General features: G+C 40.3%; 8 protein-coding genes, 4 long non-coding RNA genes and 2 other non-coding genes across 23 annotated transcripts; 7 read left to right on the top strand and 7 right to left on the bottom strand.

Annotated features, from left to right (window-relative positions):
- Positions 1-72,358: 72,358 nt before the first annotated feature.
- LOC131328464 (uncharacterized) lies at positions 72,359-74,765 on the bottom strand. The gene is made up of 3 exons (XM_058361406.1): positions 74,573-74,765; positions 74,409-74,482; positions 72,359-72,962 (listed from the first exon to the last, which is right to left on the bottom strand). Exons 1-3 carry the CDS (start codon positions 74,763-74,765, stop codon positions 72,888-72,890), a joined length of 342 nt encoding a protein of 113 aa, XP_058217389.1. The 3' UTR covers positions 72,359-72,887.
- Positions 73,195-74,303, bottom strand: LOC131330174 (uncharacterized). Its single transcript, XR_009200992.1, has 2 exons — positions 74,023-74,303; positions 73,195-73,932 (listed from the first exon to the last, which is right to left on the bottom strand). It is a non-coding gene; the product is annotated as an uncharacterized LOC131330174 (long non-coding RNA).
- Positions 74,766-75,896: 1,131 nt separating the features above from the next.
- LOC131330173 (uncharacterized) lies at positions 75,897-94,954 on the top strand. Of its 3 annotated transcripts, none has more exons than XM_058363668.1 (5): positions 75,897-76,180; positions 83,963-84,051; positions 85,612-85,789; positions 94,468-94,521; positions 94,629-94,954. In XM_058363668.1, the coding sequence occupies exons 1-5, from the start codon at positions 75,998-76,000 to the stop codon at positions 94,650-94,652; spliced, it is 528 nt and encodes a 175-aa protein (XP_058219651.1). In that variant the 5' UTR covers positions 75,897-75,997; the 3' UTR covers positions 94,653-94,954. The 3 variants fall into 3 exon arrangements, with proteins under 3 accessions (XP_058219651.1, XP_058219652.1, XP_058219653.1); XM_058363670.1 differs by having other exon boundaries at positions 75,919-76,180; positions 94,468-94,541; positions 94,629-94,763; XM_058363669.1 differs by having other exon boundaries at positions 94,468-94,954.
- LOC131331600 (small nucleolar RNA snoR100) lies at positions 85,387-85,494 on the bottom strand. The gene has a single exon (XR_009201414.1). It is a non-coding gene; the product is annotated as a small nucleolar RNA snoR100 (small nucleolar RNA).
- LOC131331646 (small nucleolar RNA snoR100) lies at positions 94,244-94,351 on the bottom strand. Its single transcript, XR_009201453.1, has one exon. It is a non-coding gene; the product is annotated as a small nucleolar RNA snoR100 (small nucleolar RNA).
- Positions 94,955-95,859: 905 nt separating the features above from the next.
- Positions 95,860-97,776, bottom strand: LOC131330172 (uncharacterized). The gene is made up of 2 exons (XR_009200991.1): positions 96,589-97,776; positions 95,860-96,172 (listed from the first exon to the last, which is right to left on the bottom strand). It is a non-coding gene; the product is annotated as an uncharacterized LOC131330172 (long non-coding RNA).
- Positions 97,777-125,382: 27,606 nt separating this feature from the next.
- Positions 125,383-143,715, bottom strand: LOC131330169 (PLASTID TRANSCRIPTIONALLY ACTIVE protein 6, chloroplastic). Its single transcript, XM_058363666.1, has 5 exons — positions 143,046-143,715; positions 142,448-142,552; positions 140,725-140,844; positions 125,909-125,998; positions 125,383-125,819 (listed from the first exon to the last, which is right to left on the bottom strand). Exons 1-5 carry the CDS (start codon positions 143,589-143,591, stop codon positions 125,703-125,705), a joined length of 978 nt encoding a protein of 325 aa, XP_058219649.1. The 5' UTR covers positions 143,592-143,715; the 3' UTR covers positions 125,383-125,702.
- On the top strand, positions 126,011-129,730 carry LOC131330170 (uncharacterized). The gene is made up of 2 exons (XM_058363667.1): positions 126,011-129,046; positions 129,164-129,730. The coding sequence occupies exon 1, from the start codon at positions 128,107-128,109 to the stop codon at positions 128,698-128,700; it is 594 nt and encodes a 197-aa protein (XP_058219650.1). The 5' UTR covers positions 126,011-128,106; the 3' UTR covers positions 128,701-129,046; positions 129,164-129,730.
- Positions 135,399-140,716, bottom strand: LOC131330171 (uncharacterized). Its single transcript, XR_009200990.1, has 2 exons — positions 138,070-140,716; positions 135,399-136,415 (listed from the first exon to the last, which is right to left on the bottom strand). It is a non-coding gene; the product is annotated as an uncharacterized LOC131330171 (long non-coding RNA).
- Positions 143,716-155,254: 11,539 nt separating the features above from the next.
- LOC131330167 (protein translocase subunit SECA2, chloroplastic) lies at positions 155,255-202,400 on the top strand. Of its 7 annotated transcripts, XM_058363661.1 has the most exons (30): positions 155,255-155,695; positions 155,792-155,861; positions 156,080-156,144; positions 156,221-156,341; positions 163,766-163,857; positions 164,466-164,531; positions 164,687-164,751; positions 164,863-164,950; positions 165,070-165,135; positions 166,960-167,075; positions 167,596-167,686; positions 175,337-175,420; positions 175,521-175,613; positions 175,706-175,801; positions 175,902-175,987; positions 176,911-176,989; positions 177,117-177,230; positions 178,353-178,448; positions 178,517-178,580; positions 178,767-179,056; positions 180,705-180,760; positions 182,991-183,108; positions 183,204-183,284; positions 195,923-196,002; positions 199,465-199,519; positions 199,604-199,673; positions 199,784-199,973; positions 201,459-201,582; positions 201,873-201,947; positions 202,026-202,400. In XM_058363661.1, the coding sequence occupies exons 1-30, from the start codon at positions 155,354-155,356 to the stop codon at positions 202,188-202,190; spliced, it is 3,198 nt and encodes a 1,065-aa protein (XP_058219644.1). In that variant the 5' UTR covers positions 155,255-155,353; the 3' UTR covers positions 202,191-202,400. The 7 variants fall into 7 exon arrangements, 5 of the variants coding, with proteins under 5 accessions (XP_058219644.1, XP_058219645.1, XP_058219646.1 ...); XM_058363662.1 differs by lacking the exon at positions 201,873-201,947; XM_058363664.1 differs by lacking the exon at positions 155,792-155,861 and having other exon boundaries at positions 155,585-155,695.
- A 34,171-nt stretch (positions 202,401-236,571) lies between these two features.
- On the top strand, positions 236,572-237,249 carry LOC131328463 (uncharacterized). The gene has a single exon (XM_058361405.1). The coding sequence runs from the start codon at positions 236,572-236,574 to the stop codon at positions 237,247-237,249; it is 678 nt and encodes a 225-aa protein (XP_058217388.1).
- Positions 237,250-239,201: 1,952 nt separating this feature from the next.
- LOC131328462 (uncharacterized) lies at positions 239,202-242,909 on the top strand. Its single transcript, XM_058361404.1, has 6 exons — positions 239,202-240,300; positions 240,401-240,411; positions 240,495-241,130; positions 241,222-241,428; positions 241,614-241,656; positions 241,762-242,909. The coding sequence occupies exons 1-6, from the start codon at positions 239,202-239,204 to the stop codon at positions 242,907-242,909; spliced, it is 3,144 nt and encodes a 1,047-aa protein (XP_058217387.1).
- A 28,296-nt stretch (positions 242,910-271,205) lies between these two features.
- On the top strand, positions 271,206-284,214 carry LOC131330897 (uncharacterized protein At1g21580). Of its 2 annotated transcripts, none has more exons than XM_058364648.1 (10): positions 271,206-275,860; positions 276,722-276,914; positions 277,030-277,180; positions 277,306-277,405; positions 277,796-277,870; positions 281,388-281,472; positions 281,665-281,935; positions 282,030-282,072; positions 282,149-282,252; positions 283,522-284,214. In XM_058364648.1, the coding sequence occupies exons 1-10, from the start codon at positions 271,321-271,323 to the stop codon at positions 284,014-284,016; spliced, it is 6,057 nt and encodes a 2,018-aa protein (XP_058220631.1). In that variant the 5' UTR covers positions 271,206-271,320; the 3' UTR covers positions 284,017-284,214. The 2 variants fall into 2 exon arrangements, with proteins under 2 accessions (XP_058220631.1, XP_058220630.1); XM_058364647.1 differs by having other exon boundaries at positions 277,306-277,438.
- Positions 277,953-281,053, top strand: LOC131330898 (uncharacterized). Its single transcript, XR_009201282.1, has 2 exons — positions 277,953-278,049; positions 278,115-281,053. It is a non-coding gene; the product is annotated as an uncharacterized LOC131330898 (long non-coding RNA).
- Positions 284,215-288,358: the final 4,144 nt, after the last annotated feature.

Here is a 288,358-nt window from a genome sequence, read left to right as displayed (position 1 = left end):
CTGGAATTCGTGCCCCACTCTTGGAAATTCAGCATGGTGAGGAAGACATTGCTCTGGGAGGCTTCTCGCTGGATACTTCCAATTCTGTCTTATCGGTCAGGATCGATAATGACTTTGTCAGTAGTAATGTCGCCATAAAGATAATGAAGAAGATGTCCTACATGCCTGGTCTAGGACTAGGAAAGAACTTACAAGGACCTGCAAAGTTTGAAGGCAGAGGAACTCTGATACGCACAACCGGTCTTGGCTACCTACCTTCAGGCGACGTTAAGGTGAAAAAGGGAGACAAATTAGAAGATTATTTTGTTAAAGAGAAAACAAAGCAAGTCTACCAAGGGCAGCTAGAATCATTTTGGAATAAGGAAACCAATACTTTGAGATATTTGCCAATGATGTCTGGCCAGAGAGTGAGGAAGAATTTGAGGCTGCAAAAGAATCGGGGAAGCCAACCAATTGGGTTGAGGTCTTTAACATGGGGAGTCTAGCGATCCTGTTCAAAGAGGACGAACCAATGGATACAGTTATGGAAGCTGAAGTGCTGGTACTGGGACATGAGGTCCTCGAAGACCCAACTTCGCTCATCATGGACACCGCTGGAGATTACAAGAATTGGACTTTCTTACCGAGTGCAACATGTCATGGGTCTGATTCTGAGTTCGAGTCCAAGTCATCCGAGTCCTCTAAGTCTTTTGAGTCTGTTGAGTTCGAGTTGGTGCCTGCTGGCCCAATTCCTCATAATTTGTACTTTGAATTTGAGTCTACCCGCATGTATGGTGCCCCCGAGGCCTTTACTGATGATGAAATAAATGAACCTGATTTCGCTTACTTCCTTGATTTTGAAATAAATTGTGTCGACCCTGATGATGAAGAAATCGATTTCGATGGGGACATCCCTAAAGAAATCCGATCCCTAGTCGAAAGGGAAGATGAGAGACATGTTCAGCCTGTAAAGGAAGAAGTTATTTTAATAAAATTGAGAGATGAAGGGAATCCCCGGATGATTCAGATCGGTTTCTCGTTGTCTGCAGAAGAGCGTCAAGCTCTCATAAGTTTGCTAAAAGAATTCAAGGATGTTTTCGCGTGGTCGCATGCTAATATGCCCGGAATCGATCCCGAAATCGTGGAACACCGAATCCCCCTTCACCTCGATGCAAAACCTATAAAGCAAAAATTGAGGCGTATGAGACCTGATTGAGTGCTTAAGATAAAAGAAGAAGTCACTAAACAGATCAATGCAGGATTTCTAATAGTAACTGAATACCCTCAATGGGTCGCAAACATCGTTCCCGGCCCTAAAAAGGATGGTAGAATTAGGGTCTACATTGATTTCAGGGACCTAAACAAAGCGAGTCCAAAAGATGACTTCCCGCTACCGCACATTGATGTATTGGTTGACAACACTGCTGGGCATGCTTTGCTTTCTTTCATGGATGGTTTTTCGGGATACAACCAAATCTTCATGGCCCCAGAGGATCAGTAAAAAACCACATCTATCACTGAATGGGGAACTTATTACTACCGGGTGATGCCTTTCGGGCTAAAGAATTCAGGATCTACTTATTAGCTAGCCGCTACGACCTTGTTGCACGATATGATCCACAAGAAAGTAGAGGTTTACGTTGATGACATGATTGTCAAGGCGAAGGAGCGAGAAGGACACGTACCTGCACTCAGGAATTTCTTTGAGAGAATCAGAAAGTACAGGATGCGCCTTAACCAAGCCAAATGCACATTTGGGATTACAGCTAGAAAAATGCTCGGATTCATGATTACCGCTCGAGGAATTAAGGTCAAACCATCAAAAATCAAGGCTATTCTAGAAAAGGACGTAAGAAGTTTCCTCGGCAAGGTGCAGTTTATCAGTCGGTTCATTGCCAAATTAACTTCAATCTGCGAACCAATCTTCCGCCTGCTTAAGAAAGGTGTGTCATTCAAATGGGATGACAAGTGCCAGATAGCTTTTGAGGCAATTCGAACTTATCTGCAAAATCCACTGGTATTAAAGCCCCCCGTACCGGGAAAACCTTTGATCCTATACCTGTCAGTCACTCCGTCTTCTATGGGGTGTATGTTGGCACATGAAGGAGACGATGGGGTTGAAAGGGCTGTCTACTATCTGAGCAAAAAGATGGTCAGATGTGAGGAGCGTTATACTCCGTTGGAGAAAACATGATGGGCATTTGTCTGGGCTTCCAAGAAATTGAGACATTATATGCTAGCCTATCCAGTAAGGCTAATTTCTCGAATGGATCCCCTCAAGTACCTATTTGAGAAACCGGTTCTTACGGGGAGGATGGCTACTAATGTTATCAGAATTTGAATTAAAATATGTCACCAGGAAGTCCGTAAAAGGAAGAGCTGTCGCTGAATTCTTAGCTGAATGCCCAGTTGAAGGAGGTGAAGATGCCGAGTTTAAGTTTCTCGACGAAGACATAATGACTCTAGCTGAAGATGTTTGGAAGTTGTACTTTGACATGGCTGCTAATCAGAAAGGGTTTGGAATTGGCTCGCATTCAAGTTAAATTTTGAGGTCACCAACAATCAAGCAGAGTACGAGGCTTGCATTGTAGGTATGGAAGCAACAATCGAAATTGGTATAGAGAAATTGGAAGTGGTAGGAGATTCCAATTAGGAAGTGTCGCAGGCCAATGGTGATTAGAAAGTCAAAGCAGAGAAGCTAAAGCCGTACCATCAAGATCTTGAGGATCTCATTCCTCATTTCAATAAGGTAACTTTTACTCATGTACCGAGGCTCCAGAATCAATTTGCGAATGCCTTGGCAATGCTGGCATCCATGGTTGAGATTCTTATCAGTGTGAAGCTAAGGCCAATTGTGATCGAAGAAAGGGATGCACCGGTATACCAGCATGTCATGGTCATTGATGAGCCTGATGATGGTCACCCTTGGTATTATGACATTTGGAGATTCATGGAAAGAGGATAATACCCCATTGAAGCAAACAAGAAAGACAAAATCGCTCTCCAGAGGATGGCAGCTCAGTACATCATTTCTGGAGGAAATCTATATCGAAGGTTGCATTGCAGCATGCACAAGTTATGCATCCATGCAGAGATAAGAAGGGTAATGGAAGAAATTCACGAAGGTGTGTATGGCCCTCACATGAACGGCATGATGCTTAGGCAGGGATATTTCTGGTCCACCATGGAGACAGAATGTGTGAAATACGTACGGCGATGCCACAGATGCCAGATCCATGTCAACCTCACACATGTCCCACCTTCTGAACTGCTTCAAATGACCTCACCATGGCCTTTCTCAGAATGAGGAATCGACGTCATCGGAAGGATCGTGCTAGCGGCATCTAACGGTCATAAATTCGTTTTGGTGGCCATTGATTAATTCATGAAATGGGTAAAAGCTGCTTCTTATGCCACTCTAACCATAGTTCAGGTTGCACACTTTATCAAGCAAAATGTCATCTACCGATATGGAGTCCCTCAGGCGTTCGTGTTTGACAATGGGGTTCATTTCAAGGGACGAGCCAAGGAAGTTTTGGATGAGTTCCGGATCCAAGTGCATAAGTCAACAACCTACCGGCCACAAACCAATGGAGTCGTGGAAATAGCTAACAAAACAATCAAAGCCATTCTGGAAAAGACCATTCAATCTGCAAGAGATTGGTATGAGCAGTTGTCGTTAGCTTTATGGGTATCACACGTCCATACGCACACCAACAGGGGCAACCCCTTACTCCTTAGTCAACGGTATGGAAGCTGTACTTCCCATTGAGTTAGAAGTTCCATCTCTTCGAACTATGATCGAGTGTGAGGTCCAGGAGGCAGAATGGTTAAGTAATCGATTTGAAGAGCTCATGTTGTTCGATGAACTTCGGTTGAGGGCCCTCTATCATATTCAAGGATATCAGAGAAGGATCGTGAGCGCATTCAATAAGAAAGTAAAGCCTAGGGACTTGACAGAAGATGATATGGTTTTAAAGGAAATCCGGGCACCAGTTTACGATCCACGCGAAAAGTTTCGACCAAAGTGGTCCGGGCCGTACATCATTAAGACCATCCTGTCTGGAGGGGCTACGCTGCTTATTGACTTGGATGGAAACGAGTTTTCAACTTTGGTCAACCTGGATCAACTCAAGCGCTACTATCCCTGAGAGAAGCTCGCTGGGCTGAAAACCGCAAGGGCGGACAGTCCTAGGGAAAAAATTAGAGCAAAAGCCTGCTATGTTGAAAACCCGCAAGGGCATCCTAGGCAAAAAATTAAGACATACAACAAATGAACTCCCTAGGCCGAAAACCCGAAAGGCGGTACTAGGAAAAATTTAGAGCACAAAAGGAGAGTATCAAAACCAGAGTGAACCCTACCCTGAACTACATTATGACCTGATTCCTTTGCAACAAGGATATGTAGGCAGCCTCACTCTGAGGCCCGTTCACAATCAATCAAAATAAAAATTCAGGTTGAATTCGAAGAGCCGAATCAAAGAGGGAGAAACCCTCCACGACTCATTTTATTATAATAATTGCTTCTAACACATAGGGTTGAGCATGACTTTCAAAAACAAAAAGTGCAATATGATGAAAGCGGGTCCACAATTTATTATATGGTTAGGGTAGTAGGATCGAGTCAGTTTCCTTGAGCTCCAACCCTCGCAGTGATATCCCTTATGAGCCATTTCCGGTAGCTCCCGCGTGCCACCACAGACGGGTAAGGATGCACATCAGTCACCTCGTGAGTCCTCCAAAATCGCTAATAGTTGCAGAGAACGGGGTGGCGAAAGAGAGGCAGAATACATCTACCACAACCTCTACAGGGGCCTCCTGTCTAAGGCCAAGCTGACGCTGAATCCGGTAGAGAATATAAAAGGTGAAAGCCTCTAAACCAGCAAGAACGACCCACTGGGGGCCCATGAAGTGCACTGTCATAGGCGGAAGGTCTAGCCACGGATACCTCCAAGAAATAGTCTCAGCCCGCAAACGCTTAAAGAAGTTGACCCACTCAGAAATTCGTCTGTCCGCGAACTCAAAGTATCGTAGAGACAACAACCTAGCCTCATACGCCCAGTTGCCAGGAGGGATGGTTAACACGTTCACTTTGTCACAAAGCCAAATCTGCAAAAGAGAGAAAAACAAGTAAGAAATTGTAGAAAGCCAAACCGAGCACTGAGGTAAAATGGGAACGTGAGAAAAACCCGAAAAAGGAGAGCTGAGTGAGAAGCCAACCTATAGGAGGAGAGGACTACCCCTGAAAGTCTCAGTTTCTCCAAAGCAAACCTTGTCCAAACCCATCAATGTCTCAGCCAAGACCATCGGGATCACATCCTTCTGAGCCTCGATTTGAACGGCAATGCTGACTAGTGCCGAGCTAGCATGGCCGACGGAAGGCACCAAGGGGTAAGCTACAAGCAGGCACCAAGAGGTAAGCTGCAAGCAGGCACATCCAAAGAGCAGTCATGCGCCGAGTTTGATAGGTCATGTTTGCAAGATCACCAGGAGGAGAGAACATCTCAATAAGTCGCATTGTGTTAAGATGACCATCGCTAACTAAGTAACGGGCAGCACCACCACTCAATCCAAGGACCGAGGCCAAAACCTTGTAGATGATCTCACGTACAGGAGGGATGATAACTTCCCCCAAGCCGAAGCCACCAAGGTATGCACGGATCTCCTCGACGATGGGACAAAGCTCTTGCTTGCCAAAACAGAACATGTGGACCTCCGGATCCCAGAAACTCGTGGCTGCCCTCAAAAGCTTGAGGCGGAGACGGATGTTGTGAAGGTATCTCATGGCGTAGAGGCCATGGGCCCGGAAGTTGAGCCAATCGACGCCCTCCATTAAAGCCAACCATGGGTGAAGTGAACCAGTGAGAGAAAGAGCCATTTGGAAGAAGATAGAGCTTTAGAAGGAGGAGAGTTGAGTGGGATGGGAAGAATTTGAAGTTGAAGACCTGAATTTATAGGAAGAATAGAGGGGACAACTTCAACTTTCAAAAAGTCTCGGGCTTCGAAAAGTACAAATTTTCCATGAGTCTTGCATAGGAAAAGGTTTGGTCATAGCATGGAAGCACAATGCAGACATGCATTGGCACAAAAATGCAATTGCACAGGTCAAATTTCAACCATCGGGCAATTTGTATTGGGAAACAGCAAAACGCAGACTGTCAGGAAAACAACCAAGTGCGGCATAATGCAAAAGCGTGCGATATATCGAATCCGGGAAAAAGGCACGGTGTAGCATTGATACCCCCCGCAAGACCTTACTAAATAACATACGGCGTTTTGAAGAAACGCACGGCATATTATGTCTGCATTTCTGCAGTTTTTGACAGCAAGGGTATGGAATGAATTTGAGGCATTTTGGGGCATCACCAACCACCAGAACACACTCCAATAAGTATTTGGGACTTCAGGGATGTTTTGCTTTGGGTCAACTCTCGAAATTCAAGTCAATCCCATTCTCAAGCCGCATTAAGACATCAAATCGCGTTTTGGGTCGTTCCAAGTCATTTCTTTGAGTCGCACAGGTCCCAATGGCCTAAACGCGACTTAGTCCAAGTTCCGGTTCGAGTCCCAAGTCAAAAAATAAAGTTGTTACCTTTCAAAGTCAACATCTTCCTAGTTTTCAAGAGTGTTCCAAGCATAAGGTCAAACTTTTGAGTCGCAAATCAAGTTTTAAAGGTCGTCATTGAGTTCGTAGCATGGGCGTTTATGTAAATTCTCGGATATGATGTCAATTCTTCAAAGTATATTCGATTACATCTTTGATTTCTACTCCTTTGTCAATATATTCCCCATTGTAGGCCCTATATCGGGCTCGGTTTCGTGATCAATGACTAGTTGTACATTCCGGTAAGTATCTTAGTTGCTCAACTTTCTCTGTATAGTTGCAATTAAAGAAATTGAATGACAAAGACATTGAAAGAACAATTTTTGTGCATAGATATATAAACCCAGGGGCATCCATGGGTCAAAGTACATGGCAAAATGAGGCTCTCAAGCTCGATGCTCAAAACCCTATCTACCAAGGGTAAATAGGCACCCAACAAAAGGAAGTACACATGCTCCACCAAAAAGGCAAAAGCAAGAGAGGAAACTCAATCCTCGTCCTCATCACCATCCTCGTCCTCTTCAGAGACCTCCTCTTCTGCCTCGAAACTAGCAACCTCCTGACTGTGAGTAGCCCTAGGCATAGTACTCCCAGAAGAATCCTCCAGGTCAATGTCTTTAAGCTCGTCGGTCTCGTCCAAAATGGCAATGGGCTCCCCCTCGGTCCCACCAGAGTGCCGCTGTCTCTTCGATGGCCTTTCCTCCTGAGAGCCGGCAGAAGAGGCCTGTTGCACTGGCATGCGAATAGACTTCCGGCGTAATCCCCGTAAAGCCCTTCCTCTAGCCTGCAATAGAGTAACATTCGCGCCATAATCTTCAATAAAGGTGATAATAGTAAAAGTAAGCAGCTAAGATTCAAGGGTTTACCATCGTCCCTCCGATGCGAGTCAGTACCGGTGGAGAATGGCCCATGGCATATTGTCGCACGAGCTGCTCCAGGCCCATCATGGGTGCCGCCATCTCCCTAGCATACTAAGGAGTCACCTATGCAATGAAAATGTTAATAAGGATGTGTAGTGACAATAGCAAACATACGAAGGGAATAAAAGCATATCATACCTGAGCAAGGAACTCTGGAGGCTCGACTGTAGGACGTGGAATCTCCACTAGGCTGGGGACTCCCTGAGCAGTCACCACGTCCACTGTCCAGGAAAGCGTAGGCAACCTGGCTCCGCTCTGGCTTGCACCATCACCGCGGCCTCCACCTCCTCTTCCCCTATCTCCTCTTCCTCCTCTACCACCCCCCTGCCTACTGCGTCGTCTCCCAAGCAGCGCGTATCCCAAAGCTCTGCATCAAGTACCGAGCCTGGTACTCTACGTAGTCGCACTTGCCTGGAAGAGTGGCTCCAACTCGGGATCAAGCCACGTGAACTACTCGATCTCCCTCAGAGTGTACTAGACCGTTCTCTGCACAAGAGGAGGGAGTGGCCCAGGGACTCGGAAGGTGTCCAACCTCAACGACTGACGTGATACCCGATCACCCAGGTACCACTACCAGCCGTAAGGGGACTTTAGCAGCACTCTCCCCTTCGTCACTTCCCTGCTCCGAGCTATGTACGGAGTCTCAACACGATCCCAGATGCGCCAGTAGACCTGTAATCAAAAGTAAGCAATATCAGGATATTATTCAAGTTGAAACGGGCATGAAGATCGAGAATCCAACATAACAAAAAAAAAAGGGGAAGAAAGAGCATTGGTACCCGATCGGGACGCAGCTCGTCCAAGTAGAGGAAGTAGGTGTTCAAATTGCCCTGTCCTTTCTTCACTCCTTGATGCTCCTTTGACCATCGCAGAGCTCAAAGGAGTATCACGTCGTCAAGGCACGAAGTATCGAGAGGGTACATGTCAAGGACCTCGTACGTCCAAAGCTGTAAATCAAAGCATCAAGAGTTAGCACAAGATATGCAACAAATGAATGGAAAGCTAACTGGACACAATAGAAGTTTTGAGATATACCTCCCAGACCCTCCAGTAGCTGCCAAGGGTCTTCCCCACTCCTCGGGAAAGAGACCCCATGAAGGCATAGCACGCCCCTAGTGTTGCGCCGCCCCAATCAAGGTGAGCGATCTCCCCAACATTCCTCAGTGCCGACAAGAAGGAAGGGTGTGCTCGGTTGCGCCTGTTAGGAAACAGGGACACACCGAGAATGTACATTAGGAAGCACCTCGCCATCTGCTCCTCCTGGACCCTGCCCACCGGAGGCTCCGTCTAAAAGTCCAAAAGCTGAGCGTACTGGGCATCCTCCGTCTCCGCCCTCAATACGTACCCCAGCATCAACCTCTGAAACTCGGGACTCCTCCCCGTCGCAGAATCATAAGGGATGGGGTCACCTCTGACCCTCAGACCAGTGATCGCTGAGAAGTCCAAAGGTGTCACCGTCATCTTTCCAAAAGAGAAGTGGAATGAGTTTGTCGTGTCCCACCACCTCTCGACAAGTGCCCTCACAACCTAGCGATCATTGCTCGCCCTCGTAAGTACCCTGACCAACTCTTCAAACCCTACCTCCCTCACCATCTCCCTCACTGCCTCAGGGCGTCTCTCCCAGAATTTTGGCACATCAACCGCCCCACAGTAGCACGAGATCGTAATCGCTTGTTGCAATAAATTGACAGTATTCAGAAAATATGCATAATACTTGAAGCAGGCATGATATTCAAAGCAAAGAAATGAAAGCATGGTGCATTGGAATTTGAAATGCGAGCATTTAAAATGTACCTTTTCTCGTCGTAAGGAAAGGTGCTGCTGTGGGTCCCTCAAGACCAAGGACTCATCGTACGTGGGCCTCTCTACTTGTAAGCGTCCAAAAGACAGGGCACCACTACCTGCTGGAAGGGCACGTAGGTCAGCTCGCTATAAACCCCTCGACCCGCTAAGGTTGCTGTCGCCTCATCCATAACTTTCCACCGAGGGGCTACCTCACCCTCAACTTCCTCCTCACCCTGTGGCTTTCTAGTAGCCCCAGCCTGGAGCTCTCTTTCTCGATCCTTAAGTAAGGCCGTTGCCAGTCTGGGCACCCCTCGTAGTGTCTCTACCAAGTCCTCAAGGGACGCTGCCTCTAAGTAGTCGCCCATTCCAATAGGTTGCGATGACCCTGCACCCTCACCACTGCCTATAAACATGGCTGGAGTCTCCTGCTCATGTGCTGACTCCTTTGCGACAACGGGGCCCTTCCCCAATTCAGTTCTAGGTGGCCTCATGGGAGAAGCCTCCATCTCCTCCGCTGCCCTCTCCGAGCCACCACCACTCTGGGTCTCCATGGCCCTCTCCTCTAAACCTACTGCAACTTTCGATCGGCCCGCAGCCTCGTTCTCACCCCTCGGTGCCATTGCACCCGAACCTTCCGTACTTTGGCCGTTGCCGGCCACCCCTCTGCTGCTGTCACCGCCGCCACTCACCACGGTAGCCGAGGCCATGGCCTCCTCGGCCATGGTGGTCAAGAACAAGGCCTTGGGAGTCTCCAAAACCTCCCCGATCACCGTGTCGCCCTCCGAAAGGACCGGGGGTGGTATAACCTCAACCCTTGGTGGTTAATCACCACCGGGTATCTCGCTACCATCCATGATCAATGAAAAAGAGGGAATGGCCGAGAGAGAAAGAGAGCACCGAGAAAGAGAGAGAGATGATCGAGAGAGAAAGAGAGCATCGAGAGAATGAGAGACGATCGAGAGAGGAAGAGATGTTGTGAGAGAGAGAAAGAATAGAGAGGGTCGAGAGAAGAGCGCGAGAATTCGAACAGTGGGGCATACTGTGTACGCCTCACCCGTTTATACCTTCCCCTCGAACCGGTTCGCCTGGAACGGAACTTGGACCGGGTTCAAAACCCATAGCACTGTACGACATTCCACCTAGGACGCACGCCATAGAAATCTGACATGCATAATTCTTCGGTCCTGAGCCCTGTTCAAAGATTATTTGGATTCCTAAAATTCAATTTTGGGCCCCGTGCCTAGTTAATAGTGCATTTTTCAAGAATCAAACTAGATTTGGTACGCCGTGCGCCGTTCGGCAGTCCCACGCGACATTGTTTCTATTTCGACAGTTCAAATTCTGAGATCAGTATCGTAGCATTTGAGGCCGTGATGTTTGGATTCGTTTTAATTTTGTTCAGAAATGATGAAAGCAGGTAAATATGGAGGAAAAGGGGCTTTCATTTCATTAACCCGAGATAACCCCAAGAATTTTCATTACACAAAAAAAAAAAGAAAAAAAAGAAATCCTACTACCCCTGTCATTTCTTCTTTTTCATCCTCTTTCTTAGTCACTCCCTTCGTCGGAAGCATCGTTCACACCATCTGAATGGTCGTCGAAACCGTTCGGATTCCCCTTGGAGTCCTCTGCGGTATCGTTGGACTCGCGTTCCGGTGTGAAGTCGGGGTCATGCTTGTAATCCTGTGCATCGAAGGCGAGGTCTTGAAGGTTGGAGACCGCACGACGGAGGGTGGGTTAGTGGAGATGAGCCTCGCGATTTGAGCGTTAAGTTGTTCGATATCCTCCCGGTAAAAGGCCATTTCGGCCTCAAGGGAGATCACATGCGCGATGAGGCTATTGTCTGCCATTCCTGTGCTCATAAATCTTGTGTATAAGCTATTCTTGAAAGTGTGGAAGAGATGTGAAGAGTTTTAAAGAGATTTTGTTGGTGATGCATGGAATGAGGCACCGCCCTCCTTTTAAAGGGGCATTTGTCGTCGAAAGGGCACGCCTGTATTAATGGGCACCCTTAAACCAGCCGACTGTTCTTGGAAATCGAAGAGTTGTATGGAAAGTTTAAACACCGCGCGGTATCATGCTCAACCGCACGGCATTATGGTTCCACATGATTAAATCATTTTTTTCCCTTGGGATTTGTTCGAGCCAACCACCAAAATCGTTCTCGGGAATGAAATATCCTGGCCGTCTTGTATTAAGAATCTATTAGAATGTTGTGCCTTGGTCAAAAGGATAATCTCGTCCCCGGAGACTCACCATATTCGTATTTTTCGCCATATTTGCGTCCCTGGGACTCGTAGTATTTTCGTTCATTGGGACTTGTCGTTTTCTCGTCCCTGGGACATGTATTATTTTCATCTTTTAGAATTCACTATGAATTTTTGCCTCGCCTCAAATTTTGCCCCCTGAGGGCTCGTCTCGAATTTTCGCCCTTCGAGGGCTTGTCTAGCCTCAAATTTCGCCCCTTGAAAGCTCGTCTCGAATCTTCGCCCTTCGAGGGCTTGTCTCGTCTCGAATTTTGCCCCCTGAGGGCTCATCTCGAATTTTTTCCCTTCGAGGGCTTGTCTGGCTTTGAATTTCGCCCCCTGAGGGCTCGTATCAAATTTTCACCTTTCTAGGGCTTGTTTTGTCTCAAATTTTGCCCCCTGAGGGCTCGTCTCGAATGTTCGCCTTTCGAGGGCTCATCTCGAATTGTCGCCCTTCAAGGGTTCGTCTTGCCTCAAATTTTGCCCCCTGAGGGCTCGTCTCGAATCTTCGCCCTTCAAGGGCCTGTCTCGTCTAGAATTTTGCCTCCTGGGGGGTCATCTCGAATTTTTGCCCTTCGAGGGCTTGTCTCGCCTCGAATTTTGCCCCCTAAGGGCTTGTCTCGAAATTTCGCCCTTCTAGGGCTTGTCTCGTCTCGAATTTTGCCCCCTGAGGACTCGTCTCAAATTTTTGCCCTTCGAGGGTTCATCTCGAATTTTCGCCCTTTGAGGGCTCGTCTCAAATTTTTGCCCCCTGAGGGCTCATCTCGAATTTTGCCCCCACAGGGCTTGTCTCGAATTTTTGCCCTTTGAGGGCTCATCTCGCACTAATCGTACTATTTACATTTGCTTCCAGTCACCTGAAGACTTGTTTTGAAAGATTTCACGATACTCGACACTACAGGCACTCAATTTTCTAAAGATTGTTGCATGATGTTGTTAGTTGTCTTCCGAGACTCGTTTTTACTTGCATTGTTGCAATTGAACTACGTTGGTCTGATCCCTGCAAACAGGGTACGTAGGCAGCTCCACGAGTGCGACCACCATCGTCATTTGCCTGCATTTCGATTTTCATGCATTTTTTTTTCTCTGTTCAAAAACTTTAGAGCAACGGATTGGGATGCCTATTCTTTAAGCGTCACTCGCACCAACCAATGGTTTTCGAGTTTTGTTAAAGAGGGACTATTGTAGACACACCAATCAGGACCTTGGAGGTTCTTTGAACACCCCGATGATGAAATAAAGGAAACAATACCTTTGAGAGCTTGAATAAAGGACTTCCTTAGCCCAAAAACTCAGATAAGCCCAAAAGCCCTGGACTGGACCTAGAATACCGCACGGAACACTTCTACACCGCGCGGCGCAATAAAACTTATTACGCCGCACGAGGTCATGAGGTTAACCGCACGGCATTTTAGGAAAAAGTTCTGACTGGCTCAGTAAGTTGTCGGCCATGCCCGTTTGAGCCATAGCTACAAAATGACTTAGTTGAAAAAGCACTTCTAGCCCGCCTAGAAAGCACCTCCCTCATTTGAATTCAAAATCCTTGGTTTTTGCCTATAAATACACCCCTCCACTCAGGAGAAAAGGTCCCTTGGCTCCCTAGTCTTTCTCTCTCCTATTGCTTTTACATCCCCTTTCCATTTTCAAGCCTGGAGAAGGGTTGTCCTAAAAGGGCATTCTCTAGGCATTTTCTTTATCAAAATGCTTCATTTTTCTCCTCACCATCAAAGTTAGTCTTTTACTCACTTTGAGACCTTACCTACCAAAAACACCCAATAACCACTCACACCCATAGTCATATCCTTTCTCACCCGATCTTGTCCACACTCATTCATTATCATCCATCCTCATTCAAGCTCAAGATCAAAGGTAAAAACCAAGTCTCCTTGGGCTAGGCCCTATCCTACCCCTGAGGGGACTTTTTCTATAGTTAGGCTTAACCCCTTTGGGTTAAAAACTGACTTAAAAACTATTTTCAAAAACTAAAGCAGCCATTGTATTGGGCATACCTTGCCAAACAACGTTCTGATGCGTCGCGCGGCATAGTATACTAAGATGCGCGGTCTTTTATTAGTTATTGTTTATTTGTTTAAGCTGTCTGGATCATGGCTATTCTTCATCTGGTTTGCTTGTGTTGCTGAGATACTGTCACCAGTACTTTCAGAACAAGACTATATCTATAAGTCATGTTTCATTTCTGAAATAGGGTTTTCTTGATCACCTCGAGTGATCGAATGCATCGAAAGTTGTTTTATCTCCATGGCTTGAAGAAATGGTGTTGTTCCCAAGATGGGTTAGTAGTTGTGAATGTTGTGATATTTTTAAGGAACGTCGCACGGGATGTACAATACACCGGACGTTGTTCTGGGTACTGATGATAGTCTGATGGCAGAGTAAGTAAACCACATGGTATATCATAAGGCCGTGCGTGGCATTATGATAAGTTGTGCAGTAATGGTTTTCATCTTGACAGTTTGTTGATTAGTTATTTTTATTTCACAACATCATACTCTTATCATTTCTGCACAGACAACACCACGTGCATGTTAATGTGATATATCTTCCCATGTCCCTTCCCCTCTTACTTGTTTATTAAAGAGTTCCATTTTTCAAAAGATGTACGAAATTTCCCCCCTTTTTAAAAAAAATGTTTAGTAAAGACCGATTTTGCCGGGCGAGCGGGGTGCTCTTTCAACAAAACTTTCCCCATTAGTAACGTGGCTCCCGAACCCAAAATCTCAACGTTTTTGCTAGACCAAAAGCCTTTCTTTTCAAAACAAACTCTCGGTATCTTGGATCATCCATCTCAAAAATCCAGGTGGCGACTCTTCGAGCGCGCCGGGCTGGGGACCCCACACCGTCCAATCGACCCACGACTAATGGCCTAGATGTATCGTGGCTCTTCGCTCTTCACGCCTGCCAAGGTATAAAAAGGGGGATACCGTCTATCGTCGTTATCACTTCCAAATTAATTCCCTTGTTCCTTCTCCCTCTTTGCTTCGGCTTCGCTCACACTGGATTCACCAGGGGCCTCCGCACCAGGCATCGACACCCTGTTGGAGTCCGTTCCCCCCTTCTCGCCAGAAACTACCCTTCCTCTGGCTGCCTTTCCATCAATTTCTCAAGACCTCTCATTCAAAGAGATATTTTGCGGGTATAAGCTGTGGTTTGGTTTGAGCAGTTTCGCCAAATGCAAGGAACCTTTCCCACCATTGCACGAATACACGGGCGAAAAGCATTTTTTGGAGGGCACCTTCAACTTCTACAACCCTTTCCGGTACATAGTTCTGACACCCCTCTGGAAAAGTCCATCCGAAACCCACTCTACACCAATCGACTTGGAAACTACTTCCTCAGACAAAGAAATGGCCGATCCTGATACTGCTGACCATCCAACTGTAGACACCTCCCAAATGGGGCATCGACATACAGATTGATCAAGTTTGTTTGGTTTCACTTCATAAACCAAGATCGTGGATATTCCCATGGCTAGGAACATCACCACACGATAACGGTTATCATCAAAATAGAGTCCCCACCTAGTTTATAAAAACTAGGAAAAAGATAAAGATTCCGGGTATGGGAGCCAAGAGTACAATAAGGGAAAGGTGTTAGGCACCCCTCTTTGCCTAGTCATAAGACTAGCCCATAATCATTCAACATATGATTAGTACTTACTTTATTTAATTCTAAACACATAAATTGATTTTAGCCTTTAACAGTTGATAAGGTGAGCCAGAATGATAATTGAAGAATGCATTAAAATAAGTAGAAAACAAACAGGCTGTCCCAGAGAAATGGATTCCACGGCCGGTGAATGGATGTCACGGCCGAGGGATCCTCTTGGATCAATATACCGGCCGAAAGATCAAAGACCCAACCGATGTTCTTCCTCACACAGACTAAATGATTAACAGAGAATAAGAATGCTACGATTAATGTACAAAATCATAAAAGAACCAAACCATAGGCCCCTGGGCCTCACCACCTTGATCCTTCAGTTGCTTGATTGCTTCGGATTGAGGATGATTGACTGATTTGCTTCTTGAAAACCCTAGGGTTAGGGTTTATACTTAGGGGGTTTGATCGTTGGATTGCGACTGCCTTCGGGGGGTTAGGGCTTTTGTAGGGGAAATATGAGAGAATGTTTTTGCAGAATTTCGTGGCTAAAGAGGGTTGATTGTGATGATTTTTCGGAACCCTAAGTGCCTCTTTATATAGGCAATTGGTGACTCACTCTGGCCAATCAAATGGCATGAATCAATAAAGTAGTATAGGGTAATAGGATCTCTAGACGAAATCTGCTTCATAGCCCGAATGCATCGGAAAAAGGCTGCTAGAGTTTTGAGAACGGATCAAACGTTTGACAGAACATTCTAGAATATGGAAAATAGACGATCTGGCAGTCGACCAATCGATCTGGCGCGCAAGGAATAGATATGGCGGCCGATGAATTGATCTAGCTACCAAGGAATCAATCTCTCAGGGAGATTTTCAAGCAACATGTTTCACAGGTGAAAGAATGAAGTTGAGGCCGTGAGATAGATCTTACGACTAACAGATGGATTCTCCTAGGATTTTGAATTTATGTTCGAAAGGCTATATGGCTCTGAATTGGGTCCTGTAAGTGGCTAAAAGTACTCACCAAAAGTCCCAGGGTTTACGAGAAGTCAATCAGCAATCACTGTATCCATTCATCATCGGGATGGTCCCCAAGGTGGGACTTGAAATAATCATTAGGCCAAATTGGGGTGTCTACAAATGTCCCTCTTTGACTGAACTTAGACGGATTGCGAGACATGTTTAAGTAAGAGTCAAAGCTGTAAAACAACTTCAATTTGGTCGAACCACTATTCCAAGGGTTTTTGAAAAAAGGTTTTAGTTATGGTCGGGCCGGGAGGCTGCCTATGTATTCCATAAGGGAAATTCAGACCAATCGTAGTTCGGGGGAAAATAAAGAAAAATAAAAAGTTTAGAGGGTTAGAGACAGAAGACGAACCTTCGGGCTTTAAAAGCCGTAGTGCAACGTACCTAGGCTGTGCCAGGATTTTGGTGGAAAGTAGTTAAAGGAGCACTGGGCTGCCAGGGAAGTTTTTGCGGAGATCAACTTCAGAATTTTAGGATAGATCAGTACACAGAGGGTGAGTCATTTACTTTCTTGATCATCCTTACTTTGACTGAGGGGAGCTCGGTAGGGTAACCTATCCTTGTGAATGAGCTTGATGGAATTGATATAATTGGGGTGGAATCCATACCATCTTCTGGAGACAATCGGATGCCGATTTTGAGATATGGGGGCATTAGGCCAATAACTAAAATACGGAGCTTGAGATGAGAGAGCCGAGACACGGAGCCAGTTGCAGTCATGAGGCAAGAGCTCGAGGGTCAGACCTTGGAGCTTTGAAGTGATGGAACTGAGGCATAGAGCCAATATCGATCATAAGCTTGTTGGTCAGAGCTTGGAGCTTAAAGTGATGGAATCGAGGCATAGAGCCGGTATCAATCGTAAGAGGGTCAAAGCATAGAGCTTTTCCATCTTCCACAAATTTTGGCATAGAGCCAGAGGATCGTGGCATGGAACCGATCAATAAATCGAGGCGCGGAGCCGGTTGGGTACAAGGTTGACCTGTTTCATGAGAGAGATAGATGTGAAATATAGTATGTATATGATGGTGGTTAGATAAGATAATGGATATGGTGATGTAATTGATGCAAACTCGATGTGATAATAGTGATGCAATTGATGCTTATGTGCACGGGCCCGTGTGTGTGTGTTTGCTTTAAGCGTAGAGTTTCTTTCAAGTTTTGGAATTGAGCATTCAGAGCGTAGAGCTCGAGCATTCAGAGGGTAGAATTCGAGTATTCAAAGTATAGGCTTTGAGCACCCAGTTCGCAGTGGTTGGGCATTCAAGCGTAGAGCTTGAGCATTCAAGTGTAGAACTTGAGCATCTAGTACACAGTGGTTGTGTAGAGACCCGAAAATTTCGTTAATTATTGAAATATTTATTAAAGGGCAAATTTGGAAAGTATGGTTTAATTGGTGATTATTTGATTTGAGGATTTAAGTGAAAGAATAGAAGATTGAGGGAGTGGATGTGTAGTTTAAAGATATGGGAGTATATAAGGGGTGGGTGTGTGTGTGTAGGAGATACAATTTCTCCCTTGTATCTCTCTCTCCCTCACCTTTTCTCTCTCTCTCTACCGATCTCTCTCTCTCTCTCTTGCTATCTCACAAAACTCCACTCAATCACTTTAGAACTCCAAGAATCAACCTCCCTCCGGCCTTGCAATTTCGTTCCTAAGCTAGAAAATCCTTGGGTTTCACCGAGTAAGGCTAGAATCAAAGTTTTGAGGTTCGAATAAGCTAGGGCTTGCTCAAATCTTGTAGATCTTGGTTATCATCACGAGGTAGGAATTTCTTTACCTCTTTTATGTGTTTATATGCTGATTTGATGCAAGAATCGATCATTGATTGTCTCCCTTGGTTCAATCGAAAGCTGTCAGAAATCTGCAGAAAATCGCCCAAATTGCGTAGGGATCGATCCCTAAACTTGGGGGATCGATCCCCCCTTTCATTTCTGGTCCAGCAAGCCCAAGGATCGATCCCTGGTGATGGGGGGGATCGATCCCACCCCTCTCTGGAGTTTCTGCTCGTCTTTCGGATTTCAGCCCAACTTCAAACGGCCATAACTTTCTTGTCCGATGTTGGATTCATGCAAATTTTATATTGATTCGAAGGTCTTGAAGTTAGCTTTTCATTGCCACCAAAATCACTTAAAGACTTTAAGTAAAAATAAAGTTATGACTGTTAGAGTGGGGGTGTGTCAGTCTCCCAACATCCATTGGCTACTCATATGATCCTTGTTTTGTCGTTATGACTTCCTATGACTAGTGGATGTTATTTTTGACCCATTGGCCTTCCATTATTAAGGAATGAATAATAGTTTACTTGGTAAAAATGTCAATAAGATGCACTTGTGAATGAATGATTACTTTTGAACGTTGTGGCATATTTGTGATATTGTTAGCATGTCGTGACATGTTTCATGAATGAGTGAGGTTCTGAGAAAGTATTAACTTGTATGTTGAGTGAAGAAATAGTTGTTTGGGTCGGTGGTCGATTTAGGAAGTCTTGTAACGCAAGGGGTAGAAATACGAAGACTTAGATGGTCTCGTAGCGCAAGGGGTGGTAATACGGTGACCTTAGATGTTGGTGTTCACTGTAACGCTAGGGGTGGTAATACGGTGACTCTCGTGGTGTTGTACGGCAATGCAAGGGGTGGAAATGTCGATGGTGGAGATATGGGATAGTGAGTCGTGTCAAAGTTGTTACGTACTTGAGTATTGTGAACCTTATCGTATAATGTGATTATAACATATCTTAGAATGGTTGTCTTGAATGTTTGGAACTTCCTTGAGTCGATTGTACTTCGTTGTTGAGCTATATCTTCTTTTTTTCCCTCTCTTGCCCTTATCACATTTGCACATAAGATTGGTAAAGATTTTTCTACTGGGCTTGTACCTCAACCTAATCTTTCTTTTTAGGTTTGAACGCCAGGCAATAGGTTGCATGCATCGTGTGCTTGACAGTGAAAGACTTTTGGAAGCTAACTTTGTTTTAGTTACTTAATCATCTTCTATAATTGACTTTCTTTTGGTAAAGATGAGTTTGTAACTATTCATTTTAGAAATTCCTTTTGACTGAACAGTTTGTAACTTAACAGTTTGATCGTACAAGTACTTAAGATCTATTTAGGGCCAGAGTGCCTAGATTGTAAAATCTCTAACCTAGGGGACTTGTTTGTAAATTAAACATGCGGGGCAAACTCTGTTGGTTAACATATATGATATGCGAATCTCTTTTATTGAAATGTATTATTTAATTAAGTTAAAAATCAAGGGCGTGACAGGTTGGGCATTTGAAGAGCTTTGAGCATTCAAAGTGTTGGATTTTGAGCATTCAAGCATAGAGCTTAAGGACAGATGATATCTTGGTGGTTGTTACGACATGGAGCTAGTTTGAAATAGTGCGTGTGGAGCCGCTGAACTTGTGGGCATAGAGCCGCTGAGCTTGTGGGTGTAGAGTCGCTGAGTACTGGGCGTAGAGCCGCTGAGCTTGTGGGCGTAGAGCCGCTAAGTTTGTGGGCGTAAAGGCGCTGAGTAGCTTGGATAATGAGCACGGAGCCGTTGAGTAGAGTTGTGGGCATAAAGCCGCTGAGTGAGCATAGTGCTGCTAAGATCATGAGCATAGAGTTGCTGAGATAATGAGCTTAGGGCTCGGTTGGTGAACGAGTGCAGAATTGTTGAATAGTCGAAATAATAAGCATGGAGCTGCTAAGTCGATGACCTTAGAGCTGCTAAGGTAATGGTGAGTATAGAGATACTAAATAGTTAGTGAGTGATGGTGAGCATGGAGCTACTGAGAAGGTGGAATCGTAGGTTTGCTGAGCTTGAGCACAGGGCTGCTGAGATAATGGACACGGAGTTGCTTAATGGTCAAGAGTTGTGGAGCCGTTGAACGATTATCGACGTAGAGCCATTGCTGAGTGATCATGAAATTGCGGAGTGGTTTGAGCGCAGGGCTGCTGAGATAGAGTTGCTAGGATGGATAGTGAGTTTACGGGCACAGGGCCGTCGAGTGACTTGGATATAGAGCTGATTACAGGCATAGAGCCGCTGAATAGCTTGATGGTAGTGAGCATAGGACATGACAGCTATAGTACTTCTAGAGCACAGCGATTTGGGGCATGGAACCTGAGTTTGAGGTAACGAGGATCCTTGGGATTTGTGAGCAAGAACTCAGAGTTTGACAATCTTCAATGGTCAATCGACCAGTAATCATGAGCCTGCTGCTATGGAGAGGATTCCAATGTGGGTTCAATGCCGGTGCTTGAGATTTCTTATACTCGGGGATGCCCCCAAGGCTAGTTCTAATCATATTGCGTTTGCTCGGGAATGCCCCAAAGGCTATTTCTAATCATCCTCCACGATTGCTTCTATTGGTCATGGACCCAGAACTTCATTGGTGCTTCGAGAAAGATCTATCAGTACTATGGAAATAGATCTGCAGGCCATGGAATCAATTTTGCGGCCGAAGAATTGATGTATCGGCCAAATGATTGATGTAGCAGCCGTGTAATCCCTTTATTCTAGAGCCCTATTTAAAGGTCCAGATTCGGCGTTTCATTTTGTAGCTTTTTTCTTTTCCGTTCTCCTTTGTTCAGTACCAAACGCCACCGCATCCGTTCTTTTCTGTCTTTTATCTCCGTTGGTTCAAGGCATGGCCTTTGCTAGGGTGCCGGTGTGGCCGATGTGCGCGGAGGGAAGCCGCGCTGATATTGGTCTTGTCTTGAAGTTTGATTGGGGACCATCGCATGGAGGGCTTGCTTCTGTGATTCAGAACTCCTGGGGTGACGCTTGTACACGGTGTGATGATTTTTCTGGGCCATGTGGTGATCCTTTTGAGCCACGTGATGACAATTCTGCGCCGTAGTACTTTTCTGGTATACGTCACCCTAGGGGTGTCTTCTTTTTTTTTTTTTTGCAGCTAGTCTCTAGTGTTCGGACCACCAGAGGATTCGGCATCCTCTTCTCCTCTTCTCCTGTTTTTCTGTTTTTCTTCCTGCACGGGTTAGTTCGGCAGAAAACCTATGTATAGTTTGTTTAGGAAATGTGAGATGATTCACCTTGTAATGTAAAAAGCTTTTGATTATATGAAACAAAATCTTTCGCGCTGATATCTGATTGTTCATGCTGCATATGGATTTAGCACGAAATTCGCAATTCGGCGAACTGGACAGAATCGTGAAACTTCTCTGTAAATAGGCCGTTCTGGCGGCCGAGTAATCGATTAGGCGGCCGGGGAATTGATTCCCCTTTGTGAAGGCTAAATTGAATTGGTTCTAATTTTTATGGGCTAGGGAATTGATCCCACGGCCGCCATATCGAAGTGCCGGTCGAGAGATCGACTTGATTAATGCGGATTTAGAATCCGATTCCGATTTAAACTAGGACTCAACCTAGCCTATAAGTACGCGTTCTACAAACTCGATTGTTTGTCAGCAGCAGTTCCTAACACATGGCACAACCGGTTCTTGATCAATGGATGAATTCCTTCAATGGCCTAGACCATTTACACTTTAAGTCCTTCGGTATGGACTTCCTCTTCTCCCTTTGCCAAATTCCTATGAATTTTGCTTTTCTCCGTGTAGCCACCAGCTTGCAGGACCCTTTTCTTAAGGTTTTTCGATTCAGAAGGGAAGAGTTGTGTTCCACCCTTGAAGAATTTGCAGCTATTACGGGTCATTCGGATAGAGAAGATTTCATTGTCCCTAACCCTTTGTTTAGCTGCGGTGACCTTTTGAAGATCTTGCTCCAAATTCAAAAACAAGAAACCAAGTTCTTTATGGTGAATAGAAGGTTGGAAACCCTACAGCTTATTCAGCGCTTTGGTACAGCCGAAGCTCATCGCCAAATTCCTCAATAGAAATCGTGCTTCCATGCTTTATGTATCTGCCTTCTTCATTATTATATGTTCGGTCCTTTCCTCTGTCCATGCTGATTCTATGTTGCTTGATTTTGCCCAACAGATTGGTAAACGTGTAGGTTTTGCTGGCTTGGTGTTAGCAGAGACCTTGATTGGTCTCGATGCAGTGAAGGTTAATCCAACAGCCCAATTTTCAGGCAGTCCTTTGTTGCTACAGATTCACTCTTTATTTGTCTATTTGCTTGTCAAATTATCTTTCCACTCATCACTCTTTTGTTTTGACTCACATGTTCTCACAACTTACAATTTTTCCTTGTTTTCTACAGGTGTGGCTTTTTAAGAAATTAAGGGTATGGGATGCGCCAGAGCGGCTTCCCTAGCCCATACCACTACATGGAGCGCTGTGTGATTAGGCAATTTCCAACTAAGGCTGCTTGTAAGGCATGTATGGAGACTCACAAAGGCGATCGGATTCAATGGATTTGTCCTTGGCATGGCATTGAAAGGATGACTTTATGCCCATTGAGCCATTTTGGTGTTGTGGTGATTAATATTACCCAAGTTACCTTCTATTTTCTTGTTCGTTTTCAAATACTGTTTGGCGCTGAAGAAGCCAAAGTCTTGGGTGACCCTGAGTATGCTACTTCCAAGGTCCATGATGCCACTTCTGTCGCAATGTGTTTCGTCTATGGCAGAATCGGGTGATGCAAGATGTTGTTGAGAACTTTGCTGATAAGCTATTTGGTTCGTACAAGCGTTGGTTGGAGAAAAACCTTTTGGAAGACAAAAGTGCAAAGAGAAGGAAGACCGAGAGATTGACATATTGCTTATGCTTTAAAAGATGTTCCTTTCCATTCTAGCTTTCATAAATCAAGAATTGTTTAAGCTTGCTTTTCCTCTTTCCTTAGAAATAATAAAACACTGGTTGCTTTATTAAAAATGTCTTTGTCATGGTTTGTTATTGAGTATGCTTAGGGTAGACCAGAAATTCGGAAGTAATAGTGATAGCAATGGCCGAATCTCAATCTAGAGATTGCCTACGTATCCCATGGAGGTAATCAGGCCATAAATGTAGTTCCAAAAAGAGATTTGTTTTTTTTTTTTTTTTTTAGTTAGGGTTCACTTAAGTATTTTCCTCTCCTTTTATGCTCTTGATTTTGCCTAAAACTGCCCTTGCGTGTTTTCAGTCTAGCGAGCTCTTTATTTATGCCTTAGTTTTTGCCTCAGCCGTCCTTGCGAGTTTTCGACCTAGCAGGCTGCTCTAATTTTTGCTTGGGTTCGCCCACCCTTGTGGTTTTCGGCCCAACGAGCGTCTATCAGGGATAGTACTTCCTCAGCTTGTCGATATTGACTAGTGTTGCAAATTCCATCCCATCCAAATCTCTAATGTATGCTGCTCCTCCAGACAATATGTGTTTAACAAAGTAGGGTCCTCCCCAGTTTGGATTAAACTTGCCTCTCGGGTCTGAAATGTGGCGACGGATTGCTTTGAGTACCATATCTTCCACCTTGATGTCCCTCGGCTTTACCTTTTTGTTGAATGCCCGTGCAATGAGGCATTGATACCCTTGTACATGTTATAAGGCTCTCAGCCTTCTTTGATCTAGTAATGCCAATTCATCGTAGCGGTTTTGAACCCAGTCCTCTTCAATCATTTTGGTTTCAGCCAAAACCCTAAGTGATGGTAACTCCAGTTCGACGGGCAAAACAACTTCCATCCCATAAACCTGGGAGCAAGGAGTGGCCCCAGTTGAAGTCCTTTCAGTTGTTCGATAACCTTATAGTGCTAGCAATAGCATTTCTGGCCACTCCATATAAACGTCGGTAGTCTTCCGCAGAATCTTCTTGATATTTTTGTTTGCAGCCTGTAAACATCTCAATTTGGAAATCCCGGATAACTTTTAAGTCCCCAATGATGATAAACAAAGCATGATTTAAACCTTTGGATTGATCTAAACCTTTTGGAGCACTACCTTTCGAAAACCGTACATAAGTGGCCGATAAGCTTTCCAATAATAAAAACGTGTCTTGAAAGCTTCAAACAATGCTCTTTTTACTCAAAAGGGTGAGAAAACACCTTAGAACTAGGTTTGAGAGTACCAAAGTGACACTTAGAGTGAGTGAGTACATGTTTTGGCCATCGTGGCACCATTGGTCTTCGGTTTAGTCTGCTTTCAGCCCATTTTTCATAAATCAAACTTCCTTATTTTTATGTTTGGAGTCCACCATCTTTTAGTACATTCAAAACTCTCTTTATCGATATATAATAAGCCTTAATCCGATTTGAAATGAGGGAGATAAAAGGATTTGCCTAAATGACTTGTAACAACCCTGATTTTTGGTAAATAAAAATTTCGTTAAATATTTAAATTATATTTTTAATTACTTGAATTTCCTTTAAAATTCCTTTTTAACTTTAATAATCCGTCATAACTAGATTTGAGACTTATAAAATTATTTTTCTTTGCATCGGACAATCTAGTCATTTTCAAAAAACAAGTATACTTGTAGAAACACTTGTATATTTTCCTAGTGTATAAAATAAAATCTTAAATTATATTTCTTGACTAGAAATCCTACGTGGCAAGTAGAATTAGTTTTCAACCGATTAGTTGGAAGAACCGAACTACCAATTCATCTAGTTACAATCTCCTAATCATAGATGAACCTTTACCCATTGGACAATAAAAGTTAGGAAAACTTTTATCCATTGGACAATAGAAAACCTAGTTTTTCTATCAAAGATATTTTGTGCTAGATTTGATAAAGTACTCATATATAATTGTATATAGACTTATATACACATGCCTAAAGGACACATGGTTATTTCAAATATTATTCAAGTATATATTACCTTATTTCTTTTATCCATTGGTCAAAAAATGCAAGGAAAAATATTATCCATTGGATAATAAGTTAGTCTTACTAACTAGTACTAAGGTTTATTAAATAAATCACTTCCTAAATTTTCCCATGTGTTTATATGCATTAAAGATATGTGAATATCTAATTTCCTAGATTTTTAAGTACACTAATAAATATATAAGTACTAGTATTTCTTGAATTATTCTAATTAGAAAATCTTGGCCATATATTTTATTTGATACTTGAAAATCTTGATGGATTATATGGTACCTAATAGTACCTACATTTATATTTGAAAACTTGGACATGTGTGTATATATATAATAATAATATAATATGAACATGTGCTTATTAGATTAGTTTATTAGGAAATTTTGATCTTATATATTTTTTTTGGATACTTGAAAATCTTAAAATATTATATAGTAACTTGTAAAGTATTTTACTAGATTTTCTAAGTACACAAATATATTTATATATGGGTACATGCACCTTTTGGCCTATTATTTTTCTAGGAAAATCTTAACTATTGGACAATAATTGCTAGGAAAATTTTTATTCCTTGAGTAATAGCCAAAACTTTTGCTATAAATAGCACCACGTCCTTACCATTTAACTCACACCTTCCAACCTTTCAACTTCTCTTTCTAGAAATTCTTGAGTTCTTACTTTGTTCTTTCTTGTTCTTGGTGTTCTTGAGTTTTTTCTTGAAGTTCTTCTTGAAACTCATCCTAAGCCACCACTAAACTGCCACCCAACCACCCTCTCGATCCAAAAGTTAGTAGTTTTTAGTCAAGATCTAGTTTCGAGAGAAACCTTTCTCTTTCGAAGCTATCGAAAGCTTACTGTAGGAAGTCACTCCGTCCGAAGCTGACTTACTTTTCTGTAGCCGCCCTACCGCCAAGAAGAACGATAGATTATTCTTATCCCCTATCTCTAAGTATATGTAGAGTCCTTTGTCCACTAACTTTATGTATAACATAGAACCGTATGTTGGAAAGTATAATGTAGAATCTTCTTATACCATAACTTTAAATATATAAGGTTATCTATCGCCTATAAGGTTTGAAATGCATGATAGTTAGTAAACCTATTCTTGCTAATAGAAGTATGAGCATGTTGGAATAATTGACTTCTACTCTAATAAACATGTGTTGTTTTAAATTTTCCACAAAGGAAGAAAGAACGGTTTTTCAAAAGACAAGATTTTATCATTAATAGAAGTATTCATATTTTGATCTTTAGATGGTTATGTGCATGTGTTATGAATTGTTTGTATTACTTGTCTTATTGTAAAGTATAAGTGATTTTTCCTCCATCTCAAATCCCTAGCCCTTTGCGCAATGGGGGCTTGACATCGTGGGCAAACTCCCAACAGCTCCAGGAGGCTTCAAGTTCCTGATTACGGCAACAGACTACTTCTCAAAATGGGTAGAGGCCGAGCCTCTTGTGACAATCATAGAGGCCGACATTCGGAGATTTGTTTGGCGAAACATTGTTACAAGGCGTCCCTTACGCCATCGTATCAGACAACGGAAGCCAATTTGTAAGCAAAGACCTCACCAGCCTCTGCACTGAATTTGGGATACGCTTCTTCAACTCTACTCTAGCATACCCCCAAGGGAATGGCCAAGCTGAGGCCACAAATAAGACCGTCTGCGCCGGGATCAAGCGTCGGCTAAACTCCAAAAGAGGAAAATGGGCTGAAGAACTGCCACGTGTTCTTTGGGCTTACCGTTCTACCCCGAGGCGCTCAACAGGCCAAACGCCCTTCTCAATGGTGTTCGGCATGGAGGCCGTAATCCCACTAGAATCCAGGTTCCCCACTCTAAGAACAGAGAACTTCGATCCAAAAACTAATGACAAAGCCATGGAACAGGAACTGATCTTGGTAGAAGAAAAGTGCGACGACGCTCAGCTAAAGCTTGCCGAGTACCAACAGCAAGTAGCAAGAGGCTACAACCGAAGTGTTCGAACCAAGACCTTCAAACTAGACGACTTGGTTTGGCAAAAGGTGGTGCAAGCCAGCAAGAAGCAGAAATTCAAACCCAACTGGGAGGGTCCCTTTCATGTTGTCAAAATTGTTGGTGAAGGTGCTTACGTACTAGAAGACATGAATGGAAAAACCCTCACAAACCCATAGAATGCACAGAACTTGAAGAAGGCATACATGTGACAAACATTTTCCAAGAATGGCTTCGGCCTCATTCTCTACTTTATTTTAATTCTACCTTATTTTAATTTCCGTATGGCTTCGGCCCTTAAGTTTTCATTTCCCTCATGTACTCCCCACATTTATCAATACAAAAGAAACATTGTTTGGCAATTGATGTCTTTTGCATTTTTAGCTTGATTTCACGAACATTCACTCTCGGCAAACTCTGCCACAAACAAGCGTTGACTTCGATCATACCCACAAACGGCTTTTACGCTCCCGCTTCGGGCACCAATGCTGCCCAAAAGAAGCAAAATCAGGACATATGGTCCACCGAGCCTAAAGACACACATTACGACTGGAATTTAGGCTTCGGTTCGGCTTGGCAAGACGGTAAGGTCGGCCAACACCGGTTATACTCACGCTTTGGTGAGCAAACCACCCATAAACGTTCAAAATTTCAAACCAGGGGTGGGAAAATTGGCCGAGCCCCAACCATATATAAGGGCATCAAACAACTTTTGGTTGCTAATCTAAGTATAGTCCACTACACTTGAACTATGGCCGCGGACAACGCCAAGCACGGCAAACTATCAACTCTATTTGTCCACTCTACTTTGGTCAAGGCTCGGCAGCATCCAAAACAGTTAAGCAATTTCCACCTTGATCCATACCCAACTACTTAGCCGAACCCAGACCAAAGTGGGGGCTATGGTTAACCACCAAAAATAAGCAAGCATGTCAAAATAAAACCAAGGCATGGAGACGGAATGTTAAAAAAGCAAGAACTTGATGAAATTGCCAACAGGGTGTCAAATCATCCATTCAAAAGGAACAAGTATTGCAAAAACCCCTAAGCTAGGATGTACGGCATAGTAAATTGTTCGGTGCCGATCCCTCACAAACTATTACACCTGGCACTGTAAAATCCAAGCTCGGATCCGTCCAGTCCAAAAAGTTCCAAATTTAAACTACAAATCAAGAAAGATAGCAGACTAAACTTGAGTAGTGTCCTCAGCAACTACATCAACTTCGCCCTCGGCATTTTTTTCAACAATAATTGGCTCACGCCTTGCATCCTCGGCCGCCTTCCCACCTTCAACCTCGCCAGTCTTTTGCCCTACAACCTCATCCCCACCCTCGGCATCATCACCAGAGACGTCTTCAATCTCTTCTTCACTTTCAGGGAATTCCTCGGGGAGGAAGCAGCACACACTTCTCTTCCATATAAGGCAAGACGAGCTCGGGAACGACAGGTGCAGGAATGGACTTGTATAAGTTGGAGTCAGATTCCAGCTGAAGTGCATTGGCAACAGCAGCCACGCCATCCTTGTAACCCTTCCTATATGAAATAGGAACCCTCTTCTCCACCTCGTCATTTACCATCTTCCGAGCATCTCTGATATACTCAACACCGGCTCGGTCGAAACCGGCCTGATAAGCCTTCTCGACAACTTCCTTCATTTTTCTCTTCTCTCTTCTCAAAACCCTCCCAAGCTCACGCTCGACCTTCTTCATTTTCTCCTCGGCCTCTGCCTTCTCCTTTTCGAGCTCGACCACATGGGCTTTCGCCACCTTCAGGCTTGACTTCAGAGACTTTGCTTTCTCACGCTCGATCTTCAAATCATCGCGATAACGGGACCTCTCGGCAGTAACCAGCTCGGCCTTGCTCGAAGCCCGGAGTAAAGCCTGCCCAGCCTGAGAATCAAAACAGGCTATGCATAAGAAGACTAAACAAACAAAAACGGATTCCGAAACGAACACAAAGAAGAATGGTAAAGAAGAGCCATGCTCAGACAAACCTGAACGAGGTAAGCGCTTGCATGTGCGAAGCTCGGCTGAAGATCCTCCGGAACCTTCTGCATATCACACGGAAGAGTCAAACCTTAGAGCATTGCAACAGCTAGCCCCGGCTCAATCTTCACAGAATCCTCTACAGTAACAACCCTACCTTCGGCCATAGCATAAGATAGGGCAAACTCCGAAACAGCAACTGGCCCAGCCAAACCCACTGACTTTTCAACCGCCTTTGAACGACCTGTAGCCGAAGACTCGGTCTTGTCCTTATCACTTGGATGCGGAGTCGATGGCTTAGTTGGAAAAAAATCATGAGTGATTTTTTGCCTTTTCTCAGCGAGCTCGGCCACATCTGACTCTTTCTGTTGAACGGCAGCGCCGTCTCTGATGTTGACACGAACAACGTTCCTTCTTCCCATTTGGCCAGCAAACTCAGGTATGAGTGTCTGAAGAGGGATGTTAATACCTGAATACTCAGACTGTTGACTTTCCTGGAACCAGAATTCTGCTGGCTTCCTGAACGTAGGAAATTTCACTCTCGGCTCCTTATGCTTCTTGTCCGCTCCCTTCTGCTGATGTTCCTCCGCCGCTGGAAGCCCACCTTTCTTAGAGAGTCCTCCCTTTTTGCTCGGCCTACCAACCTCCTTCTCTCTCCTCTTGAGTTTACCTTTGTAAGATGGGATGTAACCGAGCAGCGCCGGCGCGTCTCTGACAGCTTGAGAAAGCAAGACTTCTATGTGCTTCTCAACGGCCAACGACTGCTAAGTTTTTGTTATGGACCGGTGACCTACAATAAACCAAAGGTAATAACCGTCATTTAAAAAGCGGGAGGATACAAGAGCAAAAAGGCTCGGCAGAAAACCGAATAGAAGGAAATCTACCTCAAAAATCTTTTATCTTCGGCACAGCGTGTCGACGGTTAGACTGGTCGCCGAACTCATAATTGCCATTTACTTCAACATAAAAATTTGCCCACTTATCAGTATCAGGCAAACCATCCACTAGGGGCATCTTGTCCCGACGAGTAGACAAGTATCGACGCTCGGTCTAGCCATGCCGAGACATTATGTAAGTATGGAAAAGGTCGGTGATGGTGAAATCCAGATTGTAGAGCTCCTTCAGTGCAATCACTGACATCACAATCCTATAGCTATTAATTGCAAAGTAATGGGGAACTAGGCTGAATCGAGCCAAAAGTTCCCTCATAAATGGATGAAATGGGAAACGTAACCCAAACTCATAAATGGCCATAAGGGGGACCGTGATGAGTTCGGGGTGATGCTCCCTCTTGTATCTAATGCGATTGCTAGCCACCTGGCTAACAACAACGTCGTCAGGAATATCGTAGTCTCGACAGGATTCCCACTGAAGAAATGAGCGTGAGGACATACCTTACCCTTCTCATAAAGGTCGGCGACTTCTCTACCCTCGGAGGGGATCCCCCCTAATCCCGACCGTGAAGTAGTGACTTCTGCCAGGGGGTTGAACCTAGATTCGGCCTCAGCCCCTAAATGGGGCTCGGACTCTGAATGTGTCAATGGAGTAAAAGAAATCTCGGGCTCGGTATTGAACCTGTCTCCGGTGTACTCATAATCGCACTTGGCGTTAGAGTCGCTTGTGTCGGCTAACATATTCGAAGAAATGGAAGAATTCTGGCGTTGGCTCCGGCGTTGGCTCCTATGCCTTTCCAAATATTCTCGGATTATCAAGTCTCCAGAATCCCTTGAGCTCTCAGAGTCGGAAGAAATGACTATGACCGGGTGAGCCAGACCTATCAACATAAAGAGAAAAAGTGAGAAACCTTATCATCCGCAAAGGACGAGGATCCTCCTACGTTCGGCTACCCTACTGGCCCACCCTATTTTGTACCCTACAGACTCAAGCTTGGGAAAAACTAATGTCTTGGTTTTGAGGCTCGGAAGAACAGGTTGAAGATGAAGATGAACGACTGTTCATCCCCAGCAAAGCACTGTTCACACGGAGCAAAAACCCCCAAAAGAAAACCTAGAAGAACGATGAAAAAAAGGACAAGAACTATAGAAATAAAGAGAGAAGTTGATATCAAATGCATACGAGGAGATTTTGGCAAGATCTAACGTTGGATCCTCTGGAAATTGAAACTAGAAGATGAACAGGCGAAGGGAGCAGCTCTGGCAATGGAGGTCTAGAGAGAGAAGGAGATTGTAACCTCCCTCTCTCCTCACGTCCCCCTTTATATAAGGCAAAGTCTAGGGTTTTGAAATTCCCGCCCAGACGATGTACCGCCAAAACCACGTCAAATCAGCATATGACACATGGCACCGAAGAACAACCCTTCAGAGTTTCACGTATAACCAGCCGTCCTTATGTAAGCCATACCCAACCATAGGATGACACCGGGCGATTCTCTATTGAGGTTTGCCTATGGCGGCTGCAGGGAATACGATTCGGGCTCAGCCAAATTTCCACTCATCCATCAAAGATTCATGTTCGGCCACATTAGGATCCGGTCGGGCTTATCTTCAATCTCCACCATGCGCTCGGTGTCGGTAAAGATTGAGGGGCTATTGTAGCAGACGGAACCCAACGGTCCGAGATTGTTGATAAAGGAGATTGAAACTTGGGACAAGGTCGGGACTCTTTTGCCGTACGAGACATCGGGCTCGGCTTCGGCTGAAGGAGAGGTGGCTAAGTGGTGCCGACCCCGCTCATCGGCCAATTACGAGGGGACAACTTTACAGGCTCGGCCACTTCCAGAGAAGCTGCTCCGATGGCGGGTTCCCCAAATACATCGCCAAGACAGGCTTGACCGCGAGCCTGTCTTGGGGCTCGGTTGACTGAAGCAGCACGTGACTTCCCACGTGCTAAAGCGGTTACATAAGAAGGATAATGATAAGCGCACATGGGAGTGCCAGCTCATATCAAAACGGTTATCAAATCTGCTCAGTGACGTCACGGTAGCGTCATTTAGCTCGTGCGGGGCACATGCCTGTACTTGGGGAGCAAGCTAAAGAGACCCTATAAATAACAAAGGATGGTCACTCTAAGGAGGTACATACACTCTACCCCATAAGAAACCCTAGTCTCTTTCCTCTCTCAAAACACATACTTATCCTCGCGCCGGAGGCCCTTGCCGGGCAACCTCGGCCAGGTCTTAGTCGTGCATTCACTGTGCAGGTGAGGAATAGAAGGCTAGATAGCCCCCCAGCAAGTGAAGGGGGAACTCGAATCGAGGATCGCGGGCCACACAATTTTCACTCCAAAGGCGTCCGTACATGTGGCGTTATGCTTCAAGTAGTGGTTTAAGCATGATTAGTAATATAGAGTTGGATGATCTTACTAGTTTAGTTTCAAGATTACAATGAATGATTTATGATTATGTATGTGAAAAGTCCTACCGCGGAGTCATTGCATGAAAATGAGACACGAAAATCGAGAAAGTAGAAACATGACACCTAGGTTGTGGTTAATGAAAAGGCGTGTTTTGAAAAGGTGAAATATTTTGGAAACCACAATGTGGCCAGACGTGGTAGCCCATTGTGTAGTGTGTGTTTTATGTGCCAATGGGAACCCGGAGCAGCGGAACCGAGGTAGGGTGTGTGGCTTGGTTACTGCGGAGAGGTGCCAATGCCAATGGGAACCCGGAGCGGCGGAACCATTGTGCGGATACCTGGGAACCCGGAGCGGCAGATTAGAGGTAGGGTGTGTGGCTTGGTTACTGCGGAGAGGTGCCAATGCCAATTGTGTGCCAATGGGAACCCGGAGCGGCGGAACCATTGTGCGGATACTCGGGAACCCAGAGCGGCAGAACCGAGGTTGGGTGTGTAAAAAAACGATTTTGGAAATGTCGATTTGGAAAATGAAAAGTGGAAAATGGAGACACAGTTTACGAGATATTGCGTAGGAGAAACTCAGAAATCACGGACACCAACGTTAGTAGAATAGTGAATGTGGATGTGTCATTGTTAATTATTTTGTTAAATACGCATGTACTATGTGGATCTCACTGATTCTATGCCCTAGTATGTGTAAGTTATGGGTTAGCGGGTATGAGATTGTTCTGCTGAGCTTTCGTAGCTCATGGTGTTACCTTTGGTGACCCTGACATATTATACTGGTGGCGACACTGGTATAATGTGTCAGACTTTATAGATGAACAGGGAGAACTCTACACCTTGGAGACTTTTAGAGCCGAGGAGTTGGCTAGGATGGAGGAGGAGCAGAGCAGTAGATAGGAACCCTAGTTTCCCCTCCTTTTGTTGAATAAAAGTACTCTTGTGAGAATTATGATGTAATATTGAGCCAGACTCTATTTAGATTTTCAATGAAAATGTCTATTTAACGTTCCCAAAATTCGGGGCGTTACATGACTTCTTTTTTGACCGCCTAAGGGTAAAATCATCATATCTTTTAATGTACAAAATTATTTTTATCCAAACCACTTGAGTTAGAAAGTAGACTTGACGAGCTTTCCAACGGTCCAAAGAACACCCAAAACCGAGTTCGAGAGTGTCCGGGGCGGCCTTTCGAAGTTCGGCCTGCTGAGCAGTCAAACTCTACCGCGCGGTAGACATATTTTTACCGTACGGTACATGTTCCACAATACGTTACATATTACCGCCTTTATTTTACCTTGACAGCCAAGTTTCCACAGCTTTAGCCCTCCATAGCCGCCACAGCTCTGCAGAATGTCAAATTATGACTTGAAGACCACTCAAAGCCTTTGAATTCTTGCTCTATAAATACCTAAGGGTATTCTTTTGGAGATACAGCCGCCACAGCACTGCAGAATGTCAGATTATGACTTGAAGACCACTCAAAGCCTTTGAATTCTTGCTCTATAAATACCTAAGGGTATTCTTATCAGAGAGAAAACAGTGAGCTATGTTTCAAGCAAGCTGAAAAACCACCACCAACCTTCATATTCCATTTCAAAACACAAATACTTCAAAAATCAAGTCCAAACCCTTCCAAAAATATCCAAACCACAACCAAGCTCTGTCCTTCTCTTCTCCAATATACCAAAAGGCCATTCACACACCCAAACTCATTCCAAAAAGCCTTCATACAAGCCACAACCTCCCAAAGAAGGGTTTTTGCTCAAGGAAGATTTACATTCTAAAAAGGTATGGAGTTTTCTGTCTCTGTAATCTAAGGGGAAACCGCTAGGTACAGACTGGTTCCTTATACCAATTCTGGGCCTAAATGGTTTAAACATTGTAAAAAAAAAAAAGTGGGAACCCCTCATATGTCCACCGTACGGCACCTACATCTGCCATGCGGTAGAGAGTTTCCAGGGGATAATTTTTGTTTAGGCCTCATTTGCTATTCTTTTCATGTCAAACAATCTGTAGTAAAGTACTACCATTTTTTGTTTTGTAGTAATCGATGCCATGATAAACTGTTTTTGGGTTAACATGTTTAGTTTTATATTCCCTTTTGAAATAAACATTAGTTGATTCATGTATAAACATGCATGCATGCTTTAAATGATCACATGTTAGATAATCTTGTTTAACCTTATTTTTAAACTGTGGACCACGAGAACCAATGCCATGTAGTGCATCTATCTGTCGTACGGTGGTGTTAGTTGTGGGATAAAGTCCTCGTTTGCTTCCTGTAATTAGATGTTTATGTTTAAGCATGTTATCAATTAATACATGTTTATGTCTGCATGCTGTAATTGTTTATGAGCAAATGACTTATGCCGTACGGCACTCCCTTCTACCGTACGGTAGTATTCTTGTGGAACAAAATGCCAATTTAGTTAATTTCTGCAAATTAAGTGGTTATATACAAGCATGTCTTTTAATTCCAGTGATTAGCTTGAACTGTTTTGACTATGTTATGATTCAAAGCATGCCTATTATCTGCTTACGTGCTATATCTGTTTGTGTGGCCTAAAAAGTTAAGTAATAAAATGATTTTAAATTTCACAAATATTAGTAAAGACCGATTTTATCGGGTGATGGGGGTGCTTTTCCAAACAAAACCTTCCCCTCTCGTAACTTGGTTCCCGAACCCAAAACTCTCTTTTTTCAATAGACCAAAACCTTTTTAAAAGGGCAAAAGAGTCACATTTTTCAAATGAACGGTTTCTCGGGGTTAATCCCTTTCAAAACCCGGGTGGCAACTCTCAAACGAACCAACATTTTCCCTTTTTGTAAACACTAAAATACAAAAAGGAGCCATAAAAGGAAAAATAACCATTTTTCCAGGCATATAGCCCACACAGCCTCAACTGCCCATTGGTTTGAGGCTGATAAGTAGATGATCGATGATTTTGTATCCTAAATTCAGTGAAAAGCTTCTTTGTTGCCCCTTTGAAGTCCGATCCATTGTCACAGATGAACTCGTGAGGTACCCCATATCGATAGATGATATTGGTGCAGATAAACTTGGCCACATGAGTGACTTTGAGGGTTATGCTACCTCTACCCACTTGGTGAAGTAGTCAATAGCTAAGAGGATAAATTGAGGCTTGTATTTCCCTTCTGAATTTATACTCTCAATAACATCTATTCCCCAGGTGGAGAATGGCCAATGGGGCATGCTATATAATTCTGTAGGGGAAATGCTAAAGCGATCAGCGTGAGTTTGGCATTTGTAGCATCGACGAACATAGTCAGCATAGTCGGCCTCCATTGTAGTCTAGTAGTATCCTTGACGTAGGATTTTCTTTGCCATTGTTGCCCCACTCATGTGTGGCCCACAAATTCCTTTGTGTATTTCCTCCATTACCTTCTGGCTTTCTTCTGTTGTGACACAAAGTTGATTGGGGCCCAGGTGCGCCTTTCGATACAGTGCTCCACCACAAACTTCAAATTGGGCGGCGAACTTTCGCAGAGCCATCTTATCCTTTTGAGGTGGCTTCAAAGGGATACTCCCCCTCTTCCAGGAACTTCTTCACATCCTCGTACCATGGTTTTCTATTGTCCTCGCCTTCCTTAGTGAAAGTGCACTCACATGCTCACTTGACCTTTTGCTCGATCATTAGCAGCTGCATTGTGAACCCCAAGGGTATTTTGACCATAGAGGCCAATGTTGCCAATGCATCTGCAAACCTATTACTCACCTGTGGAGTGTGTGTGAAGATAACAGAGTCGAATTGTGGAATTAGAGCTTTCAGCACAGAGTGGTACAGTTTCAGCGTGTCTTCTTTAACCTTCCAGTCTCCTCTTGCTTGGGACACCACTAGGTTTGAATCTCCAATGACTTCTACCCATTTTGCCCCTAGTTCCAGGGCTACCTCCATTCCAGCAATGCAGGCTTCGTACTCAGCTTGGTTGTTGGTGACTTCAAACCTCAGTTTATATGACAGAGGGATATGAGAGTTGTTGGGGGAAACTAGCAATACCCCTATGCCATACCCACATTGGTTTGATGCTCCATCGAAGTAAAGCTGCCAGGTGTCGTCTAGGAAGACATTAGATGTCCTCGTCTGGGAACATGAAGTCTTCTACTTCAGCCTCTGTTACAGGATGATCTGCCACAACCCTTCCTTTTACTGATTTCCTTGCCATGTATTTGAGGTCGAACTCTGCTAGCAGCAATAACTACCTAGCCATCGTTCCAATAAGTGCTAGTTTCTTGAAAAGATATTTAATTGGGTTTAAACAAGAAACCAATTCTACCGGATGTGCTAGTAGGTAGTGCCTTAGTTTCTTTGTGGCCCATACTAGCCCCCAGCATGTTTTCTCCAAAGGAGTGTATCTTGTTTCATAGTCCATCATCTTTTTTGCTGAGGTAGTATATGGCACATTCTACTTTAACATTGTTTTCTTATGCTAGCATGCATCCCATGGATGTGTTTGTTACTGAGAGGTACAGAATCAATGGCTTTCTAGGGAAGGGTGGTGATAACACAGACGGCTTCTGAAGGTACTCCTTAACTACCTCAAATGCTCGTTGACAGTCTTGACTCCACTCAAAATCTGTATCCTTCTTCAAAAGCTTGAAGAGAGGTTCGCAAATGGCTATGAGTTTGGAAATGAACCTGCTAATGAACTGTACCTTTCCTAGAAAGCTCCTTACTTCATTCTTTGTTTTTGGCAGTGGTATCTCCATGATAGCCTGTATCTTGGAAGGGTCCACTTCGATTCCTCTCTGAGTGATAAGGAATCCTAGCATTTTTCCAGCGGTTACCCCTAAAGTGCATTTTTGAGGATTAAGCCGTAACTTGTATTGCCTAATCCTCTCAAAGAACTTTTGGAGTGCTTCATAGTGTCCTTCCCTTTCCTTTTATTTAACTATCATATCATCGATGTATACCTCTACTTCTTTGTGCATCATGTTATGTAGCAGTGTTGTCAACATCCTCTGTTAAGTGGCTCCAGCGTTCTTCAACCCGAATGGCATCACTTGGTAGCAGTAAGTTCCCCATGTTGTGGTGAAGGTGGTTTTCTCTCTATCCTCAGGAGATATCAGAATCTGATTATACCCAGAAAACCCATCCATGAAAGATAGCAATGCATGCCCGGCGGTGTTGTCCACTAGTTCATATATATGAGGTAACAGAAAGTCATCCTTTGTACTGGTCTTGTTGAGATTTCGAAAATCTACACAGATCCTGATTCCCCCAATCTTCTTTGGCACTGGAACAATGTTGGCTACCCACTGAGGATATTCGGCGACTATAAGAAAACCGGCGTTGATTTGCTTAGTGACCTCTTCTTTTATCTTTAAGACCCAATCAGGGCGCATACGTCTTAGCTTTTGTTTAACAGGTTTTGCATCAAGATAGAGAGGAATTTTGTGCTGAACAATTTCGGGGTCTATACCAGGCATGTCCTCGTAAGACCAGGCAAAAACATCTTTGTATTCCTTTAGCAAAAGCATTAGTTTTTCACTTTCCTGAGAAGATAGTGTCGCACCAATTTGGGCTCGTTTTCAGAGCCTATGTTTGCTGTAATTATTTCTTCAGAAAAAGGTTTGGCGTGACTCTCTTCTTCCCTCTCGATGAATTCTAGAATTTCTTCCTCAAAAATTTGATTATCAGAATCCACACAGTTAATCATAGGCAAAGTGAAATACTCTAAATCTTCCTTTTCATTACTAAAATTGTCAAAAGACATTTCAGAGTCAAATTCAAAATAAATATCATGCCTTGGTGCTTTGACCGGATTTTTCTCACTAGACTCAGTCATTTGAAAAGATCAAACATTAGACTCAGACTGGGTTGACTCAGAGTCAGAATCAGAATCGAAACTAAGATTGGAGTCAGCATTTTTATTTTGTATTTTAGAGTGTGTTTCACGGTCCAGTTTGGATAAGCCCCTTTTGCAGCATCCATAATCAGCTCAAATCAATCTTTTTCTTCACCAAGGTTGATCATCAGTACTTCATTGTCATCTTGATTCACACTTTCATCATTGTCACCATGCAAGTCTTGGAGGGCCATTTGGTTTGCCACTGCCGTTGCTTCTTCGAGTTAAGCTTCAACTTCTGCTTCATCGCTGTTGTCGGCTTTCCCTGTGCCAACAAATCCCCACCAATTGCCAAATCTATCCGTGATGGGGTGGATCACCCTTATTTCATCATTGGTAACCCCCTCATCAAAGAGTAGGTTTAGCGACTCTTCATCTAGTGGATCATTGTCAACAGACTCTTCTTCCATTGTTCCTTCAACTTCGAGGTTGTCCACCTCGTCTATTGGCCAATAGTCATCGATAGGTGTATAAGGGTCATAGAAATAGATTGGGACCTATAAGGGTTCGATTTGACGGGATCTTGACTGTGGTTCAGATTAGGATCCTTCCTCTGCTCATCCGTGCTCCTTCCGCCGGACTTACAACAAGTCATTAGGGCAATGGTTACCCAGTGACCCTCTAACGATCAAGTTAGATCTAGGGAGAGGTGTTTTAGGTCTAGGATTAGGGTTGAATGGCATACCTCTCTAGGCGAGTATCCCTATATATTTATAGACCTAGGTTTGCTTGGCCTCCAAGCTAGCGCGTGGAGGATACGCTCGGGTAACCTTCTCGGGTGACGTCATATATGATGAAAAGGATAAAGCGGTTACAGACCACATGGCTAGGTCAGATCCCAATGATTACGCTTGTTGCATAATCCTCACGGGACCCATCTGGCTGGCCACGGGAGCTTATGACCGGATACGCTCCGAGCTGTTGGATACCAACGGAGCCGCCATCAAGGACCTCTTCCGACTATTCAACTGAACGGCACACCAGAACCCTCCTCAGCTTGTATCAAGTTTCAGACCGACTCCCCACGAGACCTCAGTTCATAATATCTCGGCTAGGTTACTGAGCCCATTAACCGAAGCCACCACAATAGCCCCTCAACTTGCTGGAGCGCTACCTCTTGGCTCTGGGGAGTTGATCCGACTCGTGAATTGCCATGCTTGAGTCATCATTCCCCAGGTAACTGAGGTGACAAACGACTTTGATAATTGCCAGGTTGCTAGCCCCAGCCCTAGGAGCCACATGTCGATCATCGTCGAACTGTCTGGTGTTGTGAGCTGTCTCGGCATATGTCGTGTCAGATGATTGGTACAAAGCATCCTTTCTGGGACACGTGTCATCTCTCTAATGGCTCGGTGATTCGGCGCTCTGACTTGGTGCAGAACCCTTGCTATTCACTGTCTGATGGGGACACGTGTCAAAGATCCAAGGCTCGGCATATGACGCTTCGTTTCCCGCGTAGCTTTTCGAACATTCCAGTATAAATAGAGGGGATGGAGATAGGATGTCCAACCCTTCTCTATCTGAAAGACAAAATGTTGCCGCCACCGTTCCCCACTTTCGATTGAGATTTCAAGTGTTTTGGCAGCGAATCTCTCAAACGAAACTCAGGTATGTTGATCTCCTCGCGTTAATCTTCACCCCTTGATCATTTTTTCAAGTTTTTCGACATTTTTTGTACGCATTGGGGTGGAGATGCTGCTCGCTGGTGTCTGGTACATGGCAGTGCTAGTGTTTTCTGGCACTGTTCATGTTCTTCCCGACGCCCATCTCCTTCCCGAGGTGTATCTTTGTAGACACCCTATTTTGGACTTTTCAAATTAGTTTACTTACGGTATTTGATTCCCCGATGATGAAATGGATCAAGAACACCTCGGAAATGTTAGTATGTTTGAGCTTTGAACATTCCAAAAACCTTTTTAGATCCCTTTCAAACTCTCTAAACCAGAACCAAAAGGCCTCAGCAAAACCCAACTTGCATACGTTTGTACACAACTGGCGTGCGTTGGTCTTCTGCCACATGTCAGTCATCGGTCAACTATGATCGTTGCCAGGCTTGGACTGGCGTACGCCAGTTACCTACTGGCGTACGCCAGTCAAACCTCTGGTCAAACTTGTGTTTTTCAGCATGCAGAAGCCAGGGGTAGGGGTCTACAACACATGAGAACCTTCTAATCCATCGAAAAAGCAGTCTCCGCCGGGGGACATCTCGTACACCCATCCCATCACCTTTTCCCTCTCATCCAATGGGAATAAAGGCTTAAGGGCTAAGGCACCAGTCATTTTGACTGGCCTTCTCCCTCTTTCACTCCCTCTCCCCCTATATATACCCCCCTCCAATAGTCTTTCAAGGGGTTACAAGTTTGGTTGCTACGTTCCAAGTTTCAAAGGGTTATAAGAATAGCCCTTTTATCACACTCCCTCTCAAGCCATTGCTAGTCTTTCTCTTGAAAGTAAGCAATACACCACCTATTCTCATCCATCTATACAACCATCCTCCAAGCATCATCCAATCAATCCATCCATTCAAAGCTCAAGCACTCTTTCAAACCTAAAAACCAAAGGTATACATCTTTGTACTGCTTTCTGTTCTGATCCCTGAGGGGGCAGGGCCAAGGCTGGTAATCAATACCAGTCCTGGCCCTAAAGCTGGCAAGGTTTCAAAAACCGTTTCTGACTAGAATCGGTGTGCGCCGGTCATAAGCACGTGCGCCGATCCGTGGCAGTACATATAGTTTTTAACTTGATCTATCTGGGATCTGTCTCGAACTGGCGTACTCCAGTTCAGAGCCCTTCGGAACTGGCATACTCCAGTTGTGAACTGTGGTCTGGATCTTTGTTTTATGCTTTATTTCTTGTCTATTCATCACTATGAGCATGCCGAATAACCAGTTTACTACTTTCCATAGTTAAAGTTGCTAGTTTTACTTTCTTAATATTCATTTCTGCTGCTATGGAATGCCTCTGGGAGCCTTCTGGTCATGTTCCAGAGCCCAGAAGTTGCAAAGCCAAGCATTGGACAAAAGGTGTCACCAGCGTACGACCTTCTTTGACTGGCGTACAATAGTGAGATCAAGCCCAATGGCTGGCCTTGCATGGTAACTAAGCCTTGGCCTCTGCTTTTGTCCCCTCACTATTTCAGGGGTGTTTTTGTTTATTTTTTAGGCCTTATGGCCCATTTACCTACTTATAACTGTGTATTACTTGCTATATAAACTGCTCGGTTTGTCCTGGGTGTGGATTGGTCCTTTTCAGAGCCCAGAGGGTTGAGAATAAGAGCTGTGGGCTTAAGCTTACTAGCGCACGCTAGGGACTAGGGGCGTACGCAGGTGTAGTCAGCATGCAGTGAATTGGCCAGTGCATGCTGGTTGTTTCCTGCTCATGTCACTCCAAACCAGTGTTCTCCAGTCTATTTAAAACGCTCACAGAATTCTGTTTTCAATCTATACTAGTTGTTTCAATATCATACATGCCATTTTATCACATATTGCAAATTTGTTACAGTTTTAACCCCCTTTGACTGTTCCCCAACCCTAATCGGCTAAAAAATGATTAATGAGAGAAAAATGCAAACGTTTTACAAAATGCCCGAGTAGAGACCAATCTCTGGATTGGGCTAGAGGGGTGCCACAAAACCTTTCCCCTCTCGTAACCTGGCTCCCGAACCTCAGTTATCGAAGGTGACGACGGTCCAGTCTACAAGCCTTTTCAAATCGAACACGTAGGAAACGTTTCAAGTTCGGTTCCTTGAGTGTTTCACCGCTAAAACCCGAGTGGCGACTCTGAATCGAAGCGTTTCGCCGCGCTTTCCAAAAGGGCACACCCAATTTTATACGTGAAATAAAATTTTCGGGGCATGTGCCCATAGTGGCGACTCCGCTGGGGACTCATTGCATTGATCAATATTTGGCAATTAATACATAAATGAACAATTTTTCAAAAGTCGGTCAAAACAGTACGCTCCGTGCTGCTGAAGAACGGAATGGTAACGTAACTAGATCTCATATCCGACCAATCCGAACTGGGGCTTTTATTATTGTTCACATTGTGTAGTTTTCTCCAAATGTTGATTAATAAAAGTGAGCCAAGCTTTAAAAGGCATTTTCAAAACATTGCGTTTCTCTCTCCTTCAATCATTCTTAAGCATTCTTTCATGTGCATCAATGTTGGTCAGCCCTGTTGAGGTGTTTTGGGTAACCGGCACAATTTATTGAAGCTCGGGTCCTCGAACGCCCAACAACCTTGGACGATGATGAATCGTGCTACCGTTCGATCGTTGCTTTGCTACATGCGTTGCAATGGGAGGTATACCACGACTCTAGTTAGAGGAACCCCCTTAAACCAAAACCGGCCTCTACATGTGTACAAAGCACTAGAACCTTTCAACCTAGGACAAGAACTTGCAGGGTAGGATTATTTGCATCTAACCCCCATATACTGTCTATGTGTTACTGCTTTCCCTATCACATGTCTGTACATACATACATACTATTTTGCGTAGAAGCATGCTAGGGTGGCTTTTAGGTTGTCTCTCTTTCGAGTCTATCTTTTGATTAGTAGGACGTTGCTAAGAACCGATGAAGAGCCGTGCATCTTGATGGTGCACGTTATTGAATTTCAAAGTCCTTAGAACCACGAGACTTTGAGAAATCAAGAATTTCTAAGTCCTTGTCTAAACCCGACCGAGGTTTCAAACAGAAAACTAGGAGCAACAGAGAGAATGCCGTGATACTTGCACCACCCAGGTTAAACACTTACACCATTTTTGGCTAAGTGGAGTGTTGCCACCTACGCCACCCTAGTTCCGGTATCACGTCATCTATACTGAGTTATTCCGACCTCCAAAATATGAAACTTCAAGGACGGAATAGTCAAAGGCATAGACTATTTTGACATCTCTTAGTGTTAGTCGATTCAAACAAAGGATACACTATCAAAAAAAAATTTCGAGGATTCTGGCAGCATTCGAGCATCTCGGGACAGACTCGTCTTTTAGTTGTAGAGTCTAGGAGGACACCAACGACGTCTACATGTGCATTGCATTTTAACTACTGCAGGAACCTCACTGAGTTCTCATTTACTTTGCTGTCCAAAGCTCAAGGACATTTCGCTGAAGGGAAGGACCAAACCTACTTGGGAGCGTCCACCGGGGCTTTGGCAAAGGATTGCCACTCAAACAAATACAGCAGCATCACCAGCAAGTTCACTGTTACTTCCAAAGCCATATTACTTTCCTTGATCATCAATCTAGAATGGCAGCACAAATGGAGCTGGCTGAGTTAAAGAAAGCCGTAGAGGAACTAGGTCACAAAATGGACAAGCAAATGATTATGGTCCAGGGGCTGATTGGCCTTTTACCTCTGCCATGTCAAAGCCGGGTCTAGGGTTAAATGCTAATCAAGCCTGCCACACTCCTGCGATTGGAACCAAGCTGTGCTCAAAAGACATGTTCAAAGACTTGGCTGAATTCCATGCGGCCAGAACTCACCTAAAATAGGATGCCAGTTCCCTATCCGAAACCGGTATTGAAAGGAAAGGCGTGCACATTGACGAGGTCTAGCCCAATCCCGAAAGAGTGTGTTCCATTGATAGCTCAATGCTATATGGCGGCGGAGTGAGTAAAAGTTTCGCCAATCCTCGTCCCAATTGCAGAACCCGACCAAGGATCTTCTCCCACTTCCCTGCACCTTTGTCCTTAGTTTATGAGAAGCTTCTCGAAGCTGGCTTCATCAAGCCGCTCCTACCAACACCTTCATCTCAAACATTCCCGGCATCCCACAATCCTAACCTTTTCTGTACCTACCACAAATGCCTGGCCATCTCACCGATGCTTGCTACCGCCTTCGACATGCCATTCAAGATCTCTTCGACAATGGCACTGTTGAAGCTCCCCCTCCATCAAAGCCTTATGTCATTTCCAATTTCATGCCTCAACACAACTCCGGCTCGCAAATTGGTCAAATATCCATAAGCTCCACTCAAGTCAACCCAAACACCACTCAAACAACCCTAACTCCACCATATTCAACCCAACTCTCTATATTATCCCAGCAAATCAACCCAAACCAATCCTATCCATCCCACCCGAACCTGAGGTTAACTTGGCAGCCATAGGTGGTGCAATTGAGGCCTTCTCTGCCGACACCTGGACTAACAGTGATGAAGAGAACTCAAAGGAGAAATTCAAGAGGAAGCTTATTCAATCATGGGAGAAAATTGACTAGCAGAGGCCCTTCACTCAACGGAGTTTGGAGTTACTGTTCTCCCAAGTGGGTTTGGTCGAAGATGCTGAAGGGGCTGAAGTGCTGATGCTTGGGCAAAACACTTTCGAGGGCTTTACCCCTCTCATCGCAGAAGCTGAAAGTAGTTTTTTAAATATTGCATTTTCAAATTGCGTCTAACTTGCATTTACGACACGTTTGAGTGTGGCACAGAATTGGTCGAGTCTAAGTCTAGCTCTGAGTCGGAGTTTGTGTCTCTTGGCCCTCCTCGTCCTAGCTTCTATTTTAGTTTGTGTCTTCTTTTGAACTTGGCGAACCCTGGGGTTTTTATGATATGCATCATCCTACTTTTAAGTACTCCACTGACTTTTGGATAAACTGTGTCGACCCTGACGGCGAAAGGATAGATTTCGATGGGAACATTCCCAAGGAAATGTGTTCCATCGCCAAAAGGGAAGATGAAAGGCATGCTTAACCTACTAAAAAAAGAAGTAATTTTAATAAACTTGAAAGATGAGGTAGACCCCCGAATGGTTCAAATTGGCTCAACGTAGTCCCTAGAGGAGCATGGCGCTCGATCAGACATGCTCGAAGAATTCATCAACGTCTTGGCATGGTTTCACAAAGGCGCACTTGGCATTGATATGCTCGGAAAATTCATCAACGTTTTGGCATGGATTTACAAAGACATGCTCAACGTTGATCCTAAGACAAAGAGGCATCAAATTCTCTTGCTTCGGGCTTTATACCGTGTTCAAAGCAGCAGTAGCGGCATTCCGCCAAGTAGGAAGAATGGAAATGTACAAAAATGACCCAGAGCGAGGCATGTAAGCCAAAGCATTATTGACCCTACATTATCAAAACCACTCTATCTAGGGCTGCGATCAAAGATCATCGACCTCAACGGCAACAAAATCCAATACCTTGGTCAACCTGGATCAATTCAAAAGCTACTTTTCCTTGTGAGAAGCTTGTTAGGCTGAAAACCCCAAGGGTGGGTAGTTCTAAGCAAAAGTTAGAGCAGCCTGCTAGACCAGAAACCTATGAAGGTTGTCTAGGAAAAAATGAATAGGCATTATTCAAAGCTCTCGCTAGACCGAAAACCCGAAAAAGCGGTACTAGGCAAAAGTTAGAGCGTAAAAGGAAAGGTAAAACACTCGAGTGAACCTTAACCTAAACTACGTTCTGACCTGATTCCTTCAAAAAGGATACGTAGGCAATCCCTCCTTAGGATTCGGTCATATTCTATCAACTTGATCCATGGTTGGCGTTTTGGTCCACATCAAAGGTCGAGAACAAGTCAAGCTTCATTGGAGGAATCAGAAGGTGGAAACCTTTCATCTTTCAAATTTAATGTAAACTGCTACTTCTATTACACAAGCTGAGCATAAAAGCCTAAAAACATTGGAGGCATGAAAAACATAACAAAATGCTTGTGAGGTCTAACGACTCACGGTTTATTCTAAGTTCAGCGAAGTCCAGTATGAGCAGTTGTAGTAGACTTGTAGTCACGCGCGCTAGTTTGAGGTTCATGCGTGCTAGTTCAAAGTGATGGACGTTGGTCTCAATCCTGCATGCGCTACTGCTTCCAATAGCAGACAGTAACAGTCAGCTACTGCCTCCAGCTTATCATTTTCCATTTCAAATCCAAAGCACCTCGAATATCATTCAATGGGTTTTTGCCAAGTTTTGTCATACCATATATGTCATATGGTTCTAACATGACTGTGCGGGGGTGTTGGTTTCAGTCCAGGACTTATTTGAGTCATCTTTGGCGTCTTTTGTCCGTTTTTGTGACACTTTTCCAGTTTTTCAATCCATTGTCATTGCGGGATACTTTTCTTGGTTTTATCAATTCGTATAGGTCATTGTATATCTATTTGTCCTTACGCAAGTGTCAGTTTCACTTGTATAGGGGATATTTGAGTTTTGGCTCATTAATGCCCAAAATTTCATTTTCATGTGTCAAAGAGCTTACGCATTATTCTGGGGCTCTTCGTTCCTTTTCATTTGAGCTAGGCAAGTTTGCACATATATGCGCATCTATTTGTAAACTCAGATCATTCGTCAATGCAAGTTGGATGTTAGCGGTTAGTTTTAGGCTTTCTGTTATCAGTTTTCCCCAGGAGAACCAATAAAACCAGAAAATGCAACTTTTATTTGCTACTAACAATATCCATGAAAGTGGAATATCATGCCTGTCAAGGCTCAACGGCCCAAGCAAAAGCATATCTACGAGGCATATCCGCCCAGAAATCAAGGGGGCACGCAGTCCCAATGCTATTCCTACTTAAGGTCTAATATCAACAAAGGACACACCGGCCCACTCAGCATCTATCTATTTGGGCATGCAGGCCCGAATCTCAAAAGCAAAGGATGGTAAAGTAAAGAGACTCAGTGGTAGTCCTCAGTGGTAGAGCTCGTCCTCGTTCTTGTTGTCATCGTCACTCTTGGTCTCCTTAAATACCTGGGGCTCCGCTCCCATCCTTCTTTTTTGAGGAGGCTTTCACCGACAAGGTCTCTCTCTCTCTCTCTCTCAGACTTTTCCTCTGAGTCTTTGAAGACTCTTTGGCACGAGACACCCTTTCTATGGGCCTCTTTTTCAACTACACACCTCCAGTCGATGGTTATCTAGTGCTTTCATATCAGAGCTAGGGCTAAGGTGGCAGTATTGCTTTGTGTAACTCTTGTTGCTGTGGTCATTCTAAGTCATCATCCTCTAGAAGCCGCCCTAATTTGCCCTTGCATTTTCAATTTGTGCATTCAAATTAGTATGCGTATCATTGCATATTATATATCAAATGTTGAAAGCAGGAGAGGTCTATCAAGTTGCAAAGCACGCCTATCCAATATTGGAAGCAACAAGTAAACAGGATTTTGGGGTCCATACCTGGGGTCTATTGGAACTGGAGCCGGAACCGCTTCTTTGGGATAGTGCAAATGTGGGGGAATGCCACACACCGCTTCCCTTATCTCGTTCTCCATGGCAACAATGTCAAGCATACCACCTCTCTGTCCTACTCTGCTAGCACTTGGAATACACCTTGGGGGATCAGAGTACAATCAAAGTTCACTGATGGCCGATCCCCGGAAGTTCAACGACATCCGGTCCTATCCAGTCCATGATGGCACGTTAATCCTTCAACGACGATCAGCCAGGTCATCCTTTTCAAATCCTCCAAAAATGGTACGAGTCATCCTCAATGATGACCACGGTCCAACTCAACGATGGTCCTTGTCATCCTCAATGATGACCCACCGACCAAATAAACAACGGTTAGCCCGTCCATTTTCAAATCAACGACAGTTCGCCCGTCCACTTTCAAATCAACTACGGCTCGCTCATCCACTATCAAATCAACGATGGTTCGACCGTCCACTGTCAAATCAAAGACGGTTCGCCCGTCCACTTTCAAATCAACGACGGTTTACCCGTCCACTTTCAAATCAAATGAAGGTTCGCCCGTCCACATTCAAATCAACGACGGTTCGCCTGTCCGCTTCCAAATAAACGACGGTTTGCCCGTCCACTTCCAAATCAACAACGGTTCACCCGTCCACTTCCAAATCAACGACGGTTTGCCCGTCCACTTTCAAATCAACGACGATTTGCCCGTCCATCTTCCAAATCAACGATGGTTCGCCCGTCAACTTTCAATTCAACGACAGTTCACCCGTCCAATTTCAAATCAACGACGATTCGCCATTTCAAATCAACGACGGTTCGCCCATCCACTTCCACTGCCAAATCAATGACGGTTCGCCCGTCCACTTCCAAATCAACGACGGTTTGCCTGTCCACTTTCAAATCAACGACGGTCCGCCCATCCACTTTCAAATCAACGACGGTTCACCCGTCCACTTTCAAATCAACGATGGTTCGCCTGTCCACTTTCAAATCAACCACGGTTCGCACGTCCAACTTCCAAATCAACAACTGTTCGCGTGTCAACTTTCAAATCAACGACAATTCGCCCGTCCACTTCCAAATCAACGACGGTTCGCCCGTCAACTTTCAAATCAACGACGGTTCGCCCATCCACTTCCACTTCCAAATCAACGACGGTTTGCCCATCGGTTTGCCCATCCACTTCCAAATCAAACGACGGTTCGCCCGTCCACTTTTAAATCAACGACGGTTCGCCCGTCCACTTTCAAATCAACGATGGTTCGCCCATCCACCTTCAAATCAACGACGGTCTACCCGTCGTTCAAATCAATTCAACAACTATCAGCCATGTCGTCCATTTCAAATCAAACCAACGACGATCAGCCATATCGTCCCTTTCAAATCAATCAACGACGATCAGCCATGTTGCCCATTTCAAATCAATCAACGACGATCAGCCATGTCGTCCATTCCAACCATTCAACGACGATCAGAATATCGTCTAATGGCTTGTCCGTCCGCAACTAACTGTTACCCAGGAGAGTCCGCCTCGGCCTGCCTTGAACAAATACCTCCACTTCAGTCTAGCTTCAAGCGCATCTTCTAGCAACCTTATTTCTCTGTCTCAGATTGTCTTTGATAAGGAGATTGGCTCTGATTCCGAACGAATGGAATTTAACCTACTTGACACGACTTACCCGTGTTTGTTGGAAATTGTGTGTGCCAAGGATAGTTCGATCCCCAGCAACGACAGTCCACCCGTCCATCCAAATTCAATGACAGCCTGTCCGTCTAACTCTGCAGCGACAACCTGTTCTGTCCAATTCGACCAACAAGCGGCGATTTGCTCGTCCAATTCCACTTCCATCTCCAGCAACTGTCCACCCACCCACCTCAAATCAATGAAAACCAGTCTTGTCCAGCTCAATGATGGTCCGTCCATTCAAATCAACAACAGCCAATTTCAAATCAACGACAGTTCGCCTGTCCACTTCTAAATAAACGATGGTTTGCCCGTCCACTTCCAAATCAACGACGGTTCGCCCGTTCACTTCCAAATCAACGACGGTTCGCCCGTCTACTTTCAAATCAACGACGGTTTGCCCGTCCAACTTCCAAATCAACGACGGTTTGCCCGTCCAACTTCCAAATCAACGACGGTTCGCCCGCCCACTTTCAAATTAACTAAGGTTCGTCTTTTCAAATCAACGATAGTTCACCCGTCCACTTCCAAATCAATGACAGTTTGCCCGTCCACTTCCACTTCCAAATCAATGACAGTTCGTCCATCCATCCACTTCCAAATCAACGACGGTTTGCCAATCCACTTTCAAATCAACGACCGTTCGCCCGTCCACTTCCAAATCAACGACGGTTCACCCGTCCAACTTCCAAATCAACGACTATTTGCGCGTCAACTTTCAAATCAACGACGGTTCGCCCGTCCACTTCCAAATCAACGACAGTTCGCCCGTCCACTTTCAAATCAACGACGGTTCGCCCATCCACTTCCACTTCCAAATCAACGACAGTTCGCCCGTCAGTTCGCCAGTCCACTTCCAAATCAAATGACGGTTCACTCGTCGGTTCACCTGTCCACTTCCAAATCAAACGACGGTTTACCCGTCCACTTTCAAATCATTAACGGTTCGCCCGTTCACTTTCAAATCAATGATGGTTTGCCCGTCCACCTTCAAATCAATGACGGTCTACCCATCCTTCAAATCAATTCAATGACTATTAGCCATGTCATTCATTTCAAATCAAACCAACGGCGATATGCCTTATCGTCCCTTTCAAATAAATCAACGACGATCAGCCATGTCTCCCATTTCAAATCAATGACTGACGATCAGCCATGTCGTCTGTTCCGACCATTCAACGACGATCAGCCATGTCGTTCGTTTCTATCAATCAACGATGATCAGCCATGTCATCACCGACAATCAGCAATATCGTCCTTTCGATTCCTCAACGGCGATCGAAATATCGTCCGATCGATTCCATCCAACGACGATCAGAATACGTCTAACGGCTTGTCCGTCCGCAACTAATTGTTACCCAGGAGAGTCCGTCTCGGCCTACCCCGAATAGATACCTTCACGTCAGTCTAGCTTCAAGCGCATCTTCGAGCAACCTTATTTCTCTATCTCGGATTGTCATTGATAAGGAGATTGGCTCTGATTCCGAACGGATGAAATTTAACCTACCTGACACGACTTACCCGTGTTTGTTGGAAATTGTGTGGGGCAAGGATAGTTTGATCTCCAACAACGACGGTCCGCCCGTCCATCCAAATTCAACGACAGCCTACCGTCCAACTCTGCAGCGACAACCTGTTTTGTCCAATTCGACCAACAAGCGGCGATTTTCTCATCCAATACCACATCCATCTCCAGCAACTGTCCACCCATCCACCTCAAATCAACGACAGCCAATCCTATCTAGCTCAATGATGGTCCGCCCATTCAAATCAACAATAGCCAATTTCAAATCAACGACGGTCCGCCCCATCCAACTTCAAATCAACGATCCACCCAGTTTCAAATCAAGCAAGTGATAGTGATTCGCTTTCAATGGATTATTCCCCAGGAGAGTTGGCTTTTCATAAAGGCCTACTATGTTCACTAACTCAATCAATGGAAGTCATTATCCCCAGCAGCGACAGCCGCTCATCCAAATTCAACCAACCACGTTCTTTAAGTTTCATGTCTACTTTGACTCGTATGTTCTGTTCTGGATAGCCTGGAAGGGTGTCTAGAAAACCTTTGACGTTACTTGTACCAAGTCAATGGTGCTCCCAGTGCCGTCAAAGGGGGGCTACTGTAGACACCTTATTTTGGACTTTCCAAATTAGTTTACTTACAGTATTTGATTCCTCGATGATGAAATGGATCAAGAACACCTCAGAAATGTTAGTATGTTTGAGCTTTGAGCATTCCTAAAACCTTTTTAGATCCCTTTCAAACTCTCTAAACCATAACCAAAAGGCCTCAGCAAAACCCAACTTGCATACGCTGGTACTCAACTGGCGTGCGCTAGTATTCTGCCACGTGTCAGTTATCGGTCAACTTTGACCGTTGACCAGGCTTGAATTGGCATACGCCAGTTACCTACTGGTGCACGCCAGTTAAACCTCTTGTCAAACTTGTGTTTTTCAGCATGCAGAAGCCATGGGTAGAGGTCTACAACACATGAGAACCTTCTAATCCATTGAAAAAGTAGTCTCCGCCGGGAGACATCTCGTACACCCATCCCATCACCTTTTCCCTCTCATCCAATGGGAGTAAAGGCTTAAGCGCTAAGGCACCAGTCACTTTGACTGGCCTTTTCCTCTTTCACTCCCTCTCCCCCTATATATACCCCCCTCCATTAGTCTTTCAAGGGGTTAAATGTTTGGTTGCTAGGTTCCAAGTTTCAAAGGGTTATAAGGATAACCCTTTTATCACACTCCCTCTCAAGCCATTGCCAGTCTTTCTCTTGAAAGTAAGCAATACACCACCCATTCTCATCCATCTATACAACCATCCTCCAAGCATCATCCAATCAATCCATCCATTCAAAGCTCAAGCACTCTTTCAAACCTAAAAGCCAAAGGTATACATCTTTGTACTGCTTTTTGTTCTGATCCCCGAGGGGGGGCTGGCTGGGCCAAGGCTGGTAATCAATACCAGTCCTGGCCCTAAAGCTGGCAAGGTTTCAAAAACCGTTTCTGACTAGAATCAGCGTGCGCCGGACATAAGCACGCGTACGCCAGTCCGTGGCAATACATACAATTTTTAACTTGATCTGTCAGGGATCTGTCTGGAACTGGTGTACTCCAGTTCGGAGCCCTTCGGAACTGGCGTACTCCAGTTGTGAACTGGGGTCTGGATCTTTGTTTTATGCTTTATTTCTTGTCTATTCATCACTATGAGCATGCCTAATTACTAGTTTACTGCTTTCCATAGTTAAAGTTGCTAGTTTTACTTTCTTAATATTCGTTTCTGTTGGTATGGAATGCCTCTGGGAGCCTTCTCGTCAAGTTCCAGAGCCCAGAAGATGCAAAGCCAACCATTGGACAAAAGGTGTCACCGACGTACGACCTTCTTTGACTGGCGTACAATAGTGAGATCAAGCCCAGTGGCTGGCCCTTACATGGTAACTAGGCCATGGCCTTTGCTTTTGTCCCCTCACTGTTTAAGGGGTGTTTTTGTTCATTTTTTCGGCCTTATGGCCCTTTTAACTGCTTATACCGATATATTACTTGCTATATAAACTACTTGGTTTGTCCTAGGTGTTCACTGGTCCTTTCCAGAGCCCAAAGGGTTGAGAATAAGAGCTATGGGCTTAAGCTTACTGGTGCACGCTAGGGACTAGGGGCGTACGCAGGTGTAGTCAGCATGCAGTGAATTGGCCAGTGCATGCTGGTTGTTTCCTGCTCGTGTCACTCCAGACCAGTGTTCTCTAGTCTGTTTAAAACGCTCACAAAATTCTATTTTCAATCTATACTAGTTGTTTCAATATCATACATGCCATTTTATCACATATTGCAAATTTGTTACAGTTTTAACCCCCTTTGACTGTTCTCCCGCCCTAATTGGCTAAAAAAAGATTAATGAGAGAAAAAAATGCAAACGTTTTACAAAATACCTGAGTAGAGACCGATCTCCGAATTGGGCGAGAGGGGTGCCATAAAACCTTCCCCTCTCGTAACCTGGCTCTTGAACCTCAGATATCGAAGGTGACGACGGTCCAGTCTACAAGCCTTTTCAAATCAAACACGTAGCAAACTTTTCAAGTTCGGTTCCTTGGGTGTTTCACCACTAAAACCCGAGTGGCGACTCTGAATCGAAGCGTTTCGCCGCGCTTTCCAAAAGGGCTTACCCAATTTTATACGCGAAATAAAATTTTCGGGGCGTGTGCCCACAGTGGCGACTCCACTGGGGACTCATCGCATTGATCAATATTTGGCAATTAATACATAAATGAACAATTTTTCAAAAGTTTGTCAAAACAGTACTCTCCGCGCTGCTGAAGAATGGAATGGTAACGTAACTGGATCTCATATCCGACCAATCCGAACTAGGGCTTTTATTATTGTTCACATTGTGTAGTTTTCTCCAAATGTTGATTAATAAAAGTGAGCCAAGCTTTAAAAGGCATTTTCAAAACATTGCGTTTCTCTCTCCTTCAATCATTCTTCAGCATTCTTTCATGTGCATCGATGTTGGTCAGCCCTGTTAAGGTGTTTTGGGTAACCGACATAATTTATTGGAGCCCGGGGTCCTCGAACGCTCAATAACCTTGGACGAAGATGAGTCGTGCTACCGTTCGATCGTTGCTTTGCTACACTCGTTGCAACGAGAGGTATATCGCGACTCTAGTCAGAGGAACCCCCTTAAACCAAAACTGGCCTCTACATGTGTACAAAGCACTAAAACCTTTCAACCTAGGACAGGAAGTTGTAGGGTAGGATTATTTGCATCTAACCCCCATATACTGTCTGTGTTACTGCTTTCCCTATCACATGTCTGTACATACATACATACTATTTTGCGTAGCAGCATGCTAGGGCGGCTTTTAGGTTGTCTCTCTTTCGAGTCTATCTTATGATTAGTAGGACGTTGCTAAGAACCGATGAAGAGCCGTGCATCTTGATGGTGCGCGTTATCGAATTTCAAAGTCCTTGGAACCACGAGACTTTGAGAAATCAAGAATTTCTAAGTCATTGTCTAAACCCGACCGAGGTTTCAAACAGAAAACTAGGAGCAACAGAGAGAATGCCGTGATACTTGCACCACCCAGGTTAAGTGCTAAACACTTACACCATTTTTGGCTAAGTGGAGTGTTGCCACCTACGCCACCCTGGTTCCGGTATCATGTCATCTACACCGAGTTGTTCCGACCTCTAAAATTTGAAACTTCGAGGAAGGAATAGTCAAAGGCATAGACTATTTTGACATCTCTTAGTGTTAGTCGATTCAAACAAAGGATACAATATCAAAAAAAAATTTCTGAGGATTCTTGCAGCATTCAAGCATCTCGGGACAGACTCATCTTTTAGTTGTAGAGCCTAAGAGGACACCGACGACGTCTACGTGTGCATTGCATTTTAACTACTGCAGGAACCTCACTGAGTTCTCATTTACTTTGCTGTCCAAAGCTCAAGGACATTTCGCTGAAGGGAAAGACCAAACCTACTTGGGAGCGTCCACCGGGGCTTTGGCAAAGGATTGCCACCCAATCAAATACAGCGGCATCACCAGCAAGTTCACTGTTACTTCCAAAGCCATATTACCTTCCTTGATCTTCAATCCTGAATGGCAGCACAAATGGAGCTGGCTGAGTTGAAGAAAGCCGTAGAGGAACTAGGTCATAAAATGGACAAGCAAATGATTATGGTCCATGGGCTGATTGACCTTTTACCTCTGCCATGTCAAAGCCGAGTCAGCTCATCTTTGTTGTGCTAGTTCAGTTTTCATCCTTTACATTGGTGCATAATCTTTTCATGTCTTGATAGGGTACATTGTTGCATAGTCAAGTAAGTTTTGAAATACAAGTATGTTAACAAAACAACACCAACACTATAAACTCCCTTTTCAATCATGGATCAAAACAATCTTTTATTTCTTTATTGCTCCAAAATAAAGTTCTCCAACCAATAAACAACTTGAACATTGAAGGAAAGAAAATCATCATAGAGTAGAAATTGCTACAATACTTTGTTCTGTTTCATTACCACTGTGACACCAGTAACAGTGAATTATACAGTCGTCGTAGAAAAAAAAAGAAATTACTCTTACAAATACACAATCCTACAGTCACAGTATGCATTGATCATGAATACCTGTTCAACACAATCCTACAGTCGCAATATACATTGATCATTAATACATGTTCAATGCAAATTGAAAGCACAAATTCCTCAAAATGAGATATATCTGCATTTTAGGATGAGATTGATAGATACGCATTACAGACGATGGACCCATACCTGAACATGGCTTTGATGGGCCTTTCGGCCATTCGCTTGATTTCGATTTGGTCTTTCGCTAGTGAAGGTTTGCCAATAAACATTTGCTTGTTAAACTTTTCACTTTTTACTTTTACTGCTTTCTTTGTCGATCAGTTAGCATAAGGGCATTTAGATCCCTCAATTTTTCCATGCATTCTTTGCTTTCCCAAATGCATGTAAAACTAGAAACTAAATAGCTTGGATGCAAAATAAGATTTAGTATTTAAGCTAAATCCAAACAAAGATTTAGCCTTATATGGGGTTTGTACCCATTGAAGACTTACTTTCTACGGACATTTGACAACTCATAATCTATGTAATCTTTTTCAACTTAAAGAAAGTTTGATGCATTACAATGGTGAACACATACCTGAAGAAAGTTTGATGCATTACAATGGTGAACACATACCTGAAGAAAGTTTGTTGCATTACAATGGTGAACACATACCTCAACATGGCTTTTTGTTTAGCCTTTTGGCCATGAGTTTGATTTTGGTTTTTCTCTTTTTACTTTTTCTGCTTTCTTTGTTGATCTGTACGCAGAAGGCCATTTAGGTCCTTAAATTTTTCCATGCATTCTTTGCTATCCCAAGTGCATGTAACACTAGGAACTAAACCGCTTGGATGCACAATACCATTTCGCATTTAAGCTGAGTACCAATGAAGATATTAAGCGTTCATGGGGTTTATACCAATTAAAGACTTACTTTCTTTGGACAATTTGACATTTCGTAATCTGCCAAAATCTTTTTCAACTTTAGGGGGGGCCTTACACAACTAAAGAGGGTTATTGTTTCTTTGAATTCCTAAAGAATCCACAAATCACAAGCAGTCAAATCATCGAAAGAAAGTAATTTCTTGATATTCACAAGGCTTCTTGTTTTTACACAAAATAGACGTGTCAACTGGATTGGGCCAGACTAGGCTGGCACACTTATGTCACAGGCATGGCATGTTTAGAAGTAGGCGCGGAGTAACATCTGCCAATACAGTGCGACACTGTCGCCATAGGTGGTCGTCTAAGCTGCCCTTTTTGGGCCGACGGCATGGGCATGGCATGCACAACACAGATGGATGTAAAAGATCAAATCAATCCTTTTTTCCTCTATTACTCTTCCAATAGATAATCAAAAGGGCATTATGAATAGGGGGATACATACCTAAACATGGCATTATTACATGGGAGGACACCTATCTGAACATGGCTTCGAGGAGCCTCAAGCCAAAGGACTGATTTAAATTTGGTCTTTCGTTACAACATTTCCTTGGTAAGTAGTTTGCTTTTGATTTTCTTCTTCTATCTTTGTTGCTAGAGGAAAAGGTCTTTTCGATCCTTCCATTTTGCAATGTTCTCTTTGTTTTTCCTAATGCAAGTAAACCTATGAGCGGAACTCACTTGGATGCATCATAAGATCTAACTTTTAAGTTGAATACCAATGCAGAGTTTGTGCCTTAGGGTTATTGTTTCTTTGAATATAAAGATTCCGCAGATCATGAGCAGTTAAATTGTCCAAAGAAAGTAATGTCTATTTTTTCACAAGGCTTCTTTTTCTACACAAAATAGACATGTCAACTGGATTGAGCCAGGCCGGCACGCTGACCACACAATCATGGCATGTTCAGAAGTCGGCGCGGAATATCATGGCGTGACATTGTCACTATAGGTGGGTTATCTAACCAACCCTTTTTGGGCTGACTGCTCAAGCATGACACTGTCAACACAGATATTTACAAACTATCAAATCAATCAATTTTTTCCTCTATTATTCCTCCAATAAATAAACAAATTGAACATTGAGGGAAAGAAAATCATGAGACAATTACGAATTCCTAAATTCCATTTCATTACAACTGGGAGTACACAGTACTCAAGGAAAAAAGAAAATAATCATTGTCATAAATGGGATCACATAATCCTACTATGGCAAAGGCAAAATGCAAATTGAAACAAGATAATTATCAAACCAACTAATTAACCAAGATATAACTACATGTAGGGATTATTGCTTCGTAGGCATTACAAATTGGTGCACATACATGAACACGACTTTGATGAGCTTTCGGCCACGGGACTATTTTGATTTGGTTTTCTACTGGATGAAGATTTTTTAATAAACATTTCACTGTTAACTATTTGCTTTTGACTTTCTTCTACTTTCTCTGTGGATAGGTAAACAGAAGGTCTTTTAGATCCTTCCACTTTTCATATATTCTTTGTTTTCCTGAATGCAAGTAACCCTAGGAGCGAACTCACTAGGATGCACAATAAGCTAATTTTCAAGTTGAATACCAACAAGATTTTGTGCCCTAGGGGGGGAGCCATACATACTAAAGAGGGTTTTACATCTTTGAACTCACAAAGATCCGCAAATCATGAGTAGTCAAATTGACCGGAGAAAGTAATGTCTAGATATTCACAAGCTTCTTTTTTTACACAAAAATAGACGTGTCAACTGGACCTCTACACAAAATGAGTCATAAAGAATTGTTGTGTGTTCACAAGGAGCGAACTCACTTGGATGCCAGTTGCGACTTCACCTCTTTTCATTTTGCATGCACAATCGGAAAGATCAGCGGCACTACTGAACCTAAAGGTGAAAGATCTAGCTCTCTGTCCAGAGCTTTGTTGTGAACACACAACAATTGTTAATGACTCATTTTGCCAGAGTACCTTACGAGACTTATCTACGCTCTCACGCTAAACGTTGCTTCTGCGTACTCCAGCGCATATTCTGTGAGCATTGTAGCAACTGTTGCTCTCCTAGTTCACCCATATGCTTCGCCTGTGGATGTGGTCCACCCATACTACTTGTCTGATAGTTGGTAGTAGCTCCACCTATCACATCATTCTTCAAAAAACCAATATTGATTACCAATCACCTGTCAAATCAGGAAATCACTGTGCGATGTGATTAGAAAATGGTTGTCTGATTGGGACTCTGCCAGCAACTGATCTACAAATTGCATATGTTGATGTTTGGTCTTTTCCGTTAATTGAACCAGATGCTCCAGACCACCATTGAATTTGATCACCCAACAATCTAACCTGATCACTTTTGATCAATCACGATCAACGGTGAATCTATTTAGTTCTGCTAATCCATTCAACCATCCGATAAATGTTGACCGCACTGATGAATCCACAGGACGTAACCTTTGTCTTGAAATTAAATGTGATATAATTAGGCTGCTTTAAAAAGAAAATTTCTATATCAACAACTTTCTTTCCATGATTCAAGTGCCAGTGACATTGGAATCCTCTTTGACCAAGTCAAAGTCCAAATGAACAGCCAAACAATTATGATGTCCCTGATATGTTTTCAATGGAAAAAAAGAAAATGCCTTCATCGAACGCCATTGTTGCAACAAATAATAGCAAAAAATACTTTTCTCCTTCTTCTCTTCCACTGCAATCAACCATCGTAACCTCTCATCTCTTTCCTTATGCAAGTAGATTTGTGATTGGCAGGGAGAGAAAATATCCTATAGTTCTGCAATGTCCCACCATGAGTTCAGACAGCCAACGGTAAGATCTGATAGCAAGTTTTCGATATCTCACGAAAGTGAACAGAAACACATGCATGTCCACGCACACCAAAGGAAAAACTTATGCAAGAGATTTTATGTAGTTCACCTAATAACAAGGGCTACATCCACGAGCGAGAGGAAATCTAATATAGTAATATACACCACTAAAATAGAATTTCAAATTTCAAAAGAAAAGCCCAAACTCTAAGACCTTAGTGTCGAGAAATCAACTTGTCATCTTCTTCTTCTTCTTCTTCTTCTTCTTCTCCTCAAGCGCTTATCCACTTCTCCAAGTGAAGGATTGAGAACCGCAAAAGAAAGAGAGGGAGAGTCCTTGGGTTTATAGCGGAGCGATTGGCTTCAGTGCTTGTAGTTGTAGAGTTGTAGTTTGTACAGTGTAGAGACAAGCCAAACGAAAAGGGCAATAAAATGATAATATGGCGACTTCACAATTTATTTATTTTTTGTATTTTTCGTTGTCTTTTCGGAATTTCTGTTTAGGCATGAAACAACGCACTTTATAACTAACTCAAAATGAAGGACTACTATTTTCTCTATTAGAAACTGGGCACACGCAAGTTGGATTTTGTCATAATTTGTAAAAATTTGATCAAACAATATGTGGGAAGTATTTGTGCAAAATTTGAACTTACACACGCATCGCGAGTGTCCCGACCTTTATTATTAACCTATCATAATAGATAAACAATAATTAAATAAGTATCATATCTATACGTTACCATGCTAACGCCGTCATTGCCTACATTTTTTCCACGATCTTAATAACTAAGTACTCTTCTATTTAGATTTCGTAAATCAATCGAATTTGCTATCACAGAGAATATGCATTTTGCACAGTAAATGTCTATCTTTTATTAAATGTGTGAAAAACTACCGTAATTTAAAACTACTATAGTTAAAATTATAGAAACTACTGTAAGTGAAAATTTGTAACTAACATTAAAAGTACTGTAATTAAAGTTGGCGCATTTTTTTTCCAAGCTAGTACAAAATTTACAAAGACATTGCTACAGGGCCTCACAGAAATGTGTGCATGAAGAGAGGCTTGCGGTAGTGTCCTTGGGCAAGGAGATTTTTGCGGTGGTATCCGAGGGTGAGGAGATTTTTCAAATACTAATTTAAATGTACTCTAATCTATTGCTGGGAAAAAAGATTGACATGTGTGGGTATAGAAACTAAAACCTCAAAGTGTAGTACTACGCAACATTCTCCTTTTTTTTCCACAGACGGAAAAAACAATCAGACAAATTAATGAAAGCAATTGACCCACGCCTAAATGGAGAGAGAGAGAGAGAGAGAGAGAGAGAGAGAGAGAGAGAAAAAAAAGTTGCTTTGAAAGTCGGCGGGTAAAACTTAAAAGTGAGGGTCTGTACTCTGTAGAAACACAGAAAATAAAAAGGAATGATAATGGTATTATGAGACAACATGAATAAAATTTGTTTGTAGAGAACATGAAAATAAAAAACGTTGGCAGAGGACATAAATTACCTTATCAGAAACTGTGATTTCTTGGCTTTGTAGAGTGCAGCCATAGGGTTTTGGAATTCACTTTACAGAGTTGAGAGAGGTAACTTTTGTGAGTAGCAAGTAACTGCAACATCTCTATACGTGGGGGAATTTGATGCAAACCCAAATACCCATAGATTAACTTAGAGAGAGAAACTCCCAAATGGGATACAAAAGAGACTAGCTCTTGATAATATTTGTTCAAAATGATAAAAGTTGCCAAAAGAAAGGATTCCAACACCTATATATAGACTCAATACAAAAAGACATAAATACCCTTACTACATACTACATCATACTCCCATACTAAAAGGAAACTAGTCCTCAAGCTACGGTGGTGTCCTCCGGCAAATAGGGCACTAAGTGTTGCACACTGAATGTGTTGGAGATGCTCAAGTGAGAGGGTAAGCGGACTTGATAAGCATTGTCATTGATCTTCTGCAAGACTTCACAAGGACCCACTTTCCGATCGTTCAACTTCATGTAAACACCGTGAGGATATCTATCCTTGCTGAAGATAACCCAAACAAGATCCCCTTCTTTGAACAAAACCTCCCTTTTGTGTGCATCAACGGCCGCCTTATACTTCGCATTAGACTTCTCAATGTTGAGCTTAACTTGAGAGTGGATATTCTTTACAACCATAGCCATATCGTCCGCCTTGGAGTGTCCCTTCTTTGGGGTTGGCAAAAGAACGAGGTCAACCACACTAGAAGGTTTCAACCCGTAAACCGCTTCAAATGGGGAAGTGTGGATGGTGCGGTTTTAGAGAAGAATTGTAAGCAAACTCCACCAAGGGAAGAATTCCATCCCAACTCTTTGGATGTTCACCAACTAAGCATCACAACAAATTCCCAAGACTTCGGTTTACCACTTCCGTTTGACCATCGGTTTGAGGGTGAAAAGAAGTACTAAAGCATAAGTTGGTACCAATCTTCCTCCACAAAGTCCTCCAAAAGTGGGCAAGAAACTTAGCATCTCTATCGGAGACAATAGAAATAGGGACGCCATGCAACTTTGTAGACCTCCTTGAAATAGATTGGCAATGTTAGTCGCATCATAGTCTTCTTACAAGATATGAAATGAGCCATTTTTAAAAATCGATCCACTACCACCATGATATAATCACTCTACCTTTGCGTAGGAGGAAGCCCCAAGACAAAAGCCATACTCACGCATTTCCAAAGACTTTCCGACACCGGTAAAGGCAAATACAACCCCGCATTAGTGGCTATCCCCTTACTCCGTTGGCAAGTTTGGCACCTTTGCACATAGCCCCCACCTTTACTCATTCCCGGCCAATAGTATGCATCTTGAAGCAACGCTAGAGTCTTATCCTTGCCAAAATGACTCAACTTATGACTTTCGGCCAACAATTGCTCCCTTAAAGAGCATGTAGGGACACACAATTTGAGTTCTTTGAAGAGAAATCCATCCTTCAACATGAACAAGGATCGATAACCTTACCACCCCTTTGCAAAGCATCGATTATGTTACTAAAGTAAGGATCTTCGGCATAGAAAGTGCGAAATTCGTCAAACCCAATAACCTTGTTCTTCATTTCCACCAAGAGAGCCACTCTTCTACTCAAACCATCGGCCATTTTGTTGAGAATCCCCGATTTGTGCCTCAAAGAGAACATGAATTGTTGTAGATAAGCCACCCACTTGGCATGCCGTTTATTGAGGTATTGTTGGCTATTGATGTATTTAAGAGCTTCATGATCGGTGTTGAGGACAAATTCCTTGTAGGCAAGGTAGTAACTCAAATGCTTGATGGCTTGGACAATGGCATAGAATTCCAAGTCATAAGTAGAGTACTTGAGTTTAGCACAGTTCAACTTCTCGCTAAAGAAGACAATAGGTTGACCACCTTGGCTTAAGACTCCACCAATTCCCACTTCCGAAGCATCACAATCAAGTTCAAAAGTTTTATTAAAGTCGGGTAAGGCCAAGATAGGAGCTTCCGTAAGCTTGGACTTCAACAATTTGATCTCGGCGCTTCTTGGGACCATATGAACACCCTTTGCTTAAGGCAATCGGTAAGAGGAGCCGCGATACTACTAAAGTTGTCAATGAACCTCCGGTAGAAGGTAGTTAACTCATGAAAACTCCTCACTTCATGAACACTTGTAGGCATTGGCCATTCCACAATGGCCTTAATCTTGTCTTCATCCATGTGAACCCCCTTTGAAGACACAACATACCACAAAAATACCACCTTATCAACGGCAAAACTACACTTCTTCAAGTTCCCATAAAATTTCTCTCTTCTCAAGATTTCAAAGACTTGTTGGAGGTGGGATGAGTGATCTTCAAAACATCAACTATACACCAAGATATCATTAAAGTACACAACTACACATATACCTAAGAGCGGTTGAAGCATTTGAGTCATTACCCGCATAAAAGTGCTTAGAGCATTGGTAAGACCAAAAGGCATCACAAGCCATTCAAAGAGGCCATGAAGGGTTTTGAAAGCCGTTTTCCATTCATCTCCCAGGCGAACTCGAATTTGATGATAACCACTTCTTAGATCAATCTTTGAGAAGACCTTTGAACCGGCAAGGCAATCCAACATATCATCTAGCCTTGGACTGGGAAAGCGGTACTTGATAGTGATCTTGTTGATAGCTCTACTATCCACACACATCCTCCACGAACCATCCTTCTTCGGAGTCAAAAGAGCCGGCATCGCACAAGGGCTAAGGCTTGCCCTTATGCAGTCTTTCTCTAGAAGATCCTTAACTTGCCTTTGAATCTCTTCCCTCTCCCTTGGAGACATTCTATATGCAGGCTTGTTCGGAAGGGTTGCCCTAGGTACCAAGTCGATACAATGTTGAATATCTCATAAAGGAGGCAATTCGGGAGGCAACTTCTGAGGAAACACATCAACATACTCCTTCAAAAGTTTAGAAATTGGGTCGGGAACATCCGACACACCCATATCCGCCATAAGAACCAGCACTAGAACATACCCAGTTTCATGACTTTCCTTGAGAAATCTTTTAGAAGCAAGCAACGTAGTGGGAGGAGGCGTTGTAGTCACATTCTCCTTCATAGGTAACAAAGTGAATTGTCCCTTCTCCTAAAGGACGGTGTAGGTATTCTTCCTTCCATCATGGATGGAATGCCTATCATATTGCCACGGGCGACCAAGTAGTATATGACAAGCATCCATAGGAACCACATCGCACCAAACTTCATCAAAGTACTTTTGCCAAATGGAGAAAGATACTAAGCACCTTTTAGTCACCTTGATTTCATTACCCTTCTTGAACCAAGAAAGGGTATAAGGATCGGGATGCTCCTCCACTTTGAGTTGTAACTTGTCCACCACCTCTTGAGAGACTACATTCTCACAACTTTCACTATCAATAATCATGTTGCAAACTCTACCACCAACATTGCAAGTGGTGTAAAAGGTATTGGTACGCAACCAATCTTCATTACTAGCATCCTTAGGAGTAAAGAGAGTCTTTTTTATCATCAATGCATAGCCTTCTTCTTCCTCATTATCACCTCCAATTTCTTCACATATTTCTTCGTCATAAACGGGAATATCATCCTCACAACCTTGTTCCGTAACCTCCTCAATGAAAAGTGCTTTGTTACGACCTCCGGAAGTCTTACGACAATCCGAAGACTTGTGACCCAGTTCCCCACACTTGAAGCACTTAAAACCCCAACTTTGGAATTGATTTCGAGCCCCCGAAGAACCGGATTGAGACTAATTTTGAGCGGGTGTTAAAGCTTTATCCGCTCGATTTTGAGTACCAACTCTGGAAGAAGCACCCTAGCCACCACTAGAGGAAGAACCACCTCTAGTATAAGAGTAAAAGGACTGCCCGGGCTTGGAACTGCCTTGATATTGTTGCCCGGATCTCAAAAACTTCCTCTTTTCTTGCTTTTCGGCCACCAAGGCCCGATTGTAAGCTTCCGAAACCGTCCACAAAGTTTGTATAGCGAGGGCATCTTGGATTGTGATTGTCAACCCACTTATGTACCTTGCAACCATTTGATCTTCACTTTCATTCTAATCAACTCTAGTAACAAGTTGATGGAAAGCCTCCATGTACTCATCAACACTTACAACTTGTTTGAGATTATGCAAATTCTTGTAGAGATTTTGCATATAGTTGAAAGACAAGAATTGTTCATTGAGTTTCTTCTTCATTTTCTCTCATTCTCTAATCTTTCCCTTTCCTCTTCGTAGCCTAGTTCCTTGCAATTGCTCCCACCAAGCGGAAGCTCTTCCTTCGAGACGGATAGCCACTAACTTCATCTTCTTCTCCTCGGAGACGTCTCCATAATCAAACATTCTTTCAACCGTATTAATCCAATCAACAAATTCATCCGGGTTAAGACTTCCATTGAATTCGGAAAGTTCAATCTTGATGTTCTTCTCCCACCTATAAGGAGAGTGAGTGAAAGGTGGCCTACGCCAATTTGAATCACCAAAAAGATTGTCAAAGTGACTTTGAGAGTCCTCGGACCCTCCACTACCCGCACGCGACACTTGCAAGCCTTGCATCATCGCCGTTAGGGTAGCAACTTGTTGTCTCAACTCTTGAATCTCATGGTTTTGGTTGCCAAACTCATTCTCTTCACCATTGTTCACCACAAAGCCTCTACCTCTACCTCCTCTTCTACCTCTAGCCCAATATGCCATTACAATATCCAAATTCAACTTCAAACAAGTAAATCCACCCCAAATAATGAAAACCTAGCCAAATCAGTACACGAACAACCTCAAATCACAATCAATCGACACAAATAATGACAGCCCGACAACAAACCGCAAGAAATTGAAGCAAATAGCAACAAACAAGACAAACCCAGCTGAAATTGAGTGCGAATCACTTGTTTGAGGTCCCTTAATAGGTAGATCTGGCTCCAAATCACTATTTTCGAGCTCGAAATCACTATAGCAAGCTTGATTGAGTGCAAAAATGCTCAAAAATCCAAAAACGAGTGCAGATCTGATCAAAAATAGAGATTCGAATGCGTGAACAGTGCCGAAATGAAGATTCGAACATTGGGTCATGCATGAACAATGCTGAAAATGGTTGTACAGTGCTCGAAATCACTGTAGCAAGCTCGATGTCTGAAAAACAGCAAGTATCAGCTCCAAAATGGTGGATTAGAGAGTTTTGAGAGTCAAAATCGAAGTTTAAAGGGTTGGGTTGAGCAGATCTGGAGATTTGGAATGAAATGGTGTCTCTGGCGAGGTTTTTTGGCGCCGTTTTAGGGTTCCAGTGAGGTTCAGGTTTCCGGCAAGTATTCCGGCGAGATGAACGGTGGGGATCGAGCCTAGAAGCTCTGATACCAAATGATGCAAACACAAATACCCGTAGATTTACTTAGAGAGAGAAACTCCCAAATGGGATACAAAAGAGACTAGCTCTTGATAATATTTGTTCAAAATGATAAAAGTTGCCAAAAGAAATGACTCCAACACCTATATATAAACTCAATACAAAAAGACATAAATACTCTTACTACATACTACATCAGAATTGTATCCCTGTTGTTTTACTTTTTGGTCCAATCAGTTATTGTCGTCAATGTAGAGTCAGTGTTTTGGAAGACCAAAATATGAGCCAGCTTCAAAAGTAGTCCACACCAAAAGGTGTTCCCCTCTATATATTAGAATAGATTGTGTTGCACCCATCCAACCAAACAAACTTGTCCCACAGGTAATGTTTTCAAATAATATTTAAACAAAGTCCATCTAATCAACTACTTACATTAAATAATTAGGGCACACATCAATTCAAAGCACCTGCAAAAGAAATGAATAAAAATTGGACATTTGTTGTAATAAAAATCCCTCAAACATAAGCAAATCTCTCATAGAAATACAAATATATAAAATGAATACTGGAAGAGGAGTGTGTGTGTTCCGAAACTCCTCCTTAAAAAATAAGTACTTATTTCACATTTTCAAACTAAAAAATAATGTAAATAAAAAATAATTTTCAATTTTTTTTTGCGCCGATAAAAAGATTTCAATGAAATCTATCAAACAAGATCCATATTATTAGAAAAATTATTTGCATAAACATATTATTTTTGAGCTTGAAATTATTTTCTTAAAAATAAGTACTTATTTTCGTTTATTGAACGGATAAGAAAATTAGTTTCACATTGAAGGCTAAACATCAAGTACACGAGAGACTATCTTCTTCACAAACAACACGCGCATCGACTTCAAACACGTTCTTCCCATTATTTTTATCTGTCACTTTTGATGATGAATATCTTTGAACTTGCAAAACTTCTACAATGCTCGCTAATGGTATGGGAGCATTATGCTCCCATTAAATATGGACCCTTAGATTAAAAAGTAGGAAAATTACAACCCTTAGATCAAAGTCACTCACAAAAAGTAAAGTGAATTTGCCAAAAACGAGATGGTTTTAAGAATTTTTGAAAAAAAAAATAGTATTACTTACCACATAAACATGTTTTATATATCATTTCTTAAGGCAACACTTACTATATTACATGACTACACTTCCTTAAGAAACACTTACTATATTTGGTGACAACACTTACCACATTGCTGGCAACACTTACCATAGAATAAGAAAAAAATGACTTGGGAGTATGATGCTCCCAAACCACTCAGGAACATCATAGCCGTAGCCTTGAACTTGGGGCAATAAAATGAATTGCACAAAAACAACTAATTGGGGTAATTGCTTACCCAAGAAACAAAAATTAATTGGGGTAATTGCTTACCCAAGAAACAAAAACTAATTGGTGTAATAGCTGATCTAACAAAAATTAATTAGTGTAATTGCACTCTCATTTTACTTTTTCCTCTTGTTTACCAAGATACGTGAAAAAAAAGAGTGAGTGAGTGAGTGAGAGAATTTAGACGCAAACCTCACCTACAATTTAGACGGAGAAGAAAGTCGCCGCTAAAGCCCTGCGTCCACTTCAATGAAAGTAAATAATGGGAAATCAATTTGCCGCCAAAGCCGTGCACTCTTGCCGGAGGTAAATCAATTTGCATGTTTTTAATGTAGATAGAGGTGTCCTTTTTATAGGGTTGTCAACTCTCTTTGAATGCAATGAATGTAAAAGGGAACACAATTAAATTGAAATCAACTTCAAAAGGAAGGGATATATTTTTCCATGTAAGGTAAACATGTAAATTTCTCTTTTCTTTTTCTTTTTTTTTTGAAAAGGGTAAATGAAGAATACGTGGTGTAACTTCCTCTTTAATGTTAACAATTTAAAAGAATTTAAAAGGGTGGAAAGTTAAAAGGTAAACAAACTGCAGAGGAAAGTTTATTTAATTTGAAACAAGTCAACATATAACTTGAAAGATTTTGAAAACGTTTACATTACTGTAAGTTTGTATTTTATGAAGTATTTTATTGATCAGACTGTTATATTCTTATCAGAAAGTACAATTGAATGACTGTAAATGCTACTTTGTTTATATGCCTAGACATTTTAATAGAAACCACTCTGTTTTATAATATAGAATTTCAGGAACTTGAATATTGCCAAACCCACCCACCCACCCCCCCCCCCCATACAAGAGTAAGTTTTCATTCTAGTCATTTTGAACAGTTATATTTCTATGATTTTTTCACTTGTGAAATACTTTGTGTATCTTTTTTTATCGGTACGTATGTAAATATAATTTCTTAATTAAGGAAGATTTGATTAGGATTGATGTGAATGTAGTTTCCTAATTAAGGATAATTTGATTGATTATTTCAAATGGAAATTCAGGAAAAATTCAAAATTGTGGACATAGAAAAAATTTGTTAGTGAACAATTTTATTTCACTTGTGCAACAAATCGAAACTTATATAAGATTCAATTATTTTGTATTTACTTTTAAACATGATTCCTTGGTGATGGATCATATCTAGCACATTGACAAGGTTCTTATTAGATTTACCATGTTTATTGTAGTGTAATTATTTTAACCATAATCATTGTGATGGATCGCATTCATCATCCTTAACATGTTTAATAGGAAAGATCTATCATCTAAGATCCAACTTTTCTATGCATGTTTGCTATTTCATATTTATTTTTACCATGTAATATCCAATTTTGACAAAAATTGTGAATTTATTACATTAATATAAAAATATGATAAATTAGTTCCATTGCATCTGGAATATGATGACAAATATGATAAATTTATTACCTCAATAAAGGCATATGATAATTTGGTTAAATAAAAATATGGTGAATTTCTAACATTTCACGTAAAATAAAATGTGGTGTTCACAAAAATTGTGATAAAGTCATATTAAGATATGACATGATAAATTTTTATCATTTAAATGACAAATTTACTATAAACTCCAATAAAACCTCTCAAATTAATTTATCATAATAAAATTTCTCAAATACTACATTTACAATGTGTTGCATCCCCGTCCTATGTTCCCGAAAATCTTGAACTAAGCAATTGCATAATTTGCTCAGCTTATTGGGACAAGAGATTACACAAATGCTAAGATTCTCTGTCAGATTCTTAAGTAACATATCCATGAAATACATATCATAAATGGCTAAATAGATTCAAAGGCATTGTTCTTTGTATCACTTGAAGAGAATAATCATGGTGCTAATGACATCCTTGGTTTGCTTTCACGATTCATAGATTGGGTTGTCACATTCGCCTCTAAATGGTTCAAAATGACCCATTTGAGGGGCAAATGAATGTGCTAAACTATAATTGATTGATGGTAAAATAGAGGAAAAATAAATTTAAGGAAGAATGAAAAGGAAAAAAAAACACAAGCAAGACACTAACAAGAAGGGAGAGTCAGGCAAAACCCTCTGACCAGATTTTTAGAAAAACCTTCACCAATTTATAGGCAATAAAAAATTAAAGAATGGTATCCTTATTCCTATAATCACGCTTTGGACCTCTAATTTTATGTTTTAATCTCAAAATTCTTCGCTATATATATAACAACCATATTAGTATATATAGGGGTAATATTGGGTTTGTACAAATTGCAGGATAAAAAAATAACCGTTCAAATTGACGGGATGAAAACATTGTTGGAAAATAATACAGGATATAATATATTATTTAAGTGTCAATGAAAATTGATTTGTTTTGGAGTTGTATCTTTTCATTGGCACTTGTTCGCCGTGGACGGATGCGTCTTTTACGAATAGTTGCACCGGCAAAGATGTGACTTTTGGGGTTAAACCAAAATGTGTGACCATTGAGTTTACATCAAGAGATGTGACTATGAGGCTCAAACTAAGTGTTGTGACCATTGTATTTATACCAAGAAACGTGACCTTTGGTGAATAAGTTACAAGTCCTATGACTTTTCAAAAAAGTCACTCGGGACAAGTCGGTCAAAAATATAAACATGTAATGTTTATGATTATTTGAAATTTAGTTTACCTAACAAATTGGGTTGCTATGTTTGATTTGGCATGGAAAGATTTGGAATAGTAAAGTTTCCACAATCTTGAGTGTTTGATAGTTATCAAACAACTAAGCCCACAAGACACCTTTCAAATAAAGTGAAATTCCCTCTCTAGACTGCTCTACAGCTAGGGTTTTTTTTTCCCTGAGCCTTTTTTCTTTCTGCCCAACATCGATTTTTTATTCCTATAAAGACAAAAAAAATATAAGTAACAACCCATATAAAAGGCACATTATGCTAAGGGTACTGATGACCACAGAAATAATTCGCTAGGTTGATAAATTTTAAAATACTTTTCAAGTGATTCCGTAAAAAATTAGCTCAATTGAAAATATATAAATATTTGATCCAAATTTTTTATTTTCCATTCAAAAGTTAACCCACAGTGAGCCCCACATGACAATGTATGCCACCTCATCGATACAACAACACACAAACACTTACACACACTCACAATAAAAGTACGCCCACCTCTATTGTGGACCCACATCCATTGTGAATGTATGTAAAGGTTTGTGGGCCACCTCCATTGTGAATATGTGTGTAAGTGTTTATGCGTTTGTGTGTGATGCAATATTTAATGAAAATTATTTGCGTAAAGGAAATGACATTATTACAACTTTTGACCAATCTGCTCACGTGGCATCCCCCTATTGCATATTCGTACAGTATTGGGGTTCCCGGCTGATCTGGAGAGAAACACAATTTAGTAGGAGTAATAAATCTATCTATCATCAATTCAATATATTCACTTTAAAGTTACAGCAAAACAAAGGAATTTCTGTATTGAAAAACCACTTCTGAGTTTTTACTAGTTTTTTATGTTATCGATCAGTCTCACCATAGCAAATATGATATGTTCAGCTTTGACCGATTTTGTCATTTTTATTGTCTATCAAATCATGCTTCTTATGTTGCTCCGTTGAGTTTCAATCACGCTCTAAGGATTTTAGGTTTAGTCAAGTCAGTTTTGTAAATTGTGCAGAGATTTGCTTGATATCATTTCCTGCACTTGCTTTTTTCCTCGTGTATTAGGTCTTTCTCTGCACTTGAAGTGATTGCATACTTGAATGGCCTCTCTCTCTCTCTCTCTCTCTCACACACACACACACACACACTCACACACTCACAATAAATATATATTTATGTATTCATAATTTTGTCTATTGTGTCTCTAAATTTAAACATGTGGATTCTCAGAAATGCTTACAACATGGTGTTGCACAAGTTTGGTGAGAAGCTGTATTCGGGACTTGTGTCAACAATGACTTTCCACCTAAAAGAGATATCAAAATCTATAGAAGCTTCCCAGGGCAGTTTGTTTCTGGAGGAGCTGAACAAGAGATGGACAGATCACAACAAGGCACTACAGATGATCCGTGACATTCTAATGTACATGGACAGGACTTTTATTCCCAGTACCCATAAAACTCCTGTTCATAAACTTGGGCCGAACCTTTGAAGGGACAATATTATACACTACAGCAAAATTCAGACAAGGCTTCTGAACACCCTTCTTGAACTTGTACTGTGGGAACGGACAGGTGAAGTTATCGACCGGGGTCTAATGAGGAGTGCTATTAAAATGCTTATGGATTTAGGACCCTTAGTTTACCAAGAAGATTTTGAGAAGCCTTTTCTTGGAAGTTTCAGCTGATTTCTACAGGGTTGAGTCTCAGAAGTTCATTGAGTGCTGTGACTGTGGTGATTATCTAAAGAATGCTGAGAGGCGACTGAATGAATAAATAGACAGAGTCTCACACTACTTGGATGCTAAGAGTGAAGCCAAGATTACTAATGTTGTGGAGCAAGAGATGATTGTTAAACCTGTAAATTGTAATTAGGGATATTCTAGATTTGGTGCTGGAATTTGATTGTGGCAATCACTAACGTTCCTAGGAATGTTCAATGTTGTAAGAATTGCCCATAATCTTGCTAAGTCTGTAATGCGTTAGTGGTTCTTATATATATAGTCATGTTTCCAAAAAAAAAAAAAACAGAAGCTACAGAGCTGATTCTAGCTTTTTGGGTTCGCAAAATTTGTTTTGTATTTCCGCTTGTTGTTATAAGGTGATCAAACTTGCTTCTGTTATGTTGGCCATGGTTTTGGCAAAAAAATACGCCATTAGAAAGTTTCAAAGTGCAGATTCAGAGTGCTAAAAACCAGAGTACAAGCACAATACATCAATCCATGTGGAAGCACCAATACATCCTACATAAGGGACTCAGATCCTCTCCAAACATACTTTCTCCAAAGATCTTCCGCAGCTTTTCACCAGATAACGACAGCACATAAACGAACCCATCCAAGGGCAGAGACAGCGCCAGCAATGCTGTTGCCAATCCTTTAATTATCACAGACGTCGTTTCCTCACCCACACCTAAACGACAGCTTAACGTCCATCCTCTCTGTCTTCTTCTATTCAATTTGGGAACTACAAACCAGTTACAAAAATTCCCTAATCGTCAAATCCTCTCTCTCTAGCCAAGATAGAAATGATACTATTTCCAGAAAAATGGGTTCATCTTTCTCTCTTTGAGTGAGATTTATAAGAAAATGGCTTCATCTCTCTTTCCCTCTCCCCAGCCAAGATAGGAGTGGGATTTGCAGGAAAATGGGTCTCTCTCTCTCCTAGCCAAGATAAGAGTGAATTTTGCAGGAAATTGGAATCATCTTCTTATCCATCCATTTTCTTGCATCAAAAAAATAAAAAATAAATCGAGTGTGGAATTAATAAAGTTGGTGAAAGTGACAAATGAATCTATATTGGAAGAAAGTTCTATATCCATGCAAGATTTCAGAGAAAAATTAGACTTGTGTTGTCAAACAAAGAATGCTAATGAAATACAGTTATGCATCCGAGAACAATATAGTGACAGCAATATTCAATTTTCTGTGAGATTTCCGTCGATGTAGAAAGAAGAATTTGAAGGTAAGCGTAATAAGCAAGCACAATGTCGAAGATGAGAAAATGGTGATGTTCGGTGAGATCAGAGGGCTTGTCGCCGATGCCAAGTTCGATATTGGCTTGATTGATGGTCGACCCATTCTCACACAATGACGCGTCGAATGGAGATGGAGAGAGCCATTTTGTCTGTTCGATGAACTTAGGGCTTTTCTGGAGATCGAAATTGAATAGAGAAGGAGAGAGAAGATGCATAACAGGAAGACGTTAAGCTTCTGTTTAGGTGCGGGTGAGGAAACGACGTCGTGGTAATTAAAAGACTGGCAACAGCATTGCTGGTGCTGTCTCTGCCCTTGGATGGGTTCATTTATGTGCTGTCGTCCTCTGATAAAAAGCTGCGGAAGATCTTTGGAGAGAGTATGTTTGGAGAGGATCTGAGTCCCTACATAAGAACCCAAAACAGTCAATCGACAAGCCTAATGCATAACATGACAAATCAATTTGTTTGGAAGAGGAGAGTTGGAGAGCTATATGTCTGCCAGCCAAATGCATAACTTGCTTGGGATATGAAAAATAAATAGCTATTTCTTGCCAAAAATTCATTAGGACACAACATAACACCGATACGGATTACTTGCCAAAAAATCCCTAGCTTTTCTTACTTGCCAAGAATCTCAGTCCAAAACACAACCGCAAAACACAAGGCCATTAAACAAGGTCATGGTCCAACAAAATTTCAATACAAATTAGCCATACATCCCATTCTTTTAACCACATCAAAAAAATGGCCAAGGGTATAACCTTGAGAGCCCGCCAAAGGAAACACCGGGAAGAAAAAAAAACCCGAAATTGGCCAACCGATACTATGTTCACAACCTTACAACAAAGCAAAAAAAAAGACATTCCTGACTTCAATTGGTAACAAAATCAGAGCAACGCAATTGGGCCGGAAAAGTTGCGGAAATCAATCTTGGGAAGCTGCTGCAATTGCCCGATTTGAGGTGAAAATGGACCCGGGATTTGTGACTGGTTTTGTGATTGTTTTTTCAGCATTTTGACTGTACTTTTTCATCCACATTCTTCTTCATGATGTCCACAACTGTAGGAATCCTTTCAACAGCCCCATTAGTAACTGCTAAAACAGAAACAGGAGAGCCCCAAGGCAGCAACACCAACCCCCTCATCCCACACAAATGGAGCTAGAACTTCACCAGCAATAGGAGCAACATGTGGTTTTACAACCCACACCTGTGATTTAGAGCTTATAGGAACATTCTTAGACTGACAAGTCTTATGCCCAAACACCTTACAGGACTCGTATCTTAACCAGGATCATTTGGGGTTGCCATTGTTTCAACACCATAAGTTTTCCCCCAAAGTGACAAGGCCCAGCTTCAACCACCTGCCTATACCTACCAGCCTTGTCAAATTGGAAGAAGAAAAAACCATCTTCATTTGGAAGCACTTTCAAAAGCCCCAATTTACCACAAAATCTGACCAACGGAACTAACAGCTGTGAAAGGGAGCTTCTTATCAACAAAATATCCAACAATCTCTGCCTTAGGACAACAGCAACCGGAAATGCAAAAATACGTGGTTAATGCTCTCCTCACCACTTCTACAGAAACAACCACCATTGACCAAGCAAAACCTTTAAACTCACGAGACACATTTGCATTCCAGATCCCCTGGAAAATTATCAAAATGTGGTCCCACGGTTACGCAGAAAACAGATCGTTCCGGTATGAAGAACAAAGAATGTGAGTCACTCTCGAAATTTAAAACAAAAAAGCTAAAGAATGAAATCAACCCTAACTCGAAATAAAAAAATACAGACATCGAGAGAGAGAGAGAGAGAGAGAGAGAGAGAGAAGAGAAGAGAAGTTACCATGCTCTCAGTCGATCGTCTTCGTGCAGTACCCTCCAGACGTTCCTCTTCTTCGATCGATCTGTTCGTGTTAACTGAAAAAACCCAAATCGGACAAAACCCTAATCAGATTTCGAACGAACCAGAGAGAGAGAGAGAGGAGGAGGAGGAGGAGGAGGAGATACCTTGTTCTTCCTCTTCTTCGATCGTTCGATCTCCAGTCGGGGTTGTTTCGAATCGATTCGTCTTCTTCGTTTCTCTCTCTCTCTCTCTATCTCTTCGCGCGTCTGTGGACGCGTCTGAATGAGGGGAGGGGGGGTTTTGTTTGGCCCGTATTGGATGACCCGAGAACACCTTCACTCGATTCACTCGATCCATGGCTGTTTAAACCCGCGAATTACTCCGCTTTTATCACAGCCGTTGGATGAGATCCAATGGCTCACGGGCGAAGTCCGCATTTTTTGGCTCTGCGAGCGTCCGCAGATGAAGAGCCCTGTATGTGTGTGTACACACACTAGAAATGTAGTTGAACCAAAAGCCCCTTAGCTCTCGATTATAAATTCTTAGAATTTTGAGTTTTAAAAAAAAAATGAAAAGAGAGAGAAACGTAGGAGTGTGAGTGTGAGAGGGAGAGGGAGACTTAGGAAAAAATATTCTACGCCTGGTCTCGTCACGTGGTACTTCAAATTCATTAAATATAGAATCGAAAAAATATAACTCTAAATTCATTAAATACAGAACCGAAAAAATATTAAACTATACACGGGGTCGAAAAAAAAAAAACCAATGTTATTTTTTTTATTCAATGCATTGAACGGGTACAGTGTTTGTTTTCTTACAAATTAATTTGATTTAATTTTTTTTGAAATAATTTAATTTAATTTAATATTTGTTCAATGCACGAGACCAAATAAATCATATCAAATTCAGGTTCCTAACGTTTGGCTACGAATCTGATCTTCTTGGTTTCACAAACTGAAACTTGCAGATTCTGCAAACAATTCAACTGCATTGTTAGTTGTTACCGCTTCGGTTTGCTTAGGAGCACGGGCAGGCGATGGAGACAAAGCACCTAACACATATTTCTATAGTGAATTGCGTCCTTGGATGCATGCGACAAATAACAATTTTTGTATGAGTTCGATATCTATCAATTAATATCCTCCTGTAGAAATTGTGTTTAGGCAGTGGAGAGGGGGAAAGATTTAAGAAAAATTGAGGAAAAATAATTCAATGCTCTATTGACATTTTTATGTGGTGACTCAACTTATCTTTCCACTGCACGTTTGTGTGGTTCTTACTATAAAATATTGAGTCTATATAAATTGTTTTTTTTTCCGTGCATCGAACGATTACAACGATAGATAATAAAAAAGATAAATTAATGTTTTTTTGGTCCTGTATTTAATACAAGCTTGCATTGGTTTAACTCTATGCACCGAAAGACACGTGCGGTGAAAAATAAATTTACGGTACCATATAATAGCGTCCAGTGCATCCGACGTGCACACAAGCTTTTGAAGTAAAGTAGCGGAGAGGATTTTTTTAGTGATTTTACGCAAGGGAAGTAGACTCTTATCTCTCTCCCTCTCCCTCTCCCTCTCCTATCTATGGCGATTACTATCGCGGCGGCAGCAATTCGGCCACTGAACTCGGACCATTTCTCCTGTTTATCTCCATCTTCTTCAAAGCTTTCTCAGTTGTCTTCTCGACAATTCACTCAGCATCTTGGGCTCATTCAAATCGGAAACAAAGGGCTATCGTCACGTTCCCGGCGTCGAATCCTTCCTCTGGTAATAAGCGCCAATTGTACACCACGTGTTTTCGTTAAATATTTGTTCTTCAATCTTATCTGACTTGGAGTTTAGTATGGTTATTGTATTTTTCGTTCTTGGAGGAGTTTTTTTTTTTTTTTTTCTTAAAGAACAATAAAACAAGAAGAGGGCAGCGAAGTTGTAACCAACCAACCAAACCGAATCAATATCAAAAAAAGAGAATCAAGACGAGGAAGCTCTGTTCTTCTGGAGTACAGCTCTCAATCGAGCAGGGATAGTGAAACACCACCGAATAGAGGTGGCTTTGCTGGACTGACTTTGGCACAAGAGTCCAAGACTTGGTAGAAGACCCAAGTAGAACCATGGGCTTTGGAGGAGCTAAGGAGGTGGAATTTAGCTGAAGCTAAGCTCTAAGCTAAGTGGCAGTTGGCGTGGCCAATCAAGCAGCCAAGCAGTAGTTAACTAAGTTGACTAATTAAGGATTAGTTAGAGAAATTAGTTGAGTTTGTTTGCAGTTGGTTGTAGCCTGGCTTATAAAGATAGAGACAGGTGAGGGAGAAGAGCAATCAATGTGTAACCAGTCCATCAGTAAAATCTATCCCCATTTCATCTTCTTCCCCAATTTCCTTCCATTTCTATCACCAATTGTATCAGATAGACCCAGAATAAGGAGGTAGAAGGAGACCCACCACCCAAGCATCTTGAAGTTAAACGACGTGCTCCTTGCTTGGCTTAAGATTCTTGGATTCGAGTTGTGGGTAAACTTGATGATTGAAGAATTGATGCACAATTAGTGGGTTTAGTATTCGTAGGATTAACGATAGTTTTTAGTTTGTCTGAAATTCAGATGAGTTTCTTAACGGCAGCCCTTTTTCCTGTGAAAAGAAGATTTTACCATGACAAAGTAGAAGTGTTTGAGGCAGCAAGTGATTGTACTGTTACTGTGACCTGGAAGAGGCCTCTATAGGTTAGGTGATAGGGCTTTCCTCATGTGATTGTTAGGTTTTTAGGGTTTAAGAAGTTATTGGTAGGCCAAACTTTGGACGCCTGAGTTTCAGATGTTGAATTAGGTGAGGAGAGGAAAGTTAGGTCAGGAGACGTTAAAGAATTGTGACCTTGGCATCTAGAGAAACATTGTTTTGCTATGTGATAAGCTATATGCTGATGTACACCGTTAAAGAATTGCGACCTTGGCATCTAGAGAAACATTGTTTTGCTATGTGATAAGCTATATGCTGATGTACACCATTGCAGCATATGAATCCTATAGGTAGTTCAGAGTACATCTTGCTGTTAGCAAATATGTATTCCATAATTTTTTATGTTAAATACATGGGGAAAAAATGATTCAGGTGTTCAAATGGTAGCACGATAACCTGTGCAATGAATGATCGTTCAAATCTGCAAATGTAGAGATGTTTCTTAGTAAACCAATTAAGAATGCACTGCTGGATGGGTTTGGTTTTCTTTATGACAAGCCATAGTGCACTTTTGCAACTCTCAGTTATGGTGCAACTGTTGTCACCAGACCGCCATGGAACTCAGGAAGCCTTTGGTTTGGGGCTCGACTCCCACGCACGTGTTATTAATTAATGTGTTCGGCCATCTATATGGGGCAGCTTTAATTGGAACTGCTGCTAGTGGATTGTGGATTAGTGCCCAGAAGAGTTAGTCCATTAAGCCAGATACTGAGTTATTAAACAAACAAAAAAAAAAAAATGAAAACAAGTTGTGCACTATGGCATTTGCAAGATCTTTACTTGTTGTGTGTTGAAAATGGCAGTCGCTTACTTTGAGCAGGTTTTCTTGCCATTATGTCCATGGTTTGGGATTGCATTTTATCTTGCAGCTCAAAGAGGAGATTGGAGCTTGAATGGCTCCATAGGGTTGTACTTGTGCTATGAAGCTAGTGTCCATTGTGGTGGGGTTTTTTGATTAATTACCGTTGGGGTGGTAAGATCGGTTGATCCAAGGAAAATTGCCAATAAATGGCAGTCAGTCCAAATATTCACCAATACATAGTGTGAAGTTTAAAAGTCCCAATACAAGGCATCTACAATAATATTGACCAAGACATGGTAACCACAACTTTGGCATTTGCAAGATCTTTACTTGTTGTGTGTTGAAAATGACAGTCGCTTACTTTGAGCAGGTTTTCTTGCCACTATGTCCATGGTTTGGGATTGCATTTTATCTTGCAGCTCAAAGAGGAGATTGGAGGCTTGAATGGCTCCATAGTGTTGTACTTGGCTATGAAGCTAGTGTCCATTGTGGTGGGGTTTTTTGATTAATTACCATTGGGGTGGTAAAATTGGTTGATCCGAGTAAAATTGCCAATAAATGGCTATCAGTCCAAATATTCACCAATACATGGTGTGAAGCCCGCTCTCCCTCTCACTGTAATGACCACCTCTTCTTCCAATCTCACCGTTGGCAAACTCCCCCCTCTACCGCCCAGGTCACCATTACCGTTCCCGGTGTCTGAAAACTCTCTCCTTAAACTCCCAGCCAACGATTCACCAGATCTGTCCCCGATCCCACGCGCCAACACATCGAGGATGCGACCCTTAGTTGCAGGAACCTTCAACTATGCCCACGTTTCTTTGACGGAAACGCGTTTCCGCGTTCCCGTCGAAGGAAACTCCAAGAAACCCATCCCAATGACGACGGGAACTCGTTCCTTACCTATACGGGAACTTACACCCAAAAAACGGTTAAGAGACTTACTATTCAAGTTGCAATTGGTACCTTTAAAGTTGTTTTGATCGTGTTAGTGAGCACATCTGATATTAACCTTCTAGAGTCATATTAATGCCCTTAACTTTTACGCCTACTTAATATGCACAAGAGCTCTATTGTGTAATCATGTGCTACAATAAAAATGTTGAAATATAACTAGAAACTTATAATTTTAATAGTAATATTTTATGTGGTAGAATAATATTTTTATATTGACATTTAACAATATAAAATTCCAAAATATATTTTTAATAATTTTTCCTAACCGCTCCCAATGGCGCTCCCACACTTCTGTGATCATCCGCTCCCCCGTCCCCGCCCCCGCTCCCGTCCCCGCTTCGTGTAACTAAGATGCGACCATCGCTGCTAACATTGTGGTGGAGAAGAAGCCACTAGCGTTGCTGGACAATATCGAGTTGTTGAAGTCACACACTCTCTCTCTCCTCCTCCTCTTCTATTAGATTCACTTCATCACCTCTCAATTGCAATCCTGAAGAACTGAATTTCTGATCTCATACCTGGTATTTTGCTGGCTTAAAGATTATGATCTGTGAGTTCTTCATTTTTATCGGTTGAAATATGTGTATTGTCGTTGATTAACGAACCCTTTTTCTGGGTTCTGTGAATTTTGTGATTTGTGATTTGGGGGTTATGTTGTGATCTTTATTCTGAAATGACTTCGTCCTGATCCATGTTGTAGTTGCTCTATACTCAAAGTTGACTTTGTCCCGACTCATGTTGAGTCTTTTGTGTTCTGATCTATATTCTGGAATGACTTCGTCCCTACACATGTACTTGCTTTATACCCGCCAAAATCAAGTATCATCTTTGTGTTCAGATCTTTCTTGTTGTGATCTTTCATTCTGGAATTACTAGGTCCCGACACATATTGTAGTTGCTCTATACTTAGAGTTTACTCGGTCCCGAGCCATGTCGGGCCTTTTGTGTTTCGCTCTATATTCTACAAAGACTTGGTCCGTACGCATGTTGTAATTTCTCTGTACTCAAGAGTCGTTTGCACCTTTTTTTAGTGGCTAGAACTCAAATTGGGGGATTTAAAATTTAGAACTCATTTTACGGTTTTTAACGGTGAAAATGTTGGTAGAGGTTGAATTTGTCTTTTTTGACTCACTATATGGGTTGGGTTTGTGTAATTTATGTATATGGGACAAGGGCTCAATTTTTTGGAATTATGAATTCATTTGGTTGATTTTGTTCTTGTAAGCCTAGAGAGAGACGTGCTATGGGGAAGAAGGATGAAATCATAAAACCAAGTCAATTTTTGGTCATTAATGCATTGTTTGGATGAGTTTTTGAAAATTTTTGGGTTTGGTTTTTGGGGTAATGAGTGGAGAGAGAAATTAGGGTAATAATTGGAGATAAGGGTGATGAGTGGAGAGAGAGATAGAGAGAATAATGATTGGAGATAGGGGTAATGAGTGCAAAGAGAAATGAGAATAATGATTGGAGGTAGGGGTTATGAGTGTTTTTGGAGTTAGAAAAAAAAATTCCAAGTTATAATAAACCAAACAAGGCATAATTTTTGGGGGAGCCATGTTTTTGGTAATTTCAATAATGGAGACCATCAAAGTGGTAAATTGACTTGGTCAATGCCATGTTTTGGTAAAATTTTCCCATCCATAATTAGAAAGAGTGCAAGCATCATAGATATATTGAGATCTCATGGTGCTTCTTTACTTTGGTGCTGCATTTATGTTTGTCAAGGATGTGCACACAAATGGCATGACACAGACATCGACGAGGTACTTTTAAGAAATGTGAGGCACGTCGTGCATAGGACATGTTGAACATGTATAATGGTTAGGTTTTTTTGTAGTCCTTTATGTTATATCAAATTTGTTCGGAAAATGCAACATAATACTAGTTACATTATAATCCAAATAGAAATTGCGTTCAATTGAGAAGCATGGATACTAGCACGCGGACATGCCAATTTTTTGCAAAACAAGGACACAGACATGTTGCTACGTTGGGAACATGTTGATATGAAAATTATTAGTACAGATCTTATGAGTTCAGATGAAAATATAAAGTATTACTTCTACTGAGGCTGATAAAAATGTTCATACTTCTTCTAAGACCAATCAAAACTGATATATTAAATCATACATCACTTGGGTAAACTTGCTCCATCTATTGGTTCACAGATGGCAGGCATCGTCTAAACAGTAGGTCTAGGGCAAGGGCATAAGTGCAGATTTTCATGGTTCTTTTTTGGTCCTAGTATCACAAGTTATGTTTTGCAAACTAGTTGTTTGACCGTTCAAAGAGTTGCGGTGGTGAAAAAAAGAAGAAGGATGAATGGGACATGATTTAAGGAATCTCGTCGGGTGTCCAGTGCCGACGAGCGTCAATATCTGACACGAACGCCACTTTCTTGGAAGTGTCATTGCTTCTTGGTAGTAACCTAACCAGCAACTTCGTACATGGTTTAAAATCAGTTGGCATGATAGTTGAGAGTCTCGACTCTAAACACAAAAGCCACGTTCTTAGAAGTGTCCCTGCTTCTTGGTAGTAACTACAATAACCAGCAACTTCATTCAGGGGTTTAGATCAGTTGGCATGGAATTTGAGAGTCCTGACCATCTTATTGAAATTCATTGATGAGCTTCTGTTGCTTTATGTCTAGGTCGATCCAATGAAGGCAGCATTGAATAGGTCGGTTGAGATGGAATTTGTCTGATTGTTTTCCTTTTTATAAGTTAATGTTGGACAATTATGTTGAACTGTTGATCATAGATTACTGATGTTAGTTCTCCCATAGTTGTCGAGAGAAACAGAAGCAGGAAAGGAAATGGAAAATGGAAAGTGAAACATGATTTCCGAAATATTTTGGGAAATGGGAATGCTAGGTGATATAAGATTGCATAGAGGGTTCAAGGAAAATTTATAAGAACCTTAGAGCAATACAAAGTGTTGGAATATTTGCAGAATCCACTAAAAATAGCTGTAGACTGTTGTCAACAAATGTATTAGAACTCTTATATTAAAGTTTTTTTCTTGGAAAGTCAATGTGTTAACTTCACCACATTTAAGCTTTTTGAGATCCCATTCCCACCTTTATATGTGAGGACTATGTGTCACAGTTGGGTTTAGGCAAGTCTATAGGAGGACTGGCTCCTGCTTCATGTCATGCATTTCTTGAAAATAAGATTTGAAACATGAATTGATAGTACTCAGTAGCAACTCTGAAATATTGAAGAGACTCTCCTCGTAACTATAGGTCTTGTTTCAAAGAGAAAATAGAAATTAAGAGGAAGGGCAGGTAAGAAAGCCAGGATACTGAGAGGTAGGGTGGAGGATTTGAAAACTTACTTAGAGAAAATGATACTCCCTCCGTTAGTTGTTGGTCGACTATTCTATTTTGGGATGTTCGAAAATGTTGGTCCCTGTTGAAAAGTCAAAAACCCAAAATTGGCAAGTTTCTAGTAATGCAAATGAGTTGAAACAAGGGGTAATTTTGGAAAATGACACCTTAAGATTTGATGTTTTAGAAATCATTACATGTACTTTTTAAAAGCTGGAATCCCCTAGAGGGACCAACAATTACGAACGGAGGGAGTATTGTTTTTTTCTCTATGGGCAATTGGTTGAGTAGGAAGGAAAAATGTATGTTCTTGGTTTTACTAAGGTAACATTATCAAAGGACGCAACCTTTGTTTGAGGGGAAAAAGGAAGAGAAAGAGACTAAGAAAATGGTGAGTAGGATGGAAACTCTCCTTCTAATTTCTTTTCTCATTCTCTTTGGCTGCATATAGCTGGACCTGCTGAAATTGGTTTTTGTTCTAACTGGACATGTTTTCGGTTGATACAGATTATTTGGTTTGGTTACCATTCACTACTTTTCAAATAAACATGTTTTATGAAGAATAGAAAGCTGAACAAAACAAAAATTTATTGCTCTTTTGTATCTATTGGGGTATCCACTTTTAAAAGGCAACAAAACCGAAAGCCTCCCGAAGAAAATAAGAGATTTAACAGGAGACAGGAACACTACCTTTCTGATAAAAAATTGACTTGCCAATATATTTCGAAAGGCTTCAACTCCTCTCAACTATATGTTTGATGAGTTGAGTATCGAAAAGTACGCTACTAGTCCACATTACAAAGACTAAGCTACAAGTGTCTGGTGTGGGAGTAGTGGAGTACATACCAAAGGGTCTATTTGGATAGGTGTGGATTTCAAATAAAGGACCTTTTCTTTATCCACAATCTGAATAGCTCAAATCGGTATTTGATAGTTTAGATGGATTTTGATATTGTGCTTGAGAGCTCTGTTTTGGTGGACTTGAAAGAAATACGTCATCGGAGTGATTTGAAATGTTTCATGTTAAGGACTGGAGGGACACAATAATAGCCCTAAATGACGTCTCTTCTACTTTCAATCCTATGATTAACCTCTTAGATTTTTGTTCACGTTGAACATCAGATCATTTTATTTTATATCCACAACTAGTCAAATATACACAAAGTGTCGTGTTCATCTGATTTTCAGTTCAAGGATTTGGAGACGGGGACACATCCATAACTAGTCATATTCTTTTGTTTTGGGAAATCTCCTTTAATTTCTAAGATAAATTGGTCTTTGAAGGTTCTTGGGGGCATTTTTTTGCGTATTGTAGGAGCTATATGAGTAGTTCATGGTAAATGTGACTTCCAAAATTAGCTTCTTAGGCGAATGTCCAACTCAACATGGCTCTATGGCACATGGAGAGCCTTTACTGTTATAGGAGCGTTGAGTGCCCAACATGGTTTATTTACACATTTTGAGGTTCATGTAACATGGTTAGTAATTAGTATTGCTAGTTTTATGGCAGTTCATGAACTTGAAGGCATTACTTGCTTCTATATGAACATTATGAATTCCTATGGGCATTTCTCCTATTTGCCCTTGGAACCATTGTAAATACAGTCAGTGCTTGATAAGTTCACCTATGGTAGGACAGTTGACTTCATATTTTTGTTTTCTTAGGTTTGCCTGATTACCAGTTCCAAATTTGTCCTAAATTAACAGCCAAATTTGTATTCTTTACTAATTAGGTCAAAGCCAAGAAGCAGACATTTTCTTCCTTTGATGAGTTGCTGGCAAATTCCGACAAACCTGTATTGGTTGATTTTTATGCTACTTGGTAAGTTCTTTTTTGGCTTGTACAACAGTCTTTACCATGATCCCACTGTCTTTGAAACGATGAATCATGAACAAGATGGTATCTGAATACAGGGCAGCCTATATGATTGTCCTAGTTGAGGAACTTTGACATCCCCCTTCGTATTCGAGTTGTACTTCAGGAGAAAGATTGTAGGTACATGGTACCAAATACTAAGGCCTGAAGGAGGCTTGATACCTTCAGGAGCAAAGGCGACCTTCATCCTTGGGCTAAAGGCAGGGCTCGAGGTACTTGGGAGTTGGGACCGAAGGAGGATCATGGAATGGAGGCTAGAGCTTAAGGGGTTGTCTGAAGTATCAAACTCCCTTCAGAAGTTCGGACTTTAGACCTATCTTAGAGAGAGAGGAAGATTTGTTGGCCGAACGACAAGCTCCCTTGAGATTCGTACCTACCTACCCACTGAAACCTCAGACCGAATGTGTCCGCCTCCACCTACCACCTGACGTTTATGCGACCCTCGAGAGGTCGCATGATGCATAAGTCCACCTATCACCAACTTCTGAACCCTGAGACCTCTGAATCTAGATCCTAGACGTCACATGGCCATACCATCCCCTTTTGAGCGGCCAACCACAAGCCTCTGAGCCAGCCAATTCCACCTCAGACAAATTTTGACCTATGACACTTTCTGTCATAGGATTGAAACCTTAGGAGGTAAAGGTGAACCTCCCATTGGATGGCCATTGGGAAGCCGCCATGTGTCCTTCAGAAGGACCCTCCTTCAAGAACACTTCTCCACCTATATAAGCAAACACTTGTACCACCATAAGACATACCATATACCACACCCACTCTCCTAATCTCTTGGTCTGTCACTGCCTCTCTCTCTCTCTCTAGGATTGCCTTGGGCTCTCTCCTCCTCCACCTTCGGGATCTCAAGTCTTTGATCTATTAGTGGTTTCCCCGAATCTCCATTGGAGGTTTGACCGGCTCTCATCCATACTCACAAAGATGTTATCTGTTTGAATGCAGCCTATATAATTAATCGCAGTTCCCCTTCGTTTTGTCCTGGGTCATAATTGGTGTATGTAAAATGTGATCATTGAGGCTATTAAATTTATCAGTTATGTTCCTTAAGAGTAGGTGGAGGTCTTGGTTCAGGAATCTTTGGAGCGTTATACAACATAACATAACAACATAACATAACCCATCTAGTCCCCAATCATTGGGGGTATGGGCGGGGGATGATTGGAGACAGGCCTAACCTTTGGCAATATATGCACAAAGTGGCTGCTCTCAGAATACCACTGAAACAGTGGCCCCCCTAAACCTCCAAGAACCGAGGAGCTACAGGGACGTTTTGTTGTAGAACCATGCCTCCAAATCAAAGCCAAATGGCATCAGAGAGGGCAGGCCTAGAGACCCAAATCAATTTATGTGCACATTACCATGCTTCCTTCATTGATAATCCAGAGCATCGGTATGTGCACATTATCTTTGGAGCGTTATATTCCAAACAAAAAAAACTTCACTGCCAGCAAAGTGCAATTCTGAAAATTTTAACTTGAGATCTTGTTGCAGGTGTGGTCCTTGTCAATTCATGGCTCCTGTTCTGAACGAAGTAAGTGCTGCAATGATTGATAAGATCCAGGTGGTGAAAATTGATACTGAGAAATACCCAAGTATTGCTGATAAGTACAGAATAGAGGCATTGCCTACTTTCATCATATTCAAGGATGGCGAACCCTATGATCGTTTTGTAAGTGGAAATCTCGACTCTTTTTTTTTTCCAATGCTAGTCTCACAGTTGTTACGATTCATTGATTGGTTGTTTGTACTGTATCATTTGACTTGCAGCTTTTTTTTGGGGGGGGGGGCGGGGATTTCAAAGTGACCCCCAAACTTTTGCCCAAATGTCTCGTAAACACCTATACTTCACTTTAATTCAATTAAACACATGTAGTTTACAACTCCCCTTAATTTAGGACCCGCCGTTAGATTCCATCCAATTTCTCATGAAAATGGCTGAGGTGGCACCATTCTCACATGTAGTGGCATTCTTTGACTTTGACTTAGACAATTTTCACATGACATGGCCTGTTTTGACCAAAAAACATGGCACCCTCTTCTTCAAAAAGGTATTTACATTTCCGGAATTCAAAAAGAAAATAAATTAGAAGGAAAAAGGATTTGGAATTTTTTCCCCTACCCCAAAGCCCACATGAATCTAACATTAAAACACAAATTCAAAATCCCTGTAATACAAACTATCATTATCATCATAAAAAATCAAAGGCAAAAGAAAGAACAGAAGAAGAATCAAATCAAATCATGGGATCTGTCACGATGTCTCATGGTTCTCCAAAGTTCCCTTTTTGTGCTTGATCCAAGCCACTCCCCTCTTTCAACGTCGGCAAAGTTCCCCCATTTTATGGTCCCATCTTCTCCCTCCAGTGTTTTTGCACACATCTAGAGGTGTCGAATGGGCCGGGCCGGCACGAGCACGGCATAGGCACGATACATTTAGTGTTGGCACGGCATGGCACAAACACTAAGGTGGGCCAGGCTGGGCCATCTGTTTGGCGCCCACGTCACAGGCATGGTACGTCACGGGGCACGACACAACACTGTACTGACACGTATAAGGGCACAACACAAAAGTGATTTTTTTTAATTTAAAAAAATACTAGTAAGAAACATCCAACAAAAAAAATTATGCCAATTGTGAATTGTATACCATGTAAATATTAGTATATTAGTGGAAAAGTAGTGTATTCATTTTGTATTTTTTCTTTATTTCAAGAAATGCAAATGATTGATAGTTTAGTATGTGCCAACCTAGTTGGGATGTATCAATGATTGAAAAAGCTAGTTGCGGCGAGGCGTTAGGCAACCCTGTCTCGCCTTAGAGGTTCCAGACGAGGCAAGGTTGCATGAGGCGACTGACTAGGCGAGGCGTGAGGCGACCCTGTCTCGCATGAGGTGAGACGTGAGGCGACCTTTTCTTCTCTTCTTTCCTCGCCTCAGAGGTTCGTCTTCTCCTCTTCTTTTTCTTCTCTTCTTTCCCTCTGATTATCTTTAATTATAGGTTCTTGTCAGGAAGAGAGGGACGTGGAATGGGAACCCAAAGTTTAGGGTTATTTTCTCATAGAAGAAAATGATTACAACGTGAGATAGTTATACAACACTCTAGACTAATTACACTATGGTCCTAGAGAATGAACTAGTTACACAATAGAACAACTAATAAATTAATTACAATAGAACAACTAATAAATTAATTACAATAGAACAACTAATAAATTAATTACAAATAAACCCATAATAATTTAACACTCCCCCCTCAAGTTTGTCCGAATATATCAATCAAGCTCAACTTGAATACAATGTGGTGGAAACTCTTGCGACCAAGTCCTTTTGTGAATATGTCAGCTAATTGATCTTCGGATCTCACAAAAGACATACATATCAAACCCTCGCTCAGCTTCTTCTTGATGAAGTGCCTGTCAATCTTTATATGCTTTGTTCTGTCATGTTGAACATGATTATGAGCAATGTTTATGGCAGCTTTGTTGTCACAGTAGAGTTTCATAGGACCACTATCAGAAATTCCCAAATCACGTAGCACTGTTTTGAGCCATAAGAGCTCACAAACTCGATGTACCATAGCTCTATATTCAGCTTTTGCACTAGACCTGGCAACCACTGATTGCTTCTTACTTCGTCAAGTAATCAAATTCCCCCCAAGTACAGTAGCCAGAAGTAGATCATCCACAGAACCAGCCAAGTCAGCATCAGTAAATGCCTCCAACCGCAGGTGACTATGATTAGAAAACAGAATTCCTCTCCCTAGACCAGACTTGAGATACCTCAAGATATGGTAAACTGCATCCAGATGTGAAGTACGAGAATCATGCATAAATTGACTAACAACACCTACTGCATAAGTAACATCCGGTCGGGTGTGCGCTAAGTATATCAGTCGACTCACAAGTCATTCCTCTCATTGTCAGTGCGCTCCCCCACATCTTTGCTAAGATGATGATTCGCCCCAATAGGAGAATCTGCAGGTCTATAGCCCAACATACATGTTTCTTCCAAAAGATCAAGTATATACTTCCGTTGGGGGATAAAAATACCTCTATCAGACCTTGCCACTTCCATTCCAAGAAAATATCTTAGTGGTCCCAAATTCTTAATCTCAAATTTTTGAGCCAGACTGGACTTAAGATTGAGAATCTCATCCACATCATTGCCTGTCATTATCATATCAACATAAACAATAAGGACAACAATCTTACCAACACCTCCTTTGATGAACATAGTATGATCTGATTGGCTCTGTTTGTGACCAAACCACAACATAGCCTTTGAAAATCTACCAAACCATGCTTGAGGTGATTGCTTCAACCCATAAAGAGCTTTCTTCAATCTACACACCTTTCCCTCAGTCTCTGAAGAAGAAAAAGAAAAACCTGGTGGTATGTCCATATACACCTCCTCTAACTCACCATGAAGGAATGCATTTTTCACATCAAACTGGTGAAGAGGCCAATGCTGCACACAAAATCAGAGCCCGCACAGTATTCATCTTCGCTACTGGAGCAAATGTCTCCTCGTAGTCAATGCCATAGGTTTGAGTAAAACCCTTGGCTACAAGTCTCGCCTCGTATCTCTCAAATGTACCATCAGCATCAGCATTCTGCTTAACAATCAAAACCCACTTGCATCCCACTGATCTTTTTCCTCCTGGAAGTTATACCAACTTTCAAGTGCCATTCTTTTTCCAAACTGTCGTCTCCTCTATCATAGCTCCAACACCTGCACTTTAATCGGATCATATTCCACATCAAGACCAGCAAGAAAGTCATAAACACGCTCTTTTTGTATCCTCTTCAGCCAATTAGCAGCATCGACAGCACAAACAGCCTGAAACCCTGATAATAATCAAATTTCTGCCATGCTCCGCTCAAGTCAACAAAGTACACATCAACAGATCGATGATTTTGTTCCAATGTACGAAGTCTCTTCCTCAACTCAAAACGTTGTGCATCATTACCTTGATGCGAATAGGTTTAGGTTATAGTAGTCCAAATCTGATGTGGAGTATCAAGAAGTAGGAAAGTATGGCGAATATCAGCTTTATAGAGTTAAACAACCAGGTCATGACCAACGACTTCTGAGATTTAAACTTCTTGAGTTCAACCGCCTCAACAGGTGGAGTAACAGGACCTTCAATGAACTCTGACATCCATTTGGCCTCAATGGCCAAAGTAAAAGTACGAGACCAAATCAAATAGTTGGTACCATCCAACTTAATGGGGTAAATATCCAGAGAATGGTTATCCATAGTCCCTACATGACTCAACTCATCCTTTGTACTAGTGGAAGCCTTTTGTTTATCCTCTGACATTTCAACGGACCAATAACAACCCCAAGTAAGTGATACCCAATCAACTCCGTCAAACTAGAGATTTTAAACCCAAAAAATAAGAACTCTTTACGCAACAGATGTAGAAAAAATTACCCAGACCCAAAAAAAGGAATCTGACCCAGTCAACTCGGTGGTAGCCGCGTCAAAAATAAACCTGACCCAGTTGATCGACAAGGCTGGTGAGGCTGGGCGAGGTTTGGCGAAAGTTCGGTGAGGTTTGACGAGGCTGGGCCAGGCTGTCTAAGGTTCGGCGATGGTCGACGTTGATCGTCGGTGGCCAGAAACAGCAAGAACAGTGGTGCCGATGTGTTGCAGCGGTGCTACTACAATAGAAACAAGATCTGGTCGAATAGGTGCGGATAAGGACAGGTCCTGTCGTATGACCTTCCAATCAACACAAGAAGGTTCGTTGGATCTTTAACAGTCCTTGAATCAGCAAGCTAGGGTTCGAATCAGGAGCTTGATTGCCCTAGGTAACATACCGCTCTGTACCATGTAAGATTGTAAGGAAGAGAGAGACGTGGAATGGGAACCCAAAGTTTAGGGTTATTTTCTCATAGAAGAAAATGATTACAACGTGAGATGGTTATACAACACTCTAGACTAATTACACTATGGTTCTAAAGAATGAATTAGTTACACAATAGAACAATTAATAAACTAATTACAAATAAACCCATACTAATCTTTCATATATACATATATATAGGGGCTTGCTGAAAGTTTTATCTCCTTTATTTTTGTATATATTGTAGATGTCGAAAAGAAGCGATCTGGCTTGGAAGTTATGAGTTTGTTATTATGCAATATGGTTATTATCCAATATGGTAATGTTAATTCTAGTTTTGATGTTATGAGTGAATATTGCTCATCTATGTAGTTTATCTTTCTTATTTTTACCTCGCCTCGCGCCTCGTCACCTAGGCTTTACTGGCTTTGTCGTTTCACCTTGGCCTCACGCTTTTCTATCACTGGGATTGTATTCAAATGATAATGATGCATTTCTTATTTATAATTTTAGTCATTTTATTCAAATAATAATGATGTGACCCATAGGATCCAAGTAAGGTGGTTCAAGTGGAGGAGCGTTACTGGTGTACTTTGGAGGAGGGCAAGAGTAATTCCACATATCAACTCACCTAGGCAATTGCTGACTAGGGAGAGGCATAATGGATCCTTTAAACACACACACACAATACCCAAACTCCCGATGTGGGAGCTAGCCCAGCTGATGTAGGCCCAAGAGTCTCGCCACTAAAGAGTGGCACCACGACAGAGGGCCCAAGGGGCTTGCACCAGAGGTCAAGCACCCAAACCACAATGGGTGGGCGAGACTTGGTTGCTTTGGAGGATGGCAAGAGAGTAATTCCACATACCAACTCACCTAGGCAATTGTTGACTAGGGAGAGGCATAATAGACCCTTTAAACACATACACACAATACCCAAACTCTCAATGTGGGAGCCAGATGTACTATATGACAAGAGGGTACCCACAAAATTGAAGGAAAAATTCTATGGAACTGCCATCAGACCAGCGATTCTTTATGGGACAAAATGTTGGCCTATTTAGAAACAACAGGTGAGCAAGATGAGTGTAGCGGAAATGAGAATGTTGAGGTGCATGTGTGGTAAGACTAGATGAGACTGGATTAGAAATGAGATGGTAGGAGTAGCACCTATAGAAGAGAAGTTGAGGGAAAATAAGCTAAGGTGGTTTGGGCATGTCTACCATAGACCAGGAGATGCAGTAATTACGAGAGCGGATAGGATAGTTTTGGGTAGCAATGCTACGGAGAGGGGTAGACCTAAATTGATATTAGATGCTGTGGTGCGCAAAAATATGAGTATAATGAGTTTGTTTGAACAAGTGGCCCTTGACAGAGTTCAATGGAAGAGAAAGATTCATGTAGCCGACCCCAAGTGATTGGGACATAAGGCTCTATTTGAGTCATTGTATTACAAAATTTAATTAGCAATAAAATATTTTGTATTTTTTGAATTACATGAGTTAATATAATTGTAATTATTTTGGCATTTCTTTTTTTTCTTTTCAATTTAAAAAAGTGATGGTACTTTTTGTAGAAGTATTTTTTAGCTTCACAAGGTACAAATGTGCATGGACATGGGAATTGGCAAGGCACGACATGACACAGCATAGCATATGCACGACACGGGTTGTGGTGCCGTGGGCCAGGCTGGGCCGAGGATATTCTAAAATATCACGAAACGACATGATTATTAAATTGGCTGGCATGGGATGGCACGAAGCAAGCTAGGCCCAGGCCGGCATAGCCCATTCGACACCTCTACACACATCTCACAACTACTACTACCGCCACCACAACTCGAACAATTACTTTTGAAAGATGAAGCTCGGGATGGCACGAAGCAAGCTAGGCCCAGGCTGGCATAGCCCATTCGACACCTCTACACACATCTCACAACTACTACTACCGCCACCACAACTCGAACAATTACTTTTGAAAGATGAAGCTCTACTTGAAATCGGAGTCGCCAAAAATGTGGGTTTCTCTTGCTCGACCATTATCACTAGGATTTTCTTCTCCATTACCGGGGTAATTTGGGATGTTCATCGAAATTTGTATCTCCGAGCTCCAAGTCTCTATAGCCGGAGTTGCTATTGCCGCCATTGATTTCAAGGTAGCAGGAGAGCTTCATGTAGGTACAAGAGAGGATTAGGAGGGTGAACAAGATGAGACCCAGCATTGCCGCTAAGCCGTCGAATAGGTAGAGAAGCAACTAGTGTCACGATGACATCTGTACGGGCAACACTGTCGAAACGTTTCAAACCTTCTTGCATGCTCATCATTTTTATCCGTGAAGCTACGGATCTGAGCCATGGTTTTTTTGAAGTGATTGCTAAGAGAAGGAGAATTGAGATTTTCAAGGTTTGTGTCGTGGAGAGAGAGAGAGAATACTCCTCATGGTGGAGTATTCACCACCCACATGCACCCATCAACTGGGCACTCATTACAGCCTTGATAGGTGGCAGTTAACGGAAGAGAGTTCAAATGTTCAAATTCAAATAACAATATCAAAAGTGCTACACACAACGGTTGTGTAAAACACAACACACAACCAATCTCTAGCCATCCATTGTTGTAACAAAATGGCCAGGATTTGCTCAAACTCTTTCCCGGATTAGTTAAACTTTTCCCTGGAAGAGTTTTTTTAAAATCTAGATCGTCCAAATACATCTGAACGGTTAGAATTACGCGCACAACCAACACAACGATTGTGCGCGTAGAATTTTTGTAACAGTATACAATGAATCTATTTTATATATTTATATATTTATACATATTATATGTGTGTGTGTGTCATATATATATATATATATATATACTGGGCTTGCGAGCCAACTTGAGCCGAGCTTTCGATAACTTGAGCTCGGCTCATTTACGAAATGAGCCAAAAGCCTTAGCTCGAGCTCGTTCGTTTACATCACGAACCGAGCCTATCCCAGCTATTATTGAGCTGAGCCTCGAGCCGCTCACGAACGGTTTAGTTCGTTTTCAGCCCTATTTGTGTGTGCTACAAAAGATGATGCCAAGGACGTTCCCTTTGTTTCTCCCAAAAAATGCCATCTCAGTGTATCTTTTGCCATCTCAGCGTCTACACTGCCATCGCAATGTCTTAGGAGGCTAGGTGTGCCTTTCCCGTTAAAAAATGGATGGAATCTAACGGCGGGTGCCAAAATTAAGGGGAGTTGTAAACTATAGGTGCTTAACTGAAATAAAGTGAAGTATTGATATACGAGATATTTGAGTGAAAGTTCAGGGGGCATTTTGACATTTTTCCTTCTTTTTTTTTTCCCTCACATGCCTGGGGAAGGGAGAAGTGCTGTGTAACATGAGTGCACGCTTTGTAAGCCCGCTTGGTTGAATAGCTTATTTCTTAACCGTATGTTGGTTCATTTTTTTGTTTAATAAGCACTCAGCAAACAAGCTTATTGACTTTTAATAACCAATAAGCTGGTGAACAAATAGGCTCCTGAATGTTTCACCTTTGCTGTCTGCTGAGATGACAAAATTGGCATGATCCACCTTTTGGGCCACTCTACGTGCAATATTAATTTTATTGTAATTTCATCTAATTGAAAATGACTCAGTAGTCGGTCCCGTATATATCTAGGAAGGTTACTCCCCAAAAAAGTAGCATATAGGTTTGCAATGTGTATTAAACGCGATAGTAAACAGTATCAGCAATTGACCTCATCCTCTGATGAGGAACCACTATCTTCTACAACAACAATAATAACAATAATATAACTCATCTAGTCTCCAATCATTTGGGGTATGATTGGAGACGGACCTAACTTTTGGTAATATTTGCACCAAGTGGCTGCTCTTTGGATACCACTAAAACTGTCCCCCTCTACCATCAAGAACCGAGGAGCTAAGGGTCCGTTTGATTAGCGAGAAAAATATAATGGAAAGTGAAAGTGAAGTAAAAGAAAAGAAAAAGAAAATATATTTTTCTTTCTTGCATCCTTTTGATTAAGATGAAAGTTTTGCAAGAAAATACGAAAGTTAGAGTAATAAATGTTCAATTCTTCCAAGAAAATAAAATTTTCCTGCACTTTTTATGAGAAAAAGTAAATCACGCTTCCTAACTTTAGAGGGTTGTACGGAAAAGTTTATTTTCTATCATTTTTTAGGATATTCTTGCTAAGTGAACACCAAAAAAGTATATTTTTTTTCTGTTTCTTGCACTTTCTACCATTATCTCACTAACCAAACGGACCCTAAAGAAATGTTTTGCTGTGGAACCATGCCCTCAAATCATAGCCGAAAGGCATCAGAGAGAGCAGGTTTAGAGATCCAAATCAATATATGTACACATTACCATGCTTTCTTCATTCATAATCCAGAGCATCGGAAAGCACAAAGGAGCCTCTATTTTCTAGCCCTTGATATTTTTCTTTATTTTTGGATGGGAGATTCTAAGTCACACTTATGTGTAATCCTGTATTTTCAGGAAGGGGCTCTGACAGTTAACCAGCTCATGGAACGCATCGAGTCTGCTTTAAAGGTTAAGCAGTAGTTTTTACAGTAAGGATTTCTCTGGCATTCGTGTTGCTGATACTTGAAGGCATTGTACCCCTTGAGCAGCTCTGTTTTACATCTTCCTCTACTCAGGTTCGTCAAGTTGGGAAACAATAGTGTGATAAAGCAGGTTCAATGGGAATGCTAGCTGCTAAAAGTAGAACAAATCCGTCCTCTCTCTTCCCTCCTCATGGAAACAGCAGGCTTTGTGCCGTTTAGATGCGATAGTACTGGTTCATGATCTGATGCATTAAGCTGAACGGCATAAAAAACAGATTGTTTTCAGAGGGTTTTATTTGCATGTCCATTTAATGTGTCGAAACAAGAAGTTACAAGGACGGCCTTATTTTACATGTAATTGGGATCAGCGGGTTTTATCCTAGCTGTAATTTTTGTTTCAAAGATGTGTGTTTGTGGCACTTGCGGATTGTAATTACTTGTTCACTTCTGTTTTAAAAAAAGGACGAAGCGATAGTTAGAGAGAGAAAGTAATTAGGGTTTCCAAACCCACTGCCCCCCTCCTCTCCTCTATCACTAGTTCTTGTTGATATGGATAGAAACTCTCTCCTTGTGAGATGAGATCTCTCCAATTCGTTGCATTTTTAGATTGACCACTACCAACGTGGTGGATCGATCGATTGAGAGAGAGAGAGAGGATTCTCCGATCCAAGAAGAAGAAGAAACGGCGTGGTGGTCTCAGGTTTGTGAAATTCGCGGAGAGAGAGATGGGAAAGTCTGTGAGTACAAAACCCCTCGCATCCCCTTCAGCCCATTACGCCACTAACCCAAAAGCACAAAATCCCGCAATTTTGCCCATCGGCCAAGAACAACAGACCAACAATTGAGGGGCACAATTGTCCAAATTAGCCTAAAATTGGCAAGCGAAAATCTGCCCCAACTGGTTCTTATTATAGAGGGGAAGGAAAATGGTTGTATGAGTTCATATGACCTTATTTATGAGTTTTTGCGGCTTTGTATACAAAACATTTCACATCATATTGGCACTCAATTTTGCTTCTTCAATCAAACAGACTTGTTCCTTTTATTACATTTTATTGCACTTTTTATAAAACGGATTGCTCCTTGGTTATTTAACATTTTTTATAGCTTATTTTTTGTTGGGACCTAATTATATTCAAGTATTATTATTATTGTGTTTTAATTAATTATCATATTCTAAATATTGTGTGGCATGCCAAGTAAGTATTAATTATTGTGTTCTAATGTCACGCCCCACCCCAGAACGACACCCGAAGTGGGCCCGAACCGACACGACCACGTGGCATTCCACACAAAATAACAACTAAACGACAAACCATACACGAAACAGAGTAAAATCCCAGCGGAAGACTTAACATTAATATAAACAAGGTGTCAACAACTTTACGAACTTACATAGTACATAAGTTGCTGCCTCTTATTCCAACACAAGTAATTAAACATTAACAGAGTTCCCCACATAATTATAAATTTGAAGTCATAAAGTACTTGATAACATTAGTCACAAAATGAGTTTAACAAAAATCAGAGTTTGACCCATTACAACCAACTCGACCACAAACACCAACACACGATACTAATCCAAGTGTCCCCAAAACGTTGACCTGTAGTGGACCAACTCTACGACCACCTATGACCTGACAATCCAAAAAGGAAAACCAGAGTGTATGAGATGTAGAATAAATTCAATAAAATAATGTAGAATAAATTCAATAAAATACCACAGAACCCCAAGGAATACCTTACTTGAATGTAAACCACACAAAACTCAACTTAAGTACTCAATTGTATAACCACATGTATAAACACCAACATACATTGGCACATCTGCCACATCCCATGTACCCAAGGTATTGTGTCCCGCACACCACATTCTCATTCACCGTTAATTAGACGGCATGGCCCATGATATGGTGTGACTCACTCCACAATCTTTTAGCGGGTACAATCAACACCCAACAAACACATATCATTAACTAAATCCCAAATAGCATGATATACAATCACCACCATGTAATACCTTATTGAACACAACCATATCAAACATACTCACCTTTGTGTCGACCGAAATATGCCAAATTAAGGTTTCGGCACCTCCCGAATGACCGGCTCTTTACCTAGCCACAAGTTAACTCATATTAGTTACGAATTCAACGAATACTTGGCACAAGGTTATAAAGCTAACAAGAAACTAAAAAATGTCTAACGGATACAAATATGTCCAAGTCAATACCTAGAAGTGTCCCACAATAAGTGTGAAACTCAAACACCACCCAATTCTCCAAAAAGATAACATATTCCACAACCAATCTGTCTTAGAATGATCATAACATTTAATAGGTTTAGAACTAATTCATGAGACCACCACCGTTAGAAAGTACACTTCCGGTACATAAATTTTGATATAAAGTTTGCCATAAACGGAGTCCGGATGACAAAGATATACTAGTTCAATGTTACACAACTAGCTGTACCCAAAATCACAGATTCTGCAGATCAGTCGACTTTGCACACAAAACTGATTTTGCCTATGAAAAATTAGGGTACAAACCTACATATTTAGAAAGATATATGAGTCTAGTTTCCAAATCAAAAACCGGTGCGCAAATCCAATACCCGAGCTAAAAGATATGACTGTTTTTCCCAAGGCGTGTCGGTGCCGCAAATACAAAATCCAGCAGAACAGTCAGTGATCGAACATTCATTAAAAATTAAATACTTAATACTTTTTAGTAATTCCAACGCCAAGACATCACCAACTTATCAATCTTTCAGACTCATAAGGACCCATAATCAGGAGGATCGCTTAACTATAAAAAAATTGATGAAAGACTCAGTTCTGTATGCTGCCCAGATTTCCAGATTACAGAGCAGTTTTCTAAAAGTCACTATAAATTAAATTCTTATCGGTTTCAAATGATTCTAGCGGCAAACAAACAAGCCTCTAGTCTACTTTATTTCATAAGAAGGAACCAAGATTTAATTCTGAGTTTAAGAAGGCGAAAACCCCCAAAAACTGAGACCCTGTTCTGCAGATTTTCTGGGTTTGAACAGCAGCCACAAGACCCACGAAAATCATCCAAAACGCATCTCCAACAACTCAAATCACACCCAAATTAGCCCCAAACTAGTAAAGATTAAAAGCTATCTAAAACATGGAATTCAAGAGAAAATCAAGAACAAATTAGTTACCTCCTTGAACTATGGACCAATCCAAGAGAATTCACCTCTAGCCTTTCCTCCCTCTCTCTCTCTCTCTCTCTACGTAGGATAAGAACGGGGAGAAATATCTCCCCAGGATATTTGTAAACTTATAAAAAGATTATCGTATGCAAGCAAGATCTATTGTTAACTTATGTTCCAATCACAAATCACCCACAAGACTTGTTCCAATCACAAATCACTCACAAGACCCTCGCAAGTTTTATTGTTTACGGTTTTTAACCCCCAAAACATATAGTTCAATTAAAAGTAATTGAAATACCGAATATCCGAGGCAGGTATTACATCTAATGTCTTAAATTCTTTTATTTTTCAAATTTGTAATTTTTTTATTGTGTGGCATGCAATATCCAAATAATTTTTTTAGACTGTTTATATATTAAAAAATATGGTTAAAAATATACTTATTTTCAATTTTCAATCCTTTTGAACCGGTGCGAAGATCATATTTTTATGATCATTTTATCCTGAAAAGTCGTAGTTAAATTTTGTCTCTAGAGCTCTCGTAATTAAGTATCTACTCTTTATTAGGGACCCAATAAAAACAAAAACTTGATTATAAGAGCCCTACAGACAAAATTTAATTATGACTCTTTAGGATAAAATTGTCATAAAAATAAGATCTTTGCACCGATTTAAACAAATTGAAAATTGAAACACTATTTCTTAACTATTTTTTTAATATATAAAACTCTAAAAAAATAGAGTTGCGACTTCAATAAAACATAGTTGCTCCTTACATTACACCATATTGCACTCTCTATGAAACAAATTGCTTCATGGAGGAGGAATGGAGGACGACTGAGAAGTGACGACTCGTCGACTCGGAGTGGGAGGGAAGTAGGTGTGCCCTGTGGGATTGGGATTTTAGGGTTCCTTTTTTTTTTTAATCGTTACTATAGTCTGGTTTTAATGTTTTTTACACTTGTTATTATAGTATGTGTGCCCACATGTCTTAATGTCTCTTTAGAATAAGGGTTGTTCGGCTAATTAAGTCAAATAATTTTTTTTTTGTCTTTATTCAATATTTTTTCGCATTTGTTAGTTTTTTGTCAACTTTTTATGAATTATTGCTTCGTCATCACAGAAGAAATCTAAAAAGTATAAAATTATGATCGAAACCCAAATTATTTTGAATAAACACGAAGAAATTGGCTTATTGGCTTATATTTGTCTTTATTCAAAAAATTTAGGTTTCGATTGTTATTTTTCACTTTTTAGATTCCTCTCGTCAAGAAGAATAATCCACAAAAAGTTGTCGGAAAACTAACAAATATGAAAAAATATTGAATAAGGGTAAAAAATAAACCATTTGGTTTATTTAGACAAGAAACCCTTAATATGATGAGAATAATAATATCTTCGCACTTATTTAAACGGATTAAAAATTAAAGTACTTAGTTTTTAAAGATTTTTTATATGTTAAAAATATGGTTAACAAATTAAGTACTTCAATTTTAATTCCATTTCAATCAGTGCGAAGATCTTATTATTCTGATCCTATAGTTCTAAAGGTACATAATTAAATTTTGACTCTAGGCTGAACGCTCATAATCACGTTTCTGCTCCATAGGATCGCAAATAAAATGGGTAAGGTTTTTTTTTTTTTTTTTCCGGGGCAGCAAAGTCACGCCCCATTGAGCCAAAACTACTTTTTTTACAATTGTGGCCTTATTTATGAGTTATTGTGGGTTTGTATACCACCATCTTATGGTTCACTACGAGCCAAAACCACCAAAAAGCCTACTAAAGGCTATGCGAAAAACGCCAACCAAGTAAAAAACCCTGTGGGAGTAGGCTTTATAGGTTTTTCTTCCTCTCTTTATGAGTTTTTTGGTTCAATTTATGGGTTCTAATGGTCTCAAAATTCATATTAGTATATATGGACCTGATTATGAGATTTTGTGGTTACGGATACGCAAAGACCTCATATGAGAATTTTTTTATGAGATCTACTGGTCTACTTCACTTGTATTGGCTCTAAATATGATATTTTGTGGTGTCAAATTACTGATTTGTTAACTACTACTTTTAAGTTTACGACTTGTGACTAATTTTTGTGGCTTATTTTATGAGATTTTGTTGCTATATATTATTTTATTAGGGTGACTTGTTAAGTGACCGGTTCAACCGGTCACTTTTTGACTAGGTAGTAGAGGTGTGCACGGGTCGGACGGGTCGGGTTCAGCCCCGAACCCGAACCGGACGAGTAGGAATAAACGTCCGCGTGCCCTCTTTTTTTTTTTGGTCGGGTCGGGTCGGACCAAAACCGAAGTAATCTATATGGATTGGTCATCTTTTGGTCGGGTCGGGTAAGAAAATCAGTGCCCCGAACCAAAAACTGATTTTTTTCAAAAAATGGACCCGTACCCAACCGAACCACATGTTCGTCTCCGCCGGAAACCCTTCGGGTCGGGTCGGGTCGGGTCGGCCCACGGGTTTTTGCATGCCCCTACTAGGTAGCGCGATCTAGACCATTGATTTGGTCAACCGAGCATACCATGCCCACATTCATAGGAGCAGCCAAGTAACCTAATAAAAAGAGCCACAAAATCTCATATAAAGGGCCACAAGATCTGTAGAGACCCGTAAATTTTCTTTATATAATTTTAATGTTTTATAAATGGATAAATGATGGATTAATAAAAAATTATAGTTGTGGGTTAAATGTGTAATGGTTTGGAAATTATTGGTTGTTGGTGTGATTAGTGCATGTGTGTATATGTGTGTGTATCAGGGAAAATTATTTCCCATTTACTCATCTCATTCTCTCTCCCGTTCTTCTCCCTCTCTCTCCTTCTTGCTCTCAAATTACACCTCCAAACTCAAAACCCAAAAGATTGACCTTCATTCCACCCTTCGTACGTGATTTTGAGCTTGTATCTAGTTGGATTTAGCTCGGGGAGGAGTATTCAGTTGATTTTGAGGTTCCGAAAGCTAGGGCTCGTTCAAAACGCTTGGGTTTCGCCTTTCGACTCAAGGTAGGGAATTCTACCTCTTTATATGTTATTTGAGTGTTCTTGTGTCATTTTTGAGCTTGTATTGGTTGTTATTGAGATTGGATTGAAATCTAAAAATTCTGTCAAAAATCGCCTGAAAAACACTCTTCCTACCGGTAGGAACTTTTCACCTACCGGTAAGACAGGTATGCAATTTTTCCTCAACCAGCTCAAACGTACTACAATAGCTCAAAAGCAGCTCAACGTATTCATCCACCTACCCGAAGGAACTTCCCACCTACCGGTAGGTCAGGTACAAAGTTGTTTCATGAAAATCATTGGCCTCTCTGTTTTCAATTTCTAATCATTGGCCTCTCTGTTTACAATTTCTACCAGTAGGACAAGTGCGGAAATTAGCCTACCGGTAGGACAAGTGTAGAATTTCCCTCTTCTACCGGTAGAACTCGTTCACCTACCGGTAGGTAATTGAGCTGCTACAATGTCTTTCAGCTACCAGTAGGTACAAAGTTGTTTCATGAAAATCATTGTTTCCAATTTCTAATCATTGGCCTGTCTGTTTCCAATTTCTATCGGTAGGAACTTTCACCTACCGGTAGGACAAGTGCAGAATTTCCCTCTTCTACCGGTAGAACTCGTTCACCTACCGATAGGTAATTGAGCTGCTACAGTGTCTTTCAGCAGCTTTTCCTACATTTTTCCAAATCACTTGTTGAAGCTTCTCGTCGACTCCAATGGGTTTGTTCATGCATTCTTTCAAGTGTTTTGGAGAGTGTTACTTGTTTCACACTAGAGTGGCATCCGATGGACTTAAATGAACTTGTTGAGTTAAGAAATGTGAAATGTAAGTTGTTGCACGTTAAAATACAAACAATACATTTGAGTAGGTGAACGACGTGCGAACACTCGGGGCCCATCGTGGGTGGGTGCCTGGCAGGGGATATCGGGGTCCCATAATCAGCCTAGCAGGAGCTAATGCTTATATTGAACACTCAAGGCCTAACCTACAAGGTGGGCGCTTGGCAGGGGATATCGGGGTCCCATAATCAGCCTGGCAGGAGCTTCGGCTCAGACACACTGATGATACGAGTTTTTGAGACACGAATGGAATGAATCGGATATAAGAGTATGTCGAGATGAAGGATTGGTGACAGTTGGACACTTCGTCCATGATAGGTTGTGCTTACATTCGTTGTCGTTTGATTTCCTTCATTTGTTCATCCGTGTTGCTCATTTGCATATAGAGTTTGCGTAGACTTTTCTACTGGGTTAGTGTAGCTCAAGCCTTGTATTATTTTCAGGTGCTAACCCGGATCACTAGCTTGCATGACTAGAGTGCTTGAAGTGTGGACATACTTATTTTGAAAGCTAACCAAAAGAGTTACCAATTCATCTTTGTAAACCTCTTTTGAAAGATGCATTTGTAACTAAAATTGTAATTCTTTTGATTTGGAATATTGTTACCCTTAATCCTCTTTTGAAATGATACTTATGATAATTTGGGGCCGTCGAGCCTGTGTTGTAATATTTTGGAAACCTTGTGAGCTTGAAAGGATTGTTATGGGAATGAGAATACAGCAATCTTTTGGGTAACGTACGGATATTTGTGAGGATTTTTATTATTAAAATATTTTATAATTACGCTGAAAATTGAGGACGTGACAATATCTCATATACAAGGTTGTGTACAGTAGATTTTTCCTTTTTTGTATCCATTGTGGACCATTTGTTAGTTTCAGCCTCTTCTTCTATTTGTTTTTTGACTGCAGGTAAAGAGGTGCAGAGAAGTACATGAGAAAAGAGAAGTGTTTCAGCATCGTCTTTCCCTTCTTCTTCAAGTACTCTCGAGATACAGTCATCTAAACGCACCTATAGGAAAAAAACAAAAAGACATCTCAGTTCATCATAGATGTGAAAAAAACTAAGATGCACATAATTTTTTCAACTATTCTCGTAGCAAAATTAACAAACCACAACACATGACCAAAACACTAAAAATTTAACTTGTCATGGTGCTTCTCAAGAGCTATATATTTTCAAAAACCACTACATACTTTCCAGTAAAGATGTTATTAAAGCATTAATTGGGCCTTACAAAAAGTTGTGAAAAAGCACACCATATTCGAACTAAAACCAAAGCCATTTTCGGCCTCCATATTCGAACTTGTTGTAAGTGAAACACGTCGTAATTAAACATCCAAGTAGAAGCCATCTACCGGCCACCGACGATACCTATCTGCGAAGATCGGCATAAAGCGACAAAAACAAACCCGTAGATCAGAGCATAACCGAAACAAATCGAACAAAATCAAAGGAGACAGAACATAAATATAAATCAAACGTAATCAATACATACTACTATTGTATATTGATAAACACTACTGCATTCCACTACGCTCCTCCCTAAAATTCTGCTTGCAAATTTTCCGGAGTAGTTCAAAATTCAAATACAAGAATAAAAATGGAAATATGGTGCCTAATTTTTTTTTATCTGTACAAACTACGTTAATTGATAGGAGATTACTTTGCGTACTAAAATAAAAAATTTCAAGAAGTGAGTAATTAAAATGTATTTTTCTCTAGTGCATCAAAACGTGATTTCTTGTTGAAAACTTCCAAAATGAGCACCATATTTCCATTTCTCAAATATACTTTCTGCTCTCGTTAATAATTTCTCAAAAGAAATATTTATCTGTTAAAGAATTTCTTACTTTCTCATATACTTTATTGTTCTATCATACGTGAACTGTTCTTAATTAAAATTCTTGATGCATTTGTCTAATTCAAAAAAAAAAAAATCTATTTGAGAATTACTCGTATTCTCATTCTCCAAGTTTCCATTTCACAAATTCCTATGAAGAGAGACCTTATCTGCACACACACACTACTGAATAGGAAATCAAATCTTTTGAAAACACATAAACGGAAAGTTTCCTTATCTTTCTGTTGCCGTTTGGAACCTAAACAATTGGATATATATGGTAACCACATATATAACAAGTATATATGATATTGGAGAATGAAAGGTGGAGATTTATGAGGGGATAAATCTAGACCGTTGGTTATCTAAGGGATTCAAAAATTGTCCTCCCTTATTATATTACTAGAAATTGCCCGTGCCTGAAGGCACGGCTCGAAATCGGTATTCAACTCATAATCAATTTTGAAGGCCAAGGCCCCATTTGCAAAATTCTAACTATGCAAAAAACTAAAAACAATAGCTCAAGTATATCCACTAGTTAAGTTGAATCAACATATAAACAAACTAATAGTTGTAGTGCCCATACCTGAAGGCACTTATCGCCAGCCATTTAAATTCACAGCCAGTTTGACCACACTACAAACTGCGGATCACAACTGGAAAAATCCAATTGTAATCACAAAATCCACTTTATGCGCTTAAAAAAATCAAGGCTTCAGATAAGAATACAAAACCAGTAATTAAACTTAATGATAATATAGCAACATCTAGCTTTTATTCATCAAGTTCTCTAAAATTAAGAAGAAAATACACAACATAATCAGCCCTTCAATTGAATATGAAACTGTAATTCCACTTCTACTGAATCACTGATAACGAAGTTGTAGACTTTCTAAGCTTCAAGCTCCTACTCGATATATGTCACTGGTTAGCCAATGTTACTGGTTAGCCAGCGAATACCCTCTTGTAAAAGTTAAATAGTAACTCAAATAAGTTACCTTAGTCATTGATCTTGTCTATTAGTCCGAACACTATTGTGGTACGATCATTTCTTTTGTAGATGTACTTGTAAATATATTTAACACATCTCATTCCAACAAAAACTTCCACTTTGATTTGGAGATTGAATAGTCTAGCAAGATATGCATTGTAAGGCACCACATCCTTGTTATCAGCTGATTGACCCCTCACAAAGTACACCTAAAGAGTATATCACTATTTAACCTTTATACCAAAAAATAACAATGAAAAAATGCAAATAAAAATGTATACATAATTACGGATTAAGCATGGAATTGAGTAAGTTGTTCTTACAGTTTTCTCGAAGGCCTCGTTGAGCTGCATAAGAAAATAAAGAATTCAATGAAAGACATATGAAACAAATACTAATTTGATAACCTGCGACCAAGGAATAAAAGGAAATGGATCAACTCTCATGGAGATATCTGAAATCTAAAACGGATCAAAATTTAATTGAGCCTTTCAATGACTTTGTTGCATTGTTTACAAAGAATTAAGTACGAATAAAAATAATGAGAGAAGAACAAAAGCAACCTATAAATAATGTTGAGAATATTATCCCACTTGGAGTGCAACTGTTTCTTCTTCAGCATTTTCTTTTCTTTTACTTGTGAAGAATGTAGTTTCCTTTCCTTTCACATTTGCCTTAGCACAAATTATGAGATTAAGTAAATAACAATATTTGGAATAGAATTGAAAAATAAAAGAAATTTTCCTCGAAAATTCTTATCACAAAAATCTTAACCTTCGTACAAAAAATTGAAAAATGAAAGAATTTTTCCTCAAAAAAACTTAACCTTTGTACAAAAAACTGAAAAATTAAAGAATTCAAAGAAGAATCGATATAGTTGATCTTACAGTTTTCTTCAAGTCAGGATCGAGCTGCATAAGAAAATGAAGAATTAAAAAAATTACATTTGAAACAAATACTTCGATAACCTATGACCATGGTATAAAATGAAACGGATTGACTCACATGCCCATAGATGATCAATTTTTCCATGTCTAAAAGTCTTAAGAAGTTATCTGAAACGGAACAACATCAAAATATATTACATCCATCAAGATTCAAATGAAATCCAACATCATCTCAATTCCGATTTATTTAACCACTAATCAACCATTTAAAAGCCTAATAACATGAATTTTTTTTAAAAAAACATGCTTTGAAAGTGCAATACACAAATCTTTTTCAAAATTGACTAAGAACATAGTCACGAAATAAGTGACTAAGAAAAGACGGAATTTTCTTTTTTGGAAGAGAGAAAAGATGAAATGAGTCTAAGAAGGCCCGAGCCCAAAATTAGGTGATGACTTTTCAAATTATTTATGTTGTAAATCCTTTTTATTATTGCAGAACGTTTCCTCGATATTGAAATTGTTTATTCTGAGTATGTTACTGCCACTCTCTAAGGCACATGACATGCAAATGACTCCTCAAGTATTACACTCGGAAACTATTATTGTTTGCCACACTTAGGATTGAATCCAAATTAGCCATACTCCAAATTTTTTTAGATTGAATATTGGTTGCACATGACAGTCGTCACTCCAATTTGAACCAAGCGTAATCCACGAATTTTGGAGTTAGACTGAACAATGAGAACTATACAAAAAAAAACGTGAAGAACTGAGAAAAAAAAAAAGAAGAAGAGAATTTACCGTGGATGGAGAACGAGGAACTAAAGTGCCATACGTGTGGAGAGAGAACCGGAGAGAGGGCGAGAGTCAGGGAGACAAGAAAGATAACTGGAAAGAAAAAGTTTAGGGAGAGAGAGAGAGAGAGAGAGAATAAATCATTTAGCATTCATTACCGAAAATAAATTTTGATGTAACCAAAAATCCCTCCCACATTTACTTGTTCAAACTTACCAAAAATGCATTTAGCAAATGTGGCAATCATTCATTACAAAAAATCTGTCATTTAAAAAAATCAAGCTTCCTGTAAATTAAGACTTTGCCAATCAAGTCTTTGTATATGCATTTGCCGTGAATGCTTTTCAATTGGGTATCACTTTTTACCTTTCCTTTGCCTTCTAAAATTTGAATTCAAAGAATCAATTAAAAGCATAAGTTTTCTTATCTTTCCTTTGCCGTTTAGAAGCTAAACATGCAATTGAATATATATGGTAACAATATTGAATATATAACATGTATAGATGATATTGAAGAATGAAGAGTGGAGATTTATGCAGAAGGTGGGGATAAATTTGGAGCGTTGGTTATGTTAGGAATTCAAAAGCAGCTCTGTTTTATTATATAGATTATATAGATAGGAAACATTTTGTATCTCATCTAGTTGCATGTAGCCATGTTAATTTTGTTGGATCGAAAACTCGTAAATCACATAAGACTTACACGTACTATTGAAGTGCAGCGGAATTGAATTGCTTCAACCTTTTCACAATCTGAGGCCCGCTCTACAAGCACCGATTACGTTCACGAACACCGTCTTCTTTTCACGTCGGGTAGAAGAGACTACTAGAGTCTGCTCTTAATATCCACACCGCAAATCCTAGGGTTCTTAGATGGAAACCCTAGAAAGAGAAGATATTCCGCAGGAGAGTATTTTCTGGAGGAGGAGAGATAGAACTCTAACTCTGTGTATTGTATATCTCTCCAAATATCTGCAGGACTATATTTATAGATAAAAGTCCTAGAGTTCAAAGTCTCTTAATAGATGTAGGTGATCTATCTTTGAACTCTCCTAACAGATAGAGATTAGGAGTCTGTCTCATCCTTCTAACCAACTCAATCACATAACCCATGTGGACGACCCATGTGGGTTGGGTCTGGTCTGAACCGACCCATTTTTCTAACATCTCCCACTCATACACATTGGGCTTTAAGGAAAACATCTCATCCATGTCAATCTTATCAATTCTCTCTTCATACAAGAAATGAGGTGTGCAACCGACGAGAAAGAAACAAGCAAAATAGGAGTACCATATTAAGCTTCCATCAAACTAACATGGCACATCACTCCACAATGTCACGCCCTCGATTTTTAACATAAGTTAACAATACCATTTGAAATACAAAGTCCTCACAATCGTACGTACATAACCCCAAAATACAATACAGTTTCCAAATATCCACAAACTGGCCTACAATTACAACTTTTCGAAATAGGAGTTTCATAACAAGCGGTTTGTTTTACAAGGAATATAAAGTACTCTCCAAAAAATAGCTTTACTTGATAACGCCAACATGCACTTCAAGCATTCCATTACCTCCTGCAATGAACCTGAAATGGTAGTTTGAGCAAACACGTGCTCAGTAGAGAATTCTATGCTCAAATTATATGGAAATTTGATGAATCATGCACCATGAATGAGTGAATAATGACAGATATGCCCATAGTACTAGTGACTACCAACAAGCTACAAGCTATAGTCTAAGGGTCCTAAACTCCACATAAATGTCACTAACCGTTTACTCATCGGACTAGATACATTAGTGAACCCACGTCCATCCACCTTAGTCTACAACCCATTTAAATCATTTTATTATTCTTCATACGATATTACAATCTTTCTCGTGTCTACAGCCATCATCAAATCCCTTCATTACATAATCTTCCTTTCAATCAGATATTTCCATCAAGAGTCACTAGGGTCACCTCGGGTCTAGTTCCCTTGAGCGCAGGGTCACCCCGAGTCTATTCCCTCAATAGCAATAATCAGTTGGGTCATCTCGGGTCTAGTTCCCTCGAGCGCAGGGTCACCCCGAGTCTTTTCCCTCAATAACGACCACTTGGGTCACTGTTCACATTTTTCATAATCGTCATCGTTTCATAATCAATTTCATCATCACTCTGCCAAGTGTACCACAAAACTTTAATCAACCCTTGCATAGCTCCACAAATGTGCAGGTTCATACATTTTCATTAGTTTACCCATTCAGACATAGCGTATTAAGCCTATATATATATAATCCTACAATACTCTATCCATTAGTTTCTACACTTGAACCTCAGAGGACGGGTGCCAAAAGAATTGAAAGACTTGACGAGTCGTGAGGACACCAGTTATTATATCATCTCAACAGTTGTTTCACAATGTCGATTTTCACTTCAAGCATTCTAAACAATCTACCAATCCACCACACTTCCTCACCGTACGTCTAAGTACACCCCCCATACTTTCACATACCACATATCAGCCCACGTCTAGACTCTGCGATGCCCGGTCTTCTAGTTTCTATACTTGTAGTCCGTAAAGCATATACTAAAGGAATCTAAAGAATACTAAGAGTCGAGAGAAAACGGATTGCAAGACTACTCATCGGGGCCCTAGACATGTTCAAGTGTATCGTTCGGGTATTTCAATGTGTAATAACGTCCATTTCTTATTTCTTAACACAACGAGTTCATTTATGACCATCGGACACCGCTCTAGTGTGAAACAAGTAACACGCTTCAAAACACTAGAAAGAATGCATAACCAAACCCATTGGAGTCGACGAGAAGTTTCAAAATATGATTTGGAAGAAATAGGAAAGCAGCTGAAAAATACTGCAGCAGCTCAATCTCCTACCGGTAGGTGAACGAGTCCTACCGGTAGAACTTGACCTACCGGTAGGTTAAAGCTCCTACCGGTAGAAACTGGAAACTGGAAACTAGAAACTGGAAGGCCAACATTTGAACAAAAACTTGACCTACCGGTAGAAACTGGAAACTAGAAACAGGAAGGCCAACATTTGAACAAAAACTTGACCTACCGGTAGGTTAAGAGCGGCTTGACCTACCGGTAGGTCAAGAATTCCTACCGATAGTAGGTGAATGAGTCCTACCGGTAGAATTGAATACGTTGAGTAAGAGCAGCTTGACCTACCAGTAGTAGGTGAACTAGTCCTACCGGTAGAACTGAATACTTTGAGCAGCTTTTGAGCTGCTGCTGTACGTTTGATCTAGTTGAGGAAAAATTTCATACTTGTCCTATCGGTAGGTAAGAAGCTCCTACCGGTAGGGAGAGAGTTTTTCTAATGATTTTGACAGGATATTCAAATTCCGATCCAATCTAAATAATAACCAATACAAGCTCGAGAAATGCATAGAAACACTCAAATAACATATAAAGAGAGGTAGAATTCCCTACCTCAAGGGTTTGAGCAAAACCCGACCCTTTGGCCAAGTCAACCATAGCTCCACGAGGTCCGATCACGAATTTTCTTGGATATTCAGAAAGCCCGTGCTCCGCATAGCAACTTTAATTCTCGGACCTTGTCCGGAATCTCACCCTAGGTAGATGAAATCGAAGAGAGAAGAGAGGAAGGAGTTTTTGGACCGAGAAGAGAAGAGAGAGAGTGAGGGAGAGAAAAATGGGAGTATTATTCTCTCCCTGGGAAATAAAAGAGGTGGGGGACGAATCCCCTGCTTCTCGCACCATCCCCTCACACGTGCACCTTTCGCACAATCACCCTTATATCCTTCCACGAATACGTCACACTGAATATCTGTACCATCTATCTCAATGGGCCGTACGATATTAACAAAAGAAAAATAAATAAATAAATAAAATACGGCCTAAAAATACGGGTCTCTACACACAAGATCTCGTCATTTCCCTAGACAAAACTAGCCACATTGGATCGAGCATCTCCAATCCCTCTTGAGTCTCAGCTTAGAGCTATGCTCAACCCCCTTGCGTTGGTGTGCTTCCAATTTCAAATTTATTTTTCATTTTGATCTACTATATATAAAAGGATAATAACTTGTGCCGGCACAAAGCACAACCAACCGCATAAACGAATGTGATACCAGAAAGTCTTCCTTGAGTCCTCATGTCATTCCATGTTAACCTTGCTGCTTTCCCAGTCATGCTCCATGGGACCCTGACATTTCGTGGCCTTAGGTAGTCAAGCTAGAGTGGCAACACAACGTCTCTACTTCATGACATAGTCTCAAGTCAAGTAAGGGCAATGTGTGGTCATATAAATGACTCTTACAGCTCACATAGTGATAGGAAAGGGATCCACGCTATCACTCCTCTAAATATGGTCGACAACTGCACATGTGGCATGATTCACATGCTACGGTGGAGTAATCCATAAAGATTGTGTCACTCTCAAAAAACACCATACAGACATAAGTACAGTCGCTACTAAAAGCGCCTTACTCGAGACTCTCAAATTTGTCGCATGCACTACGCCCTATCTAGGTCTCTACCTGGCTCAACCAAAGGCTACACAGACTCTGTGTTTGGTCAAGAGTGACCTCATCTTGGTCCAACCAAGGCGACAATACTCTAAATTCAGCATCATATAAAGAGTATAATTATGTCTCATCTCGCTCGCCCATCAGCGCCAAGGTAGGTTACCGTGTGAGATGGTCAACCCTTTGCCTTTTGACACACAATTGTAAGTGCATAACAATTTAAATGCAACATGATTTTTATTATCACAATCAACTCGAATATAAAAATCAATGCATAAAGAATAAATATCCGAAGGTGTCTCAATAAAGCATAAACAACTCAAATCCTACGAAGACCCAGACTACTAACATGGCTCTGAAAGACATCCCTCGCTATAGGCTTAGTCAAGAGATCAGCAACCATACTGGTCATAGATATATGCTTTAGGACCACCTCTTCTTGCGCAACCATGTCTCGAATGTAGTGAAACCGGATATCAATGTGTTTGGATTTTCCATGATATTTGGGATCCTTAGTATAAGCAAGGGTCGCCGTACTATCACAATATAGAGTCACAGGCCCACTAGACTTAGGCCTTGTGTCAAGGCGCTATAAGAATCTCCGCAACCAAACAGCCTCTTGGACCGCTGAAGAACAGGCTATGTACTCAGATTCCATTGTGGACAATGCGATACAAGTCTGTTTCTTACTGCACCAGGAAATTGCTCCACCAGCAAGCAAGAATGCATATCCTGAGGTAGATTTGCGCTCATCAATGTCACTACCCCAGTCTGCATCACTGTATCCTCGTAAGCATCCGTCTCCACCTTGATAGCATAGCATGTAATCTGCAGTGCCTCACAAGTATCTAAGTATTCTTTTCACAGCCTTCCAGTGAGCAAGTCCAGGGTTACTCTGAAACCGACTGACCAACCCTACTGCAAAAGAGATATTTGGTCGAGTACACAACATAGCGTACATCAGACTCCCAACCGCCCTTGCATAGGGGACTTGAGCCATTGCCTTCTTTTCTTGATTAGATTGAGGGCATAAAGCAAGACTCAAGGTGTGTCCCTTCTCGATTGGAGTGTCAATGGGTTTGGAATTTTGCATTCAGAAACGCTCAAGAACTTTTTTGATATAGGTTTCTTGACTCAAACCAAGAACCCTTTTTGAGCGATCTCTAGTGATCTTAATTCCAAGTACAAAATCAGCCTCACCCATGTCCTTCATCTCAAAGTTTGAAGACAGTCACTCTTTAGTGGCAGCAATCATCTCCATATCATTCCCAGCTAAAAGAATGTCGTCAACATACAAAGAGAGGATAAGAAAAGTTTTCTTGGACTCTTTAACATAAACACAATGGTCTTCTTCAATCATCGTAAACCCATTAGAAATAATGGGTCGATGGAATCTCAAATACCATTGTCTAGATGACTGCTTCAGGCCATAAATGGAACGTTTCAGCTTGTAAACTTTGCGCTCACGTCCCTCAACTTTAAAGCCAACCGGTTGATCCATATAGATCTCCTCATCTAGTTCTCCATTGAGAAATGCAGTTTTAACATCCATTTGAAAAAGTTCCAAATCCAAGAATGCGACAATAGCTAGAATGAGGCGAACAGAGACTATTCTCACCACCGGGGAGAAAGTCTCATCATAGTCTATACCCGCTTTTTGGGTAAAACCCTTCGCCACAAGACGAGCTTTATACTTGTCGATTGATCCATCTGCCTTGCGCTTAATCTTTAAGACCCATTTATTACCAATGGTCTTGCGCCCAAGCGGAAGATCTACCAACTCCCACACTTGATTTTTGCCCATAGAACTAATCTCATCCTTCATAGCAGCTAGCCATTCCTTACATGCAGGTGAAGACAAAGCCTCATTGTACGAACTAGGCTCATCTTCCTCTTCAGGAGCACACATGAAAGATTCCCCTTCAACCTCAAAACGACGATGAGGAATACTTTCACGATGACTCCTACGTAGCGGAGGATCTTAAGAATCAATGGTCTTGTAACGCCCCGAATTTTGGGTACGTTAAGAAGACAATTTTATTGATAAAATCTATAACGCCCTGAATTTTGGGTACGTTAAAAGGACATTTTATTCATAAAATCAAATGGAGTCTGGCTTTTATTACAACAAAACTCCTACAAGAGTTCAATATTTACATAAACGGAGGGGGATTCTAGGGTTCCTAACTACAGCTCCTCAGCTCCTCCATTCTTGCCAGCTCCTCAGCTCCAAAGCCTCCACGGTGATCTGCTTACCTTGATCATCTACAAAGTCTGACACATTATACCAGCGTCGCCACCGATATAATATGTCAGGGTCACCAAAAGGCAACACCGTGAGCTACAAAGCTCAGCAGAGTAATCCCATACCCGCTAACCCATAACTTAAAACAACTGGAAATAATAACACATCGATTTCCACATGATACATATATACGCAGCTTAACAATGACACATCCACATTCGTTAATCAACTATCGTTGGTGTCCAAGATTTCAGAGTTTCTCCTACGCGACTCATCGTAGACCGTGTCAACATTTTCATTTACAAAACAACCTTTCAAAAACCATTTGTTTAACACAAAAACATTTGCATTGGCTCCGTACCGCGGATAACCAAGCTACACACCCAACCTTTTAAAATCATTTGCATTGGCTCCGTACCGCGGATAACCAAGCTACACACCCAACCTTGGTTCCGCCGCGCCGGGTTCCCAAGTATCCTCACAATGGTTCCGCCGCGCCGGGTTCCCATTGGCACACAAAAATATTTGCATTGGCTCCGTACCGCGGATAACCAAGCTACACACCCAACCTTGGTTCCGCCGCGCCGGGTTCCCAAGTATCCTCACAATGGTTCCGCCGCGCCGGGTTCCCATTGGCACACAAAAATATTTGCATTGGCTCCGTACCGCGGATAACCAAGCTACACACCCAACCTTGGTTCCGCCGCGCCGGGTTCCCAAGTATCCTCACAATGGTTCCGCCGCGCCGGGTTCCCATTGGCACACAACCTCACAATGGTTCCGTTTTTCCCGGATCCCATTGGAACACACACAAAAACACCCATCACACAATGGGCTACCACGTCCGGCCACATTGTGGTTTTCACAATCCACGCAATGGGCTACCAAGTCCGGCCACGTTGCGGTTTTCAAAACAGTTCAACCTTTTCAAACGTTTCTTTTACACACGCACACGACTCACATAATGTCTCCCAAAATCGGTCATTATGTAGTTTCAAAATATTTCCTTCCTCGGAAAACATTTCTTTTAATTAACCACACCCTAGGTGTCATGTTTTACTTTCTCGGTTCTCGTGTCTCGTTTGCATACAAAGACTCCGCGGTAGGACAAACGTAAGCAAGAATCATCTTAATAAGATCATCCAATTCTATATTACTTATCACGCTCAATTACTACTCATAGCATAACGCCACATGTACGGACGCCTTTGGAGTGTATCACTTATGCTTTATTCAAAGCACAACGCCACATGTACGGACGTCTTTGGAGTGAAATCACTTATGCTTTATCACATACCACAAGTAATACAAGCAACTCATATACGCATATTCATAACTATCTTAAAGATCAAAATACGAATACTTCTAATCAAACGATAAGTACGTAAATAAAGATAACCTACTTTGTATTTGAGTAAGTAAATACATAGGGAGTAAGTAAGGATTTCCATACCGTTCTAACATACGGTTCTATACGTAGAGTTAGGGTCAAGGGGTTCTACCTTACTTCTTGGCGGTAGTCGGCTACGGAAGGTTAGTCGGCTACGGAAAGTACGTCGGTGGTCGGACAGAGTAACTTCCTACGGTAGTCTCCGGTAGCTTCGAAAGAGAAAGGTTTCTCTCGAAACTTCAACTTGACTAACACTACTCTACTTTATGGATCGAGGGGTGGTCGAGTGGCGGTCTAGTGGCGGCTTTAGGATGAGTTTCTTGAAGAACTCAAGAACTACTCAAGAACATGAAGAACAAAAAGAAAGAACAAAGAAAGAACACAATTTTTCTAGAGAGAGAAGTTGCTAGGTGAAGGTGTGAGTTCAATGCTTGGAATGGGGTCCTATTTATAGGAAAAATCTTGGCTCCTTCTCCCTCTCTAATGGCCAGCCCTCTCTCTCTCTAAATCCTCCATGGATTTGCTCCATCAACTCACATCAAAGCATGTCAAGTTTGATTGAAAGCTTGATGGGTTAGGGTATTAGGCTTGCATGGCTAAGAATTGTACCAAAGATTGGATTTTGGGAGATTTGTTGGTAACAAGGAGACAAGGGTACAAGATTTGGTCATAAAACAAATATGGGAGTACAAATGGGGAGTTAAGTTTGGTTAGGGGAAAGATTCTCCCATGGACTTGAAAGATGTAGGAAGATATGAAAGATCAAGAAAGTACAATCCCATCTTCTTCTCTCTCTCTCTCTCTCTCTCTCTCTCTCTCTCTCTCTCCCTAGTACACACACACACACACACACACACACACACACACACACACACACATATATATATATATATATACATAAACAAGAAAGAATAAATAAAAAGTACCAAGTACAAGATTTTCCAAATCAAAATCCTATTAAAGAAATCTAATAAGGCACATGTCACTTTAAATAAATAAACTAGGGTACTTTGTAATCTAGGTAGATCACACCTCCCATTAAACAAATCCAATTGGGTACAAAACCCCAATACAAAATAATAAAAAGGTACTTAAGAAAATCTTTAGGCTTTAAAGGCTACATAATAAAATATGGGTACTTTCAAATTAAAATATTGGTACATCATCACATGGGGTTTAAGAAAATATTAGTTTAATGAACCCATGTACTAGGTGAAAGAATAACTCTATTACCCAATGGATAATAAACCCCCTAACATTTATTGTCCAATGGTTAATAGCTACAAGGAAACTTTTTATAGTAAAATAATCAAAAAGGTACCTTAAAGTAATTTTATAAAAGTCTATAATAGTACTTTGTCCAAATCTTTCTTTAAACCCATTTAATATAAAGAATTGGGTTTCTATTATCCAATGGATAATAGTTCCCTTAACTTTTATTGTCCAAAGGACAAAGAATAAAACCAAATTAATAAAAAGAAATAAATAAGTAATTTCTAGGGTTTGAAAAGGTTGACTAGTCACATCAACTTTATTGAAAGGTTCCCTAGTCACATCGGTACTTTATTTGGTCAAAAGACTCTATTATCCAAGGGTCACTAACTTCCCTAACGGTTTTTACCCAATGGATAATAATTCTCCTTGCGGTTAATAACCTTTGGACAAAAGAGTACAAGTACCATTTATTTTAAAATAAGATTTTGAAAGACTACATGTACTTTTCAAATAAAAAGTTTATTATCCAATAGACAAAAATTACCCTAACCATTATGGACCAATGGGTAAAGACAAAGGTTCAAGAGTTTCAAAAGGTCCAAAAGGTTCATCTAGCAACTAGGTGAGTTGGTTGCTCGGTTCCTCCAAGTAGTCGGTTAGAATTTAATTCGATTGGCCAAGTAAGGTTTCTAGTTGAGAGTTTAACCAATGACCAAAAAATCTAACTACGACGGAAATTAATAAGCAATCATATAGTCACACAAGAGAAAAATAAGTAATTCAAATAAAATTCAAATATTTAACAAAATTTTTATTGACCAAAATTCAGGGTCGTTACAGGTCTCTAGTGGAGTACTCCCACTAGGAGGCAAGCTACTCCCACTGTTCTCGACGACCATAGGATAAGGATTTAAACTCCCACCCTCGCTAAGAACAGGTGTAACTTCCTCTGATTCACACAACTCATAAAGATTAAGATCTCCCCTCACATCACCTCTGCTTGGAAACTCATGTTCAATGAAATTCACATCTCTGGACTCAATTTCAGTCAATCCACCATCAGGTTGTTGGCATATCATAACATACCCTTTAGAGTGTTCAGGATACCTTACAAAGATACCCTTTTTGCCTCTCGGATCTAATTTTCCAAGCTGCTGTGAAGGAATGCGCACATAACCTGCTAACCCCCAGGGTCTCAAATGATCAAGAACTGGCTTCCTGCCTGTCCACAACTCATATGGTGTAGAAGAGATTGATTTACTTGGCACACGGTTAAGGATGTACGCCGCACTCAATAGAGCATCTCCCCAAAAACTAATTGGAAGATTAACATGTGCCATCATCGACCTAACCATATCTAACAGTGTACAATTTCGTCTCTCTGCAACACCATTTTGTTGCGGAGTACCTGAAATTGTTAACTGTCGTTGGATACCTTTATCTTCACAGAGCCCTTTAAATTGCTCAGATAAGTATTCGCGTCCGCGATCTGTCCTTAGAACTTTTAGGGTTCTTTCTTTTTTATTCTCAACTTCGTTAACAAATCGAATGAAGTAGTCCAATGCTTCCGATTTATGAGAGATCAAATAGACATATCCATATCGTGAATAATCATCTATAAATGTGATGAAGTAGGTACCACCATGTCATGCCCTAACATTCATGGGTCCACAAATGTCTGAATGAACTAGCTCTAGTGGACTTGTAGCTCGCACTGCTTTACCCAATGGTTTTCTTATCGCTTTTCCTGCCATGCAAGGCTCACACATTGGTAGGTTGACTTTAGCGAGTGGACCTAAAAAGCTCTCTCTAGCTAACCTAGTCATCCTATCTTGGCCAATATGACCTAACCTGGCATGCCATTTCACAGAACTAGAAACAACGTTATCATTGTGAAAAGCCATAAATGCATTATTATTCAAACCATCCAAATCCAAAACATAGAAACCACCAGAAATAGATCCATGCCCAAACGGCTTATTACCTAAGTAGATGGAAAAACCATCTTTGCTGAAATTAAAGGAAAATCCTAACGCAACTAAAGCTATAACTGTTATCAAGTTATGTCGAACTCCAAGGCATAAAGTACATCATAGAGAATAAGTGTGCGACCACTTTGCAACTTCAGCTGATAAGTGCCAACTCCTAGCACATCTTCGGCTGAACTATTCCCCATAAAGACACTCTGGCTGCCAATAGGAATCCGGCGATACTCGATAAATCCTCCTTGATCTCGTGCTACATGTTTTGTCGCTCCTGTGTCAACAATCCAATTAGGATCAGTATGAGCAACCAATACATGAGAGCAAACTAAGCAATCTATGCGAGAAATACGATAAGATGGTACCTTCTTCGGCTCAGTGCAATCACAAGCGAAGTGTCCAATCTTCTGACAGTTGTAGCAAGTCACTTTAGATTTATCCTTCTTGCCTCCTCTCTTGCCTCTGCGGCACTTAACATGTTCTTTTGGCGCATTATCTCTAGCTGGTCCTTGCTTAGCCTTGCCATCTTGCCTTTTGCGCTTAGACCCAATTGCATGTCTTGCACTGGCTAGGTTCAACCACAAGAACCTCATTGCCTCGCTTAGCATCTTGACGCTTGGCTTCAAGCTCAAGATGTCACTTCAAATCATTAAAGGTTTTAACCATTTCATTGTGTCATTGTGAGCTTGAAATGGTCCCATGTCTTATCAGGCAAAGATCTACGCATAGTGAGAATCTGCTGCTCATCAGTCAGAACGTTACCGGCAGTCCTAAGGTTGCGTATCATAGTCGACATAACCCTCAAATGTTCAGGCATGGAATGTTGGGGGTTCATTTTATAACTGTCGAACTTCAATGTTAATGTGCGCAACCTAGTTGCCGTTGTGCCACCAAAAACAATTTTCTGCTGGTTCCACATTTCTTGGGCCGTAGCACAGTTTTCAAACTCGCCAATGAGATCATTGTGCATGCTAGCTAACATAGTAAAGCGCGCACAGCGATCTTTCTTGACCCAATTTTGATAAGTTTCCATGTTTCAGCGGTCTTGGGCAGTGGTCCCCTCTTCGAGGACAGTCATCGTATTGGTCAAGGTTTCAAGTACTTCTTGCTCATTCAGGAGATACTGGATTTTCTTGTGCCACATGTCATAGTTTTTCCCATCCAGTTTCTCTCCCTTAACAAGATCAGCAACAATAGTCTTCGAGGCCATTTCACTACATTTATTTGCGCATTGGAAATATTTAGTACATTACAATAAGTTTATCATAAAACCCTATTAAGCAAATAATGATTATAACCATGGATAGAGATCGAAAATCTGCAATGCTCGTAGTCATCACTCCAATACATGGTGTAAATCATTATTTCTTAATCGATTTTTAGACAAAATTTCCAATGAATCAATATAACAGTAAGAGGATGGGACTAGTTATTTTAAGTCCCTAATTAATATTTTATGCAAGAATGGGAGCAAAAATATTATACAAACATAAGTGCAAAAATTCACCCCCTTACAAATAAAAACAAATGAGGGTGTTGCACTTATTCCATATAATAAGTTTGTCTCCGGTCCATATCATCAATGAGAGCCCATCTCCAAACGCATACAAATATTAATTCCTTCAATTAACCATCCATGTCAACATGCAACAACACATAATAGGTATAGGCATGGATGGTTCCACCACACTCTCCCTCTAAGAAGATGGGTAAAGTCCAACAACTTAGGGTACAATAACTTGCGCCGTAAGGTAGCAAAAACAATCCATACATGATAAACTGAATTCATCGAATTATTTACTATCATGAGAAAAACCAGATGCAATAGGATATAGATTCGAACCTATATCAATCCAAAAAGACGAGAACATAAATTTAATTTGTGCAGTCTACCATCTAGATTGGCTTCTTCAAATCACATTGATTTGGGGTGTCACGGTCCAGAAATTAGTCGCAAACGCCAAGTTTTTTATTTATTTATATATACTATAAAAACTGACCAATAGTTGTTTAGTTTTTAATCCATCTTCTATCCAGAAAACTTGTCAAAAAATAACTCACGACAATGCTCCTTATTAGTTTACTACTAGAAAACAGAACATTAATCCATCTGTTTGAAAAGAAACAGAGCCCAATCTCTATTGTTCAAAAAAAAAATATTTGTTCTACTGGGCTCTCAAGTCACATGAAAAAACAAATATTGGTCAAACCCTCACTTGGCACTAGACTTGTCAACACAAAAACGTGAGATTTATTATGAGCACCCAGTGCTCCAGCCTCATGCGTGCCCATACCGCCCCAAATCCAGTGCACCCGCAACCGATTAATCTAACTATTCACTGGACCCACTCAATAATCATCACAGAAGCCAAGACCAATTAGATGTTCTCACTACTGCATGATCTGCATCTGTCATTCTTTTCTTTTGAATGAAACAGAACATCACGTATTTGTATCCGAAATTTAAAAACGGAAACAAGCCTAAGTGTTTCATGCGAGAGCGAGCCCTAATGAGCTCTGATACCAATGTTAATTTTGTTGTATCGAAAACTCGTAAATCACATAAGACTTATACGTACGATTGAAGCGCAGTAGAATTGAATTGCTTCAAGCTTTTCACGATCTGAGGCCCGCTCTATAAGCACTGATTACGTTCACGAACACCGCCTTCTTTTCACGTCGGGTAGAGGAGACTACTAGAGTCTGCTCTTAATATCCACACCCCAAATCCTAGGGTTCTTAGATGGAAACCCTAGAGAGAGAAGATATTTCGCAGGAGAGTATTTTCTGGGGAGAAGGAGAGATAGAACTCTAACTCTGTGTATTGTATATCTCTCCAAATATCTGCAGGACTATATTTATAGATAAAAGTCCTAGAGTTCAAAGTCTCCTAATAGATGTAGGTGATCTATTATCTTTGAACTCTCCTAACAGATAGAGATTAGGAGTCTGTCTCATCCTTCTAACCAACTCAATCACATAACTCATGTGGACGACCCATGTGGGTTGGGTCCGGTCTGAACCGACCCATTTTTCTAACAAGCCATTTAGCATAGGCAATCCTAATTTTCTTTTCTTTTCCTCCTCAAGTATGCCTCTTATAAGTTGTATATTCTGTGAGCCTCTTCTTCTTTTTTTCTATTTCAAGTTGATTTACCCAGAGAGAGAGAGAGAGAGAGAGAGAGAGAGGTGGAGAGGGAGATGTGAATACTTTGTGATTATTTTATAACTTTTTTAAAAAAAATGGAGTAGTGCCAAGTTGACTACAAACATAGCTCAAAATATTCACATCTCCCTTGGGTATGTAAGCTGTGTATTAGGTTAGCCTTTTTTCTATGGAGGCTGTTAATACCACAAGAACATTAGTTCCTGCCACGGTCATTGATTACCAAATGTGCTAGAATGACCCAATTGCCCTCCCATGCAATCAAAATTCTTTTGACTTCCTTATCATTTACTCCATAGCTTTTCCTATACCCCTCACCGGGGAAAAAAATTCAGTGCCGAGCGGGTACCACGTGGTGCTCGCTGGGTGCATCCGAGCCATCCATTGCATTTTTGGACGGCTCGAATTTGGAGAGAGAAAGTGTTGGGGTGAGAGGAGAGAGAGGGTTTCAATCCGAGCCGTCCAAAAGTGTATTGGACAGTTCAAATGTACCGAGCAGGTACCACGTAGGATATACCCACTCGGCACCGAAAAAATTTCTCACTAACCAGACTTTTTGTGCACTGATCGAATACCTATTTTATTTTGTCCATTCCAAATGCAATTTGATGCTCCTAGCAGCCAACAAAGAATAGCTACTCTGCCTTCCAACTTGAGAAAAAAACTTTCACAATCCACTTTTTTAGGGCAGGTACATCTTGTGGTCATCTTACATACCTAGAGTCTGCAAAGCCAAGATTTGAATCAACATGTAGCGCTCTTCGATACTAAGACAGAATGAAAAGTCATATAATTGGCCTTTGTCCTGATCTTTGTTTTTTGATAGAGAAGAATAAAGGTCTCGTCCAACTCTCTTGCGTTCTTTAAATAAAAGCCATCGAGTTAATATTTTCCTGATCCGAACCATATAATTTACAAATTGCAACTTCTACATCAATTGTGTAAAAAATGAAGTTATTTGGATACCCGTAAATGCCTAATCAACTTACATGCATGCACTAAAACAAGGGTTTGAAATTAGGAGTGTGGGTAGTGTCACACCCTCGATTTTCAACATAAATAAAGATAACTTTTCATAAATAAAACTCCTCACATTATCTTACATAATACCCCCAAAAAAGTTATTAAATTACAGATCCATCTCCAAGAGTTTGAACATATTACATCATTAAAAGAAATAGAGTTAAGGTTCTATTACATTCCCAAAACATGTTTCACCAAAATGTCCATGAGTCTCCTTTACCACATCTTCCAAAAATTTGCACTAGAATGCATGCACTTCATTCCACGGTACTGCTCCGAAATCACACCTGAAAGATGATAGGTTGAGCTACACTAGCCCAATAGAGAAATCTACACAACCATTATATGAAAATGAGATGACAGGTAGAATGAATAACTGAAACAGGGTACGGTATTTCAAAGGAGAAACAAAACACTACAAGTAATTGTCCCAAAGTCGATGACATAAATGAAATACCATGACTACACAACAAGACTCTAGTTTGACCACGAGAACTTACTATCTATATGATTTTCTCATGGCTGCCACTGCCCCTCATCTTATTTCAAATCACCAATCCGATATCTTGACTTATGAAATTATCATAATCAAAGAATCGCAACACCAATGTCTTTCATATCACTCACACTTTCACAATGATAGCCCCTTTTCATTCACATTGTGTCACAATTTCCTTATCGTTCTGTGTCATGAGCAAAAGCTCCTGCCAGGCCATGTAAGGGATCCCGATACCCTCCACCAGACATCTTACCCATTGGTTGGTCCTAAATATATTATGCATTTGCTCCTGTCGGGCCATTTACGAAGTCCCGTTACTCCCCACTAGTACCTCTATCACTGATGGAGCTAATTCAACTCAAACATCATAGGTCACCATACCACAATTCCTCCGATACACTTTACAAGTCAGTCATTCATCTCAATCACATATAGTAAACTCACAACGAATACTTATTCACATAGAAGTAGTACGGATAAATTCCACTTCAGTCAACTCACTATCATTACACCATTAATTTCTCATATCACCATTTAAGCTTGTACATATTATACATCAAAGGGCACTTACTCACAACGATTTATAGATTTCATCCTAGCAACTCTTTAAACCGTATAAGCTACGCAAGAGATGTACCACAAATCAATCATGAGGGAAATGTCTCTCGTATTTACACCTAGCGTTGTTTAACTTAGCGGAGTGTTCTACATGTTCGTCTTTCACATTGCATGTCAGCACACACAATCTTCGCCCACCTATATTCATTATGTTCTCTAAACTCACGTTTCGGTATCAATAGGCTCCTACAGAACCCAACAACCACTATAAAACCTTAAGTATACCACTAGCCTCATCTAATCATTCAATTATGTACTCAGACGAACCTAAGAATATCCGTGTTTCACTCAACAATTCTAAGGAAAAGGGAATGCCCAACGTATACAAACATGTCTATCTTATTTTGGCTACCAAACCTTATCAGTTAAGAATTAGGAGATAAGACCACCACCATTGGAAAGAATATTTCTGGTACATGAATTTTGATATAAAATTTGTTCAAAACGGAGTTCGAATGAAAAAGTTATGCCCCTTCGAAGTTTTGCCAAAAATGCAGATTTTTCATTTCCTACTGGTAGGACACAACCTCGTACCGGTAGGAGACCAGAATTTCATCAAAAGACACTACTGGACAGCCTTTCTACCGATAGGGCAAAAAATCCTACCAGTAGGACCTGGATTTTCAGTGCACGATTTTCAGATTTCACAAGAATAATTTCAACAACGAAACCAACGATCTAGGGCACGATTCAAACACCAAATCAACACATAAACACATAGTAGATGTGAGAAATCCCTACCTCAAAATCAAAGAACGGAACCCAAGCTCAATCAAGCAAGTCCTAGCTCCGAAAATCTTGAATCAACCGAATACTCTTCTCCGAGCTCTAGAACACTTGAATGCAAAAATCTTGCTGCAGATCGTAGTGGGTTTGAAGTATTTTGGGGTGTTGGAGTGTGAGAGTTTGAGAGAGAGAGAGAGAGAGAGAGAGAGAGAGAGAGAGATAGCCGAGAGAGTAGAGAGAGTTCGGATAGAGAGAGAGGGAGGGGTGGATTGTGTGGTTCTTACACCCACACCTATATATACTCCATGATCTTTGCTTTACACTAACGACCCTCAACTCCAAGTTCTCGCACATTCGCTCCAAATCTCATATTCACACAACCTTTCACATTATCCCGATTTTCTAATTTTCATTTAAGCACCTAAATTATCGAATTTAAAACACAGGTCTTTACATTCTACCCTCCTGAAAGAAATTTCGTCCCGGAATTTAAGCAAGACAACGAAGACACATCATCAAAGAATTCTAGTCCAAAAACCTTGTCCACTACACGACGCTCCGTATCCACCAACTTCCGTGTTCAAAACGCAAGAAGACTCTATAATATAACGACTAGCCAGTATAGTTTCCTATCGAGATACTCGCCAAGTTCCAATGTTAGCACACATCAAATCACAACATCATTGTATCCGCATGAACCGTAATCATGATTTCAACCAATTCCGGTCCCATAAACCGTATCCATTCACATTACTTCCTACTAAATGAAATGTCGGGATGATCATAAGGTAGAAACAAGAACAAGACCACAAGATAAGCAACAACCGTGGTTCAATGATCCAATGTTCATAATTCAAAGTTTACCGTACATCTCGATAGATAACCATTTTCATTCCTCCATGTGTTCGACATCTTTTCATTTTTTTTTTTGTCATGAGCCAAAGCTCCTGCTAGGCCAATTTGGGATATCCCGATATCCCCTGCTAGGCATCATACCCATCAGTAGGTCCTGAAGTCCAAACACATAGGGGGGGATTGTGTGGTTCTCACACCCACACCCGCTCCTATATATACTCCATCTTTGCGTTACACTAACTCCCCTCACCTCCAAGTTCTCGCACATTCGCCCCAAATCTCATATTCACACGACTTTTCACATTATCCCAATTTTCTAATTTTCATTTAAGCACCTAAATTATCGAATTTAAAACACGGGTCTCTACAGGTGGCACCTACCCGACCCCCACCACACGGCTCTGCCACTGCCTAGGGTACATTTTATTGTTTTACTTATTGTGTTAGGATTTATTTTTTTCACCGCTACGTAGTTTTAGAGATCTATTTTAGTTTTCGCGACTTCATTATCAAGTTAAACTTTTTCTCATGTTGATTTGATAGTTTACAGAACTTATGGATATTGAACAATAAATTCAAAAGTATCAATGGAATTTCAAGTAATCAAATTGAACAAGAATGGATCACTGTAGAAGGTCAATAAAATGAAGAAAATGGCAGTATCAAATTAGATTATCATTGTGTTGTTCATAAAAAATAAGATTATCAATGACAAAGATGCGAAGAGATGTTTCTGTCCTAGAAGGGGTAGTTTAGAAAAGTTAATTAATGAAGGAAAAGTAAAAAAAGCTTGGATTGCTTGGAGGGCAATTGGGTCATTCTAGCACCCTGGGTAATCAATGGACATGGCAGGACAAATCGTTCTCGTGGTAACAGCCTCCTTTTTCTATCTCAAGCTGATTTACCCAAGTAGAGAGAGAGAGAGAGAGAGAGAGAGAGAGAGAAGAGAGAAGAGAGAAGAGAGAAGTGGAGTGGGAGATGTGAATATTTTGTGATTGTTTTCCAACTTTTTTTAAAAATGGAGTGGTGCCAAGTCGACTACAAACATAGCTCAGTAGTGCCATGATAAAATTCGTGAAACACCAGACAAATCCTGTCATTGATGACATATGGTCAAGAATTAAACAGAGGATTCCGAAAGGGTTCTCATTCATTTCACTAGCTATACACCTCACGTACAACAGGAAAGCAAGCCTTCTTTCTAATAGAAGGAACTTGCACAAAAAACACTCATAAGAAACAAAGGTAGAATTTCCTACAAGATAAGACACTGAATCAAAGAAAAGGCGAACCCTCGTGGTTAGACAAGATTCCAAAAGTCTCCATTTTGTTGCAATCTCGTCCTCAAACAATCTCTCAACTCAAAATCCAAGTAGTAGAAGATTAGAAATTTAGAACCAATTTGAAACATTGAAGTCCCTAAGCTTGCTCAGATGCCTCTCCAGATCTTGTCTACTTTTCTCCCAATCTTCCCTCGCTATCACGGTGGTGGCATCTACTCTTTCACTCTGTTAAACCATACATTATGGAATTGTATTATCCCATTAAATAAAGCGGAAAAAAATAAAGTAAAAAATTTTGGATTAGAAATAATCACCGCAGGAATAATTTTGAAGGAGGTTCCATTTTCACGTACAACAAGCAAGTCTGATTTTCTATTCCTATTCCGTCCACCTGGAACTGTCACCTGTTTCCAGATTGTATAACAAAGAGTGAAACAGAAAATACTCAGAAACTGACAATACGGCACATGAAAATTAAGATAATAACAAGCAAACAATTTAGAGAGACATAAGAAGAGAACTGAACAAGATGCACCAACCATATCATGGAGCAAGCGACTCAATTTCTCAACCTATTAAAAGTGAATACAATTTTCATCACGGAATTACAAAAACCTCCACAAATCCTGTCTGGGTTTAAGTATTTATCTCAGTCTCTGTAACATCTGCTGCCAAGTTCTAATCGAAGCATTAGAACGTAGGCTTCACTGCCAGCCCCATCTGATTTTTAAGTCAAAGGACTCCAAAAGTCTGTCCGTCTCCTTTTTCTTCTCATTCTCTCTAGTTGTCTCCTAAGAAGCACGGACACGTTACCGGCCTCACGTATCCGTGTCCGACACATGTTGAACACGGACATGACAAGTTTCTCCCGGACAATTGTTGGACACGCCTAAATACATGTCTAATTTTTTACTACATTTTTTGCCCGTACACGTTTGTGCACTTTAGGGACACTCTTGGAACGCGTTAAGGATAGTAGGGATACACCTTTAAAACTTGTCCCAGAGTCAAAATTCTATGGATATTTAGTTCGTGAACACTTAAGTCATAGTTGATATGTATGTTAATAACAATAATACTATTAGAGGTACTATTAGGGTAGTGATAATACCAAAACTGTTTTTGTTAGTGCCAAAATTCTAGTGCATTAAAGCCTTGTACCATGTGCATGGTACAATACTTTTGTGCACTAAATTTTGGCACCAACAAAAATAGTTTTGGCATTATCGTTTCCCTTTGAAAGAACTAATATTTTTCATCTTCAATAGGAATTCGTAGGGTAAATATATAATTCATAGACATACACCCTTTGTTCCATACTGCTTGTCCTGTACGAAAAACTCAACCTTTTAAGGGGACAAGGGGACCATGCAATTCATGCATGTCTCCTTAGAAATTCGTAATTCCCATCATTAACCCTTGTTCAATTCATTAAAACGACTTATAATCATTTCTGAGGGTTAGTTTGTAGAAATTTACAAACTTTCTCCTTAGATTTTTCAAAGTGGACAAGCGTTTTGGGACATCTCAAAATAGAATACTTGACAAGCAATAGGGGACGGATCGAGTATATTTTACTCAACATGTCCAAAATGTCTAGTGTCCTAAATTTTGAAGGAATGACATGACTACATATATGTCTCGTGCCCGTGACCCCATGTCCCAGTGATTAAAAAATCGCGCCTAGGCGAGGCGAGCGACGAGGCGAGGCTGGGTTGCCTCGCGGTTGTGAGGCAAGGTGAGAATGGCTGAGGTGACCGCCTAGTCAGTAAAGTGGCGCCTAGGCGCGAGGCGTGAGGCGAAGGAGAAAGGGGGCCTAGGCGTCGTCCAGGTCACAAAGGAAATATAAGGGCAAAATAAGACTTAACACACAAACACACCTGATCGATCGAAGCTGCCTCACTCCTGGGTGATCCGAAGCCCTCTCTCGGTCTCTCCTCTGTGATCGACCTCAACATCGAAGACCTCTCTCTCAACTCTCCTCTCGATCGTCGACGACTCCGGTAAGTTCTCTACTCTCGATCTCTCTATTCTCTGCTCTCTGTCTCTCTCGACTGATGCTCTGCTTTCTCTCTCTTTCTCTCTTCTGATCTCTCTCTCTCGTCTCTGCTGATCTCTCTCTCTCTCTCTTCTGATGATCTCTCTCTCTCTTTCTCTCTTCTGATCTCTCTCTCTCTCTCGTCTCTGCTTTCTCTCTGTCTTGAACTGCATGTGCAGCTCTTTCTCTCTTCTGATCTCTCTCTCTCGTCTCTGCTGTCTCTCTCTCTTGAACTGCATGTGCAGCTGTCTACTTGTCAATCTGCAGGGAGTGCACTGGGAAGTTTTTTAGGAGTATTTGTGTTGTATATGTTTACTTTACTGGACTTTATAGTCAGTTAGTGGGTGTATTATATTCTCTCAATTAGTGGGTGTATATATATTATATATAGAATCATAGATATTGTTTACTGGACTGCATTTTGTAAATTTTGTGAATTATGTTTTATGTCCTTTGTTTGTATAGATATTGTAGATGTCGAATAGAACGGATCCTGCTTGGAAGTATTCAAAGAGACATGAAGATAATAAGTTCAAATTCACATGTAATTTTTGTAACAAAGTGGTTACTAGGAGTGTTTACCGAGTGAAGCAACATCTTGCTGGAGGATACCCTGATGTGAATTCATGTCCTAATTTCCCAGAACCAGTTAAAGAGGAGATTAGGGCATTTATCTATAAGAAAAAGGAGACGGCATCTATCATAACTCCACATCCAGATTTTGATGAAATGGGCAATGAGGAGGACATTGATGAGGATGAGTTTTATGTACAATCAAAGCCCCCTCCTAAGAGGCCTGCTGCCACTGCTACCTCTGGCTCCAAGTTCCAACTTAAGAAGCCCAAGACCAAATGGCCTATGGATACTTACTTCACCCCTGACCCAGAGATCGAGGTAGAGAATAGGAGAAGTGGTAAACAACCTAAAGTTGACGATAATACGCCGCAAAAGAAGTTATTGAAAGAGCGGGCTCATCAAGCTATTGCGAGATGGATTTACGATGCTGGAATACCCCTCAATGTTGTCAATGCGGAGTCCTTTGAACTGATGATTGAGGCTATTGGGTAATATGGCCCTAGTTTAACACCGCCGACTTATTATCAAGTGCGTGTCCCTCTTCTTAAAAAAGAGGTGGAAAATGTGAACAAACAAATGGAGGACCACAAGAAGGAGAGAGAGGAAAATGGATGCAATCTTATGTGTGATGGATGGACGGATCGAAAGAATAGGTCATTGATAAATTTTTTGGTTAATTGTCCTAAAGGTAGCATGTTTATTGAATCGGTTGATGCATCGAGTCGTGCCACAACCGGGGACAGCATGTATAGGTTGCTTGATGAGTATGTGGAGCGAATCGGAGAAGCTCAAGTGGTCCAAGTTGTCACGGATGGTGCCGCATACAATAAGATGGTAGGTAACAATGAATTGACATATGTTAGTTACTAGTTACTGCTCAAAGTCTCAAATGTATCATTTCTTACTTTATTACTTACTCTTAGAATCTTATTGTACTTGTTCTAACTTATGATAGGGAAGTTGTTAATGGCAAAAAGACCACATTTGTATTGGACTCCATGTGCTGCCCATTGTTTGGATTTAATGTTAGAAGACATTTTCAAGCTGCCATATTTGAAGAGGACATGGGAAAGGGCGATCAAGGTACATGGTTATATCTATAACCGTCCGACATTGTTGAACATGATGAGACACTTTACCCAAAGAAAAGAATTGATTAAGCCAGCAAAGACTCGTTTTGCAACAGCTTGTTTGACTTTACAAAGGGTTCATCAACAAAAGAATAACCTAAGAAAGATGTTCACATCAGAGGCTTGGAGTAAGAGCAAGTGGGCAAAGGAGGCGGATGGTAAAAAGGTAGCAGAAATAATGTTGTCGCCGTCATTTTGGAACAATGTCTCGTTGGCCCTAAGATTTGCATGTCCTCTTGTTAAAGTACTTCATTTGGTAGATGGTGAAGAAAAACCCGCAATGGGATACATCTATGAGGCCATGGATAGGGCCAAAGAAACTATTATAAACACGTTTGGCGGAGATGAAGACAAGTATAAAACTGTGTTTGAAATCATTGATACGAGGTGGGAAGTGCAGGATACATTGCATCTTGCTGGAAGCGGTGATACGTCCAATATTTCTGTGCAAGCTCCAGTCATCATCGGGTCTGCTTGATTCATGCATTTGTCCCTGCGTTTTTTTACAAGGATGGTGCAAGGATGAAAGCTGATAAAGAGGTATGGAAGGGTTTGGTGGATTGTATTGAAAGGCTGGTACCAACTGAGAGGATGCAAGATGAAATTCTTCATCAGATAGCATTATATGAGGAGGAGGGAATCTTCAAAAAGGACATGGCAATTAGGGAAAGAATTACAATGTCACCAAGTGATCACAATTTTTACTCTTTGTGCTTAAAAGCCTTAAATACTACCACTTTATTCTTTATCCTTTGCGACAATATAACTAATTGGCAATGTGCAGTTGAGTGGTGGAAGTTATTTGGTCTTGAAACTCCTGAATTGCAAAAATTTGCCGTCAAGATCCTTAGCCTTACTTGCAGTTCATCCAGATGCGAGAGAAATTGGAGTGTGTTCGAACATGTGAGTATTACATTAAGGGATTTCTAATCGTTTTGAAGGTGTGAATCGTGTGATATGAACTTAAATCCCTTTTAACTTTATTTTGCAGCTTCACACCAAAAAAGAAATAAGCTAGATCAAAAGAGCCTCAACGACTTGGTGTTTGCTAAGTACAATAGAGCATTGAGGTGTCGATATATGAACCGCGGCAAATTTGACCCGATTTCCTTGAAGAACATTGATGAGAGCAATGAATGGTTGATTGGGAAATTGGAGGATGAGATTGTATTTGACGGTGAAGATTTGGATTGGAATGTTGTTGCGGAGGCTAGGGGGGTTGAACAACCTAGCAAAGTAACTAGGTCTACTCATAAACCAACAAGTTCAAAGAAGCATTCAAAAGCATCAAGTTTTTGTGCAGATGATTGGGAAGAAGAAGAATTTGATGACACTGTTTCAGATGTGGATGGATATCAGTCAAATGATGATGAAGAAGATGAAGATATTGGTGATGAGTGATGAAAGGATGACTGATGATGTCTTGTTTGGAATATCTGGATTGTTAGTTTGTTACATTTTATGAGCGTATTTTACTAGTAATTTGTATGTTGGATTGTTGGTTATTATGCAATACGGTGATGTTTGTTCTTGTTTTGATGGTAGGAGTGAATATTGGTCGTTTATATAGTTTATATTACTTTTTTTTTTAAAACGCTCGCCTCGCTTCAATGAGGCGCTCGCCTCGCCTCGCCTCGCCTCGCTCCGATGAGGGCTTTGTCACCTCGCGTACGCCTCGCGTATTTAAATCACTGCCGCATGTCCATATATGTGCTTCTAGCTTGCCTCTACCACTCTACAAAACCACCACACAGTATACATGACCAAACAAGCCTATCTTTCTCGTCTCTCTTTCTCCCTGCCTTGAATCCCTCCCCCACTTCTCCTTTTTCGGTGAGAAAGTTGCACAATGAATACACAAACGCAATATTCCTGCCCAAAATCAATTACAAGGAGTAGGGATGTTTTTAAAAGCTGGAAAACCAGCCCAATTTTTTGGTAGAACCGGTCCGGTTTGAAATAATTCAAAATTTTTATTTCGGTTAGATTCCCAATTTTGGGGAGTTATAGACCGGACCGGTTCTATACTTTCATATAAAAATTGTAAGGAGTGGGGCTTAGACTCGAGACCTCACGTTTAACACAACCTCACCTTACCGCGGAACTACCCAACCTATTGTGCTTTTTAGATTGGATTTTTATATTAATTACATATATAAGTGAGATTTACAACTACGAACCCTAAAATCTAAATCATATTGGATCCCTCATTTTTCACATCCACCGACTTCAGTCTCTCTCTCCTCACAGCGATGGCGACTGTGAGTGACTCTCTCTCTACAACAGCCACAGGTGAGATTGTGACTGTGAACAACCACCAGTCACCATCGTGAACCACTCACCACTATGAGTGACTCTCTCTGCGACAATGAAGTAGTTCACACCAGAAGGTGCAAAACCACCGCGAACTCACCGACAGTGAATTAGTGCTTGACTGCTTGTTTCTTGTGAGGCTCAAACCGTTGTGAGTCTTCTCTCTCAAATTAGGACTTATAGTTGGTGTCTCAAATTAAAACTTATTGTTTGACTGCTAAATTTGTTGTTGTTGAATCTATTGTTGTTGGGACTGCCTTTTTGTTTTTTTGTAGATGGATGATTTGGGTTAATTGTTATTGGGTCTAACAACGTTGATTATGCGTCTGAACCCATCATAGTGGATGATAATGAATCCAATGAGAAAAAGAAACGGAGTCCAAAACGTAATACGAGGTCTAATCAATCTATAGTGTGGGATCATTTTGAAAAATTGGAGAGGAAAGCGGGTGAAAAGCAAAAGACTGCTTGTATGTCTCGTGCCATTCAAGAGAGCATGGGATACTTGGGAGAACTAACTTACCACCAAGCCAACACATCAAACTTATCACCAACAATTTTAGCATCTTCACATGCCTCCAACAAATACCTCTCTAACTCTGATTTGCTCACCAAATTATTTTCGTCTTGCATGTGTTGCTCAAATTCCGAATCCATTACCTCACAAAATCCATAGACCCATTTGCATTCTTCTCCTTGTTTCTAAAGGACTCAATAACATTTTGTGCTTCCCCAAGGTCAATACTCCTCTTCCCATACCAATTAAAAAGACTTGTCATCCCATCCTTCAACTTAAGAACCTTGGTTTCAACTTTTGGTTTATTATAGTGTTTGTTCAAGCTCCATCTTATATATTCAAATTTGTAACGGGGATCAAGAACATTAGCATGGATAAAAAATTTGTTTATGCGATCAAAGTTACCCCAATATTTGTCATACTTCTTGCTTATGTTCTCAGCCAACTTCACCAACTTAAAATCTTCACTATTTTCCAATGTGGCAATTGCATTTTTTATGGTCATGACCTCTTTGAAAAATGTATTGCATCTCACATACAAAGAACCCGAAAATCTCTCGGTTACGGTGAAGAACACTTTAAGAACTTTACAATACATTTCCACAACATCCCAATTATCACTAGTAGGAGTACCAACACATTTCCCTCTCTTTTTCCCTTGCCCACCATCTACTTCCGTTTCCAAAAAAAATTTGAGAGTCATTCTCATGGTCTACAAACTCTACACCAACCTCATCCTCTCTAACCCCAATTTGAAGTGTGAGATTATCTTCCTCTTCCAATCTCTCAAAAGGTTTTTGATACGAGAAAGCTCGTTCCAACATAAAGTATGTTGAGTTCCAACGAGTAGCTACATCTAAACATAGCACAAGTTTAGAAGTAACTTGATCTCTATCGCAACATGATCTAAACTTGGCATACCTCTGCGGTGAGGATCTCACATACTTCACAATATTGCGCACCCTTGCAATTGACACATCTACATCCTTCAACCCATCATCGACAATCAAATTCAATACATGAGCACAACACCTAACATGTAAAAACTTGTGGTCTAGAATAGTGGAGTCCCTTTTTGAGGTCTTCTTCAAGAACTCGATTATCCAATTATTGGAGTTTGCATTATCAATTGTGATTGCCATGATTTTGCCAATCCCCCATTCCACCAAACATTGTTCTACCACCTTACCAAGTGTCTCGCCCTTGTGATTTGGAACTAAACAAAAGTTAAGAATTTTTTTGTGAAGCTTCCAATCACAATCAATGAAATGGGCCGTAAGACATTTATAGTTCAGATTTTGAAGAGAAATCCAAGTGTCCGTGGTAAGGCAAACTCATTGGTCCTTAAGTGCTTTCTTCAAAGATTTCTTCCTATCTTGGTAGATAATCATACAATCTTTTGCACCCAATAATCTACCTTGGGAATTGCCCCACTTTGGTTGCCCCACTTTTATGAATTGTTTAAAACCTTGACCCTCAACAAAACGAAAGGGTAATTCATCAAGGATAATCATTTCTGCCAAGGCCTTTCTATATGCCTCCAAACTAAAGCTAACAGCGGTAAGCTTTGGAACTGTGCCTCATACACTCACGGTATCAAACACTAGGGTTTTTTGCTTCTTATCTGGGTTCTTCTTCAAATTGTACTAGATGAACTCATAAACTCTACATTAGAAGTTAATATGGGGTTTCATTGTAGATGTCCCATTAGAATTGGTATCACAACAATAAAACTTAGTCACAATGTTTACAAGCAGCCTTTTACTTTTCACCCGCGTTCTTCTCAAATTTTTCAAAATGATCCCACACTTTAGATCGATTAGACCTCGTATTACGTTTTGGACTCCATTTCCTTTTCTCATTGGGTTCATTATCGTCCACTATGATGGGTTCAAATACATCATCAACCTTGTTAGACCCAATAACAGTTAACCCAGAATCATCCATCTACAAACAAACAAAAAAGCAGCTCCAACAACAACAGATTCAGCAGTCAAACAATAAGCCCTAATTTGAGACACCAACTAATAGTCGACACCAACAATAAGTCAGTCTTAATTTGAGAGAGAGAGAGAGAGAGAAGACTCACAACGATTTGAGCCGCACAAGACACAAGCAGTCAAGCACTAATTCAATGTGTGAGTTCGCGGTGGTTCTGGACCTTCTGGTGTGAACTACTTCACTGTCGCAGAGAGAGAGTGTCACTCACAGTGGTGACCGTTTCACGGTGGTGACTGGTGGCTGTTCACAGTCACGATCTCACCTGTGGCTGTTGTAGAGAGAGAGAGTCACTCACAGTCGTCATCGCTGTGAGGAGAGAGATTGAAGTTAGTGGATGTGAAAAATGAGGGATCCAATCTGATTTAGATTTTTGGGTTTGTAGTTATAAATCTCACTTATATATGTAATAAATATAAAAATCCAATGTAAAAAGCACAACAGGTTGGGTGGTTCAGCAGTAAGGTGAGGTTGTGTTAGATGCGAAGTCTTGAGTTAGGGTCCCACTCCTTACAATTTTTATATAGAAGTATAGAACCAGTCCGATCCGGTCTATAACTCCCCAAAACCAGGAACCAAACCGAAATAAAAAATTTGAATTATTTCAAACCGGACCGGAGCCAAAAAATCGAAAAATTGGGCTAGTTTGGTCCGGTTTTTAAAAACACCCTTGGGTAAATAACTCAACTACTACATTTAAATGCCTTATTCCTTTTAAAGTTTTTAGCATTTTATTATCTCTAATTTCTTCCTTTTGTAACCTAATTTAGGGGCTTGCTTGAAATGAAATGGGGTTGAACTTTGAAGGAGGATGAAATGGCTTGCTGGAAATCTGTAAATGAAGCTTGCTGCAAATGGCAATGGCAGAAAATCTGGACATGTTTCGAACTTGTTAGTTCTTAGTTTTTGGCTGTAATAGTTAGTTAATAGGCTTTAGACATGTAATGGGCTAAATTGTAGTTTTATAGGTTGGTTTGATGTAATCGGCCTGAAGGAATTTTTTTTACTGGGCTTGGCCCAATATGTAGCCCACAATGGCTAACCGATCAAACTGGACCGACACCGGCTAAACCGATTGAAACCAGACCACATTATTTAGACCGGTTCCAGTTTCTATTAAATCCAAACCGAACTACCGGCTCAGTCCCAAAAATTGGTGAAAATCAGATCAAACCGTCCGAATCACCCCAAACAAAGAGAGAAGCTCTCTCTCTCTCTCTCTCTCTCGATCGACAATTACCTCAAAGCGGTTCTGTTCAATACACACAAAGTGTTCTAGCACAATGAGTTGAAACATGTATCGTTCCCCATAGTCAAGACAAACCTACTAAAACATTGTACTACAGTCCTAACAATGGTGTGTCTAGTTCCACCTAAGACCGTGAACCATATCCTATACTCCACAAGAACCAATGATCCGATCTTCCGTGTGTAAGCCAAACTTTATACACAGGATCATCTACTACGTAAAATAAGACACACATGCTCAACATATAATAATATTATGCAAACATTGCCCATAAAGATTCTCATAAAAAAGGGATAAACTAATTTATAAATAACAAGTTAAATAACAAATCAATTACTTAAAAGCATTGCTTTTAGTATAAACTCCTAACAATAACATCCCTACTAAAGAAGGGTACCCTTTTTTTGTTGGAATATAAATGTCATTTGCGATCACAAAGGGAGGGTCGTGTGAGGATAAGGGGTAATGAAAAGGTCTGGAAACCTACCTTCTGTGGTAAACTAGAAATAAAACTAGAGTGGAACAATATTACGGTAACTATATAAATAATACTCCCTCCGTCCAACTTATTAGGGAGACATCATCATTACATCTTCCACATCAACTTTTACCTCCACTTTCCCTACTTACCCTCTATGGAAACATCATCATTACACTTTTGCTTACTAACTTTTCAAAATGGAATCTACTTTTAGGGGCAAAATGGAAAATGCACCAACTTTCACCCATCACCCACTAACTTTACAAAATTGACACTTATTAAGGAACAACCCGGAATGGAATACTGGACTTAAAAAAAGGGATAAGAGGAAGTACAAAAACTGGAAATAGAACTACAAGTGTGATTCTGACATGATATGTGCCCCTGGTACAACATAAAAGCATACATTCATACCTCTACTGCTAAGATTAAGTTCCAAGGGTTAGAGGTCCTAAGTCAACTTCAATATTTGAAGAGGTCAAAGAACAGAAATGGTTTGCGAACAGTTCATCTAGCTTCCTTTGAATGGTCTCTTTCCTCTTTGGCAGTTCTTCTTCGCGAGGTCCTAAGAATAGATTCCTGTAAGCAGAGCCCTTCCAATTTACTGTAGACTAGTGTCACATTTCATGCTCCGCACTATTATTGTTTCCATTTGAGTTTCAATAAGTTGTCTGAAATGGTATAGATGTTACATATGTAGATAGTGTAAAGGAAATGAAGCAAGCTACAGTGAAGAGAGAGGATAAGTTATACTGGCAAATACAAAAAAGATAAAGTTATATCGCCAATTCTACACATGAACAAGGATTTCCATATCCATCTGCCACCACTTACAACCAGGTACTATAGGACCCATGAGAACATTAAGATAGGGAAGCCACCATGATTGTAAGAAGTCAAAACAATCACATATTCAAAACCTATACAATGAGAAGAGTTTTTCCTCAAGTAAAACATGGATAGCTTCAATATAAACATTTTCTCATCGACAAATCCTTTTAGGTCAATGTAAATTTATCAAATCACATACTTTTTTACTTCCACAAAATACGTTTAACGTACTTCCAATAATTATGTTTAACTCTTTCTTTTTTGTAGTAGTAAATATAAATATGCAATAAAACTCTCTTTTTTTACTATTTATCAAAAATTACTTTAACCCCATTTTTTACTATTTACTCTCTCTCTCTCTCTCTCTCTCTCTCTCTCTCTCCACGTGATTTAGTGTTTGAATGTCAGGGAAATCCAAAATTCCTTTATCAATTGGTTGTGGGTTTGAATTTCTAATAAAAAAAAAGAGGAAATGAGGGAGGGAAAGGTAAAATTTGAAAGTAAAAAAAGAGGAAGGGGTGGAAAGAGGTGAAAGTAATTTTTGAAAAATAGTAAGAAAAAAAAGAACTTTATTGCATATTTATTGATCACTAAAAAAAAAAAAGACTTAAAAGTAATTTTTGAAAGTGAAAAGTAAAAAATAAAACGAAGGTTAAAAAAAGGAAGTAATTTCGAAATTCTAAAATTAGGGCTAGGGCTTCGGCGGTTGGTTGTGGGCTTGATTTGTGGTGTAGGGTCGAATTTCTAAAAAAACAAAAGAGGGAGAGGGTGGGAAAGGTAAAATTTGAAAGTAAAAAAAAGGGGGAGTTAAAGTTACTTTTGTAAATAGTAAAAAAATGGGGTTAAAGTAATTTTTGATAAATAGCAAGAAAAAAAAAAGAACTTTACTGCACATTTATTTACTACTAAAAAAAGAAAGTTAAAAGTAATTTTTGAAAGTAAAAGTGAAAAGAAAAAAAGGGGAAGGTTAACGCCTTCTGTTAGCTCCATTCGTTGCACATTGATGGAATGGGATGGCAGGGGCCTAATTGTTAACGGAATGGTAAGTTCAAGTGTCTTTTCCTTATTAGTTAAAGTCCATGTGTTTTTTGGTAAAGTTCCTGAAAGTTCGGAGGCATTTTGAAATTTTCCCCAACAAAGAGTAAAAAGGAATCTCACCACCACACGATTTAACCGAAAGCCCTCTAACCCAGCAGAATTAAAGAACAAAATAGTGTGTAAAAAAGAGGATACGGAGGGAAAACATCAAAGTCTGAAAACCCGTTAAAGTAATCTGCAAATAGCCCAAATAGTGGCTATGGCCCACCACCTAAGAGCGTGAAATTACTGGAATGCCTAGAACCAAGAAGAGTTGGATTGAGCCCCCTAGTTTCCAAACTAAGGGGCATTTTCGTCTAGCCATGCCATAGTGTAAGCCACAATTTGGAAAGGTATTCCTTTATAGGCGTTTGTGGATTAACTAATTAAACCACACTTTTAAAACTTTATTGCATATTTATTTATTACAAAGAAAAGAAAGAGATAAAAGTAATATTTGAAAGTAAAAAGTAAACAATAAAATGAAGGTTAAAAAAAGAAGTTAGAAGAAATTTTGAGATTCTAAAATTAGGGCTAGGGCTTCAGCGGTTGGTTATAGGGTTGATTGGTGGTGTGAGGTCGAATTTCTAAAAAATAAAAAAAAAGGGAGAGAGTGTGGGAAAGATAAAATTTGAAAGTAAAAAAAGGGAGGGGGGTTAAAGTTATTTTTGGTAAATTGTAAAAATGCGGTTAAAGTAATTTTAATAAATAGTAAGAGGGAAAAAAAAAAAAGAGAACCAAATTGCACATTTATTTACTACTAAAAAAAAGATTTAAAAGTATTTTTTGAAAGTAAAAGTAAAAAAAAGGAAGGTTAACGCCTTCCGTTAGCTCCATTCATTACACATTAACGGAATGGAACGGCGGGGGCCTAATTGTTAACCAGATGGTAAGTTCATGTGTCTTTTCGTTATTAGTTAAAGTCCATGGGTTTTTTATGTGTTTTTTTTTTTGTAAAGTTCCTGAAAGTTCAGTGGCTTTTTTGAAATTTTCCCCAACCAAAAGTCAAAAGGAATCTCATCACCACACAATTTTACCGAAAAGCCCTCTCCACGAGCGAGAAGCTGTAGAGGCATGGCCATTGGTAGTGTGTGGCATCAGTTGGTGTCAGGTGGGGAGGCGGCAGTGGCGGAGGGAGGTGTTGGAGGCGGTGAGAGTGGTCCTATAGGGGTAGGGTTTCTTTGGGATATCTGGCTGGTGTGGGCCGGCATTGGGGTTTGTTTCTTGGCTCAATGGGTGTTTGATAAGGCTGTTTGAGCTTTGAGATGAGGTGCTTTGGATGGGTCAAGCATTTATCTTAGGGGTTTGTAGTTGCCTTCTTGTCAACTTTTGTGTATTTTCTGTTTTGTCGTTCTTTTAAAAAAAATGTGGGGTGAGATGTAGTGATAGGTTGAGCTTGACTTTCATAGTATGACGCTCCCATTTGGTTGAGCTTGTCCTCTTTGTTTGACGCTCCCTAGTGTGTTACTACAGGGTTGCTTTTGGTATCATTAGTATTTATTAATGATAGGGTAACCTTTTTTTGCCGACCAAAAAAAAAAACCAGTAGCACTAACAGCTCGTTTGGAACGGGGGATTTCGAGAGAAAAGAAAGGGGACGGAGGGAGAAGTGATTCTCTCCCTCGTTTGGAAGGCCCAGAAGGCGAGAGAGGGTGAGAGAAGGAGGGAGACGGGAACCCCCTCACACCCCAGTTCCGTTTTGCACCAAAAGTGGCGAGATTCCATGAGAAAGGGAGAGAGTGAGGCGAGTGAGGCGTGTGGGTGAGAGTAGATCTCACTCGTGCAACTTCCGGTAGCCCGTGTGGTCCACCCTCTCGTCGGATCATCGTCGTGCTTGCACCGTTGTCTTCGTCTCGTCAAGAAGAAGCTACTTCTGTGATCAAAACTGAGTTTTGAAAGCTTTGATTTCAGACTAGTCGCCGAAGATGATGTTTGGTCGCCGGAGAAGAGAGAAACAGAGATGATGCTTGGTCGCTAGAGCAAAGAGAAACAGAGAGTTTCAGGTTACCGGAGATGGAGATGAGGTCGCCGAAGATGGAGTTGAAGTCGCCGGAGATGTGGAGAGAGTTTGATTTCTCACGATTGTTTGGATGGGTGGGTGAGAAACCACAACCCTTTCTTCTCTTCTCTTTTCTCACCTCCATTGCCAAGGGGGCTATAAAGGACAAATTAGTGTGTAAAAAAGAGGACATAGAGAGAAAACATCAAAAGTCCAAAAACCCGTTAAAGTAATCTGTAAATAGCCTAAATAGTGGCTATGGCCCACCACCTAAGAGCGTGAAATTACTGGAACGCCCAGAACCAAGAAGAGTTGGATTGAGCCCCCTAATTTCCAAACTAAGGGGCATTTTCGTCCGCCCATGCCAAAGTGTAAGCCACAACTTGGAAAGGTATTCCTTTAGGCGTTTGTGGAATACATATAGCAAGGACCTGGTGGATCACCTATTGTCGACTACATACTGGGCTATCACTTTTGTTGTACTTGAAACAGACTATTAGAGTTGTGCAAAAGATGCAAGGGGGCTTCATTAAAGATGGGCAGCACACCCAAATCTCTCTCTTGTTGTGGTGCTCCACTCCCAGAATTTAAGCTATTTTTTTATGTTTACTTTTTCACAAGCTTAACGACAGGGCAGCCTAACTGCCAGGGACATTCTTGCTTCCTCTAGAGTATCAGAATCATTTCTTGCTTCAATGGTTCATACAATGCATTTAACAAAATCCAGAAGCGTCCTAGCAATACCAACCCCAGGGTTGGACTTCTTTATTCCCCTTTAAGCACTTGCGATTTCTACTTAGTAGAGAGACTAGAAAAGATTAATTCGGATGCATAGAGTATAAGTGCCATTCGAGAGCAGAAATCAACTCAGTATTTGAAACAGAATTATAAGTATTTGATTCAATTACCACAATTCCTTACCAAAACTCTTGCTCTGGTAATCGACTTTGTTTTTGAATCGATAACATAAATCTCCTCAAAATCTAGCACAAATTCAGGGTCACCCAGTCTCCGGTTCTTGTAGTGCTTTGTTAAGAAAACCTGCAACAACAGACAATTAGCTTAGTTTTTTCCCAAAAGGTGATCCTGATACATATTTCCATATCAAATATTTTTTAGCTCATTAATTCCGCCAAAGAATGAACCCTTTGAAATCTCTACACGAGAGACGAGGATGATCAAATATCAATAGGTCGCAACTGAAATACCACCAAAAAAATTCTTATGAGCCCAGGCCCCAGCCCCTAAACCAGTTATTTGTATGGAATGCCACAAAAATATGACCTAAGCACAACTATGAACCATGTTCTCTCTACTTGCATCCATAAGACCACTTGGGACCACTCGGGATTCCCTAAGGATCAAAAGCCATGCCAAAGAGTGCAATTGTGGAAGGGATTCCCAATACCCACACAGGTGCATGGGCCCCTTCTCTCTCCCTCTTACGTGCAGATAGTTCAGTATCTTCAAAATCCTCACCAATTGCTGCTAAAGAATGGGCGATGTGGATAAGTATATAACAAGATAGACTTCAGGCATAAAATGGTGAATACCCTTGACTTACCTAATAAAATTCCAGGATGTTAGTTCCATATAGCACCAACACCATATCATATCAACAAAATGTCTGCACTACATTATAATTATAGACACAATAGGCTCAAGGAATCTATTTTCTGTATTTTGATACATAAAACCCTGGGCGTAAGTAATAACTGTCTTCATAACAGTGGTTAACTCATAACATGCCAGAACAGTGGTGACTGATACGCAGAAAAATTCCAAAAAACGTGTCACATGATTCATTTTTGATGGGGGACGACACCTTGACCTCTAGCAATGGCCAGATGACAACGGTCCAAGAATTCTTGTAGGTTTTTAACCTGCAGTTATAGATCATGGTCTCATGACTTCCATATTATTTTCTTTCACTGATGAAGTAGAAACATTTGTTCTTACTTGTTTCATGAATGAACTTATATGATGGAAAAGTTGGATTAAAAGCAAATCAAACTAGTCAAAATAAGCTGCTTCGTCAATGATGGAATATTGATGTATTATTCAACATATTGCAGAGTGAAAGTTTTCAAATTATCAGTTGGCCTATTCCATTTGGGACTTCAAGAGATCTCCCACTTTAAAAGCATATAAGTAAACTGGTATTAAAGCCAATAAAGAAATCCACTAACACTGGTCTCACAACTATAACATACACCTTGACCTATTTAAGACCTTTCTATTCCACAAATTCCTCTAAAAGACCAACTCATGACATACTTGTCGAAGTTATATTACTTTTGATCCTTTGGTGCGGACAAAACTTCACTGTTCGCTTCAATTCAGGGAAAATGGTTAGTCATTAACGCATCTGTCAAAAACCAAAAAAGACCTGGAACTGATAGATGAAACGCCTTAACATAGTACTTATAAACCTTTTAAGCCTTATGGGTTGAGCTGTTGACATACACATTCTTTTCTAAGCCGTATGGGTTGAGCTGTTGGCATACACATTCTTTTCTAAGCCTTATGGGTTGAGATGTTGCATACTCATATTCTTTTCATATACTTTTTTCCTTCTGCGTCTTCAAATGAATAACAGAAATAAAGAGAAATGCAGTGTTGTGCGCCAATAATTCACACTTACCTTCAAAACCTCATAGTCAGATTTATACAAAGGATCTCGAGGTGCATCAATGGGAGGTTCAGTTAGGTCATAGCGTCCATAATCACTCTGTACACATCGAATGTGCTGCAATTTCCAAGCGTTTAGCACAAAAGATTAATCAAAACAATCAGGAAAATATAAACTAATTTCTATTTCCGTTTGACCAAAAAATAATAAATAAATAAATAAATAAACTAATTTTCAATTTCTTTCTTTATCAGCAACAAAAGTTTCAAGTTTGAGCAGCTTCATTAAGATGATCCTACATAACTTGTTCACACCTCAGATGACGATAATTGACAAAAATGACGTTCAACCCTTACCCTTTTTAAAACCCAGAATCTAGCTTTGAGTAAAAAACCCTAAATCCAAATCGACTTTTACTCAAATTTTTAATCAAATAAGGGAGACAACTTTTACCCAAATTTATGCTTAGATTTGAACTTGCCCAATGGGGAACTTCATACAAAATGAAATGAAGCTTTTACTCAAATTTGGGTAAAATTTTGATTATGAGGGCTGGAGATGATGTAAGTAAAAATGTACTAACAAATTGGGACGGATAAGCATGAGATACCTTTCTAGGCATTGGCGCAAGGACCTCAGGAATATAGTAAACATCAGTATCTGGAGGTGTAACGTACATCTCTCCGAAGTCATAGACATCGTTATCAGGGTCCGGAGGCTTCCTTATAAAGAAATCACAATGGAGCAAGCTAAACTTGTGAAACTCATCCTCGTTGATCCTGTAATCTACCACAGACTCCGAACCCCACTCCTCACTTGACTCGAAAAAGCTCTTACTATTACTACCACCGTGCACCATCAAGATGTCGTCCGAGACACCACCAGCGAGGGGGTGCTCCTCGTAGTCCACGTCGTAGTCCTTCCTGTTGTCAAACTCCTCGGCATCGAACTCGTCCAGCTCGTATTCATCGATGCCTCCGCCATCTCCGTCGTCGGCGTGGACTGTGAAATCGGGCCGAAATCGACGACGCCTGGTGAAGGTGAGGCGTGGAATCAGGTTCAGGTGAAGTGAAGGATGGGATGAGGCAAGTGTGGGGAGCTTTGAAGTGAGGAACGGCGGTAGGGGTTGTGTAGAGAGAAGCAGCGTCGCCTTCATGGTAACAAACTCACTTTGTACTACCCTAACAAACTCACTTTGTACTACGGGACCCTACAAAGGAAAATGATCAGAGAAAACCAGATTTTTGGGCTGCGAAAGATAAGCTGGCAATCCAAGCAGCAAACGCCAGTTTCACTAACAAATTATTTTTTACCCAATAAGAATTCATGTTCCACTAAACTTTTTACCTTTTAATTTTGCCTTCTTATTTTTACATTTCAAAATTTATGTCAATATTTGATCACTTATATCTTTTAATTTAAAATGAATTTCATGACTTTGCGAACTTTGTATAATAGAACTAATTGAGATCTATCAAACAAGATCCATATTGCATATTATCATTTATTCTTATTGAAATATTTAAATAATCAAAAATAACACACCAAATAAGTATTTATTTCTTAAGAACTCTTAATGGAACAAGGGTTCTTATTTTTCCTTTCAAAAATCTAAAATAAATACTTATTTGAGTCAGGATCTTAGCGGAATGAGGCCAAGTAAGTTTAGTTGTTAGAGTATCTCCAATCCTAAACTATTTTTCCCTCAAATTTGAGTCAAATTTTGAGAAACACCCAATTAAACCATTTCCACACAACCCCCCCCCCCCCCTCCCCCCCAAAATAAAAAATAAAAAAATTGAGTCAAATTTTGAGAAATACCCAATTTGGCTAGAGCATCTCTAATGTCGAAACACAATTTGTACCCAAATTTATTATTTTTAAAATATCCAATGGTATTAATGTAAATAAGAGAGAGAGAGAGAGAGAGAGAGAGAGAGAGAGAGAGAGAATCTCATTTGGTTGAGAGAGAGAGAGAGAGAGAGAGAGAATCTCATTCGGTTCCCATCTTCGCCGGAGCATCTCTCCCTCCTCCTCCTCCTGCAACTTGGCTCAACCTATAATCTCGTCCAACACCCCCATTCGAAATCCTAACCACCACCTCTATCAATCAGATCCACCGCCGAAACCACCAGTCACCACCTGAAACCATCGACTACCACCACCATCTCCAACGAAACTGATAAGCACCCGTTAATGCAATGGAGGGTGCGCTAGTATCTAGTTTTAGTTAATTTCATCGCTTAATTGGTTGCTTCTTGATTGCGTTTACTCATAAGGTATGTTTTTAGTGCTTTCAGGTAAATCGTGTGAATAAGGCATATTTTGACATCATTCATAGCCCGAGTGCGTCCAAGTACCCGAGGAACCAATGAAGACCCTGTCGGCCCCTGAAAATCTGTCTAAGTATGGAAAAATCACTTTTCGAAAAAATATCGATTTTCGAGATAAAAAATGGCGGTAACTGATCCTTGAATTTTTCTAAGAGCAACTTCAAAATTGCAAGGTTTTATTCAAAGATTAAGGTCATGTTTTGAGCCATTTATTCGATAGAAAAATGTGATGTTTTCTGTTTTACACTAAAAGCTGGGGGTCAACATTTTGATTGGATTGAAATCTCAAAATTCTGGTAATGCCATTGTTTCCAAATGGGGGGTACTTCCTTATTTTCATTAAATAAATTAAAGTAAAGAAAAGGTAATAGAAATGTTTAAAATGCAATCTTTACTTAAGTTTAGAGAATGAAAATAAGATGCTGTGGAGATTTGCCCGAGCAGAACCTGTCATTGCCCGAGCAGAAGCTGGATGGCCAAGGCAGAAGATGATTTGCCCGAGCAGAACCTGTCATTGCCCGAGCAAGAGGAAGGCAGCCAAGGCAGAATTCTGAGCTATTGAGCTCGGCATCGATGGGATGCCATTTGTTACATCGATGCCGAGCCCCTTAGTGGTCCAGTCTCTTATCCATCTCGGCATCGATGGGATAAAACTCTTTACATCGATGCCGAGCCCCTTAGTGAAGCACTCTAAGGCCGTTGCCATCAATGCCGAAGGGCTTAAGGGCGAATTTTCAGAGCATCTAGGAAATATTCCAGGCGCGGATCTTAGAAGTATAAAAGCTTATTTCATTGTTTTGTAGATAAAAAGTGTAGACTTAGATTTGCTTACCTAATTTTAGATCTAGATCTAGATTCAAATTGTTCTTGAGTGTTCTTGTTGTTCTTCATTTTTCCAGCACTTATATTTCAATTTCTGCCCTTAATTGTTACTTTTTGTTATTGTTGCCTTTATTAAAGTTGTTTATCTTCTCCCGGTCTATCTTAATCTCTAATTTTCTTCTAGACTTGTTATTTCAATTATGCTAAGTAGTTTTTCACTTGCTTTTATCTCTCTAGATATGAGTGAGTAGTTTTAAGGGTTAGGTCATGGGGTGATTAGCACCTCATGGCTCGGGCGAAAATTGCATTTTGCACCCAATAAAGCTTTAAACTTTGATTTGAAAATTGATGTGGGGTTCGGGTTTGTTTGTCAAATCACCGAGGTGTTAACCTCTTTGATCATGTGTAGGTGGGAGCTTTGCCTACCCACCACACATGATGCTTAGAGCTCTTTCGCACGAGGTATTTGCCAAATGAATTTTAGAGCTAGCTTGGTTCTCAAATCATTTTATTTTCCGATTTGAGAACTTTAACCGAGTATCTTAAATTGTGTAATTGGGTGACAAGTGTGATTTAGCTCGAGTCTTGGGTGTTAATAATTCCTAGACCTAGCCTATCTTTTCTCTAGTTAATTCCTTTTTAATTTAGCCCTTTTATTACCACCGTTAAAGTAAAACAAAGTTGGCTGTCTTAAAGCCGAAAGCCCGTACTTCCATCTACAAATCCGAGCAAGCCATATAATTATTCCCTTGGGTACGATCCCGGATTTCCGGTTTATTATGCTTCAAACGACGTGTTAAACCCTACGCTTGGGGTATTATTCCGCATTATTATTATCATCGGAGCGAACGAAGCAGAAACTCAGTAGCTCCAGCGAGGTCCCATCTCTCTCTCAAAAGAGTCGTTGGAAAAATGGGTAAATGGTTTGGTTTGTCCCAGATTTGGGCAAAAAAATGGGTAAAATCCAAAATGAGGAAGGGGGTTTGGGTCATGCATTGGAGATGGTTTTTGAGATTTTTGACCAAATTTTGAATTTGGGTCATAAAATGGGTAACAATTGGAGATGGTCTCGTTAACCCCAAAAAATAGGGGGCATTTCGGTGGTAGAAGGGTTAAACAATTATAGAGTTATGGTCAAGTTTTTCTAGAATTGCCGTCGCATGAGAATGAGAAAAGGAATTGGAAATACATGGAAACTCAATATGAAAAGACGTATGTACGCTCCACAGAATACTAGGTAGTGTTTCGGTTTACCCTCTTAAAAAATAAGTACTTATTTGCAATTTTCAAGCTTAAAAATAATAGATTTACTGAAATCAAAAAATATGCAATATGGATCTTATTTGATTTTATTTTGGTTTTTAATTTGTATTTGGTATATCGCGACGCGGTAATTTCGAACTCTTAGACGTATTCTATAAAATACGATCAGTTCTTTTGACTAGTTTTTTCCTACATTTTATTTACATGATTCTATACTTTTCAAAAATGTAATGGAAATAATAAGTCAGTGAAAGGATCTCCTAGACCTAGGAAAACAAGCACGAAAGACAGATCAGAAAAGAACGCCTAAGATCTATCAAACCCTACAAAAATAATTAAAAAATAATTTTCATAAACCCATTATTTTCAAGCTTGAAAATAGGTCCTTATTTTTTAACTACTTATTTTGGAATGTGGAACTAGACCTACAGTTATTATATGAAGAAGTCCAAAAATTTTCCAACCTCCCCTTGTCAGTTCCACAATTCCTCTCCTTCTCTTCCCCTTATTGACTCCACACCCACCATTAGGAGAAAATCCTAACAATGAACTGTTGGAACCAGAATTCGTTTATTACTGGAAAAATAGATTGCAACACACCAAAATAAATTTAAGATCGAAAACTTATTGGACCAATTTCAAGCATCCAAAAATTGGCAATCGAGGCTAGTATTACTATATTACTATCCTTAAGGCAAATTTGTCCCCCACATAGGTGCTTTTGTGTCTCTCGAACGATTACCTCTCAGGATTACCCAATTTTTGAAGAACAGATGTAGCACTTCAATCTATTCGACAGGCGAACTAGAGAACCATGTAGAACTCTCTAAAGGAGGAATCAGGTCCAATTTACAGATAAATAGGCACTCACTCATAAAAGACAACGGCGATTGTTCGGAACCGAACAAATACCGAATGCATCTGATCAGAATAGAACAGGTAAGGGGTGCATCCGTTGGTCGCTGAACTTGTTCGTTGAATAGACACATTAAGGAAAGGGAAAAATAAAACGTAAGGGAGAGGAAATAAAATAGGTATTGGGCCAAACTTAATTTCTGTAAAAAGAATTAACCGAATTGGGCCAAGCCAATTTTATCTTTTGACCCGACCTGGTTTGGATGGGCAGCGGCAGCATGCGCGCATGTGGTAAATGAGTTAAATCCAAAGCCCACTTTATCTATGCCCTCTCCTCCTACAAAACTTGGGTGCCCCAAGGCCCCAAGCCCTTATGTCATTGGGGTAGAAATACCCAAGTATTCTTAGTTGCCACACCAATGTGTTCATTGTTAATGTAGTCATTTTTATGGTTAATTTCTCATTCACCATTAATTGATTTTAGCCAACCAAGTGTTCATTGTTAATCTCTTTACGAAGACGAACACAATGGAAAGTGGGTCCAACCACATGGACATGTGGGACCCACTCAACAACAAAGTTCAAACTAGGCTAAGAATCAATTTTCTCCAACAATCCCTCACATGAAATGAAATTGACAAGATAGCAAATGTCTCGAGAGTTCAATAGGAAATCACCTGTATAGAGTAAGGTAGCTTTTGGTTTTGAACCTCCCCTTTTGAGTAACTATCAAATTTATTAGCGAAGTAGTGAACGTGATGTCTTGAGCTGTTCAGTCATTTGTTGCTTCATTCGTTGATATATTAAATAAGATCGCCCCAAGTGTAGGGCTTAAGCGTCCAATTGAAGCATAATAATCCGGAAGACCGGGATCGTACCCACGGGAATAATTAGTATGGCTTGGTTGGATTTGTAGAAGTAAGCACGGGTTTTCGGCTTTTAGGCAGCCAACTTTGTTTTACGTTTGCGGTGGAAAGTAAAAAGGCTAAATTAAAAGCGAATAAACTAGGATAAAAAGCAGGTTAGGTCTCGGAATAAATTAACACCCATGGCTCAAGTTAAATCACATTTTCACCCAATTACGTGGTTCAAGATACTCAATTGAGGTTCCTAAACCGGAAGATAAGATGGTTCAATTACCAAGCTAGCTCTAGAATTTATTTAGCAAATGCCTCGTGCGACAGAGCTCCAATCATCATGTGTGGTAAGTAGGCGATGCTCTTACCTACACATGATCAAGGAAATTAACACCTTAGCAATTTAACAAATAAACCCGAGCCCCACATTGATTTTCAAACAAAAAATTCGAACTTTATTGGTGAAAAATGCAATTTTTACTCGAGTCATGGGGTGCTATTCACCCCATGACCTAAACTTGGAAAACTACTCATTCATATCTATGAAGATAAGAGCAAGCAAAAATCTACTAAGCATAGTGAAATAACAACACTAGAAGAAAATTAGATTAAACGATAGATTGGAGTAGCGGCTACAACTTTAATGAAGAGAACAATAGCAAAAACTAATTAACTAAAGCAGGAAATTAAAATTAAGGTGCTGGAAATGAAGAACAATTCAAAAGGCAATTAAATCTAGGCTAGATCTAAATTATGCAATACTAAAGTTGTTTGTACAATGTGACATCACTCCTATTTATATCTCCAAGATTCGCGCACGAAATATCCCAAAAGATGCTCCAGAGATCTCATCCTAAAGTCCTCTGCATCGATGGGAAAGGCCTTACGCTGCAGTGATAAAGGTCTCGGTACCGATGGGACATATTTCTTCCTACCGATACCGAAGGGGATAGGGGCTATCACTGGATAGCTCGGTACCGATTGGTGCTGGCTTGGTCCATCGATGCCAAGATGATTAACTCCTGCTGCTGAATGGGTCGGTATCGATGGGATGAATTCCCTTCAACCAATGCCGAGATGATTATGGCCAGCACTTGGTCTTTTTTAATGCCTTGGCCATGCCTCGCCTTGGCGAGCTGTCGGGTCGCCTACGGGCCTTGAATGCCTTTGGTACGCCTTGAGTTTTAAAACTCCTTTATTTGGTGATTTTCCTACAAAACAGAACTAGCATTCTCTACGAGCAAAAGTAATTAAAAACAGCTAATTAGATAGTTAACTTAAATTGATCTAGAGATTTAGCGCACCCTACATTACATTATCGGGTATTTATCATTTGTGTAAACCAAGATAATAGTCGTTGCACAGGATCTTTCCAAACGCAGTTGATTGTTACTGTTGTGCTCATTATGGTCCTAAGACACTCATAGTATTCATGAATGTTTGTAGATAATTCAGCCCGTCAAATTCTCATAGAAGAGGCCCTTTCACATTCATATAGGTGATTCTCAGTAATAGTATCCTGCTATACTCTACTTAGAATTTCCACTGTATAAAAATCATTAAAAGTATAGCGTAACCTGATACGCTGCAGGAATCATTGTATTCTTCACAGTGTTCCTCCTAAGTCTCATACAGTGTTCCTCCTAAGTCTCATACAACTCGATTGTCCCGTTAAACCTAGATCTTGGAATCTTCAGTCAGCTAGGTTAGGTTGCCATTACAAAGACTTTTAATTTGTGGGCTTTAGCCCAATTCTCCTCAATGAACGTACAACTAACTCTGTTGTTAACCCTTTAGTTAGCGGATCCGCGATATTATCATTTGACTTTATATAGTCAATAGTTATAACCCATTAGAGAGAGTTGCCTAGCTAACGGTATTATGTCTACGATATATGTGTCGAGACTTACCGTTATACATTTTATTCTATACCCTTTTTTGGGTAAATCAGTTTGAAATTAAAACAGGCTAAGCATATATACAGCTTATAAGGAGCATACCTCAGGAGGAAAGAAGAAAATAAAATAAAACAAGGAAAAGAAAATTATTTTGTGCTCTGCCGATTGCTAATTGACTATCACAATGTATGTAGATAGCTGGCATAGGTTTAGACCAATTCGGAATATCTATCAAAAAATGACAAATCCACTCCGCTTCTTCACTAATTTTAATCATAGCTATGAACTCTGATTCCATTGTGGATCAAGCGATGCACATCTGCTTGGAGGACTTCTAAGACACAGCTGCACCATCTAATAAACACATATCCACTTGTGGATTTTGAGTCATTAGTGTCGGATATCCAGTTTGATAACTATATCCTTCTAGTACCGTTGGATACCGAGTATAGTGCAATCCATAATCTTTGGTAAACCTTAGATATCTAAGTACCCTGATCATAGCCTTTCTGTGATCCTTCCCTGGATTACTGGTATACCTACTCAGTTTGCGAATTGAATAGGCTATGTCTAGTCTTGTTAAGTACATTAGACTTCATGTAATTCTTGAGTATTCCAATTGGTATACACTCTCACTAGTATACTTGTACAAATGCAAGGTTAGGTCTACTGGTGATTTGGATATAGTATCATAATGCTTGTTAAACCTCTCAAGTATTTTCTCAATATAATGCTTTTGAGACAAGATGATTCCCTCAGACGTTCTAGTAATCTTGATTCCTATAATGACATCTGCTATACCAAAATCCTTCATGTCAAACTTTGAGTTCAACAATTTTTTTTATAGATTTAATGACATCGTCATTTCTTTCAATAATCATTACTTCCAACAAGAAAACAATTGCAATACCTCAGCCAAAGAACTTCCCATTTGAATATAAGATAAGAAAAATGAAAAAGACAAAAAAGCGAATGGGAGGTTCTTTTCGCTTTTGCGCTCCTTTCATCAAATTTGCAATTGCATTTTGGAGAAAGGTTTTGGCTTGTGTCCCTCAGACACCAAAAAGTTGAAGATTTGAAAATGGGAATGCAAAAATTAACCTCCCAAATAGCCCCCTAAGTGATATGCGGTTGAGATGAGTTTTTACAAGGCCACTCATATGATTATTTTAAAATTATTAAACAGTTCGGATAATTTTTATGGACCCAAAGTGCCACACAACCATCTCACCCCAGGAGAGGAAAGAGTAAAAAAGGTGCATGCTTTGGGCCCAAAAACTGCCCTCCAAAGATACTCCTCCTTCAGCCCTATGCTCCCTCTCACTGAAATATCTCCCTCACTCATAACGAGAAGCCTACCACTGACGCAACCACAATTTCAACCAGTTTCTTGGCAAAGTTGGACAACAAACCTAGGGGTGAGCACGGGTCGGGTTCTGCCTGAACCCGTCAGCCAACCCGATTAGTCGGGTAGCTATTTTCCCAACCTGCAACCGAATCGTGTAGCAAGGAAAATCATCCGCAAAACCGATTATTCTTTTCGGGTAGGGTCCGTCGGTTTGGCCAGAGAACAATCAAATCTCAGAAACCCCCCACCCCACCCCACCCCACACCCCACCCCACCCCACCCCACCCCACACCCCACCCCACCCAATAAAAATAAAAATTAAATTAAATTAAAAATTAAAAAAAAATATGAGGAGGGGGAGTAAGAGCTGGACAATGAATCTCACAAAAATCCACACAATTTGAAAACATGGATGTATAAGTATGAGATCTACAAAAGAAGAGAAAATGGTGGACCTGGTGGTGGTGGTACCAGTTCTTTTTCGAGTTGTACAACGGCGAGAGAGAGATAGAGAGGGAGCGAGAGAGATAAAGAGAGATGGTTAGGCGATGTGCAGCAGCAGAGCCGGAGGCTCACAGTGGAGGGCTGAGGCGAGGGGTGTGCGGCGGCAACATCCTATCTTTAGATCTGAAGTGAAATGAGCGAAGGGTTTTAATGGGAAACAAAAGAGTTTTCTTTTTATACGTAACATATATATATACACACACACACATTATATACATGGCCAGGCCGGGGTCCGCACGGGTTCACTGGATGCTGGCCAGACACCCGAACCGAAACTCAATTTTTTAATAGAAATCAACTTGCAACCGACCTAACTAGTGGTTTGGAGCCGCGCGAAACCCTTCGGGTCAGGTCAATCCCACGGGTTAGGCGGGTTTTTGCTCACCCCTAAACAAAACCACCATTCTAGACCAAAATAACTTCCTAATTCCCATATCTTTGCACCTTAGCGCAAACACTTGCCGGATTCAAGCTCTGGAAATTGCCGGAGTTAATCTTTGCCTCAATGCAAATCCTACCCTGCAGGTAAACCAACAACCCAATCTATCCAAAAAAAAACACAACCAGATGATCAAAAAAGTTAATGACGATGAAACAATCGCACAAATTTCAAACAAGAGACCTGCCCCAATTTAATTCCTCAAATTTCCCCAAAACCCAATTGACTCATCGCTTGATGATCTTTTCGATTGGATCTACAAAATCATGTCTGTCCGTCATCTCATCCTCACTGCCGGTTTCACGAGGAGAATTCGTCGGTGGCAAATTAGACGTTGAACAAAATAACGCTTCGACAGAACCGATGAGGAGAATAAAAGGGGTGGGTACCGGTTGTAGGCGATTCTGGCAAGTATCTCGAAGGCTTTTTCGACGTCTTTGGCGACAGAGAGGTTGTCGAGTTAGAGTTGAGTGAGAGACATGAGGGTCTTGAGTGCATCAGAGTAGTATGAGAATCTGTAATTGTCATCGAGCCGTCCAAAGTTGTTGGGTTTATGATTGGAAGATGAACATCGATTGCAATTGGCAAGTTCGAGAATTAGATGTTGTCGCTGGAATATTGCTGGCGTAGGAGCTTGAGATCTAGTAATCCAACAGCCATGGGAAAAATTGTTTGCAAATTATATACGCACTGTAAGTAGATACACACACACACAATAACCTAGCTCATTATTTGAATCCTACATTCATCCATCTATAAATCTTAACCATTAAAATCTACACACATAAATCCTAGGGCTGAAATTTACAAGGTTTCATCCGTGTAACTTTACTACCCAAGCAAGTTTTCTTTTACTACTTAATACCAATCAACCGGTTTTCCTGAAAGAGTTTAAATTTGAAAAACCCTACTTTGCTCCTCCAATCAATCAAGCAAAAGTAAGGAATTGAAATGAAACAACGATGAACACCGGATATACGTGGAAAACCCTAAATGGAAAAAAACCACGAGAAAGAATCAAGCACTATAGAAAAACATTGTACTGTTACAATCAAACTTACTACAATTGAGAATCCTCACAATTGACTCAAGAACGATAGCCGAATCCTCGTTCACCGTACCTCGTGGTTGATTGCCGCCGCCTCAAATCTTTAAGCCTTTCGATTACCCTTCCAGAAATCCACTGGAAGCAACTCAACAATAGAGATATTTGAACTTCAATCCCAATGAATATTGCACGTCACAAAAACCTTCTTTTCGTTTCTTCAATATCTATGAGCAAGTACCATTGCTGCCTCTTTTTTTCGTTGCCCTACCAGACTAATAAATGAGTATATATATAACATGCACACACCGATCAACTGGAAGATCAAACGGTCTATCCATCAGTTTCCTGCCGCACTAGACTGACCGACGGATCAATCGGTGATCCATCAGTTAACTAGTTTCATTTTGCCTTCACCAAAATACACGCTCAATTACAATAAAAAAGATTCATTTCACTCTAATCCTATACAGACTCGCTACGCTTAAAAAATAAAAAAAAATTATAACACGATAAATTAAGAATGAGATACAAAGAAAAATGCGTTTTGTCAATGGAATTGCCAACTAAAAATTAGTGCTGCTTTTTGGAGCTAACAAAATTCTTTTTGAAAAGAGAAATTTTCCTAATGTTTCCTAATTTTTAAACCTAATTTTACTACCTAACTGAACCTTGACATGTTTCATGTGATTTTATTTTCAATTCACAATCATTTTTAGTTGATTACATTTATATGGATTAATTATTATAAAAAAGGATTGATTACCCATAAATAGGTTGATTACATTTAAATGGGCATATAAAAATTCTGAGCGTTCGAGCCATGCCTTTAGACACGGGCATGTACTAGACCTAGAAGAACTTTGTTTGAACTTAATTTTAGAAAAAATCTTTCCGTATAAATTATCTTCGTTGGTCAATAGTTTCGTAATTCATTTTAGCTGTGTTCAAAATGCGTTGTGTTATGCCTTCAGGCACGGACAAATCTCATATATATATACATATATGGAGAGAGAGAGAGAGAGAGAGAGAGAGAGAGAGAGAGAGAGAGAGAGAGGGGCTGAACGTTCAAGCATGAGGAGAAATAGGCTTCTGATTGACGAAGGGTAGTTTTCGTCTTAAAATACTGTCACATGCCATTTCACATCCAAAACCCTAACATAATGCTGACAGAAGGTTTTTGATGGCATACTAAAAAACAATAAGGGGGTTAAGTGTTTGAGTTCAAACATGAGGGGGCAACTCAGAAATGGGTCATAGTTTAGGGGGGTTTAATATAATTTGCCCTTCATAAAAATTCCGAACGGTGTAAATAGGTTAACAGGAGAGAGAAGATAGTTGGCAAGGAGAGAGGGGCTTAATTGATGGTCATGATTAAATTGGAAGATCCAACGGTGTATGACAATTGGGGGCTGGGGGCATGGATGCCCCAAAACCACTCTGGGCATCACAGCCGGACCCCTCTCTATAACACACCCTACTACAAGCTGAAGAGTCGGAATAACACAGCCAATTTGGTGCTTCGGAAACAACAGTACAATGGCCACAGCCTGAATGGACCACCAAGACAAGCGCAGCAAAATGGCCACAGCCTCCACCTCTTCCTCCGCTTTCCTCAACCTCAACAACACCTCTTTATTCCCCATCCCAAGATACCACTTTCCTTGGCCTCGTACAACGCCCTTCCTCTCTTCTCTCCCGCACTCCCTGTCTTCCTCCCGCCGTCGTGTCACCCTCACGCCCATCCTTTCGTCTCTCAAGGAAGAGTTCCGTATGGTAACCAAGGTTTGGAGTGATTTTACTAGCTTAAACTATTGGGTTATTAGGGACTACTATAGACTCGTCAACTTTGTCAATTCCCTGGAGCCGCATATTCAGAAATTGTCTGATGAACAGGTTTGTTTTCGGGCTTGAATTTATAGTTATGCTGGTTTTTGTTTGTGGGCTATAGTTGGATTATGGATACTTACATTTGGGTTTATTGGTTTCTAGCTGACTGAAAAAACAATGGAGTTTCGATACCGGCTGAGACAAGGGGAGACTCTTGCCGACCTTCAAGCTGGTTTAGAAAACTACCATCTATAATTATGTTTCATCGAAATTCAACTATATTTGGCTGTTTTTGTATTAAGATTGGTTGGAGGGATTTAACAACGGAGTTTCGAGCCCAGTTGGTTCATCCTTACCCTCAACAAATCCCTCCTTGGATCCTTGATCCGAACACAGCCTTGAAGAGTGTGTTTTTGAAATTTGATATTGTTGTTTTGACTTTGATGTCAGAGGCATTTGCTGTTGTTCGAGAAGCTGCGAGGAGGAAGCTTGGAATGCGTCATTTTGATGTCCAGGTTTGTCATCCTCTAATTGTCTTTTGGTTGTTAAGAGGTGGTATAGTGTTTGAATCAATGCAAATTTGAAGGATAGATAATCGGTGGAGCGGTTCTTCATGATGGGTCAATTGCTGAAATGAAGACGGGTGAGGGGAAAACACTGGTTTCAACGTTAGCTGCATATCTTAATGCCCTGACTGGCGAGGGAGTTCACGGTAAGGCTTCCAAGTATGGTTAGTGTTGGATAGCTTGATATAAATTGTTAGGCTGTATTTCGAACAACTTAACCTTTTGGGGCAATTGGTGACTTAACATGGTATGAGAGAGCTTTGGTTTCTGAGAGGTCATGGGTTCAAGTTGCCCCGTTTGTATTTTGCTTCTGCCCTTTGCATTCTATTTTGCTTTGAGTGTAAATGTGCGCGTGCATTCGTGCAAGACATGATTTCATATGAGGTAGGGTGTTGGATAGCTTGATATGCATATTGGGCCCATATCATAACAACTTAAGCTTCTGGGGCAATTGGTGACTTGACAGTTACTACGATTGACCTATGTTTTGTTGTTTTTTACTATTTAGGAACTTGTTGGAGAAAATCTCGTCAAACTTTGTTGTGTTGCGTAGTCCTCATAAATTAAAATTTAAAATTCTGTAGTTGAACTGGTTGTTTTGTATGGGTATTTTTTTCATTAGGCTCCATTTGTTGCGTTGTGAATCCTTTAAGCTGTGAGTAGACCTTACAATGTACTTTTACCTTTTTACCTGGAAAACACGGTAGAAGTACACTGACAAAAAGCATTGAGAATATTGATAAAGGTGGTAAACGCTGTTCCTTTCAACTGCTTTTTGTCCACTTAAGCATGTTTAGCTAAAATTCCTATGAAGATTAAGAGAGAACACAAAAAATTGGAGAATGATTAAGTGAAACAAGTGTCATTTGCATGCCGGTAAATTAATTCCTTGGCTTCTTTTTGTGGTAACTAAAAAGGGCATACTTTCCTAGACAAGGAAAGAAGACTACGGGGCTTTAACAACGACGAATAGTCCAGCTATTGGGATTCATCAATTTATGAGTTAGCTCATTCAACACAAGCTCTTCCTATAGGTAATGGTTCCCGATTAAGTATGAGAGCCATGTGCTTTGCTTTCCTGTTATTGCAAAAAATTGTATGTCTAAGGGCATATTTTTTAGGAGAAAGAGTATTTCAGTTGAAGCAAGGAAAAGTAGTTTGTCATATTGTTGTCGCTGTTATTAGATGACGCTGTTTGAGAAATGACCATTTAAAATATAGGAAAATGCTGGAGAAAAATACAAAATTTTTGGAAGTTGCAACTTCTAGATGTACCTACCCTTTTAAGGGTGGCTTTACTTGTATTTTTTTTCCTATTAATTGGCCGGTTTATTCATCATAAAAAGTAGCAATGTGCGACTATCCGTAAGGAAACAGGATTTTGTAACCTAAAAATTTGAAATTCACGTTGACATTTTGTTCGTTTTACTGCATCCATGAAATATTGGAGCTTCATTTTAAGAGATGTGGGTCCAATATCCACAAACCTTGAAATAATTTTGAATCCATAGGACATTCTCTTTTGACGTTCAAAAGATGGGCTTAGAAACTTTTGAGAGTATAAAGGGTGAGCAAGAAACCGAAAGACCCGCTTGAGCAGCCTGATCCGATTTAATCTGAGGTGAAACGGTTGGATAGCAGAGGGAGAACGGTTGAGATTAGGTCCTCAAGGCTTAGAAATTCCTTGTGAGTAGCTGTCCCACATTGCTTGGGTATGGAATAGGAGATCACTTAATAATATTTGGGACATCTCCACTCATTGCCAATTGGTTTTGAGATGGATATAAAGTTTCCACTCTCTTATAGTCTCATGTACAACACGTTTACTCCCTCTCTCTCTGTCACATCTCTCATGACAACTTTCTCTCTTTCTCTCTCCCCCACACGCGCACACATACACAACCCCCCCCTCCATCTTTCTTGCACACTCTCTCTCATACCTTATTGATCTTCTTCAAGAAATACTTTGTCATTGGCTACCTCTTCTATGGTGGCAAGAAGGGATGCCGCACCGACAATAGACGATCAGTTTTCTTATTTCTTTCATTTGTTTTCTTCATTTTTTTCCCAGATCCTTTAGGTTTATGTTTGCGAACTGAAACCAGCCAATTCGACCGATTATACGATGGTTCGGTGCAGTTCGGTCTGCCCACTTCTGTGCATTTTACAAACTTGATTTGGTCGGTTCGGATGACGGGTTCAAGCCAAACCTTGCCTGAATTGACCTGTGCTCACCCCTAGCATATAGAAAGTAAAATGGGGAGAGTATCATTGAGCTTGAATGTATATCACGTTAAATCTGTTTTGTATACTTCTAAGGATAGCATAAAAATCGTATTGTGAAACCATTGGGTCCAACTAGTCTAACTTGTATACTAGACTGTGTATCTCATGAAGATGGTAACAATTAATTTGTGGGGAATTTATTTTGTTTTCTACACCTTCGATAGTTTTATGTTAGATAAACCCGAGAACAGAATATTTAAGAAACTGTGGAGTTTGACTTTATCCTATAAAATTGTCTGATCACCAAATGATCACACTACTATAAGCATGGCTATTCTTTACTTTCACATTATGCACACTGGTTAAATGGCATGGAGATTTTCACCAAAAGAGAGGTGTAAAGGGGTACCAATTTGTTCATTTGGTAGTTTGAAGAATTGCATGAATCTCAAAATGTGAATGGCATTATGAACTGGATCATGAATCATAAGATTTCTACAAATTTAGGTTCACATCAAGGTTGTATCGATTTATGCACGAAGGCTGAATTGGATCACGAATCAAATTACGACTTGTTAGATTCTGATAACTGCAACATCCAATGAGAAATGGTTTTGGTAGACATAGACTTGTTTAGCTGCCACTATATAGTTGAAGAACCTTTTTGTTTGAAATAGACATTTGCCGCATTGCTCTCTTATTTCTTATGAAGGTACCCAAATCCTTTTGGTGTTATGCTGTTCTTACTGCACAATATCTTGTCATCTGCATGCCTTCTACTACTGTCTTAGGTGGTCAGATTCCATATATTGTTTTGTTTCATGGTTGTCTACTTTATTCTCTACTTGCTAATATATTTGGGTGCCGTGCTCTGTTCACACCCTTGTCCACGGTCGGGATAAACTTGATCTTTAGTCCATCAAAAGCGTGTTTATTGGTTATTGTCGAACTTAGGAGGGATTTAAGTGTTATTCCCTTTTCCTTCGTCGCCATTTCGTCTCCTTGTTCTGGGTTCCTCTTTTTTGGATCCGTCTCAGTATGCGCTCGCTTTACTTCCATCGCAACTTCCACATACTTTGTAGCTGTTGCAGGTGCATGTTCGCAGGCTCAATGTTCCATCTGCTCCTCCTCAGCCCAGTTCGCGTCTTCTCATCGCGAGATCCAGCTGCTTCTCCAAATTCTCCAATTGTACTTCTCATCCTATTCCCCAGCACGTCTTTGTTGATCACTTGTCCCCTATCCTTTGAGCTCTTCTACTTCTGTAACCTGTTTCGTCTCTTTTTGCTTCTAATACTGTTTAAGAGGTTTTGTTGAGTGGCAAACATCTATGGAGGTTGAGTTTGCTTATCTTTTATTTTTATTTTTTGAATGGAGTTATCTGCTCTTCATCACACTCTGATACTTGGGAGTTGGTTCCTCTTACTTTTAGAAAATTACTGTCGCGTGACGTTGGGTCCTCACCATGGAGTACCATTATGATTGGTTGGTTGATAGTTACAAAGCTCGTCTTGTTCCCAAAGGCCACACCTAGACTTATGGTGTTCTGTGACCTTGCCCGGCTTCTTATCCCAATTACCACCAATCTTGGTTGGCATTTGTTTGAATTGGATGTCAAGAGTGCTTTCTTATACGTTGATCTCCATGGAGCAACCACTATGGTTTGTTGCTCAGGGGGAGAGTACTCAAGTGTGTCACCTACGAAAGGCTCTTTTCGGTTTTAAACAATCTTTTAGAGCTGGGCTTTGCAAGTTCAGTAATGATGTCTTGAGTTTTGGCTTGCGTTACTGTCATTCACATCATTTTGTTAGTGTTCTAAAACAAGGGATTATTCAGCGATTAACCACTGGCGGGGCTTATCCGATTAGGTCCGACTAACGATTAATTGCCAATACTAATTAATATGCACCAATTAATCGCTCGAAGGTGGCTGACTACTCGACTAGCGCCTAGCGACTTTTAGAGCATTGCATTTTGTCTTTTCTCTTACATATGACTCTGGTAAATACTGTTGATTGTCTATGTGGATGATATTACTGTTAGAGCTTGTCCCACGTTGGTTAATTTTAACCTCTAAGACAAGTATATGAGCCTGGGCGGCCTCTCCACTCATTGCCAATTGGTTTTGAGTTCATGCCTATACATGGTATTAGATCTAGGCTTTTGGACAAGACTCTTGATTGATTTCCCCGTTGTTTTTGCCTTAAGCACACCTTGTTTCGTTGTTCGTCGTGATCCCTATGTTTTAGATCCTTTGTTTACCTCTCCACGTGTGGTTCAGGGGTCGCATGTGCCGGGAGTGTTAGAGCTTGTTCCACATTGGCTAGTTATGATTTATGACCTCCAAAACTAGTCTATGAGCCTGAGCTCTCCACTCATTGCTAGTTAATTTTGAGTTGGATGCTTAAACAATAATCATCATTGGTGATGATCATAAAGATGTTGATACGTCCTTCAACACCTGTTTCATTCTAGGAATTTCGGTAGGTTGCGATATTTCGTCAGTATTGAGGTGGCAATGTCAAAGGATGGAATTAGTTTTTCTTGTAGGAAGTATGTTTTGGATATTTTGGAGGAGACTGGTTTGCAGGGATTGAGACTTGTGGACTTAGTAGCACGAAGCGGGAGCGGGGGCGGGAGCGGAAGCGGGGGTGGGGGAGTGGAGGCACCTAGAAGCTCCTAAGGTTGGAAGCGCCTAAAGAGCGTATATAGATTACATATAAATACATATATAAAGTATCTTTACGTACTTAACCATTGAAGGAAAAGTGATTACTTATGTGAATTTTCATGATCCTAAAGGGTACTTATAGGAAGTTAGATATTTTCAATTTGCAAAACTTCTTGACTGATATAATTTTCATATTTTTATTTCCACAATGGCATAAGTCCCTTAAAAGTAAGAGAATAGCTGCCTTAACCGCCCAATAAGCTCCCCTCTTAGTTTGGAGCGAGCACCCATCTTGAGGGGAGCGAGCTCCCGTCAAGCTCCCATCTTGGAAGCGCCGATTCGAGATCCCGTCTTGGGTGCGCACCCATTTTAGAAGGATCTTGCGATTAAGCTTGTGGATACACCTATGGATCCAAATGTTGAACTTTGTGTTGATTAGTATCGCACTTAGTAGGTAAGTTAAAATATCTTACCATCATGCGTCCTGATGTTTCTTTTGCCATTAATATGGTGAGTCAATTTACGTCTATATCTCGACTTCCACTTCCACTTTGAGAAGTTCTTAGAATTTCCAGGACGTGGTCTATTTTATAGTGCAAGTGGACATTCGCGTGTTGAGGCCTTTAGTGATTGAGATTGGGCTAGGGGACCATTTGATAGACCATCCACTATTGGATGTATTCCTTGGTGGAAATCCAGTTACTTGGAAAAGTAAGAACTAAGAAGCACATAGTTGTTGCAAGGTCTAGTGCAAGAGTGAAATAAAATGTTATGGCTCACACTTACAGGCGAGATTGTTCTGGTGTGATCCCTCCTTGATGAGATAAGTTTTGGTGTGTAGAAGCCCCGAATATGTATTTTGATAATTTCGCGCCAACCAACATTGCACTTAACCCAGTTTTCCATGAAAAGACTAAGCACATTGAGGTAGAGGCCTCCTTGTTCAGGAAAAAAGGTATATAGTGGTGTGGTAGCTACTCCTTTTGTGTTCACTGGCTCAATTAGCTGATGTTTCCACCGAACCATTGTGCAAGCCGCACTTAAGAGTTACTTTGTAACTAGTTGGGTCTCTTTAATATTTGCTTCCCAACTTGAGGAGGATTGATAGGAGTTGGTGTTTGTTTTAATTGAATGAGGTTAATTTAATCTTTGTTATCTTGTACTCTCTCGATATTAATATTAGTCTTTTTTCTTTTATGGTTAATTAACTCCTAAACACCTTTGATTATCTCTTAAACAACACTTTTGATGAACTAAACTGTACATTACTGTTATTGACTGATTGGTTTTAGTTTTATGAGCAAGAGGTTATAACTCATGAAGCCTGTAATAGTCCAGAATTTTCACCAAAACACTTGAATATGAGCTGAAGATATGTGAAATCATGTCTGAAACTGAGCCCGTGAAATTCTGTGATTTATGATTATCTAAGAACATTATGGGAGAAGACCATTTAAGGTGCGGTTTGGATTACTCTCAGGGAGCAGCTACCATCTAGTAGATGGGAAGATGGCTTTCACATTGATTGTATCACGTGGGTTGGACTGTTACTGAATATGTTGGGTTAACTTTCTACAGACATTTATGATTGAGAGGTGTGTACTATGGAGAAATGGCGGTTTCTTCAAATATGGATTTGGTTCTTGGACTTGTTGGAAACTAGTTTAGAGTTTGCTAATGTATATGTATTCTAAGGGCTTGGAAAATTTTGGCTAGAGTTTACAATTTGAAGTTGGAGATGGCGGATTCATGTTGGAAGGACATTTGATGTGGAGAGGTGTTTTTCATGGACATAGTTTTGGCTGATCTGAATTGGGGTCGACAAGGAAGCCAACACGAGATATAATCGAAGTTGCGTGGTAAATAGATTTGTTCAAGTGAAGCTTTTCTATCATTGAAAGTGACTTTATCTAGTTGAGGCATTCTTTATTGAGAGAATGATTCCCTCCAGACATAAACCAAAGCATTGGATATTGTGGCAAACTAGCTCAACTGTCATTACGTGTGAGATATACTATGACTTGTTACTGAATGGTAGATAGATTTTTGAACAAAGAAGTTTGGGCTTAATGGCCTGCTAGTATGATGTATTTTTCACATTAGAGGTTGCTGAAGGGAAACTTTTTCGCAGGTGATGAATTAATTAGCAGTATCTGATTGACCCCCAAGCCAAATGGATTCACTGTTTTAGGGAGATAGGAAAATGGACAGTTATCTTTTCATGTGTCAAAGTTGTATAAAGACAATTTGATTCTTGTTTTGTTAGCTTATTTTGTATTTCCGTGCTCACAAAAATGGGTTTGCTTGGGGAGTAGTGGAACTAGTCAGCAAAAGGATTGAGAAGGTGCTCCTCGTGCACTGTTTTGGTTCCTTGAAAAGAAAATAATAGAACTATTGGCTTTGTGGTCTGCCTGATGAAAAAGTTGATGAGGATAGTTATGTTCCTGGAGTTGGACAATGGAAGTCGAACTGTTGATCCTTTTTTGAATCTTTCTGTTGATCCCTCAGATTGAACTGTGTTTTGGGTTTCATCATGCACGGTTAATGCATTCCGGGGTTATGCCTTTTGATGTGTAGATTTCTTTTCATTTGGTATTGGGTTTGGTGAAAATATTGCCTCTACAGTTTAATACACTAATGCTGTTTGCTGATTTTTCCCCATTTCTTTTTTCGCAGTGGTAACCGTCAATGACTACCTAGCTCACCGAGATGCTGATTGGATGGGTCGTGTTCATCGATTCCTAGGTCTTTCCGTGGGTCTTATCCAAGTAAGTTTCTGTTTGTAAGCCACTGAAAGGACTCAAATATGTTGCCCCGTCTGCCTCCCGACTTTGGATGCTTTAATTGTACCAGAGTAGGGCTGTCAATAGGTTGGATTTGGACAATGCATTACAAGATCCATTTTAACTCACATTACACAAGGGGATCGTGGTTTGAATCTGAATCCGACGACCGGGTTTAGTTTGAATATAATCTGCAATTCTGACTTCGATCTGAATCTGCTACAAATAGTGAAAACAAGGGCTTTGATGGGAATGAATCTTGCATTATGTAACGTTTGGGACAAAAAATTTGCTATCAGGCCCGGTTATCAGTTGGCTCAAATCTCCATAGCATTGAGTTATATTCATTAATAATTCTGTTGGATTTCAGTGTGTGGATCTAAATTTTCCTCTTAAACCTACCAAATCTGGTCCAGCCGGCGTCTTAATGGCATCTCTAGGTTAGAACTTTCCTGGTCATAATTTTATCCCAGGACATGAGTTCCTGAGGCTGGCTCCGTATAATGTCTCCAAGGAAGATCATCATTGGGTTGTCAAACAAATGTAGTAATGCATCTTTTTATAGCTCTGTGTCTTTGGTTGTTTAAATATAGAGGGGGATGACAGCTGATGAAAGAAGATCCAACTACAGATGTGATATTACTTACACCAACAATTCGGTAAGTCAGATCCAATATAATGTTGTTCCCTGTTGATTTTTTTATACTAGTTTTTGCAATTGGATTTGCGACAATTACTTGGCAGCATTGGTCGCTTTGCCTTGTGCGGTTGTTGTTGACCAATTGGTACTGCATCTGTTGTGTTGATTGGCCAGGAACTTGGTTTTGATTATCTCCGAGATAATCTTGCTGGAAGCAGTGGACAACCAGTGATGAGATGGTAAACCCTCAAATCTTGGATCTTTTTTTCATTGGTTGATCTACTACAAACTTTGTGTGGAGTTTGTGTCTAGTTATTTTGATTTGGTATTGGTGCAATTTTCAACAATAGGCCCAGGCCATTTCATTTTGCTATCGTTGATGAAGTTGATTCAGTACTCATTGATGAAGGGAGAAGTCCTTTATTAATAAGCGGTGAGGTAATTGGCAATGTCTTCTCCGAAGTATTGAAATTGCAGTGATGGCTGTAAAAGTGAGAGGAACAGTGTATGAGTAATCTTTTTCAGCTGCAATTTACGCTTTATAAATGATATATCAGGCAAGTAAAGATGCTGCACGATATCCAGTTGCTGCAAAAGTTGCTGAGCTGCTTGTACGGGAACTTGTGAGTGCAATTTTCTACCTTTTGATCCTGTTTACTTTTATCTGCTATTCAGTTATTTGTAGGGATGGCAATGGGTTGATTCAGTCCTGGTTTTACGTACCATACTCGAACCTGAGTGTTTACGTCCACCCAAACCCGTTCCGATACCCGACGGGTGTGGTTTTCAATGTGTCATAACCAAATCATGTGGGGTTTGGTTTATACCAAGGTTCTGAGTACCGTACCGGATAGGGTACCGATTTTTTTACTAGTACGGTATGTGCCGGTACTGGTAAAATTTCGGATATCTTTTTCAGATTTACCACTATAAATATTACATGTTTATTAATGGTAGTACAATACTCAATTTGATATAAAAAAATAAAATTCTTTTTAGCTATATCTAAGAATTGGAGAATAGTGTAGTCATGCACATATTACTGGGCTAATGAGTGAATGGATGGGTAAAACAATAATAGTGCAAATATATGAAGAAACTAAAAAAAATACTGCATGTTATCCCACAATGCTTACAAAATTAGGTAAAATTATTCAATGCCCCTAGGGCACTACCACCCGGTGCCCCAAACTCTTTCTCCACCACACATTTGTGTGGTCCCCACTCCCCACCACGAAATGTGTGGAGCCCATACAAATGTGGTAGAGGAGTTTGGGGCACCGCCACATGGTGGCCCAGGGGCATTGAATAATTACTCCAAAATTAGAGCACATCAGCTTTATGATCCATTTGATGCAAGGGAAAGTGACTTTTTGCAGCTTTACATACAATCTACAGCAGTAAGTTATCTGGGATAGAGAAACCCACCAATCTACAGCAGTAAGCTACCGGTACTTGACTGAGACAAAACGAGTCCGAGACTAAAGCTGGACTGACCGAGAAAATCACTGAAACAGAATTAGCTATGTATAGTACCAGATTCCTTCCAAAACGGTAGCTACCAGGCCGTACTGCCCAGTACAGTACGGTATTTATAGCCCTGTGTTTTTACCTGAACCGCACTGTACCCAAGACATAGGGTCAGAGGAGGCTGTGATTGTATGCTGCCTATATATAGCAATGAATGAATGGTTTTGGAGTTTTCATACTGAGACTGTCGAGATACGTGAGGACTTGAGAGGAATTAGGAGAGGAGGGGAATCGTCTATAGAAAATACTAAATAGACACTTGAAATTACAACGTTGGGTACGTATATAGGTGTATAGTTTAAGAAGCCATAAGGGCATCTACAATCCACCTCTATTCCTCCAAAATAGATGGATGTGACACATTGAGGGAGAGATTTTGTAATTTACTCCATTTTTTCTTCACTTTTTGTACTTTTTGGGAGAATCTTTTAGCGACCCACCGTCTTTTTTAGAGTTTGGTCTTCCAAAAGTAAAATTGGTCCTCTAAAAATAGAGAACCAAAAGTAAATTTGGAGTGCAAAATCCCTCCAAACTCTAAAAAGGACGATGGGTCCCTCAAAGATTCTCCCAAGAAGTACAAAAAATGAAGAAAAAAATGAATAAATTACAAAATCTCTCCTCAATGTGTCACATCCATCCTCTATTTTGGAGGAATAGAGGTGAATGGGAGATGCCCTAAAGGATTATCAAAATCTGTTTTGGGTTTGGTTCGGTGAGAGTATTTCCTTATTATACCAAACTCAATCCAAATTAGCCGTTTATTTCGATTTTAAAACCAAAACTGCCTTTTAGGTAGGGAAATATCAGTCTATCCTACAAGACTAATTTGCTTTGCTTTGCTTTCCAATTACGCAATAATCAAACATGATTCTGTGCAACGAGACTGATCTGCTTTGTTTTTTCAATTGTGTTAATAGCATTACACTGTAGAGCTCAAGGATAATTCAGTGGAGTTGACTGAACAAGGAATTGCGTTGGCTGAGATGGCTCTAGAGACAAGCGATCTATGGGATGAAAATGATCCTTGGGCTAGGTGAATTACAGTTTCCTATTTTTGTTATTGTGTAGTAATATTGTTAGTGGTGATTGACAGTATTTATGAGACCGGTCAATAATTATCTGCAACTTGCTTCCAAATATCTTTCCGTTTTGCCATGTTACTTTTCATAATGTTCGTTCAAGGACCATCAGTTAGGTTTCCCCCTACTCTTCTCCTTATTGTTCACGTTATCATCATTTGGGCAATCTCTACTACTTTTCTTTTGAGTTTGCCATTGATAAACAGTCTATGCACATTGAGCACATATCTGTTATTGCTTTTAGGGTATTGAACTTCTCTCCTCAACATAGTATCATTTCCAGACCTTGTTTTTTTTTTTTTGCTAGGTGAAAGTTAGTAGTGTTAGTTGTTGTAGTTAGTGAGGTTTGAACCCCAATCAAATGCATACGAGTACATGGTGCCTACTACTGGGCACCACTCCACTCTACTTGCTTCTTGTTTCTTTTCGATTTGTTGGCTTTCCAACTTTATTAGTTCCTCTAAAATATTTCAGATTTGTTATGAATGCTTTGAAGGCTAAAGAGTTCTATCGGCGGGATGTGGAATATATTGTAAGAAATGGGAAGGTTTTCATTATCAATGAGGTATTATAAGAATTTCGTATGGTTTTCACTTCATATTGCTTTAATCGTGGAATACTTGATTTATTTTTATTTTCATGTGTGGTTTTACTTTTTATTGGACAGGAATGAATGAATCATACTTTTCACAACAAAACAATACTTTTCCACAGCAGTATGCATGTGTATAATACTTTCTTAGGGTCTGTTTGGAACTTGTGGAAAGGAAAGGAAAATAAAGGAAAATGGTTAAGAAGAAAATTGTGAGGAAAATGGTGAGATAAATGTACTGTGCTCAAAACTTAGTTTTCTTATTTTCCTCGCACTTTCTTTCTAAACCAAACAAGGTGATGATTTTTCTTTTCCTTTCCTTTCCTTTCCATAGGTTCCAAACAAAGCCTTAACCTAGGAAAGTGGGCTTTGTGAATGTACAAAAGTCACATCTTGTCTCAAGCATCATCTCTAGCAAGGTTGGAACTATGTGTTCAGGTGGTGGTGCCATGAGGACCCTTAATTTGTGGATAACACCTATAGGTACCTAAATATTCCATGCAAATTGTCACCCCGAAATCTCACAAGACTCGAGCATGTGATTTAAGGATAAGTAACCAATACAATTATAAAGACTAATATCTATTTATTGGGTCACCGAATAATACATAATCTGTTCAAATCGTTCCCATAGGTGACAAGTTTTTATAATTTTTTTTTGAAAGAGGGTGTTGGTTTTTGAAAGACTATCCACAGTCAAATTCGATTACAACACCTTGTCATTTTAAAATAGCAACAATGAGATTTATAGCCTCTTCAACAAAAAAAATTAAAAAAATACATTTATCTATAGAGACCATCTCAACTAGAACTATTTCTATGACGACATAGACTATTAAACTCCATGGCCTTAGGCCTTACAACCAAGGTAACATAAATTAGAGGATAAAAGAAATTCATATTTCAAGTATGCATGATCAAGAGGGTCAAAATATGCTATTCAACTTGTTACAAACCCCTAAAGAACGCCAAGTCACTAGACCTCCAAGGCTTACAACAAAATTAATGAGAAAGAAGCATATCAATTAAGCCTTTCTAAATATGAACAACTCCAAGATTACTATGCCTTCGGATCACCACTTTACCTGAAAAATTGAGTTAACCATAAATGAGCCAAAGCTTCTACAGGAAATACGCGAAACGAATTGATATGAATATGTAAAGACTGATGTACAAAATTATGTACCTTTTCTTTTTTATACAATTGTATTGAAAAGTTTTTCATGCTTTCTTTCCCTTTAATGTTCAAAATAGAGTTATTAAACCACCAAACAAATGTCAACTCAAAAATAGCGAAAATAATCCGTCCATAATGTTAAGTCTCTTTTTTTTCTTCCCTTTATTTCTAAATAATCAAAAGAATGCTATTAAACTGCCAACTCAAATCAATGAATATAACAAACAACCCATAAATGTCGATACGGAAAATAACACTGCCCATAGTATAATAGCCAACCAAATTGAATATTAAATTTACTCAACACCAAGACATCAAGTTATATGAGTTGCTCACTGATTCAATCACCCCAAACCGTACTAGACGTCTCTAGCACACATGCACTTTAAGGGCTACTAACCCGAAAGCAAAGTAACCTACCCCACGCAGGTTTGCGGACTTTCACTGACAGTGTCACAATTGACCAAAGTTCTCCAGTGACCCAACTCAAAATTACAAAAATAGCAATCCGAAATGTCTCAATACTTGACCTTAAAGTCCAAATCAAATAAAATCACCCAAATTCATTGAATAACTCACTCCGTCAATATAGAATGTATTCAATGTAGTCTCCACAATAAAATAATTGATCCAACCATAAACATATACTTAGCAAGTATACATAATCATAAATCAAGAAATTCTTTTAACAAGTTTACTAATTATACAACGGGAAAACTTACTATGTATAAAAGAATGCCCATCTAAGTTATTAGTCTTTCATCAAACATGTGGTATGCATAAGAAACTAGCTCATTCTAGTATCTATTCAAATTCATAACTTTCACTTTGAAAGTGAACCCCATACTTGTAAGGTAAAATATACCAAATGTAGTACAATCTTATTTATAAGCATGAATCACAATACAAAAACTCTAACCAAAACTCATGTATAGCCAACAAACCCAACACCTCAACTAGGACTTAGTCTATAATTTGATTAGTCTAACAAGAGCAAAAAAGAGTACGCCAATGCATATACACATCCATATTTACTCATTTAGCATAAATCCTATCTCAAAGAGCAATATCCCGAAATGCTTGCAAACCCAAAATTGTCTGGATGCCACTTTGTTGGGATTGATACGTAGCCCTCTCTGCGTAGGTTGTGCTTCCTCTTGCCATTTTTTCGAGATTTGTGAATCTTGGCCTTCAATTTTGGGGTTGTAGTTTTGGGGTTTGTAGGGTTGGTGAGAGAGAGAGATGCAAGAAAGAGAGAGAAGAACGAAAAAAATAAAAAAATAAATAGGGAACTCATTGTTGACTCTTGCTCCACCTTCTAACATGTTACATCTTACAAGTTATAACACTAATGCCCCCATGACTACCAATTTTTATTTATTTTTATAAAAATAACACGTAATAACATTACCAAATAAAATAAATTAAAAATAAGCAAGGGTCTTTACACAAAGTCTCCTTCCTCCTTGGGTTGGTAATAGCACCCTGCTAACAATATAGAAAACTAAATAATTGTATAACAAAATGCAAAAAATTCAGTGGTTGTAATCTAGTAGTTTGACGGTAGTGATTTAGAAGAAGACAACACATACCCCTACATTGTTGGTTTTTGCTGTAGCGACAAAGTGACGATGTTATTGTACTATTCATGTTGGTAGCAAAAGAAGATGGAGTAACAATTGAGCTTTGTTTTGTCGTATCCGTTGGCCTATCACTTGGTATTAAGAAGCGAGTCTGGTGTATGATGAACCATGTCAACTGCTACTTTGAGAAGCATGAACATGTCCACCAGCCTCACGTACACACAACACTTTCTGGACACATGTTGGACATGCCTAAATATGTCTTATTCTAGTTCTTTTAGTCGGATACATTTTGGATCCTCTAGGACACGTTGGGGATACTATTGGGGCATGCTAAGAACACATCAGGTGCTTACAATATAATTCTTATACCTTTGTCCAATTGAAAATTTCCATAGAAAAATAGTTCATGTAAAGTTATATACATAATACAGACCATTGATTTGTATCCTCATAGTATTAATGTTAATTTGATCAGAGAGTACCTTTTTTGACTTTTGAATGAATATGTTCGATACATACTATATCATTAATATATGCCATGTAGAGAGACCCATAGATTATTTCTTTTACTTTTAATGTTGATATGTGAATGAGCCTTTTATTGTGGATAATGTTTTGGGGTTATTGTGTAATTGCATGTTAATTGTGGGAGTTGATGAAGTGCCTTTGTGGTTGAGGGGTGTGTGGTGTGATTTGTACCCTTATAAGTTCCATAGGAAAATCCACTTTACCTTTTTTCTTTTCTTCCCCTGATACGTCTCTCTCTCTCTCTCTCTTCTCGTTCTCTCTCCCATGGTTCACTCTCTCTCTCACCCTCTTGGATCTCTCTCAAATACCTCAAACCCATGAAAATCTACCCTTATTTCATCATATTCTAGCAATCAAGAACTTGGAAATTGTGTGATCAAGCTTGAAGAGAGTTTTTCTCGGTGGGTTTCAAGAATCAAGCTTGGGTTGTTTGGGGTTTTGCTCACAACCCACTTGGTAGGGATTTCTTCTTTCTCTCTCTCTCTCTACATGTTTATGTGATGATTTGGTGTTTAATTGGTGTTTGATCTTCCATTTCCTTGATTGGGTGAAAATCTGCGAAGTCTAAATCGCGTATCGCATTTTTTAAAACCCAGTCGCTATCGGTACCGCATCTTCGGTCCTACCAGTAGCCAGACGCCAGAACTGAAACTCTTGACTTTCCCTACCAGTACCATGTTTTTCTTCCTATCGGTACCTTGTTTTGGGCTCTACAGGTTGCCTTCCAGAACCGAAGTCCTTGTTTTTCCCATCGGTAAGCACCAGCAGATTTTGTAAAATTACTGTTGCGTGGATTTTAAGGCCGTGGTTCTTGTAAATTGGGGGGTTTTATGTATATTCATGGGATTGAGATCATCAATATATCTCACACATTGTGATGCAATAAATCGATTTTTGATGACAAATTTATTGAGAAATGAGAACTAGTGAAGTGTAATGGTTGATTTTCTTTTGAAATTGGAACGTTGATACCCAATACATGGAGAGTTATGTCACTAGGTCCACCTTCGGGTGTGTCGTTAGGAACGTGCTTCACAAGCTCTTATCTTTAGCCAAAGGACGCCACGGGGTCCAAAATGCCCGGATTACCACTAGGTCCACCTTCAGGTGTGTAGCTATGTATTTCACTAGGTCCACCTTCGGGTGTGTTGCTAGGTATCACTCATGAATCCATGATGTATTGGTGTTAAAACGGAAAGTTGCTAAAGAAATTACGGTTAACGAGGAAATGTTTTAGAAACGATTGTGTGTGTGAGTTCTTTGGTTTCGCATGTACACTGGTGCCGTTTATTCTCATTTTACTCAAAATGGCTTTGCTCATGTTACGTTTCCTTTGCACATGCCATCTCATATGCATTTAGAGTTTGTTGGAGATTTCTCTACTGGGCAAGTGTGTGCCCAACCCTTCCATTTTCAGGTACAAATCAAAGTTAATGATATGGAGTGCTTGAAGTGCATTACTGGACATTTGGAAAGCAATTATTCTCTCTCCACACCCAACTACACACACAGACACACATAATGCATATGTGGTGTCTTCACATTGGGACCCACCACATTAACTCAGTGAAACAAAATGGAAAACAAAAAAAGAAAAAGAAAACCCCCCATCGTCTTCCTCATTCTCTCTCCGAACAATGTCTCTCTCCCTCTCTCTCTCTCTCTCCCCTTGAAAAGCTGACTCTCTTTCGTCCTCAAGGGCAGATATCAATGCCTCTCGTTTACCATTTCCCTATTCTTCATATTGTTGGATTCTAGGATTGGGTGTTATATTTTCTCCCCCTTTGGTTCCTTGTATTCACATGAAAACGACCATTCTTGTTTAAAGTACCTGCTTTGAGCTTTCTTTTATTTGTTCTAGTAAATTGAAGATTACTTAACATGAGTGAAGGTAGGTGATTGGTGGAGAGAAATGTGGACACGCCACATATGCATTATGTGTGTTTGTGTGTGTAGTTGGGTGTGGAGGTAGAATAATTGTTTTGAAAGCTCAATTTGAAGAGTTACCCATTTATCTTGTTTAAATTATGTTTTGGAGATGAAAATGTAACGTCATTTATATATCTTTTGGCTTTGGATAAATGTAATAACATTTATATCCTTCTCTCCTTTATTACTTATGGAATATTGGATTGTAACCTATTGAATACTTCCTTTGGGAAAGGATGTTGGATCTAGAGTGCTCATTAGGTAACTTTTGATATATTGAAGATAGATATTTGAGAGCTTTTGCTCCTTGTATTCCCCTTTGAGAGATTTATCACTCATATGAAATCTATCCTTGATTTGGTTTGCATCATTTGGTATCAGAGCATCTAGGCTTGATACTTATCATTAATCTCGCCGGAGACATCACCAGAAACCTAATCCATGCCGGAAAACCTTGCCGGAACCCTAAGGTGGCGCCGGAAAATCTCGCCGGAGCTCATTTTCACTAGATCTCCCTGTTTCGCACTATCTTAGACCCAAATCACAACCCAAATCAACAATTCGGAGCCCTAAACTCTCATTCGTGACCTATTGGAAGACTCCAAAAGCAGCATACCCAGACCCTGAAAACACTAAATCTAGCCTGTACAACCTCGGATAGAGCTCGAAACCCTCAAAGCGCATCAGTACAACCTTCGGTTCTACTGAATCGACTTCTTTCGTAGCCTATTCTTTTGATTCGAAGGCAATCGGAAACTAATCTGCTGATTCGAAGGCTATTCTATCTGATTCGAGCCTCGTTGCAGCTAATTTGAGCATGATGAATCCTAATCTACATCTTCGAAATATGAAATCCAGTTGGGTTGAAGACTTTGAACCCTAATCTGCGGGCAACTTGGGATTTCGAGCACCAATCAACTGATTGGGGACATTTCGAACCAGATTTGAGCATGTCAACTTCTATCTTGTCAGGTTTGAGTGTTCTACGTGGATGGTTCGAATTTAAAATAAACTATTTGCCAGAATAGTTAGACTATTCTCGAGAATAGTTTATTTTAAATCCGGACCATGATTGCCATGATGAACGGCTGAGATTAGAGTCCTTATTGCCATGACGGACGGGTGAGATTAGAAGTCCTTACATAGCTTATGTAAGGGAGTCCTCACAGGAAGTGAACTCATATATATATATCCGAAAATTTGTGTACTTTTCAGATATATGAATTCGAAAATCCATCCAACTTTCAGACATGAATCTGGCAATGTCGGAACAGATTGTGTGAACAGGTTGCTGATGGTGAGTTATTGGAGAAGAAGATGGAGAAGAAGGGAGAACAGAGAGAGAGAAAAGAGGGAGAATGAACTGGTGGTGCCGTGGTGGAGAAGAATGTAGATGCAGAACAGAGAAGTGGGAGAACATGAACTTGGTGGTGGTGGTGCGACAGTTATGGAGGTGGTGTTGGGTTGCTGGTGTGAAGGAGGGGATGTGGTTGTATGTTGTAAATTTATGGGTATTTTTGTCAATTCCATTGAGGGCATTTTTGTCCGAATATTTCTTGCTTAAAAATGGGTTGTATGCAGTAAATTTGCAGTTGTATCTAGAAACTCCCAAAAGAAAAGAGAGTCTAGCTAGTGCATGATTTTGGTTCTGGTTCTGTTATATGGTTGGATCTCCTTTGGTGAAATCTTTGAGGCTGGTCTTCTCAACCATTTTGTGTTTGTTTGGGACTTGTTTGCTGGGAAAAACTTAGCTGCCCAATATTCGTTTGGCCCACCGACCTGCACAAACAGGATCTGAAAACGTGGCCCAAAAGATCAATACCAGGTTGATAATAGACCGTGGGCGTTTCAATTTATATCCAGTACTCTTTTTGGTAACACATTGCTGTGGGACTATCCTTCTTTAGGGTTGTCACATTATCCAAATTTCCTGATATAATTTGGTGCAAAGCAATCCCCTGTCACTTTTGTGTGCCTTTAATATTTATATAAAATTTGATCTCGTGGCAGGATCCTCAAGCGTTCTGATTAGAAAAAGGATCCTTGAACCTTGCCTAATGTACTCGCTCTTTCAAGTACTGCGTTCTTAGTTTGCCTGGGGTACTTTTGTGTGCCGTTAGTATTTACAAATTTAGTCTCGTCGCAGGATCCTCAAACCTTCTGATAAGAAAAAGGATCCTTTAACCTTGCCTAATGTACTCGCTATCTCAAGTAGTACGTTTCTAGTTTGTTATGTCTTGACAATTAGAATGCACTTTGGCAACATTCATGTTGACAAAGAGTCTGGTATATGTTTTAACTGTGTTTTGGGGGCTGCGTGATTGTATAGATTCTTGTTGGTGATAAAACCCTGGACCTTTCAAAAAGAAGGAAAACTTATAAGACTGCAATAACCTGCCGCAGTTGACTGGAAGAGTAGAAGAGAAAAGGAGATGGTCTGGGGGTATTCATCAGGCTGTAGAGGCTAAAGAAGGTCTCAAAATTGAGGTATATCTTGATTAATATACTGTTTTTTTTATAAGGTTTATTCTTTCATAAATGTTCAAAAATCCAGAGAAAGAAATCATATCATCTGTTTACTTTTTAGGCTGATTCAGTTGTTGTGGCACAAATCACATATCAATCACTATTTAAGCTTTATCCGAAGCTATCAGGGATGACTGGGACTGCAAAAACTGAAGTATGTAGACTCTGGTTATTCTGAGATGCTGTTTAACTAGTTTAGTTATTGTGCTTGCTGACTCATTCGTTTCTGCGTTCCCATTGTTGCAGGAGAATGAGTTCTTGAAAATGTTTCAGATCCCAGTTGTTGAAGTGCCAACAAATCTGCCAAATATTCGTAATGATTTACCCACCCTAGCTTTTGCGGTATGAGTGCAGCATTTAAACTTTGTCAGAACTAATTCTATGTTCCTTTTATACAAGTTTTTCTGACCTAGCATATGCTTTGGGCTCTGTACTAACTTAGACTGCACGAGGGAAATGGGAACATGTTCGTGAAGAAGTTGAGAGCATGTATGGACTAGGCCGTCCTGTTTTAGTTGGTTCCACTAGGTATTTTTTCTTCCGGTCCTTTTAAATTTGTTAATTTGGTTAAAAACCTTTCTCTGGGTTTTATGATAGGTTTGCTGCTGCTTGTTCCAGTCCATTTTGAATTTGTTATTTGCTGCCAGAACTTTCACTGGTCTTCTTATTGTTTGACCACCTTCCATGTATTTGTATTTTGTATCCTTGCATTTCAGATAAACTGCGTGCTTGTGTTGCGTGTGTGCGTGTGTGCATGTTCAATTTTCTTCTTCTTGATAACTATACCTTGAAAACTTTTTGTAGATTAGTTTGGACCTAATAAGTAAGAACCTATTCGTTGAGCGGGAGCACCTCCAGGGTGTGTATAAAATATGTGCCGTAGAGTAATGCAGTTTTATGCATTCTAGTGTTTTCTACCGCTGCAGAAATTATAATACATGGGAGATGGGTGCCTAGTAGATCCTTAAGGTTATGCAGACTTTCATGGATATCTCATTACGTTTACTGTGTGGGACAAGAGTATGATATTCTTTTAACTCGTCTTCAGGTCTTTATAAGTACTACCTTTTTTTTCCTTGATGGGAACATCGATGACCAAAGAATGGAGGGTACTGGCGTCTAACAATGGTCTCCTGGTTAAGAAAACACTTTGTCTTGAATACAAGTAGCATTATTTTTTATAGTAAGATATGGTTATGTGAATCTGCAATGGAAGACTTCGATGTTCAATCTCACCATATTGCATCTCTTTGCTTGAATTTTCCTGTCTTATTAGGCTAATGAGAATCCTTATCTGCAGTTTTTTACAGGAGTTATTCAGTATTGGTGTACTCTTATTTGGTTATACTATTTTACTCTTTATATTTGCAGACCTATATTTATTGGATTTGTAAAGTGACCCCAAAAGTACCCAAACTAATAAGTACGATACTGTCACTTTCTTAATGCAGTGTTGAGAATTCTGAATATTTGTCTGATTTGCTGAGAGAACGAAAAATCCCTCACAATGTTCTCAATGCACGACCCAAGGTTTGTTAAAAATCAAGTTATGAAGAACCTTGAATTTTGGATTAATTGTGTCATTTTGGTGGTATACATTAATGTTCCTAATTTTTGTGACTGCATAACCAGCATGCTTCTGTTGTTTTTTCCCCAGTACGCTGCTAGGGAGGCTGAAATTGTTGCTCAAGCAGGGCGGAAAAATTCCATTACTATTGCCACAAACATGGCCGGTAGGGGGACTGATATAATATTGGGAGGAAACCCAAAGGTTAGTGTGAGGATTAAGTTAGATAGATGCCTTAGGTCCATCCCTAAGTCACATAAAGTGTGCGGGTGTGAGCGTGAAAGCGTCTACTTTTAGAACTGTAGTTGAGAGCGCTTGAGAGTGTTTTCACTATATATTTAAATTTTGAAAGTTTTCTTATACATTTCTAAGTGATCATAACTTTTTCAAGAATTTTTAGTTATAATTTCTCTGATCTTCCACAAAAATGTAGACATTTTGTATTTTTATGACAATCCATGCGTTCATTAGTATGTTATTGGGTACATATCCATGTAACTAATTGTTTTAATGAACAAAACTCCATGTACAATTTTGTAAAGTGAAATGAACTTAATGTGGTTTTGTTATTTTGACTTCACTTTCCCTTCTCCTACAAATTTAACTACTGCCAATACTATTTTTATAATGACTTGTAGCAGTTCTAGGCAATTCCTAGCAGACATTGTTTAGGGTCCTTGTCTGAGAGAACATCATTCCAAGTTCATAAAGTATTGATTTGACATATTGCAAAAATTTTACTGCTGGAACAATTAATAAACTTGCCATGTGTTGCATTATTATTGGCTGGAACTTTAATCGGTGAATAGATTTGAACCAATTCGCAACTTGTGGAATTTGAGTTCGCGTATTCAAGCGAATTGACATACAGTCCATCAAATCGCGATCTGAGGTCCATCCTCCAATGGAAACTAAGTTGTACTCCCTCCGTCCCATTTTTTTGCCCCCTTTTTAACTTTTTGATGTCCTATATTGTTTATCCGTTTTAGAAAACTGAAGTACAAGTTTTTATGAGTTTTCCCTTTTACCCTTCTTTCAAGAATTGAAATGACATGTCTAATTTGAATGGAAGGGCATATGTTGGAAATTTTAGATTTTTGGTTTACAGTGACTGTGTTGCCTTATTAAGTTGGGTCCTCAATATGAACAAACAAATTGGGCCGGAGGGAATAGTTGTTAATCAGGGAAATTTCGTACGGATTGCGTTTTTATTTAATCTAAGTTTCTCCACATGTACTTTTACTTTTCCATGTTCCAGATATGGCTTCAGTGATGAGAAACTAACCTTTTTTCTTTCTTATGCATTGCATTCTCCCCCTTTCTAAGATGCTTGCGAAGGAAATTATAGAGGACAGCCTTTTTTCATTTTTGACGCATGAAGATCCTGATTTTGAAGTTGATGGTGAACCAATTTCACAAAAGGTAACTACATCTTCTTGTTGTTTGTTGTTTAAGAGAGATTCAGTTTCCTTACCAATCTTTCGGTGTAGGTGATGTCTAAGGTAAAGGTCAGAGCATCTTCACTTGCTTTGCTAGCTAAGACGGCACTGATGGGTCAGTGATCTCACTGTTGAAGTCCTTTTTAATTGTTAGTTGCCTATATAGTCTATTTTTCAAATCACTTTTGTTGTTCATTCCCCTTTTCTTTTTACTCAGCTTATCGTTATTTTTCTTTAGATTTTTCCACATGTATCTGCCTGTTATTTATCGTGAGAACTTTGGTTGAAACAAATGATGTAGCTAAATATGTATGCAAAAGCAAGGGTAAGAGCCATACATATCAGCAAGCAAAATCAATTATTTCTGAGTCTGTGGAGATGGGTCAGTCAACTGAAAAGGAAGAACTTTTGAAGCTTGTTGAAGAACAGTCTGAGATGCATCCACTTTGTCCATCAATAGCACTGGCTTACCACTCGGTTCTAAAGGATTGTGAAGAACATTGTTCCAATGAAGGTTGGGAAGTGAAAAAGCTTGGGGGCCTTCACGTGATTGGGACCTCGTTGCATGAGTCCCGGAGAATAGACAACCAGGTGAGTAACTGCACAGGTGGGAAGGTGCAAATACATAATACACTAGTTTTTGAGCCACTATTTTGCATTTCTGTGTTGACTTCTGAAAAACTGTCCTTCCTGTATGTGAGTGTCTAATGCTTTGTTTGGATTGGAATTTTAAATTTTTTTTGAAAAATAGTAGGGGTAATAAGTGGAGAGAGATAGAGAGAGAAATGTTGAAAGTAAGAAGAATCTAGAGAATTTTTTTTTTTAAATTCTTTTAAAGTTACAAAGAGAACAAAGCATAAGCATCCATGCCTCAGAATTGCTTTTCCCTCATTATTAATAGCGGGATGCTAACAGTCCTTCATTAACATCTTGACCACTAACATTGACAATACAAACTGTTCATGCATTTTTGTGGATGCTTTGCGATCGCCTGGAATATTCATGGTTATTTGAATTCCATCACGTATTTTGTGACCGCAAATTTGTGATCAACTTAATGTTTAATTCTTTACCTCTTTCGAAAAACCATTTCTGTATTTTTTCCTCCTTAGGTCATTTGTCCATTCCAGTTGGCTTGTTTTGATTGAGGATTATTGGAGGCAAAGGAAAAGACGAAGTGATAAGCTGAATTTATTCTGCGGTTTTCTTATCCTTTTCTTGCCCCCATAAATAAAAAGTACACCTCAGTTAGTACCCATTATGGGTGTTTGGGAGGGACAAATTGGGTGCAGACCTTATCTCGAACCCACAACAGATGTAGCGTAACTAGTTTTGGACACTTCTTTTGTAACTAGGAATTCTCCAGAACACTTGGTCTCAAAAAATGTTTTACAAATATGAAGTCGCATATCCTCCATTCTCAAGACAAAATGAAACAATAGTCAAGTTAAATGAAGTCCATATGCAAGGTCCCGACAGGAGATTACCAGAAAACAAAAGGCCCGAGATGGCCTCTCAACTGATGATTTATGAAAAATTCGAGTTAAGGCCTTGCAAGTATCTGCTCCACTCCCATGATGGCCTCTCAACATGTGATGCATCCTTTACTCTCTTTACCACTTGCTCGAGCGCTGAGATAGTGGGGAAATAAATAATCAGAGTTCATCGAGGCCAAGGTTCTCCAATCGTGAGCCATGTGAAATGTCAATGTTGAACATGGGACTAGCATAAGACATTTTCGCTCCTTCCGTGGAATAACTATGATAAGTTCAAGAAACTTAACAGCAAAAACTTGGGTTCTGATTGTGTTGTCTGCCTGTGCTTTGGTTTCCTTATTACAGATGGCAACCTCAACTGTTTACGTTTGTGAAAGAGTGTTTTTCTGAACAGGTGTCAGTTCAATTTATGTTGATTATTTTGACCTTCAGCGTATCGTATACGTAAAATCCTTCTGAAAGGATTCGTCAGTTTTGCCTTAAGTCTTATTGTGCTCAGAGACGATTGTTATTTCCCAAGATGTAGTTGTTCCTTGACCCAAATTTTGATTTCCATCGTCTGAGTTTTGATGTATTCTTCAAGTTTTTTGCCCAAATATGTTCTTTGCCATAAGTAGAAAGTCCATAAATTGGAATTTAAAGCTTTAGTTTTCATGTTTTTCTCATTAGATTATTTTTTGTTCTTCTCTTATTGCTCCATGTTAGACATATTTCTAACTGCAATTTGTTATGCTTTTTCAAAGCTCCGTGGCAGAGCAGGTAGGCAAGGGGATCCTGGATCAACACGGTTTATGGTTAGGTATGACTCTATTCTTGTTTAGAATTGACACATAAATGGCTCTTATAGATAGCTCATAGCATGATTAAAGGCACTTTGTTAATTTAATTTTGGAGTAAGCACATCCTCATGAAGCCTTCATCCAATTATTTGTAGTCAGTGTATGATCCTCATTCTCAAATTAGCTCTATTCAACTCCACATACATTGTTATAGTTCGAGCAATCATGTCCTTTCCTTATAACCACAATTTGTATCCTTATTTGGCCTTCCTATTGTCTTTTGGTGCCTTGAACCAGAAACAAGTGACTCATCAAAAGTTGCACATGCGTTGCAACCTGAGCCTGCTTATCCTGTTAACGTATATTAAACAATATCAAAACTAGGCCAATAAGACTGAAAATTCTGGTCAAAATTCTTGAAAGGATTGCCCAAAATGAAACCCCTAAAAATAGGCGCCTAACGTGTCAGTCAACTTTCAAATTGGCAATTGGAACCTCTGAGAACGAATACCTCATCTCCAACCATATAAGTTGCCACAAGCATAAATGGGTTGCAATTCATATATCACCATACCTTCTACTTATTCCATATCCCTCTAACCATCCAACAATGCGATTGAGGAACTGGGTGTGACGAACTGAATCTTAACAAGAAAAGAAGCATATCTGATAATGCCTTTGCGACAGGGCAATAAATGCACCGGTTATTTCCCTATCTATTCTAATATATAAAGGGGGAGCACCTTTTGGTGAGGACTCTCCCTTGAGGTAGTTTCTACAATTTGCATGGCTTCTATTCTCCAATAACTGCAAGGCTAAATAAGACATTTCAATCTACGAAATCAAACTCAACCGCTTCAGTTACCCAATTTTGTATGATTCCCAACCATTTTTTCCGCTTGTCGGCAAAGATGACAATGATAAATCGAGATTGGTTTGAAGAAGACCCTTTTGAAAGAGCAAATATGCTTTGCATAGTTTATATGCGAATGGGATGAGTGCAAGGAAATGGGTCATGCACCCATGTCATACAAGTGAGTTCCTTTATTTTTTATTTTTAATGAGTTTGCTTTCCTGTGTATAGAAGTAGAGTTTAATCAGTTTATTTACCCATAAGTAGAACAAAATTGACTACCCATAAGTAGAACAAAATTGACTTCAGTTTTAATTTTTTTGAGAGAAACCCAGCAGTGAGACGGGTGGAAGGAAAGAGAAATATATCTTCCTTATTTTGCTTGATCTTTTTCAAATTTGTCCAGAGATAAGAATATATTTTGCTTCCCATTAGTAGGAGGTTATGCATTGAAAATGAAACCATGAAACACACACACAAAAAAGAAGAAGCTTTGTTTGTCTTTTATGTACAACTGAGTTTTAGGAGTATTTTTTTAAGCCTTCCTCCTTTTGGATGTGGTAGAACATGTTGATTGTTTTTTTATACAGATTTGATTGTTGAAATTCTTATTGATATTTTTACTTTATCTTTTTGCTGCAAACCCATACAAATAATTAATAGTAAAAGTTTTTTTTTTTATATAATTTAGAGTGTCTGTGTGAGAGCAAATCAATTTTGGGATCAATTCCACCGTCCAATATCGTAAGCCAATTAAAATCGAAGGAAAGCCTGTATTAACCTCTAAGGCCAAGAAATAAAGAGAAGCTATTTTGGAATTAGGGAATTAGCAATTTCAGAATTCTTTCCTTTGGCAGAATATAGCTCAAGAATTTTTATATTAATTTTTAGAGATTGGTAGTGGTATTGAGTGGTTTCGAACTTGATGATGTATCTAAATTATAGCTGACTGGAGGTTGGGAGACTCGGGACACATGCAATGCGTTTGCAAGTCGGATTTTGCATGTTTCATCAAAATCAGATGAAACAAACAATAACCATGGAGATATTATGCATGTTATGTCAAATTCAATTAGCACATGCATCGTGTGTGCCCGGCCTCTAGTCAGCATTAATCTTGCATGGAGAACCCCAATTGAGTGTAAATTAGCCTTATAGTTATATAGGCAATAGTAATGATTCATCTGGACATTTGTCCACCTAGAAAGGCCACTTCATTAGCCTTCCACAGGAGATTACATAAGCTAATAAGTCTGCCGTCGTAGTTAGTTATTAGCTGAGATTTTGAATCCTATGATCTTTCTTTTGGGTGGTTGCCATATTTTAGCTGATGCAGAGATGAGAGGATTAGCTAATGAACTTGCACATACCTATGCTTATATTTATATATTTAACAGCTTGCAAGACGAGATATTTCAGAAGTTTAGTTATGACACTGAGTGGGCTGTGAAATTTATATCGAGAATCAATAATAATGAAGAGTTACCGATTGAAGGTAGTGTAATAGTAAAACAGGTACGAGTTCTCACTTTGTTCTTTTATTTCCTTTAAAGTTCATGTTATCATTACTTTATTTTATTTGATCGTTAGTGATGTTACATAACTTTCAGCTTTTGGGTCTGCAAATTAATGCCGAGAAATACTTTTTTGGTATAAGAAAGAGCCTGGTAGAGTTTGATGAAGTGCTGGAGGTACGTACTTAAAAAGTAATGTTACCTTGTTTTGAGCTCTTGTTGCATCTGGAGTAGAGTTTTTTGTTGCTTGATCGAAAGATGTTTTTAAATACAAGTGAAGGTAAAAGGATCAAGGGGATGCTACCGGTGAACACCAGTATAACAAAAGTATATCTACAAAATGAATGGCCACACTTGCAAAAGGATCTTAAATCTACAAAATTAGCGAATCTGCAATTCACTTGATGTAAATTTGTCCATTCCGGATACATAAGGAGGGAGTTGTGGGGGTGAAATGTTCGTCCATCATCCTGCATGATTTCCCTATGTTGCTCTTTGTTGGTGCACCTCAATGGTGGGTCTTCTGTAAATATAGATCACTTGATCAATCACAATCTTAAGCTGAAAGAATCCCGGAAACTATGGAAAATTAGTGTTTTCGAATCTGCAATTCACTTGATGTAAATTTGTCCGTTCCCGATACATAAGGAGGGAGTTGTGGGGGTGAAATGTTCGTCCATCATCCTGCATGATTTTTCCATCTCAGCCCACAATGCCCCTTTAAATACTTTCCAAAATCTTTTTTGAGGACTCTGACTGCGTCTATGAAACAGTAGAAGGGGAGATTCGCTTTTGGGATCCCTCTTGCCTTTGAAGTAGGAGCTTTTACTACTACTACTACTACTACTACTACAACTACTGCCTTTCTGGATCCAATGAAAGTTTTAGTTTGGCTTTGCCATGGTATGTGAGGAAAGTGGGGAGCAAAATTTCAAGGTGATTTCCAAATGGTACATGTTTCACTTCTATAAACCTGTGAAAAGACTTTTAACTGCCTATTGACTATGTAGCTTGTCGTGTTCACCCTGGAGGGAAACGTTAAAAATCTTGATGGAAATGTTAGTCATCACGACTTTTCTTTCTTATTTTTCGTCTTTTGCTGCGTGTGTCAGTATGTGTACCATAGATCTTATTGTTTTCTTACCACTTTCATTTCAGATGAAACGAAGAAAATTAAATAAATCTCGAGTTCTCTTGGAATAATTTTTTTCCATCTTTCTGCTCTACATACTAAGCAAATGAACCACATGGCACCTTTATGAAAACTCTCCCTCCTAGGTGGTGACCTCCCAAGTGTTCCATAAAACTTGTCTTGATTTATCATTGTATTTGTTAATTTTTGAAAATGAAGACTAAAAAAATACAAACAAGAAAGACAATGTTGAAAAGCAGAAGCTATGATGGATATGGACAGGTACTGTTATGCTATATAACACAATCACGGACACGAACACGTAGGGGGAACGAACTCAAATATAGGACATGGAGATTTTCAAGAAAAAGGGGACACAGACACGGCAAGGGACATGGCAACTTTTAGTAAAACAAAACATTTATGGGAAGAATTAAACCGTTGTATGAATGTGTATGAAATCTAGAAAACCAAACACAAACTATTAATGGAAAGAATTAACAACTTGATAAAAGCCTTAGAGTCATACAACCAAGATCTGAATAGAAAAACCTAGAATGAGTACATTAATTAAGTTACTTGGAGGATGAGCTTCATTTACGCCCTAGAGTGGAGTTTAGCCGCCTATGGGAGCATAATCTATCTCAGAACTCCAACCACAATTCATGAAATCATTGCAAAACTAGGTATTTGAAATCCATAATACAATTACTCAATAGATAAAAAGGTTTAAAATCAACCCATTCAATTGAAACGGGAAGGATTCTTAGTCTTACAATTGATCCGAATAATAAGCCAAAACCTATGCATAAAAGAGGTTACTTGGTGCGGAGTTTCATCGTCCCCTAGACAAGGAGTTTAGCTGGCCATGGAGAAGAACACGCTTGAGATTGAAGAAATCATGGAGTTCGTGGATAAATCCCTCCTCTTGCCTCTCTACGTTAGCTAAAAAGAACGTAACCCTAAACAATGAACTACTGGGTCATTTTATAGTTCGGCCCAAAAATAACACTTAAAAACGAAATGTAAAATTTTTGTTTGCTGCCTCCGGTCCACGGATAGGCTCGTCTGGACCAGAAAAATAGATTGCTCAGCTTCATGTCCAGTCTTGATCATCCGGACCAGCAAACCCTTGGTCCGGACCTTAGTTACACGAAGCGGGAGCGCGGGAGCGGATGATCATAGAAGTGTGGGAGCGCCATTGGGAGCGGTTAGGAAAAATTATTAAAATTATAAATATATTTTGAAAATTTATATTGTTAAATGTTAATATAAAAATATTATTCTACTACATAAAATATTACTATTAAAATTATAAGTTTCTAGTTATATTTCAACATTTTTATTGTAGCACATGATTACACAATAGAGCTCTTGTGCATATTAAGTAGGCATAAAAGTTAAATGGCATTAATATGACTCTAGAAGGTTAATATCAGATGTGCACACCAACAAGAACAAAACAACTTTAAAGGTACCAATTACAGCTTGAATCGTAAGTCTCTTAACCGTTTTTTGGGTGTAAGTTCTCGTATAGGTAAGGAACGAGTTCCCGTTGTCATTGGGACGAGTTTCTTGGAGTTTCCTTCGACGGGAACGCGGAAACGCGTTTCCGTCGAAGAAATGTGGGCATAGTTGAAGGTTCTTGCAACTAAGGTCCGGACCAACTTTCTAGCTTTTGTCTTTTTGCTCCTCTTCTCGACGCGGACTTTATCGGAACATCCTTAACACTTGATTCTTACTCCAAATACTCCTCAAATGCTCCGGAAGCCCTGAGATACCACAAACCAGCTAAACCTCATCAAATAACACTAAAAATGGACCGACAAAGCCCAAGTTAAGGGGGTTAAACGACACCTATCATGGCCCCCAACTTACACTTTACTAGTCCCTAGTGAAGAAAAGAACTAAACAACTAATTAAAACAATGAAAGATAGGATATTTGAATCCCCGGGTGCTCCGGTAGGACGAGTTGAGTCTCGTGAAGGTACAAGAGTTATCAGCAATGAACACCCACAAACACAGGGAACCTTTCAACATGAGACCACAACCTGTTGTGCCAAGCAGAGGACACAAAGCTACCACAAAGATATAGCAAGGCAAACGTAGTTCCAAGCGCTAACAATGCAAAAAATAAACTGTGGCACCTAAGCTCAGTGTGTGTGAATATGGGCCTCGATCACATGTGAACAATAACCGACTGCTCTTTCCAGACCGAGCCTCGACTTCAATTCTCACTGCATTATGCACTCATAAATGAAATCACTCAAAACAAGGTGCATTATAAACTCCAAGTGTGCAATTTGGAAGTTAAGTAAATGGAAAGCAAGATATTCCGCACACTATGACACGAAAAGAATGCTTTATATCGTGGACACACAATCTCATGAATAGAATACGAAGCATTGGAACTCTCTCTCTCTCACATCCATCAATCCACTTCCCATCACCCTTAGGATCAAGTAGGACTTTAATTACGGTTGTAGCGTTAGGTGAATGGAAATGTTTCAAGGCTAGGGTAAAACAAATTCAAGTGTCGGAGAAAAAGGCAAGTCAAATAAGTCAACTCAATGGGGCGAACATGGAATGTGTGCCCCCTAACATTAACTCAATTCCACCTTATCTGTCCTTCCAATCTTTCAACATTTTTCAACCATAACGTAACGATTCCTCCTTTTCAAACCTATTGGTGCCCCTTCTCTTCTTTTTTTTTTTCCTTTTGTTTTTGTGTTTTTTTTAAGGGACCCCACCAATTCAAGCACAAAATTTTACAATCCATCCAAAAATCACACCTTTATATTTTTGCCTTTCTCCAAACACAATATGGACAGTGGAGCTAACCAAGACAAGGCTAATTGTATAAAGCTCAATGTGGCTCCTAAGGGATAAACGTGAGAACAAAGGAACGAACCGGCCCGAACATAAAAAAAAAGAGCCTATATCCTCTCCAATGGATGTAACATCTATGTAACGAACCAAAACTCGAGATATTGTTATGCATTCAGTTCCAACAATTGGCGACCAATGATAATGAGATTGACAACAACTGTGCTATTTTTCGTGACAAACAAAGAGGTACTGTGACACCACTCCAAAAGAAAGTTATGGCACGAAGCCCACTCGGGCATAAGTCTCCACTAATCGTAGACTTTGATAACAGTCAAGTCATAGCTCACAAGCAATCAAGGCCCAACGAGCAAGTGCAAAAATGCTTAAATGAAAGTGCCAATAGGCTAGCAAGTGAAACTATTATGCCAAAGAGATATCACAGTGGTAGGAAGCGTGCCTATACTCAAGTATTTAACAGCCAAGCACAACAAACAACAATCTCATGCAGAAAGGCTCCCAATATTTTTAAATTTTAAATTTTCTCAAACTTTTTTTTTGGATTGTCAAGACTCTAAACAAATTACCAAAGAAAGCACCCGAAGTATTCCCCTCCCCCTACCTTAAACTAGTCACTGCCCTCAGTGAATGCAAAGACGCTAAAAGATAAGACAATGATAAGAAAGAGGGAGGAAGGTATCACCTCGAGTGGAGAACTAAGCAGACAAGATATGGCGAAACAACCTGCAATGTTAGTCCTCACAAGAAACAGAAAAATAAAACAAAACAAAAAGAAAATGAACTAACAAATAAGAGGGACACAATAAAATAAAAGACGCTATACAATAGGACTAACGACCACCGAGTCACTCATTGATACCATCGCCACGAGGTGGGGGCTGGAATTGGGGGTAGGTCGGGGCCTCATAAGGTGCTTGAGCAGGAAGGTTAGCCAACTGATGCAAAAGGCCTCGAAAATCATAAGCATTGTGGTGAGCACGCATAGCGGCCAAGTCACACCAAATCTCATTGTAATCGGCTCGAGTAAAGTGCCAATCCCCCTCTTATGGTGGCGGGCGTGGTGAAAGGTGGGGTAAACCGCCAGTAGGCGGGGGCTCTTGAGCCAATGGAGTAGCAGGGGTGGCTGCAAGTGTCGGTAGCAAAGGAGGCCACCGCATCGTCCCTCTCTTCACCATGGGGAATCTTATAAGGTGGTTGGTTGCTCACTGCAGGTAAGGTAACCAGCGCGGTCACCATGTGAGGGAAGGGAATTTCAGTTTTCTTTTTCATATCCCCCTTAAAGTGCTCAAACTCCAAAAACATAACCCACGGAGCATTAAATGGAACGCCGGTGTGGAAGGAATACATGCAACGCAAAAAATTCCTCCTCCGCTCATCCTTATGCCCTTGAGGGCACAAATTTCTTAAGACGTAATCGAGAAACCACAAGGAGCGAGGCAAATGAGCCCGCCGGACTTTAAGCTCGCCACGTGAATCGCCAATATGTAAAGCTTTCACAAGCCGTGCGGGGTGGATGCGCATAAAGTCATCGATGAAGGGTTCCGAAGCAACAAATTCAGTGCCTAATGCCTTAGTGGGCCCAAAAGTCATCTTTTGCCCATCAATTGTCGTGGTTAACGTCCCCCCATGGTAACCTTCTCCAAGTTAAAAAATTCCCAAGCTGCTACACGCTAGTAAATGAGGGAATGGGGCCCCATAAGATAGCCCAACCCACGATTCTCAACATCAGCGACCTGTGGTGTCGTTTTCGGGTGACGCTTAAACTTGTCTACTGAAAGGGTGAGGGGGATGGTGTATGGTTTTCTCTACCAAAGGTCAAGGCTCGAAGCACGTTGGCGCATAGAGGAGGAAGAGCCCGCAACCCCTTTACCTCGGTCACTACGAGTGGACATGATGAAGAGCACTAAGTATAGACGGAGCGAGACTAGAAATAGGCAAAGAAATAACGAAAACACAAAAAAAAGAGAGAGAGAACAAGGGTTACTACAGCTTCGGCAAGTTCACTGGAAAAACGCACCAGAGAAGATGAACGGAGACCGATCGGTGAAAGCCCACACGTTGGGGAGTCCGAATATGCGATCGGTTTGGCGAGGTAGCATTGCGGTGGGTGTAGATCGCGATCCAGAGGAACAAAACCACTCTTGGAAACAGACGGATTCCGGTCAAATCGGCGTTGACCAGAATTTGTCTGGTTCCAAGAGTCGGTTTTGCTCCTTTGGTCCGCCATTCACACCCACTGGAGTGCTACCTCACCCAACCAACCTCATATTCAAACTCCCCAGCGTGTGGGCTTTCACTGACCGGCCTCCGTACATCTTCTCTGGTGAGATTTTTCGGCAACCTAGCCGCAGCCTCTATACTACTTTTGGTTTTTTGGTTTGTTTTGAGTGATTTAATTGTTTCTTTGCATATTTTTAGTACAATGAGTCTGCACTTAGTATTGTGAATGTCCTCTCGTGGTAACCGAGGTAAAGGGGTCGCGGGCTCATACTCATCTAAACGTTAGCTTGCTTCGAGCCCCAACCCTTGGGAGAGGACACCATCCCCCTAACCTTTGCAATAAATGAGTTTAAGCGTAATCCGAAAACGGCAACCCAAGTCGCCAATGTTGAGACTCGCAGGTTGGGCTATCTCATGGGTCCCCATTTAATCGCGTGTGGCTCGTGAATTCTTTAAAAACTTGGAGAAAGGTTACCATGGGGGTACATTAACCACCATGATTGATGGTCGAAAGATGACTTTTGGGCCCGAAGAGATTGTTAAGGCCGTAGGCACTGAATTTGTTGCTTCGGGACCCTTCACCGACGACATTATGACAATGCACCCCACGTTGTTAAAGCTTTACTTATTGCCATTGGCGATTCGCGTGGTGAGCTTATAGTCCGGCGAGCACATTTGCCTCGCTCCTTGAGGTTTCTCGATTACGTCTAAAGAAATTTTTGCTCTCAAGGGCATAAGGAATGAGCGAAGAAGAAATTTTGTGTTGCTTGTATTCCTTCAACACCGAGGTTCCCATTATGCTCCTTAGGTTATGTTTTTAGAGTTTGAGCGCTTTAAGGGGATATGAAAAAGGAAACTGAAATTCCCTTTCCTCACTTGGTGATTGCTCTTGTCACTTTGCCTCTCGCCAGCCTTTTAAGTTTCCCCGTGGCGAAGAGAGAGACGATGAGATAGTCTCCTTCGTTACTGGTACTTGGGGTCAGAGTGTGCGAGGTATTGAGAACTTTTTGCAAAACAAGACGCCGCTGCTAATCCCTTGGCTCAAAAGCCCTCGTCTGTTGGCGGTGTACGCTGCGTTCCGCCACCACAAGAGGGGAATTGGCACTTTACTCGAGACGAGTACAATGAGATTTGGCGTGACTTGGCTGCTATGCATCACCAAGACTTCTTGTAGCAGTCATTTATTGACTACCTCAAAGAGCAGCACCGCAATGATGACGATTTTGGGGGTCTTTTGCACCAGTTGGCTAAGCTTCTTGCCCAAGCACCTTACGAGGCCCCAACCTACCCCTAGTTCCGGCCCCCACCTTGTGGCGATGGTGCCAACGAGTGACTTGGTGGTTGTTAGTCCTGTTGTACACTGTCTTTTATTTTCTTGTTTTCCCTCTTATTTGTTGGTTTGTTTTCTTTTTATGTTGCTTGTGATGACTAACATTGCAGTTTATTTTGCCCAAGTCGGGGGGGGGTGGGGGTTTCTCTCGGCTATCATATCTTTGCTGTTTAGTTCTCTACTCGAGGTGATACCCTTCCTCTCTTTGTTTTCATTGTTGTATCTTTTAGCATCTTTGCATTCACTGAGGGCAGTGACTAGTTTAAGTTAAGGGGAGGGGAACAGTTCGGGTGCTTTCTTTGGTAGTTTGTTTAGAGTCTTGAAAGTTTAAAAATACTTTTTTTTTTGTTGAGAGAGCCTTTCTGCATGAGATTGCTGTTTGTTGTGCTTGCCTGTTGAATACTTGAGTATAGGCGCGCTGCCTACCACTGTGATATCTCTTTGGCATAATAGTTTCACTTGCTAGCCTATTGGCACTTTCGTTTAAGCATTTTTGCTCTTGCTCGTTGGGCTTTGGTTGCTTGTGAGCTGTGACTTAAATGTTATCAAAGGCTACGATTAGTGGAGACTTATGCCGGAGTGGGCTTTCGTGCCTAACTTTCTTTTGGAGTGGTGTCACAATACCTCTTTGTCTGTCATGAAAAAAGCACAATTGTTGTCAATTTCATTATCTTTGGTCGCCAATTGTTGGAACTGAATGCATAACAATCTCTTGGGTTTTGGTTCATTACATGGATGTTACACCCATGGGAGAGGATTATAGGCATTTTATTTATTTATTTATGTTTGGGCCGGTTATCCCTTGCGAGCCACATTGAGCTTTATGCACTTATCCTTGTCTTGGTTAGCTTCACCGTCCATATTGTGTTTGGAGAAAGGCAAAAATATAAAGATTTTATTTTTGGATGGATTGTGAAATATTGTGCTTGAATTGGTGGTGTCCCTTAAAAAAAAAAACACAAACATAGAGAAAAAAAGAAGAAGAAGAGAAGTAAGGGGCACCAATATGTTTGAAAAGGAGGAATTGTTGCCTTATGGTTGAAAAATGTTGAAAGGTTGGAATGAGAGATAAGATGGAACTGAGTTAATGTTAGGGGGCGCACGTTGCATATTTGCCCTATTGAGTTGTCTTAAAAGAATTGACTTTTTCTCCGACACTTGAATTTGTTTTACTCTGTCATGGATGCGATTTCAACACTTGTAGGTTTTCATACTTTGGCACTTTAAAACTCGAGGTCGAGTTTTCAACTCAAGGTCGAGTTTTCTCCAAGCAAGGGAGAATGTGAGTGGCTCGAGGAGAAGTAAAGTTAAGGATGCAACAATATATGGTAAGTCGCATGATCTCAAGATGGGACCTAAGAAAGCATGGATTGTCAAACAATACTCGTAGTAGAGTCTCAGAAATGCTATGAGTACACCAAGTGATGTGGAGGATGAGGTGGATTAATAATGGGGCCCACACTCAAAAAACTTGCAATTCAAAAATTTGGCACAAACGGTGCCGTCACTGCCATGAAATCACAGTGAAAAGAAACCCCAAGGGCTTGTTTGTTTTAGGATTTTGGTTTTGGATTTTGGGTAATGAGAGAGAGAGAGAGAGAGAGAGAGAGAGAGAGCGATGAGAGTAATAATTGAGAAAAAAATTATTGAAGACTGTATGCACAGTGAGAGAAATCCAAATCCAAAACCAAAATCCCCAACCGAACAAGCTCCAAAGCCCCAAACTTCAAGCCCCATCGACAATGACCACCGACACCATTTCCAGCGACAACCATCGACATCGTTTCCGGCAACCACCATCAAAGCCACCTCGTCTCTCTCTCTCTCCGACTCCCACAAGTCTTTCTTTCTGAATCCCACAAGTCTCTCTCTACAAAACTCGTGGGTGGGAGAGCAACGGTGGACGTATGCCAATGCCAGTTCCAATCATTCAAGCCCCATTCCATAATCCTCTGTTCAACTACTTTCAGATCCGCTGGACCATAGGATTGATGTGCCTTTCCTCCAAGTGTAGAATCCATTGGTTCAAACTTTATTACCCAGATCCAAAAACCAACAAACCCTAAGAAGAAAAAGAAGGATAAAACTGTTTTGTATAACAAACTTTAGATTTTTTGTAGCCCCGATTTATGGAAAAGTGAACAACCCAAACGCCAAATAATCAACTTTAGTACACTCTCAGAAATCCAAAAACAACATATCTACAACACCACGGGTCCAAACAAGAGCAGCCCACATGCCCAAATTACCCACCAAAACTAAAGTATCATTAGCTAACAACTGTAGAAATTTTGGCCCAAAAGAGTGATAAAAGGGTTGCTTCGGTGGTGGTTGCCGGCGATGGCGTTGGTGGTCGTCGATGGGGCTTGAAGTTTGGGGCAAACATTTTGGGTTTTCCTTTCTCTGTGAGATTTACACGGCACCGTTTGGGCCAATTTTTGAATTGAAAGTTTTTTGGGTGCGGGCCTCATTATTAATCCACCTCAGCCTCCACATCACTTGGTGTTCATTGGGAAGCCGTTTTTAGAATTGTAAAGTATCTCAAGGCTCATCCAGGACGTGGTCTGGTTTATCGAGCTAATGGTCACTTACGTATTGAGGCTTGCTTTTACATCATTCTAATTGGGCAGGAGGACCATCAGGAGATCCACTACAGGATATTGTGTTTTTCTTGGTGGAAATCTTGTGAATTGGAAGAGTAAGAAGCAAACAGTAGTTGCACGGTATAGTGCAAAGGCAAAATATAGAGCCATGGCCCAGTTGGCTAACATGAGTAAACAGTGGTGATGGCTACTCCCTTTGTGTCTACAAGTGCTCAGTTGGAGGGTGCGCTCTGAAGGGGCATCATGAACGGGTGGGATAACTTCGCAGAAAACACTCATATGGCGGTTGGCGACGGGACAAGGGTGACATTTTGGAATCACGTGTGGTGCGGGGATATGAGCTTACGGGTTGCTTTCCCTAGTATTTATCTTCTGGCATGTGATAGAGATGCAACCGTCGTAGATTATCTTTTCCTTGATGACGGGGTTATAGTTTGGGACATCCATTTGAGAAGGCAAGTTCAAGAAGGGGAGGAAGAGGCCTTGATGGATCTTTTTGCTAGAGTGTATGGCATGCAAGGAATAGGAGGAGGGGGGGATGAGATGCGTTGGAATCTATCTAAATCTGGATTTTTTCAAGTGAATTCTTATTATCAAGCTTTAGGTGGCTATGGGAATGCTTCCTTCCCTTGGCAAGCGATTTGGAAGACAATGGCGCCGTTGAGGGTGTGTTTTTTTGCTTGGTGCGCGGCTCAAGGCATGATTCTTACTATTGATAATTTGATCCTTCGGCGGAGAATCATTGTTAATAGGTGTTGCATGTGTAAATGGGATGCAGAGACAATGGATCATCTCCTCATCTATTGCCCGGTAGCATGGGAACTTTGGTCCGTGGTGTTTTCTTGGTTTGGGTTAAAATGGGCCATGTCGAGGAATATTATGGAACTCCTTATTGCTTGGAACGGGGCTAGAGTGGGCAAGAGAAGGAAGCTTGTTTGGGCCATGATCCCTCTATGTGTGATGTGGACTATATGGCGTGAAAGAAATTCGAGATGCTTTGAAGGGGTCGAAAAACCTTTATTTAGAATCAAAAGTTTTGTGCTTAGCAGTTTGTATAGTTGGGACAATGGAGAATGTAATCCCTCTAATGATTATTTTCTAGATTGGTTTGAGCTTTTTTGTTGAATAGTGGTGGTGTATAGGGCTTTTTGTGTAGGTGACCCTCTTTTTATACACGGGCAGCATTCCCTTAATGCCTTCTATTTAATACAATTGCTTGCTTATCAATAAATAAATAAAAATTTACTAAGTCAATGTCCAAGCCCCGGTTAGAGTTGTTATGTTACAAGCTGTGACTTTGTGATATCTATTCTCCAACTTGAAGGGGAGTGTTAGAATATTTGAGTTGGTATTATTTGAGTAGGTATTGTGAGTCTTGTCCCACATTGGTTAAATAAGTCTTGTATCGAGTTATCTCTTAATATAAATAATAAGTCTTTGTGTTAGGGTTAATTAAAACCCTATACACTTTCTCTCTTTTTCCTTACAACAGTTTCGTAGGTCCCATCTTGAAATTATGCTACTTTCCATATATTGTTGCATCCTTTACTTTTCCTTCAGAAGGATGGAAAGATTTGGCAGAAATAAATCCCATCAAAGTGAGATTTTTTCATGCCCATCGAAAAATAACTGTTGAAAGTTTTGGTGGAGTTGAAACAGTTGTGAATGGATACGAGTAGCATCAGTTGAGGGTGAGCTAAGAGAGAAAAAACTAGGATAATTTGGTCGGGTTAAGGAAGACTGATAGGTTCAACTGCAAGACCAAGTGATGGGCTCACAGTTATCGAACTGTCAACTGTGAAGGCATTCCTAGTGCTGTCAGTAACAATATCCTTGCACTTGCCTCTTGTCACTAATAAAGAATTTTTATATCAGTGGGAAAATCGTTCAATCATTTTCTTATGCCCTTCCATAGAGCTCTTGGTAGTAATCGCTAGCTTCTTTTCGCTTTCAATGGGACCATGCCATGTCATCTTTAACCTTGTTGAAGAACCTATTTCAACTTCTTTTCTTTTTAGTCTGTTCAAATACGCCATAATAGGAATAGGGGTGCAGGCCAACTTCCCGTGCTTATAGAAGTGAAGGTAAGGTTGGCTTTAGACTTGCACCTCCTTTAGTGACTTTTCTCCTTACTTCCCTTGATGCAAAGTTCGAAGTTTCAAGATCAGGATATTACTGATAGCGGCCAACAACCAATACGAACAGTATCGACCAATATATACATTACCGTCAGTATTGGGGGTTCAAAAATCCCTTTATGTGTCGGCGTCCTTGATGGCTGATATTTAGAACCCTGCTAGATCTCCAATATGCATCAGCAAAGCCATTTTAGTTTGCAATAGGTGGTCTCCTAAACATCTTCTCCAATTCATGTTGCATGAATCAACTTGTCCATTGTGTCGTTTTAACATTTGTTTCATTAAGGTTTTCATGTGGGAGTCATTTACAAGAGCAGGCTTCTTTACTTGGGTGAGGAAGGATTGTTGTACACGACTTAAGTAAACTTTTTGGTTTTTGTTTAGTTCTTCATATCAATGTTTGTATTAAAACTTAAATCGCAAATTCGATATATTTGTTGCTGATTTACTCTTTCATATTTCTATGCTTCTTTAGCTTTATAATTGTTTTTCATATCTCCTAAATAATCATGAAGTATTTTTAATTTTTTTTCCCTTCTGCCAGGTGCAAAGAAAGCATGTTTACGACCTTAGGCAATTAATTTTGACGGGTGATTCTGAAAGTTGTTCCCAACATATATTCCAGTGAGTCGCTTCCTCCTTAATTCAGCTTTTGTGCCTCCTATTCAAGTAGATCTGTCAAGTATGATGAATTTGCTTTGTATGTATGCATAAATCATATAAACAAATGCTCCCTGATTGTGTATTTTTTGCGAGTACATTACTCTGTGGGTAGTAAATTCTCATTTTTATTTCTTTCTAGAATAGTGTGGAAAGCAGTAGGGATCGTTTAATTGGCATATTGATGGCCAGGAATTTAATGTTTATGTGTTTTCCCGAATGCTTTTGTTAGAGTTTGTCCCCATCGGTATAATAACGCTTACCAAGTTAGTTACCAGCCTTGTGGGCTAAATTCTCATTGCCTATTGGCTTGGAGTGGATGCTTTAAAATGGTATCAAAGAGGAATCAGGAGGTTTTGGACAAGGCTCAATTTTGCTCATTTTAATTTGTTCCGGTTTTGTGCTATCTCAGATTATGTACTCCCAAGTCATTTGCTTTATGTATGAACTGTGTTCAACGTGTGGGGCAATGGTAGTGTCTTTCCCTCATTAATAAGAGGAAGTCTCTAAGCTACTATGTGACTATGATTGTCATGACACCTCAAATCTGGGCATGACTGGCTGTGAACCATGAAACTAACCCACAAACATCCAAACTCCATATTTAATAATTTAATATACGAAATACCAAAGTAAGTGATTGTTTGGCTGGACGAGATGAAAAGAAAATGCCTGAGAGGTCCAAAGGGTAGGTCCTGACAGTGCCACATAGTTCTTGACTACACTCCAAACTCACCCAAAAAATGCTGAGAAGAAACGTCATATTAAAGCTTAATGAATGATAAAGCATGTTAAACATAAAATGGATCAATGTGTCATCTAGGCCATATAAAGAAATGGTTCCCGATAAAAGTTAATGGCTTGACGAATAGTATCAAGAATGTTATATACAAGTAGTCAACGAATTAAATGACGAATAATTGAGGGAGAAAATCTTGTTATATTACCAGAATGTTGGAATAGTTGTATCAAGACCAAGATCAAGTACAACCATAACATGGGAATGGTAAAATGAATTCGTACCAAATGCCAAGTAATTTCTCTGGGCATAAGGCCATTTAGTAGAACATCGCACCTTGGGTCACCTAGCCTCACGTGGGTCCTTTCCGTAAGCTGAATGAGAATAAAGTCTCCACGATTTTACTCTGGTTTTTTTGGTAATTTGTTGAGCACTGGAGTAACTGGATCTTTTTTTTTTTGATAGGCAAGTAATTGGATCTTACCTGGGTCTTTTACCTAATGAGCCTTTTCCCAGGGTCCCTAAAGTCACCGAAGTCCCACACGGGTGGTTCCCAACTTTCAGCATTCGAAGTTGTAATAAAATCACAAATAACTGCAAATTAGGGTCAGTTGCACCCAGACTATTCCCTATGTTGCTGCACACTCGTAATCTATGAAGCGCAGATACTCCCAACTGCTCGTTGTATCAGTGCAGACACTCCAGGGACAAATGACTCGCCGGGGACACGTGAGGATATGTAATGCGTGTCCAGTATTCTAAAAGGCGGCCGCCTAGGCCAATTAGTCCCCGCCTAGGCGCTATGAGGTTGTCCGACGCCTAGATTAGACAACCAACTAGTCAGGCGCCTAGTCCCAGTATAGGTGCTAGGCGGCTTACTAGTCGGCGCTAGGCGCCCTTTTTCCGACCGACTGGCGCCTAGCGAGTTTTAGAACATTGTGCATGTCCAATAAATTTAGTTATTTTTAAGCAAGGGACTCACTGGGAACACATGAGGGACACCTGTGTCTCAATTTGGACACGGGTAGAAGTATGACGGTGAATATTTTGAAATATTTAAAGCTTGTTTTGGGGTTATAATAATCCAAATAGGTGGTGAAAGTGACTTGTTTGAGATAAAGGATCCTAATGATCCAACAGAGTGTCCGCTTGAGAATCATGTTTGGAATCACGCCTCTCGATTGGGGGAAAGATGGGAAAAGATTTCACGGGGCTTTACGCGATGCTACTCAATGAGGTTTGGAATAAAGTACCCTAGACTTGATAGATCACGTGAGAGACCTGTAAAAGAATCTCCTTGAAGATAGGTCATGTTCTCAAAGGAGATGGATTCTAGGTGGCTGCGGCTCTTAAAAGTGCGAATAAAGGAATATTACCAAATAAAACCATCATTTACTTGTATTATTTACCAAATAAAACCATCATTTACTTGTATTATTTAAAAAGGAAACAATAATAATTGTGAAGATACTATTAGTTTTTGTTATTTCTAGATGGAATGTTCGTATAAATAAGAACAAATTATCTATCTTACTATATACGTAATTTTTTTCTATCCCCCGTCGTGCCTGTGTCCCCATGTATTTAGAATTGTTTTCTTGTGTCCGTATCTTTGTCTGTGTCTGTATCTGTATCCGTATCCGTATCCGTATCCGTGCTTGGCTCATGATAGAGTTAGAGCAATGGCAAAAGTAATAATGTTTGATCAAAGAATACTGTTATGGGTACCTAAGAAGCATGGATACGGAACGTGGAGACAATACGGACACGCGGATACATAATTACTCTAAAATATAGGAGAGACATGTTAGGGATATGTTCAATAATATATGTTATCATATACTATTGTATATATCTGTTAACAATACTTCACGTCCTAAATGAAATTATTGGTTAGGTTATTGATTGATTCCGTACAAGAGATATTGTATTGCGAAAGATAACATAATTGATAATACAAAGATAAAAATGTTTATACGTTGCATTTATGGGTTGCATGTCTAATTGTCCAAGGTTAAGCCTATTAACCTTAGGCAAACCTTACAGTGGCTAAAAGACTATAGTACCCCAACAATAAAAAGATAAATAACATTAATACGTTTCACACCCCTCCTCAAACTTAGGACGCTAGGGGAGAGAGCATCGGGAGTTTGCCAAGGAGGACATGAAATCGAGCAGCAACGTGAGTTTTCGTGAAGAAGTCAGCCAATTGAAGAGAGGATGGAACAAAGGGGAGGTCAATAGTGCCTAATTAGAGATGGTGGTGAATGAAGTGACAATCAATCTCAATAATCAATATGCTTTGTATGCTTCATGGAAGACAAAATTGTGGGCAATATAAATGTCACCAGGTTAAATAAAAAAACCTAATTAATTGTATGACAGTACGACTAAGCTACCCTTAAAAACAATATTAAATAACAAGAGCTCTAAATTGTAATTTCACGTTCACAGGCTGCCCTGAGAAGAGAATACAAACAGCTGCCGACCATATTCCTCAGTGGTGACTTGTTTCTGCCAACCCTAGTTCAGTTGGCAATCGCACTAGTATTCTTCTTCTGTGTTGGTCTTTTTTTCTCATTCCACATGTAAATACTTTCATAAAGTTAGTCGTTGCGTTACCATATAATGAGCACTGCTTCTATACAAAGTGATTTATTATGTCATTATCTGGAGTACACTAATAGGTACATGCAAGCAGTGGTAGACGAAATGATTTTCGGAAACGTCGATCCACTGAAGGTATGTGGAAATTTTGGATAAACTTATGGTGTATGGCCATCTACACAATCGGATTATGAGTGAACTTTATATCAAATCCTATAGCATCCAAGCAAGTGGAATTTGGGCAAGCTCTTGAAGGAGTTCAATGGAATTGGAGGGAAGATATTGAATGGTGAGTTTGTAAAGTTGTCATTTTGTTCTGTAATAGTGCAGATTCTTTGTGTTATAAATTTATAATCATCAGTACAAAGTACAAACCATCAAGTAATGGGTCTTCTACAGAGTCTTTTGTGGCGATTACAGACAAAGCTTTACTGAAATCCCTTGCACAGCTTCAATGGTTACACACTGTAAATATAAGTGATTTTGCCTTTCCAAACTTGCCATCACCACCAAATTCCTTCCGAGGAATCCGTAGGAAGAGTTCCTCATTGAAACGTTGGCTTGCCATATGCTCTGACGATTCCCCCAAGTGAGTGCATCCTTAATTACTTGATGTTGGGCTTTTTTTATACGAATGGTCCCCAATGTATTAGCTAATTGTCAATTTGGTCCTCAATGTACAAATCATGTCTATTGCATCCCAAACGTTTACAATGTGTATTTAAATGGTCCTTGAGACTAACTCTGTTAGTGCTCACCGTTATGCATGGGTATTTTCGAAATTTCATCTTTGAACAAAACCCTAGCCACACAACTTCATCTTCACCCACACAACTTTATCTCACCACCAGCTCTCTCTCTCTCACAGGCAAATCAATCGTAAACCTCTCCCGCTCATATCCCCCTAACAAACTCTCCCCAAACCTAACATCCCCACAAACTTCCACATCGCAGCATAGGTTGTCCCATCAAAAACTCCTCCACCACTCTCCCTTCTGCGCGCTATGGTGTGTCGTCACACTCAATCACCGGCTGCCTCATCACGGCGGATAGCTGGAGCGAGACGTTCATTTTGGTGGCTAGCGAACTCTAGCGGGTGGAGGAGGATTTCTTGAAGGTTTGGGCATTTCAAAGCAGAGGAGGAAGACGACGATGGCTTCGGCGACTTCTCCTTCGCGTCCCTCCTTTTCCTCCTCTGATCAGATCAACGGCCAACAACCCACCCTTTCCTCATCCTCCTCCTCGGATGACAAGGGCGATTTCGTCGAATCCCCGCTCCGATCCGCTCCCCCCACTGGGGTTTTGAACGCCTAGTCTTCTAGACTTTCGGACCCATTTGGGTTTATCCCAGATCAGTCTCGATGTTGGCGCCAAGTCATGCTGAGTCTGGAAAGACGCATTGGGTCAAGCCCAGAGGAGCTCTGCCGCTCTCACTCAACGGAACTGACATTGATTCCTTTTCTTCTGCCATTATTGGAGAACAAATCTAAAACCCAAATTTGGACAGTAAAATCTAAGACCCAAAATAGTCCGCACACTTGGAATCAAGAAGACCATACCAAAGATACTACACTAGACTGCAAATTTACATGGGTTTGTGATTTTGAATAGTTTCTGTAGAGAGATGGCAATTGGCAAGATGGGTCTGTCCATAAATGATTGAAACTTGAAACTCAACGAAAATTTTGGTGTTAAAAATATGAACTTTGATCCTTCGGGGTACTGCTCCCACAGTTGTGTGAGATTTGTTTTATTTCGCGTAGTGGTTTTAGTTGACCCCCCTCAAGGTTAACACACCTGTCTTTGGTGGGCTACGGTTTTGTTCACAGATGAAATTTTGAAAATACCCCTGCGTTTAACGGTGAGCACTAATAGAGTTAGTCTCAATGACCGTTTAAATACACATTGTAAACGTTGGGAATGCAATAGACATGATTTGTATATTGAGAACTAAATTGACAATTTGCTAGTACATTGGGGACCATTCGTACAAAAAAGCCCTTGATGTTGTATATTTGGCTTTGCATTTTCTCACGATAGAATTTGATTTGTTGGAGCCACATGATCAACGCAGAGATGGAAAGTACAAAGGAACTGCTAATATTCTTCGCAAGTACCTTGGAGATTATTTAATTGCTTCATATTTGGATGTTGTACAAGAATCTGGTTACGATGAGCCATATGTGAAGGAAATAGAGGTAACATCTGTCCTGCATTACTTATGTGATGGATTGGATTTGCATATTTACTTAGGTGATGGATTGGTTTTTACTATGATGTAATCACTTCGAGCACACTAGATATTTCTTGGTTTGTCTGAAAATAATGAAATTTTTGTTATTGTAACTTCGTATAACTGTTTGGATCAAAAAAAATTTGCATATCTTTCAGAGACAAGAATATCCAAGGGATTGCTAATTATCATTTTACTGGCTTCTTATAAATTAAGGATTTCTGCTTATATTTGTGTGAACTTCATGGAATGCAGAGGGCAGTTCTTGTGAAAACTCTAGATTGTTTCTGGAGGGATCATCTTGTAAACATGAACAGGCTCAGTTCGGCGGTATACTTTAGACCTCTGCTTACATGGCACTCTTCAACTTTCATATTGCGTAGGTTTATGTGGACCCTGTTTCTGCAGGTAAATGTGAGAAGTTTCGGGCAAAGGAATCCGCTTGAGGAATACAAGATTGACGGTTGTCGGTTTTTCATCTCTATGCTTAGTGCAACTCAGAGGCTAACTGTAGAATCACTCTTGCGGTACTGGTCATCTCCTATGGAGTCCCAAGAACTTTATATTCCATAAAACCAAAATTGTTATGATGCTGAAGATATCAGCTTTTTATTTATGTCTACTCACGTTTTTTGGTTCCAAATTCTTTCTCTAGAAAATTGAATTTCCTTCTAATACACCAGTTCTCACTCCCTCTCTAATTCTCTATGACATCAGTGGTGTATAAGGACGAGATTGAATTGGTTATATGGTAGGGAGAGTGAAGTGTATAGGGAAAAGAGAGAATTTAGAATTGGATTTGGGGGTTGGGAGTGGAGGCAGGGCTGGCCTTGAAGTTTGGGTTGTCCAAGTCCATCAAAGTTACATTGCACTTTTAGCTTGAATTACATCAAAAAATTAAAAATTAAAGTGTAACTTCGATTATAGTGTTTTATGATTAGCACGATTCGATTCAAAGAAAACAATTTCTCCTAGCATTTTTTTGAAGAAATGTATGGTTAATCTTTCTCCCTAGATTTTTGCTTTGGTATTTTTTTTGGTTTTATTTACTTTTCGTCATCATTTTTTAGATTAATTGTGGATCTCCACGAAAGGAACAATATTACTTGAAATATATAAAAATGTGAACCAAAAAGTTTTTAAAGGTTTAGATAGGACAAAGTTAAGGACAAAAATCTCCCTCTGTCCGTTTTTTAGAGTCTATTATTTCATTTTTGGTTGTCCCTTAATAAGTGCCTATTTTGTAAAGTTAGTAGGTAAAAGTTGGTGTATTTTTCATTTTGCCTCTAAAAGTAGATTTTATTTTAAAAAATTAGTGAGTAAAAGTGTAATTCATAGAGGGTGAGTATAAAAAATAGAGAAAAAAGTTGATATGAAAGTGTATTGATGATGTCTCCTTGAGATGGCAAATGAGCGGGTTGAAACGGGTCATTAGTTGAATATGGACGGGTCGAATATGGGTTAATAGTAGGCGGTTGAAATGGGTTGGGTCAAATATGGGTCAAGCCAATCCGACTTTTTTTTTTTTGGGGGGGGGGGGGGGGGGGGTGGGTGTGTGGGTGTGGTGGTGTTGAAGGTGATATCTTGCTTTTTTTTTTTATAATCCAAAAGGGTGGGAGGGGACAATTAGTGTAGCAACCTCCCTTGGGCGTGACCATAGGGGCTTCCTATCCGCCAATAGAATGTCTGGTTCGAGCTATAACTATTGTCCGGGAGGATGGACCGTCACCTTGGCACCACCTAGTGCACAGCTGATGAAAGATCCCTCCCTTTAGTCCACAAACGAGGTTTGAGCACCTGTTGGGACTCAAACTCTCGCCTGCACTAAGGGGGTGATGATCCCCACCAACTGAGCTTCCACATCGGCGGTTAACTTGCTGTTAGACTCTGTTTCTTCTCATTTTCGGATAACTGCTTCTCCCATCCAAAAACAAAAAACTTGCATCCCTTATTGTAATTTCCAATACAAAACTATCTTCATTTCATCCTTGCAAATGATCAACGTAACCAAATATTTTAAGAGAATAAAGCTATGAAGAAGCTTTCATGAGTGAAGCAAATATCGGCTTGTTTTGGCTTAAAAAGTAAAAGTGATTTTTTTGTTTGACTTTATTCAATTTTTATCGCATTTGCTAGTTTTGTATCAAAATTTTGTAACTTATTGATTGGTCTCGATGAGAAGAATTAGAAAAGTAAAAAATTATAATTGAAATAATTTTTTGAATAATGACAAAAATAAGTAAAAAAGACAATTTCTTTTACTTATTTCTGTATTTTGAAAACAAATTATGAGTTTCGATTATAATTTTTTACCTTTTCGATTTCTCTCGTCGAGACGAATCAATAAATCTAAAAAGTTTGACACAAAATTTGTGGGCCCCATCGTGGATTCGTTACATTAATCTAAACCGTTCATCTTGTAGAACTCGCATAGTAGTATATTCATGCAAAAAATTAGTTTCATCGGACATCAATAGGTATATCAAAAATTAAATTTTGATTTGTAAAATGGACGGTATGATTCTTTAAAGTTAAATTGTCCATGACCGTCTATTTTAAAAATCCAAATTCAATTTTTGATACATTTATTTTCACCTAAGGTGGAATTAATGTAATCTAAAAAAAAACAAACGAAAAGGATTCAGCACGATCGGTTGAACTTTTACCTAAGGTGGCAGCCGATCACAGTTTGCATGTTGAACTTTTGCACGATCTAGTTTGATGGAGGAGGAAAAGACGGGCCCGTTTCTTTTGAGTCTAACCCATTTTTAACCTATTTAAGCCCATTTAAATGGGGAGCTGGGGGGCTGCTGTCCCCGAATTCAGGGCCCACTCCGGTCTCGCTCCGATGATCGGAAGCGTTCACTTCGTAGAGCTCGTCGAGTACAACAACTGTGCAAAAAATCAGCTTAATTGGATATCATTAAGTGCCTGATTGGAACCTTTTTATCTTTAAAAGAATGGATCCGAAATACTTGATCAAATCTATTGTAACCCATGGACCGAGAGTTATATGGGCTCCGATCAGGTACTTAATGATATCCAATTAAGCTAATTTTTTGCATAGTTGATCTACTCGACGAGCTCTACGAAATGAACGCTTCCGATCATCGAAGCGAGACCGGAGCGGGCCCATAAATGAGCACAACAGCACGCTGCTGTTCCCAAGGGGACAGCAGCCCCCTTGCAATCCTCTTTTGTCGCGCCATCCCATCCAGGCTTTTTTCAAAAATGTTACTTTTTGCATTACAAAGTTTAAAATTCAATATTTTTTATTATATGTATCAATTTTTTTTGTAAAATTTATATTTTTAGAATCTATTCAAAGAGATCTATCAAAACAAGATCCATATTGAATAAAAAAATTATGTGCAATTTTTGTTTTGTTTTTTAGAGTGTGAATTGTGAATTGTGAATTTTTTGAATGTGAATTGTGTAGAGTTTGTGTGAATTCTACATTTATGAGGTGTGAATTGTTTCATTTTGGAAGGTATGAATTATTCAGAAAAGGTGTGAATTCTTTCATTTTACAGGCGGTGAATTCTGTATTTAAGATCTGTGAATTCTTTCACTTTAGTTTGTGAATTGTATATTGTGGGGAGTGAGTTATGATGTGTGAATTCTGCATTTTGGAAAGTGTGAATTGTTTAGAAGCGGTGTGAATTCTTTCATTTGAGGGGAGTGAATTCTTTCATTTTGGGGTATGAATTGTGTATTTTGTGGAGTGTGTAGTGATGTGTGAATTTTGCATTTGAAAGGTGTGGATTCTTTCATTTTGGTGTGTGAATTGTGTGTTTTGGGGAGTGAGTAGTGATGTGTGAATTCTGCATTTTGAGAAGTGTGAATTCTTTCATTTTGGAGGATTTGAACTGTTCAAAAGGGTATGAATTCTCCATTTAAGGGGTGTGAATTCTTTTCATTTTAGGTTGTGAATTGTGTATTTTGGGGAGTGAATTGTGTATAGTATTGTTAGATTTATTGGAGGGCTCCAACCTAAAACCAATTGGCAATAGGTAGAGTAGCCTCTAGAATTTATTAATCAAGTTTGGGTGGCTTAGATGAGCGATGTGTGATAAGTCTAACAATCCCCCTCACGTGCAGCCTAAATGCACATGGAGGTGACAGACCAGGAGTTGACTGACTGACTCGGGTGACAGAGATGACAAAGACTTTCCCATGAGAGGTGAGACCATCCAAGACCTAGCTCTGATACAATGTTAGATTTCTTGGAGGGTTTTAACCTAAAACCAATTGGCAATAGGTGGAGTAGCCTTTAGAATTTATTAACCAAGTTTGGGTGGCTTAGATGAACGATGTGAGACAAGTCTAACATAGGATGTGTGAATTTGCATTTGAAGGATGTGAAATCCTTCATTTTGGAGGGTGTGAATTATTTGTAAGATGTGTGAATTCTTTCATTTTGAAATGTGAATTGTTTATTTTGAAAAGTGAATTGTGTAGATGATGTGTGAATTCTGCATTTGAGGGGTGTGAATTTTTTCATTTTGGATGATATGAATGTTTAGAAAGGATGTGAATTCTTAATAAAAGGATACAAAAATAACTTTTTTTTTGTGTACATAATTTCATATTCAAAATGGATCTTGTTTGAAAGATCTCATCGAGTAAGTTTCAAATATATATATATATATATATATATATATATATTTCAAAATTTGTTATATAAAACAAAAGTTATAATTGTTTAAAGTTTTAACCATATACGAGCTGTATATACTTATGTATGTATATATATGGATAAGTATGTATGTGTAAACATGTAGCAATTCTAGAGAGAGAAAGAAAAAGTTACGACTCTAAGATATTATTTGGTGATTTTCAAACAATACTCAACCATTCATCAATGCCAAATGTCAATTTCTTTCTCAAAGCACTAACAAAAGGTAATGGGTCCCACAATATTAACCAACTAACGCATGTCCGTGCCTGAAGGCACGGCTCTAAATTGATGATTGAAAAATTATTCAGTTTTATCCCTCTAACCTCTTTAACACAAAGGTAGAAAAAACTCAACATAACATCCTTCTTCCTCATCAATGACAGTGTTCAAATGTCCGTGTCTAAAGATAGACACGACGTAACACATTGTAAATAACATATCCTTTCCTCCGATTGATTATCTCCACATATTCTTCCCTCAGTTGGAAATCAATATCATAGAAATAATTGCCGATAGAAGCTTGACATGATAGACATATATAGGATAGAAATGAAATCTCAACTTAGCAGTGGCAACCCAATTTCAGAATGGCTGATTAATTCAATTAAGAACGTAAATAATTTTTTCCTCCTTGGATGATATTCAAAATTAACCTATTAGGTATATGGACAGGTAGAGGTGGTGTTTACCCAGAATTTTTCCCAATAGTAGCATTCCCAAGAGAGAAAAAGGAGCATTCCCACATCAAAGTGATCAATCCACATTCAACAATCAATCACTTTCTATTAAATAGTGAGCTCATGAAATTACAGACCATGAAAATACTAAACATAGCTCAAAACCCTCCAATTTACCATATATGTTGAAATTTGTTAATGAAGCTTACTTATGACAACCAAGAGTCGATGCCACAAAGCAATAAAATCTTTAATACAATGTTTTATTATACATGCCAAACAAACAAAAACAATGATATTTCACATCGCCCTTGACATTTTTCTGGCAAACAGACACACCAAAACACACTAAGATTGTAATCACACCCAAGTCTTGTACATACAAAATATTGTACAACACAATATGATAAGGTTTATGGATTTTAAAAATCGAAAATGAAAATAACGCACCAGAATTTTGTGGCCTCATATACTTCGAGCATACATGTAACACAACACAATCTCACTTTAAAAGAAAACAAAGTAATCATTGTCTAGGTCTAAGCTATTTGTATTAATACACAAAAATTTGCTAATGTTTCCTAGTAACATTGTATACAATCCTTTTTGCAAAAAAACAAACACTGTATACGATCATGATCACTCGGGAATAGTAATTACAAAGGTCTCAACTTGTAAAAATTATCCATTTTTCTTATACTTTCTTGCTCGAGTGTGAATTTTGCAATTTGTCTAAACCTTAGGAGGAGATCATAGGTTACGAAATCTACAATTGTAATAACCCTTCTCGACCGGTTGCTCCAACTCCCGCTCCTACAAACAGTGAGACCAAATGCAAGGGTGTACGGCAATGAAATGATCATTAAACATTCATTTGCATTTGTAGCGGCTCATAAATCGAGAGAGAAGGAAGACATATCATCAAAAGTAATAAAAATAAGTATCAAAAGTTCTTCGAATTCTGGCCTGAATACATAGGCCTGTAAATGCATCTGAATCATTGGATATCACAATGGTCTATTAGTAAGATGCTATCAACCTAGCTCAACGAAAAAATAAAAAAGAAGCTATCAACCTAGCTATGTGTTATCAACAATATATGTAAAGCGCTCCATAGGAGGCAACGCTTTACATATATTGTGAATACACAATATATATCATATGTGAGTTATTCTTTTAACTGATTAGACATTAAACGTAGAAATAACTGGAACCAAACAAAAGTATATATATCGGATGTTGTAGAAGTTATATATACCGAATCGACAATTGGTATAATTTTTTGCATATGAGGTTAATACTACTTTCATTAAACATAAGTTTGAATTGTTCATCATACTTTTGAACACCATGCAAAATCAATTGAATAAACATCTCTAAAATTGAAGATGACGTCCTGTAATATCCTCTTCTTCCTTTTTTTCGTCGGTAATATCCTCTTCAAAAGAGTAGAAAAGGACAAAGTTACATGGAAGAAGAGAAAATTGATAAATTTAAGGAACTTGTTAACCTATAATTGGTAGAGAGAAAACAAAAAGAAAATAACTATTGATATGGTTTCTCACATTTGCCCTCTGGTTGCTTATGATAGCTTCTCTCTTGCAAAAAGAAAATATAAAAAATTGGTCTAGGGTCTACTATAGAGAACTTGTAATCCAATTAGTCCACTTCTAATGTTTGTAACCTCTCTATTAGATAAATAGAAAAATTCAATCAATGGAATCAATCTACAAAACAGATTAATGTTATAATAAAACACAAACAATGAAAGGAAGAACTAAGAAGGATCAAACGTTTCCATAAAAGTCTGCGAGAAAGAATATATATGTATATTGAAAATCTTGCTCAAACTATTCTGTAGTTGTTTAATGCCATCGTAGCGTTTTCCTTATATATATGGAACCTTTTTTTTTCCCATCGAGTGTGAGCGGTAAAATTTGAATTTCATTCTGTGGTGGCCTCGGTTACCGCCTCGGTAACCTGGCTGGGCGTTCCGAGCTAGAGCTCCTTGGGAGTCCGGTCAGCAGATTGGTTGGAACCTACAGTCCTGGCATGCTTCTCGGTTCATCGCTCGGTTGCAAGACTGATTTCGGAGAATGCTATCAGCACAAGTTCCTGCTTCGGTGTATCCGAAGCTCTCTGAGAGAGGCAGTTACGCCAGATGGGTCCCATGAGGATCGTGCAACAAGCGTAATCATTGGGATCAGGTCTGGCCATGTGCTCCGTAACCGCTTCATTCCTTTCGTCATATATGACGTCACCCGAGGCAGTTACCTAAGCGTATCCTCCACGCTTTAGCTTGAAGGTCAAGTAAACCTAGATCTATAAATACAAAAGGATACTCATCTTTGAGAGGTATGCCATTCTTCCCTAACCCTAGATCTACATTCTCCCCTGATATCTAACTTGATTGTTGGAGGGTCACTGGACTACCCCGGCCTCAGTGACTTGTTGTAGGTCCAGAGGCAGGAGAACGGATCAGTGGAGGGAGAATCCTAGCCCAGGTCAAGGTCTCGTCAAATCGAACCCCTACAATTGGCGACTCTGCTGGGGACCTAGCCTCCCCTTTCAATATTCATCTCCCTCTCTCCAAAAAATTCTGTTCATCTCTCCTACTTCAGATATGGTGGAGGTTGAAGAAACGCACCGCAGTGACCCCACCCTAGGGCTCGGTCCCCTCACGGACCATAACCTGGCCTCCGGCGGAGCCAACACTCTGGGAAAAACTCATATGTCCATCGGAGTCGGAGCCGGGACCTTAATGCCAAACGGCGGCTCGTCCTCTGAACTCCACACCTACATCCGCCACCTAGAAAGGAAAATCGACGACCTAACGACGGTCATAGAATGGGACAAACATGTTCGAGATGAGCTGGCAGAGATCAAACATCTCCTGCAGATCTCCCGATCTTATTCCTCTGGAAGCCGTGGCGGAAGAAGAAATCATCATAGCCCTTCCTGCAGTCGCGAAGGGGGCCACCTGGTGGAGCACTGGTCTCAGCCCTCAGTGAAAGACCGCCTGGAGCCACCAGGTGTAGAGGATGGTCGAACCAAATGGCGAGCGAGGCATAGGAAACGTTGCCATTCCCCAGAGCAACCTCGTCGAAATCCATCTGCCTTTGAGAGACTCGGAGTAGGAAGCGTATCAGCCTCTTCCACTCATTCGGTTCGGATCGGTAAGGGGCAGCATGAATCCACCCCAAGCATTTTAAGGGCCACAAAGGAAGACGACGGCCTCTTGGAGTTCCAGACAAAGGGATACCATGAGCGTTTGAAAAACGCCCGGACTAGTAGCCCTATCGTCTCGCACCCTAAAGAAACCTGTAACAGAAGCCCAGTCACCGAGCGCCTCGAGCCTTCCCCTCAGGATAGTCACTGAAGAGACCGCCACGAGCGCTCCCCTGTAAGTTGGCAAGTGTCGTTCCGAAGAGAAAGGAGTATAAAAGGCTGGATAAACTTGCCCCGAAGAAGCGTAACACGACCGAGCGTTAAGACGGTTCCGACCGTTCGATCCGACCTCACCGCGACTCTAGACTCGAAAGACTCACGACCTCTCATTTCACAAGAGAAATCGACTCGATCACCCCCCCAAAAGGATTTACCCAACCCAAATTTGCCAAGTACGATGGCAAGACCGAGGCTTACACTCACCTGGTACAGTACAAGCTTGTCACGTCCCTATTTCTCCGGAACGAACCTTCGAATGATGCCTTCTTATGTAAGGTCTTCCCTGCCAGCCTCGGCAACTTGGGTCTCACGTGGTTTAACCAGCTCCCTGCCCGGTCGATCTCCTTGTTCGACTCCCTATGCGATGCTTTCATGACTCGGTTCGTCACGAGTAACAACCATGAGAAGGAAATCGATTCCCTCCTCGCTCTCTAAAAGTGAAATGACGAAACACTCCGCCAATACGCTGGTTGCTACTGGGAGTTGTTTAACGAAATAGAAGGCTGTGACGGCGTCATCTCGGCCCGAGGATTTAAGCTCGGTCTTACCTCCCAAGACGAACAAGTTTACGATGACCTCGCCCGCCACAAGCCCAATTCCATGAAAGACCTCATGACTTGAATCGAAGGATGGTGCCAGCTTATTGAATCAAAGGCTGAAAGGGGCATCGGGAAGCCCATGAGTGCAAAGACAACATTAACTTCGGCAGTTGAGCCGGTTCCCACACCTGTTTCAACCCCTAAGAAGCAGGTCAACAACATCAAGCTACCACCAAAGAAAGGACCAAAGCCTAGCGACTTCAACGCCGAGAAAATAGTCTTTACGTCTCCATTTACCGGATCATCGACCAGGTGAAAGATCAACCTTTCTTCTCCTTCCTGAACCAAAAGCTTGGCACCGAGAACCGGAAAATCAAAAACCCTATCATTAGGTGCAGTTACCACAACGAGCAAGGTCACTTTACTACCGCTTACAAGCCCTTCAAGGCTTACTTGGAGCAGCTTGTCACGGAGGGCCACCTCGGTAACTTCATTGACCACGAGAAGACAAGGGCTCGGGCACAGCGTACCGAAAACCATACCGAAGAGGAGGTTTAAACGATCCATGTTATCCACGACCCTCTCAACTCCGAGGCTGCTCGTATCATCTATGCCGAACTAAATGACACCACTTCTTCCAAGCATGTCATGTTGCTCGGTCCCGAATCAAAGTGCCCCAGGACCGACGACGGCACAAAGTGGACCATCACCTTTACTGAGAAAGACCTCGACCGCATACAGCTCCCGCACAACGACGCCCTTGTGGTCACGCTGCGCATCGGAACCTATAACGTCCGACGCGTCCTCGTTGATCAGGGCAGCTAGGCCGAGGTCATGTACTACTCTCTGTTTAAAGACTTGAAGCTCTCGGATACCGACCTCCGTCCCTTCGAAGTTTCCCTCATCAAGTTCAACAGAGCTCCGGTATGGCCCTTCGGCATGATTACTCTCCTTGTTAGTGCCGGTTCGGTGGTCCTTGACATGGAATTTATGGTGGTCAACGTTCTTAGCCCATACAATGCAATCGTCGGGCGCACCTGGCTCCATAAGCTGAAGGCCATCGCCTCCACTTATCACTAGGTGGTCCGTTTCATCGGTGCCAATGGGCGCCAGGAGGACGTGTAGGGAGATCAAACCGCGGCCAAAAGATGTTATGTCAACGCGGTCCGAAGCAATAAGCAGACTTCCCGGGTCAACCTTATTGAGGTCCCCGAGGCCCCAATTTTGGAAGATGTCGGCAGACCGACCGATTAGAAAGCAGTAGAAGACCTTGTCATTTTTCCAATCGCCGAAGACGGCTCCCGTTACTTCCTCATCGGTTCCTCACTTAGTGATACCGATCGAAACGAGACGTTTGATTTCCTCAAAAAGAACATAGAAGTATTCGCACGGACCCCATATGAAATGCCCGGGGTCGATCCCTCGTTTATCTGCCACGAGCTCAACATTGACCGAACGAAGCACCCCGTTGTGCAAAAAGCAAGGCGATCCTCCCCGATCCATTCAGAAGTTGTTATAAACGAAGTCAACTGGCTACTAAACGCAAAGGCCGTCCGAGAAGTGCAATACCCTAGATGGTTGGCCAACACCGTAGTGGTAAAAAAGAAGAATGGCAAATGGCGGGTTTGTGTTGATTATTCCAATCTCAATGACGCTTGCCCGAAAGAATTCATCCCCCTTCCACGGATTGACCAGCTCTTCGATGCCACAGCTGGCCATGCCCGACTCAGTTTCATGGATGCCTACCGGGGTTACCACCAGATTGCCAAGAGCCTGTTTCAGGTCATCCTCATTCTACCCAAGAGCCTATTTCAGCTCTTCGATCTCACACTCATGTGCCTTGCATCTGTCATTTATAACCAATGCTCGAGCACCGGCCTGCCAACACAAAATAGGAGATGTCGATCAAAACCAATATTCAATCGAAAAGGGGTTGAAGAAAAGCAACTTACATTCAGCAGCGCCTGTGCTATTTCCCCTATCAGGTCCTCGGTGCAGCTTGGGACAGCTCGGGCATCCTTCGGAAGAATGCAAGACTGAAGCAGCCCGAACGCCATCCCGATATTAGTGGAAGCACTGTCGGCATGATGAATCAGGCGCCCCCGCATAGTGTCGGACCTCGGGAGCCCAGGGGACCTCTCTTGCTGGAACCTGGCCTTCGCATTGGTTTCCCCCCCGGCTGTCTCATCTTCCCCGTCTCCTCAGACTGCCTCCTCTTCGATCAGGATCATCTCCCTATCTCTCCCTCGGTCGTAGCCCCCTTCCTCGGTCCAAGCCCTCTTCTTCGGAGGCTCTTGCGGAGAAACAGGGACGACCCTCGAAATCCCGGCTCTTGGCGAGTCGATCACAACACTGGTGCCTCGGCCCCGTGGCCTCTGGCGTCGTAAATTAAGAACCTCCCTTCCGCGACCACTCATCTCCTCACTGAGCTCGGTTCTCTCAGGTGTCTCCCGGTTGATCTCTTCTCGGATTATGCCCTGAGGACCGGAGTTGCTCCCCTCCGCCTTCGGGGTACCGACCCCTCCGCTGCTCCTTTCCTCCTCTCTCCCTCTGCCTCTCCCTCTGCCTCGTCCCTAGCCTGCTCGAGGAACCCCTGCTGCCTCAACCTCTTTTTCAAGTAGCTGGTATAAGTAGGGGTATATCCGAGCAGTTCAGGGGCGTATCGGCTCATGATAGGGATAGCATAGGCAGCTGTTATCCATGCACAGACAGCTCTCTCCTGAATCCCCGCAACAACGCCCTCGGCTGTAGGAAAACATCAAGAGAAAAGAGCCATTACATGTAAGTCTGGAAAGATATGCAATATGCGTATCGAGGAAGAAAATCTACCGACCAGGAGCCCCGGCCTCGAACTGAACCATGGTGGCTGTATCCACGCTCTCCTCGGGCCCGAATATAAAATTCCCGGTGACCAAAATGTAAATACTCTCCCATTCTTCGAAATCAGAAAGGTGGTTGATAAGGAACGTGTCATATCCCGTCCTGCAAGAGAGATAGTACCTATCACTCTCTCGGTTGACCCCTAACAGGTACACACCGAAGAGCTCTTTGAGTCCGAAGGTAAGGTTGTATTGCCTCCTCAGCTCTATAATGCTTGTGATAATCCGATAAGAATTCACTATGAGCTGAGAGGAGGTGAGGGAGAAGGTTCGGAGCACCCGTCGGACAAACTGGTGAAGGGGGAATCTGATGCTCCCCTCGGTGATTGCCATCAAGGGAAAGATCAACCTCCCCTGCTGATGAGGGAGATCCTTGGGGTCACTATTCAGTAATAACCGGACCTCAACATCCAGAGGAATGCTGTAAACTCTCTTGAACTCGGTGTAAACAAGTCTCTTATTTAATCTGCTATTCCATTCCTGTACATCATCCATTTATCATCCATTGAACAGTAAGTACTACAAGCACGCCAATGTGATATGTTCAATCCCATGTCCTTTTCCCCTATTTGCTTATTAAGAGTTTAATCTTCCAAATGATATTTAAAGTTTTCCCTTTGAAAATGTTAAGTAGAGACCGATTCTTACCGAGAAAATGGGGTGCTTTTTCAACAAAACCTTCCTCATTCGTAACGTGGCCCCCGAACCAAAAGTCTCAACGTTTTCGCTAGGCCAAAAGCCATCTTTTCAAATCAAACCCTTTGGTTTCTCGGATCATCCATCTCAAAAATCCGGGTAGTGACTCTCGGGCGTGCCGGTCGGGGAGCCCACAAGGTGTGTGTGATTTGTGAAACTACGGGGCATTCCACCGATAACTGTCAGAGCATTCCCGCTTTCAAAAATGCAATAAGTGCTTATGTACCAGAGGAGGTGAATGCATTGAATCAACGTTATGATCCTTATCCTCAACCTTTCAATTCGGGTTGGAAGCAGACTTTGGGACCACGTTGGAGCCAGCCAAATGAAGCTGGACCTTCTCAAGGCCCGCCATAGTTTCAATCTCAAGCCTGGCGCCAGCCTCAGTTTCAAGGCCCACCACGGTTCCCAACAATCCAAGGCCCTATAGGATTTGTGTCTTCGGGGCCTTCTCACGATTCAAATCAGTTTTAGTAGCAACTGCCAAGGCGATCATTGGAGGATACCTTACATGCCTTCATGCAGAATCAGGCAAACATCAACAAGCAAAATACCCAACTCTTCGGTGAACTCAAGAACCATGTGGGCAAGTTGACAAATTCCGCGGGTTTTTTTTTATGGGTAAATCAGCTTGAAGTAGAAAAAAAGATAACCAAATATACAGTCTACAAGGGGCATACCCCAAGAGGAAAAAGAAAAAGGAAAGAAAGAAAAATAGTGAAGATGCCAGTGCAAAACGGCTACATAGAGCTAAAGGGAAATAGGAATGACCTATCCATGGGTTTCTAATCCATCTACAAGATGGAGAAGAAAACCAATGGCAAAACAGGTCGAGAACTACTGAAACCAATAGGGTAAAGGTTTGTTAGGTATCTGATGTGAGGATTGAGGTTGTGAATGAGAGATATTCTCCTGGAGCAAGAAGGATATGGGTGGATTGGTTTGGCTTCACACTCCACAGAGGGATGTAGTAGACCATGATCGATGGGAGGGGCGTACCGAGGTCTAGTATCCTTCATGGTATACCCTAGATTAGGGTCTCCCTCCACATGGGGATCCCCTCTAGCAATCAACAGGATTTTAGGGTTAGAGCTTACCTCGGTTTGTTGACGCTCAAAATGATAGGTTTTACCATGTATATGAGTCACCCGCTCTTCAGCTTTTCACCAAGATTGCTGAATACTTTGTAGTTTAGCTGTAACAACATCAAGAACGAGGGGATCTGCGGAATTATTGAGCTCATCCTCACGATGACCCATGATTTCAAGCACACAGGCTTTCGTATCAAGTTGCATTCCTTCTTGCTGAAAAACCTAATGTAGCTTACGAGCTGGGCTGGAGTTGTGTTTGGGACTATGAACCCCAAAGCTAATTTGGGGATTTGAGAGATTAGGGTTTTGTGGTAGAGTTTCAATAACAGCCAAGGAAGGCTTTACTTGTCACACCCTCGATTTCAACATAATTATAAAGAGATATTCATACATAAAACCTCACAATAATCTGTCCAATACCCCAAAAGAGTTTAAAATTCCCATTTCCATCAATTACACTTCAACGTCCAAATGTTTACAAAAAGTACATCATTGGCTCTATGGCCCAAATCAAAAAAAAAGTGTCAAGTGATCAAGAGTTAAGGTTTACAATATCCTCCTATCAAAGTATTATCAAAAGGAGTTACAAATACATCTTCCAAAAAGTGATTTACAAAGATGACTTTGTAAGTTCTTCAAGGTTAGCTTCCAAAAGAATGTCCACATCCATGCACTCCAAACTTAAACTACAACCCTAGGTTAGAACCTGAAATTGATGTAAGATTTGAACTACACTAGCCCAGTAGAAAGCCCTAATCTAACAATATATGCAGATGAAATGCAGGAACGGTCACAAGATGAAAGATGGCCACCAAAACCAATGGAGAGGGCAACAATAGTAATCCGATTCCAACCTTTCATTTTCAAAACCAATCATGTGTCTTACTGAACAAACTTTGAAAACACCATATGTCAAGACGTGTCTCGTACATGTGTTATGAGCCGAAGCTCCAATTGGGCCAATTAAAGGACTCCAATATCCTCTGCCAGGCACTTTACCCATTTGGGATGTCCTGAAGTATCAAATACGAGCATATAGCTCATGCCAGGCCAATTAAAGGACCCCGATGTCCTTTGCCAGGCACTCACCCGTCGATGAGTCCTGAAATGTTCTCGTCGTGTCCATAAAGTTTCGAAATCCTTTTATCGTCATGTTCGTATCATTCAAACCCAACTTTGATACACGAAGTGATTCTTGTAAAATCATGTCCAAACAAGCTTTAAAGTTATGAATACGTTCAACAAAGTCATTAAACTACAAGTAACCAAGTTAAGAGTCATTTGGGAGGTGTTTAGGTAAGTTGGAAGTGATTGGGAACCAAAATGGTGAAAAATGAAGCAAAACAGTGAAAACTGGAGATAAGCAACAGGTATTGATACCTTTGGACTAAAAAGTCTTCCAAACGCTAGGGTATCGATAATAAGGACAAATGGTATCGATAACAAGTGATTTTCTGAGTTTTGGAACACAAAGGTATCGATAACAATGCTAAAAGTATCGATAACAATTCATTTTGAGTAGATTTTCAGCTGACTTTCATGGGTTTCTCAACAGCAACGACGTCAATAACAACAACGATCAATGGCAACAATCAAGCTACAAGAAACAAGTCATAAACATATATTGAAAGTTAGAACTCCCTACCTCAAAGATTGAAGAGCAAATCAAAGGGTTTTCCAAGCCCTAGCTCCAAAGCTTGAAACCGGATGGGATACGCCTCCACCGAGCTCAAACCAACGAGAAACGAGCTCTACTACGCGAAAGAATGAAGGATTGCAGGCTGTTTTGTGTGGGTTTTGGGTTGGATGGGTGAAATTTTGGAAGAGAGCAAGAGAGAGAGAGAGAGGGAGCCGAGAGAGAGGAAGGTGAGGCGTGAGAGATGGAGAGGAGAAATATAATCGTCTACTCTCTCACCCTCCTATATAAACTCATATATTCACAAATCACACTTGCACCCTTCAACTAACCATTTTATGACATCAGTCCCAAATCCTTTTAACATATCACATTTTCCATTTTCCTTAATTAAAAACATTGAAATTAAATAAATTAAATACAAGTCTCTACATTACTGGTTGGAGCATCTGAGACATTACCTTGAGATTAGGGTTTACTGGGTCGGAACCCAATTTTGGTGAAGTAACATTTGATTCTTTGATTAAAGGAGTACCAAATCCTCTTTGCTTCCTTCGAACTTCATTTGAATCCATGGCCTTATTGCCAGGCCATCTGTGAAGGAGATGGTACCGTCAGCAATGGAAGATTATCACTAGGAAACTTAAGTTGTTGGGGCCTTGTTAGAAATTGCCATTGTCAGAAACCCTGGTCTCGATAATTCAACTTTTCAAATTCACTGGGGTTACTTCAACAGGAAAAGGGAAAGCTGCCCGCTCAACCTCAACCGAACCTTCAAGGCCTTCATGCCATTGGTAGCTCTTCGATGATTTACCCTGAGCAGGCGAAGGCTATTATCATGTTGCGGAGTGGCAAAGCAGTGGACAATACCGTTGAGATGCCACCGGTTGTTCCTATTCCAAAATCTTTGCCAAGGTCGTCAAATCCAATTCTCAAGCAAACTCCCAAGCATGCTCCCGAGCAAGAAGCAAAGCAACTGCCACCATAGCAAGTTTCTCCAATTTCGGCACCGTACCCTCACCGGTTAAAGATGCCAGCCCAACCAGATTCAATAAGGCAATTTATGAGATGTTTAATCAAGTAAAGATCAACATTCCGTTGGTTGATGCTATCAAGCAAATACAAGCAAATACCGTCCCATGCCAAATATTTGAAGGATTTGTGTACACAAAAGCGCAAGCTCCGAGTCCAAAAGAAGGTATTTTTAAGGGTAAATTTTATAAATGGTCCCTCTAGTTTGCATGAATTCTCATTTTCATCCCTCTAGTATTAATTGTGTTACTTTTAGCCCTATAATTTGCATTCTGTCTCAATTTCGTCCCTCTCGCTTACGGCGTTAATGAAACAAACGGAATTGGAGGATAAAATTATCATTTCTCCTCACAAAGGGACTAAATTGAGATTTTATGCAAACTAGAGGGACTATTTCCACAATTTTATTTTTTACTTTTGTTTTTGCAAATAAATTAAAATACATCATATGTAATATATTTCTCATCTCATTTCATATAGAAAATCAAAATATGTTGAAATTTTTTAAAGTTTTTCTTGTATATTTCACAAAAAATATGAGAAAATTCGAAAAGCAACCCCTATGTTAAATGTCTTGGTATTGTATTTTTTTTTCAATTGAATTTTCACTCCCGTTATTTTCTGTCACATGATTAAAAAGAAAAAGTTGTTCAGTAGTATTTAAAAATCTTGTAATTGTGTTTAATTAGGCAATGAAACACTATTGAATATTAAGAGATCAAATACATTAAAATATGGGTACAAGTGTATTTATTTTGGGACTTACTCATAAGATCACTCAAATAACAAATAAACATGGATTTTGAACATTTTTTTTTATCGGGTGAAAAAATAAAGAGATTATAAGATGATACAAAGACATTAGCTAAGGGGTTGATTTGTGCATTTTCAAATATTTTTGTAATGTGTAATGAAATATAAATTTTTTCAATATAGTTCAATTACCCAATAAAAAATAATTTAGTTGTCAAATACATTACTTATGGTTTTTTTTTTATTTACAAAAAACGAAAGTAAAATGTATAATTTTAAAAATAGTCCCTTTGGTTTACATAAAATCTCAATTTAGTCCCTCTATGAGAGAAAATGACAATTTTGCCCTTCAATTCCGTTTGTTTCATTGACGGCGTCAGGGAGAGGGACGAAATTGAGATGGAATGAAAATTATAGGGTTAAAATTGATACAATTAATATTAGAGGGACAAAAATGAGAACTCGTACAAACTAGAGGGACCATTTATAAAAATTTCCCTATTTTTAATCGAGCAAGTCAGTTCTCTTTTCCAATAAGATTTGCCTCCCAAGTATAAAGATCTAGGGTGCCCCACAATATCCATAACTATCGGTGGCAAGGTAGTTGAGAAGGCCCTCCTTTATCTTGGGGCGAGCGTGAGCTTATTGCCGCTTTTGGTCTATCAATAGCTTGGTTTAGGCAAAATGAAGCCGACTCAGGTCAGGCTTCAATTGGCAGATAGGAGTGTTTGCGTTCTAAAAGGGATGGTAGAGGATGTTCTTGTACAAGTTGACCAATTTGTGTATCTAGTGAATTTTGTGGTTCTTGACACTTGTTGTATCTGGTGGATTTTGTGGTTCTTGACGCTTGTCTAGTGCCGGTGGGTCAAGCATCCATTCCGATCATTCTTGGGCGGTCGTTCACTACAAGAAAAAGTATGTTCAGTGACGAAAAAGTGGCGACAAAATTTAATTTTGTCACTAAATGAGTATATTTGGAGACGAAAAAATAAATTCGTCACTATTTTGACAACTTCTGCGACAAAATTATTTCGTCACTAATTATAACTATTTAGCGACGAAAAAGATATTTTCGTCACCAAAGGTATCTATTTGGCGACGAAATAAAATTTTCATTGCCAAAAGAGTAAAAAATGAGACGAAATTATTTTTTGTTGCCAAAAATAACTATTCGGTGACGAAAAAAATATTTCATCGCCAAATGGACCAATTTTGCGACGAAAAACATTTTTCGTCTTCTTTTTTACGTTTTCAACGACGAAATTCGTCTCTAAATGGATGTAATGCCCCGAAAATTCGGAGACATTAAAAAAATAATAAAAAGATTATTTCCACAAAAGAAATTCATAAATTTATTGTGTCACCATTTCAAAAGCATATGTCATTATATTACAACCGTTTCAAATAAATCAAAATATTACAATTTCCAAATAAACTTAGAAACTTCCAAAATAAAATCGACTTAAATTAATCAGAGCGACTATACGCACGGAAACCAAGGTTTTCAGCTTCTTCCTCAATAGGATTGAACTCGATTGAATCATATGACACTTCTGTTCCATCTTCGGTACCTGGCGTTCGAGTTACCAGGGCAATATAGTACCGTGAGCGATGACGCTCAGTAACCAAAACCCACCCGAACCCATAACATACAAGCAACCAAATATATAATGGGAATGCAATAAAGATAACATCAAAAGGGAACAAATCCATTATTTCAATATTATTCTTTAACCTAAATGAAATCTCGAATCTTATCCACAGATTTATTCCTACCCATAACCTCTGGCACAAACACTGGTGTGATCCGACTCCCCTTTTCTAGATTCGGATGAAAGATACCTAAGTTATATGCTCGGTATCCCATGCACGACCATGAGTTCGGATAAAATTTTACCGGATGCGCACGCGAGCACATTCGAGCCCGGGTTGTGACACAAGCACAATACCTCCCTTATGACCCGTCCCAACATCTGAGAGCCGACCACCACCATGCCGTACCCAGGGTTCGTAAATCCATACTTTCAACAGATCACCACCAATCATTAATCAACAATACATCACCACAGGTTCCAAACCAGGATTGCCCGGAATCCAAGATCACATCTTCTCCCATTATCCATTTTCCATTAAACCTACTTTCATGTCTAATATGTTAAATCCGCACATCACAACCAACCCCGGAAACCTATTTGGCCAATCTATCAATACAATAATATGTCACACAATTCAATATTTTTTTACGAATAGGCTAACAGGCTAACAATAATTAATTCTACGATAATAACAAAACATGCGATAAAACAAATCATGCAATAAAATTAATCATGCAATTAAAACAAATCAAGTAATTCCTTTTATTTTCTCTTATCCTTTTCACAACTAAAATCTACGTTTACTATTAATCATCTTGGAGTATCGTCAGTACCAAAATAATTCATGATCACAATAAAACTAGGATTTAATCGAAACTAAATAACTTGGGGTTTATAGTATTAACCTTTAATACTCAAGGTCCAATTTATAAGCTTCTCTAACTTGAGGGCTAAACTGTAATTAATCTAAAACAATTTTTATAAAAAAAAACAGTAGCCATGGCCAACGGACACCGGGGCCATGGATTTCGGAAAATCCAGCGGGTTTCGGCCGGCTTACAACCAGCGACTTCGGGTTCGATTATTTTTATAATTATACCGAACACGAAACAATCAATACGGAACATAAAATATATTTAGGGAGGTGAGTTCGGACGACCTCTCGTCTCGCGAGACGATTTACGGAGAGGTTCGGTGGCGGGTCAGAGCCACGGCGGAGCTCAGTTGATGGTTACCCGGTTGATGGAGATGATGATGTACGGTGGCGGTGGGATTCCGGTGGTGAAGAGATGGACCATGGTGGTGATGCTCGGGGTGGTGATAGAGGTAGTGGCCCAATTGGTGGTGGTCTACGGGAAATGGAGGTGGCAGAGAGGTGGCTACTGAGAGGTGGGGCGGTGGTTATGGAGGAGTCCCCGGTGGAGCGTCGAGAGGTGGCCGAAGAACTCTCTCTCTCTCTCGGACAGGAGGAGGAGTGGGTGTGTGTTTTGTGGGTATATATATATATATATATATATATATATATAAATATATATATCTATATATATGTATATATATATATATATATATATATATATATATATTCCCTTTCTCCTAAGGACCATCTTAACTTAATAAAATAAGGACCTCCCTTTCCCGATCAAATTTCGATGATCCGAGCCGCTCAATGTGTTCAGAGCGTGATTTTAAGGATACACGCGAGAAATCAGCAAAAAAAAAGATCGGGAAGGGCTTCATCCAATCAGTTTTTGTTTGTTTTTTATCAAACGGTTCAAATTAAAACTGCTCGGATGAAGACCTTCCCGGTTTTTTTTTTGCCGATTCCTCGTAGATGCCCTTAAAATCACGTTCTGAACACATTGAGCGGCTTGGATCATCAAAATTCCAACGGAAAATGGGAGAAATGGAGAGGTCCTTATTTTAACTAAAATAAGAACCACCTTATTTGAAAATGACTGTGTATTATATATATATATAATATAAAAGGGAGAGGGATATATAATAATGGGGTGGGGGTATGGGAGTCTGAAAATGGCAAAGAGAAGGTGAGTTTGGGGAAAAAAGGAGATGTGATAGGTAGTGAGGTGAAGTATTGGTTTGGTGTTAGTTTGGTTAGGATTCTAGTTTAGGATTTAGTTAGGTTAGGGTTTGGGTAAAATGATCCAAGGCACACACATGCACATAAGAAGGAATTAACTCGCCGGACACGCGCACGCACAATTGATTATGGAATAAAATTTTGGTGTGACGACATAAATAATTTTTCGTATTACATAAACTAACGAGCAAAATAATATTTTTGTTTTGATAATTATTATTATTAGTATTTTTTTTTAAATATCGGGTCTTTACAATGGATACCTTTGGTGACGAAATTTATGAATTACGCTTTGTCACCAAATATATTTCAGGTATAACTCTTTGCTCAGAACTCCGATTGAGATAATTTAAATTGGGTTTGAACAATAATATAAAGAGCTACAACTTTCATGTTTATCAAAATTGCTAATTTTAATGTTTAATGGTTCAAAATGCCGTTCAATATATATTTTAATGGTAAATGTATGTGTTATATATTAGATATTTCAAAATTATGTTGAAAAGTGTGTGTGACGTAGTTGGTTAAAGTTTGCGTGCAAAACCTGACTTGGGTTCGAAACCCAGTAGGAGCAACAAAGTGGGATTTTTTTTCACATATGAGAATGTCTTTTGCAACGAAAGTTTTTGTCACCGATTTTATTCTATTGGTGACGAAAAATTTCGTCACCGATGGGTCACCTTTGACAAGCCAAAGGGAATAATATGTGACGAAATTTTGTCATAAAAAAGCACAATAGGTGACGAAGAAAATTTCGTCACCAACTCATTTTTCCATGACAAAATTTTTCATCGCCAAAAGGCACTATAGGTGACGAAAAATAGATTTCGTCACCGGATAGGAATCCTAAACAAACTTTAGTCAACAAATTTTTTTTCATCACCTATGTTATTTGTGACAAAACATACAATTTGTGACGATTTTCATTCGTCACCCAATGCAATTTTTCTTATAGTGGTTCTTAGCAATAGCCGATGACTTGATTCATTGCCCAGATGCACTTCTTAACATGAGCTTTGGGAATATGAAGATGCAAGTCAACATATTCCATTTTTCCACACTGGAAGTCAAATGGGAGATGATGAGGACGTTTGCGGGGTGAATTTGATCGATTCTCTGGTGCAAGACCATGTCGATAATGTGCTATATCAGGATCTGTTTGAGGTGTGTCTCACTTCCGAGGAAGCTTCATTCACGGATTCACCAGAAATCAACTATTTGTACTCATTGCTTGATGGCGAGGAGTTTTACCCGGAAATTAATGAGCTTTGTGGAGTGTTTACATGGACACCTACTTTCGAAGAGTTGCCTCCTTTAGCAAGCAAGACTCTTCCTTCAAGTGTACAATTTTCGAAGCTTGATTTGATAGTTTTGCCTGATACTCTTAAGTACACCTTCCTTGGTCTCGACGAGACGTTCCCTGTTGTGATTTCTTCTTGTTTAGAGGATCACCAAGAGTCTAAACTTCTTGAATTGTTAAAGTGGCACACAAAGGCTATCAGGTGGTCGATTGTCGATATAAAAGGGATTGATCCTTCATTATGCACTCACCACATCTATCTTGAGGATGATATCAAATCGTCCCGCCAACCTCAGTGCTGTTTAAATCCGATTATGAAAGAGGTGGTGAAAGCGGAGGTTTTGAAATTGTTGGACGTAGGCATTATCTACCCTATTGCTGACAGCAAATGGGTTAGCCCGATACAGTTTGTTCCTAAGAAGTCCGGAGTCATGGTGGTGGCTAATGCCAATAATGAGTTAGTGCCAACTCGAGTCACCACTGGTTGCGTGTGTGCATTGATTACTGGAAGCTAAACCCCTGCACTCGCAAGGACCATTTTCCTCTCCCGTTCATCGATCAAATCCTAGAGCGTGTTGCTGGTAGTGCTTTCTATTGTTTCCCCGACAGCTATTCGGGGTACAATCAAATTGCAGTCACTCTGGACGATCAAGAAAAGACAACTTTCACTTGCCCCTACGGGACGTTTGCTTATCGACGATTACCATTTGGTTTGTGCAATGCTCCCGGCACTTTCTCACTTTGCATGTTGGGCATATTCAGTGATATTGTGGAGCACATTGTCGAAGTGTTCATGGATGACTTTTCGGTCTTCGGGGACTCCTTTGATGAGTGTTTGTTAAATTTAGGGAAAGTTTTGGAGAGGTGTGAAGAGAAATATCTTGTGCTAAATTGGGAGAAATGCCATTTTATGGTTACACATGGCATCGTCTTGGGGCATATCGTATCAAAGAAGGGCATAAAGGTGGACAAGGCGAAGATAGTGATTGCTAATCTCCCGACGCCTAAGTGTGTGAAGGACATCCGTTCTTTCCTAGGCCATGACGGTTTTACCGGCGGTTCATTAAGGACTTTAGCGTGATCTCTCGTCCTTTGTGTCATCTTCTCTCTAAAGATGCACCTTTTGAATGGACTAGTGCTTGCGAGGAAGCTTTTCAAAAATTGAAGTCTAGTCTTACTTCTCCTCCTATCGTGCAAACTCTGAATTGGGATCTCCCGTTTGAGTTGATGTGCGATGCAAGTGACTATGCCATGGGAACCATTCTTGGGCAAAGGTTGGATAAGAATCCTTATGTTATATACTATGCGAGCAAGACAATTAATGAAGCACAAATGAACTACTCGACTACTGAAAAGGAGTTGCTCGTTGATGGATAGTGCACAGGGGTATGATGACAAAACACATTGTGCTTTTGTTATTTAGCTTACTCTACCCTACTCTCCATGCGGGTTGTGCATGGGATATCGCACTTTTTTCACTCTTCTTCTTTTTCTTTTTCTTTTCCTCCTGGGGTATGCCCCTTGCAGGCTGTACATTCAGTTAACCTTTTTTTAATTTGAAGCTAATTTCCCCCCCTCCCCCCCCAACCAAAAAAAAAAAGAGTTGCTCGCTATTGTTTTTACCTTGGATAAATTTAGTTCGTACTTGGTGGGTATCCCTATCATAGTCTTTACCGATCATGCTGCTCTCAAATACCTCTTCACAAAGCACGATGCAAAAGCACGATTGATTCGTTGGATTTTGTTACTCCAAGAATTTAACCTTACTATCAAAGACAAGAAAGTAGTAGAGAATGTGGTAGCTGGCCACTTGTCACGACTTGAGTTTGAGGACCGTACTTCCAATCTCCCAATTATCGACACATTTCCCGATGAGCAACTTTTTGGCATTTCTACTAGCACTTGGTTCGCCGATATTGTCAACTACCTTGTAACGGGGCAGCTACCGGGCCATTGGAGTGCACAAGATCAGAGGCGGTTTCTAATTGAGTTGAAAAGATTTGTCTTTGATGATTCTTACCTTTTAAATATTGCCCAGACCTCATTATCCGGTGATGTGTTCCAGAGGAGGACCAAGAGGGATCTTGCAATTTTGTCACTCAAAGGAGTGTGGTGGCCACTTCTCCCATACCAAGACAACTACCAAAATTTTACAGTGTGGTTTTTATTGGCGTTGTCTTGCGAATGACGCTTTCAATTATTGCAAAACATGTGAGGCAAGCCAGAAGTTGGGTGCAGTGACTCGGAGGAATATGATGCCCCTCACTAACATCCTAAAAGTTGAAGTGTTTGATTGCTGGGGGATTGATTTTACGGGGCCATTCCCAATTTCTAATGGCTTTCTCTATATTCTCCTAGCGGTGGATTACGTCTCCAAATGGGTTGAGGCCATTGCTACCAAGACGAATGATCACAAGGTGGTGTTGGAATTCCTTAAAGAGAGAACATCTTGTCTAGGTTCGGGACACCCCGGGCTATTATTAGTGATCAAGGCACTCATTTCTGCAATCAGCCGTTTGAAGCTCTCATGAAGAAATATGGAATCACGCACAAGGTGTCCACCGCCTATCACCCTCAAACTAATGGCCAAGCCGAGCTTGCTAACCGAGAGGTAAAACACATTTTAGAGAAAACTGTCAATCCAAACCGGAAGGATTGGTCACTTCATTTGACTGATGCCTTATGGGCATACTGTACCGTCAATAAGACTGTTCTAGGCGCTTTGCCTTATCGGCTTTTATACGGCAAGGCATGTCACCTCCCGGTGGAGTTGGAGTATAAGGCCTATTGGGCCATTACAGCTTTGCATTTTTGATTGCTCGCCGCCAGTATGCATCGCAAACTCCAACACAATGAACTTGAAGAAATTCGGAGGGATGCATATGACATCACAAAAATTTACAAGTCAAAAGTTAAGGATTTTCATGATAAGAATATTCAGCGAAAAAACTTTGAAGTTGACCAAAAAGTGTTGTTGTACAACTCCAAGCTCCATCTTTTTCCCGGGAAGTTGAGGTCACGTTGGGTTGGCCCCTTCATTGTGCACCAAGTGTTTCCTCATGGTGCAATTGAAATTGTTAATTCGAATGGCTATGTTTTTAAAGTTAACGGCCAATGGCTTAAGCCGTTTTTGGAAAATTTTGCAAGAGAAGAGTTAACAAAGGACTTGGTTGCTCTGGTTTATTTAGATGATCCTACCGCTTAGTTTGTTTGGTTTTATTTGCACGGGGAGCAAAAGTGTAACCACTAAACTTAACTGTTTGTTGGACCCGGCCCCCGGGTAGGGGGTACCCACCATTGACTTGGGTATTTATAGCTCTGCACGCTGCTATTAAAAAAAGAATTGTGTGCCCAGCTCCGGTTAGTAAGGGAAAATTTTAATATCAGTGACATAGGGTTTTCGTTAGCTCTTCTTATAGGAGTAATTCACAGTGCACCACTAACGTCTTCCAGATTAGCTCCAATGGGGGCGGTGTAAATCTTACGTTAGGCCTTGATATTCTCATGCTCCACTACCGCACTTGGCTCTATCTTGTTGCTTGCCTAGTTACGATCATAGGGGACGCTGGACTTGATTGTTTGGCGGAGTCCAGCTGTGACTTGGACGCTCCGAGCTCTGATATTAAATCTGATTATGCTTGTACATTTGTAAATATTGGTTTTTGAGTTTTATGCACGTTTACTATGTCTTGGGGTGTTCACTCTATAAGATTTCATCGATGCATCTTTGTATAGGACTTTATAACTAGTTCTCTTTGTAGTAGTTTGCCATTAATGATCCATGCTTTCCAAATATGCCCCTATCAGAGGCAGTTTAGGTCTTTGGGTGAGACTTGGTATTCCCGTGCTTTGGTGCTAGGCTCTGTCTTGTCTCACTTTGCTTTGATCATAGGGGACGCTAGGCTTAATTGCTTGGCGAGGTCAATCAGTAAATTTTACTTCAGGCGCTGATGTAACAACTTTCGACGGTCTAGTATAGCCACCCATGTCTTACCTCTCTGGTGAGACACGGGAAGAAAAGTATGACTCGTACGATTGCGTGAAGATCGAGTGGTGTCTTTGATGTTTTCCTTTGTATATATGTTTGTTTGGCGCCCAGATAACGCAAGTCGGGTGGTTCTAATGTCATTTGTCTCTTAGTAGGTAGTTCAAACTTAAGTCCTTTGCAGGGTGTACGTGCTACCACACCAGCTTTGATGGATTGGGTCTAAAGTCGGAGTGAGTGAGGCATTTAAGAGCCCTATGCATGGGTGCGATTATGTGTCGCGGTTTTTAGACCAATAAAGCTTTGAACATGACCATGTGTGACTAGTTGTGGTTCCATTGGAAGAACCGAAGGAGTTGACCTTGAAAGCCGTTTGAATAACGAAAGGAGTCGGTGACGCCAAAGCCTCCAACTTGGTAGAGAATAGGTAAGCTGACCAAACTCAGACTTACAGTGAATACAGAAGTAGAACTTCAATCTTGACTAAGTACGGGTAAGCAATTTCTGAAAACCCAAACTTTGTTTACTCTCTCTCTAAACTCTATTTTACTATCTTGAATTGCCTGAATAGCCTATTTCCCTCTCATCTTCTCGGATCCTTTTATAGAATAAGGACCTGAATTTTACAAGTGCTGAATGACTCAGCCATGTGACTAAAGTAGGTGACTGTTTTTGCTTTTGGTGCCAAAGGGGTCAGAAGCAGGAATGATTGCTTGACTGTTGGTGGCTTTTTTTGCTTTTGGTGCTGGTGGGACCAAAAGTAGAAATGATTGTTGAATAGTTGGTGTTTCTGCTTTCGGTGCAGGTGGGACCAAAAGCAGAAATGATTACCTCTTTTGACTAAAATTCCATCATGTTGTCTAGATTCTGCAACTCTTCATTTGTCAGATTATTCCAATAATCTTGCCCATTGTCTTCACTGTTGATTTCTGGGCTGGATTCTTGGTCTTCTCTGTCTTCAGTTTGATGACTCAAATTATCCCAATAATTCTTGTATTCTGTGACTAAGTTTTGGAATTTCGTATAGAAGATAAATGGAACTTCTTGAATAGGACCAATGGACTTGATTTTTTGGATAGAATCTTCACAAATTAAATGATAATTGCCGTCAAGTAAATAATCATCATTTCCAAGATTGCTAGCAATTGACTTGGCTCTGTGATGCCGGATCTGTGCTCTAGTAGGTTTGGAACACGGCTAGGGGCATTCATCTTCAATTAGTTCAATAGGTGCACAAACCCTACTGAATGGCCAATACCAGGAGAGATACATGACGTGTTGTGCCAGTATCACATTCCCTGTGTTTGTCCATTCTGGCATTTTACTTGTAATTAGAACTTGACATTTCATGGTCCTATGTTTAGCAAAGATATTGTTAACACATACTGCACATTTACACTTTTGCTACCATCCAGTGGGGATGATAGTTTTTTCTCTGCTTTTACTAGTGGGGTAAAAGAGGTCTTCTGTGTTGACTGATTCTGTAACCTAGTAACTTTTGCCCTGAGTTGATTATTTTCAGTCATCTGCTAGTGATACCTGCAGTTTAAATCAATAAATTTGCAAGTCATTGATTCACAATGCTTACAAGAAGGGAAGTTAGTAGACGAACTGGTGCTGACCAGGGATAGGTTTAGTGAAACTCCACCCAGAGAACTAGGGAAAACAACTCCACTAGTTTGCTGATTTTGCTGATTAAAATAAATACTTAAACAATTTAAGCTTTCTAAGAATCTGCGATAGTCCCCACGCGTATTCCAGAGATTATCTAGAAAACATTGTTGGGTCTCATTCATGCTGTCTAAGTAATTTAGCTTTCTAAATTTTGTGCTGGCTCCTTCAGGGAATACTGGCAGGAGGATTTTCCCAAAGGAGATGGTTTTCTGTTGACCTTGAGCCATCTGTAAAACAATCAAGTAAATCATTAGTAGGGTAGATAGAGCAATTTTGTAACTTACTTAATTCCTCTTCGTTAGGTGTTGATAAAAATTCAAAATTGACTTGTTGGTCAAAAGATGTAGTAATGATGTTGTTACTGGTGACTGTGAATGGGTAAAGTAAGCAAATAAATGGCATACCTAAAATTACTTTGTCAGTTAAATTTTTGACTAAAACAAATGAGGTTTTGAAACCAATCTTATTTTGGCAAATCTTAACTTCGGGCAATTTATACTTAATTAACATTTTACTACTATTTGCAGACCTCAATCGCTCTGTTGTTTCTTGATAATATTTAGTAGGTACTAAACTTTCTTGTATACAATTTAGATCTGCTCCGGTATCGATGAGAGCAGTGACTTGTATCTTATAATCTCCTATTATTAATTTAATACGAGCATGCCATTTCTGTATATTTATTTGATTGATTATATTTAATCTGTGACTGTCTTGATCACTATTTGGATGGTCAATATCTTTTTCTTGACTAGGATTTTGGTCTTGAGTATCATCTTCAAGGGTTTCTTCAGAAGATGAACTGTCTTTCTTTTTTCTGAAGAATTTGTTAGCTAATTTTGGAAGTTGGTCTTTAATCTTTGTAATTTCTATTTTAATAAGATTTATTTCATGCTGTAAATCATGCAAAGTAACTTCTTTACTCTATAGTAGCATTAAGGCTTACTGTTGGTTTATTATTTTGGGGTTGTTTACCTTGTTGTACCAAGAGTTGTTTAAGTGTTTTAATATATTGTTGCTTTAATTCTGAATCATCTATTTTACTGATTAAATCAATTAACAATTCTTCTTCGGGTAAGTCTTTGGTAAGTACATTTACTTTTTTACAACAATTGTCAGTACAACCAATTTTAATTTGATCGTCACTTGGACTATCACTAAGAGAATGGTAATCAGAAGATGTACTATCTCCTTCATCTTCAGAATTACTTAGATTTGCTTTTCTGAAAATCTCGAAAATTTGTTGTTTATCAGTATCTGATATATTTAGTTGACTAATTTTTGCTTGGACTTTACATTCAGTTTTGTAATGTCCTTTTTTACCACAGTTGTAACATGTAATGTAACTTTTGTCGTTACTTTTGTCTTTATTTTTCTTGTTATTCTTTTGACTTTTGGGTTTTTCGTAATATTTTTCTTTGGATGATTTGGGTTTACTATACCTAAAGTATCTGTGACTCTTACTATTGTTGGTTGGTTTAGTATGATGTTTGGGTTTCCTTCGTGATGGTGCTACTGGCGGTAGACCATACTGTTCACAAAAGTTCCCTAACTCATACTTGGCTTTATTTTTGTCCTTTTGGACTTGTTTACTAATTTTCATATCAATGCACATTCTTAGACCTTCTTTTTGAATGGTACTAATAATGTCACCATATGTTAACTTATCATATTCAATGACTCCTGTTGGTTGACTAAGGACATCTCTAATTTTGTGGGCAAACAAATTAGGAAGTCCATTAATAAATTTTTCTTTCCAGAATGATTTTGTACAATCATCCCTAAGCATGACTCTAGATGTGAAAACATCTTTGTACCATCTAAAATCGCTTAATGTTGGACAATGCAAATTACTCAGTTGATCATGTATCCTAGAAGTAATGTTACTGGGTTGTCCAATAAAATGTTTAATTATGGTATAAATCAGAGTATTGACTCCATCTGGTGCTCCCATTCCAATTTCATTGTCAAAAATTGGGAGACCATTTTCATCTAATTGAACAGCGTGTTTAACTTCTTCTCGTGACTCACGGGTGAGATATTTGTCCCACCATGCTTTTAACATTCCAGTGAAACCAGAGGTTAATAGATCAACTATCTGTGGTTGATTAAGGTCCGTATTACTTAAGTAGCTATTAGCAGCCATTGACATGTGGTTTAATTTTTCTAATATTTGGTGTTCACTCAAGCCATCAATATTCCATTCATATAATTTGTTAGAGGAAACAGAAAATTGATTGGTCAAATTATTTTCTTCATATTGTAAATCAGGGGGGGTTGGTCTAGAATACCAATTTTTGGTAAGAGTGGTTGGATTTGCTGGGGGATTGAAAAGGCGGTTAATTTCTTGACCAGAGAACTGTTTTTGTAACTGTGTGATTTCTTCATCAGAAGAAGTTTGTACTATTTGACTGGAAGTACTAGTGTCATAATTTTTTGTGATCGTAGAAACTTGGGGTGATTCTTGTTCTGGCTTAATAGCTAATTTAGTCAGTATTTCCTCAATTTTTTGAATTTTTTTATTCTGGTTTATGCTAATTTTCTCTCTTCTTCCAGGAAGGTGTATAAGGGGTGCTTCTATATTTTTACTAGAGGATGTGAAGGTGGAAGAAGACCGTTCATCAATTTTAGTTTCTAATTTATCTAATTGGTTACCTATAGTTTTGAGACACTGATTGGTGTAATTAATCTGTTCAACAATTTGTTTGCATTCTGCTCTGTCATTAGGTAGTTTGAACGGAGATGCAGTTATAGATGTATTTTTGTAATCAAATTAATTGAATCTAAAGGAGGATGACTAGAAGTTGTAGTAGTGTTATCCGATTTCTCCATTTTGTTTTTGTAATAGTGTTGACTTTTTTATAAAAATTATCTAAGTAATTGAAAAAATAGATTTCAGTCCTTGTATCTTTCATGAAGCTTTCCCATCGAGCAATTATTTTCTGTTGTCGGGAATGTGAATATTTATTAGCATATTCTTTTCTTTTTTGTTTATTTTTCTTTGACTTAAATTCTATGTATAGTTTATCAAAATTAATTTCAAAATCTTTATGTAAAACAAGTAAAGTTAGGTTAATTTGATATTCATGTTCTTCTTGTTTGACTATATCCGCTAACTCAGATAAAGAAGCCATTGAAGAACTGGCTGAAGAACTACACTTAAATAATCTATTCATTGTGTTTAATCCTACAGATTCTTCTTTTAATATTTTAATCCTAAAGATTTTTCAATCAATATTTTAATCCGAAATTATCATGATAAACACATACACTGCATAACACATACCTTAAGTTCCACGTCCTACCCCATTCATTGCCCTGCCCTGGGACTTACTTTGGGGAAACCCAGACGACTTTCAGGTGGCCAGAGGAGAAGGTGGTCGACTGATGATAACCGAATTAAAATACTAGCAGAATCTAGACAACATGATGGAATTTTAGTCAAAAGAGGTAATCATTTCTGCTTTTGGTCCCACCTGCACCGAAAGCAGAAACACCGACTATTCAACAATCATTTCTACTTTTGGTCCCACCAGCATTGAAAGCAGAAAAAGCCACCAACAGTCAAGCAATCATTCCTGCTTCTGACCCCTTTGGCACCAAAAGCAGAAACAGTCACCTACTTTAGTCGCATGGCTGAGTCATTCAGCACTTGTAAAATTCAGGTCCTTATTCTATAAAAGGATCCGAGAAGATGAGAGGGAAATAGGCTATTCAGGCAATTCAAGATAGTAAAATAGAGTTTAGAGAGAGGGTAAACAAAGTTTGAGTTTTCAGAAATTGCTTACCCATACTTAGTCAAGATTGAAGTTCTACTTCTGTATTCACTGTAAATCTGAGTTTGTTCAGCTTACCTATTCATTACCAGTAAACTGTACTATTCAATTCAATCATTTACCAGTAAACTGCATTTACTTTTCATAGTAAATTACTATTCATTTCGTACTATTCATTCACTATTCATAGTACTGTTCATAATCACTATTCACGCACGAATTCTACTATTCACCTACTGTTCATAATTAAAATCAACTACTGTTCATACTTTTACTTTTTACTATTTATAATAATTGCTGACTGTGCTGTTACCCCGTCTTTCTCTTTAAGTAAATCATACCGATTGTTCTTCACCAACACACCTTACTCTGATAAACCCATTCCCTGTTGATTTCTGGGCTGGATTCTTGGTCTTCTCTGTCTTCAATTTGATGACTCAAATTATCCCAATAATTCTGGTATTCTGTGACTAAGTTTTGGAATTTCGTATAGAAGATAAATGGAACTTCTTGAATAGGACCAATGGACTTGATTTTTTGGATAGAATCTTCACAAATTAAATGATACTTGCCGTCAAGGAAATAATCATCATTTCCAAGATTGCTAGCAATTGACTTGGCTCTGTGATGCCGGATCTGTGCTCTAGTAGGTTTGGAACACAGCCAGGGGAATTCATCTTCAATTAGTTCAATAGGTGCACAAACCCTACTGAATGGCCAATACCAGGAGAGATACATGACGTGTTGTGCCAGTATCTATATATATATATATATATGTATATATATATATACACATATGTGTGTGTATATATATATATATATATATATATATATATATATATATATATATATATATATATATATATGTTTTTATGCTTTTAGTACAAATTTTTCATTTTTATTAGAGCAATCCTTCCGTTTGTACAAATTTAGTGGAATTAAGCGACTTGGCACATGCTCATTGATTCTTAATTAGCAAGAGTTCAGTGTTTGATCTTAAGTGATTGTGTACATTTCAACTCATGAGCATGATTAAGGATGAACAATTAGGTGTTGAGTTTGTTTTGAGCAAGTTTACCCATATCCCGTTCATTTTTCATAGTACATTCGTAGTTTAGGTAAATAATCTCATGTTCATGCCTAAGTGTGTTTGATATCGTTGTTTAATCATTTTGGAATCTATGGCGTACTTAGGAAGTGATACAAGGCATTCTTTGTTTGATTAAACCACTAAAGTGTCCCCTCGTCCTATTTCATATCCTAGTTCATGTCCTACTTTTTGTTCAAAAACTTAAGGAGCCGGATGTATGGAGGGTTGTTTGGAATGGTATTCTACTGCTATGAGGTGTTCTGAGGATGTGAGGAAGATGTTGGAAATGAGCGGAGGTCAAAACGGTGGAAGTGGGCAAAATGCAAAAATTTTCTAGCCCAATACTGGTACTGTGAATTGGCCAGTACCGATACCCACTTGGCAGAATTTAGAATTTGATTTCAAGAACCCAGTACTGGTAATGGGAATTTGCAAGTATCGGTACCCGCTGGTAAAATTTTAAAATTTTTGGTCGGCTTTTTTCTCTCTCCCGTCCCGCTATATAATCCAAAACCTTTTCTTTTACACACGCCACGACCCAAAACTTCAAACCCTTACCTCCCAAACTCAATTTCTCTCTCAAATCTCCATCCAAATCACCCAAATCCCCCATAAACCTCCATCAATCTTCAAAATATCACTAAACTTTGAAGATTCATGGCCGAAATTGAAGGTTTCAAGGTTAGGTTCTCCATTTTCAGTCCGAAATTTCTCCATTGTCAAGGTATTTTATATATATATATATATATATATATATATATATATATATATCTCTCTCTCTCTCTCTCTCTACATAGTCCGAAATCCTTCATACCCCCTACATATCTCCATCCTCTATCTTTCTAAACTACTTTCCCACACACCGAAACCTAGAATTTCTTTACCACCCCCAAAATTCCGAAAACCCTAGCCCAATTTATGTAATTTTTCTGTCAAAAGCTGGGTGTGCTTGCTTTTGTGTGTTGAAATTAGGGCCGAGATTTCTGCTGCTCTTCATTTTTCATGGTTTTGGGCTGTGGTATCAACTGTTGCAACTATGGTTTACTGTTGAGTAGTTGGTTATTCATTGAAATGGGGTGGTCCAAGAAACTTATGGGGGATGCGATTAGGTCAACTCATGGCGATACCGGGAAATCATGTATTATGAAACGCGCCGACTCGGATAAAACTACTGAGCGAGCAGAAAGTGTAGGGAGGTATTCCTGAACAAGCTCAAATAGAACCTGAACAAGTGGTATGTGGGGACACGGAATAAATACGATAAACCGCCGTGTAAGGCGATGATCGGCAATATGGACTAGTGACATGAGAAGTCATCAGTCCAGGTAGTCTATTCTGCATATAAAGACCAATAACATGTGAAGTCATCGGTCCAGGTGGACTGTTCGACAATGAGGTGGCCGAACAGGGAAAGAATTATTGAGAAAGCATCCTCAAGTGCTAAAGCAGAAGGAACACTCTAGAAGATTCCAGAACAGAGGTATCCCGTAGGGGATAAGATCCCGAGAATGTAGGATCTAGAAAAGATACCCAACGGGGATGGGATGTTCGGCCAGTTATGGAAAGGAGTCCTAAAAAGACTAAGGCAACAACTGGGTAATGGAACGAGAATCCAGAAGATCCTGTTCCTATATGAGATAGGAAACCTAGGGCAACAAGGATGCTTGGGTAGCAAGCATATGCAAATCTATAAATATGAGGTAAACCTAGAAGTAAAAGGTACGCAAATAGTTGAACTTATTCCACACTTTCGTACTGATAATTAGGGTTTTCTGTCAGTACGTGATACTAACTTAGGCATCGAAGGGCCTTTGCCACGAGGGGCAAAGGTGCGCTCACCTCTTGTCTGTTTTGCAGATTAGAGCTCCGACGATGAACTAGGGTTCCAGCGAGAAGTCACGAGTAGCCGTTGCACTCTTGTGCTGTTCAAAGCTTCTTTCATTTTTCTCCACTTACAATTGGCGCCGTCTGTGGGAAACGAAAGAGTTCTCTTTGAAAAACGACCATGGTAGAAGAAAATCCAACGATGCCGCTTGACCCAAAGAATCTGCTAGGTGGAGGAGGTGATAAATCCCTACCAAAGGCTTCGGGAAAGCCCGAAGGCAGACATGGGAGGAAGGCGACAAGCAAGGGTAACCCCCTGACCGTCCAGGATGGCTCCAAGAATAGGGAGGGCAGGACGACCACGGAGTCCACACGGAGGAGTAAATCCCGCCGTGAAAGGGAATCAGTTGCACACTCAAGAAGAGTGCACAATAGTAAAGACATCCTTGACAAAAAGAGGCAGGAAATCGATGAGTTTGCTCGTTTGATCAAGAAACGAGAGCACGGGATTCGAGAGTTGGAACGGATCCAAGAACATCCTGAAGACTTTGGACTTTCACGAAGAAATTCTAGGGGAGACAGACATGCTATGGTGAAATGCAAGAAGGCTCCTTCACAAGACAGAAGGAGCAGAAGCAGAAGTAAAAGCCGAACTCCAGGATGGCGAAAGACTTCTTCAAGAAAAAGAAGGAGAAGAAGCCAGAGTCTCACCCCTGAGGGAAAGACTAGAAAACACCACAGAGATAGGTACGAGAGACCTGATTCCGATTGGGAAAAGAGCGCTCCCAATAAAATGAAGGAACGCGAGGGGGGACCATGCCTGCACAAGAGGCAGCACGAAAGGCCCTCAACAATATAGCATCCTCCCCCTTTACAAGGAGGTTGCAAGAGGCGAGACTACCGAGCAGGGTGAAGCATAGTGCGTTCATCCTCTATGAAACAAATACAGATCCCGTGGCACACATACAACATTACCAATAAGCAATGTTTATGCACAACGGGGATGATGCAATCATGTGCAAGATGTTCCCATTGAGTTTGGGAAAGGTGGCCCTATCCTGGTTCCATAAGCTAGGCCTGCACTCCATACGAAGATGGAGGCAACTGACCGATGAATTCACTGCTCGGTTCCTGACAAGCAGAAAAGCACCCAAAACTCTTAAGAGCCTCTCCATCATGAAGCAGGGAGAGAATGAGCCGATCAGGGACTATGCAAAAAAGTACTGGGAGACTTTCAACGAGATTGAAAGTTGATGTGAGGAGTATGCAATAGCCACGTTCAAGACTAGGCTACATGTTTAGGGGGAATTACGCCGATCATTGAACATGAGTCCAGTAGGAACACTGGCAAAGCTAATGGAACGGATTGAGCAGCATGCCAGGAACGAGGATGACATACTCCGGGAAGACGGCAAGGTGGTTGCCGAGCAAGCAAAAGGGCCTGCAAAGAATGCTGATAATCTAGAGCCCAAAACATATCGAGAAAGGAAGGACTATGGGTAGGCTAAGAAAGAGCCATACAAGGAGAAACATGCCTCGGACCCCAGGTCTTTCTTTTCAGTAACTACAGTTTGGAAAGAACCAATCTATCAGATTCTTTATCGAACAAAGAACCGCCCATATTTCAAGTGGCCCCCGAGACTAGAAGGGGATAAAGATGCAAAGCGAGCTACGAGTCAGCATTGCAGTTATCACAAATATTGGGGTCACATGACGAAAGATTGTGAGATATTCAAGCAACACCTCGATGACTTAGTCTCTCGTGGTTATCTGAAGGAGTTTATTCAGGAAGAACACAAAGGCGCTGAGAAAGCAATGGAGTTGGATTACGAACAAAATCCAAGGGGCGTAATCCATATGATACATGGATTGGCCTCACCTTATACGAGAAATGAGGTGAGATTGCTCCAGAGGCAAGTAGCAACATTTGGCTTTACAAAAACAAGTTTTCTTCATTAGTTTTCAAAACAATAAAAACAAAAACCAATCAACAGATGGCAATTTGGGGCGATCTGTTCTCTGCACTCTTGTCTGCTAACCAAAAGGTGTTCACATGGCCGACGGTACGATCCCATTTGCTGATGGCTTGGGCTTCAAAGCCCTAGACTCCAACGAGCTTCGGCGAAAACAATACATCCAAGATCAATCGACATCTTCTCAGTCTCATCTACTTCAGTCGGACGTGGAAGCCCTAAGGTTGAACATCACCATTGATTCCGATCTTGGACCTGTTCCTAGGGGTGCTGCTCCTTCACCATCAGTAGCTGATTTTAGGGATTTCGGTCCAAAATCATTAAAGAAAACGAGCCCTTCTCGAAAACTTCAACTAGTCTTCGAAGAAGCTCTTCAGAAGGAAGCGGAGGAGCAAGCGGCTTGACTAATTGACACTTGTGAACAAGATCAGGTACGGAGTCCTAAAACTAAAACTACGATCCTGTTTAACGCTAAAGGTACTCCATATGTGGAAGGGGATCCTAATATGGGGTATAACATAGAGGATACCAGACCTCGGTATATCAGTCGGGGTTTTGGTTCTTCTCCTAACATACCTGAGTCGAAGCCTCCACTCAGTTCTTCAACTCAAAATCCTTCCGAAAGTTTGCCTTAGGAAAATACCACAGAAACCACATTCAGTAATCACTCTCATCCTACCCAAATTCAATCAAACCATTTAACATCTCAGCAACAACAAGATGTTCACAAGAATTCCACCAACCCACAACAGTTCATTCACAAATCCAGGCCGAGACAGAATCAGCATAACCTAAACCTAGAAATTGGGCTTCTCTCCTCCAATCACAGAGCCCCTCTATGGATTTGAAATTGGACTATTTTCCTGATTTACAGAGAGGAAAAGAAGCTCTGGTTGAAATAGACATAAAACTAACTGAGGTGGGGAAATGGAACAAGTATTTGATTGGGCATTTCCTTGATGGTCAAATGCCTTACCCCCTTTTGGTCTCCACTGCTCGGAACCAGTTGAAAGATCTCTTTGTGGCTATCAAGCCTAATGTAGCTGGGTTCTTCTTGTTTGAATTCAGAGATGAACAAGCTAAAATGCAAGTGCTAGAAGGAGGACCGTATTTCTTCTCCCAAAAGTATCTTGTCCTTAAGGACTGGCATAGGATGATGAAGCCTGCTCAGGATCAACCCTCCAAAATACCAGCTTGGGTTAAGTTGCACGATCTTCCTTTTGAGCTTTGGAATCAAGAGTGCCTGAGTCGGGTAGCAAGTACAATTGGGAAGCCACTTCATGTTGATCAAGCCACAACCAAGACTGCTAAGCAGGCTGGCCTTCTCCATACTAAATCCACCAAGGCTAGAATTTGTATTGAGGTGAGTGCTGAGCAAGCTCTCCCGGATGAGGTCACAGTCATTGTTGCTGGAGAATCTGTAGTTGTTTCAGTAGAATACCAAGTACTGCCTCCCAAGTGTGACATTTATCATGTTTTTGGCCATCACACAATCAAATGTGCTAGCAAACCATCCACATCTCCAATTCCTCCACAACCTTCAGTTCAAGCACTGACTGTGACTCCTGTTGGGAAAGAAAATCATAGAGTTGACTGTGATCACCCCAAAGAATCCAGTAGTTCACCTCCGGACACTCGCTCCATTAGGGAAGAGCTTAGTGATTCCGAAGATGAACTTCTAGAAGTCTTAGAAGGGGTAGTGAGTAGCAATCAAGAGGAAGGGGTATTGAATCAAAGTATCAAGACAGCAACCTCTCTGGCTAAAGTTCAATCCGAGCTCAAGCCCTCACTAGCCACTGAGCCACCTGATCGGTTAGATCCTGGAGTCAGCAAGGTAGCTGCTGATCTGGTTTCTAAGGGAAGTGCTAGCTTCAACAAGCTCCTCTCCAAGTCTGCTAAGAAGCATTTGAAGAAGCAAGCTAAGGAGGAGTCAATCGGTACCTTCAGCAATAGAAGGAATTTAATCATTCCTTCAATTATGAATAATTGATATCCTTTTGGTATCCTTTTTATTAAATGCAGTACTTCTTTTTTCAGTCTCTGCATCTGTTTGATATTGTTTTGTATGTCTTTACAAACTTTCAATCTAGGTTTTTGGAACATTCATTGTTTGAATGACCCCATTAAATAGAAAGAAGTTAAATCCTTTGTGAGCTCTAATAAACTTAATCTAGTTGGCTTTATTGAGCATAAAATTAGGGCAATTTGGGCAGATAGAATCACTCAATACATTTGTCCTGATTGGAGTTTTGTGAATAATTACTCCCAATCGGCTTTAGGGAGGATTTTTGTGGGTTGGGACCCTAGTGTATTCTCTCTTACCGTGTTAGGTCAGTTTGACCAATGCATTCACTGTGAGGTTCAACCCAAATATGGGAGTGCTCTCTTTTTGGTCACTATGGTCTATGGGGCAAATTCTAATTTGGATCGTAGGTCTCTATGGCATTGTCTAACTCAATTCAGGACCTCTTCACCTTGGGTGGTCCTGGGTGACTTTAATGCTATTAGACATCCTAGGGAAAAAGTTGGGGTTATTCCTCAGTGGTCACCACACATGGATGACATCAATCACTGTTTGTTTGCCTTTGAACTTGATGATCTTAGGTTCACCGGGTGCTTATTCACTTGGTCAAATAAACAGGTCCCTCCTCAATTTGTGGCCTCTAAACTTGATAGAGTGTTAGTGAATGAGCCATGGATGAAAACATTTACTCAATCATCCACTCATTTTTTGGTTCCTGGTATCTCAGACCATTCTCTTGTTGTGGTCTATGTTCAACCAAATCCAAGGAAGTCAGTTAAGCCTTTCAGGTTTTGACTTCCTTGCTGATCATCCATAATTCCTTGCAATTGTTTAGAGGGTTTGGAGGTCAATTGTTATTGGTAATCCCATGTTCTGTGTGTGTGAGAAACTCAAACATCTTCAACATGAGCTGAAGCAGCTTAATAAAGCTGAATTCAGTGGCATCTCTGAGAGGGTGTGTGCCATTAGGCAGGACTTAGAAAACATTCAAGCTATTATAGGATCTCATCCTAATAATAGTTCTGCCCTAGCACAGGAGAGGGTGATACAATATATCACTTTGTTAGGGCTGAGGAAAGTCTAGCCAAACAAAAGTCACGAATACAATGGTTGAAACTTGGAGATCAATGCACTTCCTATTTCTTTAAAGCTGTAAGTAATAGGAGGAATAGAAGCAAAATAACAAGTTTAGTGCTTAGTGACGGCTCTATTACTCATGATCTTTAGGTTATCAAGGCAGAGTTTGTTAACTTTTACACGACTTTATTTGGTACTCCCTACCCCACACCTCATTTGGGACCAAATAGAGTTGGACAATTAATCAGAAATAAACTTAGTCTTGAATAAAGTCATCATATGGTCTCTCCTGTCTCAGATTTGGAGATCAAAGAGACCTTCTGGTCCCTTAATCCCGCTAAGGCCCCGGGCCCTGATGGGTACAATGCAGGGTTTTTTAGGAAAGCTTGGTCTGTCATTGGTAATGAGATCACTTCAGCTGTCCAGAATTTCTTCAGGTCTAGACAATTGCTCACCAAAGCTAACTTCACCATTGTAGCACTTGTCCCTAAGGTTCAAAACCCTTCCAAGGTGGGGGACTTTAGGCCCATATCATGCTGCAATACCATTTACAAATGCATCTCTAGGATTTTAGCCAAGAGATTGCAATCTGTTCTTTCTTTACTCATAGATCTTGTCCAATCAGGCTTTGTGAAAGGTAGGAGAATAGCAGATAACATATTCCTCACTCAAGAACTCATGAGAGGTTACCACAAGTCATCTCCTTCTCCTAGGTGTGCCATGAAAGTTGACATAATGAAAGCTTATGATCATGTTAGGTGGGAGTTTCTATGGGATGTTCTTTTTGCAATGAACTTTCATCCTACCATGATCAAGTGGCTTCAAGCATGTGTAACCACTACAAATTACTCACTTTGTATCAATGGAGAAGTGACTGGTAACATTAAAGGTAGGAAGGGTCTGAGGCAGGGGGATCCTCTGTCCTCATATCTCTTTGTTATTGTGATGGAAGTTTTAACAACCTTGCTTAAGAAGAAATCTCATCTCCCTGATTTTCACTTCCATTGGAGATGTAAAGATAATCAGTTGATTAATCTTTGCTTTGCTGATGATCTAATGATATTTTGCAAAGGGGAGCTTCCATCTATCAAATACATCCGGAATGCATTAGCTGAGTTTGAGGATCTTTCTGGTCTCTCCCCTAGCCCAGGGAAGAGTAGCGTATTCTTTTCTGGTGTTAGTGTGAGGGTTAAGGAAACTATCTTGCAAGAACTTGGATTCCAAGAAGGTTCCCTCCCTGTGAGATATCTGGGGGTCCCATTACTATCTACTAAACTCAAGGCTATTGATTGTCAGAGATTGGTAGATAGTATCACTACCAAAACTAAATGTTGGACTAATAGGGACCTTACTTATGCTGGGAGAGTGCAGCTTATAAAAAAACATTTTGTTCTCAATGCAAACATTTTGGTCTTCCCTGTTCATATTACCAAAAAAGGTCATTAAGGAAGTTGAGTCTATCCTTAGGGCCTTTTTGTGGTCTGGCTCTGACCTTAAAAGAACCGGGGCTAAGGTTGCTTAGGAGCACCTATGTGCTCCCAAGGATGAGGGGGGTCTTGGTTTCAAATCTATGGCGATTTGGAATAAGGCTGCGGTTGCTAAACATATATGGTTTTTGATTTCTGGGGGCGAGCAATCAATGTGGTGTCAATGGGTTAAATCCTATTTATTAAATGGAAGGAACTTTTGGAGTCTTAAGATGCCAAGTGATCCCTCTTGGGTTTGGAGGAAGTTGCTTAATTTGAGAAACTTAGTTCAACCCTTCATACTTCATATTATTGGTAATGGGGATATCACATCCTTGTGGCATGACCATTGGCATCCTTTAGGCCCATTGTTGAACAAGTTTGGTTCCAGAATTGTGTATGATTCTGGCCTTCCCATGAATACCAAAGTGTCCCAAATAATTCTCAGTTCTGCTTGGGCATTCCCGGTCACACAAACTTGGGAATTGAATGAAGTCAAATGTTAGCTTCCCCCATTGAGGGATGCGAGGGACCAAATTAGATGGACTCTTAACTCATTTGGGAGGAATTGAGGCAGCCATTTCCCAAAGTAACTTGGCATAAAGCTGTTTGGTTTTCTGGCTATATCCCAAAATGCAGCTTTATTGCTTAGATTGCCATCCAAGGTAGGCTTTCCACTGAGGATTGACTTGTTCTTTTTGGGCTTAAATCCTTTTCTTAATGCAGCCTCTGCCTTGGCAGTGAAAGCCATGACCATTTGTTCTTTAATTATGTATTCTCCACACAAGTTTGGAATGCTATTTTAGCAAGAATTGAAGAGAGGTGGTCCCCCCCAGTCTTGGGCAGCTTGGATCTCTCACCTCTCCACTTTTAAGGGAAAATCCCTTAAGAGTGTTGTTAGCAGATTGATATTCACTGTTACAGTGTATCACATTTGGATTGAGAGGAATTTGAGGAAGTTTCAAGCTACTTCTAGCACCTGGGAAGTAATAGTTCACAAAATCGATAACATGGTAAAAGGTAGACTTATGTCCCTGCCCAAATTGCCCATAGGCTCTCATGATTCCAGATTTATTAGAGAATGGGGTATAACTATGGAATAATCTTATATGTTGCATGTGTTTTCTTGATTTGGAGTTGCATTTGTTTTCCAAAGCCTATCTTTTTGGCAGGATGTGGATAGCAGCTATTTGGTGCCACACTGATAGTACTTCTATTTTGTTTTCTGATTTGGAACCTTGTTTTCTTCAACTTTTGGTTGGTTGAGTGTTCCAGCATATGTGTGTACCTGTAAGTTGAGTGTTTGAGCTCCTTCCTTCTTGTGAGAAGGTAATATTTAGTGGGAGGCATTTTGTGAGGGAGAGTGGAGGGTGTTGAAGTTTCCCCTTTTGCTTCTAGTAGGTGAAGAGTTAGGGTTCGAGGTAGTAGTAGGTGAGCAGATATGGTTACTTCTTGGTGGTTAAGGTTGACTCTCTATGTGAGTGTCCCTGTTCTTAGGGCATTCTGCATCTGTTTTCTATGTTGCTGGTCCTTGTGTGGTACTAGATCTGGACAGGTTTTGGCATCTTTTGTGGTACCTAATTGTTGTGCTGGTTTGCTAAATGGGCTACTCAGTTGCCCTGTGAGCATTTCATTGCTTTTTCTGTTGATAATGGACTGTATTATATTCCGTTATACTGTGCAATTAGCAGTGGCTTTGTTATCATATCGCTATTTTGTCCAGTGTTTTTGCTTCTGTAGTGCTGATTATTCCCTTGGCATTAGTTGATTCTATATTGTCTTAGCCTATCCTTGGGGGGTTGTCCCTTGGAACATTTATGCTTTTCTAGGGGGCATGTCCCTAGCCATTCTGCTCATGTTACCAATTGTTCAGCTTATGGTTTCTGTCAAGTTGTATTCTGTCAAGATATTTACTGTTCTGTTTGCATCTGCTGCATCTACTGCTGTTGTCAATGTAGTTACTACTGCTGCTATGTAGTCGCTGCTGCTATTTTGCAGTTGTTCTGCTACTAATGCTGCTTGAGCCGCTGCTGGATGCTAACATAGAAGGTCCAGTGTTACAGCTGCTATTTTGCAATAAATTTGATGATTAACATGATACGAATGTGAGGCTTCTTGCGGATCAAAAAGAAAAGAAAAGAATGTGAGGCTTCTTGCTGCTTCTCCTACTGCTTACTGCTTCTCCTACTACTTCTCTACAATTGTTTTGGTTGCTGCGTTTGATTTCTTGCTGCTGTTGCTGCTATATCTTCAGTCCAGCAGCTAAACAGTTTTGAATGAGCAGAATCCTTGGCAAATAGCTGCTGATACTGCTTGCTACCTTTTTGGCTACTACAGATTGCTATGATGTGCTATCTGTTTTGAACCTCAAATTCGATATAGTTTGCTGTTGTGTCCAGTGCAACTGTCCAGTTCGTGGACCTGCTCCGTGTTGAAGCTTATTTTGTCTTCTGAATGTGAGAGTTCAATTGCTGCAAGTTGGCTCTCAGTCAATGCTCGATGGCTCTGATCTGCTGATGCAAATACCTTTAAATATTGTAGCTAAGCATTCGGCAGATCCGTTCGTCATTTCAAAAGGCTAACTTTTCTTGGTTGTTTTCAGTATATGTAATTTGGTTCTCGTATAGTCATATTGGCTCTTCTCTTGTAGTTTGGTTGCTCTAAGTGTTAAACTTCATGTTATTCTGAATTCCTTTAGTGGAGGTCTTTAAGGCGTGTTGTCTCCCTTCCCTCTTTCTAAATGGATTGGAAACAACGCATATCTTTTAGCCATGTAGCCATTTGGCTTAAGCAATTTTCTTTACTCTTATTTTGTTTTCTTTTTCTTTTCCTCCTGGGGTATGCCCCTTGTAGGCTATATATTCGTTTAGCCTCTTTTTCAATTTCAAGCTGGTTTATCCAAAAAAAAAAAAAAGCATGACCAACATGTGATGCAGTTGGGGAAGAAAAGAGGACGTGAAGAAGAAGTATGCAACGAGGGCATAGTCTTCATGGATGAGGACCTGGGAGGAGTCTAGGTATCACATAATGATGCCTTGGTCATAGCCCTGCGAATTGGGGAATATGACATAGAGAAGATTTTGGTGGACTCGAGAAGTTGCACCGAGGTGCTATATTACGATGCATTTAAGAAATTAGGACTAACACAGGCGGACTTGGTGCAGTCAACAACTCCATTGGTCGGATTCAGTGCAGGAGCAGTCTGGGCATTGGGTAAAGTAACTTTGCCTGTTCAGGCCAGAACAGTGGTGCTGCGAACCGACTTCCTGGTGGTAGATGTTCCATCTTCTTATAACGTGATTATAGGAAGAACATGGTTGCACAAGATGAGGGCAGTTTCCTCCTTACCATCGGATGGTAAAGTTTCCCGGATCAAATGGCATTGAAAGGATCAGGGGAAATCAGAAGGTTGCCCAGCAGTGCTTGATTTGTATAATCAAGAAGGCACCTAAAGCAAAGTTGGTCCAAGCCATCGAAGTTCCACACCATCCGACCATCTAGGATGTCAGAGGGAATCCCACTAGAAGGTAGTAGAAGGTTTGAAGAAGATTCAGATCAATGGGACTGATCCAGAAAGGTATTTCCTGATTGGGGAAAACCTGAATAAGGAAGAAGAAAAAGAGTTTGTGGGATTCCTCAATGAGCACGTCGATGTGTTTGCTTAGGTACCTGAAGAGATGCCTGGGGTGGATGCAAACGTGATTTGTCACCACTTGAATGTAGATCCACAACATAAGCCCGTGATGCAGAAAAAGAGAAGATCAGCCATACAACATGTATGTTATCGAGGAGATTGACCGTTTGCTGGAAGCAACGGCCATACAAGAGGTTTACTATGGTTGTCTAACATTGTGGTAGTAAAAAAGAAAACGAAAAGTGGCGGGTCTGTGTCGAATTCATGGATCTTAACAAGGCATGTCCAAAGTACAGTTTCTCCCTCCCAAGGATAGATCAACTGGTGGATGCAACAACTGGGTATGGGCGGATGAGTTTCCTCGACACATATCGAGGATATCACCAAATTGCCATGTACGGCCCCAATCAAGAGAAGACTTCTTTTATCACGCCAATGGGGCTGTATTATTACAGTGTTATGCCTTTTGGTTTGAGGAATGCCGGTGCAACATACTAGAGGTTGGCAACGATTATGCTAAAGAAACTGCTCGACAAGACTATGGAGGTGTACATAGACGACATGGTGGTCAAAAGCAAGAAGAAGCAGGACCACATAGCTGACTTAAAGGAAGCCTTTAAGATTTTGAGAGAGTACAAGCTGAAACTCAATGCCTCGAAGTCTGCGTTTGGAGTAAGCTCAGGGAAGTTCTTGGGTCATCTTGTGACCATAAAAGGGATAGAGGCAAATCCTGATCAAATATCAGCTTTGAAGAGGCTCCAAAGTCTGAGGACCATAAAGGAGGTACAAAGGCTGACTGGAATGGCAGCAGCCTTTAACAGATTCATCAGCCGGTCCAGTGATAAGTGTAGGCCCTTCTTTCAATTGCTGAAAAAGAGAGAAGGATACGAATGGAGAGCAGAATGTGAACAAGCGTTCCAAGACCTGAAGAAGTACTTGGTAGCAGCCTTGCTCTTGTCCACTCCTGAACCGGGTGAGTCTTTAACTTTGTACTTAGTAGTGTCCGAACATGCTGTCAGTGCAGTGTTTTTAAGGGACAAGGGATCCAATCAAATCCCCGTATATTATATTAGCAAGACATTGCTAGATGCAGAAACGAGATACCTACCCTTTGAGAAATTGGTCCTGGCACTGAGGACAATGGCAAGAAAGTTGCCTCATTATTTCCAGAGTCAGAGAATTGTGGTTTACATAGAGTTTCCGTTGAAATCATTGCTACGAAAAGCAGATTTCTCGGGACGAATATTGACTTGGTCGGTGGAACTTAGTCAGTACGATATTGACTAGCAGTCGCGCACAACAATTAAAGGACAGGTGTTGGCAGGCTTCCTGGCAGAATTCTCACCTATAGTAGCTCCTTGGCCTCCTACAAGAAAGGAGCTGGGACCTGGTCTACTGGCCAAGAAACGTAAGGAACCAGCTGAGCAAGATCCCCTGGGATGGAAATTGTTCGTTGACGGATTAGCATGCAATACTGGTTCGAGGATTGGAGTTGTGCTCTTTCCTCTTGAGGGAGTAATGTTGGAGTTGTTTGTTCGACTGGGTTTCAATGCATTAAACAATGTGGCGGAGTACGAGGCACTCTTAGCAGGTTTGAAGAGTGCAAAGACCCTAAAAGTTAAAAGGATAAGGGTGTACTGTGATTCACAGCTAGTGGTGAACCAGTTATTTGGGGAGTATGAAGCCTGAAATGAAAAGATGGCAGCCTACTTGGAGGCCACCAAGGATCTGCTTGACACGTTTGAGAAAGTGTACATTGATTAGATAAGTTCTGGGCAGAATGCCCATGTAGATTCACTGGCTTGGTTGGCTGCAGTTGTGCCAACAGAGTTCAAGAGGAGAGTGGCGGTAGATTATCTCGATGAGTCGAGCATTAGAAGGAGCATGGAAGTGGTCTTAGACGTGACCCAAGGACCAAGTTGGATGGATCCAACAGTGGAGTTCTTACGAGATGGGACACTCCCCACGGATACAAAGGAGGCTCACAAAATTAAATAAAGACAAAATCTGCACTGTTTTGGCTGTCACCTAGAGGAAAGTTGTACAGAAAGTCCTTCACTGGACTGTACTTACTTTGTGTGCACCCTGAGATGGTGCAGAAGTTCCTCCACGAAATCCACGAGGGGACGTGTGGAAGCCATGCTGGGGGTAGGTCAATGGCCCACCGAGCAATCACCCAAGGTTATTGGTGGCCGCACATGCTGGAAGATGCAAAGGTGTATTCGAAAAATTTGTGAGAAGTGTCAGAAATTCTCACCAATGATCCGAACACCGGACGAAGATTTGGTGCTGTTGACAAGTCCCTGGCTATTCGCACAATGGGGGATGGACATTGTGGGTCCACTCCACAAGGCAACCGGGAACAGGAAATTTCTGTTGGTAGCAACAAATTATTTCACTAAATGGATTGAGGCAGAGCCGTTGGCCAAGATCACTGAGCCTATGATAGAAAGGTTCATTTGGAAAAGTATAATCACTCGGTTTGGAGTCCTTTATTCACTGATTACGGATAATGGGTCCCAATTCCAGAAGAAGTTCAAAGCTTTCTGTGCCCAGTATGGGATAAGGAATTATTACTCAACCCTCGCCTACCCTCAGAGTAATGGGCAGACAGAGGCGTTCAACAAAACCATCCTTGACGGGATCAAGAAGAGGTTGGATAAAGCAAAGGGGAAGTGGCCCAACGAATTGCCACTGGTCCTGTGGGCGCACCGAACAACTCCGAGGCAGTCTACAGGAGAAACCCCCTATTCATTAGCATATGGAACAGAGGCTGTTATTCCATTAGAGGTGGGTTTGCCGACCAACAAGACTATTTTGGTTGAAAGCGGAGGCAATGACAGAGCCCTGGAGATCGAGTTGGATTTTGCTGAGAACAGAGATAGAGGGCTCTGGTGCAATTGGTCTCATATCTAGAGCAGCTGATGAAGAGCTACAACAAAAATGTTCACCCTCATGAATTTGATATTGGAGACCTTGTGCTTCGAAAGGTGCTCGAGAATACCAAGGTGGCCAATGAGGGCAAGCTAGAGGCAAATTGAAAAGGTCCATATCGAGTAACTGAAATTGTGGGCATATGGGCTTATCGATTGGCTGACCTGGATGGGAACCCGGTGCCAAGGCCTTGGAATATCCATAACTTGAGGAAGTTCTTTGTTTGAAAGACTTCATTTTATCTTTCATTCTGTTTTAGGATGCACATTGTGGTTGTGTGGGAATAACGAATAAAATTCCCTTGTTTTTTATTCTTTGTTAGTTGCAAGGGGTACGCCCAACGCCCCCTTGAGTTTTGAATTATGAAATAAAATTCTATTTTGATGAAACGCTCTGTTTTGGCAATTTTTTATTCCACTTCTTTCTGAATGCTTGAATAAAAATCCAGGCACTTGTCCTCCCTTCGTATTGGGGAGTGCAGACTGGGTCCACACATACAAATTTTCTAACAATTTTCTAAGTACAAAAAATTTAGGAATTTGTCCAAGTACGTGAACACTTGGGGTGCATACGAGGACATGCAATTAATTAATTTTTCCTAGTACAAGAATACATGGGTTGCATACGAATGCATGCACAAATTATCCAAGTACGAATACACTTAGGAGTCTATCCGAGTATGTGAAACCAAGGAAGCATACAAGAATATGCAGATTTATCTAAGTATGAATACACTTAAGAGTTTGTCCAAGTACGAAGCACTTGGAGTGCATATGAGAGCGTGCACAATTTTGCCAACAATATGAATACATTTGGGAACTTATCTAAGTATGGGACACTAAGAAGCAAATAATCCCTAAGTACGAAATACTTGGGTGCATACGACAGACATGCACAAACAGCTAAGTACGAGCACACTTAGTAATTTATCCAAGTATGAACAAACTTGGAAAGCATGTCAGAACGTACAACGAACAAGTTAAGTATTTCATACTTAAACGCATACGAGAACATGCAACATCTCCTAAATATGAAAAACTTAGCAACCAAACATGAAAGTTTGGCCACGAGGGGCCACCAACAAAAAGTCTAAAGCCACGAAGGGCCAAACATCCAAGCCTGGTAGAGCCAAGCATGCAAAACTAGAGTTATGCCCCGAAAGGCCAAATATCTGTGTTAGATGTTTTAAAAAAAAGTACTTGTGCCACGCAGGGCAAGATTTATGGCCACGCAGGGCCACTAAACTGTTTTGAGATATAAAAATTGTTCTTGAAAGCAGGAATCAACCTTACTCTTTGGCAGTTAAGTCTTGAATGGCAAGAGGGGAAGCAGCTTGCGTGGGTGTGTCTTCCACAATCGTGCTACCTTCGTTAAGACCACCACTGGCTTTCTTTTGGCCAGGGTTGGTCACTTCATCACCTTGGTGGCCATAGCATCAGGTTGCTCGGAGACATGTCCATTCAGCTCTTTGTCCAAGCTATCCTCCCCCTCTTCCACAATTCCGTCTTTGTTCAGTGCAGTCATGGAACTGGGAAGATCGTTCTCAGTCCAAAGAGCAAAAGACTCGGCTGTACCAGATTTTGTCTTGCTTGTTTCCAGCTCCATGAGAGATTGGTTTAGATTGTCTTCTGCTTTATCAAGCTTGATCTTCAGCTCGTCCACCACCCACGAGCTTGGTCTCTTTCTCTTTCGAGCCTAATAATTGTGCGTTGAAGTTGGGCGTTCTCGTTAGCTAGCTTGGCATGTTGAGGCTCAGACTGGCCCAGCTTTTGAGCCATGGCCACCATCTTTTGCACAGACTGGGTGAAATATAATAGAATTAATAATAGGTATTGGGATTCATGTAAGATTGTAGGATGTTCAGGGGGATCATACCTTGACACTGTTAACCATGAATGAGCTGAGGAGTTTGTCAGGAGAGTTCTCTACTTCCTTTTGCATGTCTCCAGGAAGTAAAAAAGCTTGAGAGAGGGCTAGGGCGGTCTCTTCTGACTTAGCACTATCCTGCACGCTAACGGGATGATTTTCGTGTGCCAATCGAGGAGTCCAGGCTGGGATGAAAACCGTGGATCTTCGGGTGCCATCAGGTGATACAGTACCAGTAGAATATGAGTTGAGGCGTCAGCGTTTATCGCGGTGCGCCTCAGCCACCTCACGAGGTGAAAACCCTAGAGGTGCATCGGTTTGAGTGTGGGACAGATGACCATGGCCCTGGGAGCTGCAATGGCTTCGAGAAATGCCATGTCCTCGACCAGCATCGGGAATGGTTAAAAGGCTCATAAGGTTGATTTGTTGGTTTATCTCTTGAGTCGGAGGTGGAGGAGAAGGAGTGTAGCCGCTGGATGTGGAAGTTGAAGTTTTCTCGGCAAGTTGGATTGGCTCGTCCGAAATAAGAGGAGTTTGAGAATGCCTTTCTTGTTCAAGGTTTGAGGCGGAAGGCCCAACGAGAGCTAAGTTATCTACTGCTCAGATCCGCCGATCTATGAACCCTCCGTACGACGCTCTGTAGCTCAGGAGCACTTCTGCTCTTGCTCGGCCTGCAAGATAAGTCCCTTGTCCATTAAAGGCCAGTGCTTGGTTGATGTCGGCTACATGAACTTGTGGGGTAATGATGTTATACCCTTGATTGACGTTTGTGGTTGTAAAGGACAAAATTAGCAGTCAATAAATTAATTGGAAAAAGCAATTCAAAAATATTGCTCGGTGGAACAGTTCAACGAAGAGAAAGGAACTAACGTGGAGTGCCAAATCTATGCGGCACGTGAAAGCCTATCACTCTGCCATCCTCATCTCAGGGCTTGAAGTTTCCCGTAATGATAAGAAAGTCATCATCATCTCCCCGAGCAGAGTCAAGAAGCTCAAGGACGAGTTTTTTCCTTGAGTCTCGACTCTTTAGGTACTATGTAAGGTAGTATGTAAGGGCGTCCTTGGTTCTCGAAATGCTGTACAAATGATGAATGTAGTGCAAACCTAGAGATGTGCCTAGCATATGATTTATAGTGTTTATGCCCATAACAACGTGAAATAAATTAGCAGAAACCTGCATAGGGGAAAGCCGACAATAGGCTAATATTTGGCGAAACAGTGGTGCTAAGGGGAATCTGACGCCGCCTTCCACGACGGCGACTACCGGAATGTGAAGGGTGTCATTATCAAGACTCTCGCGAATGGCGTCCTCAGGGGCCAGTGCAGTGGCAACTTTGTCAGGTATCTCATAACGAGATCTGAAAGTAGCCATGGTCTGAGGAGTGTCGCAATGGCGCCTAAATCTCCCCATTTGTGAATAGAAATATTACAGATGAAAGCGAAAGGGACGATGAAACCCTAAAGCGACTATAAAAACCCTAAATCAACGAAAGAAATAGGGCAAAGTGAGCAGCGGTGACTTACGGTATAACGATAGGAGTTCCTAAAGTGCAGAAAGAAAGGGGCCTCGAAACGATGAGCAACACTTTAATGGCGGGTGTATACAAACCTTCTTTCTGCAGAGGGAGTTTAGAGAGAGAGAGTGGGTTTCAAAATGGGACGAAAACCCAAATATACCTTAATGAGTGAGGTGGCGTATGTAAAACGTCACCCCAGACGCCGTTTGGGCGTTCCGTTCCCCAAAGGCGTCCGTCCACATTTAATGTGAGAAGTACGACGTATGCCACGTGTAAAGGTAAGGGTAGGAAAAGCCTGTCCAGCCCAAACGACGAGACGTTTGGCTTGGCTTATTGATAAGAGTTGCTTCAATTCTGTGGAGCAATGCAACTTTGCTCGGCATATTGGGAGCTTTGCTCGTCATTTCAAGTCAAGATAACAAGTAAAGCTGGGGAGCAATTGTAGGGAGGTATTCCTGAACAAGCTCAAATAGAGCCCAAACAAGTGGTATGTGGGGACACGGAATAAATACGATAAACCGCTGTGTAAGGTGGTGATCGGCAATATGGACCAGTGACATGAGAAGTCATCAGTACAGGCAGTCTATTTTGCATATAAAGACTAGTGACATGTGAAGTCATCGGTCCAGGTGGATTGTTCGGCAATGAGGTGGCCGAACAGGGAAAGAACTATTGAGAAAGCGTCCTCAAGTGCTAAAGCGGAAGGAACACTCTAGAAGGTTCCAGAACAGAGGTATCCCGTAGGGGATAAGATCCCGAGAATGTAGGATCCATAAAAGATACCCAACGAGGATGGGATTTTCGGCCAGTCATGGAAAGGAGTCCTAAAAAGACTAAGGCAACAACTGGGTAAGGGAACAAGAGTCTAGAAGATCCTGGGTTTCTTATACGAGATAGGAAACCTATGGCAACAGGGATATGCTTGGGCAGCAAGCATATGCAAATCTATAAATATGAGGTAAACCTAGAAGTAAAAGGTACGCAAAGAGTTGCACTTATTCCACACTTTCCTACTGGTAATTAGGGTTTTCTACCAGTACGTGATACTAACTTAGGCATCAGAGGGCCTTTGCCATGAGGGCAAATGTGCGCTCACCTCTTGTCTGTTTTGCAGATTAGAGCTCCGATGACGAACTAGGGTTCCGGCGAGGAGTCACGAGTAGCCATTACACTTTTGTGCTGGTCAAAGCTTCTTTCGTTTTTCTCCACTTACAGAAAGGAATGAGGAGGAAAACAGGAAAAGGAAAAGAGAGAAGAGAGAGTAGGTGCAAAAGAAGTGGGAGAATGATTTGAAGGGTCAAAACTTTACTTGCGAGCAACAAGTGAACCGCAATAAGATGGACTCATCCAATCATCGAGGTCATCAACCAACGAGGTTTGCAATTCTTTTTCGATCCAATTAAGGGTTTTAGACCAAAATTGTTACTTAATTTCTATGCAAATATGGATGTGGATGAGTTTGAAGAGAAAATAGAGTTTCACATTGGAAAAAAAATCGGTGCTCAAAACCCCTACTATCATAGCCAAGTATTTGAAGAATTACCAACATCTCCACTCCCATTCTATCACTTACCATGCAAAGGATGGTCAAAGACGGAGGAAGAAATTCAAAACACTCTTACTGATAAACCACTCAGAGATGACCGTTAAATCCATGGTAAATTGTTTGAGAAATACCGGGTAATCAACAAGGTGGTACACTACAACCTTTTTCCCCACGGCTCGGAGAAGCGGCCGCGCAAGGAGGATGGGATGGTGCTTTATGTGTTTGGCTCTAGCAATGAGTTGGTTGATTGGGCACTTTTTATTTGGAGGGAGATGGTGAAGTTTAGGCAGCGGTCGGGTCCGTCGAAGCCCAATATTCCTCTTTTGGCCATGGTGACTGCTATTTGTGAGGAGCAAGGATTAATGGCTCCGAAAAAGCTCTTTCTCGGGACTCCCAGTCCTATTACGGATGACTCGTTGGAGAAGAGCAAGTCGCTTTCTCAGCCGCCTCTCCCTAATAGCTTTGGTTTTATTACCCTCTCTGCTAGGACTCAATCCGATAGGATTGAGCAATATATGGGAATCATGGCTACCCAACTCCAGGTGGTGCAAGGAAAGCAGAAGAAGCTTGAGACTCAAATGCGTCGAACGAGGAGAGACGTCTCAACAATTAAGAGGGGGATGTTGTGGATAGCAGTGGGATGTGGGAGAGAGGATGATGTGTATGTTCCCACCGAGGCAGATTTGAGGGAGTCCACTCCCGAAGAAGCTAAGGAGTGCACGTTGTTGGCATTAGTGGTGGTGATGAGTCGAGCGCCCGAAGGGGCGGAAATGAGCATGTTGTAGAGGAGGAGGATGATGACTAGGTGGTGGTATTGTTAGAAAATCCCTTTACTTGATCGGGGTGCTTGGTGGTTGACAGCTCACCTCTTATCTTTTTATTGTCTTAGTTAGTTGAACTCTAATTCCTAAATATTGCAAGTTTTGTTTTGGCCGGCATGTGGCCTTTGACTTGGTATTTTGAGTTAGTGGCGGCCAAGGGTAGTTAAACCAAGCTAGTATATGGCCGCCACCCAATTTGCTAACCGTTCTTTTGTTAAACCAAGGTCATTATAAGCTTTAAAGTCCTTAGTTGATCTTTAGTACGCTTTGATTCCATTTTGATTCAATGTTTGATTGTTGACATGCTTAGTTTATGACATATTTCCTTTCAGTAGCAAAGTTTTCAGCTGTGTAGTTTTGTGCTCTTTCTAATGGTGCTCTCCACGTATTAAGGCATGGCATTGTTGTTCACTGTAGACACCTCCCAAATGGGGCATCGCCATATAGATTAATCAATGTTTGTTTGGTTCCACTTCATAAACCAAGATCGTGGATATTTCCATGGCTAAGAACATCACCACACGATAACGTTTATCATCAAAATAGAGTCGCCACCTAGTTTATAAAAACTAGGAAAAACAGGCAGAGATTTCGGGTACGGGAACCAATAGTACAATAAGGGGAAGGTGTTAGGCACCCCACTTTGCCCAGTCGTAAGACTGGCCCATAATTGTTCAACGAAGGATATATACTTGTTTTATTTAACTCTTAATACATAAACTGATTATTAGCCTTTAACAGATGATAAGGTGAGCCAGAACAGCAATTGAAACATGCATCAAGATAAAAAGTAGACTGTCCTAGGGAATGGATCTTGCGGCCGGTGAATGGATGTCACGGCCAAGGGATCCTTCTAGATTGATCTATCGGTCGAAGGATCAGTGACCCAACCGATGTTCTTCCTCACACCAAAACAAATGATTAATCAGAAAATCAGAATGCTACGATTTAAAGTACAAAGGCATGAAAGACTCAAACCATAGGCCCTTGGGCCTCACCACCTTGATCCCTCAGTTGCTTGAATGCTTTGGATTGAGGGTGATTGACTGATTTTTGCTTCTCGAAAACCCTAGGGTTAGGGTTTGTACTTCGGGGGTTCAATCGTTGGATTGTAGCTGCCTTCGGAAGGTTAGGGATTTTGTAGGGGAGATATGAGAGAGTGTTCCTGCAGAATGTTGTGGCTAGAGAAGGTTGATTGTGATGTGTTTTCTAGAACCCTAAGTGCCTCTTTATATAGGTAATTGGTGACTCACTCCGGCCAATCAAATGGCGTGAATCAATAAGGAATTATAGGGTAATAGGATCTCTAGACGAAATCTGCTTTGTAGACCGAACGTATCGGAAAAAGGCTGCTAGGGTTTTGAAAGCAGATCAAACGTTTGACAAAACATTCCAGAATATAGAAAATAGACGATATGGTGGCCGAGCAAAGGATCTCGCGACCGAGTGATAGATGTGGCGACCGAAGAATTGATCTAGCTACCAAGGAATCAATCTCTCAGGGAGATAGATCTTACGACCGACAGATGGATTCTCCTAGGATTATGTATTTCTGTCTGAAAGGCTATATGGCTTTGAATTGGGTCCTCTAAGTGGCTAAAAGTACTCACCAAAAGTCCATGGGTTTACGAGAACTCAATCAGCAACCACTGTATCCATTCATCATCGGAATGGTCCCCAAGGTGGGACTTAAAATAATCGTTAGGCCAAATTGGGGTGTCTATATTCACCATGCCTAATTTTGAGCACCTTTTTGTGGGATATGGTTTCTTTTGCATGAAAGGTAGTTAGGAGTTTCATATCTGACTTTTGATTATGGATACGCCTGTTGGATGCTTGTTTATTACTTGCCTAGTATTTAGTTGCTCATCTAGTATCCTATTGCGAGTTGCTTTGGAATAAACTAGTTTGTTTTTGAACTCTTGCAAGTTGAATACGGTTTAGGCATGTGCTGTAGTTGTTTTCCCGGAAGGATTGCTTAGTTTTCCTTTAGTTTTGCCGTATCATTGCTAGGGACTAGCAATGTTCAAGTTGGGGGGTGTAATAAGCGACCAAGATTGTAATCTTGGTCCTTAAAGTCCTCTAATTTGTAGCGTTCGAGTCTTTAAGTTATCGTTTTTATTCGATATTGCACGTAAGGTTGCTTTTTGTTAGTTTCAAGTAGAACATGGAACTAAGGCAGTTTTTATCGCCATGGATCGATCTCGAAAGCATCCGAGTATCCGAGGCCGCAAGGCAGGTCTCCACTAAGTCCCGACGGGTGTTTAATTGATTGGCGAAAGGTGCTCAGATCATCAGAGGGCCGTTCGGACCAAGTGCAGACCAAAATCAAAGATCTGGAGACCCAGTACCGATACTGGAAAATGGCCAGTACCGATACCCGCTTGCTAGAGCTTTGGTTTTTTCTAGTCATTGAAGACCCAGTACCAGTACTGCCTGGAGAAATTTTTGCGTTTTTGTTCACCTTTTTCAACTTTCTTTTTATTGAATACTTACTACTTTTGGCAAGTTTTTGGATATTTCTAGTGAGAGAAAGGTGGTTTTATATAAATACACCTCTCCTCCCTTTAAGTTGTACACACCTTTTTGCTTTAGTCTTGTTTTTCCTAGAGAAGAAACTCCATTAATGTCCTTCAAGCTTTTAAGTTGATTTCCTTCAAGAACACTTGTAAGTTTTAGTATGTTAAATTCCCCAGTATTAAAGTTTTAGCTACGGTTTGAATCCTTAGTAATATCAAGTTTATTTCAGTTTTTATCGGTTAAATCTTTTGGCTCATTTTCATACCATGCTTAGTTCTAGTTCAATGTGTGAGTAGTTCTTAAGCTTGGTCATGGGGTGATATCTTCGCCATGATTTAGTTGTTTTAATGGTTTTTCTATAACTTGATCATGAATTTAGTAAGGGAAAGGCTTAAACTCTAATTTTCGGCCAAACCAAAGGGGCTAATACCTTCTTTGACTGTGTGTTGCCCGGAGTTTTAACCTTCGTCTTGCATACGAGGCCTGGGGGTTTTTAACGCTCCCGGCGTTTGAGTTAAATGTCTTCTAAATGAGATTAAGTCATTTTCGAGCTTAAACCATGATTATGCTTGGCTTTTAACGTTGAATGCTTCGAGTTAAGATTATCTACGTCTTGGCTTGGAGTTGTTAGAAAGAAACTATTAAAATGGCTAAGTTATCGAGCAATTTGAGCTCCTAGACCTTGCTGCTTGTTTTATCTGAGTTCAAACCTCATTTCTAGTCTTTTTCCTTAGTATTTCCACTTTCAAAGCAAAACCAAAGTTAACCATCTTAAACGCCGAAATCCACCATATTAAACCTACAATCTGATGAAGCTATTTTCGATTCTCTGTGAGTACGATCCCGGACTTTCCGATTATTATGCTATCGACGACCTAGCCATACGCTTGGGGTGTTTAACCTTATTGGAAGGCAAGGTTATTGGCAAAGAAAGGATTCTGTTTTTCGGTCTCCTGATTACCTGGCATGAAACGTCAGTCCAATGTCACTATAATAAGTTTTAAAATTCAGTAGATAAGTCTTAACCTTTAACCCTTACACTACCAATAATCGCATTTATAATAAATAATGTAAGAATTGAATAAATATCAGATTCTCAACTTTGATAAAAATTCCAGCACCTCAGCGATCAACAAATTCCAAAATCATAATTTCCTATCATACTATACAGGTCCTGCTAGGCTACCCTCTATAACGCGAGGTCCCAATAGACTAGTCTCACAATTCTAGGTCCATCAGGCTGCCCTCAAGGTCCTACTAGGCTTCCCCTGAGGTCCTGCTTGGCCACTCTAACTACACCGGGTCTTTCAGGCTACCCCCAAGGTCCTACCAGGCTACCCCCGATAACACGAGGTCCTGTCAAGCTACCCCCGAGGTCTTGCTAAGCCCACAATCTCTCATTTGTTTCCTTTTTCCGTTAACTCGAACAACATCTACATAATTTCTCTAAGTCCCCAACTCATCCAATGTCCTTTCTACATTCTCGGTTCAATCGACAAAGCAATCATTTCAATTGACGAGTAAACAGATCTTAATATTACCATATACACAGGATAACTGAACCACCGTATATCCCTCTCCAGTGAGCTTAAGTCCAACCTAACCTCACAATGATTTCAATATGTTTCAATATCTGAGTAATTGCAAGTGGATCAATAATAACATCAGTTCATAAAGAATCAATGAAACATAACATTACCGATAGTTCAAAAGACAAAAGAATTTCACATAAAGTATTTGAATTTGTCATTGTTGCTTTTGGGTTTCTTTATGATTTAGCACATAGGTTCATTTTAGTAACTTTTAATTTTCTTGAGGATTGAAAAGTTATTTCGTAAGCCTTAGGCATGCTTTAGTAATTTTAGTACTGTTGGACTTTTTCAAATAATATTACCGATGTAGTCAATTATGGTTTCACTCAAAAACATAAATATTATATTAGTTAAATTAATATTTCTTTTACTTACAAAACTCTTTTATTCACTCAATCAGACAAAAATTTATACTTATAGGGAATTAGTATTTCTTTAAAAAAAAATGCTTGTTCTAGTCATTACTAACTAACTAATTTGCATAGCATTATCTAAATAGATTCTTCATTTTACTAATTTTTCTTCTAACAGTTACTTGTTCTTTTTGGCTATGTATTCTCATAAATTTCTAGTAGCAATACCTATACTTAAACATACTACACTTCACATGTTAAAAAGTCTTATTCTCCTTTAAGAATTCCTTTTAGCTAACCCCACATTCTAATGGATGTAGTATTATAATTAACCAAACTAATTTAGAGTCCAAGATTTTCTAATCAATTAATAACAATAAAATACACTCCAACAATAATGTCAAAGTGATTTCAAACTAAAACCTAGGTTCATTTATATACTCCAATATAGATGACAATTGAAGTATTAAACATGTTAGTATAGTGTGCAAGGATAATTTGTACAAAGACATATTAACCTGTTCTAGCATAAATACAGTGACAAAACGAAACAAACAGAGTAATACATGTTAAAAACAAAAATGTGGGGTTGACTCGGATCGAGTTTGCGTATGAGATATATATAGGGGTTACATACGCATGGTCTAGATATGGTGTCCATAGACCATAGGAACATGATTACGGACGTGAGGTGTAAACTGGACTTTCTAAAATCAACCAAATAAGTCCAAATAATACATTTTACTTAGAGTTAAGGGGTAATGAGAAATCCACCTTAGTCCTTGGAGTTCCGGCTAGGATTAAAAAAAAAAAATTAGAGGTGAGTGGTGGCGTCAATGGTGGAACCCGGTGGTACTCTTCCCTTACTTTTTCTTCTTTTTCGTTCTCCTTCTTTTGTTTTTCCCTGGTAGCCCCCCTCTCTCTCGGCAAAACAAGAAAAAGAAAAAGGAAGAAGAAGATGATGGATGATGACTCTTCTCTCTTTCTCCCTTTTTTTTTTTTTTTGTGTGAATGGTGGAGATGGATTTTATTATTCTATTGACAAACCAGACAATGAAGAATCAAGACAAAGAAGAACAAAACAAAATAGGTAAAGGTATGGATGATCTCTCCATTTCTCTCTCTCGGCCAAGCAAGACACAAAATGAAAGAGTAATTGTTTTTCCTTTACCTCAGCCGAATAAATGGGGATTGTAGTGTGGGAACGTGGGATAAGTACGACACTGATTTTCGGTAAATAAAAATTTCGTTAAATATTTAAATTTTATTTAAATTTCTTGTTTTTACTTTTAAAATTTCTTTTAATTTCTAATAATCCGTCATAATTAGATTTTAGTCCTTAAAATTTATATTTCTTGGCTAGAAATCCTACATGGCAAGTAGGGTTAGTTTCTAACCGATAAGTTGGAGAAACCGAACTACCAATCCACCTAGTTACAATTCCCTAATCCTAAATGGACTGTCTTTAAGCCTTATGAACCCTTCCAACCCTAATTGAACCTTTTAGACCTAGAGAGGTCATCATTATACTCCATGTCTAGTCATTTCAACCTTAGTCATCATCATTATTCCTTTACCCATTGGATAATAAATGTTAGGGGAATTTTTGTCCCTTGGATAATGGAAGCTAGATTTGCCAATGTGTGTATGACTTGGACAACACAAGTCATGGCCATCATTTTGCTTCCAAAGGTGGTAATCTTATGCATGCCATGCATGCAAACCTAGGGTATAGCCTCAAGCCTAATTTATCCTAGGGTTACTTTCCTAGACACATATATATACTTATATATATGTATATAAGTACCTCATAAGCTATATTATACATACCTATATGAGCCTACACATGTATAGGTACACTTTCTAGGAAAATCTTTGTAACGCCCCTAAATTCTGGATACATTAATAAGACTTTTTATTACAAAAACAAGTGAGTCTGGCTCATTATTACTTCACAAAGTCTTACAAGAGTACTTTTAGACAAACAAGGAGGGAACTAGGGTTCCTAACTACTGCTCCGCTTCTTCCTCCATCCGGGCTAGCTCTTCGGCTCCAAAGGCCTCCAAGGTGTAGAGTTCACCCTGTTCATCTATGAGGTCTGACATATTATACCGGCGTCACCACCAATATAATACGTCAGGGTCACCAAAAAGACAACACCGTGAGCTACAACGCTCAATAGAATAACTCAAACCCTCTAACCGTTAACTTACAAACAATGCATCATAAAATCAACAATTTCCACATAGTGCATGCTTATCTAACCAAATTAACTAACAATGACACATCCGCATTCGAAGATCAATCAACGTTGGTGTCCAAGATTTGTGAGTTTCTCCTATGTGACATCTCGTAAACCGTGTCTCGTTTTCCTCATTTCATATCCCATATTTTAAAAACCCATTTTTAACACACCCAACATCGGTTCCGCCATTCCGGGTTCCCGAGTATCCTCACAATGGTTCCGCCGCACCGAGTTCCCATTGGCACACTTTGCATTGGCTCATCTCCGCGAATAACCAAGCCACACACCTAACCTCGGTTCCGCCGTTCCGGTCTCCCGAGTATCCACACAATGGTTCTGCCGTCCCGGGTTCCCATTGGCACACAAAACACACACCACACAATGGGCTACCACGTCCGGCCACATTGCGGTTTCCAAAACATTTCACTTTTCAAAAACACGCCTTTTCATAAACCACACCTTAGGTGCCATGTTTCTAACTTTCTCGATTTCCATGTCTCGTTCTCATGCATTGACTCCGCTGTAGGACTTCACATGTAATCATAAATCATTCATTGAAAACTTGGAACTAAACTAACAAGATCATCCAACTCAATATTATACCACAAGTAATGCAAGCAATTTACGTAAGCATGCTCATAACCCTTTTTAAAGATCAAATTCCGAATACTTCCGTTCAAGCGATAATATTCCAATCTTTCGAAAACCGTTCTATCTTACTCTATGGAAAATTCTAAACAACATGTTTATTCGAAGTTAAAAGTTGATTATTCCAACATGCTCAAACTTCCATTTAGCGAAAATAAGTTTGTTAACTATCTTGCATTTCAAACGTCATAACCTTGTCTACTTTAACGAAAACGATTAAGAAAATTATACTTTGAACTTACGGACATTCTACTTTTCAACATACGATTCTATACTATACGTAGAGTAAGTGGACTAAGGTTTCTACACTATACTTGGGTTTAGTGGACGAGGGACTCTACCTTACTTCTTGGCGGTTGGTCGATTTTGAGAATAGGTCATTGGTTTTGCGAATCGGCGCCGTAACGGCTCCAGTTTGCTTCGAAAGGAAGAGAGATGGATTTTCTCTTCCTAGAAACAACTTTGCTAACTAGACTAGGCTACTTTAAAGATCTAGGGGTGGTTTTTGGAGTGGTTTGGTGGTATCTCTCAAGAATTTCAAGAAAACTTAAGAACTTGAACTTTAGAACAAAAGAAGCTTAGAAATTCTAGAGAGAAGTTGGAGCAAGGAGTGAAGGTGTGAGTTTAAGCTTGGAATGGCTTGCTATTTATAGGCCAAGGCTCCTCTCTCTCTCTCTCTCCCATCCGAATCTCTCTCTCTCTCCTATCTTTGATTTCTTTCACTTGTCAAGCTTAATTGAAAGCTTGACAGGTTAGGCTATGGGTTGCTTGTACATCTTCTACCTAGTTCTTAGGCATGCAAGGCTAGATTTAGTACTTTGGATTGGATTATGGAAAGATTGGTGGATGAAAGGAGGATGGTACAAGGTTTTATATTTGTAATTGTACAAATAAGGACAATGGGAGTTATATATATGGCTTGAAGAGATATACAACCCAAGATTGAAAGGATGTAAGAAGATCACGGTGAGTTTAATCCCATCTTTCTTTCTTTTCCTCTCTCTTTCTCCCTCCCTTTCTCTCTCTCTCTCTCTCTCTCTCTCTCTCTCTCTCTCTCTCTCTCTCCTAGTACTAGTACATATATGTATATATACTTCTTGTACTAATGAATACATACATATAAAAATGTACTTAAGGTATTATGTGATCTAATAAAATATCAAGTCAAGATTTTCTATTAAACAAATCAATTAAACACATGTGTACTAGTAGGCTTATATATATATATATATATATATATATATATATATGTGTGTGTGTGTGTGTGTGTGTGTGTGTACAAGTCCAAATATGTATATTATAGTACCATGAGATCTAGGTAGATTTCCAATATCTAACATAAAATTATAAGATCAAAATTCTCCATTAAAATAATCCAAATTGGCACATGTTTCTTAGTTTCTTATTAAAATACTAGATTTTATACCTAGAGAATCCTAGGGTATTAAGTCTATAAAGTACATACACATATATATAAGTATATCAACACATGGGAAATCAAAAAAAGATTTATTAAATAACCATAGTACTTGTTGGCAAGACTAATGCTATTATCCAAGGGGTAATAATTTCTCTAACGGTTATTGACCAATGGATAAAAAGAATACTTAAATAAGACCTTGAAAGACTACATGTCCTTTTAATTATGTGGATATATATATATCTATATATAATTGTATATATGTACCTAACAAATCTAACTTAGATATTTTAATGGAAATCCTATTGTCCAATGGATAAAAGTTTTCCTAACTTTTATCGTCCAATGGGTAATGGTTAAAAGGTAACTAAATGGTTTGGTAGTTAGGTTTCTCTAACTAATTGGTTGAAAGCTAACTATATTTGCCAAGTAGGGCTTTTAATCAAGAAACGAATTTTAAAGGGCTAAAATCCAAATAGAAATCAACGAGAAAATTATAAAGCTATCAAGAGAAATTAAAGAATTTGAATAAACAACGAGATTTTTATTTACTAAAAATGGGAGTTGTTACAATCTTAATCATTTCCTTCCATTGAATTGTCACTTGAAAGCTCTCCATGACTTTTTCTCTTTCAACTAGACTTAAGACTACCTAGACCTAAAACTATTTAGTTTTACTCATAGAAAATCATATATGTATATATATATATATATATATATATGTAGTACTAGAGAGAGAAAGAGAGAGAGAGAGAGAGAAAAGCCGAGAGAGGGAGAGAGAGGAGAGGCCGAGAGAGAAAGGGAGATGGAGTGAGGTGTGTGTTGTGTTTTGTACACTTGCACAACCTACCCTTTTTAGCCTTAAACCTATTTATGACTTGACAACCCATTTCTAGTCAATTTCAAGCACACTACCTAGCCTTTAATCATCCTAGAAATTGACTACAACCTAGCCTAGGATTAACTAAACATGGAAAGACTACACATTAGCCTAGCCATCATTTCTTTCTTACTTACAAGGCTTGCCAACCTAGGGTATAATTACCTAGGATCTTCTTTAAAGCCTTGGAAAATCTCTATGATTACTTAGCCTTACACCTAGGATGGATTGACAAGGCATGGGCATGATTAAGGGTGAGATTTGACAACACAATGGAGCAAATCCATGGGAGAGAGAGAGAGAGAGAGAGAGAGAGAGAGAGAGATATGGCCGGCCAAGAGAGGGGAGGGAGAGCCCAACATTTTGCTATAAATAGGAGCCTTGTCCAAGCATTCAACTCACACCTTCACCCATTCAACTTCTCTCTCTAAGAAAGCTTGTGTTCTTACTTGCTCTTGCTTAGTTCTTCCTTGTTCTTGAAGTTCTTCGAGAAACTCATCCTAAACCACCCTTTCAATCCATAAAGCTTAGTAGTTTTAGTCAAAAACAAGTTTCGAGAGAAACCTTTCTCTTTCGAAGCTCCCGGAAGCTTACCGTAGGAAGTTACTCCGCCCGACATACTTATTCTCTCCGTAGTCGTCACTTCCACCAAGAAGAAAGGTAGAATCCCTTGTCCACTAACCCCACGTATAGCATAGGACCGTATGTTGAAAAGTAGAATGTCTTTACTCTCTAGTTCAAAGTATAATATGGAATATCCTTAACCGTTTTCTCTAAGTAGATAAGGTTATCTATCATTTATAATGTTTTGGAATGCATGAATTGCTTGTATTACTTGTTATAAAGCATAAGTGATTTTCACTCCAATGGCGTCCGTATATGTGGCGTTATGCTTTAAGTAAGGATTTGAGCATGATTATTAATATAGAGTTGGATGATCTTGCTAGATTTAAATGAATGATTTATGAGTATGTATGTGAAAAGTCCTATCGTGGAGTCGTTGCATGAAAACGAGACACAGAAATCGAGAAAGTTAGAGACATGACACCTAGGGTGTGTTAAAGGCAAGGTGTGATTTTGAAACCCCAATGTGGCCAAACTTGCCCATTGTGTGGTATGTGCGTGTAAAGAAATGATTTTGAAAGCCCAATGGGAAACCGGAGCAGCGGAACCATTGTGGTATACTCGGGAACCCAGAGTAGCGGAACCGAGGGATGAATTGTGATTTTCAAAAACCCAAATGGAACCCGGAGCGACGGAACCATTGTGGGAATACTCGGGAACCCGGAGCGGTAGAACCAAGGGTTTTGAATTGTGGATTGGTTATCCGTGGAGAGGAGCCAATGCCAAATTCAATGTTTTTGTGTGCCAATGGGAACTCGGTGCGGCGGAACCATTGTGAGGATACTCAGGAGAGCGGAACGACGGAACCAAGGTTGGGTGTGTTAAAATCGATTTTGAAAGTGTTGATATGGTTATGAAATGTGGAAAATGGTGACACGGTCTACGAGGAGTCGCGTAGGAGAAACTCAAAGAATTATGGACACCAACGTTAGTTTGGATAAGTGAATGTGGTTGTATCCTTAATTGTTTTGTTGAATATGTGTGAACTATGTGGAAATCATTGAATTTATGATCGTTCGTTCGTAAGTTAAGGGTTAATGGGTATGGGTTATTCTATTGAGCTTTTGTAGCTCATGGTGTTACCTTTGGTGACCCTGACATATTATATTGGTGGTGATGCTGGTATAATGTGTCAGATCTTATAGATGAACAGGGTGAACTCTACACCTTGGAAGCCTTTGAAGCCGAGGAACTGGCCAGGATGGAAGAACAGGCGGAGCAGTAGATAGGAACCCTAGTTCCCTCCCTTATTTGATTAAAAGTACTTTTGTAAGATTTATGATGTAATATTGAGCCAGACTCTATTTAAGTTTTCAATGAAATGTCCTTTTTAACGCTCCCAAAATTCGGGGCGTTACAATAAGTATGGGTTTTGTTTTGTAGAGAGATGGGAGGGAAGTGGAGTGTTAGTTCTAATAGGATTCTAGTTAGGGTTTAGATAGGAAGGATAAGGAATTAGTATGGATGAAATGTATATCTAAAGTATAATATATATCATATATATTTAAATGGGTAATATTAATTATACACCTAATCATGTATTTTACTTAATTAATCTAACTAATTATTGAATTGGTATTTAATATTTCAAATTTGTATTAAAAAAATAGGGCAAAAATCCGGGTCGTTACTAGTGTTAAGTTGATTTTAGTCCATGTAGAGTGTCTGAGTTCAAGACTTCTAGGCAACCTTTTCTTTTGAAATGTTTTTTCCCCAAAAATAATACTATTGTAATAGCCAGGTTTCGAACCAAGTCAAGTAGAATTCAAACCAACCACTTTGACAAAACAATTAACATGCATTATAAAGTGTAAAGTAGTAATATAAAGAAACATTTCTATCATTGTTGTTTAACCCTAAAAATACGTAGGGCACCACCTCACAATTTAATCTTGGGCATCCAAATTCCTTGGGCCAGCATAGCCTACCGGAGGTTGTAAAATTTTTCTTTACGGATTTTTGAAAAAAATTAGCTCAATCTGATATCGGTAAGGGCTATTTCCTATGAAGTATGAAACAGACCTTATCGATATCGGATTAAGTAATTTTTTTCAGGAACCTATGAAAAAAAAAAATTGCAGCTTGAATCATCTTTGTAGGACTCATAATAGGACCCACAAAAATAAAATAAAAAACCATGAATTTCTTGCGAGTACCAAACAAAGCCTTACGTGGCATTTTCTATCCAAATTCCTAATTTCTGTTATGGACTAAGTAGGTAATAGTATGATAGTTAAGGGGATGCAATCGTCAAATTGGTAGTTTAGGGAACAACTAGAAAAAGAAGTGCATAACTTAGGGGATAAAAGCAAAAAAAAACAAAAACTCTAAATTCATTCACGATTTTGTAGTATTTTGTACAGTAAAATATTTTAGGCGGCCGCTATTCGCAACCAGTTTTTTTCTCCATGCAAGCCACTTTCTTCATACAACCAACCACTCATTTTTTAAAAATAGAATTTACTCCACACAACTAACTAAATTTACCAAAACTTTCCTTTATACCCCTCCTCTCTTAAAACCCGTAAACTATCCTAAAAATTATACTTTACAACAAAATAAGAAATTTTAAATTAGAACTAAAACTCCCCCCCTCCCTCTTCTGTCCCAATCGACTTCCCCCCACTCAGTTTACTGTTATCTCCTTCCCTCCTCTGAGTCCTCTCTATCTCCATCGTCATCACCATGAAGCACCGCACCACCATCGCCTATGAACACCACCATTTTGAGAATTTTTCCCAATAATAAGTTGAAGATAAGATGAGAAAATTATTTTTTGTTGTGAGCTCTGTGAGATTAAAAATGCAAACCCATTTCTATGTTAGTTCACTGATTTGGGCAAATCGAACTACAATATGAGTTGACGATGAATAGATTTCAGTTTTTGAATGTCGAAATAATTAACCTTTAACGACATTTAAATACCGAATTTGTTAACCATTTATGTGAATTAAATAAAGCCTGTAATTATCAAGCTGAAACAATGTAGGTAAAAAGTTAAAAAATGAAAGCGAAGTACTGTATGAAATTGTAAATTCCGATTGACAGAAACCGAAATAGCATAAAATATTCAATTTTTGAATGTCAAATCCAAAACAAAATTTTGGAAGATCAAGTTTACGTATCCAGCAGTTGGCGCACTTTTTCAAAAATCTAAAACCGAAATAGTTGAAATTCTCATAAAATATTAAAACAATACATGCTTTTTGAAAAAATAATTTGAACATGGTAGAGAGATATTCATTTCGATTTTGAAAACCCTTTTGGTATCAATATTTACGATCTGTAAATACCGAAATTTTCTAATATATATGGATTTAATAAACAGTATCGTTTTAGAACCATTGTACTTGAGAATAGTATTTCAGTTTCTAAATCCCGTAAAAATACACTATTTTCGACCTTGAAAATCCAAAATTCTGGGTCAGAAAAAAATTACAAAATTTCATACGGGTAGAACCTCATCACGCAATTTCGGTTACCGACCAATACCGGGATTGGTTCAAAAAATCGCTAATTTTGATTCAAGATAAACATCCGAATCAAAATCTCGAGGAAATGCAGACCGCTGCGGGTGACCTACTAGGCTATGTCACAGCCCTTCGGCATCTGACTCGTTACGACTGTATAGCGGGGCATGTACGAAATGCAAACGACCCGGATACTTCTGAAATGGAAAAACTACTTTCGATGGGAGCTGCATATATTCAGCTCTTTACGAAGGTACAATGTCCATCACAACTTTTTTCTCCACCAGTGTACAATTATTTCCGATCAAATTTGATTCCATTTCTATCTCTATATCATCAATCGGTAAAAAACCTAGAGATGTGTCAACATTTTTCATTTTCGATGGTAGGAGATGAACCTTCCATTGATACAATAGTCATTCCTTGCTATTGACATTGAGATAAACAAGGGAGGAATTGAGAGATGATGAAGATAGAGAGAGATTTACAATAGTTTGCTATTGACATTGAGATGAGCAAGGGAGGAATTGAGAGTGAGAGAGAGAGGAGTCGATTTTTTTCTTTGTTTTTTTTTTGAAGAAAATAAATTATATACACCGACAGTGTAAATATTTGTTCATTCAAATCAATTACATTGCCCTATGTCATCAAAACAGTGGCCACCAATTAATAGAATATGACGACGTGGCACAATGTAATTGATTTGGAGAAAACAAATATTCACACAGTCGTCACACCTTCTTCCTCCTCTCTTTCCCCTTCCTCCCCCTAGTGTTTAAATCCAAATGGGGCAGCGGGAGGGGAGGAATTAGGCCTTGCCTTCAGATGTGGTTTCCTTTCCCCTACTCCACCCTAAATGCTTGCCGTCTGCATTGCTTCGCTTATTGGGTTGTAGCAGCGAGGTCGCCAATGGTTTCTTTTTTTAGTTATTTCAGCTTTTGGTGGCTGTCGTGGGTCTCTCCCTTTTGGTGGAGAAATTCTTCAGTGCCGAGTGGATACCACGTGGTGTCTGCTCGGTGCATCCGAGCAGTTCATTTCGGTTTTGGACGGCTCGGATTTGGCGAGAGAAAAAGGAGAGAGAAAAAGGAGAGAGAGTTTAGGGGTGAGAGGAGAGAGAGAGTGTGTGTTTCAATCTGAGCCGTCCAATACACTTTTGGACGGCTCGAATGTACCCACTCGGGCACCACGTCAACCGGGTGACGTGGTACCCACCTGACACTAAAAAATTCTCCTTTTGGTGGGGCTTTCTCCAGTTAGTTTATCCACGTCGGCATTTTCTCTCGATCTGGTTTTTCCAGACCGGGGCAGTGGTTAGTAATCTGAAGTTTGGTAGTGAGTTTGTGGTTCTGGATTGGTATCCAGTCTCGCCGTGTCTATGAGATTTGCTAGCTTTTGCCGTCTCACGTCTAGAGCTCGTTCTGACAGCAGGGGCTCACATTAGAGTAGCGTCCAAATGTTCGTGACAATGAGGACCCGTCCGTTGGCGTTTGATTGTTGGCGATTCATGGTCTTGTGACAGGAGCATGCCAGCGATTTTGACTTTGTTGGGTAGCAGTTGCCGGGGGATTTCCACTGGTGTTTGTTGGGTAGCAGATCTGATTGCTTATCTGCTAGCGTGTCGAGGTTGTTTGGTATGGGGTCTTGTCCTTGGATTGTTTCCTTGCCGTCGTGGTTTCTTGTTCTATTTTTTTGGAACAAGTCCCATCCTAGATGTAATGGATTTTTTTTTTGTAATTTATAAACTGTTATCGTTGTGGAAAAAAAAAACAGAATGTTCACGGTTTGGAAAGGGAGGAAGGAGATGAGTTAGGGAGTGTTTCGGTTTCTTGGAAAAAGAACTTTTAGAAAAAGAAGGTAATTTCAAACTCAAAAATCATGTATTTACGCAAATAATTTTCCTACCAATATAGATCTTGTTTGATAGATCTCATTAAGATCTTTTAAACGGTGCAAAAAAAATTGAAAAAATATTTTTCATTATATTTGAGTTTGAAATTACGTTCGTTTGAAAAAAAAATATTTTTTTAAAAAGTGGAACACCACCTTATTGGGTTGTCTGGGCCCTGGGGAGAAATTTTGTGAAGGGTTTTAACTGGTTGGGTTATGCGTGGAAATTTATAAGGGCAATTAGGTCATTTCACACTGGAGTTGTATTTTGCAATTAATTGGAAATTTTTTAACGGATTGTATGAAGAAAATACTGGATTGCGAATGGCGGCCGCCATATTTTAGCTCTTGTTCACCAAGCCAAGCATGGAAGACGTAAAATATAGTGGGACAGTTTTGGAGCCTGGAAAGCAAAGCGCCTCTTGACGCAGACGATGGAGCAGCCACCGCCTTTCCTCGACCACCCTCCCAGGTATGTCCCTCTTCCCCACCACCGTCCTCCACCAAACCACTCCGAAGACATCAATTTCTACCCCCATCTACTTCCCCCTCCCCCACCACTACCACCGCCGCCGCCTTATAATAACCACCAATCGCACTTCCCTTTCCCCAATCACCCCCGCCCGATCGAGGACCATCTTAGAATCCCCCCCTCCCGCCACCTCCTCCGCCCGCCGCCGCCTAAGATTTTCGATAAAAACTTTGCCAATTCCTTCCCAATTTCCCGCTCTGACTCCTCCTGGATGGACCCGCCTAGGGTTCCGCTCCATAATCTTATCCAATTTGATAACCCTACTAGTCATGTTCCAGATTCTAGTCTTAAGTTTAGAGATGATTTCATTGACGACGTTGGATTTAAACCTGATCATGATGATGAAGAATTCTTAAGGAATAATACCAATGATGTTGATACTAGTTATCGTATCCGCCGTAACCATCTTTACGAACCTCATTCTAGCGGATCTTCTAGGAACTTTGCATTTGGTGATTCACATTTTTGTAGCCCTAATAAAAAATCGAGAGATTATGGGTCAACTGTGGGAAGTTATCAGTCTTTTCGTGGTTTCGCGATGGACAATGATAGGATTAGGAGTAATGGTAGTGACGAAAATAGGCGATGGGTTGGTCATGCTCGGCCGCCTTCCAGAAGTTCATCTGATGCTTGTCCCATGGATGGTGAGAACAAAGCTTTTGATAATTTCAGTGGGCTCCAAATTGGGTTCTCCAGAAGGGTGCCTAATGTTTATGATTCTGGTAAATTTAGGGGTAGTAGAGAAGGTAACCAAGAATTTCGTCAAAGTCGCAGAAAGGAAATAGAGAGGACGAGTGCCTTACGCAGGATTCAACTTCGTAAGTCTACTAAGCGTAATAGAAATGGTGAACAAAAATTTCCTGCACTTTGCTCTAATGATTCAGGCCCCAGTACCTTTAGAAGTAGAGGTCCCGTTGTTCATACCGATACCAGAGTGGAGCCAGATGGAGAGGGAAGCCCAGTGGAGCTTGATGTGTCGTTCAAATCTAATGCATTGGTAGCCAAGGCTATTGTGGCCTCTCCAAGTTGTGGAGTCAAATCTAATAGGAAACTCCCGGGGCCAGAGTTAGACCATTCAAATTCACCACTAAGCAAATCGAACAGCTCCACAAATGGTTTTGATTGTCCCGCTATTTCTTACAAGAAATCAAAGCAGTCAGGGGGGAATATTAAGGATCCTGGTGGTCGAGATGTGTGTGATATTTTTTCACAACCTTCTTCACACCACACATTGGAGTTACCTGGAAGAAACAATATGAAAGAGCCTTTTTCAGATAAGGGTGTCGATACTATTGGCTCAGTTGGGACATCTTCACTTGGGGTTAAGAAGAAGGAAGTCAACTCATATGTATTAAGGTCACTGGCGATGGACAAAAATGTTGATCTCGTCAAAGAGAATAGATCCCTTAGTGGTCCACCCACAGCCTCACAGGTTGGTGAGGACAGTATGCATTCAAGAGAGCAAAATGCATCAGCTGGTATGGTTTTGGTGCACAATGTTGATATGAAACCTTCTCCAAATGAAGTAACTGCGTTCCTGGATCATATTATAGAGAATTATACTGCGGGGTCTATAGTTTCAGATAAAGATGGAAGTGAAGTTGATTCTGGTGGATCTCATGTCCAGAATAGTAAGACAACAAGAAAAAGCTCTACCCGTCCTTTTGGTTCTTCAAATCCTTTAAAAATCAATGTTGACGAGGGTACTGTCATAGCAGATACATCAATTGATTTGCAGACCATTTCATATTATGCCAGGGGTCCAGCTGAATTACAAAATGGAAGTGATTTTACTGGTAGTGGTCAGGTGGGTGATTTTAGCCACAAGATTGAACCTCCTGTATTTCTTCAGAATGGTTTCTTAAAAGGACAGTTAGAGGCTAACAATATTTCTAGTCCAGAGGAAATCAGAAGTGATGGGGTTCCTGTCAATTTACTCACCACTGTTAGTAATGTACATAATGATTTGAGTTCCGACAATGGACTTCTTAGAGGGCAACTGAAAATTACTGTTTCAGACACTGATGCTGTGGGCACTGATTCCATGTTTAATGAGGCTACTGTAATGGCAGGAAGTGTTGATGTGGAAGGATTTCCTAGGGCTGTTCCTTTAGTTGAAAGCAAGGCTATTGTGGGTTTAGAGGAAACCAGTATCCAGGAGGGTGTCTCTGATGGATATAGCTCCAATGATTCTGCAACTACCACCTCAGGTTCTGACAATGGTTCGAGAAATTCTCAAAGCAAGTTTTCCTTTTCTGGGAATGGTTACCTTGATGATACTAGCAAGGAATCAGATCCTGATAGTGCCACTGTATTGCATGAGAATGTTGCCTTGGAAGGAGCTCCAAAAGCCACGATGCTAGTGGGAGGTGATCTACATGCTGGTTTTGAGAAGGGGTGTACATCTAATAAGAGGAAAGATAGCAGTCACCGTTTGCCAAGTCCAAGCTCATGTGACATGCCTGAGAATCCTGTAGGTACAACTTTGAGTTTTCCTGCCATGGATCTTAATTTTGCAGAAGAGGATCTGCTGGGTGCTGGGAACTTTAGTGCTGGCTCTCAAAGCTGTACAGACAAGGACGGGATTGTGCGTGGTTACAGTCCAATTAAAGGTTCAGTTGACAATGATGTTTCAGGAAAAGGAAGTATCAGGATTAGCCAATATACAACTTCTTCCAAGTATACAAAGAAGAGGAAAATCTCTGCACCAGTTTCACCTTTGCCAATGCTGTCTGAGACCCAGGAGGAGAGCTCTAATGCTGGTACCTTCACTTCGAGTGTGAAACTGCCTTCACTTAGAGACATGATGTGTAACATTCACCAAGAGGATTCTAGATTTCCATCTTGTTCAGAGTCTTGCCCTGTGTTGCTTGAAAATTCTAAGGCAGGAGCCTCATTTGAGGCTGTAGCCTTTGTGGGAGAGGGCCGTTGTAATAATGTTTCAGAACTTGAGCAGAACGAAAAAAGTGATCTGGTTATGACCATAGAGAATGCTTTTGGTAACGAAAAAGGAGGTAGGGGTAAGTCTGTGGAGGAGCCTGGAGTGCTTCGAACAGAGATTGTTCAGCAGAGAAGTCCGGTAGAAATTCAAACTCTAGACAGAGATCAGAGCCTGCCTTTTAAAGATGTGGAATGTGACGCTGATTTGTTTGTTAAGAATGGTTTGCCCTCTGTCTTAAACACTCTGTCTTTATATGAACATGATGACAGTGTCCCCACTTCCGATTTGCACGATGCAGTCATGGAGTCTGCACCTGATAAACTATTCAACATGGACACTAAAGGAACACCATCCACTGCCACTGCATCAAAGATTGTCAATACTGAAATAACACTTGGTCAAGTACTGAATGACAAGGGTTACGTGCATGAAAGAAAACAAGATGAAAAGCTTGTCCTTGAAGATCTTTTGTCGTCAAACTTGTTGAATACATCTCTGCAGAATACCACAACCGACAAGAAACCAGGTCATGCAGTGGGAAGTGTTTCCTCAAAAAACACTGAGGTGGGGCCTCAGGATGCTAGAGAAACAACTGATGGTTTGAATTCTATGAATAACACGAGAAAGAACCAATTGGCTTCAGTAGTCCCTAGCATTTTTCCAGGTCATTTGTTAAAGAAAATGGCCCCGTCAAGCCACAGAACAAAACCAAGAACGTGGCATCGATCTACGAATCCCTCTGCTTCGTCTCATCTGGGGAAAAGCTCATATCCAAACCCTTTTCCTCCACAAGGGCAGCAGGCTTCAAACATCGGAAAGGATCAAACTGCTGCTTACATTCGTAAAGGTAACAGTCTTGTGAGAAAACCTTCTCCATTTGCTGCTCCTACTGTCTCTCATGGTTTGACTTCATCTGTCTATCGGTTGTACCCTCTGATTGTAAACGAAATAAAGGAAAAGACAGGACCGGACGCTACTCTTGAAAGGTCCAAAACACCACCATTACCCTGCAGCACCAATTTATCAAATTGCATGATCTCTTCACCATTGGCAGATCCTCCATCAAATGGTTGCTCTGAAACTGACTCAGATCCATTAACACGAAAAGTAAATGCGGACGTGTCAAAGGTTTACCATGATGCTCCAAATTCTACAGGTGCTAGTGAATATCAAAATGGTCAAATCAACAACTCTGTGACCCAGAGTGTGCAAGATGATATAAACTCAGTGTCTAGGGAATTGAAGAAGATATTGTATGTAAAGAGAAAATCAAATCAGTTGGTTGCAGCTTCAGGTTCTAGTGATGTGTCTCATCAGAATGTTGACAAGACTGACGCCCCATCCTCCAGTGGTTACTATAAAAGGAAAAAAAACCAGATCATCAGAAAGTCGTTCAAAATCACTCAAAAAGTGGGCTTGCCTGATGATATGTTAATCTTAGAGGGGAAAAAGGCTCTACCAGTTATTCAAAGCAGTTCTAGTGGAGGGCGGTCTGGTAAAGGTACGATTTCGGAACTAGTTCATCAAGTGTTGCTTATTCTTTTGGTTCCTAGCATAGAAGCAGGCTTGCAGTGACGAAGTGATTCATTAATTTGGTCTTTTCTATGTGAGTAAATTATAGATGCGTCATGCAATACGGACATGATTTTTGTGTGCTGTCTTCATTGAATATCTAATACAAATGCCTTAGACGCTCCATCCTAGTTAGTTGTCAGTATTTGCCTGTTTCCTGGTCAATTGAGATGAGGACACAAAAACACCGAGGTTTATGTTGTGCAGTCAACTATTGCTTAATTCTGACCAACTGCTGTCTGCTGTTGATTTGACGTATGTTGAAGCACTGGTCTCATTTATCAGCATTGTTGGTCACACTTGGTGGGAAATCATGTTTCTTGGTTGTCCCACTCCAGGGATTTGAGATTGGCAATTTTTTTTTTTTAAAAAAGAGAGATTATGGTAATTGAAGAATTAATGCTGGATTTTAATTTAGCTAGTTTTTCAATGTGTGTGTTTGTTCAGTCATGCTGTATGTGTTATTTGATCTGTTTGAAACCTGGGGATCTTAACATCTCTTTAATTGCTGTTCTTCTTGTAGTTAAAGCCTTAAAGGTACTTTGGCAAATAGTAAGCTTCCAAGATGACTTACCTTTTAGCGGGTTCTATTGTTCACTATCAGTACAACTGAGTCATGCCTTCTAATCAATCACGACTATTGAATATCTATGGCTAAAACATCCCTTAAGTTCACTATGTTTACATATTGCATCTGAGGATTATAGTGTGTTGTTCTGAGAATAATTGTACAGTTCCATATGACATGATCAATAGGTAGGCAAGACTTAGGCAGGTCAACATTTTACAGGTTTGGGAAAGACGTATAAACCTTCAAAATCCTCATTGGTGTGGACACTACGTGGTGCACAGTCATTAAAGAAAGACAATACATTGATACATCAGGTGTGGCCACACCTTTTTCCGTGGAAAAGAGCAACTTACCGGAGAAGTTTAATGCATGCATCAGCGTCCACTCCTAATACTTCCTTATCTACAATCAGGTATGTTAGCATTTAGTTCTGTTTCTGTTATTATTCTGTTGGCTCCATACTTTACGTCAACTCCACATGTTAGACCCAAGAAAATAATGGATGATTCATGATTGTATTTGTTCAGCCGGAAATTGCTGCTTTCGAGAAAAAGGGAGACTATTTACACAAGGTCTACCCAGGGATTTTCTTTGCGAAAATCCAAGGTATTAAGCGTTGGTGGGGCTAGTTTGAAGTGGTCAAAATCCATTGAGAGGAAGTTAAAAAAGGCAAATGAGGTTAGTGTGGCACTATTAGCCTGGAATTTCCTTTTTTAACTACTTCGAATTTTAACTGATGGTTCCTGCTGGAAGGGAACTGTTTTCAATCTACTTAATTGGTATTGACTTCTGTTTTTTTTTAGGAAGCTACACTAGCTGTGGTTGCAGTAGAAAAGAAGAAAAGAGAACAGAATGGTGCTGGTGTTGTTACAACTGGAGCAAAAAATAGAAACCGTTCTTCCCGTAAGTTGGTTCATAGTATAGAGCTATGCCCAGGTATGGCCATTAAATAGTCCTGGAGTGGCAGATCCATTTTTTTCCCCAGTGTTACTTGAACTGAACTTTGTGAGAGAATGAATACTTGTCAAAACAAAATGTGATAGAACGACTGCTATCATCAATTGTGGATTGAATGCTCCCTTCTCTACGTGTGGTTTACAAGGATATGCTCCAGTGAGTATTGAACTGGAAAGTCCAAAAATTAAGCAATATCAAACAGTTTGCTATCGTGAAGTCGATATGTTTGCATCTGATAGAACCTTCTGGCCGTGTGTTTTTGACAAGAATATTGAAGAATTATTCTTGATATTGCTGTAATGCTTTAACTTTCTAAAGTATCTAAATACGTCACAGGAGAGCGTATATTCCGTGTTGGTTCCGTCCGATACAAAATGGATCCGACAAGACGGACACTTCAGAGGATTTCAGGTGCCCTACTAATTCATTTCATCGGGCTTGAGTTATATCTATATTCTTTCTAGTCCTCCTTTGGATGTTATGCCCCTAGGGTATGATAGAACTAACACAGCTTAAGTATCTACCGTTTTTAGGGTTAATTTCACTGACCTCCCCTGATGTTTCTGACTAATACAGAGACCTGCTCTGAGGTTTCTGAAATGACACTGAGCTCCCTTACTTTATCTGACAATTGACAAACTCCACAGAATCTGAGGTTTCTGAAATGACACTGAGCTCCTTTACTTTATCTGACAATTGACAAACTCCCCCTTCTGTGGTGCTGCCATGAAATGGCTTCGATGGAATCATGTGACCTCAGGAAATTTAGTATGTCCAAATTACCCACCACATGGCTTCATTAATGTCACATCAATACCAAATAACAGCCATCACCAACCACACAAACTCTCACTAATTTATGTTCGTATAATCGTATCACAACTCACACATATCTAGACTTAAATAATCAGATACACAAATAGCCACATACTAATATCAAAGGAGAAGCCTATGGTACACATCCCATTTAATTTTGGTGACAAGAATTTTGGTTATAATTTATAAAATAATGTGTAACCAACACCAAAAAAATGTGCAAGTTTTTTGTTGCTCGGCCCAATAAATGTATAACTAATATATCAAAAAGATATGTGTAGCTACTAACTAACCTAAAAGATATGTAACTATTTTGGGTTACCCTACACCTCTATTCGTACACACAAACATGTGTACCAGGCATGGAAAAAATGCGTGCTATTTGTACCATATATACTTCCATGGTATGCTCCTTTGCAAAACACACACTCAAAAAAACATGTAACATTTATATGTTACACCTTGCTTTCTCCTAATATTGTTACTACGTTAGGCTCCATAATAATCAATCCATGGAGACCTGAACAGATCAACCCCTGCAAGCATTTTTTATTTTTTTTTGTACTTTTCCCACTGGTGGACAATTCCAATTTTAAGATTGGAATTCCCAACTGTGTTCTATTAGAATAAGGTATGCGTCAAATACTGCTCCGAATCCAAACTCAGTCGTTGCGGAAATCTGATGGCATTATCGGAAAATATTCATTATACAGAAATAAATGGAAAGTGTAATATAAAAAACAAACTATATGAAAAATTTATCTTGATTGCGAGGTTACGAATACCCATATAACTTAATTTGTTACACAACTATAGTGTTCAGGGTGCATTTCCCCTGAACTAAATGGACTATAGGCTAACGGCAATAGTCAAGTTGTTTCTGTTAAATGATATTTTAGTTGCTTAGCAAAATAATGATATTTTAGTTTATGTATGTGAGGAGAATGACTTGCCTAGAAATTCGTTAAAACATGGGCTGTCTATTTAGTTTACTGAAAACGCACCCTCAGTGAATTAAAAAATTGAAAAGATCTCAATGGAGCGTACCAAGATGCACTACACTCCGTAGTGCGTTAGTGCACTACAAGAACCCCTTGTCCAATCATCCTCAAAAATTTTCTTTTTGTAAGACCAAATTGAGATGTGAAGTGTGTGATTGTGGTAATGCTCGTGGGCTATAATTCAAACCAAACAGTTTTTTTTTTAAATTATATTTACCCTTAGTGAACTTTAAAAAGTTTTTAGTGGTAATTTTTAACTTTTCTTTCTCACCAAAACGAATCAATAAACCTCATAACCAAACCAAACCAAACCAAACCGAGTTTTATGTCCCAATCACTTGGGGTCGGCTAAAATCAATAAACCCCATATATTTAACAATGTTCTAAAAGTTGCTAGGCGCTAGTCGGGCAATCAGCCACCTTCGAGCTTTGAGGTCTAGTAATCAGCAATTAGTCGGCGCATACCAATTAATAATTGGCGATTAATCAGCTCATAGCAATTAGTCAGATCTAGTAGAATAGACCCCGCCAACAATTAATTGCCGATTAATTTTGATTTTTAGAACACTAATATTTAATGCAAAACTATCATTCACAAAAGACGAAATTTAGAAAAGTAATCAAATAATAAATCACTGTGCTTCTCTCTTTAATGTGTTTTGCATCCAATATGTTTTTGTTGTCTTTAACTTTTTCAATTCTTGAGCTCTAAGAAAAATACAAGAGACTACATCAAAATGATTAAAATATATAAAAGATTCACCAAAAACAGAATCAGCCAATTGAGAAAAGTAAAAAAGAAAAGAAAAAGGAACGCTCAAACAAAATCTTACTTGCCCTTCCAAAAAAATCTTAGACATGAGAAAACTACGAGGTCCGAATTACGTACCTGTTTTTTGGTCTTTACTTTGAGGGCACTCTAGTCATTTTGCCACGATATTTAACACCGTTTGTGAGACATTTAATAGAATGGGGAATCTCATTAATGAGCGAAATGATGCAAGAAGTGTTTTTAATCCTTGGCTTCATCTTCTTCTTTTAACCCTTGTTCAAAAACCTGACCAGCCACCTCTTCCTATCCTTCCAAAATCAGCCGCCACTTGAATGCCCCCTGCCACCACACTTCTTTGCCACCACATTTGCCAGTTCCTTATTTTCCGTTTCTTTATTGGATGCTTTGGAAAGGTTGTTTGCACACAGCTCCTCTTCCTTTGCAATTTTCCATCATTGATAAAAACCATTCAAGGGTCCGCTTAAAAAAAATCAGTTCTTAGAAAGTTGAGATCTCCCATTCTCCCCATCATTTTGGACTCAGGAGCCAGATCTAGGGTTTGAGATCTGGGTCTTTGGAACCAGCTCAGCAGCGACGGTGGCGGCGTCAGCCAGCAGCTTCGGCCTTCAGCCTATGGCGGGAATGAGCTCAAGTTGGTGCGGCGGGTCTATCTTGAGAGTTGCTCTACCCTTACTTGGCCTCTCCACTTGTTCACTCCATCCATCCTCACGAGTGTGATCGATGGGTCCAGCTCTGGCGTTTTGGTTCCAGGCGACTTTTTTGTTTTTGTTTTCTGTATTTTTTTTGTATTTTGGACCTGTAGTGTCCTTTTTATTTTTTATATATCGAGTTTATGTTTGGTCCAAAAAAAAATAAAAAATCTACTCTTCATCTTCAAAACACCAACTATAAAATTATGCTGTAATGTTACCATATTCATTTCTGATTCGCACAAAGCAAGAAAATTATTCTGTAGAGTTACATATATGCAAACTGCAAAGGAGCGAGAATAGAGAAAAAGAAGCAAGCAAGAAGAGTATTCGCACAGTAGCAAACATGTATTGCAGAGCAACTTCTTGTTTTGTTCAGCTTAGGCTGGCTTTTTTTAATGATAAATCAAAAATTGTAGAGAGTTGATTGAAATATTCATTGGAATTACCACATTGTAGTTCATTAAGCGAACTCCTTCAAACGACTATTTGTCTATTGTAGTTGTTGACCTCAATGTTCACTTTTATATTTTTTCCTGAATGATGATATCTGGACATATTTAGTTATGAGTATTTTTCTCGTTCTTTTATCTAGAATTTGCTTATTAGTACTTCCATGTGCTGTGTAGACGAGGAGTCGTCAAACTCAGCTGCTCTCCAACATGGTGCAAAGAAATCTGCTGTTCCAAAGAGGTTACTGATTGGCAATGACGAGTATGTTGAGTTATGTTTATGGTCTACTCCAAATGCACAAAATACTGCTATAATTGATCCTGAACATTGTGCATTGAATATGATGATCTAGTAGGGGAAAAAAGAGAGTAGCAAGTAGAGAACTTTAAACTCTCGCTTCTAATGTGGACAATATCGAATTCGTTGCATATAAATGTATTTTGCTACTGGCAGGTATGTACGAATTGGCAATGGTAACCAGTTAATTCGAGATCCGAAAAAACGAACGCGAATATTGGCAAGTGAGAAAGTACGATGGAGTTTACATAATGCCAGACTGCGGTTGGCTAGAAAGAGGAAATACTGTCAGTTCTTCACGCGGTTTGGAAAATGTAACAAGGACGACGGAAAATGTCCTTATACTCATGATCGCTCTAAAATCGCGGTTTGCACAAAATTTTTGAAGGGTTCATGTTTGGATATCAACTGCAAATTGACCCATAAGGTGTATCACTTTTCTGATAGATTCAAGATGGTTGATTGAATGGATTATAGCCTGTCGTTTTGGTTTTACCTTTATTGTCTTTTCTGAAATGCAGGCCATTCCCGAAAGAATGCAAGATTGTTCTTATTTTCTTCAAGGTGGATTTGCTAGCATATTTACTTGAATTCCATTCAGGTTGCCCAAAACACACATATCTGACTCATTTTCTGGCAGGTTTATGCACCAACGAGAGTTGCCCTTATAGACATGTCAACGTGAATCCAAATGCTTCTATTTGTGAAGGTTTTCTCAGGGGCTATTGTGCTGATGGAAATGAGGTATTTCTATAATGTAGTTGTCAGATGCCATAAATGCTCCCTCCTTCCCGAATCAATGGTACAAGTTTTTCGTTTTGAAAATCTCCCATGGTGTTTGACCCTAGTTGAAAAGTCTAGTATAAGATCTTCCATTATCCAAAATTATCCCCTAAAGAATAGCTCTGAATGTATTCGAAGTGAGAGCATAGGGGCATTGGGACAGGGAATTTCATGGGAGTGGAAACTATGAATTGGACTTATCTTTTATGTTCTCATAGTAGGTTTTTTTTTTTGGGTAAATCAGCTTGAAATTAAAAAGAGGCTAACCGAATATACAGCTTACAAAGGGCATATCCCAGGAGGAAAAGAAAATAAAAAAGGAAAGAAAATAAGATAAATTTTGCCTACGCCAAGTGGCTACATATAACTAAGTGAAACACAATGTTTTCAATCCATCTATTAAGAGGGAAGGAAAACATCGACAAGATAACCAAGTGTTACGTGGATACAGCACAAAATATTGTAACAACAAAATCTGGGCATAATGGATACAGCATAGTGGAGTACAAATCACAACAACTTCAACACTCTTGAGACTTCCAAAGATGAACTCCTGCCTGATGGGGTAACCAAGTTGGTGATAGAACTAAAAGTAGTCAAATCATGCATTGGAATGAGCTCATGAACCTTTGCGTTTGGATACAATACCACATCAACTGTATAAGACCAGCCAAGCGGACTCAGACCATCTACACATAGCAACTTCTCACGTAGCTGTTCTTGATATCTGATACATGCCTTGGACCTGACTGAGCTGTTCTTGACTCGTAATTATAAATCACCACACAGTTCCAAGCTCTCAATCAAAACATATCAGAGCATTAAATCTAGGGACGTCCCCCTAGCAAAGGAATAAACATTCCAAGGGACATCCCCCCAAGGATTGGCATCTCATAGTAGGTTACTATTCAGGTATCATTTAGGATTATTGCTGCTGATCATTTTTTATCTGTTGATTTGTCAATTTTGCTCAAATAATCTGGCACGGTTCTTAGTTAGAGGCACTATTGTCTTTTTCTGTTGATTTTGTTCAAACGATGGGCTGATTCAAATCATATCAATTATTTGCACTTAAAGTGTTTGGTGAATGTTAATGTTGTTTTTGAAATTAGTATGAAGTGATTAATTCCTACTGTCTCTCCCTTCTTCTATTCCCCAGATCGAATGAACACAACTCATTGAATATAAAACTAATAAACTGATATTGTATTCGTATTTCTCAACTTACAGTGCCGAAAGAAGCACAGCTATGTCTGCCCCACTTTTGAAGCAACAGGAATTTGTACTGAAGGGTCCAAATGCAAGCTTCACCATCCAAAAAAACGAAACAAGGGAAAGAAGACAGATACTTCCAAGGAACAGAAGAATACTCGAGGGCGTTACTTTGGCTCCAAGCATATTGATACATTGGATAGAGGAACAGCAGTGTCTGGAAGGCACTCTGCAAAGGACAGTGATGACATTTTCTATCCAGAAGGAAGATTTGCTGATTATATCGATCTAGGTTTTTTTGATGAAGAGGCTGCAGAAACTAATGATTCGGCGGGCAAGAAAACGACTACAGCCTCCAGTGATGATGGCCCTATGGACATGCATCAAGATGACGATATGCTAATTAAGCCCATCAACTTGATGAGTAGAAGTATGAAAGAATCGCCTCCAGCCAGTGACAGTCCAAGGGAGACGACTGCATTTAATATTTCGGAGGAGTTGAGCTTTAGATAAAGGTTATGGAGAGGTATAATCATCTTTTTGTGCAAGTGAAGATCAATTTTGATGTCTTTTGTGTGTTATGCTAGTTGTGATATAGTGATTGTTGTTTGAAGATAAAGATGATTAATCTGAAAAAGAAAAGAACGATTGGAAAACAAAGAACAAGTTGTATATGTAAAGAAATTGAGCAATGAAATTTTATTATTGTTATGTTCGAAGGCTTGAATTTATTATATTTTAGCAATCGATTCCATTCAGTCGATTTGTTCCCTATGATTGAAGCAATTGCTAACATGCTATCATTCTTGGAGGATGCTGCATGGTTGCTTTATGGGCCGGCCAGGGGCGGACCTGGGTGGGGGCGCCCTGTTTGGCTGGTAACACATATTGTAGGGTTTTTCTCAAGCTTGAGAATGTTTTGGTGTATGTATGATTTTGGTTCATTAAAACTGTAATGGTGTTGGTTTGTATCATGATTAACTCGCTATATTTCCTTTCTAATATATGAAATGATGTTCATTTGTCAACCAAAAAAAAAAACTGTAATGGTGGTTTCAGCAGTAATTTTTATTTGAGATCAGAAAGTTCATTTAAATGATACTGGGAATGAAACTTATGATTGCTGTTAGATTAGGGTATGCCATGCCCTTTAGGTAGTCAGGACTTGGAAGTACGTTTATTTCACAATTACAAGGCAAAAGCGTTTGCGATGCGTAGCATTAGACAGTATAGACATATAATTGGTTAGGATCGAAGTAGGTTAGGATCGAAGGAGAACACAAGACACTGGATATATTATTGCAAACACTGACTTGCTTGCTTGCTTGGTTTTTTACAATGGGAAAGAGCCCTCCTTTTATAGGCGTAAGGAGGAGATACAAACATAACTGCTTGCATCACTAATTACCTCATACAAACAGTATAGACATATAATTGGTTCACTGCTTTATACTGCCACACTACTGTTACTACATTGACTAAAGTTCACACCTATTAAAGTCTACTACATGCCAAACTTGCTACGTACAACCATAATTGGTTAATACTATTACTAGTCAATCCTACTTTCACCACCTCCAAAGAAAGAACTGATACATCACACAAAGTAAACAACTGGCATGAGCACAGGGTTGTTACTCTTCTGAATTCTCTGAATCAGTCCTTCCAGAATAGTCTTCATTTCTGTCAGTCAAGTAATACTGTTCTAAAAGATAGCGAATATTTTGGCGTCATTCTTCCGAATAAGTATCATTGAATTTCCAGTTTGCAGATTCATAATGGAGGAGAGATGAAGGAACTTCTGCAGGTGTCAATCCATTGAGTGAACACACTATTTGAGTCATGACAAGATAATTTCCACTGTCGATTTGGATTCTCTGAGACTCTGGATGTGCAGAGAGGAATATAGTATGATACTCCTTTCGCCAAGTGATAGAACCATCTGGATCAGGACGACATCTGTTGTTGCGACTGGTCCAAAAAGCAAATTAGAGATTTCCGCCTACACTATTGGGGATTTGTCTGATCTTTAGTTGCCAGTAGGATATGCTTCCGCAGAGCAAGAGAAATTTCAAAAAGAAATCTTCTGGAGGATGGACCTGAATGAACGCCGCATGTGCCAGATAAATCAATACTGCTGATTTATTAAAACAGACACTTATTGTATAAACATCTACCAAATACCATAAGAGGAGGTATGCCACTTTTTTGAAATAAAAGACATTGCAGTCATATATTTCAAACTGGGTGAGAAAGGGATAGACAGGATGAAAAGGTAAACCTCCTATGGGACCTTCATCAAGACCACTTGAAAATGCAGAGATGTTGAAGGTTTTGACACATTTGGACACGCCTGGAAAGAATGGTTAACTCTAAAATTTGACACTGAAGGTGGACAGGAAGATTAACTGGGTGGAAATAGGAAATCATTGGGAAACAACCAAGAACAAAGAATTGTGGTCTTGTTTTTGAAAATTGATTGATTTCTTTTTTGAGCCTTGACAGAAAATCAGGGAGGACATTTATTTTTCCTTTTATGTGAACAGCATCAAAACTCCAATTGGAAAACCAATTTGCCAATTTGAACAACTGTGCCTTTGGAAGGTGCTTCTGTTTGAACTTGAGCATGCTGGGGAAACTTATCATATCAGTCTCAATTAGAAAATGATGACCGATTAGATGAAATTCAAACTTCTCAATGCTCCTTTTAATTGCCAGAATTTCTTTGTAAGTAGAGTGGTAATGAAGTTCTGCCGGAGAGAAAGCACCACTCTTGTATCCACAAATTCTGTGCTTTTGTTATGAATTTTCTTCCAAAAGAACTGCTCCCCAATATAAATTAGAGGCATCTGTCTGAGGACTCTCTTCCCATCTGAAGGTATGGTTAACGGAGGAAGGGTTTTGGCTATGGCTTTGAGGTCTTTGACAGCTTTGGTACAATGGACTGACCAAGGAGGAGGGGTTTTCTTTAGTAGAGCTGAGAGGGGAGTACGGTATTGGGCAAGGTTAGGAATGAAATCAACCATATAGTTAACAATCCCGAGGAACTGTTGAACTTATTTGACTGTAAAATTTTCATCTGGAAAATGGTCAAGCTGAGAGGCTATATGAGGCTGGAGGGAATATTGACCTTTAGAGATATGCATCCCTAAAAAATCAATTTCTGGTTGAGCAAGAAGCATTTTTTTCTCTGAGAGCATGACACCATGGGTTTGGACTACGGAATGGAAAGTTTGTAGTAAGACAGCATGAGACTCAATATCTGGAGAAAAAAAGTAGGATATCATCAATGTAGACTAGTGCTGAGGACAGAATGGGAGAAAATATCCGAATCATGACCTTTTGATACAAAGATGAGACTGTTTTTAATCCAAAAGGCATAACTGACCACTGAAAATGGTGATCTGGAATGCAAAAATCTGTTTTGGGATGATCATCTGGATAGATGCCCAGCTGCCAGAAACCTGCTTTCAAGTCAAACTTTGAGAAAATTTGAGCTTTAGGCAAGTTTGCAAAAAGAACACTTCGCCGAGAAAGAGGAAATTTGTTATCCTGCAAAAAATGATTAAGAGGCCGGTAATTGATAACCAGGCGAAGCTTTTCTCTTATCTGCTCTGTCCTTTTATTTACATAAAATGCTTCATATGCCCACTGAGAGGTTGTGGGCTCAATCAAACCTTCTGTCTGAAATTGATGGAGCTATTGGAGAGCAAGCTGGTAGTGTTCTAGGTTCACTCCATGATGAGTAGCTTTGGTGGGGTTAATGTCTTCATTTTTCTTAAAGGGAAGAGAAATGAAGAAATCTGGGTTTTTCTATAGAGGGTTGGAACATTTGGTGAGGAACTGAGAATGAGATTCAGGATAAGAAGTTAGGATTATGGCTTCTTTGATAGAGGAGAAATTTTCTATGGAAAAGAGATTTGGTTGGGTGGTCCAGGGTAACAGGTAGTTTTTGTATTTCAAGCCTTTTTTGAGCCAGGAGACTTTGCTTAGATTTTAGAGAATATCAAAGCCTAACAATAAATCTTTTCCTGGGAGATCAGAACCATAGACTTGGTGTTTTATAGTGTATCGAGGGAAAAGTTGGATGGTAATAGGCTTACTGATCAGAGTGATGACAAAAGTTTCTCCATTGGCTGCGGTAAATGGTCTGAAACACGATTGCCAATAGAACCTAGGGAGGATTGCTGGGTTGAGAATGGAGGCTACTGTACCAGTATCAAAGAAAGCGATAACTGGTATAGGTTCTCATACTTTCCAAGCAAGATTTTAACCTTGACTAAGGGTTGAGCTATCATGATGTTTGAGAATTCAAATGTTTGGATTTCATAGGGGAATGAGTCAAAATCATCAGAAGAATCATCTAATTCTGATGAAGAGTCATCAAAGGTAAATGTAAGGACTTCTTCAGCTGTTGCTTCATCATCAATGGAAAATAGTGATTCAACATCGGCATCTTCAAGATCATCATCAATGAGAGCCAAAGAGCTCACCATTTTGTCCCTTGCTGCTTTATTTGGACACTGTTTGGCATAGTGCCCATTCTTTCTGCATATGTAGCAGCGATCAGACTTTCGCTGCCCTCTGAACTTTTTCTTCTTGAAAAATTTCCATTTTTTTTGGCGTGAGAACTTGCCAGATTTTGAAAACTTGCTAGGAGACTAGAACTTCCATTTCTGAAAGTATTTGGACTTCCGGTGTGAAGGACGGCAAGTGCACTTCTTGTCTTTACACTTTATAGATAGGTCTGGCTGGTCACATGTTTTGCCAAGACGTTTTCCTTGTTCTTCAAGAGTTCTAAAAAATTTCTGATGATTGCACAGTTTTTCCAAGACAATCAAAGAGTGCTGATAAA

The sequence above is a fragment of the Rhododendron vialii genome, chromosome 6a, assembly GCF_030253575.1.
Source record: "Rhododendron vialii isolate Sample 1 chromosome 6a, ASM3025357v1".
Taxonomy (NCBI): Eukaryota; Viridiplantae; Streptophyta; class Magnoliopsida; order Ericales; family Ericaceae; genus Rhododendron; species Rhododendron vialii.
This window is presented reverse-complemented; position numbering and strand designations above follow the sequence as displayed.

Excerpts from the sequence above, each read along its gene's own strand:
- LOC131328464 (XM_058361406.1), bottom strand. The coding sequence starts at position 74,765 with ATGGATCGAGTGAATCGAGTGAAGGTGTTCTCGGGTCATCCAATACGG. Across the intron at positions 74,483-74,572 it reads CGAAGAAGAGGAAGAACAAG|TTAACACGAACAGATCGATC; the intron begins GTATCTCCTCCT and ends GGGTTTTTTCAG. Across the intron at positions 72,963-74,408 it reads GACGATCGACTGAGAGCATG|GGACTCAGATCCTCTCCAAA; the intron begins GTAACTTCTCTT and ends GTTCTTATGTAG.
- LOC131330173 (XM_058363668.1), top strand. The coding sequence starts at position 75,998 with ATGGCGATTACTATCGCGGCGGCAGCAATTCGGCCACTGAACTCGGAC. Across the intron at positions 85,790-94,467 it reads GCGAACCCTATGATCGTTTT|GAAGGGGCTCTGACAGTTAA; the intron begins GTAAGTGGAAAT and ends CTGTATTTTCAG. Across the intron at positions 94,522-94,628 it reads GCATCGAGTCTGCTTTAAAG|GTTCGTCAAGTTGGGAAACA; the intron begins GTTAAGCAGTAG and ends TCCTCTACTCAG.
- LOC131330170 (XM_058363667.1), top strand. The coding sequence starts at position 128,107 with ATGTCGAATAGAACGGATCCTGCTTGGAAGTATTCAAAGAGACATGAA.
- LOC131330169 (XM_058363666.1), bottom strand. The coding sequence starts at position 143,591 with ATGAAGGCGACGCTGCTTCTCTCTACACAACCCCTACCGCCGTTCCTC. Across the intron at positions 142,553-143,045 it reads TTGCGCCAATGCCTAGAAAG|CACATTCGATGTGTACAGAG; the intron begins GTATCTCATGCT and ends TGGAAATTGCAG. Across the intron at positions 125,820-125,908 it reads CCTTCAAAATTATTCCTGCG|AGTGAAAGAGTAGATGCCAC; the intron begins GTGATTATTTCT and ends ATGGTTTAACAG.
- LOC131330167 (XM_058363661.1), top strand. The coding sequence starts at position 155,354 with ATGGACCACCAAGACAAGCGCAGCAAAATGGCCACAGCCTCCACCTCT. Across the intron at positions 165,136-166,959 it reads AGCTGCTTGTACGGGAACTT|CATTACACTGTAGAGCTCAA; the intron begins GTGAGTGCAATT and ends TTGTGTTAATAG. Across the intron at positions 175,802-175,901 it reads TACCCACCCTAGCTTTTGCG|ACTGCACGAGGGAAATGGGA; the intron begins GTATGAGTGCAG and ends GTACTAACTTAG.
- LOC131328463 (XM_058361405.1), top strand. The coding sequence starts at position 236,572 with ATGGTAGAAGAAAATCCAACGATGCCGCTTGACCCAAAGAATCTGCTA.
- LOC131328462 (XM_058361404.1), top strand. The coding sequence starts at position 239,202 with ATGGATTTGAAATTGGACTATTTTCCTGATTTACAGAGAGGAAAAGAA. Across the intron at positions 241,131-241,221 it reads CAGACCATTCTCTTGTTGTG|AGGGTTTGGAGGTCAATTGT; the intron begins GTCTATGTTCAA and ends GCAATTGTTTAG. Across the intron at positions 241,657-241,761 it reads CTTTTACACGACTTTATTTG|ATTTGGAGATCAAAGAGACC; the intron begins GTACTCCCTACC and ends CTCCTGTCTCAG.
- LOC131330897 (XM_058364647.1), top strand. The coding sequence starts at position 271,321 with ATGGAGCAGCCACCGCCTTTCCTCGACCACCCTCCCAGGTATGTCCCT. Across the intron at positions 275,861-276,721 it reads TGGAGGGCGGTCTGGTAAAG|GTTTGGGAAAGACGTATAAA; the intron begins GTACGATTTCGG and ends AACATTTTACAG. Across the intron at positions 277,439-277,795 it reads TAGTATAGAGCTATGCCCAG|GAGAGCGTATATTCCGTGTT; the intron begins GTATGGCCATTA and ends AATACGTCACAG.